General features: G+C 38.1%; 2 protein-coding genes and 1 long non-coding RNA gene across 4 annotated transcripts in view; 1 reads left to right on the top strand and 2 right to left on the bottom strand.

The window, feature by feature from the left end:
- si:ch211-196i2.1 (collagen alpha-1(I) chain) overlaps positions 1 to 81,100 on the bottom strand; it is a 170,673-nt gene extending 89,573 nt beyond the window's left edge. The window contains exons 1-5 of one of the 2 annotated variants that reach the window (XM_038268314.1): positions 80,821 to 81,100; positions 38,131 to 38,278; positions 37,123 to 37,281; positions 35,024 to 35,216; positions 27,925 to 28,059 (exon numbers count right to left, since the gene is read on the bottom strand). In XM_038268314.1, the coding sequence (XP_038124242.1) occupies positions 27,925 to 28,059; positions 35,024 to 35,216; positions 37,123 to 37,281; positions 38,131 to 38,278; positions 80,821 to 80,932 (747 nt within the window). In that variant the 5' untranslated portion in view covers positions 80,933 to 81,100. Of the gene's footprint in view, positions 1 to 14,042; positions 14,182 to 27,924; positions 28,060 to 35,023; positions 35,217 to 37,122; positions 37,282 to 38,130; positions 38,279 to 80,820 lie in introns of those variants that run through there. The other variant, XM_038268315.1, reaches the window with a different exon arrangement.
- Positions 81,101 to 91,516: 10,416 nt separating this feature from the next.
- Positions 91,517 to 233,277, bottom strand: cacna1bb (calcium channel, voltage-dependent, N type, alpha 1B subunit, b). The gene is made up of 46 exons (XM_038268305.1): positions 233,254 to 233,277; positions 218,312 to 218,415; positions 215,688 to 215,803; positions 215,507 to 215,596; positions 209,645 to 209,734; positions 203,248 to 203,469; positions 203,049 to 203,161; positions 200,217 to 200,329; positions 199,832 to 199,963; positions 188,973 to 189,045; positions 188,587 to 188,704; positions 186,035 to 186,102; positions 185,811 to 185,917; positions 183,215 to 183,277; positions 177,291 to 177,992; positions 174,751 to 174,956; positions 172,840 to 172,969; positions 167,730 to 167,859; positions 167,122 to 167,181; positions 161,249 to 161,355; positions 159,674 to 159,685; positions 157,591 to 157,611; positions 152,894 to 152,990; positions 150,144 to 150,304; positions 149,883 to 150,020; positions 144,109 to 144,310; positions 143,597 to 143,761; positions 134,398 to 134,508; positions 132,918 to 133,001; positions 131,522 to 131,524; positions 128,764 to 128,880; positions 128,047 to 128,112; positions 124,396 to 124,487; positions 124,141 to 124,291; positions 121,473 to 121,600; positions 114,179 to 114,275; positions 106,859 to 106,964; positions 106,649 to 106,756; positions 104,983 to 105,092; positions 101,535 to 101,695; positions 100,384 to 100,513; positions 100,195 to 100,308; positions 97,952 to 97,990; positions 95,236 to 95,494; positions 94,234 to 94,457; positions 91,517 to 92,746 (listed from the first exon to the last, which is right to left on the bottom strand). The coding sequence occupies exons 1-46, from the start codon at positions 233,275 to 233,277 to the stop codon at positions 92,204 to 92,206; spliced, it is 6,207 nt and encodes a 2,068-aa protein (XP_038124233.1). The 3' UTR covers positions 91,517 to 92,203.
- Positions 233,278 to 238,430: 5,153 nt separating this feature from the next.
- On the top strand, positions 238,431 to 240,214 carry LOC119772022. Its single transcript, XR_005279211.1, has 4 exons — positions 238,431 to 239,070; positions 239,157 to 239,220; positions 239,674 to 239,811; positions 240,121 to 240,214. It is a non-coding gene; the product is annotated as an uncharacterized LOC119772022 (long non-coding RNA).
- Positions 240,215 to 252,500: the final 12,286 nt, after the last annotated feature.

Below are 252,500 nucleotides of genomic sequence, written 5' to 3'. Positions count from 1 at the left end.
TTCCAGCCCTACTGCCACGGACTGAAACTCTGGGTCCCTGAGCAAGACCCTGAACCCCAAACTGCTCCCCAGGCATTGCCCAAAGAAAGCCTACTGCTTCCCAAAGGTATGGGTTAAATGCAGAGAGTTCATTTCATTGCTCTGTACTTTTGACAGTGTAACGACAATAGAAAAAAGCTGAAAAAATAAAAAGCATTCCAAAGATAACACACAAAATCACACCCCAGCCGTGTGCATGTGCAACATATCCATCCATCCATCCATTTTCCATCATGCTAATTCCTGCTTAGGTCGCGAGGGGTGCTGGTGCCCATCTCCAGCTGTCAAAGGGTGAGAGGCGGGGTCCACCCTGGACACGTCGCCAGTCCATTGCAGTGAAACACAGAGACAAACAGGACAAACAACCATTCACGCACTCACTCATAACTACGGAGGATTTAAAGAAGCCAATTGACCTAACAGTCATGTTTTTGAACTGTGGGAGGAAGACGGAGTACCCGGAGAGAACCGACGCATGCTCAGGGAGAACATGCAAACTCAGAAAGGCCCCCAGCTGGGAATCAAGCCCATAACCTTTTTGCTGCAAGGCAGCAGTGTGACACTGTGCAGCGCTTTTTTAAATTGAATAGAATTGAATTAAACCTGAGTTTAATTAAGAGAACCTGTTTAACTGTAATCAGCTGCCGTAGACTTGGGACATTTTATGGTAACTTTATGTAGAAATTTTCCAATTCTTTCTCTGCAAGGACAGAGCTTCAGAGAGTGTTGAATGCATATGTGATGTGGTCAGGATATTACATCAGTTTTCCTTTTGAAAATTTTACAAAGAAATTAATAAATGAAACTTTAATAATTGCTTCCAGAAAAATGAAACAAACAGAATAAAAACAGAAACAAACTCAGGATAAAATAAGGAATATAGCATTAAGATGTGATACAAAGAAAATCACCAACAGTATCTGGAATTTACTCAAAATGTAATCAGAGCAATAAGTTATACAAGAAAACATAAAAGTTGGAATGGAAAATATTGTGTAAGCTGGATGGGAAAAAATGAAAAAGTTAGATTTTATTCAAAAAAATTGATTAAAACTGTGACAAACAAATTATATTAAAACCAAGAAATAAAACTTCATCAAGTTAAAAGCTACATAAAAATTTGAATAAAATAACAAAACCAGAAAAAAGAAAATAAACAAAAAAAGTCATGGTCTTTTTTTAATATTTCACTGAAAATGATAAAAAGTTGAATATAATGAAAATCAGTGTAGAAATATAGAATGCCTTTATAAAAGCAGGACAGAAATTACAACATAATATAACAAAGAATGAAGATTCAAGAAAAAAAAAAAATATAAAATATACCTAGAATCATTTATAGGGGTGTCACTGCATACAGTACACTGCAAAAACGATCTAGAAATAAGTTAAAATTTCTTAAATTAAGTGTATTCACCCTTAATTTGAGTAGGTAAATGAGATAGTTTGCCAATGGAATGAGTAATTTTACTCTTAAAATAAGATAATTAGATAAAATGCACTTGAAATAAGACAATGAAATTGTGTGTTCTTTTTTTTAAGTGTAAATTGTCTTGTTCCATTGGCAAAATGTCTCTTTTACCTCTTCAATCCAAGTACAAATGCACTTATTTTAAGAAAAAATGACTTATCTAGATTTAGATTTTTTGCAGTGTAAGCCCACTAGTGCCCCTTCTAGACAATTTTTTGATAGATCAGATCATTTACATACGGAAGAGGATTAGGGCCACTGGAAAAATAAAAAAAGTAAGCTGATTTTTTAATTTTATTTCAGTTATATGGGAAAAAAGTCAGAATTCTGACTTTTTTACTCAGAATTCTGACTTTTTTTCTCATATTAAACTGAAATAAAATTTAGTTAACTTTTTTTTTTCAGTGGCCTTAATCCTCTTCCGTATTTTCATATCCATGGCTGGTCTGCAAATTACGGAAGAGGATTAGGGCCACTGAAAAAAAAAAAAAGTAAACTGATTTTTAAATTTTATTTCAGTTTAACATGGGAAAAAAGTCAGAATTCTGACATTAAAGTCAGAATTCTGACTTTTTTCTCAGAATTCTGACTGAATTCTGACAATAAAAAAAGTCAGAATTCTGAGAAAAAAGTCAGAATTCTGACATTAAAGTCAGAATTCTGAGAAAAAAGTCAGAATTCTATAAAAATAAAAATTAAAATAAAAAAAATCAGTTAACTTTTTTTTTTTTCAGTGGCCCTAATCCTCTTCCGTAGCAAATAGATACATTACATCCATGTGAGAATTTTTTATGTTATTGTTTTTAATAACATTCTAAAATAAATATGATTCATCCGATTGAGTCCAAATGTGGTATATTTTTACACAACATTTAGATTTAAAAGTCTGTACTACTTTTTTGTGCTATAAATAATATTTTGGTAGTGTTTTGCAATGTTTATTTCAAAGAAAATTTTGGCGAGGTTCAAAAAATGCAAAATATTTAGTCTTTTGTCCCTAATATTTCAGGCAGGGTCAAAGCTACAATGCTGCTGACACCAGAAAACCATTCATGACATCTTACCTTTACAGACGTACCAAAAGTTTCTTCTTAAATCTAATAGCTGTGAGGCTATAAGTGATTTACTTTTGTGTGTTTTTGTCAGGCAGAAATTTATTTATACCCCCTGAGGGGGTAAGAGGTTAACAGCCAACCTATTTTTTTTTTTTACATTTCATCACTTCTACTGTAACTAATAATCTTGCCCACTGGAAAGGCTGGTTTCATTGGAACATGGCCAAATAATCATAATAAACTAAGCTACAGGTTGTTTTCTTTCATCCAATGTAAAGCATTAGACTTAATTAATGTGCTAAGTGAAGCCTGAGTTTACCCTGCCTGTCAAATCAGTGCCAGAGTATGTAAATCAGCGCAAGACCAGACAAGAGGGCCAGAAAGAAAAGAAAAAAACAAAAAACAAAGGTTCTGTTTCTTCTTCTACTCCGTCTGTCTCTCAGGCAGCCAGCCACCGATGATAAGCCGACAATGGATCTGTTATGGTGAACAATGGCCCCTCACATTATCAGCCTGAGAGATATGCTTAGAAACGTTACGCTGGCCAGACTTAGATGACATGATGACTTGTAATCTCTGCAGCCAACATATAAAGCGCCGAGAGCTTTAACCACAGAAATCCAGGATAACTCTCTGACAGACTAGGCTGTGAATTCCTCCATCCATTAATCAGCAGCATAGGGTTGTGTGGGGGGACTTTCTAAGAGACCAACAGTCTATATGACAGAGGGGAATATGACTGTTTACCTGGCCTCAATGAGATTTTGATAATATATGCATTAACAGTTGTTTTTGTAGCTCTGCTTCTTTTTCTACGTCTGCTTCTGTCTCTTGGAACCCCAGTCGGCCTCAGCAGATGGCAGCTCCCACTAAGCCTGGTTCTGCTGGAGGTTTGCTTCTGTTTCTTTCTGTTAAAAGGCCGTTTTTCCTCTCCACTGTCGCTACAAGCATGCTTGGTGTGAGGGACTGCTGGAGTCAATGAGTCAATGCTATAAGGTGGTTTTCCTTAGATAGAAAACTTTGAATCAGTTTGACTTTATGATCTGGTTGAATTGTCTCCGTAAAGTGCCTTGAGATGACATGTGTTGTGAATTAGCGCTTTATAAATACAATGAATTGAAATAAGTAAATAGAGATGTCCTTTTCTTGTCCTTTTAAACGTGCATCATCTTATTCTACAGCAACATTGTCTTACCTTCTTAAATTAATGGAAAATAGACTTGACATGCTTATATTTCCAGTTTTGCAGTGTGCATTGTCAGTATGAGGGATTGCTGCCAAGTCAACAACAAAAGGGCAACCATTTTTTACTTTCAGGAGGAGTAAATGATGCAGATTAGTTGAGCCTAGAAATGTGAAGACACTATCTATATAGTTTGTATTGCTAGATGGAGTCTTGAGATTTAAAATATGTGAGCACAGCGTTTACATCAGTGACTTTTGTTCAAACTCTGCTGTACAAGCTCAAGCAAGTGAGCAGAGGGTGTTTCTGTAGTCTTTGCTCTGTATCCTAACAACACTTCTGCTGTGGAAGAATACAACCCAACTGTGTTCTGTTTGATTCAACAATTGGCTGTCAGGGGTTACCAAGGTTCAGGTTAGATAGGAGAAGTTATGGACATACCATCACACAGTGTTTTTTGATTTAGATGTAAAACAGTCCTAGCTTGACAGTCACAGATTTTCTTAGTTTAAAGGTAGAAATTCTCCATTGGTAGATAATGTTATTTTCCTGCTCAAATTAAGACTAAATCACTTATCTATAGAAATTTATTTGCTGTGCTGTTCTGACTCTTTCTGCAAGTTTTTGCTCATGATTTAAATTATCACAACTAAGACTTTAAATAAGAAGCATTTACTCACAAATAAAATTGTTTATAGATATTATTCATAGAGAAAAGGTTGCAGAGGTAACTGTTGCTGTAACATTTCCGGTAAAATTGTTAAAGCTAATATGAAGTGAAGATCCCAGAATAGGCAACCTTAAAGCACACAGACCTTCTTCTATGTGATCTTCAAAGTGATTTTTGTTTTCAATTCAGCCAAATGTGTTTGCAAAGTGTTAACTTTCATGATTAAGAAGATCATTTTCCAATGACTAAAACTTTATGGGTGAAAAATGCGCTAACTTAAATATTTTCCATGTGCAAATTCATTTTTCAAATCTGAAACTTAGCTGCAGTTTTTGCGTGTTTTTTACTACTTCTCAAACTCTTGCTGCACTCGGAAACCTTCTGCAATCACAAAAAGGAGGCATTGTTAAAAAGCCAAATGATATAGTCTGGTAGACATGTTAACCTACATGGAAAGTCAGAAATAACAATAGCAGGAAAGTATTAGACAGCTTAACTTCATCTTCCAGTCTTTTGCTGCCTCCAACATGTTTGGTTTCCAGGATTGTTGCCAATTAAGCTCCATCCATACCATATAAGTATCAGCTACAAAATTACTTTTCTCCCATTGGCTAAAAAAAAATAATATATATATATATATATATATATATATATATATATATATATATATATATATATATATATATATATATATATATATTTATTTATTTATTTTAGGGATGCATGACATAATCGGCCCCCTATCGGTATCGGCCTTAAAACTGAATTTTCTCCCATTGGCTAAAAGGCCGACTAGTCAATTGCTCTGAAACTAATCAATTGCTCTGTATCTTATTAAATCATATTGAAGTTAAAGGGGCACAATAAAAAAAAAAATATATATATATATATATAAAACTGAATATCGGACATCGGCCACCCCACCGATATTTAACCCGATATTTGATCAGCTTCTGAGTTTCTAAAGTCTAAAAAAAGAATAAAAAACTACTTCTTCTTCTTCCTCAAAAACTTCTTTTTTACAGACTTAAAGGCACACTATGCAACATTTTTCAGTTAATTAATGTGTTCCATAACGTTATGGATGATTAAATGAGACATTTCAGGTTGAACAAAGGTATTCTCGGCCGCCCTGGTGGTCTGTGGGGGAAATACTGCACTTGCAACTGCAGGAGCACCGACCCGCACCCACAGGCTCAGAAGTCTCGTGAGAGTCAGTCTTGCTTTACAGCGAGAACTGCTACACCCCCCAGTTAAAAGCATTCTCGTTGCTAGCACAGTGGCGATCTTTGTGCAGTTATGCTACGTTCACGCAGCAAAAGCAGCAAAATCGCGTCTGCTGCTTCATTTTTGCTGCTTGTACCAGTTAGTTCTGACCCGTGGCTGAAGCAGCTTTGCTGCTCTGCCTGCGCAGTGCAAAAGTGTATCTGAGGCGCGTTGGGCGGAGCTTCACTATCCTTTCTCTGCCTTGCAGCTATATTTGCTGTGATCAGTGGGAATAAAGTAGTTTTAATATGTGTTAAGTGAGAAAATACACCTGAAAACGTAATCAGTGCAGTCAGTTCATTCAGATTATTATCCTGCCTTCAATATTTTTTCTGTCGGAGCCGCTCAGACCCCCACATACCAGGGATGCGCCGACAGTATGGATCCCTTCATCAGCAGCGGTTCACCTCGGCAGCTGGTAGGTGTTTTTCATCTAAATAATCCAAACTGCTTATTCTACCGGCAGATTTCTGCATTTTAAGTTAATTTAGGCATCAATAAACTGTTTAAGAGCAGTGATCATCAGCGCTGTGTCTCTCTCCCTGCGTTAAACGCACCCGACGCGCTGCTTCAGCTGCTCAGACGTGCTGCGCCTGCTGCACGTCTGAGCAGCAGGCGCAGCACCGCACCGCGGGACCTTTTGCTGCGCCTTGACGCGCGTCAACCATTGACTTTGCATATAAACTCGCTGCTTCTGTCGCGCCAGCTACGTCCAGTGTGAACGCAGCATTAGTCATTCGCTGCTAAGCTCAAAGCAACCGCGCCTGGCTTGACGGAGAAACCAGGAGAACAGCTGTGCATATTTACGACAGTGCACTTTTACTTTCGCCCTCTGGGGGGAGCCTCGCTGGAAAATCAACACCGGTTGCATAGTGTACCTTTAAAGACTTCTAAAGACGAGGGAAAAAATATTGATACATTAAAATATCACAATATCTTCATATGCTGATATATTGCCATTTAAAAACACCATATCAATCTGTTTTACTAATGAAATATTGCTATATGTCATCGTTATGCTACGAAATCCCCCGAAAATTCACGAAATTTTGCCATATTTTTATATGTTGATATATTGACGCGGTATCGATCTATTTTACTAACAAAATCTCACAAGAATTTGCAAAATATCACGAGAGTTTGTAACAGAACGATGAAATTTCACGAGATTTTGAAAGTAAAATAGATCGATACCGCGTTTTTAAAAATCAATTTGATATCAGCATAAGAAAATATATTTGAGTATATTATTTTTCAAAGTGTCAGAAATGGATAACAAAACTGCTATTTTCAATGACTACTTATTTTTGTCCAGCTTTAACATCAGTATCGATATAGGTTATCGGCTACATGAGTTTTAAAATATCGGCATATCGGCCAAAATCCCAATATCGTGCATCCCTACTATATATATGTGTGTGTGTGTGTGTCTAATAGGTTTTGACTTGCTTTGGCAGTAACATTTTTATTTATTTAATTCAACAGGTTTGAGTGGATTTATTATGGAAATATTTTCTGTAATTCAATTGAAAGGAAGTTTGGGATTATGTTACATAACATATATACATACATATAAAAATATACACACACACAATTTATATATAATTAAATAAATCCTTAGTGTTGTGAATTAATTATATTGAGCCAATGCTATTATTATTATTAGTCGGTGTGCTCCACATTTATTTCTTCGGTGCAAAGCCTTCAAGGCAACTGCTGCTCCAACATGCAGTTACTTGACTTCCATCCATCATACTGTCTGGATTCTGTATTGTCTCGGTTACAGTAGAACCAAACAGTAAGGCTGCAGGCGCTATGTGTTTCTGTGGGAGGAATCTTTAAATCACATTAGTTTAATGAGCTGTTTACAACCATGTTGTATTTAAAACAAAAAGGGACTCTTATTTCTTCATGTTCTTTTTAGAAAGTAAATAAGGCAGATGATGACAGGCACACCTAGCCTTGATTAATGGTTATTGTGTCTTTCCATCAGCAAGGGCCTCCTCAGGAGCTGCAAAGCTGTTACATCCAGTGGTATGAGCAATATGAAATCCATACAGACTGCCTATTGGGCTGCAGGCCAGACATTTCAGCAACAGACATGCACAAAGGTACATAGAAAAAGAAAGGTTTCTCTAGCAAATGGATGATCAAATAGGAAAGATTCATAAATCTTGCCCAGACACAGGTATGCTGACACAGTCAGACTGGCTGGGTCTTGCAAGCTGGAGGAGATAAATTTAGCCTGGAAAGGCACAAGATGAGCAAAGTTGATATTTAAAAGCATCATAAGTGGTAGAAACTGATTCTATCAGGATCTATTTATGTGACTGTTTCTGTACCTGCTGGTAGCTTTTTGATCAACACCCCTTTGGGCTACTGAATGTCTTATGAACAATTTAATTGGGACCTTGGCTGCTCATTACTTTCAACTCAGCACAGGAACAGTTTTAAATTGCTTTAATCAGTGATTTTTTTTTTTACTTTTCATCTTCTAAAACTCTCTGCTCATCTGCACACTTCAGCTGAGCCATTTAATTCTTTACACAAAATCAACTCAAAGGCTTTGTTCACACAGACAGTCTTGATGCTCACAACCTGCTCCTGAAATGCATCTGATATTTTGCTGAAATCTGACTTTCCTGCAAAAGCTAAACTTTGAATAAAGTTACACAATAAAATGTGTATTTTGCTTTTGTCTAGAAAAATCCTAGACCTTATCTGGTAAAACTTATGAAAGGCCTAATTGTTTTACACTATGCCTGAGGATAACAATGGCATTCATGAATTACAAAAATATTTATGTGTAATATATTTAGGGAACCCTTTAAAAACAGCCCAGATGGCACTATGATATTAATGCCTGACCTAATGGCATTTTTTTTTTTTTACTAGAAAAAAAACTGACACTAACCTTTAAATTAGACCAACAAAACCAATCTGAGAATCAAAGAGGCAAAAAGTGGTTGAATCTGCCATAGTCCGAGGACTGGTCTGTAAATCAGAGGCCTTTCAAAAAGCCTAAAAAACTGTTGATTAAGATAAACTTTGGATGGAGGAAAACTTTCTTCAACTTAATAGCTCCAAAACCAAAGCCATCCTGGTTGGAACTCCTCATCAAACTAAATCATTAACCATAACCAGCATCACTTTTTCTGGTACTAACATTCCGTTTTCATCAACCGTTAGTAATCTTGGTGTAAGAATGGACTCACAACTCACTTTTGAAGCCCACATAAATCAATTATGCAAGACTTCTTTCTACCACCTTCATAACATCTCCAAACTCCGTCCCATTCTCTCCCTCCCAGATGCCGAGAAGCTGGTCCATGCCTTTGTCTCCTCCAGACTGGACTATTGCAACGCACTTCTCATTGGGATCCCTAAAAAGAGTCTGCAGAGGCTTCAGTACGTTCAAAACTCTGCAGCTAGGATCCTGATGAGATTGAGGAAACATGAGCACATTACCCCCGTTCTCCATTCACTACACTGGCTTCCCATCCCCACCAGGATAGAATACAAAGTCTCCCTCCTCACACATCAATGCATCCATGGACATGCCCCCCCTACCTCAAAGAACTTATCAAGCCACAGAACACGTCCCGCTCCCTTCGCTCTACTCACTCAAACCTGCTCCATATTCCCAGAACCAGACTCAGGACAATGGGAGATAGAGCATTTTGTGCTGCTGCCCCACATCTGTGGAATTCCCTCCCTGACACCTTGAGGGCACCTCAGTCCACTGAGTGTTTTAAAAAAAAGGCCTTAAAACATCTTTTTAGCAAAACCTTTGGTCCCCCTTAGATGTTTTTTTTTCTCTTTTAAAACAGCTTTTATTATTTTATTTTATTTTATTTCTTTTATCTCTACGTATTTCTTTTTAATGCTTTTTTAAATGCTTTTTTGTAGCACTTTGTAGCCTTTTTGGTGAAAAGTGCATTATAAATTAAATGAATTATTATTATTATTATTACTTTAAGAGAAAACATCAATGATCTACTTTTTTTTAAAGCACAATATGATACAGATTTGAGCTCAAGCCTAAACTGACAAAAACCAGAAGAAGTTAAGACTGTTTCAGCTAATAAACTCCAACCCCAATTGCAGTTTTTGAGGCGGTGACAGCAAAGATCGCTGGTAGGGAAATCAGTCATTAGCAGGATGCATGTTCAGACTTGTGGGTGTTTTCAACAGTTTTAATGTGTGCACATCCTGATCGGAGGGTTAGCGTGAGCTTTGGTGACTCAGTAGCTTTCTATCAGCTCAGCAGGACACCTGTGGCATTAAGACCATCAGTGCTGGGGATTCTCTGTAGGACCACCCATGTTAAATATGCCACTGTTTGTTGGGATTAAAGTATTCATAGAATTGACTATGGTTGTCGAGGGATTTGCAAGAATTTCACAAAGCCTTTCAGTTAAGACCATTTTAGTATCTTATGAGCTAAAAAGAATTGATCATCATTTCTTACCACAGAGGTTCTCAGTGGCTGAGTCATTTTAAATATTTTAACAATTAAGCTACTTTGGAAGATTTATTTTTGTTTGAATCTGCTGTAATCCTGCAAACATGTGACATTAAAATTTAGTTTCCAGAAAACAAAGGAAAAGTTGGATACTAAAACAGATGGGAGCAGTGGAGGCCTAATAGAAGTAAAGAGAGAGAAAAAAGAAGAAGAGAATGAAAGGGACATGATGGAGTGGATTAACAGAAATGCAAAGCTGCACTTGTTTGCAAGACATCATACCTTAACAGCCAAGGGTTTGACTCCTGCTGACAAAAATGAAAGAATTTAATTTGTGCAATCACTAATGTGCAATAACTATTTAATATGCTGTGCAATAATCCTGTTAAATAAGAGATTTCCACTGTTATATATAGAGATATCAACTTACTGTATATACCCCATGAACCTTTTCCTCCTTTTGACACCTTCTTTTCACTATTGAGTAGGGATGCAGCGATCCGATATTTTTATTGGTATCGGTCCAGATATAAAGAAAAAAAAATAGATCGGTATCGGTGACAATTGACTCGATATAGGGGCCGATCTATTCATTCTAACTCTATGCTATGCTCTGCCGTCATGCGGCAGCGCAACAACACAACACAGCCATATTGTTTATGATGGAGCGAGCGAAAGGATTTATTTGTGGGAGAAATGTCAGCGGAGCAGTGTTAAATCTTCAAACAATAACACCACCAACTTAGTGAAACACCTCTAGAAGTTTCAAGGAGCACGCCGAGACTCTGCAAACAAAAAGGAAACAGCGGGAAGCAGCTTCCTTTGATGGAAGCAAAGGAAAGAAGGGACATTTTTCCATTTAACAGTATACAGGCCAAAAAAATCACAGAGATGATACTTTTTTTTTACATGTTGACCAAGTCAGATATAAATAAATGAGTCATAATATTTATATATGGGTTGTTTCCTATGTTTTTTTTTTTTTAAGAAAAGGGAAATCGAATCATATGCACTGAAGAATGATCCCATTTTTTTTTATTTTTTTTTATTCAGTGCTGTTCTTGATATCGGTGAAAAAAGTGGATCGGTGCATCCCTTCTATTGAGCCGATGTGACAAGTGAATTTCTCCACTGTGATATCAGTAAAGTCTATCTTATCTTATCTCAAAAGATTAAAGCCTTGAAGATGCTCTAGTATATATACTGTACCCAATCATAGCTCAAGAAGCTAGCAACAGGAGATGGGAGGAGGACCAGAAAGTCCATGGTGCAGAGAGCACCAGAGCTGGGGGATGTAGCGGTGCAGCTGCTTAAACTAACGAATGATGAACTTGCTTACTCAATGCCGTGTGTGTAACTTGCGGGGAAAAAAACAAAACGTGACGCAAGTCGTGCTGCCCAGAGCTAAGCTCTGGTGCTGCCTGGGATCGTCAAGAGAATTGTTAAGGGAGCTGCCAAACGGTGCCATGGAACTGGTTCTGAACAGGAACCGGTTTTCGATTCCCATCCCTAATCCTTTGTCATCATTATTTTCTCTATATTCCATGTTGAATGAAAAAAGTAGTCTGTGCTCTGCTCCTTCAGGCTGCATTACAGCCACATCTAGTCTCTGACTGGTTGGCATGAAGCAAAAAGCTAAAATAGAGGTTTTGCCTCGCTAGACTATCGCCCTTCACTCCTGATCTATTTTTTAAATAGGGATAACATGTAGATCGAGGGCTCTGGGTGGATAAAAACAAAACATGTTCTGTGTAAATGAACATTGTCACAACCACAAAAAGAGTCAAGAATTGATAAATATCATGTTTGGTCTCCCAGAACAGCAAATGTGTGTGAAAAGAACAGCTATGAACCTTACCTTAATGAATAAGTACCTTTGTCTCTATGTGGACATGGCCCAAGTGTTTGCTTCTCCCAAGAAGTCAACTGACAAAGCTTAAGTAAAGCAAAAATGTCTATACATTCGAAAGTTTTGAGTTTTTTTTTCTTCTTTTTTTGACCCAAAAGTCAAATTGCAGAATAATCAGGGAGAACAAAGATCCTGAAGATAGAACCTCTACCAGCCAGATAACAACCTCAAGACTGTTAGGGCCTGCAAAAACAAAACGAAAAAAAAAAAAAACATGGAACAAAACGACCAACTTCTGATCAAAATGTAAGGGCATTGGCCAGGATGCATACGAACAAACCTGAATCCACTAAGGTATAAGCCTGGAATCTGCTGGATCCCACAATGAAGTGATTCAACAGCACCTCAAATCAACTATTATTTTTAACTTTTACCAGGCGACCAAACTGGGTTCTCCTCCAGGACAATGACCAATGCAAACATAACTGGTGTTGGACTGATTGCGCTTCTTTAGGCCTTCCCAAACCTCTTTCCAAATTCCTTCTGATAATTTGTGGACTGTGGTTAAAATCCTGGTCCAGATCCAGAAAAACACCCTGTTATTCGTGGTATTTAATGTTTATTTAAAAAGGAAACACTCCTTGAATTTAAAAATCTCAGGGCCGTCAGCACGCAGATATCCTTATACACAATATCACGGACAGTTACATGCAATAGCCCATTTACAACAAGATGTGCTTATTTTCAGGACCTTTAAAAGAAATTTAACCAGTTTAATTGAACACTAGAGGCCAGATATACACCAGGAGTTTGCTGACAGCTATAAAGAAGGTGATAGTTGTGATAGAGAAGTAAATTAGGTAAATCTAACAGAGAAAAATCAAAATTTGGCATCAGGACATTATACAGTAGCTGTATGTTGGGCATCAATAAATCCTGAAGAATAAACAGGTAAAAAAAGAAAAAAAAAAGACTGATGTATTATGGTAGTTTATGGTAAATTCTGACTATTAGGGTAAATATTTATAGCATGTAAATTAAAGTCTAATCTATATGTTCTAAGTGTTCACCAAATTAAATAACTTATTTGTGTTGGCCTAGTGGTTAGAGCGGTGCGCTTGTTCTCTAAGAAAGTTGCAAGTACCCGGTGCACTCTGGGTCCCTGAGCAAGACCCTTAACCCCACACTGCTCCCCGGGCGCCGCACAGTGGCAGCCAATTGCTCTCCAAGAGAATGGGTTAAATGCAGAGGTAAATTTCTCCAGATCAATAGCATTCAATTATTTTATTATTATTAACAATTAATGTTTATTAGCATTTATGTATGAGGAACATGATTTTCCATAAGAAAATTTAAATTTACAAAACAACTGTCAAAAAACAGACTTTATTAAAAAGAATATGTTCAATCAGGTCTTCAGGTTACCTTGTATACATTTATATACTTGACAGGAAAGGTGATGTAATTATTTTTACTCTGACTGTAATCCAAACTGATCCACTGATTTTTCTTTTTTATTACAGCTGAAACTCATTTTATTTTGCCATTATTTAATCAAACCAAATTATTTAACCCTCTCTCTCTTCCAAAGTTGGTTTGAAGTGTTGCAAACTTGCAGAGAAATTAAAATTTCTGATCTGAGAACACAGTCATTTAGGAAACAAAAGCCAAGAATCAAGCAGAACCTCAAACTATTGAAACATGAGACAAGATGTTAACTGGAAGAAGCATTACTAAACAATGTATCCTAGACGCTAAGTAAAGGCCATGCAGTTTTACAAAGAATAACTTGTAAAGCTGAATTGTAAATTAATAGCTATGAACATTTGAATTTGTGTGAAAATTGCAATTCTCCTGAATCTGTGATGCATCCTATGATGCTGGAATCTCAAAAGGAAATAGGAAGAGCGCTTTTCCCCACTCAGCTCATTCAATATTTCAACACTATGAGCAAAGATGCAAAGATATTAACACATCATCTACATAAACGTGACAATTAAAACCAAAAGTTTCAGTCTATGAGGTGACGCTGAGAGGAGAGTACCTTTCTGTTCTGCTGCCTTTGACCTTGCGCCTGCAAGCTCTTAAAATCCAGGAGCACAAATCCCAACAGCAAGTACCGTCCGGCATGGTAGAGCATGACTGCAGGAGACACTGCAGGTCTGCTTGTTCCTCAGCTTTGTACCCACAGACAGGCTACTGCAGAGGAGGCTGATCCAACTCTGAGCAGTCACACCCACACACCTCCAGGCTACACACCTACTGCCTGACAAAATGTCCTACAAACAGAATACAGAGGACTGCAGTGTGCAAAAAGACCACAGCAAAGTAGAAAAGTCAATTAGCCTTTAAAATAGAAACGGAGAAAGGTCTTACAGCATATGCAAAATCAAAAAAGTTATTTATCTAAAGTTAACCCAAGGTTCCGGGGAAGGTATTTTATTAATAATCATATGCAACTACCTATTTTAAAGGATTGCATATTTTAAGATCTGTTTATTTATGCCAAATTGGCTATAAGTTAAATAAATAAAGATCATGCAGCTCAAACAGAATCTCTATTTCGTTGATCCTGTTTGTGTGCCAGCTAGCCTCAGTAAAAATAGCTAAGAGGTTAGAAAAATTACTTTTAGGATGGACTCCTTCCTCTGGAAATGTTCCACACTAGTAATATAATCGAATAATCTACTTGCAATAAATTGTTTAATGTTTTATCAGATTAAAATATGTTCCGTCCGATTAATTGATAATGTCCACAAAGGAATTTCTTTCATTGGAGCTCTTCTGCCTGGCTGTGTGTTTCCTGGATGGGGCCGCCTTCAACAGCTGCTTTTTATGTCTCTGCTTCTGTCTCCTTGAACCCCAGTCGGCCTCAGCAGATGGCCGCTCACACTGAGCCTGGTTCTGCTGGAGGTTTCTTCCTGTTAAAAGGGAGTTTTTCCTCTCCACTGTCGCTACAAGCATGCTTAGTGTGAGGGATTTTATTTGAGTCAATGCAATCAACTGGTTTTCCTTAGATAGAAAACTTTGTATCAATTTGACTGTATGATCTGGTTGAACTGTAAAGTGCCTTGAGATGACTTGTGTTGTGAATTTGGCACTATATATAATAAACTGAATTGAATTGAATTGTTGTAACATCACTGTCACCCTCTGGAGGGCGCTGCAGTTCGTTTTTCAATTGAGCCTCGATATTATTTGCAAGAAACATAATGCCAATGCGGAGGGAGCAATGATCTCTAGTCACCGGATTGCTGATAGCCAGTTGGTATTACGGAGTGGAGTGAAGCCACGGGCGGCCATATTGATACTCCCTAGTCAGACCGGTCGAAATGTAAATAATATGTTAGCTACAGCATGGAACAACGAAGATGTTTTCATTTTCAGAGAGGCTTAAGACTATAAAGATAAATTCATCAGTTGGACACACAATTTCTTTTTCATAGCATAAGTAGATTACTGTAACTTAAAATAAAAGGCCAGTTACATATCAGTCATTATGAAGTCAATGAAGTCTATTGTCTAGAGCTGTTCTAAACAAAATATCGTTTTGTTCACACTTGTGTATACAAAATAACAAAAAATAAATCTAAATCTAAATCTTGTAATATGACATATGAAAATCTATCACAACAAAATGAATGTGTTAATGGAGTATAATAGTAATACAGATGTGCCAATAGTGCTACATTGATCATTTACATGTAATATACATGCATTGATGGCATTGTTGTGGTAATTACATATTACATGTAATTTCAAGATTTAATATCAAGACTGAATTACAAGTACAAGTCTGTTAATGCTATAATATTTTCCCATTTGCAAACTGTGCATGCATGATGTTGTATATGTCGTGATTTATTTGTGGATTGACTACCCAAAATGCAGAGGCAGGGAGGCAGAGATGGTTATCTTGTGGGTTTAATAAAGGAGAACAGAAAACAGAGGCAGGAAAATCCAAACACGAAAAAAACTAAGTCCAAAACAAACTGAAAACCAGGAGTCCAAATATCCAAAAATCCCAAAAGCAAAACATGAAAACAAAGTCTAAACAAACCAGTAACCATAGAGACATCAGGGGGAATCCGATCTAGAAGAGGTAGGCTCAGAGAGACGGAGATGGAGCAAGTGGACGAGGTTAGACGAGGACCCAGCAAAGAGGAAGTGAAGAGAGAGGGGTTTTAAAGGAGACTGAGACAAAGAGAGTGCTAATGAGGAAACTGGTAGCAGGTGTGCACGGAACAAGAGAGGGAAATAGCTAGGGAGAAAGGAGAACACAAGAGGGCAGCAGAGGGCAACAAAAAGAAACCTGGAAGACTGGAAATAACAACAAAATAATAATTAAACCACAAGAACTATAAAACATGGAGCAAAGAAAACTAAACACTCAAAAGAAAACATAACAGAACCAAGACTAGGACAGCAACTGAGAAAAAAACCAAAGAACTCAATAAACTAAGAATCAACCCACTAAAACTAGAAAACAAGGAGCAAAGCAAAACTGGATGCTCAAAAGAAAAAACATAACAGAAAGAGAAACCTGACAATATACTTTTATGCTACGTCTGTGCATTAGCTTCATTAATGAACCAATTTAATAACTCACATTTATTTCAGCACGACTTTCAAATGAGAAATACAACAAACACTACAAAAAAGACAGCGTCATCCAATTAAGAATCACTACATTGATATTTTTCAGTGAATTACTTTCTACTTACTCTACTTTTAATCATCTTTTGGTCCTGTAGTATTTCACTGTTACTCACCATTGCCATCTAGTGCTATTATCCTTTTCCACTCAGCCCTTTCTCTCCACACCTGCTTGCTATCAGTGGATTTACCCATTCACTGTTACTCGCCAGTATATATGCTCCTTCTCTGCAGCAGCTGCTGGATTATCTTCATTACCTCCTGTGCTTTTCTCTGTTACTGTTTACTTTGGACTTGCAACGCTGTTGTCATCACCTCCATTAAATCTCCAAATAAATTACCTGCTACCGTCTGGGTCTTCAAACCTCCATACTCCACATCTGAAATTAATTTTAATGTGTAAGTAAACATGTTTTTATTCAGCCAGTATTTAATAAAGCTTAGACAATAAGATATTAAAATATAATACTGTGCTATATTCTTTAACACTGGATATTGTGAAAAAAAATCCTCCACTAAAGTCATGAAAAGATCCTCTGGATACAAGAGAAATTATAAGGTTCTTTCAGAAAAGCGCTGCTTATAAATAAACTTTAAACCAATTCATCAGCCAATAACTTGCTAGCCTGGGTGCCATTCCGAACTTAGTCCCGCCCACAAGGTTTGAGGTCGGGAAGTTCGGTCTGGCATTGCTCCATAGTAGCGCGAGTATTTTCGCCCACTGTCAGGCGATCCAATCAAATTGTCAGGGCGGGCTTTATACGATGATGGACAGATGATCAACAGTAACGTAATCAACCACGTGACCAAAGCGCGCATGGGTGACAACAACAATGGCTGCCGCCGGAGAGTTGAGGTGTGTAGATTCTGCTATTAGGTCTGTTCTAGAAGATATCGACAGCAAATTAATTTTAAAAGAGTAACAGAGAAACGCGATCAAGGCTCATCTTCTTAATCTAGGCGTGCAACTGCACGCTTTGATTTTTGTTGACAACAACTATACGTCGCTTAACATACGTCACGCACTCCGTTACTCTTATTGGTTGTAGGTCTATCCAATTGAGTGCAGAGGCATTTTTTTTCTCTGGTTCGTTCAAAACACGCCCCATAATCACAGCTCTATGGAGCAGTATCAGACTCATATTCTGACTAGAATTGAGTCGGACTACGTCAGGCTAATAACTTGCATCCCTATTTCAGGCACATTTTACTAGAGGGAAGAGAAGGAAGCCCAGGAAACTCTAGAGGGACTATCCCTCCATCTATGCACTGCACATTATACAGTAGCTCCTGGTCTTAGCTCTTCTCCTTCAGCTTTCATTGGGTCAATCATAACAATCTTATTGAGGACAGAAGGGGGCTGAGGATTGTGGGAAATGTTAGAGTTCATATTCCAGATAGGAATATCAGGGGGTCCCTATACTAAATGAACTATTGATAGAAAGCATCCTACTTCCTTTTTCTACCTCTTTCCTTGCTGTCAGCGCTGATCAGAGAGCATTTATGGTGACGGCTGCACACACTTCCACTTTGGTTTAAGAATACTTTCCAATTATTAAACCTGTGTGGACCCAGTTTCTCTCGGCTGGCTTTGGACCGCCTTAGAGTGGTATCAGTAGCGGTGCAACACTAGAGCTGTTGATGAGCAGTGGAGCGTGGTTAGACCAGTTCTTCCTGAAGTTATTAATGATCTCCTTCGTCTTCTCCACGTTCAGGATCAGGCTGCTATCTCTGCACCGGCCGATCAGCTGCTCCACCTCCTCTCTGTAGTCTGTATACTCTGTATAATGTAACAGGCCAGTGAAAAAGACTCCTTCAGTAGAGGAGAGTAGTATACAGAAATGCAAACAGGACCCTCTGTTAGGGAATCCCCAGCGCCTTCACACACAAATGGATTTTGTTAGGACACAGTTTGCACTCTGGAACAAGAGAAAAAGGATTTCTGGGGAATCAGAAGTGGTTAAAGCCACAAAGCTGAGATTCAATGACTGAACCACAGCTGAGAGAACATTTTCACGATAGTCTTGATTTATGCATTTCCGCCAAAGCAGAGAGGAGGCCTCCTTTGCACAAATAATAAAAAAAAAATTTGTGGGGCTCCTCTTTTTCAGGGGAAACAAACTAATAAATGTCGGCAAGAGAAGAAGAGGCTGTTAAGCGTAAACGGATAAGGAAATTAGCATCATCAGAGGGAGTTCTGTATAAAAAGTTCCTATATAAACCTAAAGAGCTGGAAGCAGATGTTCAAACATTGAGAGATTAGTGGTCCTTAAGTTTTAAACAACTTCACGGCACATTGTCCTAACCACTGAACGGCTTCAAGACAGGACTGCCTTCTCTGATCATTCATTACACAATAAAGCCGAGCTGAGTCAAGATTTCTGTCCACACGCAGGGAAATTTAGTGATGAAGCATCGCTGCTTTCTTCACCTGACATTCAACCATGTCTGATTTATGTTCACACCACAGACCCCCCGCCTTTAAATTACAGTAGAGAGAGGAAAAAATATTACTGTGATCACCCTGGAACATCTCACACTCAGAAAACGCTTCAGTGACAAAGACAAGAAAACAAGCATAGAAGGATCTCAAATTTTCCTGTTTCCATCTTCTCCAGAACCCAATTCTCCTCCTCCCTTTCTTTTTATCAAAGCATGCATTTCACAGCTAATTTCCCACTATGTTCTGTGACTTCAGAGCCAATTCTTTCTTGTCTTTAATTATGTCATATTGTGGAAGCATTCCTAAACCTCATCAACCACACGGAAAATTTACAGTATGAACGGAACGCCTATGTGCATATCAGCCTTTTCATAAAAACAAAACATGCAATTCAGACCCTTATTTTTCCGCAATGAAGCATAGAGACCCTTAATGCATCAATGTCCTTTAAGTTGCAAACATATAGCTGAAAACATCATCTGCTAAATCTAATTAGCATCAACTTACTTGCAGCAAACAACAAAAAACAAGCTTTAAACTGCAAATTAAGCTAACTTTTTGGGTGTACGAGTCTGAAAATAAGCATTTTTATTAGTAATGCTACATGTTTATAGCACTATATTAGGAAAAAATTAGTTGATGTAAGTTTTGCAAACATTGTGGGCCAAGAAATCAGAAGCTCTTGTATTTTGTTCTTTGGAGAAATCTCCAGAGGCCTGAAAGTGCCAGATTAATCCGGTCGAACAATTACGAGCATAAACTCCATCAAGAGCCGTTAATCCAGAAAGGACAGAAAAGGCAGGATTACAGGTTGCAAATGATCTTTATGAAAAATTAATTTTAGGCGACACGTACTGTGGTTGGATGAGATTTTTAGCCAAAACGACCATTGTTCCGCCAAAAATTGGTTGCCACACTATTCTTCCTGGGCCCCTTCTTGTTTACGAGAGCATTTTTAAACATGCACAAATTTTGTGCTGATTATATTTCCAATTGATAATTTTACTGTGTAACACAATTCCACAATACTATCAATAATAATTTTAAAAAGCACAAACCAGTTATTTTTACTATATCCTCATATAATTACACTAGGCCCTCCCCAGGGGGCCTGCCTTCCACTTTGGGAAGTACTGCCATGAAATGTGAACAGTTTTACCTGGTGATATCAATAACATTATTTTACAGATAAGAATGCCTGCATTAGAAGCTCGGGTCATCCATGATCACATTGTCTGAGATCAATGTTAAAACTTGCATTCCTTTCACTCTTGCTGAAAACCTAAAACCTGTTAGTGGCAATGGGAACAATAGGTTAACCCGCTATTCTCAGTAGGAAAGAGGCTTTAGAGATCCTAAAATTGATCACAGAATTAGTTCAATTTATTTTATAGTAAAAGATTATCAGTTTTCCTTCCTTGAGTATATGACTCTTTAAAGGAATAGTACACCCAAAACATGATTAGCCTTCGTTTTCTACTCATCCCCATGCTGAACAACACTCTGGAGTACTTTTTTCTGCTGACATTCAAATAATGGAGGTCTATGGCGCCCGAGGCAGAAAGGTCCATAAAAGTCCACAAAAAACGTGTCAATATTCCTCCATACTGCTCGTCCAATGTATTCCAAGTGTCCTGAGTGGGTAGCGTCCACAATTTACTCGAAACAAAGTCATTTAGAATGTTTTTAGACCATAAACAGTAGTGTATAGGATTTCCTAAAAGCGCACGTCTGCGAGTTCACGACGCTACGGAAACCGCGGCAGACCAAACCAGAAAATGAAGGCTAATCATGTTTTGGGTGTACTATTCCTTTAAGGTATGCTGGGTGATGTAACTTAAATTTCTAATCTTGGAATATTTCTTACCAAATCCAATCATGTATTTTTTTTTCTGTCTTAATTTCATAAGAAATTAAAAATAAAATTAATCACTTTAAAAAACTAGCTTTGTTTTCCATCATTGTCTTTCAAGCTGTGAAAATGTTAATTAAACAATGTTTAACAGAAAACCATGAAAATACTAGAAACACTATCGAAGAGAACAGACCTCTGCCAAGTAGCTAATTTCCTCTGAAATATTGGGACTTCCACCTTAAGTTAATACCCGTATTCACAGAAGCTTTCAAAACTTTTCTGGATCAAGATGGTGTACCTGATCATCACCATAACACCGTAACAGATTCTTCCTTGAGATGCACTTTTGGTAAAAATGTACTAAGTGTTTGCAGATGGTGGTAATACAAAGTCAGCTTGTTTATCAGATCTTACTACACATCTAAGAACAAAAAGCAATGAACTGATGTAAACCTGTGTGATGGAAGCCAAAGATGGAAAAAATAAAGTTTTCAAAAAAATGAAATCTTATTTAACAGAAAATGTGATTAAACAATAAAATAAATGAATCACCCAACCCTACCTTATGGTTCTCAGAGGTCCTTTAAGCTTATCTTTTATACACTTTTATGATATAACTGTAAAGCACTTTGCCAATGTGGCAATTACAACAATATGGTTTGCATGCATAGGAGAAGAAGAAAAGCAACCTCTGCTGCAACCGTGCAGGTCTTTTGTTTTGAAGACTAATCTCCTGAGGTAAGAAAAATATAAATATTGAAGTCACCATTGATTTCTCGCCAATGCTTTAACGTTGGAAGAGAATCAAGAAAGCAGCTCAGTTTTTTTTTTCATAAGGGCATAAATGGGAGGAAAAAGAAAACGTCTTTTTTTTTTTCATCTATGAATATGGTTTAAATAACACAGTGTCAGTTACTTACATAGTAGGACTTTGTATGACTTAATTTGTTTTCTATTATCTCTAATTTGGATCCCCTTTTCCATTTAAGAACAGTCTCCCTAAAGTATGATGGTGCCAACACTGTGTTCCATCTGATGTAGGTATTTTAGTAGTGTATTTCGCCAAGATCATGTATTTCTTTAAAAAAAACTGCTTTCTTTCAGCAGCACTCCCACAAAGTACAAAAATCTATGGTATAAAAAAATAAATTCAGATCTATATCAATAGATTCTCCCACCTGATCTCTGTAGATCCTCCAGAGTTACTCTTATCCTAACCTGCCTGGCCTTTCAGAGCACTAAAACAGCTATGTTTTGCCATCTCAGCCAATTAGTTGAACTTTTATTTTGGCACTGCAGAGTAAAGAGGTCAAATAGACATGTGCATTATTCTTCTGTAGTTTTCCACTTTAAGTTTTCTTCCACTCTGTCTTTTTGCATATCACATAACATAAACCCTTGTTTAACAATGGCTTATACAATATTTTTTCCTCTTCCTCTTTAAATTAGCCTCTTCTTGGCACTTGAAGAGCATAATTGTCAAGTTAAGAAACAGGAGCCTCCCTAGAGACCCAAAGCAACAACACTTGGTTGTAAAGAAATAAAAAGGAACCGGATTCCCCCAGGCATGTGTGTGTCTGCCCGTCTCTAGACTGACACATACAGCCTTAGGGATCAAGCTTATTATCATGGAGCACTTTTACAAATTGGCTTCACTCATCTGGTGAAGTTTGAGGACAACAAGCTTTGTCTCGGTTTTTAAGTTACCTGACAAATAACCCTTGAAACCTCTTTGTCAACCAGGAGTCAGTAGCACCTATTCCACAAAAAGTCCTTTGCAGGTGCCAAAATTATTTAATACTTTACCGGATAATAAAAAAGATATATAAAATCCTAAATATGGATATTTTTTGCATAATTTGAAGGCCTTTTTTAGTAGGTTTAATAAGGGCGTTGAGCATTAGGTGTCACACCTGGTTTAAAAATGGCACAGCATGAAAAAAAAAACATATGGTCAAACATAGGGTTGGTGGTATAATGGTTTGGAGGCTGCCTTACTGCTTCAAAGTCTGAACAGTTTTTCATAGATGGAAATCCTGCTCCCTACCTGTAAGTTTGTGACTTTAAGCTTTAAGTTATAACCAGCGTAAATGGCTTTAGTCTGGAAAGGAGCAAGTAGAGCCTAAATTCAAAGGCGGACTAAAAGACTCGGCAGAAATAGTTTAGAACCATTCAGATAACTATGAATATGACCCAAGACCATCTATTTTTAAAGAAAAGCTCTAACAGCTTGAAGTTGTTGAAATTTGAAAGATATTCTGTTTTATTGGGAAATAATATTTAAACTTATTGGCCTGCCTCCTGCGTTTTAATTGGTCAGGTCTTTTTTAGTGATGGCTTTAAAGAAAAAAGAAAAAATCTAGTTAAGGCTTTGGATTATTTTAGATAAAATTTAGTTTGACTTTTACTAAAATATTCTAACATGATCTTAAACAGGCACTCAAAACAAAGAAATTAACAAAATGCCTCCCAAGTGACATGAAAATATGTTTTATTTAGTTGAAATTCTTGATTTGGGCTGCTCGCAGTGGGTAGCACTGCTACCTTGCAGCAAGACGGTTCCGGGTTCAATTCCCAGCCAGGGGTCTGTCTGCATGGAATTTGCAGGTTCTCTCTGAGCATGCATGGGTTCTCTCCAGGTGCTCCAGCTTCCACCAATAGTCTAAAAACATGACTGTTACGTTAATTGGCTTCTCTAAATTCTCTGTAGGTCTGAGTGTGTGTGAATGGTTGTGTTTCCTGTTTGTCTCCGTGTTGCCCTGCAATGGACTGACGACCTGTAGACAGCCAGAGGTAGGCACTAGCACCCCTCGCGACCCCGCTTGGGATAAGCATGACGGAAAATGGATGGATGCTTGATGGCAGCTTTTGTTGCCAAGAGTAACTAGCAATCTACACAATTTTATCCAAAGGGGAATCTATATATCAAAGATTGAAAATAATGTCTACTTTAAAACATACAGGGCCTTGAAAACATGAAGGAAAACGGATAAAGACCAAGGACTCAAAATGAGGCACATTAGTAAAAAAACAGAACCAGATGAGCAGATACAGATAAAAGAAAGACATCCACCAAGCAGAGGGGGACTCTGTCGGTGCAGCTTGTTCCTGCAAACAGTTTGTACAACAGCAGGAGAGGGTGCTGACATTTACATCATCACTGAGGCACTTACACATCAAGTCGATGGCGAGCTTTCATGCCAAGCTGGGCTGGCGAGGCACGCCATGGTCTGTCTTACTGTTTTTCTTTCACATCAGGGACTGCTGTGTCTGCTTGTCAAAGGAAAACCGATATCCACTGATAATGCAGTCTTTTTTTCCCTCTTTTTTATCCACACAAACAGATTCAAAGCAGATTTGCATGTCTTTTGTCTCTAAGCATTCATCCATCACTTTGTCAAACATCTGGTGATTCCAGAAACCTGATTCCCTCTGAGAGTGAAGTCATGTCATCAGCTATATTTAGTTTGGTTTACAGAATTTGGCAACACGGTATATAACAAAAGCCTGTGTAATGTAGCAGACGGCAGAGAGAGGCTTGGTCACAACACGCTGATCAGATAAAACAAACAATTACGGACATTTTTGATTCAAAGGGCTGGCTGATGTTTTTAGACATCTTGGATCTCTGTTAGAGAACATTGCATGGATTGAGATGCAGGTGATCATATTCAGTGCCTTGTATAAATATTCACACTCACTAAGCATCTTCTCATTCTGTCACATTAAACTTCTCCAAGTCATTCTTTCAGCACTGAGGGCAGACAATAGTTGGTTTTCCTCAGAAATAAAAAATACTCAAAAAATGAGCTACGCATTTACTTTCAAGCCCCGTTACGGTAATGTTCTGAAATAATATCCAGATTGATTGGCAATGCCAGCTTCCCATGACAAGATTTAGAATTGTCTGTTATTTTCAAAACCTAAGAGATCGCTCCCACAGATACGCACACAAAGGCCGTTTCTCAATATGTGTACTTGTGCGTTATCATGTGCTAGCCCTAGTACTGTTCCAATTCACAAGAAGACTGAGAAAGGACAAAGTCCCCGGATGTTGTTCTCGTCACACCCTCTATGCATCAGAGAAGACTTGTCTGTTCTTGAGATTGACAGCTGTCCCAGCATGCACTGCAGCAGCAGCAGCTTCCAGTGGAACGCACACAGAGCTCAAAGTATTGAGTTAAAAAGTCTCTTTTCTGTTGCTGTTGTTCAATAAAAGTAAGTTTTAAGATAATTTGAGGCAAGAACGTTATACCTCTAAGCGTCACTATATGGCCCATTCAGTTTAGTGCGTCATTTAAAAAAAAAATGTCCTAAGTTGAGAGGACCGCGACAACCAGCGGACCTCCGACGGTAACGGCAGCAAGGTCTAATTCTAGCTCATGGCATAGCCATGTGTAAAGTACCTGTGGCTCTGATGCCGATTATTTTTGTTTTATTTGACAAACAAAATTTAACAAAATGTTAATCTGATTTGTTTCTCTGACTGTGTTAATTATTATTCCCCAAATAAATGAAAAAGGTAAGAATTTATTATTATCTAGAGCAGGGGTGTCAAAGTGGTTCCAGAAAGGGCCATGTGGCTGCTAGCATCGTGAGACCATCCTAATCTCGCAAGCTTTCAAGGTTTCACTCTTAGATCAGTCTGGAAACTCTCTGTTAAAGAAAATTTGGAGCCGTTCACCAAACGAACGTCCAATCAGCGTTGGCTTTGAGGTGGGTTGAGGTGTGACGCAACGAGAAGCGCTACAGTTCAGTCTAAAGAACATGGCGGCTTCAGCCGATGAAACTAGCGTTAGCATGGCTATCGAGCAAGTTTTATCGGAATTACACTGTATTTATTCACTGAAAGAAGAGCAAAACACTGCTCTGGAGGCTTTTCTCAGAGGAAAAGATGTTTTTGCTCTTCTCCCGACTGGTTTCGGCAAGAGTAGCCTGGCTTGTGGTTGTGTTTTCGTCGTCGCTCTGTTAGTACGTCATATGCTTCGTTGATCTGATTGGTTTATTTGGCCCGTCTATCACCAACATAGGCCAATCAGCTAACCAGAATTTTTGCCCCTTCCCAAAATTTCTTCAATGTAAGGTTTCCTGATGGATATGCGGAGCAAATCTATCTGGCGGAGTCAGGTTATGTGGCTGCAGGTTCTCTTTCCAAACAAGCAATAACACACCAGACTCCAGTCATCTCATCAAGTCATCATATTCAGATTGGACTCACTTGATGAGATAAAGTAAGACCTACTAAAATGCATAATATACAATTTCCTTTATATAATTCCTTATAATTTGGGGCTGAAGGGGCTGCATATTTTCTTGTTTAACATTGAGTTGACTCAATATTAAACATTTTAGACACATGGCCTCTTACTAATCCAAAAAAGGTGGGTAGTGAGTTTTTTACAATTATATGTTGTTGTTTTTTTTTAACAGCTATGTTTTTGACTCATTCATGTTATCCTTCATGGTCACTGGCCCATGTGCAACACAGTGTGAATTACTCACAAAATGTAAGTAGCATCATGCTTAGCATCATGTCCAGTGCAAACTCATCCTGCTCATGAGCAGTTGGTATTAAATCTAATAAAGGCTGATGGATGTTCTCTAAAATTTCAGACGGCATTATTAATTTATTTTGAATCTGTCATCTATCAGAGTTAATCTTGGGTATTGAGAAGCCAGCGACACAACAGATTATTAAGATGCAAAAACATTGCCCCAAACAAGCTGATTGTTGAAACCTTGCCTCAAATAATCATTGAATACTGTAAATTTACTGTCTGTGTGTATGTAGGGGGATACGTTTTAAATTTACTCTTGTTTTTTGTTTTTCTAGAAAGGAAATGCTTGTTTCCAGCTTATTAAACATATTGCTCAGCCAAAGGTAAAAACAACAAACAGAATATACTTTTATTTATCAATTCCTTTTCTTGTCTAAGCTCATGATTCGATTAAATTCCTCAGGGAAGGACCAATGCCTGTGTGTGAATGCAGCGGTTGCTTCCTCAACAGGCCAAATTCATTGGCGGATTACGTTGCATAACAGACAGAGACACAGACTTCAGGTTGAACAAATTATCCATCCATAGTCTGTCCATTCCCCAGCAAGAAAAGGCAAAATGATCAGAGATAAAGACGAAGATGGATGGAGTTAAAAAAGCTTAACCCATAAAAAAGCTAACTGCATTAGACCTCAGACTGGGGCAAGGGTTCAGCCTCAGACATGACCTCCTCACTGTTACCCTTATGTCAGATCAGCCACGCAAACATCTCAAAGAAGCATAAATATTGGGTACACACCCAAACTGTACGGGTCAGCCGCTGACGCCTGAATTAATCACCAACAGACACCAAACTTGAGGTTTGACAGCCTCTGAAACTGGTGCGAGTAAAACCACATAAAACCAGACCATGTGTTGGTATAAAATGCCAGCAGGCCCACAGCTGGTTATAATCACCACCACAAGTGTCGGCTTCCCACACAAACACACATACACACTGAAACCAGACAACCAACTGTTAAGAACCTGAAAATTTCAGCCCAGCTTTAGAACCACTTGACCCGTTCTCTGCAGGACCTTCAGGTTATTTGAGGACAGCAATATATTCTAATAGAAAAAAAAAATCCAAACTCACACACACAGACACACATACAGTAAGCAGGGTTCAAAGCTGAAGTGATGAGCAACCACACACTAAATTCACCAGACTGGATGAAAACCACAGGAGTCTGAACAGTTTTTAGATTAAATTAGCAGAAAATCCTTTTAAATGCTTATATTATAGACTATATTGCATGTTCTCCTGTTGGCGCTGCAACTCCGGGAGTCTAAGTGTCTGCCCCGTGGGCGTTGCAGACATCTGGCTTCACCTTAAACGCATCCAAATTACAAGCCACAGTCCCCCAGAGTGCATTAAGAATTATTATAAGTCATGATACAAGTTTTTTTGATCTATTATAGTCTTTGTTTTTACCTCCAGGGCACTGTTAGTACGTGGAGAGCGAGGAGGTTTAGGAGCAGATCTGCTGCAGCGAGAGGGGTGGTGACTGCAATGCTGCCGGGCGGCATCAGGGTCGTCTAACAGGAAGGCCAACTGGCGAAGTTCCCCCTGCGGACAGGGAGACGTAAAAAATGCAACCTAATCACAAAACAGCCTGAAATGCAGGAAAGAAAAGCTCACATTTAGGTGCTGTGACCAATAATGCTACTGGTTTTAGTACACATTGAGAGATGAGATCAAAGAAAGTTTCTCCTCTTATAGTTCTGTTGTAGACATTCTTAAAGTTAAGAATGGCCTAAAGGTAACAAATTCAGAATACACACAACAATTACATTTTAAAGGAATAGTACACCCAAAACATGATTAGCCTTCATTTTCTACTCACCCCCATGCTGAACAACACTCTGGAGTACTTTTTTGATATCTCAAATGCATCTGGAGATCTGGGAGGCTTCTTGCTGTCTGCTGACATTCAAATAATGGAGGTCTATTGTGCCCGAGACAGAAAGGTCAATAAAAGTCCACAAAAAACGTGTCAATATTCCTCCATACTGCTCGTCCAATGTATTCCAAGTGTCCTGAGTGGGTAGCATCCAGAATTTACTAGAAACAAAGTCATTTAGAATGTTATTAGAGCATAAACAGTAGTGTATAGGATTTCCTGAAAGCGCGCGCCGGCGCGTTTATGACGCTACGGAAACCGCGGCAGACCAAACCAGATGAAAGTGCGCATTCAGCTCGGCAAGAACTCATGCTCTTCCTCAACACTGAAGTCCTCAGACATTTTTCTTTCGTCGTTTCTTTCTTTGCACAGGTAAACAGCACATTTCTTCTTCTACGCTTAAATTATCGGCAGAGCAGACGCTGAATGCGCAATTTCATCTGGTTTGGTCTGCCGGCTTCTGTAGCGTCATGAACGCGCCGGCGCGCGCTTTCAGGAAATCCTATACACTACTGTTTATGCTCTAGAAACATTCTAAATGACTTCGTTTCGAGAAAATTCTGGATGCTACCCACTCAGGACACTTGGAATAGATTGGACGAGCAGTATGGAGGAATATTGAAACGTTTTTTGTGGACTTTTATGGACCTTTCTGTCTTGGGCACCATAGACCTCCATTATTTGAATGTCAGCAGACAGCAAGAAGCCTCCCAGATCTCCAGATGCATTTGAGATATCAAAAAAGTACTCCAGAGTGTTGTTCAGCATGGGGGTAAGTAGAAAATGAAGGCTAATCATGTTTTGGGTGTACTATTCCTTTAAGCAAAATAAAAAAGTTTCAAACTTTGACAGGAATTTTGCAGATTGACAGGCAATGTCAGAGCAGAGTGGAGATCAGACCCGATGGACTCAAAAGCTGATTAATATGCGACATATTTATAAAATTAATAGCATTTTTGCACACATTTAATGCACTTTAATGAATACATTTATTAAGTTCACAAAGCATATTTGACCAGTTAATTTAGGAAATTACAGGGGAGGCTTATGCTCCCTATTATTCAATAAAAAATTTGGCACTGGTGCAAAGGCCCTGTGTAAATGATCTTATACTGGCTGCATATTTGCAGCTCAGCTCAGTTTAGCGAGCATAGTGTAAATTTGGGGTCAAGGTTTTTCTATGGCCCAGTCAAAGTTTACACAATCTGATTAAAACCCCGTAATGGGACCTTAACGGACATTTTAGTAAACCAAATTAAAATCATGCTGCTAAGAAAGGTTAAACAAGCTGTTGTATCATCAGGTGTACTTTATTTTTTTGCACAAAAATGTTCCATTATGTTTTTTTATCCTGTTCATTAAATTAAAACAGAAGATTTGGTTGTGATATTTTTTTATACCCGAGGTTTGGCTTAAAGGATTTCAGAACCCTTACAGAAAGGTCTATCGTGATACATGAAAACCTTTAACTGAAAAAAGGTGTACCTTCTTTTTTCTTCGATATACACATCAATGTTATTTGAGCATGGTTTATAAAATAAAATACACTTTCCTGAGCAGAATAGAAAAGCTTTAGGACATAAACGCAGTTTTTACGTCAGATCCCTTTAAGGTTATTTAACGTTTTAAGTGAATCTGAAATCAAAAGCATGACATAGAGAAACTTTTCCCAGAGGCTGTTTTTAAAAGTGTCTATATGCTCATGTGTCTCTGTGTCTGCCATCTGAATCTGGTTTCTTTTATAAAAATTAGATTAGAGGAAAAAAAGAAGCATAAGTAAAGCCATGCATTAATATTTAAATAAAAAAGTATTTCATAGCCAAGGATTTCATAAAGACCTGTAGATAATTATCTACAGTAAGTCCATGATGCTGGCAATCAGTCAGCAGCTTTAACGTTCATATCTAAAAATCTAAAATATATAAACTGCAGCTCAGAGATATCGGCAGGCCAAGCGTGCTGCAGCTGGTGCGGTCACAGAGGCAGACACTCGGGTCTGGGAGGAGTTCGTAGAGGCCATAGAGGAGGACTATTGGTCAGCCTGGTTGGGCAAACTCCCATGAACCTTCAAGTACCCTGCAGATGGTGTAGAGCGGGTCTACTGTTCCATAGCCAAGACAAAAACTACATTGGTCCTCCTGAAGGCGAGGTTCAACCATAAGCTGGACTCCCCTCTCCAGCACCCTGGCATAGGCCTTAGCGGGGAAGCAGAGGAGTGAGATTCCACTATAGTTGGAACTAAGGGTGTGCAAAATAATCGCCATGACGATGCATTGCGATTCTAATTCTTGAATGCAAGAATCGATTCTTAATTAAAAAAAAACAAAACAAATAAAATACATTAATGGTTGGCGCACATCATCCAAACCAAGTGGAATACAACTTCCAGTCCAGCAGATGTCGCTGCGGATGTGTTGACGCCCGCTGCTTTGTGTCACAAGCATTTCCGGCTGCAGGATACTGAGACGAGCCATTCGTGAACAAAACATGGAGGTGCCTGAGAAAATTCGCCCCGCGGCTCCATCACATTTCAAGTCAGATGCTTGGATGCATTTTGGCTTTAAAAACAAAGAAGGTTAAAACGAAATTGATATGATGCACGTAATTTGCAAAAGGGGAAATGTCATACATTTGAATGTTTTCATTTCATTGGTTTAAAGGACCACTGAGGCCATGTAAACAGCACTGATTATCCTTATTTTGTTATTTTAAGTCTGATGAATCCTAAGATCTTTTTGTCAGTGTGTCCACACCAGCAATAGTAATATTTGTGTCCAGTATTTGTTTTCATGGCAACACCTCCAAAAGTCGTTTCAATAAATACAGCTATGTATGAATTCAGTCGCTTTCAGTTATGTATCAATTGTAGACACGATCCAGATCATACCCAGCCAGTCAGCCACTGGTAAGGGCTGTATCTTTTTCTTACAGTGTTCAGTGAAAATATTGCAATGCATCGCAATATTTCAAGTATCATGATGCATCGTGATAGAATCACATCGTGGCATGTGAATCGTGATTCGAATCGAATCATGACTTCTTTGCCAATACCCACCCCTAGTTGGAACACAACCTCCTGTTCCCTTTCTAATGCAGGGGAAGCACCACCGCAGTCTGCCATTCCAGGGGACTGTCCTGGACCCCCAAGTGATATTGTGACAACATCCACAGCTCTAAGGTATTCGCCACGGATCTCGTCCACCCCCGAAGCCTCGCAACCTTGGGATTTTTGAGTGATGAACGAATCTGGCCCCAAGTACCCCGTCTCATCTTCCACCAGGGAAGGTGTGTTTGTCGGATTGAGAAGATCCTAAAAGTATTCTTTCCACCATTGAACAATGTCATCTTTCAGGGTCAGCACCTCTCCACTCTCAATAAAACCACTGGTGCCGGGGTGTTTGCCATGATCTCCAACCAATAGTCTTTCACCATGGTCTCTCCAAACTCCTAGGCCCAAGTTTTTGCTTCTATAACATCCTCTGTAGCGTTATGCTTTGCCTCCCATTACCTGCATTCTGTTTCGAGAGTCTTACGAGCCAACCAGGTTTGATATAACTCCTTCTACTGCTTGTCAGAATCCCTTACTGCCGGTGTCCACTACAGAGTTCAGGGATTGACGCCACGACAGGCACAGCTACTTATAGTCACAGCTGCATCAGCAATAGAAAGAAAATTCCCACTCAGACTCCATGTCTCCAGTTTCCACCAGAATCTGGGAGAAGCACTCCCGGAGGTGGGAGTTGAACATGTCCCTGACAAAAGGCTCCCCCAGATGTTCCCAGCAGACCCTTACTACTCGCTTGGGCCTGCCAAGTCTCTACTGCTTCCTCCTCTTCCAGTGCATCCAACTCACATACAGGTGGTGGTCGGTGCACAGCTCCGCCTCCGTCTTCACCCGTGTGTCAAAGAAATGCGATTGAAGGCCAGAAAATATGACTTCAAAGGCCTAGGGTGTTCTGGTGCCAGGTGCGCTATTTGGACTTGCTTGAAAATGTTGCTTATTATGGGCAATCTGTGACTTGCACAGAAGTCCAGTGGTGAAACACCAGTCTGTTTGAAAACTGGGAGGCTAATTTATTATGTCCGAAATTTGCAACGCCATCTACTGTAGCAACCGATTTTTAAACACTAGCTTAATGGAAAATCCTCCACTATACCTTAAAGCCTAGAAAAAGGCTGGAATTGTGTGAACCGCACCCTCTCAGTCCTCTGGGACATAGAGACCAGCAGCAATCTGGATAACTGTTTTAGTTGAGCTTGGTTAGATGCCTCGTTCAGCTGTTCTTGGAGCTGCACCACATTCTTCTTATGCCAGAGCTGTAGAAGTTTGTCAGCCTGTATCAAAGCCATGCTTTATCAGCTTCCATTACTTTCTGTTGCCTCTAAAATATATCAGAGTATGTTCCGTTCCTGTCTAATGTCTAGTGACTTGAACAAGAACGGAGATGATTAGAAATGCATCAACTGTGACTTGGACAAACGATGATCCAGAGAAAATGGTGTCAGCATTTCACAAAGTGAAAACAGTCATAGGTGTTGCTTACTAAAGACATGTCACCATGTGGTGGTTAGGATATAAAGAATCCTTTTTATTTGATGCTCTGAACAGATCCAGATGTGTTCTATGTGATCCTTTAATGACAGTCACACTGCCTGCTCCACCCCTCAGGCTGCATTTCTGGTTGTTGTAAAAACAGGATATCCTTAAAGCAAAGCTTGATGCCTTAACAGGCATAAGTAATCATCCCAAGTCACCTTCTTAAGTTAGCGCAGGATGAGGTTATTAAACCAGATGCAAAGGCAATTATATTTTAACCTTTTCAGCAAACATACTCAAGCAATATTTGTTCTGTGATTGGTTTTGTGACAAAGGTATGGTAATGTAAGGGTGTGGAAACTATTTGCAGATATCCTAAAACAAATCCATGCACTCTAAGATTTCTCAGGGGTGTCAAACTCAAGTCCTGGAGGGCGAGTTCAGATACAATCATCCAATACACGGTAATTACCTCCTCAGCTTGCAGTCAAGTTCTGAAGATGACCTGATTATTTGATTTAAGTGCACTGAAGCAGAGACACATTTAAAAAGTTCAGCCAGACTGGAGTTTGACATCTTTGAATTAGATTCTCGACTTTGTGAAGAACGACAACTTGGTGAGTCAGGAAAATTAGTCTAAAATAACTTTAATCACATGTTCTTCACAAAGTAGGGAACGATTTTAGAGTCTACCCTCTCAAACTTAATGAAAATAGATCAGACTTAAAAATGTAGAATATTAACCTCAAGTACAATATTTTTTATATCAATTGGGTTCTGCATAATTAACCAAGTTTATGTAGAACAACATCAAACTTCTGAATAAAAACTTTTGAGTGACTTGTCGATGAATGGCATAAATTAAAGTTTGGTTAAAATCTCTTGAACAGCAGTATAGTTTACCCCCTTAAGGCATCTTTCAATGATCCAATTCATACAGTCAATTTAAACCCTTGCAGTTGCATCTATGTTTTCAGGATGGAATATGTTTTGTTAATAAGATTTAATGTTTTTTAAGAATTCCTTTTCCCCATTCTAATCTCAAGTTGCCTTTTGTGATATACATGTTTAAAGTGATACTGTCGTGGGAAAAAGTATTCAAGAGAGAGAGAACAGATCAGCATACAGCCTTTGTGGCACAACATTCTGCTCTGTTCTGCTAGAGCAGGGTTCGCCCCCCCTTACTTAGAACACTGCAAAAGTAGTCAAAGTCAAAACAAGTTACAGACACTTTGGTTAACGGCAACATGTTATGAATAAACCTTGAGAAAGAATCTAGTTTGTTTTGGGAAGAAGCTATGTCTGGTCTACAAACACCATCCTGCAGAGAATTGTGTGGCCTTGAGAGAGAAACAGACTGAGTGAAAACTTTTATAGTGAGTAAATGGGATAAATTAATATATAATAAGAGAGAGATAAAAAATTTCTGACAACATAACAGAATTTCTGACAGTTCCTAAAAGAAACAACACAAATTATAAAAACATTACAGCTAACAGAACTAGGCAAGAGTATCAGGATCTGCAGATATTCAAAATCGAGAATCAGATTTGGAACTAGAAAATGGATGGATCGGTGCTTTATTTATTATGACAATAACTTATCTTATGTTTAATTCTATTCGGTCCAATTTGCTAAAAACAGAAAATACTGTATAGCATTAAGACTGAATTATCAAAAACATCCTCCCTTTTCTTTGGTTTTTTGGTTCGAAGTCTGTAAGAAAATGAGTCAGAAATATTGCTGGAAACCAATCCCTGAAAGCTACTGTACATTTTATATTGTGGCCACTTTAAAGGCAGCAGTGACTTTACATTTAACTGACTTTAACCCCTTATAAACTTAAGAATTGATGCATACCCACACCAGTCACCAAGCCCTAACCTGGAAGGAAATATGTTGTGACTCTGCATAAAGAGACGTGCTTTCTTCAAAAAGCCCTGTATCTTTTTTTTTTTTTTTGTAACTGACTTTGTTAATGTTAGCTCCCAGTTAAAAAAGGCCATTCTAAATTCTACAGGGTAGCTGATAAGCCATGACTAATGAGCAAGGTTATTTGAACGTATTGAAGCCCAACTCTGAAAGCAGCTTACTTCAAATGGAGCTTCTAAGGCCTCCAGGATGCCTCCAACCATGAGGAGACCATCAGTTCCGATCTCCAAGCCATGGTTGACCCAGTCCACGCTTTCCAGCAGCAAGCAGTCCACATACAGCCGTAGATGGTCGGAGGACACACTGAAGGCTATGTGATGCCATTTTCCGTCACACAGGCCACTGACTGGGAACCTAAACAGAAACATTATTGTTATGACAGACATTGGTTTTAATTATGTGTCCTAAAAATGATTAAATCCCTGTTCAAGGATAGAGAAAAACAAGGTTTTGTGTGGTTTTGTTTTGGGCTTTTTCCCTTTTACACGCCAAGCATTGTAAAAGATGATTCCTGCTGAATGTGTAGAAATCGTCTTTCTTGACGGTTAAACTTTATAATCAGAATTAAAGGCAAAAGCAAAGTTTTAGGAAAACTTCACCTGAAAAAAGACTCAAGAACTTATACAAGTCACCAATTTAGGAGACTACACTAAATTCCTGTTGCTTTTCAGAGAAAAAATTTGTAAAAAAAATCCCAAAATGATTAAAATCTTTGCAAAGTATTAAATGAGAACATGAAATTAGGATGTATAAACATTAAAGTAATAGTTCCTGAAACTTACGCAGACATATATTTAAAAAATACATGTTGATGTAAATAGATCTATATTGAAACAAATACCTTGTTAAATGAACAAATAAAAGAATACATATTTAAGTAAAAAAAATACATCTTAAATAAATACGTATCGAAATAAATATATCTTGAAATTAAAGCATTAAGAAATGTAATAGATTTCACTTCGTAATGAAATACATCTTAATAAACTTCAATCTTTAATGAGGAAATCTATTTGCGGAATATTTTCCAATAGTTTATTTATTTTTAAAATGTATTTATTTTATAATAAAACAGCTCTCCGTATGTATAACCTAGGATCAACAATGTTTAAAATGCAAACCATTTCTGTAAAACTACTTTTGAGGTTCTCACCACTGTTTGCCTCTAAATAATCCAACTTGTTGGACAAGCAGGCTCATAAATCAACAATAAAAACTTTGCACAGCAGATCGGTATCTCTTTTTGCCACCTCTTGATGATGTATTCCTTTAATGTTTGTTTTTTCTTTGCAGGAAAGAACAAGCCAAGACGCCTCAACAAATCATTTTACCAGAGAAACAGCTAAATGGAGTCACTTTCAAACAAATGCATCAGCTGTGAACAGATTTCCTGCTTCAGGGGGCAAACGGCACCCTGGAAGCACATTTCCATACAGTGAAGATAAATGCAGGACTGGGCATGAGAGCCTTTATAAAACTGTCTGGCACGAATGCTGTAAACACTGTGAGAGAGCTTTTGGAAAAGGCTTCAATTCGGAGGCATTCTTTTGTTTGGAGCGGTGCTTACAACTGACGCTGTGGCTGCTGAAAACAAGCATAAAGTTTTATAAACCTAAAACTCAGCAGAAGAGGAATGTTTTCAAGCCTATTTAGTTCCTATGATAAAAAAAATAAAATGTTGTAGTTAGAAGCCTTATTTGCAACCTGAAAAGATTATTCTATTAGCATATATATACACACACACATTATATATATATATATATATATATATATATATATATATATATATATATATATATATATATATATATATATATATACATATATATATATACACATATACATATATATATATATACACATAAGATGTATTTCATTACGAAGCAAAATCTATTACATTTCTTAATAAACTTCAATCTTTAATGAGGAAATCTATTTGCAGAATATTTTCCAATAGTTTATTTATCAAAAAGTCAAAAAGCCTTTATTGTCATTATATTCTGCAATGGATACAATGAGGGGATACAATGAGGACACAATTTTTAAAATGTATTTACTTTATAATAAAAATTATATATATATATATATATATATATATATATATACATATATATATATATATATATATATATATACATACATACATACATACATACATACATACATACATACATACATACATACATACATACATACATACAAACAAACAAACAAACACACACACACAACACACACATATATATAAATCAGGCATACTCACTCGTAATGTCGCTGCTGCGTTCCTATGAAAATGATGGCGTAGGCGCTGATCCGAATCTGCAGCATGATAAGACTGTCGGGGCTGAGGATGGTGAACACGCTGTGTTCTTCCCTCTGAAGACTACGAAGCTGCATCAGTAAACTGAACTCGTCTGGCAGACTGTAGATGAGAACAGATTAATGGATTCACTGGGATTTTATCTGACGATTCAGCTTCAAGTAGTGGTTAACATGTTTTCTAGTGTGATGTGCATTTCACTGAGCCTACTCTTATTCTGATACCAATTCATCATTTCAAAAGCAAGCAAATAGTTTTTAGATCCTTGAAGATTTCAGGGAACTGTTAAATCTTTTGTTTGAAAATGCATATTACGACAGCACGAAGAAAATACCAATACATGGCAATACTCTAAATTAACACTGAAATAAAATTAGTTGTTTATGCATCCATGTTATACATTGAATTTTTAAATTTAAAAGAAATCTAAAAAGTAAAATGGAAAATTTTTCCATTTCAAAATCTAAAACCGTTTGTTATTTTTTTCCTTTCTTTTTTATGGCTTAATGAGAGCAGTGGGCTTTACGCTGCCCTGCACGGCTTTTAAAACTTGGTTTGAATGGCGACAAAGCCATTCTCAAGCACATATCAAGGCGCTCATTCGTGAGCCTGGGAAACATGCAATAATATATAAATGTTTTAAATCAGGTTGGGTCCGGATTAGCCAGCAGGTGGGATCCGGACCCCTGTAATCTAATCCGTGACCTTTACTCTAGATGCTCAATGCTGGCACAAGAAGTTGCTTTAACTGTACAAAGAATAGAATTTAGGGAGATAAATTAAAAATACCCTTATTTATGCTGCTGTATGGAACATAAATAATGCCCATTGAAAAAAAAAAAAAGCATAAGATAAACACTTTATTATCACAATGTAATGAAACAGCAAAACTTGAAGGGAAATCAATACTTTTGAAAGTACTTTTGCTTCTTCAGAGTAGAGTAAACAAACCTATTGCTGAAAATCTGTTCCAGAGGGAGAGTCAAGGTGGCGTACTGTCCAACTCTGACCGACGGACAACTGGCGCCCCCTACAATCATGGAGGAGTTACTGCGCTCCGACACCTGGGGTAAAAGCTCCTGCAGTATATTCACCTCTTCTGTAAGGAGACCACAGAGAAAGAGATGGACATATGACAACTTACATTAACAGATTCAGTGTTTAAATATTCTCATTAGTTAATTATCCTTTTTTAATGTTTCCAGCATACAGAAAAAACACAGAAAAAAAGAAAGGTTGGCTTCTGTTTACATTAATTTTTGTTTTATATCGTTTGTGTGCAAGAAAACCACACACATGCTTGAACTGGAAGTAAACCGGACTTTTGCTCAGTTTCTTTGAAGACAATCCGGGCAAAAGTCAAGTTGCCCTCTGGTTTAAGCCGGTTTCTGGCTGCAATGAGTGAACATTTACACAGGCATGTGTAAGAAAAACAATAAAACTTCAATATCTACAAAGTGACAGATTGAATTATCTGAAAATGTTTTCATAGCAATAAAAATATCTATGATTAAAAATTGCAAGCACAAATAACTGACGAACAATATAACAACAGATGATGATGATGTTGAAAAAAAGCACAAAGTAGGACCTTAACAACAAAGAATAAGAAATAAAGATTGAAACAAAAACACAACATAACTAATCCACTACTAATCCCAGCAGATGAAAAAAATTAAAATTAAAGATAAACAAGACATCTTAAAGCTCTAAAACTCAACCTGTAAGTGCATGGTTGTATTTTTCTATGTCTTTTACAATGTATATGTTTTGGTTTTTTTTTTGCTGTTTAAAATGTTTTTTTTTTTTTTTATATAAATAAAAAAGCAAGGGACTCGTAACCTGTCAGGGGTGAACCCCTAGCCTGGGTGCCATTCCGAACTTAGTCCCGCCCACGAGGTTTGAGGTCGGGAAGTTCGGTCTGGCTCTGCTCCATAGTAGCGCGAGTATTATCGCCCACCCTCTGTCGATCCAATCAAATTCTCAGGGCGGGCTTTATACGATGATGGACAGATGATCAACAGTAACGTAATCTACCACGTCACCAAAGCGCGCTTGGGTGACAACAACAATGGCTGCCGCTGGAGAGTTGAGGTGAGTAGATTCTGCTATTAGGTCTGTTCTAGAAGATATCGACAGCAAATTAATTTTAAAAGAGGAACAGAGAAACGCGATCAAGGCTCATCTTCTTATTCTAGGCGTGCAACTGCACGCTTTGATTTTTGTTGACAACAACTATGCATCGCTTAACATACGTCACGCACTCCGCTGCTCTTATTGGTTGTAGGTCTATCCAATTGAGTGCAGAGGCATTTTTTTTCCTGGTTCATTCAAAACACGCCCCATAATCACAGCTCTATGGAGCAGTATCAGACTCATATTTTGACTAGAATTGAGTAGGACTACGTCAGGCTAGTGAACCCCACCTTTCGCCCATAAAAGGGGCAAAAAAAGGGCTGCCAACTGCCTAAAAAAAAAAAAAGGGACGCCTCATGTGACCAGATTGCCTTTACCCCTCCTGGCATGGTGATTTTTTTCCCCAGCCCCCTTTATGTGTGAAATTAATATTTTTTAACTATTTGACTCAAATCTGTTTTGAATTAGATGCATATTTGTGGATGACATGACCACGTGGGAAAAAAAAATCATTATCCAGCAATTCCCTTTGATAAAAAAGTAAACTTTGCTGAATAAAATAAGTATCTTAAACATAAGCCTGTCCTGCTTAACTTCAAACTGTAAAAATGAATATAAAACAATAGTGCATGTTTCTGGTGCAGCAGCAAACTTGTGCAAACTGGTAAACATATTTGTGCCTTAAATGCAATGACTGTAGGCTATAGTTGTAAAACAGAAAAAGAAATTATTAGCTCAATGCCACATAATGTGGCGATAGCCTACTTTTTCCATTTGTATTTTCTCTGAGCTCTTCTAGCAGTGAGGAGTTGTTTGTCTTGAGTGCTGCAGAGTAAAAGTCTGAGCAAGACAGTTCATAATGATGCTGACAATGAGCTCACCTTTAATTAATTCAGTGGAACAACAGAACTTGATTAAGGAGAAAATCCTCTTCACAAAACCAGTTGAAGATGGGATGCTGAGGTCAAAAGACACAGCAGCTTGGATGTTGGGAAGGTCAGCTGCCTGAAGAACCTCAATCGACCTCTCTGCTGTTCCTTTTTCCTGCAGTTTACCATAAGTTTTGTATTTAACATGCCCTTTCTCTTCATTTTCCTTTAGCTTTTTAATGACTATTCTTTTACTCTCAAACTAATACAGGACAAAGTGCGTTCCTTTTCCATTAAATACGGGAACGATTTTGTTTTTCAAGGGACGGTTGGCAACCCTAGTCACAAAGGCCAGTGACCGTGAGGTACAGACGGATGGCATGAAATTAACCTTTCCTTTAGGTTTGTAGTAATCCTTCTGAGTCTGAGAGTATTTTATCTACGTATTAAAGCAGTGCATACAAGACAATTCAGTTACCAACCTTGAAATAAACACTGCCGTGTTCAGGCAACACATTCTCTCTCCTAACTCTTCAAATGCTGCTGCTGGTCAAAGTTCCATGCGCTTCACATACGATCACGTAGGGGGTAACCCTTGCACCATAAACTGAAGCACAGAATATTTTCTAAATTTTAGCCTACAAAATTTGTTGGATAGTTTTAGGAATATAGTGTAACATGTACAGTATTTCCCAGACTATAAGGGGCTACTTTTTTCCCACACTTTTAACTATGTGGTTTACAAGAAGATGAAGCTTTTCTGTGGATTTTTCATAACTGCCAGAGGGGGAAGTCAAAGTTTGATATGAAACAAAAGGGGGCTAATCTCAAGAACATGCTAGTGCCAGGCATGGCGGACACCGAGGCCGTTTATCAATATGTGTACTTGTGTGTTTTAATGTGCTTGTGTACTCGCAAAACGTCATAAGCCTCAGCCCTAGTGCTGATCCAATTCACAAGAACAGCAGACCGAGAACGTATAAAGTCCCCGGATGTTGTTCCCTCCCTATTTACAGAGTATGCATCAGAGCAGACTTGTCCGTTCTTGAGATTGACAGCTGTCCCAGCATGCACTGCGGCAGCAGCAGCTTTCAATGGAGCGCTCCATTGAAAGTTATGTCTCTTTTCTGTTGTTGTTGTTCAATAAAAATACGTTTTAAGATCATTTGAGGCGAGAATAAGATACTGTTAAATGAGGAAGTTATGTCCCCTAAAAAAGCCGTTGCGCCTCGGGGGCTTCCTCACGGTTCTTTTCCTGGAAGCAAGTTATTTACTACTCTTAACTCAAACTGGGCAAAACCATATAAAAAAGGACTATAAAACAGGAGTAAAAAATAACAGAGTTTATTCCAGATCAGGTCGTTACAGGACAGAGAAAATGCTTGGAGCTTGCACAGCTGTGGGCTAAAAAATCACGTCCGCGAGCATCCGGCAAAAATTGAGCCCCGAACAAGGTCATCTCCTGCTTCTTATAGCTCATGAGTCTATGTGTTGCATTATGTTGATGTTTAGCTTTCCGTATCAGAAACTGACACGCCATCCATGTCTTGAACTTCATGCAGCTTGCCTCTATGCCTCAGGGTTACAGATAGCTCTCCTCTATCAGACCGGCTCCCAGATGTGCCCATATCCTGTGTTTTTTTTAAAACACAAAGGCTGTCCTGATTAGATGACCTCCGTACACACAGTGACATCCACAATGTGAAAGAAGGCCTTCTACTCTGTCTAATCTGGCTAACAGAATAACAATGCACATGATGTATAAAGAATAAATCTAACAATACTTTAAAGTGACATTATATGTTCCATTTACCGATTAAATGCATAATTAAAGAAATTCCGAAGTTGAGATGACCGAGGCAACCAGCGGACCTCCGAGGCTAACGGCGGCCAGGGCTAACCGCTTAGCCTCTCTCTGCATAGCCATGTGGGGCTGCAGGCTCTGATTGCATTTTTTTTGTTTTATTCCTTTTACGGCTTATAGTAAGGTGCGCTTTATAGTCAAAAAAATAAGGACTAGTGTTTTTTTTAGGTTTAGGGTAATTTTGGGTCAGTGGTAATTTTTTATTTTTTTTTTTCTTACTTTACACTTCATGGATATTTTTCACAAGTTCTTGCTACAACCTTTCATGCACCCCACACATCAGTAACTGAGAGACGTATTCCCGTCGTTTCAGAGTTGTAGTCCTAATATCAGAAAGTTGCTAAACTCTTTAAAAAACCAATAAGAGGGGCACCGCTAAATGAGGACCAAATCATCTTATAAAAATCAGTGTTGTTTTAATTATGAAGAACTCTAACACCAGATCATAAGACACTTCATGGTCCATTCTGGGTTTCTGAAGACTGCCTTAGAAGACACTGAAACTTGGTAACATCTGCAACCCAATTTATCCAGTCTGCTGGCACTTTGAGAAACCGCAGCATGCTGTGAACACACCACTCATTTAAAGGCCAACTACAATCTGCGGTGCAACAGACTTTTAAAAGGATTCCTTTTAGCCACAGTGCCAAACATTGGTCTACCTCACCCCCCACTCACTGATTTCCTGTCAGTGGTTAGAAGTTATATGAGAACCTTTCATTTTTACCCCCAGAGAGCAGCTAAAGTGCCATTCATCATGTGCAGCCCACAGGTGTTTTTGCTTGAACAGCTCCTTTCAGATGAACGCAGTTCTTCATTATACCTGGAGAAAGTGAGTCACCACTCCAGAGCGGGAGCGAGACACTGGTGCCGAAGATATATGCCAACCTTACAACTGACAGGGACCAGTCTGAACAGAAATGCCAATGACATTATGTAAGACATGAGTCCAAGATTTATTAGCGTGATGTGTTTGAGCACCATGGAAGAGAAAGCATCCACTCAACCAGCTTTTGTCAGAAGGCTCTATATGCAAAGAGACTTAATGAAAGCACTTTTAAAAAAAATCCCCTCAGGGATCTACTGACTACAGTATGAACATGTTTCAGACTGAAGCTGGATATCTGCCAAACATCGGAGAAGCAGATTAAGCCCAACTCCTGTCAGGCATGTTTTAAAATAAGTGGGTCCAAATCTGCCAGCCCCTTTGGAAGCTCATTATCTCTTGCTCCCATTAAAGCCAGGAAAATCTCCGGTTCACTGAAGGCTGTATGTTCAAACTCTGCTGCCAAGAGAACATTTTTAATTTCTGAGGAGCCTAAACATTTGAAGCATATAAATGCTGGTTGGACATCAACTCTAACTGTCATTTAAAAATTATTCGGGGCCACCTTGGGTACAGCCAATACAAGGACTTGTGATTGATTCAGACATAGAGTGTCAGAGATTCTGGAGTTTAAGTCCTGATACGGACACTGATTTAAAAGAAAAGATAATAGAATATGCATTTCAAGTCAATCAACTGTCAAAAGTACATATTCAGAAATAGGACTACAAGAAAAATCTTTCAAAAAATAAAGTAAAAAAGAAAAAAGTACCCACTAAACCTAATAACAGCATCACCCTCGCCATAACACTTTTACAGTAACTGATTAATCTTTTAAATGTTTTAAAGAGGGGTTACACTAATCCATTACAGCAAGCTAACCAGGTCAAAAAGCAACACAGTAATCCCAGATCATCATACTACTACCACCATGTTTAAAAGTGAATATGCTGAATTCAGAAAACCTTTTTATCTCATAAGTCTTGTCCTACAAGTCTTAGATGTTATCTGGAGGATTCTTTTTTTGTAAATGTTGTATGGTGTTTGTGTTCTTTGTTTAAATTCTGGTTTAGGATCCCTCAGATGGATGGATGGAATCATATTTCAACGCTATTTTTTTAGGTTATTGAATGATATAAAAATCAGAATGCAGATCTAAGACATAAGCATGTCAGCAACTGTTAGAGGCAAAATCTTTTTTTCCACCATTACCTGCAGAAATGTACAGAGTATGGTACACATGATAGGGAAGTTAACTGTAATTTTGCAGATTTCAGGTTTTATTAACAAACACTGCAGGTAAGTGTGGAACTAACCTAAATGAATGCAGGTAAATGCTTCATGCACAGTGCTGAGCACAATGGAGGATTGGTGATGCTATAGGATTGTTTTTCTATTACAGGTCCTGAAAACAATGTCAGAGTGCATATCATCGTGTTCTGTATCTTAGGCCTTTTCTAGAACTGTGATAAACTCAGCACTAAGAGTGCCAAGATGAATCCTGAAGAAAACCTAAGAAAACCTGATGGCTGAGCTGAAATAAAATAATATAAGATAGGAGTTAGGACTTTGGGCTATCTGCAGCAAAGGGGTCTAAACTTTTTACGATGGACCAACATTCTCAAACAGAGTAGCTGATGGCCCAAGAAACTATTTCTGTGCATTTGTTTTCTTTTTGTTATACAAAATGCTAAAAAAACAAAAAACAAATATTATTGAAGATATAGATACGATTTTGATACTTTCACACTTTTTAAAAGAAAGACTTTTCTAAGCTTTTTGTTTAAAATCGTGTGGCAGAGCAACAATAACTGGTCTGTTTAAAAAAAAAACTTTCTGTACTAACCATTTATATGTAAATGGCTTTTCTATAAATGTTGCTTAATGTTTGTGGACAGTAACCACTAAATTACAGCAACAAGGTTCAGCAATTAAACATTTAAGAGATCTAAATCTGTCAGTAAAAAAATATGCCCTAAAAGACATATAAAGAGTGAAATACTAATGCTGAAGAACACAGATGTATCATATATGATTTTATATATATATAAAATCTGGGGGGTTACATAATATAATATATATAAATAAATACATAAATAAATAAATAAATAAATAACTACTGTATAATATAGAGACCTCTAACCCCACATTGCTCCCTGGGCGCCTTGCAAGGGCAAACTGTTCCCCAACGTGATGGGTTAAATGCAGAAAGTGAATTTCATTGCTCTGTACTAGAGACAGTGTAACGACAATAATAAGTAGAGAAGTTGAGAATTTGAAGCACTGAATATTTCTTTGTGTTTAGTTCTGTTCAAAGTCAAGCAAACTTTTACAGTCAAGATTATGCCAGGATTGATTTGGCTCAGATTTTGAATTCCATGTTTTTAAGGTGTTTATTTCTCCAATACTTTCATAAACAAACAATTTCCTCACATTTCGAAGGATGAACTCTTTGCCAAACCCTCATTATTTTAAGAAATAACATCCAACTTTTATCCTGACGCCAAGACAATTACAACAACACAACAAAGGCCTGTTTCACTGGAGCCTTTGATTAGTTGTCCTTGTATTCAGGAATGCTTTATTGTTTCCCTATCCATACAACATCATCAAAACCATCAAAAAAAAAATCCCCCTAATAATGGTGAGGATTAAAGAAAAGTCTTAAGTTGCAATATTCAAATGATCGCTAATTGGGAGCCTTTGGAAGCATTTCAAACACTCACTGATCTGCTGCACTTAGTTTCTGCATTAAGCTCCACCTGTGTGGTATTCTATGGCTTGAGGCAAACCTAAAGAAAACCTCAATTGTTTTTAATCTTCAATCAAACGATAAGTCCATGATAGCAGGAAAAAGAGGCTGAAGAGGAAAATAGAGAAGGAGGCATGTGGTTCATTTTATTAACAAAAGATTTTATCTAAAACGTCTTGTCCTCTAAGATGTCTTCTTCAAATAGACAGGATGCAGCTGTGTTGCAATGAAGGATATGTGGACCAACTGACACAAAAACTAGTAGCCAAGGCAGACAAATTAAAAGGCTGAACTAGGCTATGCAGAAAACAACACAGAAAATCTAACGAGGATCTTCCTATAACTACAGAAAACACTAGAATGAAACGTGGGACTAAATGGTAAAAGGCATGTACTTATATAGCACCTTTATTCAAGTCAGGAGACTTAGACTTGACCAAAGCGCTTTACACTACATTCATTCACCCATTCACGCACACACACTGTTGGTGGCAAACTACATTGTAGCCACATCTGCCCTGGGGCTCACTGACAGAAGCGGGGCTGCCGTACACTGGCGCCACCGGGCCCTCTGACCACCATCAGTAGACAATGCAGGTGAAGTGTCTTGCCCAAGAACGACACAACAACACTGAAAGTCGGAGTCGGGGCTTGAACCATCAATCTTTTGATTTCAGGGCAGACTCCTACATCCAACGCCACTGTCTCCCCAAATTACAGACAATCTGGCATCAACTAAAGAACATTAACAGAAATGAAGGCGAGACAAAAGCAACCTAACTTTAAAAATAAAGTATCTAAGGGTTATAAGTTTACAGTTGCTGAAGAGACACAAAGGTGCTAAAATAAATATATATATATATATATATATATATATATATATATATATATATATATATATATATATATATATATATATAAAGAGCGAGAGAGAGAGAGAGAGAGAACTCATCTACCATTCCATCCATCCATTTTCTGTCACCCTTTATTCCAGCTGGGGTCATGAGGGGTGCTGGTGCCCATTTCCAGCCGTCTACAAGTGAAAGGCGGGGTACACTCTGGACAGGTCGCCAGTCTATTGCAGGGCAGCACAGAGACAAACAGGGAGAACAACCATTCACACACACACACACACACACACACCTAAGGGGAATTTAGAGAAGCCAATTAACATAACAGTTGTTGGACTGTGGGAGGAAGCCAGGGTACCTGGAGAAAAACCACACATGCTCAGGGAGAACGTTCAAACTCCCTGCAGAAAGACCCCAGGCCGAGAATCGAACCTTCTTGCTGTAAGGCAGCATTGCTACCCACTGCGCCACTGAGTAGCCCTAATTTACCAATCAATAAAAATCTATCAAAAAACCTACTTTGGGAAACAAAACAAAAACACTTCTGATGTTAGGCAAACCCTGACTGCAGTGGTTTGGATGTTAAAGAAGGGAAATCAAGTGTAAGCAACAGTTGGAGACTGAGGCGCAGTTTCAACGGGGTTAGCCCTTTCTGCTTGTTGCGTTTTATTTCTACGTATTTTTTTCTGTGTAACACACCTATTATTTTTCAATAATCATAAATTCTTAAATAAACAATACCATGTTGAAAGTGGGACGTCAACTTTTTCTGCTTTTTTTTTACTGCATTTCCATTTGTTATGTTGATCCCTGCCCCTCTGTGGTTTTTAGGAGTACTGCACCTACATCCGTATAAACTATAAAAATGGTACAGCGCTTCTATAGGCTAGAGCACGGTGCGCACAGACCGGAGCGACAACCAAATACATGAGTGTATCTCTCCCTTTAAACTGTATATGATCGATGCTGGTACAATGAATGGCCCCAGACAACATCCAAGACTCACTTTGTGTTACATTCGGTTGTCTTTAAACTGTTACATTTCTACAACAGAAAAAAACACCAGTTTTGGGGCACAATTGTCTTTTGTTCTTTCAAAAAAGGGGCCAAAATAATGTCCAATTATTCAATATCAATGTACATTTGTCAGGACTCCTGTTTTGTGTCTGTGTTTTCTGTATTTGTCTCCCTTTATCCACCAGGAGGAGCCTGGTTCTGGTGCGCCTCCTCACACACCTGCGGATGGTTTCCTCGTTAAACGGAGTGTTCTTAAACTGCTGACTGTCACTACCTCGACGCCAGAGTGTTTGCCAGTTTAGGGTACTCTAGCCAAGCTGAGTTTTTGCTGAGTTGTTGTCAACCTGAGTTTGTTTCGTCTTTGCCTCTTGGCAGGAAGTCATCCTGCTAACTGGATCTCTCGGACCTTCACTCCCTGGAAGGATAAACTGAGCTTCAAACTGAGCTGGGATTCAAACAGGAGGTCTGGATTCACGTTCCCCCAGAGATCGTTTGAGCTTTCCACTGAGAAAGGGATTATTCTCCACTACGACCCGTTCAAGTACCGCAGGAAATCTGAGTGGCATCAACCACAGTCTGGGTAAAACCTGTTCTGCCCTCCACCGAATCAAACACGGCAACCACGGCACACAGACAGAAGTCAAGGACACAACAACTTCACTGGAAACGTGAGTCAGCAACCAAAACCTCTTCAAGCTTCACGAGTCAAATTCCCCACTGAGCCTGAACTAACCGCTGTGTCTTCCCCTCACTTTGCAGTTCCGGTTGAGCAGTGTTCAGAGCAACACTTCTCCCTCTGTTTACTTCTTCAATAAAACCCGTTGAACCTTTCCCCTGGTCTCTCTGTTCGGTTTTCTGCATTTTTGGGTCAGTATTTTGTAACATCATTACATATTTATTCTATTTTTTTAATTTGATGGTAAAGCGTATCACAGTCACATCTATCCACTCAAAGTTTGACCAATAGTCACTGTTCTTGAATGTGAGTAATGTAAAGAAGAAGCCTCTTTCATTGAGCTAAGATCTGGAAACAAAGATGCTTGAAATAATATTTTTCCTATTGGCGCAGAGTCCTTTCCTGTGGTAACTAACAAAATTTATAAAAAATTTGTTTACATACAATGTATTTTTTCAGTTAAATTTATGCTTTTATTCGGCAGCTCTCTAGACAGTCTGTGATTTTGATGAAAACATTTTACAGTAGTAGCCATTCATAATTTCCCCACTTTCCCTGATGGGCCCGTGGCTGGTCCCCTATTCCTTTTTAAATATAAATATTTGTACTAAAATATTCAATCATGATTTCTGGATGTTAACATCGAAAGAAAATCTTCATCTCCTGGTCAGAGTAAAAAAATATGCACGCCCAGGAGAAGGAGGGGGTCACTTCAGTAGCTGGAAGTTGGAGGGGAGTTTGCTGGGAGTTGCAGGGAAGGTGGCTGCCATTCGGCTGGCGTTTAACTGGGAATGGCTGCTACTGTAGCTATGACCTTTAAATTGTCATTACTGGTTGATATTATCCCATTAATTCCTCTTTATCAAAAAACTTCTCAAGCTTGAATTCTAAATGTATAAAATATAAAAAAGCGCTGCATCTGTAGGCAGTTTACCATCTGCTGTTTACTTACATTGTTTGTAGATGTGTTGATCACAGACTCAATTAAATGTTCCATAGTTTCTTTTCCTTGCAACATTTAATTAAACTGCCTCCCATTTTCCTCTTACAATGCCGTCATACTCAGACCCAGATCCTAACTTTCCAGGTGGACACCACAAGTGCAGATGCCACTAATTTACCAGCTCTATGTGCTTTTTCCTGGTCCAAAATAATCTATCTAAGGACAAGATGCCACCTGGCTCCACTTCCCCTGATTACAGTAGCTGGAAGTTACCCAGACTTCCTCTCTCCACATTGGCAAGCACTGAATAACTGACTTAGATCCTATCATAGATTTTATATCAGACATGTCACAACCTGTCACTAACATCTCATGGTTTCCAAGGGGCAGAATAATATTACTTCCCAATGATAGACGAGTCGACGACCTTCTTTTTCAGTTCAAAAGTTCACCACAACTGCAGGTTAGTGGTTTTTTTTTTGTTTAATTTCCACAAAAAAAAGGCTGATTGAGACAGTTGATACACATTTTCTTTCTATTATCTTTTAGTTTCTGATAATAAATATATGCCTATAAACACCAAAAGATATGTTTTAAACCATCATAAAATATTCTCAGGCAAAGTCTTAATGTATCAGCCCTTATATCACAGTAATCCTTTTAAGTGCCTTTCTCTGCAATTCTTCAGGCATTTTTAAGACTTTACTTTAGATTTTCACTTCTGTAAGGTAATAAATTATGAATTATTCTGGAAGGGAATCATCTTTTCTTTTTCTTATGTTGCTAATATCACATCCCTTCGACAGGTTACTTAAAGGCATACTATGCAACATTTTTCAGTTAATTAATGTGTTCCATAACGTTTTGGATGATTAAATGAGTCATTTCAAGTCGAACAAAGGTTTTCTCGGCTGCCCTGGTGGTCTGTAGGGGAAATACCGTACTTGCAATTGCAGGAGCCCTCGGCCCGCACCCAAAGGCTCAGAAGTCTCAAGCATCGCGAGAGAATCGGTCTTTCTTTACGGCGAGAACTGCTACACGCCCCCAGTGAAAGGCATGTTCGTTGCTAGCGCAGTGGCGATATTTGTGCAGTTATCATGGCTGAACCAGTGAGAAAACAGCGAAATCCCATGTCGGAGCAGGCAAGAAAGAGGAAAAGGGCTCCGGACAGAGAGAGGAGTCTTACACGGTTGAACATTGGGCAAGCTTTTTCCGAATGGCGAGAGCTAAAAGAAAAAGAAGGCTGCAAGGCTGACGCGGACCTCACGTTTCTGCTGATGCGATTGTAAGTAACATTGGAATGGTTTCTCTCTCTCTCTGTGTGCATGTTCATACTTTCACTGTGTTAGTCATTGTTTGTACTGCCTTTTTTTCGACTTTTGTATGATTGTGGTCTGTTGCTGAGTAGCTAAGTAGCTAGCGGGATGTTCGTTTTATTAGTTAGCAAGTTAGTTAGCTTGCTGCCTAAACATTGTTGTTGTGGTAGGTGATAACTGCATCGCTCGCTATTTGGCAAACTTGCTTCACATGTGAAGTATCTCAAGACTGTGTATTTACCAGAAACCAGGAGGACAGCTGAGCATATTTACGACAGTGCACTTTTACTTTCGCCCTCTGGGGGGAGCCTCGCTGGAAAATCAATACCGGTTGCATAGTATACCATTAAGCAGCTAACCCCCATTCATCTGCCTCTAGCCTGTGGCTCTCCAGTTTTCAGTTGAGGCTACATAGGTGGCTACCAAATCCCCTCCGGAAAAGAGTCTGTGTTCGCTAGCCGACTCAGACTACTTGCTGCCTACGATTCAGAAGAGCTGAACGTAGTGTCTTGTTTTTCCTGCGTTTCAAACCGGATTGAAGACAGTGTTTTTTGAACCCACGGAACAGCCGGGCCAATTGCTGTTCTGCCATAGAGCCACATAAGCCGCTGACCCATGCCACACCTGTTCTGGGGCTGCCTTGAACTGTGAAACTACTGGACCATGACCCATTGGTTCAGCTGCTGCCCAGAGCTGTACTGCTGCTGTCTGAGCCACTCCTAAAAGCTACTTGCCGCCTAAACGGTACCTCCGTCCTAAGTCCTGCAAAGTTTTCTTCTATTGTTATTAACTGAACTTAAAAAAAAAAACATTCTAGGAGTCCATATTATGGAAGACTAAAAAAATCTGGTGAGTCAGCAAATTGCAGTCATAGTCATTTAATTAATAATCACTCAATGGTTTTACCCTCAGTTTGAATGGCCTATTAATTACAGTACTAATAGCTTTACCTTTCTGAATTGCTCACAAAAGCAAAAATATATATATATTTATGATCCTTCAGCTGGTCCTATTTATCTACAATATTAAGCTAAAAAAGTGCCTTAATATCAGTTTAATAATTAGCTTTTTTGTCAAGTTGACTGAACCATTTTGACACAACAATTATAGTTAGTCGATCATTGGACAAGAGTTAAAGGGCTCAACAAACAACAATAATCATTCTAAAATCCATTTATTCTCTATACCCTTATATATACTCATTATATTAAAAATGAGAAAAAACATCCTTATTTCAAGTTGTATAAATAACTTGCACAAACGATAACGGATTGCATGTAGTGTCTTTCTCCCTCAAAAAACACCTGGATGAGTTCTTCTGACTGGTTGACGCTCCGGCGTCTGAAGTTCAAATTTATGAACTCAAGGGTTCAATGCTCAGATGCGCCGCTGGACCTCTTGACACCATCCCCCATAAACTTTGCATTTCAATCAGATGCTTTGACTCCCAAAACGCGTTCAATGTGAACGCAACATTAGAAACAAACTCTGGATTTAACAGAAACTGAATGCTTTTAAAGGAATAGTACACCCAAAACATGATTAGCCTTCATTTTCTACTCACCCCCCATGCTGAACAAAACTCTGGAGTACTTTTTTGATATCTCAAATGCATCTGGAGATCTGGGAGGCTTCTTGCTGTCTGCTGACATTCAAATAATGGAGGTCTATGGCGCCTGAGACAGAAAGGTCCACAAAAGTCCACAAAAACGTGTCAATATTCCTCCATACTGCTCGTCCAATGTAATCCAAGTGTCCTGAGTGGGTAGCATCCAGAATTTACTCGAAACGAAGTCATTTAGAACGTTTTAGAGCCTAAACAGTAGTGTATAGGATTTCCTAATAGCGCCCCCATGCGCGCTCACGATTCTACGGAAGCCGGCAGACCAAACCGGAAGGAAGTGCGCATTCAGCGTCTGCTCTGCCGATAATGCAAGCGTAGAAGAAGAAATGTGCTGTTTACCTGTGCAAAGAAAGAAACAATGAAAGAAAAATGTCTGAGGACTTCAGTGTTGAGGAAGAGCATGAGTTCTTTGCCGAGCTGAATGCGCTGGTTTGGTCTGCCGGCTTCCGTAGCGTCGTGAGCGCGCATGGGGGCGCTATTAGGAAATCCTATACACTACTGTTTATGCTCTAAAAACATTCTAAATGACTTCGTTTCGAGTAAATTATGGACGCTACCCACTCAGGACACTTGGAATACATTGGACGAGCAGTATGGAGGAATATTGACACGTTTTTATGGACTTTTATGGACCTTTCTGTCTCGGGCGCCATAGACCTCCATTATTTGAATGTCAGCAGACAGCAAGAAGCCTCCCAGATCTCCAGATGCATTTGAGATATCAAAAAAGTACTCCAGAGTTTTGTTCAGCATGGGGGTGAGTAGAAAATGAAGGCTAATCATGTTTTGGGTGTACTATTCCTTTAAGGTAGAATTAAAATGAATTAAAAAAACTACAAAAGAAACACCGAAATGTGTTTCTGAATTTAATCAGTACGATTTCAGATAATCGGTAAACCAAAGGCTATTTATCATTTAAATGATAAACATTTTAAAAAATGTAACGGATGCTATTAGCAGTGTAAATGTGGAGTTTTTATAATTTATTTTTGATCAAATAGACCGCCTAAACACACTTTGGACCAATGCAGGTGGAGAAAGTGAGCTGCAGAGTTTAAACATCTTCAGAAATGACAGCATTTAGAGCAAGGACAAACATTCATCTTTCACCTGTTAAGATTAAGGTACTGATTACACAAATGAAAACAGCTTCACTGACTAACTCTGAATGCAGGAGGTTCAGGAGCCAGTTTAAATACCTGAACATCAGCTCCTCGTGTTTTGTGAAGGACTCTGAGGCAAAGGTCATGAGAGAAAGGATCTTACTGCAGGGGGATCCGACCCATTCATCAGAGATTTGGTCCACTGTTTGACACATATTGACCCTCAGGGCAAAAACTCTGAGGTTAACTTAAGTACGATGAACCAACTTCTATGTCAGAGCCTCTGAGACGGGTTATAGTTAGCCTCAGGCTTTCTCAGAAATGTGGGTGTGTCATTATAAACCATGTGGGGGCAGGACTCTAAAACAGACAGTGAAGTCATGACTTCAGTAAAGAGCCTTCATCATTTTCAGACAATGCAGGCTTTGTATAAGATATAAGAAAACAGCAAAGAGCTTCCCCTCCCCCACCTATTGCAACAAGCAGTCACAGTTGTGTAGGTTGGCCAAACAGGAGGAAAATGGGTGATATCATCTCAAACAAAAATCTGCTAGTGTGAAGAAGGAACAGAAAAAAAGGGTTCCCACTCATATTTTTTTATGAGCTTCAGAATCTTTGATATTTTTTCTTTGTCAGAGCAAATTGCCATCTTTGGAAGGCTACATCTACACACAGAGAAAAAGGTTCTACCGCTCCTCCATTGAGAGCTTGCTGACCTACTGCATCATAGTATGGTTCGGCAGCTCCACCGCTGCCGACAGGGAGAGGCTGCAGAGGGTGATAAAGGCGGCGCAGAGGATTATCGGTCGCCCTCTCCCCTCCCTGGCAGACATTTACTCCACCCGGTGCCTCAGCAGAGCCAGGGCCATCTCCAAGGACAGCTCCCACCCTGGCTCCACCCTGTTTGACCTGTTGCCCTCTGGAAGGTGCTACAGGCAAATGAGGATCAGGACAAACAGACTCAAGAACAGTTTCTTCCCCCGAGCCATTGCCGCCCTCAACTCCGACCTGCACTGACGGACACTTTTCACCTGGTTTGCATTATTGCCCAAGCCATTGCCCCCCCTCAACTCCGACCTGCACTGTCGGTCACTTTACACCTGTTTTGCACTATCCCCCCCCCACAATCTGTGCCAGTACTGTTTTACATTTCCTTTTCACTGTTTACATTTCCTTTTCACTGTTTACATTTCCTTTTAATATATTTATATATATTTTTTGTAACTGTTTACATTTCCTTTCCTTTAATATATCTATATATTTTTTATATATTTTTATTTTATTTTTATTTCACGGTAGCTGTTATGGAAGTCCCAAATCTCATTGTATTTGTCACAGAATATAATGACAATAAAGGCTTTTTGACTTGACTTTTGACTTTGAAAAAAAACTCTCTGTATGGAGAGGCAGTAACCACAGAAACGGGTGAAGTCTTAATACCTTTTCACTTAGGAACCTAATTTCAAAAATGTTTGTTTAGACCCGCAACCGCCAAATAAAAAGCATTATAGTTGGAGTAAATGTCAAAATTCCAGATACAGTATAGCCAGTGATGCACAATGTCCCCATTTATTAGCATATTATTCTCCATCTCTTCCTTACATAAAGCAAATGCTTCCTATTTCTAGCAATAACGATGATGAGAACAAAACGTATTTGCTCTTCACAGATTTCTTGCATATAATCCTAGTAAATAAAATCAAAAATCAGTTCCAGTAAAGTGAATATGCAAACTAACTTGAATTTAGCAAGCTTCATTAGTAGATTGTAAAAAATCTAATTTTATCTGAATATATAAGGTTAATCATCTTCAGGGACCAGGACGGTTATTTTGAAAAGTAACATTAATGAATGGAACAAGATTGGTTGACCCTTATGCACAATGGCTGGACGATCTGACAGGATTACCTCCGACTGAGTGATCTACACCAGCTAACTTAAAATGAGAGTGTATAGAAAAAAAATAAATAAATAGAGAACTATCCAAAATTCTACCGAGCTGCCATGCGCCGAGGCCAGAAAATATCCGTTTAGCGAACTTAAATCATTGTAAAGAATGAAATACTACATCTTAATGGTGAAACACACTTGCATGACTGTGTGGGCAACGTTACTCAACCGAAGCAAAATCTATTACCATGAAAGATCATTTTTTTTATTAACCTTAACTTATAAGGTATGAAAAAAATACCTATAGTATTTTCATAATCACTTATGGCCAGTCCCCTTATTTTATTGCAGTACATTACTTACAGCTGCTGTTTTTTTGTTTTTGTTTTTTTTTTGTCTGGTTGTGGCAGATATATGATGATTTTTCTATTGCCTGTTACTTATGTCAACCAACAAAATCCCATTTTAATTTCCATGTGTAGTCGACCCTGTGCTGATTTGTATCGGCCACCTCCAGTTGTCTTCTGTAGAGCTCTGATGGTATGTGCAGAAAAAAGATCTACACTAGTTATGGTTGTTTTGTAAAATTCCATAAAAATCAATGAGGTGTTGGAGTAACTTTGGTAGACCTTAGATTAGGCCACAATGTGTTGTTTCTTAAAACATGTAGGCCTACTTCATGTTGCCAGATAGATTGTATGCATGTAAATTCTTGGATTTAATTTAAATAAAACTGGGGTAAAGCCCGTAATATCAATTAGAGGATGTGAGACACCTGTTTCAAAAAGGAAGAATAGAGCCTGGCCAATCGGACTGAATTACACTCAGCATAGTTCAGTTTGTTAAACCGCCATTAATAGATCTGACCAATCACAGCGCGGAAGGCGGGACTTCACAATGAGTAGGGGTGGAACGGTTCACAAAATCCACAGTTCGGTTCACGGTTTTGTGGTCACGGTTTTCGGTTCGGTATATGTTGATTGCTAGCCTGACATGTTGGTCGTGTTGCTGTTAGCATAAACAAAACGTGTTGCACAATGCTTGCACACTGTTGCACTTTTATCCACTTTCTTTCCGCCGTCATCGTAGGTCACTCTAAATGCAAAGTGGTCCCATACAGCAGACCTATAAAGTGCTGCTGGCGCGTCTTCCAACTCCTGTTCTTTCCCACTCGCCATACCCACACAATTCTCCACAACAACTGATTTTTTTCTGCTACACCCGGCTACGCTGCTTCGCTTCTTCTTCTTGTTTACTACTGGTGGTTGGCTTTGGTCGCAGTACCGCCACCTTCTGCTCTGGAGTGTAATCGCTTCACCTATGAGAAAAAGGAGCAGCGCATGAACCGAGCGCAACACACGCGAACCGAACCGAGACAGTCGAACCGAATGGTTCGGACTGTTTTCATAAACCGTTCCATCCCTAACAATGAGTCACTATCAGCACAAGAATTACCCATAATGCAGCAGCATAGCAATACCATTTTCCTTTTATGTTCTTTGTGTAAGAAAAGCTTTCACAATTAATGAAGACAAAATATAAGAGTAAGAGTGCCTGTAAGTAGAATAAACAACTTAAAACATTCAAGATGATCTTCAGCTTATTTCTGAGGCTGACCCCAGTCTGCGTACGAAATAAGGATGCAGGATCTCATCTTTTTGAGCATTTTCCTCATGATAACAAGGGAGAGCCAAAAAAAAAACGAAAAAAAAAGTTATCTAATGAGTGACGAACTGAGCCTTTTGGGTCACAAATTGGAATCAGAGCTGCCTTCACTTAAGATGAATCCATGTTCTTCCCATCCATCTCGTGCTTCACTTAAAGACACTCCTGTGCCTCAGCTACAGGGCTTCCATCAACAAGATAGGCAAGTATCTGTCGATTCCTGGCACCGCTTTCAAGACCAAGAAGTCCTCTCACTTTGCTTCAAATTCGTGGCAAACTCTCACATTTTATGTATTATTCATAGCAGTCTCTGCAATTTTCAAATGTCAATAATGTGCAGGAAAAATGTCTCAATCAATACAGTTACTTATGTTCACTGGCAGGGCTGCACATGGATGGAGAAAGCCTCAAAAATGCCCCTAATTTCAGAATTGCATAATTTGCTGAGTCCTGATAAAGACCAGAGGCAAAATCAAGGACGTCTATTAATAGAGCTGTTTCTTCATGAAGAAGCAGGTGTAAGTGAAGTCGTATTCTCTCTATCCACTCTGGAAACTTCTAGGCGTTTTGTATAAGTCGTTGGCTGTAAGAGAATGATACAAAAAATGACCTCCTGCAGTTCTATAAAAGATGAAACATAAACCCGCTGTTAAAGCTGCAGGGAACAGATCGTACTGAGGAGCTGGGCTTTATGTTTTTACAGATGTGTTTTCTTTCCATGAATTTGGATGCTAAGTGAGGGGATGGAAGACGCACATCAACCTACAAAAGATGTTAATATCCCTCAAATCCATTAGCAAAAAGGTACAAAACAGGGAAAAAAAGAGAAAACTCAATGCACACATCTGGAGAAGTTGACTGTCCAGGCATGTAGACCCTTTGGATGGAAATAAACAACACCTGCAATCATCAGCTGGCCTGTGAACAACCTCTGAAAAGCTTTTTATCATCTAATTCCTGCAGTTAATATAATTTTCTTAAATCACTTAACAACCACAAGATTGAAAGAATACCAGGGACTTTTTACGCGACTGCATCCCAATATACACAATTACAATACCATTGTCTCTTCCCTGCCATGTTCTGACCTTCGTTCTGTGGTTCCACGAAGCCACACAGCCAGATGAGGAATGTCTGGATCCAAACTGCAAACACATGCGATGGGGCGGTGTGGGGGCGCATGGTGCATGCAACTTTCCATACCAGCAAGAAAAATAGAGCGGCAGAGGGCAGGGAGGCCAGAACCAGGCTGTAAATTAGCCTTTATGTGAGCTGAAGGGGGTCGAGACGGGGGTTTTGGGGGCGACTCAGGGAGCTGTTGGATCACGTAAAGATCCGCCTGAGTTGATGACAGTGAAACCTGATCCTAACTGGAGGGGGGGGGGGGTGGATGAACCACCAAGAAATCATCAGCAGAGAGCAATTGATGAAAAAGAGAAGGGGTTAGAATGTCCTAAAAAACATGAATATATCTGCCAACACTATCTGAACAGACGGAAATGACTTTTAATATCCCATCCCCTTCAGGATTATTGAAGCTTTAGCATGCGTGGTGCGGTTACATGTGGTTCATGTAGCCATGCATCACTGCAGGAAGATTAAAGATTCCAAGTCCTGAAAACAAACCATGTTGAAGCTCACACTTCAAACATGTCACTGAGTAAACACAAGCATGGAAAGACTGCTTTTCAGCCTTAGATACTAATCTGACTTCAGATTGACAAACAAAAGCTGAGGCATATACATGTCTGGGAATGCCACCATTAGTTAATTAAAACTTTAAATCTCATTTAACTCGGGATAATTTAACCACTGTGCTAAACAAAGATATTTAAATGTTTTATATGGATTTTTGCTTAGCTTTTTTTAACTTTTTGGATTTTAACAAGAATTACATGATGGCATCCTCTACCAAGGAGAAAAATATAAAATGTTTATTTCTTACATAAAAATCAGGTTACCAATACATTGGTACCTGCTGTTAAAACATTACATCCATCTTTTAGCCAATAGGAAAGTTTTTAATCTTTAAAGGAATAGTACACCCAAAACATGATTAGCCTTCATTTTCTACTCACCCCCATGCTGAACAACACTCTGGAGTACTTTTTTGATATCTCAAATGCATCTGGAGATCTGGGAGGCTTCTTGCTGTCTGCTGATATTCAAATAATGGAGGTCTATTGTGTCAGAGACAGAAAGGTCCATAAAAGTCCACAAAAAACGTGTCAATATTCCTCCATACTGCTCGTCCAATGTATTCCAAGTGTCCTGAGTGGGTAGCATCCAGAATTTACTCGAAACGAAGTCATTTAGAATGTTTTTAGAGCATAAACAGTAGTGTATAGGATTTCCTGAAAGCGCGCGCCTGCGAGTTCACGAGTCTACGGAAACCGCGGCAGACCAAACCAGATGAAAGTGCGCATTCAGCTCGGCAAAGAACTCATGCTCTTCCTCAACACTGAAGTCCTCAGACATTTTTCTTTCGTTGTTTCTTTCTTTGCACAGGTAAACAGCACATTTCTTCTTCTACGCTTGCATTATCGGCAGAGCAGACGCTGAATGCGCACTTTCATCTGGTTTGGTCTGCCGACTTCCGTAGCGTTCAAGAAATCCTATACACTACTGTTTATGCTCTAAAAACATTCTAAATGACTTTGTTTCGAGTAAATTCTGGATGCTACCCACTCAGGACACTTGGAATACATTGGACGAGCAGTATGGAGGAATATTGACACGTTTTTTGTGGACTTTTATGGACCTTTCTGCCTCGGGCACCATAGACCTCCATTATTTGAATGTCAGCAGACAGCAAGAAGCCTCCCAGATCTCCAGATGCATTTGAGATATCAAAAAAGTACTCCAGAGTGTTGTTCAGCATGGGGGTGAGTAGAAAATGAAGGCTAATCATGTTTTGGGTGTACTATTCCTTTAATAATCTTTCATAAAGATGCAGCACAAATATGCAAGATTATTCAACTGTTAAGATCAAAGATCAGCACCCTTTTTTAACCCTTAAAGCTGTTTTTGTTTTTTGTTTTTTTGGCCCAGCTAAACAGAATCAGCTCTAGAGCCACTTAATCTTTTCTTTAATAGGTTGATCAATTTTGATAGAAAACTGCATAGAAGGCATATAGTTTGTAACCTATATGAAAAACAAAATAACAGAACATATGTTTACACCATTAGTGTCATTTTTAATGTTAGGTACAACATAAAGTGGTCTGGCGTTTCTTACATAACCTTCACATTTTTAAAAGATTTCTTAATTATTATGCATTTTTGGTGAAAGTTATTAAGAGCCACATTGGAGTATCCATATTCTTGTGCTATAAAGACAATGATGACTCATTTTAGTTCATTTTTCTAAAACATGTGGTTGTTTCAAAGACTTCGTGATTTGATCCATTCCAACAAGATCGCCAGGCTGTTTGGAAGAGAATCAGGCCCACAGCATCACGGATCCTCCTCCATTCTTTAAAGTGGGAATCAGATGTACGTAAAACATTACAGTGACTTCGAAAAAATAAATGAAAGGGACAGTTTTAACTAGTATTACTTTAAAGTCATAGTTAGAGGTACTAATGATTGCAGCACTAAGGATTTTAACTAAAAGTATATATGGAATCTGAATCCTCAAAGTTCATAATACCACCTGCTTTTAAAAAGTACAGGTCGATTTCTGTATGTTGCTTCAATAACATATTAACTTATTTTATTGGATTTCTGGGGATTTCTAACAATGTAATGAAAATAAAGTGCTGTTAATCAAATTTAAAAGAGAAAAGACCTAAATGATTTATCTTTCCCAAATAACATCTCTGTTATTCCGTTTTCTCCATCTTATCCAGACACACCTAACATGGCATTAATGTACTTGTAAAAATTTTAAATACTCCTGTAAAAAGATCCAAAATATTTTATTGTGTGTTAAAACCAGCCTAAAACCCAGTTAATCCTGACCCTGAGAGTCAGGAGCCAGCGAGCTGGTTAACGTCACACCAATAAAGTGGAGAACAAAAAACATTACGCTTGAAAACTAATCCTGCCCAAACAGAAAGTCAAGGTCTCCCTGGTCAGAAAAATGTCACTGTTGAAATACAACAAGTGATTCATTTGGAGAGTTATCTGATTTTTTATATCAGTTCATCCCTACAGTAATCAGGGGACCCCACACTGCTCCCCGGGCGCCGCACAATGGCTGCCCACTGCTCCCAAAGGGGATGGGTTAAAATGCAGAGGGTGAATTTAGTTGCTTTGTACTTGTGACAGTGTAATGACATAAAAGTTTAATTCTATTCTAAACTGTAAACATCATGATGGGGGTGAACCTAAATTGTAAAGCAGTAAACCCAATGAAATGGACCATTTTTAATAAAGTTTATTTATATCGTGCAAATTCTCAGCACATCATCTAAAGGCATTTTATAGACAAAATACAATCAGATTGGTTCAAAGTTTCTGTCAAGGAAAACCGGCTGATTGCATCAAGTCATTGACTTGCATATACCATAATTCCTGCAATAACAATGACTAGTTTTTATTCATATAACAGTCATGATCCTTTCCAGCCATGATGTGGTGTTTTAGTTCAGGAATGACATCCATGAACTTCGTCTGGATGTTTAATTACACCTGAACATTCAAAATCTTATGCTAAGTGGTAAATTAAACGTGCTTTAGACTAGAACCCAATCCACCCAATCAGGCAGACGGCGACTGAGAGTTAAGCACCTTGCCAAGGAACACATCAACATGTGCCAAAGAAGGCTGGAATCAAATCTACATATTTTGGATTGGAAGACAACCAGTCTTCCCATTTGACCACCCTTGATTGTCAAATCCCTTTCCAAACTTCAATCAATTGATTAAAGAGAGAAAAAATAAGTTGGTTTAATGCTGACTGTGGAATGTAAACCCATTTGCCAACTGAACGAGAGTGTACACCAGGAAGAATCACATGTCCCAGTGCAAGTGGATTCACTCCCCCTCCCTTGTGTGCTTTGTGGTTGGAGGGGAGTTTGCACACTCCAAATGGCATTCTCTGCGATGCGGGAGTCTGGGGTGAGTCTGCCGAGCTGAACTGAAAACAGTTTTAATGTGCTCTGTTCATCCACAGCTGTGTACTGCTTAAAAGAAGCTTAGTTTTGTTTTTGTTTTTTTTTTAATAAGCAGATAATTGCTATGTTTTATCTGCAACAAATGTGAAGAAAAAAATATTGTAAGAGAGTGAAGATCCAAGACTCAGAGGACAGGGTGAAGCAATAGGGAGCTGCTTTCTGCTCAGTCTGAAGTAGTCAGACTATGTGAGGATCCATCACAGCACACAAAGGTCAAAGGTCAACAAATTTTACATTGCTATAGGGTGGAGCTCCTCACCCTAGAGCAAAGGGAGTACCACGCCAACATGCAGAGAAAGCGCATTTCAGCAGCTTGTGTCCAGATCTTTTTCATGATTCAGATCTCAAGATCTAATTGACAGGTTTGTTGAAGCAGTTGTATGATGGCATCTTTGACTCTAACTTCACACCAATAGGAAACCTCATGGGGTCCTTATAGCCGCTTGTTTGCTTGCTCAGGTGAACCATCAGAAGTCTGTTTAAGACCCTCATGATGTCAGGGCAACAGGTCTTTAGTTATTGAGAACTGTTTAACTGCACATCTAAAGTATCCAATTGATTCCAATGGCCGAACACACAACAACAGACTCCAACGTCCCTGACTGGGAAAGTTCTCAGCAGGATGGGGTTCCAAGTGGTTAAAGACATCAGTTTCCCGAAAACAGGTTGCTCTTGTACAAGCTGTAAGAACTGACAGAGTCTTGGGTTCTGGTCTATTGATGGGGTTTTCAGAAAGAATGAGCAAAAGTCTGTTTAGTCTCCAATTTAAGTTCTGTAGTTTATGCATCAAATGTCATTTTGCTTAAAGATGAAATTAATCATGATCCGTCTAATTGGAATGCATCAATTTGCCGCCATGTGATTGGCTGCTTTCATGTCTTTGTTCCGTACCCAATGAAGTGTCAGGTTCAACTTAATTCCCAGTTTAATTATGGAAAAGGTTTTGTTTTTCTTGACATCTTGTTCTACATTAATGGACCTTTTGGCATTTTGTTATTACATATTTTCTTTTTCTATATTTTTCACCACTTGTAATTCATCGCTGGTCTACATCCACTCACCAAAAACGTGTCTTTCAGTAATGATAACCAGTTTTCTCATTTATTTTCTTATCAACAGCCTTTGTTCATTGCATAATATTTAGTTGACTTGTTTTTCCTTCCTAATGATTTTTGGCTTCCTTTTCCTATAAGACTTTTGCTATGATAGAGAAAGTGCTTAGACAATTTTCTGCATTTAGTACATTATAGATCTTTAGCTTTGCCAGGTTTTAAATAAGCGTTTCAGAACTGGTTCCTCCTGACGTAATCCCTTTTTCTAACAAGCAAACTTCATGCCAAAAAAATGTCATAATTCATGAAGCAAGATGACTTTCAAGACTGGAGGAAAGACAGTCAGGCTAACCTCAATCAGCAGATCCTTAGGGGCTAAAAACCCTGGCAAATACAGGTGCTGGTCATAAAATTAGAATATCATGAAAAAGTAGATTGATTTCAGTAATTCCATTTAAAAAGTGAAACTTGTATATTATATTCATACATTACATACAAACTCATATATTTCAGATGTTTATTTTGTTTAATTTTGATGATTACAAATGACAACAAATGAAAATCTCAAATTCATCATATCAGAAAATTAGAATATTGTGAAAAGGTTCAAAATTGATGGCCCCTGGTGCCACACTCTAATCAGCTAATTAACTCAAACCACCTGCAAAAGCCTTTAAATGGTCTTTCAGTCTAGTTCTATAGGCTACACAATCATGGGGAAGACTGCTGACTTGACAGTTGTCCAAAATACGACCATCGACACCTTGCACAAGGAGGGCAAGACACAAAAGGTCATCGCTAAAGAGGCTGGCTGTTCACAGAGCTCAGTGTCCAAGCACATTAATAGAGAGGCGAAGGGAAGGAAAAGATGTGGTCGAAAAAAGTGTACAAGCAAGAGAGATAACCGCACCCTGGAGAGGATTGTGAAACAAAACCCATTCAAAAATGTGGGGGAGATTCACAAAGAGTGGACTGCAGCTGGAGTGAGTGCTTCAAGAACCACCACACACAGACGTATGAAAGACATGGGTTTCTGCTGTCGCATTCCTTGTGTCAAGCCACTCTTGAACCACAGACAGCGTCAGAAGCGTCTTGCCTGGGCTAAAGAGAAACAGGACTGGACTGCTGGTGAGTGGTCCAAAGTCATGTTCTCTGATGAAAGTAAATTTTGCATTTCCTTTGGAAATCAAGGTCCCAGAGTCTGGAGGAAAAGAAGAGAGGCACTTCATCCACGTTGCTTGAAGTCCAGTGTAAAGTTTCCACAGTCAGTGATGGTTTGGGGTGCCATGTCATCTGCTGGTGTTGGTCCATTGTGTTTTCTGAGGTCCAGGGTCAAAGCAGCCACATACCAGGAAGTTTTAGAGCACTTCATGCTTCCTGCAGCTGACCAACTTTTTGGAGATGCAGATTTCATTTTCCAACAGGACTTGGCACCTGCACACAGTGCCAAAGCTACCAGTACCTGGTTGAAGGACCATGGTATCCCTGTTCTTAATTGGCCAGCAAACTCTCCTGACCTTAACCCCATAGAAAATCTATGGGGTATTGTGAAGAAGAAGATGCAATACACCAGACCCAACAATTCAGAAGAGCTAAAAGCCACTATTAGAGCAACCTGGGCTATCATAACACCTGAGCAGTGCCACAGACTGATCGACTCCATGCCACGCCGCATTGCTGCAGTAATACAGGCCAAAGGAGGCCCAACTAAATACTGAGTGCTGTACATGCTCATACTTTTCATGTTCATACTTTTCAGTTGGCCAACATTTCTATAAATCCTTTGTTTTTATTGGTCTTCAGTAATATTCTAATTTTCTGATATGATGAATTTGAGATTTTCATTTGTTGTCATTTGTAATCATCAAAATTAAACAAAATAAACATCTGAAATATATGAGTTTGTATGTAATGTATGAATATAATATACAAGTTTCACTTTTTAAATGGAATTACTGAAATCAATCTACTTTTTCATGATATTCTAATTTTATGACCAGCACCTGTATGTGAGAAGAGAATGTGACAGACTCTACAAGTCAATCAGAGGAAAGCACACAAAAGTCTAGCAAATTAAATAGGACATGACAGACAGCAATGGAAAGATCTCTAAATGCTGGGGAATAGGTCACTCTGAGGAAAATTAATGAAAAAGGGGAAATAAAAACAGATTTTTGTACGACCTGCCCTCTAGGTGCACCATGTTAGGTCTGCAAGGATCCTACCAGATATACCCTGTCAGTTCAGATCTCACATAAGTCCAAAGACCTAAAATCAGAACAACTGATAAGCATCTTCACTTATTCATCATTTGAGTTGAAGTTTTCAAACAGTTCAAAACCTTTTCATTTCATTCTGTCATGTTATCCATTCAACCGAAAGACTCAACCCAATTATGTCAAATAGATTTACAAGTTCAATACAGACTTTAAAAAGTGATAAACACTGGTCAGCATCACATCCATCAGAAACTCTGAGTTTTGTCTGCAATTCTGTTTCCTTTTCATTGTGTTTTGGTACTTTATTTTATACGCATATGTTCAAATTCAACTGATAATAAAATGGTATTTAGTCAATTACTGTTATAATCTAACACTGTCATGGTAGCCTTTACTGATATTGACTTTGTAATTATCTTTTGGGACATTGTTACTGTTTTTTTGTGTTTTTTAATACTACTGTTCTCCTAAAATTGACAAAGAGACCTTTAATGGACTATTGCATTTGTGTTGTTTGATAAAGACAAAAGTTTTGTCCATCAAATCAGGACATAAAAGTAGTTCAAAACACTTGTGTGTTCCATTTCAACTTTTCATGGCAATTAACCACAAAAGCATTACTGTTACACAGACAGACAATCTGTATTGGGCTCCGATGTTGTTTTAGTGGTATTTTCCTGTATATATTAGGAAAGGCTAAAAGTCTTAGCAAAGGTAATATTTTCTATACAGAACCTAGTGTATATTTGGCATTAACAGAAGAATACATATAGTATCTCCATAATTATCACTGGCTATCAATTGGAAATCAATGCTTACCTGGTATTTTATAGTCCAACTGGAATTGACTTTAAATTCATGTTTAATTATTTCTAGGAAGAAAATAATAAATAGAGCTAATTTGAACTTTGTTTCAAAACATTTTTGTCTAACAATGTGCTGTACATGCAAGAATTGAACTGCTCTGTATGCTTGTTCATGTGGATGTGGTTTTAGCAACATAAGCAGTTGACCAGGATATGTTTACCATTGTCATCCTGTTTTTTACTTAATAGGTAAAAAGTTACACAAGCAGCAACACTTGCTGCTTGTGTCTGCAGGTAACTGTCTCCAGGTAAGTCCCTGATTATTGGAATTGACCCTTTTGGTAAAATAGAGATGACAGTTGTGATGGCAAGTTGTTCTAATGTTAGTGTACTTCCACAAATTAAGCTAATAAAAAAAATAAAAATTCACAGTCTGAATTGTTTTTTTGGCTGATATTAAATGAAGTCCGACACCAACAAACATGTTTTAATATGAAAATGTTACCCCTGGAGCACATTAAGGTGATTTTATTAGCAGAGAATACTCTCAGAGTATCCGTTCAGTAATTCGGGTTATGGTTAACCCTGTTGTAAACTGCACATGTTTATTATTTGCATTAAATACCTAATTTCCTAAAAAAAAAAAAATGTTTTTTTGCAGAAGTCCAATGTGGCACTGTTTCTGTCACATGCACAAAAAAAAGAAAATAAAAAAGCCAAAACACCAGCTGTCACTGTTTCTTAAATGTCAGTCAGCTTAGTTCTCTGAAACTTTTTTTTTTTTTTTTTTTTTTACTTGACTGACCATCCCGTGGCCTAATGGTGAGGGCATAGGGCTTGGAATCCCGTAGTTGTGAGTTCACTCCCACAGACTGAGCAACAGTCTGCTCCCCGGGCACCGCAAATGGCAGCCCAATTCACCCCAAGGGGAAGGGTCAAATGCAGGAAGTGAATTTTGTTGCTCTGTACTTGTGACAGTATAATGACAAAAAAACAAAAACAAACTGGAAATCCCCCTACATTGCCTTCGCCTCTAACAGCACAGTGTCTGCTGTGGATCATATCGACTTTCCCTTGACCTGCAGTGCCCAGGAGTGTATAAAAAAAAGATTGCTGTACATTTACTTACAGGCAAGGTTTTGAAAGTTATCCTCAAAGATATAATAAAATTATCAAAAGATCTAGAAGGGGGTACAGTTACCAGAAAAGAAAAGATTCCACCGAAGAAAACTATAAAGTCCAGAAAAAAACAAAGCCTTCAAATTCAGGGAACATCTACAAGGTCAAAAGAAAGAAAGATGGAAGAACCTTGAGAGGAACCTGTTAGATGCAGGAAAAATATCTGGTCAATTTGAGGAATGTAAACTGAATAAATCTAAAAGACAACCTTTAAGCTCTGTTTGATTTATTAACCTCTAAGTTCAATGAAAGTATAGGCTGTTACTCTTGTAAACATTTTTTTTGGGCACAAAGTGAACCCCAGAGAACATAATTTTTGAATTGTCCTCACCATGACATGACTAGAATGTTCATTACAACCAGAGCAGTCATGCATGTTTATTTAGTCATGAAGCACGCTGGTTTTGTCATGGGGGGAGTTTCAATAAAAACACAGGTGGTAAAATGGCTCTTTATTATTTATATATATATATATATATATATATATATATATATATAGAGCTGTCTGTTTATCTCAGGCTGGGACTGAGTTTGGAATCCCTGCCCCTCCCCCCTGTGTTGTAGGGACAGAACCTCCAGGCCTTTGACGGAGTGTCTCACTGGTAAAACACAACATTACATAACCAGGCATCTATTTGGCAGCAAAAAAAGAAAAAAAACAACATTTCAAGACTGTTACATGAGCTGCACCAGTTAGAGCTGACCCTCTGGTTCCACTTTGACGTTAATGATGAATTACGATAATGACACAGATTAGCATGTGTCATGATGTAAGGGTTACAAATAAAACCAGGCCCTGCCAGACAAACAATCTGCACCAGGTTTACCTGGGGTACTAAACTCATTACAATGAAGCAAGTCAGAATGGTTCTACAAAAAAAAAAAAAATTTGTAATATGGTAGCAGACGATTGAGATGAAGAACGTAGCTCATTGATTAACATCTTTTATTTTTTGTCTTTTTATCCACTTCCATTCACATGTGAGATCAAACATTTTCCCCTTGTTCACTCTAAAGGGGTTCCACAAGGCTCTGTACTTGGGTTCTGATTAATCCAGTTTACACTTCATCAGCTTATTGGATCTTCTGGCAAATATACATTTCCACTTCCATTTAGATAAGCTATAAAGCTTAGATGACAGAGTAGTACTTTTTTATTCCAACATCAAATTTAAATCAATAGGGTTATTTGTTTCAGATAATTGTTAAACCAAGATAATCAAAGGGAAAATGTATCAGTTTCAGGTCTTTCAAATGCCAGAAGAACTTCCTATTTACTGAATCTGAATTGGGAAAGGAATCTTAATTTTCACCTTATAATGGTATTGAACCTAAAACACAATTATTATGTTAAATAGGACATCTTCAGTTAGGTTTTTTGGGATAAAATAATTTACAAAGAGCCGAGAGGTATTAAAATCTTCATTATATTACTTTTCAAAAATATTGATTATATATAAATAATCAGTCTGTGTGCTAAAATAAATAAATAAATAAATAAATAAATCTATTATAAAGGGGAACTGATAATCAATATAATACGAGGTATAATTGTTTGAGAAGAGTCTCTTCCTTTGCTCAAAATATTCTTCCTTGTTATCTCAGAATTCTCTAAACTTACTAACTTACAATAGGGGCCATTTCTGATTTTTCTTTTGCATTTTCTGGGCAGATGTAGGTATTTTCCAAAAAAAGACATAATTGATATAGTTTTAAAACAGTGCCTATAACTACAGATGGTGCTGCACTGGTGTTTTGTTGCTATAAAAATAAATTATTTTATAGCTCCTATTTTAGCCCACTGTTTCTAAACCCCGGCCTTCAGGCTCCGCTGTTCATGTTTTATGTTCATGTTTTCCCAGCTGTCACACCCCTGAGCCAAATTAATGGCTGTTAAACAAGCCTCTGCAAAGCTTGGAGGCTTGCTGAGGATGTAATTTAAACATCTGAATCAGGTGTCCTGGAGCAGAGACATCTGAAACATGGATGACAGCGAAGCCTGAGGACTAGAGTTGATAAACACTGTGCTAGCAGTGCAAATTAAACTACATCTTCAATTATATACTAGTTTAAGAAAGTAACTTGAACATTTCAGATTGTCACTTTTACTTTAATATAATCTAAATTCCCCAAAGGATGTTCTCCAAAAACGTAACCTGGAAGTTTGGGACACTGTCGAAAAGTAGCCTGTGAGCTTTCTAAGAGGTGAGTTTCAAGAGGTGTCAAAAGTTTCAGAAAGTTACATCCAAGCTTTATGATGCAACCAATTTAGTATGTTCAAGAAAGCAACTTAGGCTCCGTTCACACTGCAGCCTTAAGTGACCCAAATCCAAATTTTTGCCCATTTAACCTGCATCTGATCTTTTTATTACTCTTTTCAGGCTGAAGAACACAGGTCTAAATTTTTTCAATGTGATCCAGGCCACTCGGCTATGTTTTTCCTAAATTTTATACATATCTGATTTTATCCAATACCCCCTGTGTCTGAACGACCAGGTTTCATTCATGCAACCTGAACATCATTAATACTCAAAGGTCCCTATTATTTGTTTTGCAACGCAGAAACATGGGGGAAGAAAAACAAGAGAGAGCAGTCTCTTTTTGACCTTCTTGAAAAGATTGCTTTGTTAATGCGCTGGCTCGGGTTGGAAAATAAATGAACGATCGCTAGAAGCACTCAAGCCCTACCATCTACGTTTACTTCTGTGAAAACAGAGCATGCTTGCTTGTGAGGTCATTGCGTCTTGTACCACGCATGCGGGACACTTAAGTTGTATGAATGCAGTTCACAGAGGAGATCACATGTCGCATATATTTGGAAATGTAACCATGCAAAAGAATTGGATTTCAAACACACAAAAACACGGAATTAAGCATTAAGTCCTGCAGTGTGAATGTTGCCTAAATGTACAACAACTAACCTGCAAATTCAACAGAGCATCTTGTCAGTTTCTTGAAGCAACTGGTAAAGCTCTAGAAAGTTATTCAAGAAACTGACATATACTTTATATAATTTCATTTATGACCTGTTGAAAAATAGTGAGAATTCATTTTTTTGCACAGTGTCAACAATGGAAACCTCTCCAGATCTGGTACAGAATATTCCTCTTGCCTTAGCTATTAACATCATCTGAATGAAAAAGTCAGAATCCATCCAAGAAAGTTATCTTAGGTTTGAAGTGGTCATCTTGACAAGGACATTTTTTTCCCCCCAAGATATCAGGAATACATATTCAGTAAAACGAATACATATCAAAATGGCTTGCCTTATCCAGTTATGACCATGATAACATTACAGGTTTATTTCTTGAAATGTAGTGGATCAATGTATTTCATTTAGGTAAAATCATCAGGCAGCAACTGACGATGGATTCAAAAAACATTCTAATAGATGTTGAATTTCTCATGTGGTTCGTCCACAGTTTGATTCTGTCTTCTTTTTTACAGTAAATTTTAAGTGGCCGTTTCTAGCCGCTTCGGATGTCATCATCCCAATAAATGGTCGTCATTAGCGGTTATCTGTCCCATGGAATGGCTTCACATTGTGCCAGTAGGCTAAGTAGGTTTTTATCACTGAATGAATCCTAATCCTAACCCTAAAGTCAGTCCATTTCCCCCCATGGAATTAACTAATCTATTTATGTGTAATCTGGAAATAAATTCAGTAGTTCTTAATGTACTACTGTAAATGAAATGATCTGCATGTCGCTCATATTAAAACAAAAAAACAAATAAATCTCACATCCTGTCAACCGAGTTACAGAATCATCTCCATATAAATATTTATCGGTGAAGAAAATGCAGATCATTCTTTAATAAGATCCTTGTCAAACAGACATGCAATGTTTGTTTAAAAAAAAAAAAAATGTGTCTAACAGACCTAGTAATTTTTTTTTTTCTTTATTGTATGGACAAAACTATGACCGAAATCTCCTGACATAATCATGAAATAAAACATGACTGGCCCTAATGAGAGCTGAGACAGAGTACACCAAATTTACTGAACAAAACCTGCTGCCGACCAGATTACCTCTGGGCAGAACAGAGATTTGAGTAAACTCTTTTTGTGAAACGGAAAACTCAGAGTTTCCCCCATTTCAGGTTTAGAAAACTTAAGAGTTTTTTCTAAACCTGCTTCGTGAAACAGACCCGTTCTTTAATGTCTCCCACCGTGATTTGATCAGTAATTTTTCCAGCTAATCCCCTGAATTTTTAATTGGAGGAAAAAAGTAAGCACATGTCGGATATGTATGGGTGTAATGGACGGAGAGGTACGGGTGAGACACGACTCTCACAGTCTCTCCCCTCTGTCCCATGTCATTCTTTCAGCCGTAACAACAATTAAACCCTTTAATAGTATGCACTAAAAAAATTTTTCCGAGCTCTCTTTGAACGTACTATGAGCAAAAATATGCTAAAGCTTAGGTTCAACAAAGACATGAGGGCATTATAGCCTTCTGGTTCTCATTTCAATGAATATACAACTTTTCCTTATTCATTGTCCTAAAAAGAAGAAAAAAAAATCATTCATTGAGTGTCAAAGAAACATTTTCAGAATAAAGTTAATTCATCAGGTTTATAGTACAACAAATTATAATTATCCTTTGGCCGATACAATGATGAAAAAAAATAAATAAATCAATATTGACAAGTAGGGTGTTCATATGAGACAATACCTGGCATATTTACTGACTACACATCACCATTTAGGTTTAATTAGCTCATGTTCTACCACAAAAACCTAAACCTGGATTATACCTTGCTCTAACTCAGCGCTTTGCACTATTGGCTGATCGCAGTGAGCGCTATTCACCTCTACGATAGGACGCTCCCCCACACAGCCTGCCTTTCATACACTCTGATCGATTCAGGGAAAATTTGAATGGGAGATTGGAGCTAGCAATCCAGACAGAGCTGTCATTCTTTCATGGAGATTGAAAACATTGATTACAGAGCAAAACGTGATGGAAAGAGATATTTAAATTCAATTCCGTTTATTTATATAGTGCCAATTCACAACACGTCATCTCAAGGCACTTTACAATTCACCAGATCATACATTCAAATTGATTCAGTTTTCTATCTAAGGAAAACCAGTTGATTGCATTGACTCACTGACTCCAATGCAATCCCTCACACTAAGCATGCTTGTAGCGACAGTGGAGAGGAAAAACTCCCTTTTAACAGGAAGAACCTCCAGCAGAACCAGGCTCGGTGTGAGCGGCGATTTGCTGTGGCCGACTGGGGTTCAAGGAGACAGAAGCAGAGATACGAAAAAGCAGCAGTAAAAGGCGTCCCCGTCCAGGAAACACACAGCCAGGCAGACAAGCACCGAGCCAACTCTCATGTCAGAGGACACATATAGGCCAGCTAAAACATCTGTAACTCAGTTTACTCAATAAATACTTAATCTATAAGATTTTCAACAAAATAATTTAATATTTATATCAGTGTTAAAAACAACCGAAGGAAGAGAGGCAGTGCTAAATGGCTCAGTGGCAACATAAGAACATGCTTCTATTAATTTGTGCTAGGTGCTTGGCTCCAGGTACTCAGAGATTCACTTCCATACAGAAACCCCACAATCATATCTTCAGGTAACACAGAGTACATGTCAGACTTAATAATATTACTTTAGCCATAGTTTCAAGGTGTTGCTTTATTGTATATCTCGTACCATGTCTTTCGGTTGTGCTGTTCTTTTTTCATCTCATTACAGGGGATGAAGCAGACTGAAAATGTTTTGTCATTGTCTCCTTTCTATCATCTTTTTTTCTCTCTTTTTTCCTTTTCTTCTTCTGTTTTTCTGCTCCATTTACATTGCAGTGTCCATATAAACTGTAAAACTCCCTGCATAATTAAAATAAAGCAATTTATATGCATCAAAAAACTGGAGCAATATGGCAATTGCCATACTGCTACACTTGTGAAAGTAAAATCTGTTGGGCTCTTTTTGGCATCAAGACAATTATTCTTATTGCCACATTGCCAGACAGGACACTGTATAAAAAAAAAAAAAAAAAAAAAAAAAAAAAAAAAAAAAAAAAAAAAAAAAAAAATTGTTCTAGGTAATATGTTAATGTTAGATTTTGTGTGCTGAATGGTGATAAGACCAGATTGCACAGAAGTATAATAATGTATGAAATGTTGTTTGTTACATTAACTAGCCCTGCAACCACCTTAAAAAGACCACATTCCTCACACTTTTGAAAAGCTTGAGACATCCTTGGTAAAGCCTTCGTAAGTAATCACATACCATTAAAACAGGTCACATAAATGTTGGAATCCAAACTGTTTACAACCACAAATTATGCTTAATTACCAAGTAAGAACACAAACTGACAAATAAAAAGTCACATTGCGTTTAAAAGGTAATACCTGTAACATGACGTGCACGTCACTTTAGCCTCGTTCAGTTAACATCCCAAGGCAGGTGTTCAACATTTGCTGCTTCTAAACATGCACAACAAATGGATATAATTACATATGTCAACACATCAGTCAGAGCGGAATAGTTTTGGAAGAAACAACTAGATCATCAACTTCCTTTTTCTCCACTTAAGTGTCTTCAGTGCATCTGCAGGCTCTTTGTGGTTAGTGGTGGGAGGCGCACTGAGAAATGACTTGGAGTAGTCATCAATGAGGTCATGTTGAAAGACTCCAATAGACAAAAAAAAATAAAAAATTGCAAACATCCAAGGAACTTTGTCTGGACATTTTCACACCACTATCCTCCATCTGGTTCTGGTTGGCTTAGAAGATTACGGTGGAGGAAAAAGGTCTGGGTCCAACATGTGGACTGCACCTCTTCCTCCTGATCCACCTTAAATCTCGTTAAGTTAACCACAAGCTGGGTCCGACTCCGCATCCAGAAACAGGACCTCAGACTCTGCAGGAAACCTCTCCACTCACAGGGCCGCACATGTGAAGGTTAAAGGTTGGCTAATTGACCCCAGATTGTCTCACCCAGGCCAGAGATCATATGCGATTGATCCCACATGCCTGGATATGGATCTGGCCCCATGTAACTGAAGACAATGTGAGCTTAACCGGCTTTAAACAGATGAAGCCTTGACGACACAGCTCTGGATAAGCTTTTGATCTTATTGCTCTCCACGATTTAATGAGGCGATACGCTAAGTTATGGAGCTTAGCAAAGTTCACCATGATGTTAGAAGGAGAGTAAGGATAAATGAGACATAGACATGCGAGTGTGGCTCTTCTACCTGCTAATGTGTTCAGATTGACAAACCCTTTCAGGCTTTCTACACTTGGAATCATGAACCTTTTGAAAGGGTTTAGGGGGCAGCAACCCTAAGGAAGGAGCACGGTTTTCTCTGGCAGTACTCTACACCTGTTTGTTGGGTATACTGTATTATCAATTAGGTTTTTTCCTACACTTGTCTTATTGAACAAATACCTTCAAATGTGACAACTTCATGAGACATCTGAGCAACCTCAGCTGACGTAATGTTTTCCTGAATAATCCCACCGTAATTTGGATGTGGCATATTGTTTTATTTGATCATGCCCCAAATATTAAGGGTAAGAAAACCTGTACTTTTTACTTTAAAGAAATTCCTGAAGTATGTGATGCTTTTCTCACAGGGTCAGAGGTTACACCAAGCTATTCCAGAGATATAAGAGTATCCCAGCTGGATATAATACTACGGGTGAAAGATGGATAGAAGGATAGGTAAATGCTGGGGATTAAAAATGACAGCAATGCTGAAACTGAAGGAGGTTATATGGTAACTGGGAAGCAGCTGTGTCCTCTTTGAGTCTTTCATGTTAGAGTGAATATAGAGCAACATTAAGATTGCTTACACCTTGGGCGTAGGAAACCCACATGGATCTATGATGTTCCAGATAACAGACCTGCTCTGAACTATACCTGCATATGGTCCACATGGAAGTCTGTTCATCCTTTGCGAGAGGAGAAAATATCTGTGCAAGAAGCATTAAATCTGAGAGAAGAAACAAAGATTTGAGAGAGAAGAGAAAATATTTGAGAGAGAGTGCATGTTTGAGTGTGAGCATTATAAGTGCAAGAAGATGAAATTCTTTTCTCAAATTGAAATTATGTGCTCTTGCATTATGGCAGGATAATTCTCACATATTAGACACCTCAAACATGGTGATAAGAAATCGAGAAAAGAAGAGTTTTGGTTGTACAGGGACTTTTCTTCCAGCCACACCACAAGCACAGTAAATCAAACAAGATAACCTTGATGCTCCTGATGCACATCAAGCAAAGGTCCTACAGACCGTTTCTTAAAACTGATACGGCATGTGAGCACATTTACGGTCATCCGAGGATTCAGGTGGCTGAGGGGCATTAAGAAATAGACTAATCATCCAGGTGACAATTTTGAACTGATATTACTGCTTTTCTCTGTATCAGTATTGGCCAGTTGTGTTCCCCCTTCATCTCTTTGGTATCTGTATTTATTTGTTAATAAATGTTTGAGACTTTTGTGACATTTGTTTTCATAATTTCATTTTTTACCTCATGGAGAATGAGAAAACAATACAGGTGCAAAATAAGAACTGGCTCAAATAAATATGCAGCAAATATTGTTTGGAATGATGTCTAAAATAATCCTCAATTGCTAATTATCAGCTTAGATGAATCTCCAGCTTTTGGGGTTTTTTTGTGTCATTTTGTAAACATAAAGTGCATACAAAACGAAATTTCGTTTTATACAGCTTTGCAACAGTGAATGAGCAGCAGCTTAGCTGTGAAAAAGAACATTTCCATTCATAAGGTACTGCAGTGATCAAATGTAAACTGTGTGGAAGAGACAGGATTCAAAAAGGCATTGATGTGGAAGTTCAGAGCAGTGCATAAATATATATGGTGCAAAAATACAATAGAAAACATTTGATTTGAGTTATAAAAAGTTATACTGGTTTTTACTGCTCCTTTAGGTCAGGATCACAAAGGAAAGAAAGCTTCTAAAGAACCACATCTGAAAAACACTACATGAAAGAACAGCAGCAATGATCGGGATAAAGTGATCTGTACATCATCAAGAACAACTGACAAACTCATGGGAAAACAAGTGAGATGAAAAGACTTTGTTCTGAGTCAGAAGCAGATCCTTTTCCTTTCATGTCTGGATTACATTTCTTCCACCTGAGATTTCAGAGCTTCGCTAACAGCCACACAGCTGGATGCAATCAGGACGCGGGGAGCGTCGTCTGTCTCTTTTGGACTCAGATGTGTCCTAGTTTGGGTGTGCTGTGTGACTCTGACATGGGGACCAGTGTTGGGACACATGTAGGCCTGGGGAGAGATCCAATCCAAGCTTGGTCTTGAACGCATCAACAGCTCGCATACAACAAGTGAACTGTGGTAACTTTGTCACCATCGGCGCTTTAGCAAAGAGGATCCAGACCTTCACAGAGCCGATGTGTCACATCGACTTTGTAAAAAAAAAAAAAAATCTATTTTAATTAACAGAGTACAGCGGCGTAGGAAGCGGGGGGGACGGGGGGGACATGTCCCCCCCAATATAAAAGCCAGGTGGATATGTCCCCCCCAAAAATTGTACCGCAAAATATTAGATTTTGACATTTTTTTAACTAGCGTGCTTTTATTTTGAAGGCGCAGCATAGCGTTACGTCACTGTACTCCCCCTCCCCTCTCTGAACTGCTGAGTGTTTGAGCACTCAGTCAGCAGGGAGGGAAACGGCGACACAGAAATCAGAAACTTGTGAAAGACGTAAAATAGTCTGTCGGGATGCTGCTATGAATATTGCCCATTTATAACGTTTTGTTTTTAGTTCACTTTCATATATAGAAACTTAATCTTTTTGGTTTAGTCATCTTAGTCTTGTACGGAAGAGGATTAGGGCCACTGGAAAAAAAAAGTTAACTGATTTTTACTTTTTTTTTTTAGTTTAACATGGGGGGGAAAGTCAGAATTCTGACTTTTCTCAGAATTCTGACTTTTTTCTACTGACTTTTTTCTCAGAATTCTGACTTTAATCTCAGAATTCTGACTTTTTTCTTCTGACTTTTTTCTCAGAATTCTGACTTTAATCTCAGAAATCTGACAGATGATTAATATTTCTAATCAATTTACAGTGTTTTTTTTTTTTTTTTCGGGGGGTACTTATACAGATACATAAAAACAAGTAGGTCTAACTAAAAAATAACCAGAATATATGTTTAGAGTAAAGATTGACTAGTGTTTACACAAGCACACAATTTCAAATCTGCTGAGCTTGCTGTGCAAGAAAATGTAAAATATACGTATAAAGAAATATAACAGGAAGTACTGCTAAAACATAAACTAAATGTTAAATAATGTAGATATTGGTTTAAAAAATTCTTCAGATTTGGAAATTTGGAAGGAATACATAATTTTGAAATTAATCAACAAATCTGGTAAAAAATAAATTAAAAAATAAAAGTTGCACCTTTTTACTTGAGGAATTTGTTGAATAACTTCATAATTATGAGTTTAACTAGTTGGAGGTAATGCTACACTTCTCTGCTTCCTGTCCTGCTCATAAAAGGTAAACATTATGAACCCACCATTCATTTTCTACACTATTTGGAAAACACAACACAAATGTAATATAACAAAAGTATGTTTAACAACAAACATTTTAGCATCAAGCCATAGCCATGTCTGTTTTAGAGCCTAAATCTCTTGTTTTAATGACCCTCTGCTCCTCCATTAATGAGGGGACCCCTCGGGCACGTAAAAAGTTGCCTAATTCTGTCATTTTCCACCAATGTGTCACTGGCCACCTCAAACAACTCACATCTTTGTCAGTGAAGCTGAGTGCTTCACATCTCTTCCTTCATGGTGACCATCTACATTAAGATCCAACATTCTGAGATTAAAGTCAGAATTCTGACCTTTTTCCCGTATTAAACTGAAATAAAATTTAAAAATCACTTAACTTTTTTTTTTTTTCAGTGGCCCTAATCCTCTTCCATAGTCTTGGGATGATCACTCATCCTATATTTAACTGCTAACTTTCTCTAGACGTTTGCCACGCTAGCCAACATGTTTTTTTTTTTTATAGATCTCATTTCAGTACAATGCCACCACCAACTAAAAGGCTGAAACAGCAGTAGGACTTACTCAGATTTTTAAAAAAAGAGAAACGTCAGTGTGAGTAACAGTCACCTAACACAACTTGTGTTGAAATTAGCCCGGTCTGGGCGTGCGTTTAACGAGGATTTTTTTATTTTTTGCGTGGTTTTGATTCCCCGAAATGGACAGATGTTATACCTGCCGTACTCCTGATCGTTAGTTAAAACCACAGGGAGAATTAATTTTAATTCTTAGCAGCGGCGGATGTATTGGTTGTGCAGCGGACTGCTGCACAACCACTAATTAACCAACTAATTAACTTCTGCACCTTTATTTCCTCAAATAAACTGCTGGCTCCTCTTTTTAGACTATAAACAGATTAACACAACATTGAAAACTCTGTAGTTTTCTCTGTTCTGTACTGCAAACTGGAATTAAAGGCGCCATTTCTACCAAAGGTCTGGACAGACTGGCGACCTGTCTAGAGTGTACCCTGCACCAGCACCTCCCCACCCCACTAAGGGACAGGGTGTACAGAAAATGGAAGGATGGATGGATTTATACCAAAGGTTTAGAATGCGTTTTTGAACCAGATGCTTCAAAGCGCCTGTCCATAATTCTTCAACACACTGTCTGCTCCCTCTGTCAGTCAACCTGTATAAATTCATTTTTGACCATTATTGCAAGTTTGACAAAATAAAACATATCAAACTTTGCACTTCTGTGGCCTACTGAATTGTTTTTAATCCAACTGAAATATTTACATTTTCTAGTGCGTATGCGGACACTAAATATGCCAAGGGCTGAAGCCCTTGAAAGACATCTCCCTTTGCTTAATAAAAGACTCCAGTCATTTTGTTTGGTGATATGCTCACATCTTATGAACAAATGCATTATGTAAATTTTAAATGCAAGACACATTTATAAAGGAATAAAGTAAAAGATTAAATAGCCTTTTTTTTAAGTAGCGTACTTAAGATATGTTTCTGTTGAATACGAATCTCAGATTTCCGACATGTGTCCACCCCAATAGTAAACATATTCCTACGCCCTTGACAGAGTATGTTTTCCACAGGAAAGACTTCCATGTAATATATTCAACTTTCTTAGGATCTCTTGAAGTCGTCTTTATCAGTAGCTATCTGGGTTTCCTGAAGATCTCCAAAGGGTTCCTCCAAAGTTTGACAGCTTCCATGATTGTTTTTCTTGTAGGGTATCCAACAACAATTTTGCAATTGGTACAGGTTGGATGGATGTTTTATTTTACTTACAAAGGACAATAACATTTATAAACTGCTTTGTTTAAATAGCATTTTAAAGAAGGAAAAAAACAGAAAGAAGGAAAAACGAGCATTAGGAGGATGGACAATATTGACTGAGAATGTAATCAGACTGCTTTGTAAAATTATTGATATAATGATGACACTAATGATAGAAAGTTTCCTTTAAGGTAACTTAGGAATGTGAATTGCTAAGAATTTGGTGATAAGATACATGTGCAACAATTACATTTATCCGGATATATCCTAAAATAGTGCAATAAATCTATTGTTACTTACATCCTTTGTAACTGTATGACTGCTTGAAAAACAAACCTAGACACATGTTGCATTAAGAAATTAGATCTTTATCACTAAAGTGTGAATTGTAAGTGCTTTGAATTATTTATTTATCTTTTTTATTTAAATTTCTGAATGTTCACAAAAAAAAACATTGCATAAATATAAAGAACAGGAATTATGTTAATAATGTGTCCGTTTGAGAGGGTTTTCAAACATCATGAACAAGAGTTTACAGTTTTATCATATTCTAAAAGGTAGAAATTAGCAGCTTTGATGCTTCAAGTAAAAAATAAAATACATGACCTAGTAATAAGCAAAAAATTGCTAATTTGATTACTGCATCATCAACTTTTAATCAATTCCAGTGTGCAGAGAGTCATTTGTTTAAAACAATAAACCTTATTACTTTGCAATGAAGATTAATTATCCCTTCGCTGAGGTCTGATTTTTGTCCTTTTAAGCAAACAAGTTGGATTCAGTTTCATGTTGAAAAATGGGTTTATCATCAGACCCTGAGCATTAATTAATGTATGAATAGTTACCTAAAACAGAAAATATATATAGTATATTTTCATGTTGAATTTAATTAAAAAAATCACACAGAATCAATCTGTTTCTAAAGTAAATATAGGTTTATATCTGATTGGTGAAGCTAAAGAGAGCGGTATTAGCCCCGCCCACTAATTATGAGCTGACCTGATTAAATAATCAGGTTTTAACAAGAGTCTCGCAAAAATATCAGAAGACTTGGAAAAACTTCGAAATTAGACCATTATAGTAACTTTTCATAACTTAATCAAGCAAATCATTTAAAAATATCTAGATATTCGTTTCTAGACGCACCGACTTTTTCTTTGTTTTGTTTTTTTGTTTTTTGGGGGGGCGTCTTTACTGCTGCAGACCAGCATCAACAGGTCAGGAAAAAATTCAGAACATTTCAAAAACTGAGCTCAGATGAGATTTAAAAACCTTAAATGCGTTAATAATAAATATTTCATAAAACACGAAGTCATATTTTCCTTTAAATTTCGTTAATTCCTCATAATTCCTGCAGACCACAGACCTACTGGGGGAAAGGTTGACCTCTAGGGGCTCCACAGGTGAGTCTCCCTACCTGTTGGCAGCATCCCGGATCCAGACGCGCCTCCAAACTCCTCCTCGGATGAAGAGGCGCTCCTGGTCAGCAAGCTGAGGAAACAAACTGTCCATGTTACCCAGACAGACATCTCCAAGCCTTCAGTCCTCCTTCCTGCAGACTGGGAATCTTCCTCCTGGAAACCAGCTCCAGTCACACTGAAGCAATCAAAGCAAAGCGAGGAGCATCTCTCTCATCTGAGTTAAGATGAACAACTGGTCCGTTTCTCCAGCTGCTGTAGCCTGCTCTTCTCCTTCTCCTGCATCATCTTCACCAAGGAGCCAAACAACAAGCTCCGCCCACTTCTCTAAAACGCTGCCCAATCAGAACCCCGTCCGCATCTCATCTTCAGGCCACTTGCCAGGACAATGAGTGCGCATGTCAGGGATCAGAAACCTGCAGGTTGTGTCGATGAAAAGACGCTGAATCGATGTCAGTCAACTTTATTTTACACGGCAATGCTCATCACCTAAAAAAGTTGATTGTTTTCCTTTTCCAGATAAAAAAAAATAGTTTAACCTGACAACACATCTTTATACGGAAGAGGATTAGGGCCACTGAATAATAAAAAAAAGTTATCCGATTTTTTAATATTATTTCATTTTAATATGGGGGAAAAGTCAGAATTTATCTCAGAATTCTGACTCAGAAATCTGAGATCTCTTAGAATTTATAACAAAAATCTTAGCATCAAGCTGTGGCCATGTCTTTTTTAGAGACTAAACTAGCTCTCTTGTTTTAATCACATTCTGCTCTACCATATATGAAATAGCATCACCGGGGACCCCTCGGGCACCTAAAAAGTCATCCAACTCTGAAATTAAAGTCAGAGAACAAAAAGGTCAGAATTCTGCAAGAAAAAAAAGTCAGAATTCTGAGAGAAAAAAAATTCTGAATTGTGTGAAAAACAAAAGTCAGAATTCTGCAAGAAAAAGTCAGAATTCGGCAAAAAAAAGTCAAAATTCTGAGATTAAAGTCAGAATTCTGAATTTTTTTTCCCATATTAACCTGAAATAGCATTTTTTAAAAATCTGTTACCTTTTTTTATTTTTTTCAGTGGCCCTAATGCTCTTCCGTATATTTATGTACAATCCTCAGATCAAAAAAGAAATGTATATCACCTTCTCGTGTGTGGTTTACTCCAGAAGGTTTTCTTCCATGCTCTCCAATCTTCTCTGTCATTGTCATCCCACAGCATAATGTTTGACTCGCTGGTTTAAGCAGGGGAACCCTCCGTGCGATGTATGATTTCAAACTATAATGTCTTAGTGTATTACCAACAGTAACCATGGAAACGATTATCCCTGCTCTTTTCAGGTGTAGTTCTTGGCTATTTTCTCACAATTCATTGACACCCCATGAAGTGAGATCTTTTATGGAGCCCCACTCTGAGAGAGATTGACAGTCATGTTTACCTTCTTCCATTTTCTTTTTTTCACCGAGTCGCTTGGCCATTTCCCCATAGCCTCGTAGAGGTGTATAATTTAGTCTCTAGTGTTTTTGGCCAACTCTTTGGTCTTGGCCATGTTAGTAGTTGGATTCTTACTGATTGTATGGGGCGGACAGGTGTCTTTATGCAGCTAACAACCTCTAACAGGTGCATCTAATTAAGGATAATAAATGGAGGGGAGGTGGACATTTTGATGGCAGACTAACAGGTCTTTGAGGGTGAGAATCCCAGCTAGATGGTTGTTCAAATGCTTATTTGCAGCTGTATCATACAAATAAATTGTTTTAAAAAAAATCATATATTGTGATTTCTAGTTTTTTTTTTTTTTTTTTTTTTTTTTTAAGATTCTGTCTTTCGCAGTGGACATGCACCTATGATGACAATTTTAGACCCATCCATTATTTCATGGTGGGAGAACTTGCAATACAGCAGGGTGTTCAAATACTTAATTTCCTCACTGTATTTATATATATATATATATATATATATATATATATATATATATATATATATATATATATATATATATATATATATATATATATATGTTGAGTGTATAGCTCATCTGTATTGTTCCTCCACTTTCTCTTGCATCTCTGCTATCCCTCTCCTATTGATGCATGACATGAACATTCAGACAATTTGGGGTGTAACGATCCATGTAGATTAAAAACACAGAAGGTTACAATTATAATAAGCTTGGATATATAGAATCACATTCATACATTGTATTTTTTTTCTTTATTTTTGATAATAATAATAATTTATAACAGACATCCCCAAAGTCGGTCATCGAGGGCCGCTGTCCTGCAGGTTTTAGAGGTTTCCTTCCTCCAGCACAGCTGATTTTAATTGAAAGCTGAATAACAGGCTTTTCCTCAACTGCAATCATCATAATCAGCTGGGCTAAGACATGTAAACCTCTAAAACCCGTAGGACAGCGGCCTTCGAGGACCGACTTTGGAGAGGCCTGTTTTTAACAATAACACGTTTCATTTATCAGCACTTTTAATAAAAAGAATATACTTTATTGAGAGCTTTAAAATGCGGAGGAGGATCTTGAAGTGGATATGCTGCTTTATGGATCTAGAGAAGATGTTTTAGGAGGGGTTCTTTGAATGTAACTCACATGTTGACTTTTAAAGAAGTCTCTTATGTCTCTCTTTCTTTTTTCAGACATCCTGGCTGCGAGTCTAATAACCAAACACACACACACACAATACCAATTAAAAGATTTCTGTAAATTAATACATTTGATACAACCCTTCTAGATTCAATTTAATTAAATTCAGTTTATTTCTAAAGCACCAATTTACAACATGTTATCTCAAGGCTTATATTTCACCAGATCATACAGTCAAATTGATTCAAAGTTTTCTATCTAAGGAAAACCAGTTGATTGCATGAGTCATTAACTCTAAGCCAATCCCTCACACTAAGCATGCTTGTAACGACAGTGGAGAGGAAAAACTCTCTTTTAACAGGAAGAAACTTCCAGCATCTGCTGAGGCCGACTGGGGTTCAAGTAGACAGAAGCAGAGATACAAAAAGCAGCTGTAAAAGGCGGCCCCGTCCAGGAAACACACAGCCAGGCAGGCGAGCTCAGATTCTGCAGAGTGGGAGAATAGAGATAGAATGAAGCAGAATGATCAAATAGGGGTCCCTATGTCCTCCAGAAGTCTAAGCCTATAGCAGCATAAATATAGAGATAGCTCAGGATAACCTGAACCCACTATACAGGTGCTGGTCATAAAATTAGAATATAATGAAAAAGTAGATTGATTTCAGTAATTCCATTTAAAAAGTGAAACTTGTATATTATATTCATACATTACATACAAACTCATATATTTCAGATGTTTATTTTGTTTAATTTTGATGATTACAAATGAAAACAAATGAAAATCTCAAATTCATCATATCAGAAAATTAGAATATTACTGAAGACCAATAAAAACAAAGGATTTATAGAAATGTTGGCCAACTGAAAAGTATGAACATGAAAAGTATGAGCATGTACAGCACTCAGTATTTAGTTGGGCCTCCTTTGGCCTGTATTACTGCAGCAATGCGGCGTGGCATGGAGTCGATCAGTCTGTGGCACTGCTCAGGTGTTATGATAGCCCAGGTTGCTCTAATAGTGGCTTTTAGCTCTTCTGAATTGTTGGGTCTGGTGTATTGCATCTTCTTCTTCACAATACCCCATAGATTTTCTATGGGGTTAAGGTCAGGAGAGTTTGCTGGCCAATTAAGAACAGGGATACCATGGTCCTTCAACCAGGTACTGGTAGCTTTGGCACTGTGTGCAGGTGCCAAGTCCTGTTGGAAAATGAAATCTGCATCTCCAAAAAGTTGGTCAGCTGCAGGAAGCATGAAGTGCTCTAAAACTTCCTGGTATGTGGCTGCGTTGACCCTGGACCTCAGAAAACACAATGGACCAACACCAGCAGATGACATGGCACCCCAAACCATCACTGACTGTGGAAACTTTACACTGGACTTCAAGCAACGTGGATGAAGTGCCTCTCTTCTTTTCCTCCAGACTCTGGGACCTTGATTTCCAAAGGAAATGCAAAATTTACTTTCATCAGAGAACATGACTTTGGACCACTCACCAGCAGTCCAGTCCTGTTTCTCTTTAGCCCAGGCAAGACGCTTCTGACGCTGTCTGTGGTTCAAGAGTGGCTTGACACAAGGAATGCGACAGCAGAAACCCATGTCTTTCATACGTCTGTGTGTGGTGGTTCTTGAAGCACTCACTCCAGCTGCAGTCCACTCTTTGTGAATCTCCCCCACATTTTTGAATGGGTTTTGTTTCACAATCCTCTCCAGGGTGCGGTTATCTCTCTTGCTTGTACACTTTTTTCGACCACATCTTTTCCTTCCCTTCGCCTCTCTATTAATGTGCTTGGACACTGAGCTCTGTGAACAGCCAGCCTCTTTAGCGATGACCTTTTGTGTCTTGCCCTCCTTGTGCAAGGTGTCGATGGTCGTCTTTTGGACAACTGTCAAGTCAGCAGTCTTCCCCATGATTGTGTAGCCTATAGAAGTAGACTGAAAGACCATTTAAAGGCTTTTGCAGGTGGTTTGAGTTAATTAGCTGATTAGAGTGTGGCACCAGGGGCCATCAATTTTGAACCTTTTCACAATATTCTAATTTTCTGATATGATGAATTTGAGATTTTCATTTGTTGTCATTTGTAATCATCAAAATTAAACAAAATAAACATCTGAAATATATGAGTTTGTATGTAATGTATGAATATAATATACAAGTTTCACTTTTTAAATGGAATTACTGAAATCAATCTACTTTTTCATGATATTCTAATTTTATGACCAGCACCTGTAAGCTTTTCAAAAAGGAAAGTTTTAAGCCAACCCTTAAAAGTAGACAGGACAGAGGAGCCTGATAACTACAAGATCTGCCTCCCTTTTTACTTTTAGAAATTCTAGTAGGAACCACAAGTAAACCTGCAGATTGAGAGTGAAGTGCTCTGTTAGGAACATAAGGAACAATAATTTCTCTGATAGCAATTGGAGCTTGGCCTTTTAAGGCTTTATATGTGAGAAGGAGGATTTGAAATTCTATTCTGGATTTAACATGAAGCCAATGAAGAGAAGCCAGGATAGGAGAGATATGATCTCTCTTTCCAATTTTCATCAGAACTCTGACTGCAGCATTTTAGATCAGCTGAAAGCTTTTAACTACAGTTTATAGACTTCCTGATAGTAAAGAATTACAATAGTCCAGCCTTGAAGTAACAAATGCATGGACTAGTTTCTCAGCATCATATTAGATTAAGTAAAGCAAAGGAAAATGCCAGATTCCCATCTTTTAGTAGCAGATTCCCTCACCTCCGTCATCTTTAGCAGACTCACATTCTTCTCTAAGACTCCTTGATTTCCTTGATCGTTTTAAGATACCTCAACCATCCACAACGTACCAGAAAGCCAAGAAAAAGACCGGTGACCCTACATTTGTAATTATGGTAGCTCGTAGGACTTCAGCAGCTGCAACCATCCAATCACAGACCAGATTCAGTTGTGCATCAGCTGTGTGTAAAATAAGTTTAAGCAGTGACAGCCAATGACAAAAGAAAAGACAGAGGGCCAATCTGGAGCTTGTGGGCAATCTAAACTCAGGTAAGCGGGCTCTAGATGGGCTCCAGCTTCAGGTGCAGTTTCCCTCTTGTCCTAGAGCTCGACAAATGTCGGTGTACTGTAGTGCAACATCGTTTTCGGATAGTAAAAAGTGAACGGGACCAAAAATGACTTTTGAAAAAGGGGAGGGAAAGTGTTAATTTATGGTTTATGATCTTTATCTTCACACAGAAAACTCATAATTGACTGCAGCGACCAACGTTACCCCATAAACATAAAAACTAATTCTCAGTCCTCTTTTATTGTAGTTTAATTGTGTAGTATAATTGTAGATAATTAATTGCTGTAATTTTTTTTTTGTAAATACTTAGTTAATTATACTAACTTTAAAATGTCAAAAGACATTTTGCATGGTGGTATCTCTGCTGCCACCCTCTGGTTTCTGAGAGAACTGCCCGTTCCAGAGGGAGGGGAAAAACAAATCAACAGGCAGGAGTGGCCAAAAAGGAGGCTGATCTCTCCAGGTTTTATTTGTTCACATGTTTTTTTGCAACAATAATAAAACAGAATTCCCTCCATTTTCTTCTCTTCATTTTTCAGGTGTCTCTGTGCTTGAACTTCTCTCCTGGGACTCATCTCTCATCATCTCTGAACTGTAAAGTGCCTTGAGATGACGTGTTGTGAATTGGCTGCATATAAATAAATTGAATTGGAACTGAATTGAACATTGAATCTCCTTCTCTCTCTTTCTCCACTGGATGATGGCCTCATTGCAGATGTTTCAGATTTGAAGCTCCTTTCCTCTCATAGACCCCCCCCCCTCCCCCTTCAGCTCAACACATTTTTCTCATTTCTTTTCTTTTGATGAACAGGGTGGATAAGTGTTTCCACCTGTACCTGATCTTTGACTCTTTCCAGGTTCTATGTTAAAAGGAAGGTCTACGAATACCTGGAAATGTCTTTACTATTTTTGGGGCCTCTTCATGGATAATATTTGCCCTCCTTTTATTCTTCTTTTTTATGTGCTTAAGTTTAATTAGCCTTCAGAGGCTCTGACACCCTCAATTTGGTAGTGTGACAGGAGCTACTATAACACCTCACCTCCACAGTTTTACACATCCAAGTCCTGTTATTCTTCAAAATCCCACCAGGTACCAGACAAATAGATATTAGTTGCTTTGTGTCATGATGGTTTGATTTCTGAGACCTCCATGCTGTCATACAGTTTTCCTAATTTTACAGAAACATCTCTTATCAGACCTTGGTCAGTTTCAAAGTCGTTTCGTGTTCTGAAACGTTTAAACAAACAAAAAGAATAAAAGAAAGAATACATCAACAATTAGGAAAATACTTTTTCACTATATTGTTCTATGATACATAGAAATGCTTTAAATACTGGACCAAAATGCAGACAGGACCACAGGATTATATTAAGTTGAATTAAATTATGCAAGGAAGAAAAGTGCAGAAAACTGAATGGGAAGAGGAAACAAAGCAGGGAAGAAAAAAAAGCTTAAAGGAGCAAAGTATCATAGTATGCTTAGACAAAAAAACAACAAAAAAAATCATTTGGCCACGATTAAATAATGTTATATATTCCAAGAATCTTTAGTCCTTTTTTTTTTTTAGCTTAAATGCAATTCCAGCACCAGGCTCAATGAGCAAATTTAAACAGACGTGTCGCCATCTGCTGGCAGCACCACAGAAATACCAAAAAGACAGATGGTGGAAACAGAGCCTGATGGAACGTGATCATCCTGCAATTTCTCATTGTGAAACTTGGTATTAAGGCCATCCAATGTCAATAAAATAAAATGACCTACAGCAGAATAAAAAGCATTAAAATGCTTTCCTCCCTGTAAGCACAATGTTAATGAGCCTGAAATGAATTGGATTTTAATTAGTTTATTAGATTTCAGCAGCTGTGGAAGAAGATTGTCCCCCCGATTTGTATGTTTCAATCAATAAAATCAAATAAAAGTTTTTTTTTATATGTTTATGTTAAGAAAATACAATTTGAAAAATGTTTCTCTCTAAATTTGTTCTTTTGTAATCAGGTGTATTATTGTATACTTTGAAATAATACAATATGCAAATAATCAAATAATTATCTGATTACATCATTTTAAACAAGTTTTTTTTCTTATCAAAGTCAGACTAAAAAAGGTTTAAAGTAACTTTTCTTACTCTAAAATCAAATCTTACTGAAATCAGTGCAAAAACAGACATACTAACCCCTCTGACTTCTATTCACAGTGAAATACGCTGCAGTTTCTCAGCTATTATATACAGAAGAGGATTAGGGCCACTGGAAAAAAAAAAAGTTAACAAATTTTTTAATTTTATTTCAGTTTAACATGGAAAAAAAGTCAGAATTCTGACTTTTTTCCTCAGAATTCTGACTTTAATCTCAGAATTCTGACTTCTTTCTCAGAATTCTGTGATTAAAGTTAGAATTCTGAGAAAAAAGTCAGAATTCTTAGATTAAAGTCAGGATTCTAAGAAAAAACTCAGAATTCTGAGAAAAAAGTCAGAATTCTAAGAAAAAACTCAGAATTCTGAGAAAAAAGTCAGCATTCTGAGAAAAAACTCAGAATTCTGACTTCTTTACCATACTAAACTGAAATAAAATTTAAAAATCAGTTAACCTTTTTTTTCCACTGGCCCTAATCCTCTTCCGTAATTATAAGCAAGAGATGACCAAAAAAAAAACATCAAGAAAGTCATGTTTTCTTCTTTCCGAATTTATTGACAAAAGCAAACATATAACATACAGCAAGCCTTACCTTTTAAAATAAAAAAATATATTGAGCCCAGTGGAAGGAGGTAAAGACTGAGAGCAGAGCTTACATGTAGCCGCCTGGAGTGGGTTTTCACCTTAACTTCCTTTCGTTTTCACAAGTCTGAAAAATGTGGCTTAAAATCAAATGGGTAAAACCCATCTGGAGCTGTGACAGCAGCACGCAGCATCCATAAGTGGGTTGGTTGTTTTATAGCAGGCATCATGCACTCGACTCCACACAAAGGAACAGAAATAAAACCCAGTGCTTCACACTTTTTAAACACTTCGATGCCGTTTGTGCATCAGCTGTACATCTTATATATAACACATCTTTAATGTACAACTCTTCACACAGCAAACGGAAAAGCCCCTGAACCTGGGCAAAGCAGCGGGTAAAGCTATGGGGCAGATGAAGTGTTGTCTTGTTGCATAGCCCTACTTTTTAACATGTTTCTTTAGTGAACAGTCATCTGCAACAACAACTTCTCGTACCTGTGGGTTTAACTACAGGTCAGTTCACCTGCAAACCCTCAGTAGTCCTTTCAAAATCAAAGATATGAGAAGGAGGAAAGCCCAGAAAATCTGCGCTTACAGTATATGGCAGAGAGGATAAATTTAATACACACTCGAAGAGGCAGGTGTTTCTGAAATATTTAGGGTTTTTAGATATTTTTTTAAAAAATGGCACTTTTTCTCCATCCATAGACCATTTCTTGTGAATGACTGGCAGTAGATCAGAGAGAAGAAAGGCAAATGCTTACCACAAACCCTTCAGCCAAAGTACAAACACTACTTTTTGACAACCCTCATCATGCACTACATTACATACTCTGAAATAATTGTACTAATTTGAATATACCAACCAGAAGAATTGTACAAAACGAATGTATTTTTCTGCATTTAAATCCGAACAAGAAGTTTTGTCTGTAAAGTTTTCCCCTCCCAGCCACAGTTCCTCTCTCTGCTGTCTGAGTTTGAGTCCTTCTGAGTCGAAGCGAAGTGGAAATCTTAGCAAGTCGTGGTAAACGAGGCACTTGGTATTTGGCCACTTGATGCCAGAAAGGAGCTCCTCTGGTTCCGTGTGAACCGAAATCTTTTACATCCTGTACAGGTTACAAAAATGTGACAGTGGAAACGTGGCAGAAAAGGTGGGATCTCAGCTACTAGGGGATAATCGGTTGACTTGCTTTGGATTTAAAAAAAAAAGCCTTCAATTAGTGTTGAAATTGCCTTGTAATTTGCATTTCTACAGAAAATAGCCTTACAAGCCTGATTCTGCAGACCTCAGTAGGCCGCTGCAGCTGGTTGGTTTTCAGGAAACATGACACCAACAAGGGAGCATTCAGTTAAAACAATAGAGGATAATCTACACTGGATTGAAGGAAGGGCAATGTTGAGACGATGGAAGCGTCCGAAAAGACATCAAACCATCAGGACGGAAAACATGCTGCAAGTCAGGTGCTGCCTCCCAGTCTAGCACTGCTGCATCTAACTCCACATGCATCGCAGTCACCCCAACATGGCTGACATGATTAAAACATTGGTCCAATTAAGGAACTGTATAAACCCCAGGTGTCCTGTCAACCTAATATTATATTTTACATTTTTGTTTTTTTTCTGATAGCCATCCGTCAATTTACCACCCTGACCACTTGGTGGCGTAGGATGTAATAATTAGCTGTTTTAACCAGACCTGGTTGTTTTGAAATCTCTTTTTAGTCTATAACCTATGGATTTAAATAAATGAAAAGAGATGCTTTAGATGGTTTGTAATCATAATAAAAAAACCAAAATGATAGATAAAAGCAGATTAGGGCTATTTTTTTTTTAAACTTTTTATGACCATTATTATAATAAAAAAGACTAGCACCTGTCCCTAAACCACCTCTTGTAAAGATCTCTACATTGCAGATGGAATCTTGACTGTTAAAAGCTGAGTTAAAGCACTCTGAGACCCAGGTCCATTCTATGACAGAACAGAACCAACACGATTTTTTCTGTAGTTATCTGAGGAAAAAAGGAAAACTCTGCACATGTCATGGTGCCTTAAGTCTGGATAAAGTCTGGTGCAACTAAACACCGTCCTTTTAGATTTTTGGTGTTTATTTCAAAACATTCAATCCAATTAAGGTCCTAATTTGACCTTCTTCACAGGGTTTAATAAATCTTTTGTATTTTTAGTTGAATGCTCCCCAGCTGGGGGCCACGATTCCCTGGAAATAAGCTTGTTAAGATCTGCATTTGTTCTCGTAGCTGTAGAACTTTTTGAAGAATAGGACCTGTCAAGGCATCTTTTTAGAAAGAAATAAATTAAAGGGCAATTCACATGTTTTTATGTCTATACCCTCTCTCTTCATGGCCTGAAAAAAAGATTATATTGATTACAACCGTATGATTAAATTGAGGTATGTTAAAGAAAGATATTTTCTGTTTTAAGCATAAAAAAAAACAAAAAAAAAACAAAGATAATCTACGAGTAGAGATTCCACATTTCCGCCTCATTGGTTTTAGTCTTTTTCTAATCATATCTATAGAAATATTAGATGCTATATAACCATTTTAATACCTGAATGAAAACATTTCTTCCCTAAACTATACCACAGCAGCAGCTAAACCAACAAAGAGATGCTGTCCAGTGGATTAAATATTTTACCTATTGTAGAGATGTGACAAACAAACTGAGCAGCTATGATTTAGCATCAGGAATGAGGCATTCTGATTGGTCTTAAACACAGTTTACAGCTTGACTCAGAACATTTTGGCTTATATCTTCTGAATTTACCAGCCAAGGCAGAAGGTTTAGGGTCTTCACGTGTGCTATAATCTCAGTGCAAGTAAAACGGGATAGAAAAAGGTGTTTCTTCTCCAGTAAAGAGATCGACACTAAAAAGCTGGAATGACCTGTGAACTTCTTCAACAGCGCAGTCCACTGACTCTTACCGCCGGACCGGCCTCGGCCCGGCCGATGTCAGCACTCAGCGGCGCTTGTTTAGCCTTTAGTTATCCTTTCAAAGCTTTCCACTCAGCTAGCACCAGTCTTCCTCCTCCTGCTCCCTGAGACCCGCTGTTCCTCTGCTACCGGGCCCCGATGCAGACCCCAGAGTGAAGTGGTACCCGTTCGGAACTCCCGCTGCCCGCCCCTGCATGGCGGCTGCGGTAACGGGCGTAGCAGCGCTTCCCTGCGAGGACGAGGTGGGAGCGGAGCTTCTGGAAGAGTGTCCCCCTCCGTGGCTGCTCACAGCGTCCTGGAAGTCCTCGCCCTCCTCAAGGAGGGCCTGCTGAGGGGAGTCCAACTGCTGCCTGTTGGAGTTAGAGTCCGAACTGACAGAGGTGACTGGGGTTTTAGACTCTTCGTGACCCGCCAGCAGGCGGTCGTGCTCTGGTATGCCACGGCAGAAGCGAGCCTGAGGCCCAGCTGTGGAGGTGCTGGCGCTGGATGGAGGAGCCGAGGAGGTGGAGGTCTTGTAGGCTACAGCCGGGCGAGGTGTGAGCGGCGTCTGCGGGAGCTGCCTACGACCACGGCCATGCATGTTGTTACCAGAAGACAGCTTCACCACAGAGCCTCCCTGCTGGGAGACAGAACCAAACTGTAGCATTAAGGATGTCTTAGTGAGGTGGGGTCTAATTCCTGAACTTTTGACCAAAATTACGGTCTCTTTTACAAACTAAGCAATTCCAGTCCTGGAGGGCCAGTACTTTGCAACCTTTAGAAGTGTCCTTTGTCCAACCCACATGAATCAAGTAATTTGATAATTCAAATGACTCTAGAGAAAAGAACTGCATACTAAGGAGGTAATTATGACATTTGATATGTGTGTGGAAGCAAGTACAGGTCTAACAATTGTAGAAAACCGTCCCTTAAGGACTGTAGTAGCACACGCCAGCTTAAGAGCCTGTGCAGAAACCCCTTAAGACTAAACAGGTCATCCATATTCTCTGCTTTACAAACCTTCATGCACAAAGCTCGATGTAAACTAGCACAGAACGAAAGCTAATTATTGGGTTTTGGTCTAAGACAAAGGTCAGAAGTCTTGTTGGTTACATAGACAGGCTATTCTTCTTGAGTAAATCCTAGATAGTGTTAAATGTTCTGAGGTTAAATCAACTGATTTAAACCTGGACTGGTGACCTGTCCAGGGTGTACCCTGCCTCTACCTGTAGACACCTGGAGATAGGCACCAGCACCCCTTCGCGGCCCCGCTTGAAATAAGCGTGACGGAAAATGGATGGATGGATGATTTAGACCAGTGGGTTCAAACTGAACCTTCCTCGCAGTAAAACCTGCGACCAGGCTGACCAAGCTGAAGCTCTGACTAGCTACAGAAATGTTGGTCAAGAGAAAAGAAGACGTGGGTTCAAGCGGATTTCTGGGATTTCTAGGGCCAAACTATCATCCATGAGAATAAATATAATTTTCCAACCTGCAATAGCCCCTCTGTTTCCTTGTGTTTCTGGTTTACGATGTTTTCTCCAGTCAAGCTAGCATGTGTTTGTTGATTGATTTAAATCTGAAATGTACTGGGACTCTTTCCTGTCTGAATTATTTTCCTGACTACCTTATGTATTCCCTGGGACTGCTGCAGCTCCTGTCCAATCAGCCTTTTTGTGGAGTCATTCTGTTGAGCCGCATGGCCTTGCTAACCTGAAACCAACCAGTCACACCGTAGCTGGTGCAGTGCAGCTTTGTCCCTCTACCTACAGGTGATTTTGAAGACAGCCAATATTCACTGAGCTGAAGGATTAGTTGGGCTTTATACAAATAGAAAGGCAGAACCTTGACCCGAATGAGGGCCTTCACAATCATGAATCTTCACCTGATCTACGACCAGAAGGTTTATAACAAACAGACTCGAGCCGTCATGAAGCTAAGAAAACCAACTGCTGAGAACCTCTTAAGTTTTCACTTAACCGATTAAGTATTTGGATGATTCTATTTTTTATAAACTTACCTGCTCCATTCCTTTCTTTTTTTCTGTTTTGAAGCTGAATTGACAACCTGATAATTTCCAACCACTGGTAATCCAGTGGAACTGGATTCCAGCTTGAATGATCTCACCTGTTTGATAAGACCAGTGTCTAGGCTCTCTCCTGGAGATGCGGACCGGCTCGGACCGGCCGACCTGGCCTGACAATGCTCCCTGCTGCAGTACCGCTCGCAGGAGTAGTACCGCTGCTTCTCCCCAGCAGAGGAGTGGTGCCTCCTTTCGTGAGGGCGACTGCGGTCCCGCTCCCTCGCTCGTTCTCTGGACAGACCATCAGCTGACGGGTCCTCAAATGACCCTACAGTACCAGAGTAAAAATAAATCAGGTGTCGTAAACACTGCATCATCATGAGCTAACAGATCGAGGCTACCACTATTCTAATTTAATTGTTTCTGATTAACAAATAAACTTTAATGGCAGAAAAAGGTTACATGAGAAAAACACAGTGAGCATCGCTCCAACCTCCTGTTCCTTCATCTTTCAGAAAGAACAACACTATTAATTGGGAAGGAACTTTGTACTGCTGTGCTAAATCAGGGCAACTTTATTACACAACATAAACACAAATTGGTGAAATTGGGACAAAAGTCTTCCGGACAACAACTTAAAAAAAAGAAAAACAAAAGAAAGAAAGAAAGACACGTGAATACAGTGAACAGCTGAATGAGCCACTATGGAAACAAAGGAAAATATAAACAAACCAGTTGCGTACATTCATAAACGAGCCGATAGACATACAGACAGATTGGTGTCACTAGTTTTTTTTTGAAGAGCTTAAATTAAAACATAAACTAGTTTAAAACAAACTAGTTTAAAACATAAACTAAGTTGACAATGACTAATCATTATTCTGACTGATGATTAGGATATTAATTGAACTACTGTATTTCCGCGACTATAAGGCGCATATAAAAAAATTTTTTCCCTCAAAATGTGCGGCGCACCCTATGTGTTACTGCGGACGTTGTTGAGACAGCCATAAGGACGTTAAAGGGGGAATGGTGGGCGTGGATTGGCTGCCACGCAAATGGACAGAAACTGCCGCCTATGGGGAAAGTGGAAGTGAGCGGCTCACCGGCTGTTCTGGACGGCTGAACGGAGGACGGATTGTCCAAAGATTTCTGTTTCTTGTCCTTGTCCCTGCGCCGATGGCAGCGGTGATGGTGGTGATGATGGTGGGCTCTCTCCTGACCCTGGCCCTGATCCGTGCCAGCAGGAACCCGGTTCTGATCGACCCGCTCCAGGTCATAGTCCCTCAAACCTGCCTCCTGTTGGGGGCGCTGTGGCGTCAGCGAGGACAGCGAGCGTTTGATGGGGCTGAGATCAACGATTGGCTGAAAGGGGAAAAATAAACAGATGAAGTTTGATGAAAGGGGACTGTCAGGTGGCAGCTTCACCCAAGTTACTTAAAAATCAACAAAACATTTATAACACAAAAATAGAGAACAGGGGGTCGACGTGAAACCTGTTCTTCAATTATCAGGGGAACTTTAGAAGAAGGAAGAGATTTCTATGGCATAAAAAGAATCAAACAGAAAACAAAGAAGGCAGAACTGGCCTTTGATTTCAGCTTTTATCCTACTATATATGGAGGTCCAATTTATGTCTGTGACTGTAATCGCTCCTTGTCTTAGTAAAACTATGGTGTCAACAAATCTGTTATAGATCAGTTGGATTTCAGAATTCTTTTCTTTTTGCCAAATGGGAGACTAATAACGAGAAAGACGGTCTTTGTGACTGTCTCTGAATTAGAAATTTAGTTAAATCTCTTTAGCATCACAAGCTTTATGACTTTGGTCCAACCTTTGGGTTTCTTTCCACTAGCTTCTCACAGTAGTTTAAAGAACCTTGGTCAGGTTCCCCTCTCCTCACACATTATTTTTTAGCTCAGGCTATATATATTTAATGGGACTGAGATAACAGTCCTTCCAAAGGGCTGACTTATGTATCCTTAAGCCATTTTGTAGTTAACTTGACTTAACTTAGGATCAGCGTCCTTTTTGACGATCCATTTATGTCCTATCTTTAACATACTGGCTGATATCCTAAGATGTAGCCTTAATATTTGTAAAAGTTTTCTTTTTTCCACAAAATACCTGCCATGGTATTTAATGAAGCGCACCTTTTTTGTCTCCTGGAGCAGAAAAAAGACTATATAGATATATATATATCTATATATATATAGATATATATCTATATATGTGTGTGTGCGTGTAGAAAATATACATACAAGCCACTATAATAATGCATATTCTCAATTCTAAATACTTGATCTAAATGTTTCTATCTTCTTTCAAAGAAATTGTAATAAATGAACACATTTCTGGCCTTTTTAAAGATATAAAACAAGTAAATAAATATGTGTCTCGCTAAAACTGCTGAGAGATTTAACTCTTTTCTCAAGACTCAAGGCTGTTCTTAGCAGCTTGATTCAAAAAAGTTATGGTGCATATTTGTTTTACTTTGAAATCTATTTTTTTTACTATATGTTTTTTTCATTTTCTTATTGATTTTTATCCTTTTTTATTTTTATTGAATTGTACAGAACTTTTGGCAGCATCTGTTGTTTAATTAGCAAAAAATAGATGCAAATATTAATTCATGTTAATACTCCTCACTATATATGGACCTTCTGTGTTTGCTTCGGGCCTCTACTGCTTTCTTACAATAAAATAGTTTTGCAGCTTTTAAATGTTCAGTTTCTTCGACCCATAAAGTAGCTGCTATTTTAATCCACTTTTGTTTTTGCAACATATCAAAAACATATCAAAATGCAAGTATGCATTAATGTGGAATAATCACCTTTATCCCTAAAAAAGAATAACAACTTCCTTAACTTTGTTTTGTTCAGCTGTAAAGACAGTGCTACTCACCCCATCTGATTCTTACCTTGTTGAGCAGCTGGGATTGCAGCAATCAAACTGGTGAGCTAAAGAAATGGAACAGGAACCTAAACGCACCGTCCAACCTCCTGATAACTGATTTAAGCAATGATTTTAAATAAAACGGCCAATTTTACTGGTTTAAAATGATAAATTCTTTATGTGATTAGATAAATAAAGGATAATATCTTCCATGTGAGGTATGTTAGGTGGTTTAGGTGTTCCTCTAGCTCACAGTTTGAACTGCTGCTGCAGTCAAAATCCAAAGGTGACGAATCATGTTAAGAAACTAATCTTAACACAACCATTCAATTAATAAGCAGCCTTAAAATCTTATTTTGAAATAACGAGCAGATTTGCCCGAGGAAGAATCTCCAGACTGTATTTCTTATTTCTGTTCCTATCTGAAAGATTGATTCCTTCAAAGCTTAATTTAAAGTCTAAAAAGAATCAGACTTCTTAATACATTTTAATTAAATTAGGCAAATAAGATTTTAGGGCTGAAATCAACACAAATGATGAAATCAAACATGTTTTAAGTTTTTCTTTCAAACAGAAAAGCAGCAGTACCGTCTCTACCTTTCACAGAACAACACAAACACACACGACCAAAAAGTGTAGCACTGTACTGCTGTAGCAACTGGTTGGAAAGCAGGAAAGAGAGCTTGACGTACCCTGAGAACACATACAGATACCTTTCCAAGGATGTATGGCTTTAATGGGTCATGTGAATGTGTTTGCTGTGAAAGCCGCTTTTTACCGACATTTATATGAAATGATTGGTGCATTGTGGAGGGCGTCAACTCTGCAATGTGATGGGGCAAACACAGACAAGAGAGGAAAGGCAAGAGGAAAGAGAGGAGGGGAGAGAAGAAGCGACAGAGAGGTGGCGCAACAGGTGGTACATACTGCCAGGTGGGTCCCGGGGGCGTGGCGAGGGTGGCTCCGCTATCAGACAGCACGCACAAGAGGAGGTGGGCAAAACATTAGCAGTGAGCATCAACAGAAGAAAACAAAGGGCAGACAGAGTTGGGGGCTGGAGACTTGAGAAAGACGAGGCTGTTACCGAACGTCCAAAACTCCAACAGAACTTTGAAACAGATACGATTCGTAAAATAAACTCATGTTACATATGGAGTTCCTCAAGGCACTCTACTGGATCCTGACATGATTTAATTATGAAAGCTGCCATTAAGTTACATTTGTATGGTATACAGGATTGCTCAAAAGTCTATACCCTCTTTTATCCCATCCAGCAGATCTTTCTATAATCTTTTCAAAAGGTTTTGGTTAATAATTTACCCAGATTTTCTGAAGTGTTGGCTTAATTATTATCTGTAGAGATCCTGACTTTTTAGGAGAAGGATTATCTGTTTATTCAAATAGTTCACTCTCATCACCTGATGACCTAAACTGATTCCTAAAGCTATACGAGCAACAAGTTTTGTGCACAAAAGTTATTTTGAATACAATTGGTTTTACTGACTCTTAATTACCAATGAAGTGTCAGGAAGTAGAGACATTCTAGATGGGAGTGTCCAAGGAAACCTGCAAACTGCTCATTGTGAAAAGCAGCAGCACCATCCTGACCTGGATGACAAGGAGGGGACCAACCATCCAAAGCAGGAGGATTATTTTAACCCCTAAATTCTACGATTTAACCCTTTCATGCCCCTAGGAGTCCCAAGGAATTAAGTAGTGGTTATAAACTTTTGAACAGTGCTCTCATTCAACTTCATTAATTTGCTCATTCAAACCTATCAGATTTTTATTTGCAAAATAAAATTTGACAATCAGTGTGTTGGTTTATAACACAAAATCAGTCTAGCAGATTTATCAATGATAATCTGTGAAGCATAAGAATAATTTGCAGGAATCGTGGAGCGACGGCAGCCTGAGTTCTTTAAAGGGCTTAAAAATGCAACGTAAACAGCAGGAAAGCACATGTTCAAGAATCATGGGGGAAACACGGATGACGGAGAAAAACAAGACAGACAAGACAGTGAAGACCCTAAAGCTGGACACACATGATTCGACAGCTGGAAAAATCCAGAAACAGGGAAATAAATCCTTTATACATGATGCTGGTAGAACTGATTTATCTAATTATTTGGATTTGGAAGTAAAAAGCAAAACGAAGAAAGAAAAGTTTGAAAAAAAATGTCTAAATTGTTAGATATGAATTTAATTGTCATCTATTCAAATAACCCATTTTCTTTAAAGGGTTTGATGAAGTAATGCTTATGATTGTAAAATGTGTTTTTTTCACATATATTATTAAACACAAAGAGTAATCCACCCAATGTGTCACCAGTTTTATGTTTCTAGCTAAAAACTCTATGCCTCCTTCCTTTAAACATAAAAAAGAAAACATAAAAACGTAGAAATTAGCAGTACTTCTGACCTTAAGTTTTTTTTATTACAAAAGAAGGATCAAAAATTTTGTCTTAAAAAAGCCTTAGAAATGAACTTAATTTAGGTATTAAATCAGGAAGACAGTTTAATTTAGAAATGGCACTACATTATAGAGTTATACTTGACAATTTTTTTATATTTTTACATTTGGTCTCTTTTGAAATTCCATGGTTTTATATTTTGTGGAAATATGTGATAGAGAAGCATAAAAGCAGTACATGATTTTGAAGTTTATCTACCGTAGTTAAATTAATTAATAAACACTCTGGTTTGAAGTTATAATGATACAAAATGAGAAAAGACTTGATGTCTGTTCCAGACTTATGCTTACTTTAATGGGGCAATTTATATTTTTGTAAATTATCTCTATTTTTAATCAAAGGAATGGCAAAAAAGTGTGCTGATGCAGTGCTATGATCCTAAGTTTGACCTTTTGAGTCTAGAGATGAACTGCTTGCTGCCGTCCGTAAAACAGAGGAAAGGGCCAGGCGGGTTTAGGTCGAGGTCAGCAGGCTGATTTATGTGGGCAGACAGGGAGCTGCTCTGCCTCCATTTGCTTACGGTTGATTTCACTTTGGCCTTTTATCAGTCCTGTCCTCTATTAGTCCAGCCGCTTATTTCACTTTCCCGCTAGGGAACAATCAGAACGTCTACAGTGGCAGCATTTCTAAGAAACATACACTGACATGGAGAGCACAGGAACATACGGAGATGCTTTCAACAGGGGAGGAGCTTACGTGGTACTCGGCATTTAGGCGAGGGAGAGATGCAGCTCTGGTATGGCCCTCCAGGCTGGGATACCCCTCTGAGTCTGAAACATTCTCCACCGGCTTCGGATCGGCCCGCTGCTCCTGGAGAAAACACAACACAAGCATCTGTGGGAAGTTTTAAAGGAGGGAAATTGAAATAGGAGAGTCTTTTTCTACCTGTGCTCTGGTGGAGCACGGCACATCCTCTGACTGGCCTCTCTGCAGCCTCCGCCGGGCTTTATGCCTCTGAGCTGCCTGGGAAAAATCTCCAGACTGGGAATGTTTTATGTTGCTCCTCTGGTTCAGCCTGTGTGGGAAATGAAGAAGCTTTATGTATTTTGCATTAAAATAGGTGGTGAAAGGATGACAAAATACATGTATTAAATAGAAAGCTATGACTGTCATGTTTCTTTCTACTTTCTGTCATGATTAAAATGCTAGTGAGAAGGGGGACGATCCCTCTTTTATTAAAGTCCGTTCCTGTAACCAGAGTAAGAAACTGGATTCCATCTCAGCTTACAGGCTAGTCTTGATCCTGGTTAGCGCTGGAATCCAAAAAGGTAGTTAATTGTCACCGGTTTCCGAGTTCAGCCTCGAGTTCAGGCCTCTAGCTTGGGATCGAGGTGTTGTCTCAGATTTAAGTTGCTTGTTTCATGCAGCTGATGTGGTTCTGCTGGCTTCTTAAAACAATGCAAACTATTATTTAACAGCTAGCTGTGGCTCCAGGGGTTTCCAGAGGTCCTTTATTGCTGTTGCCCTCAGACTCTTCAACAACTGTTTGCAATAAACGATCCAAGATCTTCCTCGTCGCAAAATGGTGAATGAAACTGTGCAATGATTGTGCATCAATCAAGCACCAGAGCATCTATCTGTGTTTCTACAAGACAAAAATCTGTTTTACTTTATATAGCTGTATAGCAATGAAAAATATTAGACTTTTTAAACTTTTAAATAATTATTTTTTATTTCCATCTGTTTTAGAAAGTATTTCCCCTGTAAAAGCTAAATAAAAAAGCAAACTCTATTCTATTCTATACTATTTTATTCTCGTCTACCACATTCTACATTATAGTATTCTATTCTACTCAATTCTACCCTTCTATTCTTTATTTTACTATACTGAAATTAAAATACTCCTTTAGAGTAATGCCAATAGCTCATACATACACTGATCCACAGACCGGTTGGCAGTTAAGAGTCAAGTGCCTTGCCCAAGGGCGGATGTGAACTTGGCAGCTAGAGTTAAACATATTCTCTTAGAACTTTCCATAACAACACCATTTGCTGGGTGGTTAGCATTAAGTGAACAGTAGGTGTAGCGGTCTTACGCTGTTGCACGTTTGCTGGAGCTGTTGATGGTGGTGCTGGGTGGGACTTCTGGTTTGGGTTCTGGCTCAGGGTCTGGTGGGGGAGGTGGTTTGATTGGCGGCGCTGCCTCGTGTAAGTGAGTGAAGGGAAGCACAGGACGGAACAACGCGCTCAGTTTACTCTGCAGGACAGAAAAAAAACATCATTTAAATCATTAAATATTTAAATTAATCAATCCTCTGGATAATTTACAATATTAGTAAAACATACAGTAAATAAACTCATAAACCGCTATTTAGGTGGATTAAGCTTTAAAAATTGCTTTTATTCAATCTAGTGCCCAATAAACACATTTTTAATTTCTTGCAAACATTTTTCCAACCAGCTTTCATTGAAGGTTCTAAATGTTTCTTATTTTTTAACACTGAATTTCAATTCAATCAGAAGCTAATTGCAGCTCAGACAAACAAGCAGGTGTATAAAAGGTTGCATTTCACTGACACCGTGTGTCATTTTCACAGCAGGTTTATAAATATCCATGACACATAACAGGAAATACTTAACATCTGAGACAGGTGTCAGTTTGATTTATAGTTATTTAAAACATGACATTTTTAGCTGGTTTAAAATCATTTTTTACTTCTTTTTTTTTATATTTCATTGTGTTTTTCCTTTGTTTTTTAAGAGTCTCAGGCCCAAGAGAGCATTAGCTACAAAACATTAAAAAATATCTTTTGTGATTAATATGACGCACATCTTTTGCATGAAATGTTTATAAAGGAATATTAAATGAAGAGTTTAGGGGTTTTTAGAAGTACATGAATCCATGATTACATTAAGAAAACTTTCTTAAAGTTTTCTTAATGTAAGAAATGTAAGAAAACAAAACTGGAATTATATCGCAAAGATATTATAAACTCTTCAACTTTCCCAGATTTAATTGATTTTTACTGGAGCGTTATGTAGTAAAACAATGCATAGAGGGCTGTTCTTGTGAGGTGGATAGAAAATAATACTGAAAGGCTTGATCTACATTTGTTCTTCTTCTTTAAACTAAAGCTCTGACTGTAAATAAATTCCTCTGCCTTCAGGTTTCACATAATCAGAAACTAAAGAACGTTCTCTGCTTTAGGAATGTTCTTCTTTAGCATGAATATAGTTTTTAGGTCCTGTTTCCTTTTAAATTAAACATGCATTGTTTTTCCCCCCCCCTCTGTTTATTTACAATTATAATGAGCGTAAACAAATGGTCTTTAGATATAGAACATAAAAATCTGACCTAAACGAAAGAAAATCTTTTATAAATCCCTGTATTTTTTAGCCATGAGTCTTGAGGCGTCAATGCTTTGTTTGCAGATCATTTCATGTCGTACCAATTTCCAAACAACAAAGAATAAAAACCACTAATGCTAAAAACATTACTATGTATTTTTTTCTTTCAGTTGGATGATTTTGACATGATTTTATTCCTGTTTTTAAAAACCTTTTAACAAAATACCAACTTAATCAGAAAAATGTTCAAGCTTTAAATAAACACGTAAAACAACTACAAACATACACTCACCGGCCACTTTATTAGGTACACCTGTCCAACTGCTCGTTAACACTTAATTTCTAAGCAGCCAATCACATGGCGGCAACTCAGTGCATTTAGGCATGTAGACATGGTCAAGACAATCTCCTGCAGTTCAAACCGAGCATCAGTATGGGGAAGAAAGGTGATTTGAGTGACTTTGAACGTGGCATGATTGTTGGTGCCAGAAGGGCTGGTCTGAGTATTTCAGAAACTGCTGATCTACTGGGATTTTCACGCACAACCATCTCTAGGGTTTACAGAGAATGGTCCGAAAAAGAAAAAACATCCAGTGAGCGGCAGTTCTGTGGGCGGAAATGCCTTGTTGATGCCAGAGGTCAGAGGAGAATGGCCAGACTGGTTCGAGCTGATAGAAGGGCAACAGTGACTCAAATAACCACCCGTTACAACCAAGGTGGGCAGAAGAGCATCTCTGAACGCACAGTACGTCGAACTTTGAGGCAGATGGGCTACAGCAGCAGAAGACCACACCGGGTGCCACTCCTTTCAGCTAAGAACAGGAAACTGAGGCTACAATTTGCACAAGCTCATCGAAATTGGACAATAGAAGATTGGAAAAACGTTGCCTGGTCTGATGAGTCTCGATTTCTGCTGCGACATTCGGATGGTAGGGTCAGAATTTGGCGTCTACAACATGAAAGCATGGATCCATCCTGCCTTGTATCAACGGTTCAGGCTGGTGGTGGTGGTGTCATGGTGTGGGGAATATTTTCTTGGCACTCTTTGGGCCCCTTGGTACCAATTGAGCATCGTTGCAACGCCACAGCCTACCTGAGTATTGTTGCTGACCATGTCCATCCCTTTATGACCACAATGTACCCAACTTCTGATGGCTACTTTCAGCAGGATAATGCACCATGTCATAAAGCTGGAATCATCTCAGACTGGTTTCTTGAACATGACAATGAGTTCACTGTACTCAAATGGCCTCCACAGTCACCAGATCTCAATCCAATAGAGCATCTTTGGGATGTGGTGGAACGGGAGATTCGCATCATGGATGTGCAGCCGACAAATCTGCGGCAACTGTGTGATGCCATCATGTCAATATGGACCAAACTCCCTGAGGAATGCTTCCAGCACCTTGTTGAATCTATGCCACGAAGAATTGAGGCAGTTCTGAAGGCAAAAGGCATGGGGTACCTAATAAAGTGGCCGGTGAGTGTAATTAATAACTATAATGATAAAAAGGATACAAGTATTGTAGACTTTATGGAGTGTGTTTTTAAATATTTTCCAAGTTATGTGTTCATTAAATAGCTGTGTGCTCTTTTGATTATTTAAGAGGAATTACGTTTTTAGATTTGATGGAAGATGACTGTTGATGTCTGCGGAAAAAAAGACCATACACTGAAAAAATCGAATTCTAGATAAGTCAATTTTTCTTAAATTAGGTGCATTCGTTCTTAAATTTAGGAGGTAAGTGAGACACTTTGTCAATGGATCAAGACAATTTACATTTAAAATAAGAAAAAAACTATTGCATTGCCTTATTTCAAGAGCATATTATTTAATTTTCTTGTTTTAAGAGTAAAAATGCTAATTCCATTGGCAGATCATCTTATTTACCTACTCAAATTTAGGTTAAATACACTTAATTCAAGACACTTTTACTTATTTCTAGATTGTTTTTTGTATACATTTTTCACATGAAAATTTTACATTTTTCATAATACATTTTTCACAAAGACAATTATTAATTATTTTTTATAAACTCGTCAGCTTGAGTTTTTACTGAAAGTTGTGTTTTTTTCCCTTCTGGAGTAATACATCAGAAAGAGGAAAGTTTTATCCTGAATGAAGAAAGTCTTTTGACTGTTTTCTATAATCTTTTTTTTTTTTTTTGCTGTTCTGTGGTCACTTCAGCTCCATACCTGTGAGATCCCAGATGGGTTCTGCTGTTGGAGTTTCTTTGCTCGATTCTGTTTGTAGTAATCAAAGATCATGTGAGCAGCATAGACCTTTCCCACTGTCAGCTCATTATCTGCAGAGAGGAAGAGGACAGAGTCAGGCAGTTTCTTATTGTAGCCACTAGATGGTGGAAGAGGAGCAAGAATGTACAACTTAGGGATGGAGAATGGTCAGAAATAAATAGTTTTTCAGGAAAACAAGTTTTTTGCAAAACTCTTTCTACTAAATCTGTTAAGTGTTTTTTGTGTGTGTTGAAATATTGCTTCTGAAAGAAAGCTTAGAAAAGCATATTAGGAGACTGCTTTATGAAAGCAAGATGATCACTAAAAGTATTACGGTAATAAAAAAAAGGCATGATGAAAATTGAAAATCCTTTAAAAAAGTATTCAAACCGCTTAATCTAGACTTTTGAAGGATTAGGAATGGAGAATAAGAAGCACATGAAGTTTAAAAATCAATTTTTTTATTAGAGACATACTGACTGTAACATCATCTGGACCTTTATAGTTAAATAAAAGTGAGAAGATTCTAGTTTCTGCTAAACTGAGGTAGAGATAGACTACTATCTTTGTAGCTATGCTGCTAGAGCCTTAGGCTGCCGGAGGACATACTGATTACTTCCCCTTTCTGGTCTCCAGTTATTTATTATCTGCTTTTAACTCTACTAATAACCCTGCGTTCCCTGCTTTCTGTGCGTGTAGAAGTTAAATCTGCCCCAGTGTCCCTCGGCTGAGCTACTGCTGTCAACACCTTTGTGTTCTCTTCAAAGATGATACATACTCTATGTCTCTGTTTATTCTATTTAACTTAGTCTCTCTACTAAAAAACATCTGAAAGAGCTACTAATTCAACTAACTGTGCTCGGCTTCATCCTATTTGCATTAGATGCTCGCCCAGTGGGAGTCATGGCTACAAGTTATTCACTCGTTTCAATCTGCTTGGGTTACCTTAGATTACAAAAACTAAACAAAAAACAAAAAAACAGTCTGAACGAAAAACTGAGCATTTTGCTGCATAATTTGATTAATAGGATAGATTTTTATATGTCTGAATTACTAGATAGAACTGACTTTGTGTAGAATTGAGCCATGTCAATAAACCACATATACTTGCAAATAAATTAGGTTTGCAGAAAGTATAAAAAAAAAAAAGATCACCAGGCTGGTGGGGCAGTGTACCAATAAAAACATGGGCATTAGCACCTCTATGACCAAAGAAAAGATTGCTGACCTCAGGGAGAGGAGGTCTGACTTGTAGCCTACTACCACTAGATGGGAATGTGTGAAGAGTGTGGCCAGCTTTAAGTTAATCCCTTGGTACTGTGCTGGTCAATTGTATATTTTTTTATTTGCAAGCTGCACCATAATGCACATTAACACGGCCCCAACAGATCCTCGAAAGGCCTCTTCTGAGCTTGCTGTTTGAAGAGAGTGTGCAGTATTCTGAGGGATTGCACAGACCTACACACTATTTCAGCACTCAGTCTAAACATCACTACAAAGTTTTGTTATTTTGCAATTTATGCATTGGTCAATGGACCGATCTGTTAAACTGAACCTCGTAGGATGGTAACATGACCAAAAAGCAGAGAAATCACAGCTTTTAAAGCCCAAACACCAACTGACTCACATTTATGCGGCGTCACAAGCAGGTCGACAGTCTTCTGCTGCAGGTTTGGCCACACTCGGTTGATTTCCCTCTTCAGGTCGGCGTCACACAAACGCTGCGCCAGGACACCTTGGAACAGACATCACATTAAATAAGCAGCAGAGCTCCTTCCTGTCAGAATGGCTAAAAAAATCAGCAGGGAACTCTAGATGTTGTATTTCCGAGCCTTACCGGATGCCAGCTTGATCTCGAGGGCGGTGCGGATCAGAGCCATCAGCGTGGAGGTGAAATGAACTGTGTTGTCATCAGCAATCGGCATGTTCATTCTCACCAGTCGCTACAATAGGTGGAAGCAAGGCTTAAGGGTTATGGTGTTGGAAAAGATCTTAAATGAAACTGTTCTGTCTGGTAAATGTATCCTAACTTTATTGAGCTTTAAACTCATGATTTTTTTTTCAGAAACAAGCTGCAAAAGTAACAAATAATTGTTTTTTTTCACCGTTCTGCCCAAGGCTAGGCAAGGAAAGTGCAGAAATAATTTAAGAATAAGAAATTTTCAATTATATGGTAGTGCAGAGAAATGTCATTTCTGACCTTTTTTTCCTGCAATAAATCATGAGGAAATGGTCAAAGACGCCTGTTGTAACAGAAAAACAGCAAATCCCTTCACCAGAAAAGCTGTAAGTAGCCAGTATTCAGCATCCGCTCTCCTCGGTTTTCCAATCAATGAGTGATTTAGATTTCGATCAATGTTCTGACCAGGAGGTTCAGCGATCGGTTCGTCAATAAAGCCTGGGGGAGAACAGGTCTCAGCATCTACTTTAGCCATTATTTATCGTAATTCAGAGGAAAACAGCTCTCATCATCAACATGATATGTTGACCATTAGGTACTTATTATGAGTTATACAATTCCAGAGGAGAATGATAATGAAATATAAAACTTAAACATTAATTAAAAATACATTTAAGACACGAATACTGGAAACAGATTTTAATTTTAGCTCCTTTTAATCCCATCCTGCTCAGTCTAGATCTGTTTGGTCTTACTGGTGATCTGAGATGAAATTTATGCAAATTTTTGGTTAAGGATGCCAACATCGGGAATCTTAAATATTTTTGCTAAACTGTTGTATAAATATAAATGAATATTGCACAGCAAAAAATGTATATCTAAGTAAGACTTTTGTTTTCTTAAAATAAGTGCATTTTTCTTGAATTGAGCAGGTATGTGAGACACTTTGCCAATAGGATAAGACAATTTACATTTAGAATAAGACAAAACAACTGCAGTCTCTTATCTCAAGTGCATAATATCTAATGTTCTTATTTTAAGGGTAAAAAAGCTAATTCCATTGGCAGATCATTGTATTTTAATTCAAATTTTTAGAATGTTTTTCCAGTGTGTGGATTTTGTTGAAACCTGGTCTTAGTCGTGCCATTTTAAACTAAATAATAACAGAACCCATTCTCCTGGTTAAACTCAAAACTGAAAAGTAAACTTCCACATGAGAGGAGGTGCCTTTTTTAATTGTGTATCTGGCAAAAATAACATATGAACACAAAGAGATGAAAATCTCATATTTAAGGTCCCACAAAACTAACATGCATAGTTATTAAAATCACTGGATCAAATATAACTGTGTGATCAAAATCTGGGCAGAGTTTCGAAAATCACTTTAATCTGTTTCCTGACAGCTATTTACTAAGCGTAAAGTTATTTTTATGAACAATATTTTTAGTTTGACTGGAAGAGGTTGTTGGTAATTTTTATAATGCAAACAAATGTGTTGAAGATTAAAAAATTAGGTTAATAAGGTTACAATATGTGTAGAATATATATTAGTTTAGTTTAAGCTCATCAGATGTGGAGATTTGCTGCTTACTTCTTCTTATTTTTTTAACACTTTTTATACTCCTAATGAACTTTAATTTGACTATTTCCTCACAATTTAATAAAAAAAAGACTGCAATTCCCAACAAATTTAATATATTATTAGATTATATTAACAGCTGTATCTGATAAATCTATCTATCCCCCCCCCAAAAAAACAAAAACATAAAAAAAAAAAAAAAAAAAAAAAAAAAAAAATATATATATATATATATATATATATATATATATATATATATATTTATTAGGTCAGATTTTTTTTCATTCCTATTTGTTTTGATGATTATGGCTTTCAGCTGATGAACAAAAGATAATGTTCAGTTGTGTAAATTAGAACAATCTTAACATTACATAACAACACAGTTGTTTTTATGTGGAGAGGAAACAAAAGTTAATTGTTTAAGAAGCTTACTTTTAATATGGTTCTGTATCCAAGCATGTTTAAAGAAAGTTTAGTGGAAGGAAAAAGTGTTGTTGAGAAGTCCAAGGAACGTTGACATCTAGAATACATATAATGTCTGGACTGCAGCTATGGTCAATGCTTAATGAGCCACCACATATTGATGTGTTTAAGAAAATGTCTTGCTCTAAAAAACCAAAGGTAAAATAAACATCAAAATGACTGCTACTCAGTGGCCTAAGGTCATCCTTTAAGATGGAAATAGAGGTGATATTTCATTTGAAAATGAAGAAATTGTACATTGGGGGATGAGTGAAAAAGCAGAGAATCCACACTGCTGAAGTCCAGGGGGTATTTCTAACACTTCATAGGTGCGTTTCCATTATAAAAGTGTGCAGAACTATGTCGATATTTTGATAAATGGGCAAAGTTTTGTAATTGCTGTTTTTTTTTTTTAATAATAAATACAGTTAGAATAGAACATGAATATGTTTGTTTATGTAATAACTCTAAAAACCAAAAACATGAGATATATCCATATTTAAGCCACGGCTCTAGTTGGCGCCATCATTCTTCAACAACTTCTAATCTTTATCTTTGTGATGTGATGTAAAAAAGGATTACTATTGCAGTTTTGAATTCAGATGACCCAAAAACAACCTCATAGAAGCATCAAAACTTTGTCGAAAAACTTTCAAAATGGTGTTTCAACTCAGCACATTTATTTTTGCAATTACAATCTGCGCATTATGATGGTTAACGGAAACGGAGCTAGTGGTGGCTTGTGTAACCATGCTGTCTACTGAAGTTTGTCCAGTGATTTTTCTGAATTCCTCTGTCGACTCAGATGTATGCTGGGAGATTCATTATTCCCTCTGCAATTTTTAAAGCCAGTGCCGCTGAGTTTTTTTAGCACCTCAGCAGAGCCACAGGCTGATTGCCTCCATATTAGAGACTGATGCATGATGCAAAAACTTACTTGAGTTCTTATTAAGAATATTTAATAAACAGCATATGGACATTCTCCACATTAAGCTAAAATAATTTTATTCCCCCATTAGATGTCTAAAATTCTAATTGAACCCATGACTTCACCTGTTTCTGTTGCTTCTGATGTTTTACAAACTTTTTTTTCCCACTAAACTCAAATAATCCAATAATACAGACATATTGTTATAAAAAAAATTGTCTATATTTTGAAAAATCTTAAACGTTACTTTAGATTAAATAAATAATAAAAAGAGTACCCATTTTATAAATTGGTTTTTATACAATATATTTGTGATTTCACTAACCGTATGCCATAATCAGCAAAACTAGGAAGAAATAGTGAAATACAATCAATCGCACTGGGTCTGATTAATTAATACACAAGTTTTACTATTTGAGTTGAATATTTAAGACAATTCAAATTTCAAATAATTATCTAAACTCATTCAGTGCACCTGGATATCTCAGACTTGTTGACAGAACAGATTAAATACTTGCAGACAAAAAGAGCAAAGCATTAAGAAAAGCATCCAGAAGCATTGATTGATTGAGATGGTCTGAAAGGACCTGGCACATGGAGCATAAATCAGGCAGCTATTCCAGGTGTTTTCACACTTTTATTAGTGTGTAGGCAAGAAAAAGAACAAAACAAATCAACCTTAAATTCACCAGAAAAATGTTTGTATAACAGCAAACTTATCAGTATGGCAGAGCAACGAGTCCTGCACACATGCATGTTTGGGTTAGTGCTTCACCCTCACAATGTGGCTGTATGTTTAAAGTAAAAGCAAGACCAGTAAGTGGTGGTTTGCTTCCACTTCCAGTCAGATTGATGCAGACATGCAGGATTAATGAAATGCAACAGTATGAAGTGCAATGAGGAGATGAAACAGATGAAATAAAGATAATCAGGGGAAACATGCTCTTTGACAGGCACATTACATCCTTCAGTGTGTTTATTCTAAAGGAAACAGGAGGGAAACGCCCTAAAGCAGCTCAAATAAATGTCATGAAGTGACACAAAGCTCAGCCTCAGGACAGATCATCAGAGAAGGAAACCCAAGGCTGCATGTCACAAACACGTTAACGTGCTGATTAGAAATCTGGTCCTGGTTAGTGTGGAGGCGGATCAGCAGGACGGTTTAAAAAACAAAAGGGGAAACAAAAAAATAAAAAAGAGGTGAATATGTATCTTTGTCCGTTTCTTTGTACCCTTCCCTGTCGATTCACAATAATAAGAGTTATATTTGGAGATGCGGTCATGTCAGACCCGGGCAATTTTTAACTGGGGCAAGGGCAGGGCCGCTTCAGGTTTGATTCAATTTCACAGCTGTGCACATGCTGGAAACACTCACATTAAGTCTGCATGTTGGGAGGTGAGCAGCTGGATCTCAGGCTACCTGAGGATTGCTGAGGTGGAGACTCGACTTAAAACCTTAAAACTGCACAGGACAGGGGCCTCTGCTGTCCAAGTAGAACAAGTCACCATTCAAACTAATGGTAATACTCTCCTTCTACAGATTTCAGCATTTAGAAATATTTCTTCTATTTTATTTTTATTTTTTTGTATACTTCTGACAGCCTCTCTTGTCAATAGAGTATTTTTCTTTCACTTAGATGGGGGCCTCTGATCACTCTAAGCTGTTTTTCTTTGGGGTCCCCCTTTCATCCCTGCAGAGAAATTACTTTCATCACAGCTGAATTATTTCCACCGTATTTTTCTTCAAACCATCTTCATTTGCCATGTGTTCCCTAAAGCTTGGATAAAACAGACCCACAGTATTGTAGATCTGCTGTAATACTGTGGGCAGAAGGCTGTTTGCTTCATATTCATTCTTTTATTTTCATAGCACACCTGCCTGCCTGGAGTGTTTGCTGTTCAAAGGTTTATTCTTACTCTCTTCTCAGCATCACATCAAGTAAAAGACCAGCAGGATTTCTCCAATTCTGCATGTTAATGCTTGTCATGGTGGGACTTGCCCTCCAAATTATTTACTAACACAAAGGTGGGAGCGGGCTGCTTAGTGACGCAGTGGGTAGCACTGCTACCTTTCAGCAAGAAGGTTCTGGGTTTGATTCCTGGCCTGGGGTCTTTCTGCATGGAGTTTGCATGTTCTCCCTGAGCATGTGTGGGTTCTCTCCGGGTACTCCAGCTTCCTCCCACAGTCCAAAAACATGATTGTTAAAGGGGATCACCGTTTTTTTTACATTGGCCCCATTGATTTTACATTATTACATCATGTTCTACTCACCCATAATAGTTTTGTGTCATTTGGAGCTGTTCCGAAGATATTCAGTTTTGTAATCCAAGTAATGTCTTTTAAAACAAAGCGGAGTGTGTATGATGTCATCCGTGCGCGCCGGCTACCATTCATTCATCCTGTCCGCTGAACTGCTGCTAGTTTTCCTCACATGCCTGGAAGATGTCTAGTGCTACTACCACAGATGATCTCGCTCTCGAAAATGGAATTGAATGATTCAGATTAGCTCGCCGAATGAATACAAGGGGTAGAGCGTAGCCGCCTGTGGCCCGGGCTGCCTGTCACAACTCCAGTCCGGCACACGGATGACGCAATACACACTCCGCTTTGTTTAAAAAAAAATAGAAATATAAAAAATATAACCGCAGATGTCTGGGGGACAGTGATTCAATATGTTATGAATGCTGGCGTACCATAAATGATACATTATGAACAGTTTAGTTTGCATTCAACTCGTTGCCCATAGGAAGACGTTACTTGGATTACAAAACCGAATATCTTCAGAACGCCTCCAAATTACACAAAACTAATATGGGTGAGTAGAACAAGATGTAATAACGTAAAATCAAGGGGCCAATGTAAAAAAAAGGTGTTCCCCTTTAAGTTAATTGGCTTATCTAACTTCTCCTTAGGTGTGAGTGTGTGCGTGAATGATTGTTTTCTCTGTGTTGCCCTACGATGGACTGGTGACCTGTCTAGGGTGTACCCTGCCTCTCGCCCGTAGACAGCTGGAGATAGGCACCGGCACCCCAGGTGACCCCGCTTGGGATAAGCGTGACAGAAAATGGATGGATGGACAAAGGTGGGATATGAGGGTCTGATGGTACTTTTTTTTCAATATATATTATTTTTGGGGCTTTTACGGCACTAATAGCTCATTTTTTGAACAGTAGGCTGACAGGAAAGGGGGTATGAGAGAGGGGGAGAGACATGCTACAAAGGACCACAGGTCGGATTCGAATTTGAGTCGGCCACATCGAGTACTAAGGCCTCCGTACATGGGTTGTATGCGCTAACCACTGCGCAACCGAAGCACGCCCTGGATGGTGCTTTTTGCTGCAGGGATTTTTTTCTTTACTTTGAGAAGCTAAGATTTATAGGATTTTTAATATGAAATTTTTCCGATGTTTCAACTTTGATGTTAGTTTTGGCAAATTTAATCCAGAAGCTACATTTCTGTTTTGTGTATTTTTTGAAATCCCACTTGTTCAAATTGAGTTTAAATTGCATTTTTGTATTTTGCTGTACAGTTCACATTCTCTTCTCATCAGGGCGTCGGCTCTCCTCAGGAGCCAAGATGCATTGCTGTTGTTCTGCATGGAAGTTAGCATCGATATTTACCTTTGGTCTTTGCGCGTGTCAAAAGTGTGCGTTTGTTTTGAGCTTGAAGTGTAGAGAATTATGGTCAAAATTCAACAATCACAGAAAAAATATAATGCAAATAGTAAAAACGAGATATTTGAAGAAAATGAAATTCAAAAGCACAATGTGTAGGGAAAAATACGGCAAAATTAAAAACATTTTAATAAAAGAACTGGAATGAATAAAATCTGAATAAACAGCAAAATACCAAAAAGTTTTTCCAAGTTTCTCTATTAGATTGCATTTGTTTTTTTGTTTTGTTTTTTCAAATCTCCATTTACAAAATGTGTTCTTTGCTTGCAACAATAATGGAACAAAGTACATTCCATACACAACTGTGGAGATGAGCTTTTGTCTTATTTTGTTGCTGAAATCTGAAGAACGAGAACCTGTCTGTTACCTCACTTCAATTCTGCAGTATCTGTTACACGCAGACCGACAGGAACTACAACAAACCCTGACAGAACGGGACGAAGCCAGAGTGCTTCACAGACAGAAAGACAGAGACAAGATCACAACAGCAGGCCAGAAGAAGCTGAGTGCATCAAACTGACAGAAGCCTGAAGGTGTTTGGCAGGTGGAAGCAGGGAACCAGCAGTGACTGAAAGGAAGCAGAGGAAGGAGGAGGAATAGAGGGGATTCTACCTTATAGGCGATTCGGGGAGGACATTTCTTTCCCAGACCTAGTGGAGGAGACATGTCTCGAAGCATCTCGTACATGTCACGGTAACTTATGCGGCCGCTTCCGAGAGGGAAGGAGAGGAAGTGAGGGTCAAGATATCCAAGGAGAGGATGAGAGGGGATTGGTTGAGGAGGTAGCAAAGAAAAATGTAAAAAAAAAAAAAAAAGAAGAAGATAACAGAAATGGGGAGAAGAAGGAAAACAGAAATCTTTGTTAATAAGATTTCCAGGTTTTTTTTTTTCTGGAATGCCATTGCTGTTGAATTTATTCACTCAAGAATGGATCCCAGGGTGGAAAAGGAGAAGAGATTCCCATAATAAAGATGTGATGGAAGGAACCTGGTGGAAGAAACATGTTGGGTAATAGGAGAGCTCCACTTAAAACCCATATTCTGAGTCAGGCTTCGTGCTTGAATGTTTGAACTGTGACTCTGAAAAAGCAGGTGAAACTAAAACCCACTTCTATATCAGTGTATAAAAGTAAACACTTCAAACTTTTCAACATTGCATATTCTGTCACAAATTAAACTGGAAATGTTAAAAGGGTGGAAGATGGTGCATGATCTAAAAAGTGTGGTGTACATTTGATTTCAGTCCAATTAACATACTAACATAATCCTCACATAAAATCAACTTAAAAGTAGCAAGGAAACAACCAGTGTTGAAAGAAAGTCATAAGAAGTCCTGTTTGCAGCTTCCATAAAGCATGGAGGGGAAAAAGTTGCTCTAAAGTAATGAGGGTATAATTCACCACTTTGGCCTTCAAGTAGAAAACTACCACTGCACATCACTCACCCATCTCCCGTACATAGTGATGCATGGTGGTGGCAGGATCATGTGGTGGGAATGGTCCTCTGCAGTAGGGGAGGAAAACTCGAACAAAATACGGATCAATCCTTAAGGTTAACCTTTAGAAGGCTGCAGACAGCTGTTTATAGAGCTGAACAGTGGCGGCAACAATGGTGTCAGTCAATTAATTCATGTGTTGGAACGGTCTAGTCAAAGTCCAGACTTGAAATCAATCTCTCGATCCAACCTGACTGAGCCGGAGCTACTTTGCGAAGAACCAGCAAAAATCTAAACTTGGAATCCAATTATAAATGCACACCACAATTTTTAGAGCTTTGTAGAAAAAAAAAAAATGATTTATGCACCATTCTTGAACTTTTTTTTGTTTTTGTTTTAGACAAAAACTATATAATGATCTTTTGTTTACATGGAGATCTGTGAAAAGTGAAGTGATGTGAATATTTCTGTAATGTGCTGCTAATGCTGGGTAGTTTTTGTGGAATAGGAGAAGAAAAACATTAATTACACAACAAGAAGATTTTGGTCATTGCCAATAATGAAGCTTGTTGTTTTATTTGAGGGGTCAATAATTATTCTGCTTCATATTTTTTCTAGTCTACCCTTTAATTAATTCAAAAGATGGATTTCCAGTGGAGCAATCCTTTAAGATTCCCTCGTTATTCTGCATGCTTACAGGTTCTCAGCAGTAACCACAGTGAAAACAAGGCATTCAATGCTCTTCCTTTATTTCCTACTCCTCTCACTCCTGTTTCTGTAAGAAGGTAAACATCTCAGACATCCCATCTGATGCCTTCTGCTTGAGCCTGACTTGCTGCTTTGTTTCCCCGCCACTTGACATGGTTATGTGCCAGCTGGGTTAGTAGAGGATGAGCGTTTGTATGCATGTGTGCTCTGGTGTTTCTCTGCCAAACGCAGAGAAGGAGGACAGACAGACACAGTCCAAAACCAGCACGGTCTCCTTCTTTAAAGCAAGGGGACCGTGTGGGAGTGCAAACCTTATAAGCCACCCTGTTGGGGCACTTCTTCCCCAGGCCCAGGGGAGGCGAGATTAAACGCAATAATTTGTACATGTCCCGATAGCATATCCTCCCACTGAAAAAGATGACACATGTTGAAGAGGTTAGATCACAGGCAAACTATAAACATCTGTTCAATATTTTACCTCATGACTTCTAAAGGATAGTTTTTTTTTTTTTTTTTTTTTGTGTAAATGGGGTTGTGGGTAGAAATGATGAGTAGTCAGTATCTTTAGTGAGGAGCAATCAGATGGATCTTGGTTTGGAGAATTATTAAAAATTGCAATCTTCCAAGGTTTGCTTAAAGCAATAACTTTTAACTGATAGTCTCAATTATTCAATTAAATTATCAGTGAAGCACCTTAAGATGAAATGTGTTGTAACTTGGTCCTGTAAGAATAAAACTTCCTACATATGGGGTGTCATTTTCTAAAAGGAAGCAAAAATTAGGAGCAATGTTTATGGTTAGTTAGCATATTTTCAGAGAAAATTAAGAGTCATTTTCTCACTGTGTCATTTATTCATTTATAAAAATCTTACTTTGTTAAATAAATATTTAGTTTGGAGCTAAATATTTTGTTTACAAATTAAATAATTAGTGTGTTAAATAAATATTTGCAATTTAAATATTTTGTTTTTTTAAATAATTATTCATCTCCAAACTAAATATTTTGTTTGTTAAATAGATATTTAGCTCCAAATGCAATATTTATTCAACAAACTAAGTATTTAGCTAATATTCAAATTTGCTACTTGAAAAGTTTAAGTAAACTACCAACGTAAAAGCTTGGGAATCTCTATATAACTCCTACTGCTCAAGAGGAGAGACTGATTTCTGTTTGGTCACTTTGTCTTTATCTAAATCCCAAACCACCTCCTATTCTCGTTTACACCTCGTTTACTTTGGTAGCGCACTTCCTCTTTTAGGCCAGTGGATTTTCACATTCGCTAAATATCTAGCTAGCCCCAAGCTAGCTAGATATTTAGTATATTAAATAGGTATTTTATTTGGAGCTAAACATTTATTGAAAAAAGGAAACATTTTACTTGAAAGCTAAATATTTAGTCTGGAGCCAAATATTAATTCAACAAATTAAATATTTCATTTGCAAACTAAATAGTTAGTATGGAGCTAAATATTTAGTTTACAAATTAAATAATTATTGTGTCAAATAAATAATTAGCAATTTAAATATTTAGTTTTTAAAATAAATATTAATCTCCAAACTAAATATTTTGTTTGTTAAATAGATATTTAGCTCCAAATGCAATATTTATTCAACAAACTAAGTATTTAGCTAGCACCTAGCTAGCTAAATACTTAGCTAATATTCAAATTTGCTACTTGAAAAGTTTAAGTAAACTACCAACGTAAAAGCTTGGGAATCTCTATATAACTCCTACTGCTCAAGAGGAGAGACTGATTTCTGTTTGGTCACTTTGTCTTTGGCTAAATCCCAAACCACCTCCTATTCTCGTTTACACCTCGTTTACTTTGGTAGCGCACTTCCTCTTTTAGGCCAGTGGATTTTCACATTCGCTAAATATCTAGCTAGCCCCAAGCTAGCTAGATATTTAGTATATTAAATAGGTATTTTATTTGGAGCTAAACATTTATTGAAAAAAGGAAACATTTTACTTGAAAGCTAAATATTTAGTCTGGAGCCAAATATTAATTCAACAAATTAAATATTTCATTTGCAAACTAAATAGTTAGTATGGAGCTAAATATTTAGTTTACAAATTAAATAATTATTGTGTCAAATAAATAATTAGCAATTTAAATATTTAGTTTTTAAAATAAATATTAATCTCCAAACTAAATATTTTGTTTGTTAAATAGATATTTAGCTCCAAATGCAATATTTATTCAACAAACTAAGTATTTAGCTAGCACCTAGCTAGCTAAATACTTAGCTAATATTCAAATTTGCTACTTGAAAAGTTTAAGTAAACTACCAACGTAAAAGCTTGGGAATCTCTATATAACTCCTACTGCTCAAGAGGAGAGACTGATTTCTGTTTGGTCACTTTGTCTTTGGCTAAATCCCAAACCACCTCCTATTCTCGTTTACACCTCGTTTACTTTGGTAGCGCACTTCCTCTTTTAGGCCAGTGGATTTTCACATTCGCTAAATATCTAGCTAGCCCCAAGCTAGCTAGATATTTAGTATATTAAATAGGTATTTTATTTGGAGCTAAACATTTATTGAAAAAAGGAAACATTTTACTTGAAAGCTAAATATTTAGTCTGGAGCCAAATATTAATTCAACAAATTAAATATTTCATTTGCAAACTAAATAGTTAGTATGGAGCTAAATATTTAGTTTACAAATTAAATAATTATTGTGTCAAATAAATAATTAGCAATTTAAATATTTAGTTTTTAAAATAAATATTAATCTCCAAACTAAATATTTTGTTTGTTAAATAGATATTTAGCTCCAAATGCAATATTTATTCAACAAACTAAGTATTTAGCTAGCACCTAGCTAGCTAAATACTTAGCTAATATTCAAATTTGCTACTTGAAAAGTTTAAGTAAACTACCAACGTAAAAGCTTGGGAATCTCTATATAACTCCTACTGCTCAAGAGGAGAGACTGATTTCTGTTTAGTCACTTTGTCTTTATCTAAATCCCAAACCACCTCCTATTCTCGTTTACACCTCGTTTACTTTGGTAGCGCACTTCAGCTTTTAGGCCAGTGGATTTTCAAATTTGCTAAATATCTAGCTTGCCCCAAGCTAGCTAAATATTTAGTTTATTAAATAGATATTTTATTTGGAGCTAAACATTTTTTGAAAAAAACTAACATTTTATTTGAAAGCTAAATATCTAGTTTGCAGCTAAATATTTATTTAACAAATTCAATATTTTATTTGCAAACTAAATATTTAGTTTGGAGCTCAATATTTATTTAACAAATTAAATATTTTATTTGCACACTAAATATTTAGTTTGGAGCTCAATATTTATTTTTCAAATTAAATATTTAATTTGAAAACTAAATATTTTGCACCAAACTAAATATTTATTCAACAAATTAAGATGAATGACATAGTGAAAAAATGAGGGGGGTCACATGGGAATACATGGGAATAAGTCCTGCTTCCTGCTTCATCTGGAACTGACAGACTAAAAAGTTCCTAGAAGGGAGATAGTAATTTAAATACTATCCTGAATGTTATTCTCATAATTATTACCCATGCTGGGTAGGTTACTTAAAAAAGTAACAACTTAGAGCTACTACTCTGAAAAAATAACTGAGTTACTAACTCAGTGAAAGTAACTATGCAGTTACTTTTTTTTAATCTAAGTTGCCGAAGAATTTGGAAAACTTTCCTGTTAATGTCGTCGACGACATAGTTCAGCACCTGATTTTGCTGGGAGTTGAAGGGAAGTAGGCTGCCATTTGACTGGGAAGGGCCATTTTGAACGGCTGCTACTTTACACAGAAGAAAAACACAGAATGAAGTGACTTGTCTTTGATCAGACTGATGTCTGGTTGAAAGGTAAAAAAACATTTATTGAGGCCCCGTCCACACGAAGTCAAACCCTGGCCTAAACGCACACATTTTTCACCAAACCAGCCTCTCATCCATACGAAGCCGGCGTTTCGGGGGTCTGTAAACAATCTTTTTTTTTATTAAGCCTTCAGAGTGGGAAGATTTTGAAACACCGTTTTCGCGTTTCCATCTTTAAGCTCTAACCGCATTTTTTTTTTTACACGCATGCGTCATAGCGTCGCCTCTAAGCACGCATGCGCGACACAGTATCACAACAACAATGGCGCCGTACTGTGTTGAATGGTTGCTGCTCATGCTACTCACCCTGCTGTCGGGCTTACAACAGAATCTTCTTCTTCTGGAATATCTCCAGGAAGAACAGAGCAATATTGACGACATAGTTCAGCACCTGAATTTGACTGAACCATGAAAATGGACCCGCAGGGGTTTTTCGGTTTGGTTGTTGTATAAATATTACTGCGCATACCAACATTTCGTTGCCTGTTTTCGCCTGGTTTTGCTTTGGCACCACAGCGCCACTTAGAGGCCTGGCATACATTTTGCAGCGTTTTCATGCATTCGTGTGGTCGATCACATTTATTTTACGTCTCCGTCTTTACGATAAACGTTCTGGAAAATATTAGCGTTTCGTGTTCGTTTTGACTTCGTGTGGACGGAGCCTTAGTTAATATAATCTAAGCCTTACAGGCATCCACAAACTCGGTCCTCAAGGCCCCCTCTCCTGCAGGTTTTAGAGGTTTCTCTGCTTCAGCACAGCTGGTTATAATGATTACAGTAGACGAAAAGCCTGTTAATCAGCTTTCAATTAAAATCAGCTGTGCTGGAGCAAGGAAACCTCTAAAACCTGCAGGACAGGGGGCCTTGAGGACCAAGTTTGGGGATGCCTGATCTAAGCTAAGACATTTCTTGAGTTTTGAGTTTGTTGTGTTAATTCGTATTTCTTCAAAGGCTTCCCCAGTTCCAATACAAAGTAAGCTCTTTTTGTATCAGGTAAGATACTGACTGCTTATAGCTACTACCCAAAACCCCACTTTAAAAAGAAAAAATCCTTTCTTTCTTTTTAAATCCTTCATCTAATATTTAGATTTAAATATTTCATATTTAGCATAAAAGTTATTTAAACGGTTGTGTGTATTTCAAGGAAGAAACTTACCCCTGATCTCCAAAAGGTCCAAGAGTAAACACATTTTTTAGTCACTATTTGAATTTCATTTAGACTCCATCTTAAACCCAATAATATCTGAAAATAATAATCTGAAAAAATTATTAAATGTTGCTAGAGGCTGTTTTGAGAGCCACTCATTCATATTCAGAGGAATACATTTTAATACATCCCCATAACGTCTGTCAGGTGATGGTAAATTCTTCTTTTACTTCTCACACCTCTAAATGTCTCGATCAAAGGAAAGAAAGCTGTGAGGCTTCGTTAAAATTTTACGAGCTGAGCCTAATCTGAGACAGATTAGGCTTCACAGTGTCTCGCTCAGTATATGCTTTAGTCAAAGTAAACTGCATTAGGTGTGAGAAAAAAAAAGGTAGTCTAACATAAACCCGTGCTCTGCTTCTGGAGTGACAGAGGCAGTTTCACTTTATTTTAAAGAAACAGACAGGAAGGAGTCTGAGCCTGTCGGATCAAGGCTGGGTGGACGTGGAGCGGAACGCATCAATCCAGCCAACAGGGGCCTCGTCCCTGATCTCAGCCGACGCTCTCAGACTCAGGCTTACTGTCATTCATCCGTCGGCGCTAAGATGAAACCCTACCAGTTGAACATCGGAGGCATCCTGCCGGAACCCAGAAGCCACCGTGGGACTTTCCTGAGTTTCTTTTAAAAGCAAACCTCCTCTGTAACGCCAACACTTCTCTACACAGGGGAGCATGCTGGAGCTGCAGAAGACACCTACCAGGCAGCGGGGTCATATTCAGCCCACACACGGATGAACTCATCGAGGTGGTGAGGCCCGAGGATGGAGGCGTCCCGAGTAAGATACTCAAAGTTGTCCATGATGACGGCCACAAACAGATTTAACATCTAGGGGATAAAATAAAGTTTTAAAAAATGAATGAAGAACAAGACTTCTGCCATTGAGAACTTTTCGTTTCACCTGCTGAGATCAGGTACCCTTATATTTCTGCACAAATAAAAAAAAAATACTTTTCTATACACTGACAAAACAGTTGATTACATCTGGCTATTTTACTAAATTAATTCTAATTTGAAGTACATTGTTTTCCCTTTATGACTAAATTAAATGTAAATAGATCATATTTCACTTATAGACAGGATCAGGAAGGTGGTTAGTATGGAAAATTTTGATTGAGAAAAATCTAAAAACAAGAAAAGCTTACAGTTGATGTGATGGAGGGACCTTTTAGTGGGAGGTAAAGCCTAGAACAACACCACCATTTTTAAGCCTCCATCAAAATATAAATACTAAATCATTTAGGAAAAAAATCTGTATTATGCAGTAAACATGCATATACTGGAAATAATCTAGACTATTAGATTAGAGATTAAAGAAACTCCTAACTTCCATTTTGTGAGGAAAACTCAGAGCTCAAATATTCTTCAAGTGGGTTGCAGTTTAGCCTGATGAAGTCCAAACTCTACAGCCGTTTGACAGAAATATTCATTAAGTAACCAGCAGACACAGCAGGCAAAAAGACAGAAAAACATCTACATTTCAATGCACACCAGTTATATATGGAGGATAAAAAGTGCCAAAATTGAATAAATAAATACAGCATTAAATAAATAATTAAATGCGTCAATATTTAATTAAATGTGGAATTAAATACATAAATGTGTCATTCATTAATGAAAACCACGTCACTAATATAAAGTGCCACAATTAAATAAATAAATACAGTGATAAACAATTAATTAAATGTGTAATTCATTAAATAAATAAGGAATTAAATATATAAATGTGTCATTAATATAATAAAATATGTCTTCATTTTATTAAAAAATATATATATAATTATTTCAGTGTGCATTAAATTATTTCATGGTCCTGTGTCGCAGTGCATCGAAACCATTGAAAAAATCTGTCAAACTCACCCATCAAAGTTAGGGGGCGGGGTTAACGCGAATCGAGTGTCTGTAATCGATTTGCTTCGCCTTAATGTGCAGGGTGACCAATCAGGTGTTAGATAACCGCCCCCTAACTTTGATGGGTGAGTTTGACAGATTCTTTTAATGGTTTCGATGCACTGCGACACAGGACCATGAAATAATTAAATGCACACTGAAATAATTATATATATTTTTTTAATAAAATGAAGACGTATTTTATTAAATTAATGACACATTTATATATTTAATTCCCTATTTATTTAATGTATTACACATTTAATTAATTGTTTATCGCTATACTTATTTATTTAATTGTGGCACTTTATATTAGTGACGTGGTTTTAATTAATGAATGACACATTTATTTATCTATTCCACATTTAATTAATTATTGACACATTTAATTAGTTATTTAATGCTGTATTTATTTATTTATTTAATTTTGGCACTTTTTATCCTCCATAGTTATAGAGTATGAAACTAAAAGTTGTTTAACGTTACCCAAAAGCATGCTGGTGAAGATTCTGAAATGACACGACCGGATCCACTGCTTTGGACGACCCCCATTCCGAAGGGGTGGACCCGTTCATCTGTTTCAATTTGCATGTTTTTTAAAGGTTTTGTAGTGCTACTGTATAAATCCTAGAACTCAACACTAATTCTGATATTTTTAATTGAAAAGGCTTCCTGGATGGGAGGTGAAATGTCTTCAAACTTGGAAAAAAGTCCAGTGGATTTGTGTTTTTTAAAGCTACAGTGTGTAATTTTCAGCGACATCTAGCGTCCAGACTGCAGACCGCAGCAACATGAACATCTCCGCCCCACCGCTTCTCCCCCCCTACAGTACGGCGAGCGTTACGGGACAAAATGTCTTCCACGACGTCCGCATCACCTACCTTCTCAAGTGATGAGGTTTGTTTACATAGATAATTTTAATACTGCCATCTATTGTTCAGTACCGTCTCAGTTCATCTCTCTCAACTTGCCGTAGTTACTTTCGAGCGTAATGGGCGATCTCGCAATCGCTAGTTTGTTGGCTCTGCGCTGCCGTAGCGCAAAGATGTCTGCCTCCATGGCTGCGAGACCCGCTCCTATGTAATTATAAATAACGAATTCTAAGGCAACGCAAATATTAAGGTTAAGAGGCTGAGCTCGTAGATGATGATAAATAACACAGTTATGTATAATATATTACATTTCTGACTGTATATCCCTGTAATTATTACACACTGTAGCTTTAACTTTTTTGGAGTTAACAAAAGCTTAAAATAATTTTCATGCAAAACGTGCGGTATTGTTAATGTAACACATTGATGCCTTCATAATTGATGCATGTTACATAGCCCTGCCCTGCACATTTCCTTTTCTTCAGTTCTTCATTCGTATTTGTTGATGTGTTTTATTCTTTTATTCTTAAAGGCTTTCATCGCATCGCTTGGTGATAATTTTAGTTTAGGTTTTGAGGGCGGGCCCCTCTGACTGAAGGTACCAACCAGGAAGGAGCAGAGGAAGATGAAGGACACAAAGTAGAAGTAAGCAAAATCACTGCCACAGTCCTTTCCTGAATTTCCTGAGAGTTTATCACATGGTCGGTTACTGAGGCACGATAGCATGATCTCATGCCACGCCTCGCCTGTTGCACTCCTGATAAAAGACACAAAGAAAACCACAGGGAAGAACTGTTGATTCATATGGATGTTAACGTTAACAGCAGCTTCAGAGTAACCTGGATAAAGGGCTTAGATTACCTGAACAGGAGAGTCAAAGCCTGGAAAAAGGTCTGGAAATTGTTGTGATGATTTATGGAGGTCTCTTCATTCAACTCAATGTTACCAAACACCTGAGGAGAACATGAGGGAGTTAGAGTAAAAAAAAAGTCGGACTTCTGATTAAGGCCTCACTGTCTGTTATCAAAAATCCCATTACAGCGATGTTAATAAGAAACATTATTGGAATTTACACTTTTGAATTCTCATTGGAAATGAACATCAATTAACCATACATCAATTCGTAGAGAATTAACCTTAAACTTGTTTTAAATTCTGACACTAAAGATGATGTAAAATAAATGAATAAATCCTTTCAGCAGTTCTTCACATCACAGCTACAGATTTTGATGCAGATTTTATGTGACTAACCCAAACATGAATGTTTGGGATAGTCACATGAATGCTCACCAGATCTATATTACATGTAATATTAATCTGTAAGTTGAATAAAAAAAAAATAATTTGTTGACAAGGATTATGATATGGAAAAATTTGAGCAATAACTAGTATTGGACAATAAAACTGATGTAGAACATCAGTCAGATCATCTGTTTTAAGCTAATCTCTTAACAGTCACCTCATTTTGGGAAATTCTCGCCTATTTTGCATACCCAAATGGAAAAGCAAATACTTAGGAGCATTTTTTGTGGTTGTTTTTTTTTGGTATATACCAGTAAATGTGTTGGATTCAGGAAAAATAACTTTGCAAATAAAAAGAAATTGAGTCTGCACAGGAAAGAGGTTCAAGCAGCTTCTGCAGGAGCGGAAGGAAATGCCCAACCCAACTTCAAGCTTTCCTTCTCCGAATCCCCTCCTGCACCCGTCTTTTATTAACAGAGCATAGCACATGATTACAAAACAGTATTTGTTCTGACAGAACAATTGATCAGTTCATAAAGACAAGATGCTCCATCAGAATCACGAGGCAGGATGGTCTCCTGACTGCATCACAAGACACAGTGCAGCAGGCAGGATGGTCTCCTGACTGCACACATGTTTCAAAAGCACACATTAATTTTATAATCATCATTGATTAAACCTGACAAAATGATCTTGCCAATTCCTCTTTGCCATTCATCTCATTTAGACTGGGTGGTGAAACTATGTAGATTATTGTCAAATGAAGTGAGATCAGCTTTGTTGAAGTTGGTTTATGGTTCATAAAATTATTAGAAGGTCTTTAAAGGTTCCCTGTAGTCAAACTTAAAACAACCTTAGGGGCTTTTCAGCCACTAAGATCTTAATGTCCCCAAAAAACAAGTGCTGTTGTATGAGAGTGGTAGCCACTAACTAGACGCGGACGGTGAGTAACAGATGTCCTCGGGCTACCACGTTGTTTGCTACAAAAGGGCGTGGCCCAAGGCTGTGGGTGTGCAGGGGTCAGAGAGTACTGCCCGTCCAGCCAAATAAATCTCATGCAGGCCCTACATGGGGTAATACTTGTTAAGATGTAAAAGCTCAGGATGGTTTGAGCACTAGTCCAGAGTGAGTCGGACAGAAGGAGGGGTTTGGCTCAATTGTAAGACTTTTCTCCGCAAGATTGAAAAAATGGCTCCAAGACAATCAAGAGTGTGAATACTAAACTGGCTTGTACTGTTTTTTTTTTTTTTAACTATCTTGGTTTTTTGTTTTTTTATGCATCTGTGTGTCGTTACTAACCTCCCTCCCCCTTAATGCTAACACCTTTTAAAAGCCTAACCAGGGACGAAGGCTGCAAATTAGCCCATGGCTACAAGCCTTATGTACTTGGACATCGGCCACCTGTTTGGTTGCAATGTTTAATTGTACTGTCCCTGTCAAATAAACAAAAAGAAGAAAAAAAAAGAAGAGAAGAACAACACTGTACATAAATAAATAAATCTGGATGATACCCGAGCCTTTATAACACTACCTTACCCTTTAAATAAAACAGCTGTATGTTTTAGCATGTGTTCCTTTTGGATAGTGATCCCCTGTCCCAGACTTAATTATTTTGCAGCCTTGTATAATATTTCTTTGAAGTACTATATATCTTTATTCCCATATTAACTGTGGAACTTTCCTGTCATTGCTAAAGGAAAGCATCCCCACTGCATGATACTACATGATTTACTAGCCAACAAATCAAAAGTTTGGTCTCATTTGACCAGACCTCCTTTTCATCCTGCTTGTTGTGTCCTGAGATCATCCCAGAAGCATCTTTATCTGACATATTGTGATATTCTTTTTTACAAAAAGAAGGCATTTGACAATAGATCTATTTGCTCACAGCATGCAGCATGAGTACATAAACCTTAGAACAAGTGAAACACTTTAATATTTTCCATTTTTCTATCTTTGTTGAAGGTTAAAATTGTGACGATATCCAAATTTTGCTTCACGGTAGAGTGGCTGAATACTCCCACTGCAAGATTATTACTGCGTTTATCGGAGAGATACTCTCTTCATAGTGGCCTATTTTTACAAAAAGCTCTATATTGTACCAACCTGAAGGGAAAAGTCTAAACAGTTTGTGTCCAGAATGTGTGGCGTCTGCAAAGACAATCGCTGCCATTCTCTCGACTGCAGACCTATACACATCTTTATGAAAATGATTTGAAAATGATTTCTCATGGCTTTTGAGAACAGCTTTCTTCCTGCTAATATTCAATAAAGACCAGTTTTGCGGAGTGTATGACTTTCAGCTCTCCCTTTGGACCCACATAGACAAAATTGTTGGCATCCATGAGATTTTTCATGTTTGTATTAAGGGCCTGATCTTCCAATATTCCAGATAAGGGGCTCTAAATTGCAGGTGCATTTTCTTTATATGTGCAAAAAGTGGGCATGTTACAGGTGACCTTGAAAGGTTGTTGTGCAAATGTTAATGTGAAAACTAATTTGGTTCTGTCCATTAAAATGAGCAGATTGTGTGTTTTACAGACAGTTTGAGATTGGACATCAAACAAAGAGTTTCAAAGCTACAAAGTTAGATTAAAAAGATAAAAATTTATTCAAACAAATATATGTAATGATAAACAATAGGTAGCATAACTCAGAGTACTAAAGACAATGGTAAAAAATTTAATAAATGATGAAAATAACTAAAATTAGGTAACAAATCTTTCCTTTTTATCTGATGACAAATTGGATTTTGACATCACCTACCCCTGAGTAGTAAACAACAGTTTTTAACCATAGTTTTTTCAATTACTTTTCTAGTATTTTTTTTTTAGTTTATCAGAAAATTAAGTCAAATTTGCCCCTTTCCTCTGCTTGTTCAGGTGATCCACAAAAATAAAAAATAAAAAAAGATCTTTCCATGCATGAAAATACATGTTAACTTTCTGAGTATGTTGTTTCAATAAAATTAAGTTCTATTTTTTGATTTATTGTAGAGTCACTTATCCTCATTTTGGTTTTCTTACCTTTTACCCTTTGTTTTTACAGCATATTGCCACTTTTTGTGGGAAAATAAAGGATCTTTCTACTGTTTTCTGACCATTAAAAATGATTATTTGGAGTAAAATAAAAACAATATATGGTTAAAACATGTTATACAGCCCTATGGATATGTCACCCTTATGCAGGGTTCTTTGAAAGCAATTGAACATCCATTTTTTACACGAACCCAGACTGATTCAGGAGGTGCATGTCATTGACACCACTGACCTGCATCCCAATAATGGCGTAGATGAAAAACAACATGGCGATAAGCAGGCAGACATACGGCAGAGCCTGAAAACAAAGAAACATTTGAAATATACATATCATTATATGCAGACTTAAATCTCCTCTTCCTTCTTTTTTCATGTCTCCATCCCTCTGTAGTCTCAGGATCACTAAAACGATTTTCTACTGTGGACAAGATCCTTTTATCAAAGTTTCTGCTCTTATAGAGGAACTAGAGCTGTGAACTCAGCCGGCAGAGCTGAGTCCTTTGACCAGCTATTTATAACGGCGTGAGGAGGAGGCGAACAGTTGTAATTAAATAGCCACCTTTTAAGACTCCGCAGCTACTGTCTGCCTGTTGTCACCAGGCTTAGAGGCTCTCACCGCCAACATTAAACCTGCTATAAATTCCCTGAGCCAGGCGCTCCACATAACTCAACTTCTCCCAGAGGGATTTAGAGAGCAAATCTGTAGAAATCCCAACTGCTGTCCGTAGAGGGAATTTTTTAGCTAGAACTTAGAAGAAATGGCTTCTTTCTCCTAAAGGTGCATCTGTGTTGGTTCAACATTAAAACAATTGGAAAGGCAAATTAGCTGCTTTTCCAGAGAAAAAAAATTCTTTCATCTTTTCCTTTTAAAGAAATAAGATTATATCCTGTTCGTTCGTTAGCATATTTCAATCACCCATTTAAATTTAGTATATTTTTTTTGACCCACCTTGAAGGACTGAACAAAGGTCCACAGTAGGATACGGATGGTGTAGCCCTGTCGCAGCAGCTTGATGAGACGAGCTGCTCTGAACAGCCTCAAAAAACTCAAGTTTATCATCTTGTTCTAAAAAAAAAAAAAGAGAAATCAGTTTGAGGAATCAAGGTAAAAAAGTTTTAATAGTTTCTAACTTTTTACAAGAACTTGGGACAAAAAAATAACGAGTGTTGTATTAATTTCGGCTTTTAGGGATTTCTCTAAGCTTTTCTTGTAAAAGTGTCAGGTTTCTGTTATAGTATTCAGTCTTGCTTTACTCCTTGCTGTGTTCTTTGGTTTTTTCCAGTTACTGTCCTAGTCTGGGTTCTGTTATGTTTTCTTTTTAGTGTTTAGTTTTTCTTTTCTCAATGTTTTATTGTCCTAGTAATTTAACATTGTGTTATTTCCAGTCTTCCTGGTTTCTATTTGTTGCTCTCTGCTGCCCTCTTGTGTTCTCCTTCTTCCCTAGCTCTTTCCCTCTTGTTCTGTGCACACCTGCTCCCAGTTTCCTCATTAGCCCCCTCTTTGTCTCTGTCTCCTTTAAAAGCCCTCTCTCTTCAGTTCCCCTTTGCTGGGTCCTCGTCAAACGCTGCAAAACTTTGTCAAACTTCCTCCAACTCCGTCTTCCTGAGTCTTCCTCGTTGTGACAGTGGTTCCCCTGATGTCTCCACGGTTTCTGGTTTGTTTTGACTAGTTTTTATGTTTGATTCTTTTGGATTTTTGGACTCCTGATTTCATGCTTATTTGGACTTCGTTTTCAGTATTAGATTTTTGGATAACCTGCCTTTGTTTTCAGTTTCATTTTTAATTAAATCTAAAGAAATTCACCTCTGCCTTCCTGCCTCTGCTTTTGGGTCAACACTCCATAACCAAATCCTGACAAAAAGGATAATACGTCTCTCACATTACTGCAGTGACTATTAACTAAAATGATGATTTTCATTTATTCAGGTTTGTGGTGGATTTTCTTTACTTCAGACTCTCTACAGGGTCAAAATTAAAACAGAGAAAAAGAAAAAAATATATTTGATAAACTGAAGGGATCTTTGCCTGGAAATTGGATGTTTTAATGTTGAAATGTGATGTTTGGCTATAGATAAAAAAACTAATGGACAATCCATATTCTTGTGCATAGTAAGACAAGGATAAAGGATTATGAAAAGTTATCTGAATAATTTGTTTTGTTTTTTTAAAGGATTAGAGAACATTTTTTGACAATTTAAATAGGATGGCATTTGAGAAAATAACAGGTTATTTACTTTTCATAAAATATGGGTTTTGATTAGGTTTTAGGAAAGTATCAAACATTTCTGTATGGAAAATGTTTGTTATTGGTTGGGTATAATATTCTAATCCTAAATGTCTGTTTTTCATAGCTGTAAGCAGAAAAATTATCATAATTACAGGAAATGGGGTTTTAAATGCACCTACGTGCACATTACATAAAAGTCCCGTGTTTTAGTAAGAAGCAGCTGTTTCCCCCCTTCTTTAGTAGTGAAGATGTCTTGCAGATGAGGGTTGAGACATCCTTAATAAGTTGCTCTGAGCCTAGGATTAAGGTTGCTGATTTAAAGGGGATATTTACTTAATGTTTCCCGGGCTACTTATTTTATTATCAGTTTAGTTTTGTGTTTTGGATCAGTTTCCCTTTTTTGACTCTCAGTTACATCTTTAGTTTCAGCAATACATCTGTGGGATTAGAGAGTTTGGGGAAATCCTTTTTTCATCAGCTCACCATTCCACAATACAACAGTATCAGGGGTAGAAAAGCAATCCGGTTGGGCGCTTTGGGGAGACCATTTCAGCCAAATTCACATTTTCAAAATCGGTTACTATCATTTGGTTTTGGTTCTGTTTATTTTTTTTTTTAGCTTTCATTAGTTTTATTTCCATTTTGAGTTATTCAGGTTATTTTTGGTTGTATTTGAGTTCTTATGTATTTCTTGTTTACCCTCTGTTGCCGTCTTGTGTCAATCTCCTTCTCCTAGCTCCCTTCTAGATCTTTCTGTCCACACCTGCTCCCAATCTGCTGAGCTCCAATCTTTGTTCAGTTTGTCTGTTCCTCCTCTCTACTCTCCCCTTGTGTTTATCCCCTGATGTCTTCTGGTTCTCTGTATTTTGTTATTTTGGATTTTTGCCTCAGTTGCCACCTTTTGGATATTAAATTAGCAAGAAACCACTTCAGCTTCCGTCTCTGCATTTGGGTCCTCTAAAAACCTCACCGCATCCTGATAGTTTCTAAATTGGTTTTGGGATCCCCTTGGTTAAAACCCCCCAAAAATGCAATATGTCTCTGAAAGGAAGTAGGTGAAGTTATTTATGATTCACAGGGTAACGATAAATAATCATTAAAAGAATGCGGCTATTTTGACAAATATTTGCGAACAGCTCAAAGAAGAATTAACAGAAATCCCAACAACAATAAGTCATTCATGCTTGTATTGGGATTATTTACAAACCGTACTAATGCTGTAGCCAGAATCATTTCATTGTTATCAAAAAATGGAGTTAAGGTACATTTGTATTCTCTTGATTGACATTAGGTCTGTGCAGCAAATGGACAAGTTGCAGCTGCAGCCCTCAGTTTATCTCCACTTTAATATCATGTCACGGCGAGGAATTAGACAACACTTTAAAGTAAGGCTGCCATAGAGAACAACGCACACACTGACGCAGGAACTGGAAAGAAAAAAAAAAGAAGAACCAGCAAGCAACAAGAAAAGCCACTTACCGTCTAGAGGTGTCAGATGTGACAGAAGAGGCAGAGTGAGGGCACAGGCGCCAGGATAGACACAGCAGATGATGGAAACAGCCAAACAGAAATAAGAGAGGAGCGAGAAAGGAGACAGAAAAGAAGACTGATGTCCTCATGAAGAAAAAAAAAAACACAGCAGGCGTTGGCACACCAGTAACCACACCGGCCAGCCTCAGTCCTCAAATACGCAAAATCATATTCCTTTAAGTCATTTTGTTTCCATGACTTAAAGTCATATGTTTAAAGGAAAAATCTGGTCATATTCAGAATTCAAATTTCTTAAAGTAATTTAAATATACAATTATTACATACTGTTTAATAAATGATACGTGTTATTTAATTATGAGTAATTTTCTTTTGAATGTGCTTTACTGCAAGCATCCATGTTTGCCAAAGAACACTACTGCCACCTACTGGTTTGTGACGTCACAGAGCGGCATTGGATGTTGATCAAGTCCCAGTGCTATATATCGGGTGTTTGTCACAACGCGCTATTATCCAAGTCATCTTGAAAACATTATTCTTCGAAATATTGGCTACATATTAGGTGTTTTTTTTTCTCTGGCCTATAAAATCGATGGCAAATCCTCCCTCTTCAAATTGGCATTCCACTGTCAAATCCGTCCGTGGAGGATCAGGAATCGAAAAGGTGAAATAACTAATTTTTTTCACTTTTACCCGATGCATTTCAACATCCAGCCGCCATGCACGTGGGCATTGTCAGTTTCACTATAGCTCTGGTGATTTTCAATGGTGAAGTCCTCCGGAAATCTTCAATAATTGTTCCCATTGACTTTGCTAGTAAAGAAGGGAAAATGGCGCTAGGCTTACCGCACCGTGACGTCACTGCCGGAAGATGGCAGGAGTGAGGTGTTACTATATTTGGGCAAAAATGGCGTCTCCCAAATCACTGTCAACGTATTCGTTTTAGGTATAGATAATGATCCAATGACCATTCCTTGCTGACCGGATTTTTCCTTTAAATAAAATTAAAAAAGAATTTTTTCTTCTATGCTCTAATTTTTCAAAAAAAAAATTTTTCGCATATTGCTTTTGTATGATTTGATTTAAGGACTGAGACTACAAGAACACAACAAAGTATGGCTTATTTTTCTGCTCTAAGGATGAGAAGGTAATTAAAAAAATACCTAATCAATGTTGATGAAAAGCTGTAAGTTATCCTATTATTGTGAGAATTTATACTTTATTAAATACAAACATACATACAAGCCAATTAGATGTGTTTTTTTAATTTCACCAGAGAATCACATTGATTTTAATTAGCTGTGATTGTAAAGCTAATTTTTTTTTGTTTCTCATGTGTTTGATGCAGGAAAACTGATCACTGCACAGCGGTGGCTGCAGGTCTTACATTGATCTCTGTGAACAAAATGTCTGTGATGCTTCCGATCACAGTCACAAAGTCAAACACATTCCACGGTTCCTTCAGGTAGTTCTGAAAAATAGACAAAAATACATCTGTTAGCTCAGCTGTTTTTTTTTGTTTTTTTTTTGTTAACTGTATTCTGGTCTTTGGAAGAAGACAGAAAACATTTCAAAGAAATTATATTTTACAAATTCAATGCAAACTGATAGATAAATGTTGACAGCATCTCCTGCATAAATCATGAGGGACTGTCAGCACCCCTCAGACAGGTCCATCATCCAGGTCCTGAGGGTGGAGGTTTATGCCAGGCCCCCTTCGGCTGTTTTCTTTCAACTGCTACAGCATCATAGCGATTAAAAAGGCAGATGTCAGCCCAGCCGCTAAACAGGTGGAGGTAAGTGGTGTGTGAGAAAAGCAATTTATCAAATGGACCTTGTAAACGGAATTGAGCTGCAGATGAAACGCGTCACTGCAGACCAGACGGCCCCATGGCAGAAGATTTATGCTCCTTCCTGTAAGTTCATTCCTGGACTTACACTTCGAATCCCCTTTGGTGGATTTTGTTGGATGTTTCTGATTTGATGTGGTCATTTCAATGAAAATGTTGTTAGCATTAAAAAAAGATAAAGATGCACTGAAAAAAATGGAAATCTAAATAAGCAATTTTTGCTCAAATTAAGTGCATTTTTCTTGAATTGAGGAGGTAAGTGCGACATTTTGCTAATGGAACAAGACAATTTACATTTAAAATAAGAAAAAAACAATTTGTCTTATTTCAAGCATATATTATCTAATTATCTTATTTTAAGAGTAAAGATACTAATTCCTTTGGCAGATCATCTTATTTACCTGCTCAAATTAAGGCTAAATACACTTAATTTAAGACATTTTTTAATTATTTCTAGATGTTTTTTGCAGTGTGGGAATTTTATTTTTAAATCCACACTGCAAAAAACAATCTAGAAATAAATGAAAATGTCTTAAATTAATTAAACTTACTCTTAATTTGAGCAGATAAATAAGATAGTTTGCCAATGGAATTAGTATTTTTACTATTAAAATTAGATAATTAGACAATATGCACTTGAAATAAGACAATTCAGTTGTTTTTTTCTTATTTTAAATGTAAATTGTCTTGTATCATTGGCAAATGGTCTCACTTACCCCCTCAATTCAGGAAAAAATTTGCTTATTTTAAGAAAGAAATGACTTATTTAGATTTACATTTTTTTTACAGTGAAATTAAGAAAAAAAAAAAACAATTTAAAAATTCAGAGTTATTAAGGAGCAAACGAAAATCTACTTGCACTAAATCTAACGGTTCAAGCTAATCATGATTTAGAGCTGGGCTCAATTTATGAGAAATATTTCCCCTCTTAAAACAGATTAAAAGTTAATTGCAAGCATAAAAACACAGAAACAGAAGGAGTGTTTAGTGCAGAGCAGATTGTCTTCAACAGCTCACCAGTGGATTGAAAGCAATAATCTTGAGGATGCACTCTAGTGTGAAGAGGCCAGTGAAGACGATGTTTAGGTATTTCAGCATAGACTCGTACACCGTCGGAGCTCCGTAGAACTGAGGACAGAAGGTAGAACCAAATCTCAATAAGTCATATCAGCACAGTTTTCAGTTTTAATCTAACTGCATCTGCATACCATTCTGAACCTGAATGAGTAAATCCAGCTAATAGCCATTAGATTACTCACACCTGCTGACGAGCTATAGGTATAGTGGAAATGCATCCGTCAGCCCCAGGTGTTAGTTACACTTTAACCCCCTCAGATATCTGTGTGGGCTGTGTATCTTTCCACTGTGGGCTTCACAGATGATTATGACATGAGACTGCACCATTATCTCAGACTGAATGGGTTGTTGTGTTGGCTCGGCTGGAGCTGTTTTATTCTCACTGAGATGTCTCAATCGCACTTCATCTCTCTGTTTGACAGGTGATCATCTTTTGATACAAATCACTGAAAACTAAAGCTCAAGGATGGTAATTTATCCAACTTAAGCATCTAATATTTCAGATTTATTGGTTTTTTCCAACTTATTTGATACAGACAGGGGAAAAAGCCTCATCCAAAGGAACATAATGCTAGTAGTGATATCAAATAATATTCCTGAGTTGTTTGCTTTGATTGGAGTGGAGTCTGCTGTGAGGTGTTCACTGTACCGGTCCACTGTGGTGAAGAGAGAGCTGAGCTGGTAGGATCTACGTTCCTACCCTCATCTATGGTCATGAGCTTTGGGTCATAACCAAAAGAACGAGATCCTGGATACTAGAGACCGAAATTAGTTATATCCGTAGTTTGTCTGGGCTCTCCCTTAGAGATGGGGTGAGGAGCTCAGTGATCCAGGGAGAACTCAGAGTAGAGCCGCTGCTCCTCCACATCGAGAGGAGCCAGTTGAGAGTGGCTCATGCATTTGGTTAGGATGCCTCATGGTCAGTGGCACGGGAAGGGGGGTGCTGCGGGGGCTGCAGCCTCCCTCGTCATAGCATCAGCCCCCCATGGTGGGGGGCTGTGGAGTAACATAATATTGTACTTAAAAACATGAAATTATTTATGTATTTATTTTTTAAAAGACTGTGTTTGATATGGGATTAAAATGATGGGCTGTGTATAAGATATAAACTAATGATTCATTATTTTAATATTTCATAAAAAACTAGGCTACTCCCCCGGAAGTGCTTCCGCCACCTCACATTCGTTTAGGCATTGCTAGCAAAAGGCAGCAGAAACGTATTTCTGACTATTTCGAGGTAGGAAATGGTTTTAATTCCCCTATACTGCCGCCGAGCATTTATTTAGCGTTATTAATTTTGTTATTTATTTCTATATGCTGTGCCTATTCGCCGTAGTCCTGTGGCTGAAGAAGTCTACGCTAGAATAAGGCTGCATATCACTAAATATTATGTCTGTATTAAGCTATTTAGTGATAAAATATGAAATTAGTTATTTTTTGTGTGTGTGTTTTTTGTTTCAGATATGAAATCATTCCCCCATATCCATAGTCGAATGGACTTTCAAGACGTTCAATGCTCAGTTTAGGCTATATTTAGGCCATGTTTTATTCAAGTGTTCCTGATCCTGTTGATTGGGAGCTGTTGTTTGTTTTGAATTATTAAAAGAGAAGAAATAAAGTTTAAAATGTTCATGCTTTGTTCCGATGCATTTTAAATGGCAGTTTTTGGCGACAAATGTAGGCCTACGATATTATGTTAAAAACATCAGCCACAGCCCTCAACATACAGTAATGACGTCACGTGTTTTTTCCAACCCAGCCATCAGCCCCCCTCGCTTGAAACAGCTTCTAGCGCGCCTGCTCATGGTGCCTTCCTGGTGAGGTATTCCAGGCACGTACCACCAGGAGGAGGCCCAGAGGGAGACCCAGGAACCGCTGGCTGGGGAGAGGGACGTCTGGGCATGGATGGATGGATGGATGGATGTTTTGAAAATATATTTTCCCTAAACCTCGTAATTTTGGTGAAATATAAGTCAGACTTAAAGAAACTAGAGGCTTTTTTTGCTCTCTCTGTATCTTATTAATGGAAAAGATACAGCTGTCTTGTTGAGAACCTGTAACTGTAAATGTGAGCCCATTGGTATGAAGTGTAAAATCACGTCTCTTTTTGTATCTGGGATAATTAAAACTCACTGGTGCTTATTGATGTCATAGCATTTCTATCACGTTTTAATAAACACCAGCGGCTGTCTACCACAACCTACCTGCTGCTGATTGTAACAATTTCCATTTATTAACACAACAACCTCAGCTTCTGGTAATGTGTTGGGAGTGCAGGATAAGTCCTATTATAGAAATGTACCAGTCATTAACTGATGATTGCTAATTAGCAGGTTGCCCTCCAGGAATATGTGGCTAACAAGAGCATTGCAGCTGTTCTGAGAAGCAATAAATCATTCTTAAATAATGCACAGTCGTGCAGTGAGTCGACGTTTCAGGAAGGGTTTCATACTGTTTAGTTTCGCCTGTGGGGCCACGACCCACAATCATATGATAATCAGACGTTAAGTGAAACACAGCATTGGAATGATAGGTGCTTTGAGCATCACTGTTTCTGCTTTCTAAATGTGGTCTAGTCAGATATACCCAAACTCCAAATTTGAGAAAAAAATGTAGAAAAATGCAGCAGCAGTAGCCTTAAGCTAACAGTTGTAGCATCAGTTAGCCAAGCAGTCATTAGCGTTAATTAAAGGGTAGTTAGGGAACGCTGAGGCAGCTGCAGCTGTTGTTTATGAGCTTAGTTTTTTCTTTTCAAAGTGGGTAAAAGCTTTCTTCTACCATGTTTATCACTTTACTAAGCTTTCTCTATCAAAAACATCTGCTGCACCTTCTGCAGATTACTATTAAATAACGTGATACCCTTAAATGGTTTACTGGTTGCTTCAGTTATTTTTTTTTACTTGGTTAAAAAAATAAAACCCATAGAACTTTTTGTTTTTTTAGCAGTGATTTCTTTTTAACCTCGCAATAATACTTTTTGTTTTATAAACATATATACGGAAGAGGATTAGGGCCACTGAAAAAAGGTAACTGATTTTTTTTTATTTTATGTCAGTATAGTATGGGAAAAAAGTCAGAATTCTGACTTTTTTCTCTGAATTCTGATTATAATCTCAGAATTCTGACTTTTTTTATTGTCAGAATTCAGTGAGAATTCTGAGATTAAAGTCAGAATTCAGAGAAAAAAGTCAGAATTCTGACTTTAATCTCAGAATTCTGAGAAAAAAGTCAGAATTCTGACTTTTTTCCCATGTTAAACTGAAATAAAATTTAAAAATCAGTTAACTTCTTTTTTTTTTTTTTTTGTGGCCCTTCCGTACATATACCTTTTTAACGTTGATAGTTTTATGGCTGATATATCTGTTGAGAAAAACAATTAAGATAAAACTTTAAAAGGTTTATGTATTAAATCACTTGAAAATATGACAGCTTTTACAGAATGGTGATCTTACTCAGACTAGAGAGATTGCATGGTTACAGTGGGCCATGCCACATCATTAAATCCTGCATCATTGGTCCCATCCCATTTCCAAATCTTTGTTACGTACATAATGAAAATGATAACATTTAATCCAGAGCTGTCCTAATTTCATAAACTGTTTAGGAAAACATAAACCTTCACACTTAACAGGAAGGTAATATTAGGGAGTAACAAGCAGATAAATAATTCAATTTCAATTCAGTTTATTTATATAGCGCCAAATTCACAACTAATGTCATCTCAAGGCACTTTACAGTTCAACCAGATCATACAGTCAAATTGATACAAAGTTTTCTATCAAAGGAAAACCAGTTGATTGCATTGACTCATTGACTCAAATACAATCCCTCACACTAAGCATGCTTGTAGCGACAGTGGAGAGGAAAAACTCCCTTTTAACAGGAAGAAACCTCCAGCAGAACCAGGCTCAGTGTGAGCGGCCATCTGCTGAGGCCGACTGGGGTTCAAGGAGACAGAAGCAGAGATACAAAAAGCAGCTGTAAAAGGCGGCCCCGTCCAGGAAACACACAGCCAGGCAGACGAGCTCCAAGGCAGCTCCCATGCCAGAGGACGAAGAGAGCACATCCATAATAAAAAATAATCCTAACAACTTCCTCTGATTAGGTAATTTTTATTAAAACTACTTTAAAAACCCTGTAATCACCAGGATATCAACATAGAAGGAAAAACATGAAGAATGGTGACGTCAACTAATTTAGTAATAAATTAATCTTTAATTGGAGTATAGAGACTGTAAAATATGTTTTTATTGTAGCTGACAGAGCAACCCACTTAGAGCAGTAATTATACCAAAATTATAACATTTATAAACATTTTGCATTAGAGATTTTTTTTTAAAATGTCTACATGCTCTATCCAGAACTCCTCAGGTGGAAAAGTGTTAGTTTCACCTGGTTTACTTTCATAAAAAAATTTATTTTCTTTAAGGAATTTTTGGCTATCCGATTAATCAATTAAATGAAAAAAATAATAGACAGATTAAACGATTGGCCAAATAATCGTTAGTTGCAACCCTAGAATAAACAAACAAACAACAGCCCCCCTCATGTTGGAACATTAATCAGGGATTAGAACTAACGTTTCATCATTTTTAAAAATAAATATAATTTAATCTAAGTGGGACATCCTGTTAAAATAACAGATTAAGTAAATAATAAAGGATTAAGTAAATCAATAGATAAACACGTGTAACAATATTTTATACTCAAATATTTTCAGGATTAATAATGATGAATAATTTATGCCAAATCTCCTGCAGATTTTTCAAATATATTACTTTAGCAAAAATATTTAGGCAATTTTAGTATTTGTGAAGGCATGGGATACAAATATATATATATATACTTTTGTTATAATCTATATTTATGTCTGCAACAATACCAAACAGGAGAAGTATTAATGATATATAAAAGAAAAATATTCAAGTAAAGTCGACATGTCGACATTAAACTCAACATTTCGAGAATAAAGTTGAAATGTCATGTTGAGTTTAATCTCGACGTGTCGACTTTAAACTCGCCCTGTCGACTTTAAACTCGCCATTTCGAGAATAAAGTTGAAATGTCATGTTGAGTTTAATCTCGCGGTGTCGACAATAACGTTTAAATTAGTTCAAGAGAGCCAACCGCTGCACAGGATACATGCACAGAATCCTATACAGTTGCAGCACGTCAAAGACTACCTTCACTCTTAAAACGCAGACTGCAGCTGTGGAGCACGGTTGCTCTTTTCTCCAAACTTTGGAATGTCGAGATTAAAGTCGCCACGATATATCAACTTTATTCTCGAAATGGCGAGTTTAAAGTCGACACGTCGAGATTAAACTCAACATGACATTTCAACTTTATTCTCAAAATGTTGAGTTTAATGTCGACATGTCGACTTTAAAGACGAGAGTTTAATCTCGTCATGGCAAAAATATTTTTTCTCTTCATGTGTGGCCCTAATACTCCGTCGTAGACAACAGATTTGATGTAAGATTGAAACAAGGAAAATAAAATTCCACAAGGGAAAATGTAATGCAGGGCTCCTTTAAATTGTTGCTAGAATAAGATTTATCTTCATGCCATTTTCACATGTTTTATCAGTTTGATACAAATCCTTCAAAACATCAGAAAGGTGTGACTTTAGAGAGAAAACTGCTCCATATTATAATGACAAATTCTGTTTTTATTGAAGATTCATCCTCAGTCTGTATAACTACTACATTTTATATCATTTCAAAATAACAGATTTTAACATTGACGTTAAGAGTAAATTATTTTTGAATTAGAAAAGATGAAGGATACCATGGGATCTTTTCCCATGTTGCTTCTTCATCAATTATTTTTCAATGTTTTTTTATTTACACAATTTTACAATTTTATTGTTGCTTCAACATCGAAATGTAGCTTTGATGCATTACTTTAAAATAAACAGTTAAAAACTCTAACGATTGGTCTGGTTTCTCTCTTCTGTGTGCCTCTTAGATGCACAGACCAGCTTTTAGCACGACTCTGAGGTTTGCACAGCTGGACTGAGCGATCCCAGTAGCAGAGGTGGGCAAGAGGCGGACAAATTAGACCTGTCTACCACACTGTTTACAAAAGCTTTAGCTGAAATTAGCTCCATAAAGTACATAACCATGTGTGTTAATCATGCATTAAAATAAATTACTGCCATTAAAATAAAAGTGAGCTTTGACAGCCCTGCTGGTGGGCACCATGAGACATACATGAGGGAGGTCTGGGTTTTTTGAGCAAATTCTTCATTTTTTTGTATTGCTTATACCTAAAAAGAAGCTTTACAGGTTTTTTATTTGAAATATATTATTTTTATTATTATTGCTCTGATGATTTTAAATGAGCCTGATTTTTTTGGTTCCACTCCAGTACTTGGTGTCCTATCCACAGTTCATAATATGCATGGGTGCAGCACTAGTACCGGCTGGCAGTTACAGAGCACTAAGCGGATGGTACTATACCCTATACGGAGCGCCTTTAAAACATATCCTGGTTAACCCGTACAAATGCACTACATGAAAAGCAGACAGAGGGGGAATAATTTATTTATTACATGGAGTCTCATGGATAGTGCTGAGGCCAGCCTGTGACCCTGCAAATAACAGTCATTCAGCTGGTGACCCCCTAAAAAGACATAAAATATAAAGGTAATTAGATCTATTTCAATCTGAAAAACTCACTTGGAGAGAAAAGACAATTAGAAGAAATTTATTGATACAATTACTTAGTCTTTGGCGCTCAGACATCGGCAGGAAACATACCGTTGAATTTTTATAGATATGCATGAACATGATTAAAGAACAGGGCTGTTTCCCTCAGGCCTGAAACTGGCGGTGAGGTGGAGCTTTATGGGGGGATACAGTGGATTGCGTGAGCTGATACTAGAGCTTCACTCAGGGACCTGGAAGATGAAAGTCCAGCTTGGATAACACAGGTTGAGAGAACCTGTCCATGATGAGCAAGCATGAAGAGACAGTGGACAGGAAAAACTCCCCATTGGGATGAAACCTCTGGCAGAATCAGGCTCAACATGGTGGTCTTCTGCCGGTTGAAATGAGACGCGGTATGCAGTAAGAGTCCGGTAGGAATGAAACTCTGATGAAGTTTTAGCTATGATGATGGAGGAGGGGCTGGAGGCAGGTTGAAACGGGGACGTCTAAATTAAGTCACACAGCGCAACCACCGCCTGCACACAGGAGCAGATGAGTTGCGGATCCGAGGCCTTTTAAGATGAACTTTGGATGCTGATTGGCTTTTGTGGAAGCGTGGTTCAAAGCTGATTGGCTGTGTTGTAGGCAGATGAAGGTGAATAATCAGTTTATTCAGTTGAACTTCCGCCTAGGCTCCATTCTTTTAAATAATTTTTTTTTATGATATTTACTTATTTAATTCTCATTTTGAAGGGAAATTTCTTTATTTAATGGGATATTTAATCGTTTAATAGTGAATTTATTAATTTTATTTTATATTTAATATTCAATACAAGTGTTAGATAAATAAATTAAAATCACATCTGCTTATTTCATGACATATTGATTTATTTCATGAGATATTTTCACCCTCTATATACCTGAGGGCTCACATCACAATGATTATGACAATCATTTGGGCAGCCCCAGCGGTCCTGACCCCCACTTTGAGAACCCCTGGCTTATGCCATATGAGCAGCGCCTTAGTCAGGATTATTTTAATAATATTGGTTCACCAATGTGATGCACTGCAGGCAACACGGGCTTAAAACAGCATTTATGATCTAACATAGGCTACAGGTTTATTGGGCATTAAAGTTGCTGCAGTTTCTGTGATTTCTACCTCATGAATGGATAATCACCTGAGAAACCTTCAGTTTCTTCAATTACTTTTAAACTGCAGTCTTGCTATCGCAGTGATGGATGATATGCACAACTGCAGCCTGCTGTTTTCCTCCACTTTGCACCAGTCTATCATCTGTCACGCTTTTACACATTTCTATGCAGGATTTTTTTTTGCCAAAAATCAAGAGTACACATTTTTTATTTGAGAGCAGGATTTCCTCTACTTGCAGTCAAAACTTTCAACTTAAAACTTAAAGCTAAATGTTTAATTTGCAACTAAGTATTTATTTGATGCACAAATCCTCTCGCCTATTTTGCATACCCAAATGGAAAAACAAATAACTTAGGAACTGTAATCCCAAATTACATGTGTGATACATTATTTGAAAGCTAACACCTTCTAGTTTCTAAATATATACAGGAAAATTGGGTGAGTAAAGCACAACCCAAGCTGCATCAGTTCAAACATGACTCAAAGTTGCTTTCCTCATTCTCAAAAATAATAGGTATTTTTTGAACAGCAGTAATAAAGACATGCTTGTTGTTGCTGCTTTCTCATGTTTATATTTTGACATGCTGCTATATCTGTGTTACTTATGCTTTGGTGCTCGCTATGTCCATAAAATTAACTTCATGGTTCAATTTCCAACAAAGTCTAAAATGTCTATATTTATCATTTTACCTGTGTAATTTTCATGCATTCTGAGTTATTAGTTATAAATGCTTTAGTGAGGTCAGACCACCCCGCCCAAAATCAAACTTAATATTAACACTCAGCTGTTAATTCTGCTTGAGAGTGGCCTATAGGAACACAGGTTCACCCATGACAGATTTTTCAAATTTGAGAGAAAAATCCTGAATTGAGAGCAAAGACTTAGGTTCGAGAGAAAGAACAAAAAGGCTTAGAGAGAAAAATATGTTTTTTTGAGAAACCATTTTCACTCTGATTGCAAAAAAAAGGATATATATACAATATTTGAGAATAAACATATATTTTTAAGAGAGCTTTTTTCCCCCTGAAAATCATTTTCCAAATGTTGATTTATCTTTCATTTATTTTATGACAAAATATTTAATATTTTCTACAGTCTCACATAACATCAGGTTTGCTATCAGTGTTAAAATTAGTTCTCTCCAATAGATTGATTTTATTATTAAAATGATTTTCCCCTTTCAGATTGCTTTTTTTTTTTATTAATAAAAATTCAAAAATAGCTCCATTGCTCCATTAAAATTGTGTCCCCGCTGGTCCTGCTTTAAGCGATTGAGGGATATCAGAGAGGAAATGGCACTTTGCTTCATAAGCAGAACTGAACACTGACCTTCATCATCAGCACGACTGTGTTGAGGGCAATTAAAGTCATGATGGCATACTCAAAAGGTGACGACACCACAAACTTCCACATCCTATACTGGAAAGACTGCTTGTTCTCTGGCATGTATCTTGTAAGCGGCCTGGCGTTGATGGCAAAGTCAATGCAAGCCCTCTGTTAAAGGAGAAGACAAAGCAAAAACAGTAATGATCTCTGGTAGAGGTGATGCTTATTTCAAACACATTGGGTTTCTACCACCGAGATCTTTTGATTTGCAACTGTTATTTTAAGTTAAGAAGTCGCAATAAGCAAGAGGTGAAGAAAAAATTACTTATTCTGTACATCACACTAAAACGGGGACGTCTGGAGTCTACAGTATTTACCAGGACCAGCTTGATCCAGATTTTAATAAGGTAAACATTTCTTGTGCAAACAAACGTTTACCACAATCTGTCATTTCTGCAGATTCTCTGTCTTTGCCGCAGATACGTGTCTGAATTATATCTGAGGGAGAAAATCACCTCATTTTTTTCCAAGCTGCACTCCGACATAGCCTTGTCTCCTTGTTCCTGGAAGGTGATGATGATCAAAGCTACAAAAATGTTGACAAAAAAGAAAGGAAAGACCACGAAGTAGACCACATAGAAGATGGACGTCTCCATGCGGAAGCCTGGGCTGGGGCCCTGGTCTTCATATGTGGCATCCACAGAGTGCTTCAGAACCCTGTAAGAAAAGCAGATAACTTACTAGAGATTATCCAACTTGCTCTTAGAAATAAAGCTCATTTATGGCCTGATTATACATATGCAAACACTAAAACATTCCCTCTGCTGTTTACTTTAGCTTTTATTTAGCTATGAAGGACATGTTCTTTAAGAACTCTACTCCAGTGAGATTAAAATGAAACACAAAAAATCAGAGCACGTCGAATGAATACTCAGTACAGAGATAATCATCTTCCTCAGTCGATAAATAAAGGATTACCCTGTCAGCAGAGTTTTTCTACCACAGCTAAAAAAAGGACTGAGGGACCAAATAACATATAAGGAGGTGAGAAATTTCTTCAGCATTCCTCATTTCCTCCCTTTATAGGATGTTGTTATTACTGTGAAACGCTTCTGGGGTAAGAGAGTTGGGAGGTGATGCAGGAGCATCTGAACGTAGATAAGAACTCCCATCAATAAATAACAACGCAGACTGGTTTTCCAGGCTCTGCAAGTCTTTTCAGTTTTTCTTTTGTGTTTAGTCAGGTGACTGATGATTTTAAAAGGTTCAATGTTCTTTCTGTTTTGGAGGTTTTTTTTTCCACATTTAAGGAAAACAACCTATATATTGTTAATAATGCAACTTTTTGTCTTAACGTTTGTCATGATCTGGCCTGTTTGCTCCTCCTTAATTAGTAATTCCTCTCACCTGCCGTTTTCCCTCCCTGCCTCAATTATAATTTATTCCTCTCACCTGTTTCCTCTGGTTTATATTCAGTTCAGCCTGAGCATTCAGTGCCAGATCATTACTTGTGTTTCTGTTAGCCTGTCTGTTAGTTTTGGTTCCTTGGTTCGTCTCCTGGATCCTAGCAGCCAGTGGAAAGAGGGTTTTTGTGTTTGTCTCGTCTCCTGATCGTCCACTGTTCCTCCCCCGCGGAGTCCTCTGGGTTTTCGCTCATTATATGGGGAGGTTCAGTTTTTATGCAGTAAGCCTGGCTCCAGGAAGGAGACCAGTTTAAAGTCCTGCTTCAAGTTCCGGTTCCACGTCCTGTCTCGGCTACCCTCTTCCACTGAGCCTGCCTATCTGCACCTGATCCTGTCTGCTCCTGTGCGTGACCACCTGGTCATGCTTCTGGTCCCAGTCAGACTCTGAACCCTCCTGGGAGCCTGTTAAAGCCTGGAAGCCTGGATCCTGCTACCTTTTCTGTTCCTGCCTGATCTGGATCCTGCCTGTTCCTGTCTGTTCTGGATCCTTGACCAGGATCGGCTTCCAGCTTGACCTCTGGAACTGCAGCACTGGGACATTCTTGGTCTGGACTGCTAAACCAGGTAAGTGACTCACTGAGAACATCATCTTCAGTCAGATGATCATGGTCACTCCCCTAGAGTGTGTGAGATTGGGCGGTAACCCGCCCCCACCGCCTGCAGTGTCCGCGAGCCACAGCTCCGCTTTTGTTTTGTTTTATTTAATAAACGTTTTGAACTTTCCTACTGACTGTCTCTCCTTGAATACTGGGTCCATCTGTCCGCTTTTCATGACAACGTTCCCCAACTCAGACACCAATAGCAACCCTTTTTCACTAATATTCCTCTAATCTATCTCAGGTTATAGGAATCCTGAGTAATTTGGGATGCTCTCTGTTCCATCTCTGAAATGCAGCTGATTATGTAAATCAATGTAGCCTAATGGTTTAGAGGGGAACTTGCGAAGAAAAGGAACAAGGTATAAAATAATATATTTTTCTCTTAGTAGAATAGTTTATTTTCTTTGTTAATATTAGAGCATTTAGTTTCTACTTCATTAGGTCTTGCTAATGAAAATCCAAGGTTTGCCCTTTCCTTTGTGGAGACATGACCTAGAAACCATTAGGCATGCTACTGGCTGGCTACTTGTACACATGATGAGACATTGCAGATGGTGCAAGAACTAAGTGATTACAGTAGTGTTTGCAGTTATGTAGCGTTATGTTAAAACTAAGGCTGAAATAAATAATCAGATTAATCAATTATTGAAAGTATCATCAACTAATTTAGGAATTGATTGTTAGCTTTTGTATACCCTAACACATGCCATTAGCTTAAAGAGAAGCCCACGCAAAGCAAATGTCAAAATCTAGAAATTATCAAAACATTTTTCAATTTTAGAGAGAAAAACATGTGTTCTATCCAGAACTCTTCAAGTGGCTCAGTTTTAGTGTCAACCAGTCAAAAATCAGTATAAAATCAAAATTTTTGCATCTCATTATTTATTAATTTAAAAAAAATCAAGAATCTATTTGCAAAATGATTTGACTAGTTAAACCACCTCCAACCAAAAGCAGGACAATAAAACCAAATGGTTTTAGTCCCACCAGTCTTTAACAAGGAGAAAAAAGACTTGTGTATAGCCACTTAGCAGCAGCAAAGCAAATACTTTGGTTAGCAGAATATGTTTTGGGTTAAGGTTTGCCCACTGCTGCATGTTAAACTATTAAAAACCCTAGAAAATAATAAATAACATCATGCTTTACTGAAGGCACCGTCATGATCTGGGCCCACCGTGGTCTCTGAATAAAAGTACTAAAGCTGCATATTTGACCTTGCCTTTGTGACAAGTCCATCTCACAACTGCTTAAAAAAATAAAAGGAAGCTTTAGAGTGGCCCAGTTAAAGACCTAATCTGTAAATAACAGTGGCCAACAAACAGACATCTAAATACTTTCCAGCTTCACTATATTTTAAAGCCTTCCTGAAACATCGTTCATCTATTTACTGTAAAAATAAATGAAAGTTCACTGTTTTGATTGCATGTACTGTACAGTAATATCTCTGCATCGGGTTATTCACATTAATCTGCTGCTATTTTAAAGCACACTTTGAATGCATTAAGCCTGAAAACTTGGACATTCAGAGACTCTTGGACACTTAAAACCCCTTTTTCCCTTTTGTTTGCTATTTTTGCATGAGCTTATTTTCAGTAGTGTCTGTGTAGTTATAAGATACAGTAATACTGTGTGATTATTAGCTAATAAAGATACAAATGTATTTTAACCTGTGGTCTTTGTTTTTTGTTTTCCACAGTGAAGAATGTATCACTCCGCCTGGATTCACTCTTCTTTCAGTAACCTCCAAATGAACAGACTAGTTCACTTCACTTACTGAATTGATGAAGACAACTAGATTTTGAACAGCCGGTCTTTATGTAAAAAACTAAAAACCCTGCTGAGTAAGCAAATTACAGTTTTAATCATTTAACTAATAATCAATGATTAGTTTTACCCTCAGTTTCAATTAACTATTCATTAGCTAAAACCTTAAGTTCCAGTTATTTAATATATTTATAATCTTCTGGTAAAATTACACATTATTATCATCAGGTACAAATACTAAATGAAAGATTGATGAATATCAGCTTAAAGAAAATGCCTTCAGAAAGGTTAGAGAAATGCTCCCAAAGCAAAAAAATAAAAAATCTGGTTTCCTAAACGTAAATAAAAATCAATGATAAAATGATTAGTAGTGCTGTTACAGTTTTTCACAGCTCAGTAATCAATTCAGTGTAAAGCCACATGCAGGATAAGGATCAAAGCTTTCTTCAAGACGTGTACATGTTAAATTAAATTATCTAATACTATATATAATATTCACAGATTACAGGTGTCTGCAGCGAGTCGACGTTGGCTCCAGTCCTCCTCCTGCGAGCGTTTAATAGCTTGTGCAAGCTTCATTTTTATCCCTATCTGCACATTCTCTCTAAGCTGCTGTATAATTAACTGCTACTTGCAAAGCTCTTTTAAGTTTTCCACCAGGAACAGCAGAAATTAAGATAGAGAAACGTAAATCTATAATTTTTTTTTCTTAGAGGTACAGAGACATAAAGACTATATAATTGGCCATGGTTAGTTGTTTTTAACAATTTCAGCAAAGATGATGTAGAAATGTTTGGTCCTTTTTTATTTACTAAACTAGACATCTTTCTATTCGTCACCTTCAATAACTAACCTTGTCTCAACAATTCATGAAAGTTTTAAGGTAATAACAATGAGAAGTTAACATCGGAAATTTTGCATTACAGGCAAAGAGACAAAAATGCACAGGACCCAAAACTACTGTATCTGCATCAAAATCAGGCTTACCTCTCTTTGCTTATCCCACAAACTATTCTGTTTGATTTAATACAATGTATTAAATTATTGTAGTATTGGCACTCCCTAATAATTTGCACATTTTCTTAACCCTTTATCTTAATGTGATGGACCATGTAAAGTGCATAATGTAAAATGAGGGCGAAAGTAAAAGTGCACTGTCGTAAATATGCTCAGCTGTTCTCCTGGTTTCTCCGTCAAACTAGGCACGGTTGTTTTTAGCTTAGCAGACAGGCAAACGCAACGAATCACCATGTCTACTGCGGTATGTGACTATTTTGTTCCAATTTTCGAGTTTGAAAATGTAGCATGTTTTCATACATTATTTGTTATGTATGTGTCTAAATAACAAAGATTGTAGTTAGCCAAGTTGGAGTTTCCCATATATTTATTCGACTGTCGTTGGGGGAAGGGGGTTCTGATTTCTGTGGTTTTGTACCTCGAGCACTGAATTAGTACATTACTCTTTCTTGCCTGCTCCGACATGGGCTTTCGCTGTTTCCTCGCTGGGTCCGCCATGATAACTGCACAATTATCGCCACTGTGCTAGCAACAAGCATGCTTTTAACTGGGGGCGTGTAGCAGTTCTCGCCGTAAAGCAAGACCGACTCTCGCGAGACTTCTGAGCCTGTGGGTGCGGGCCGAGGGCTCCTGCAATTGCCAGTGTGGTATTTCACCCACAGACCACCAGGGCGGCCGAGAATACCTTTGTTCAACCTGAAATGACTCATTTAATCATCCAAAACGTTATGGAACACATTAATTAACTGAAAAATGTTGCATAGTATGCCTTTAAATAAAAATAAAAAAACTGCTACAGTATAAGGTGCACTGGGCTATAAGCTGCTGGTATCTACTGAAATGTTCACCACCAAACCTGCAGGGGGAGCTCTACATAACACCACCAGATTAGGGACAAATAAGAATTCTAGCTCCTGTTAGCTTGAAAATTAGCCCATTCTTCTTGATTTCCAACATTGACTTCCACCCCTCGCAGTATGGAAAATAGCAACTGAAAAGCCTCCCCATCGTATAAGTCGCAGGGTTCAAAGGATGGAAAAATTGTAGCTGCTTATAGTCCAGAAAATACGGTAGTTTGAAAGTCTTATGAAGCCCATAGCAGGACCTTCTGTCCCATCTCATTTATTCCAACAACTCTGACCAGTTTCTCTCTATCTGCTACTAGTAAGCGTCCCCACAGCATAACACTGCTGCCAACTTGTTTCACGATTTTATGGTATTTTCCGGTTATAGATCTCTGACCATAATTTCTAATAATATTTCACTTAGGTCTCATCTGACCATGGCATATTCATCCATACTTTTAATAACATGCACTGTTGTGCTTATCTGTCAAACATTTCATGAATTAAAATGTTAAAAATGAAAATAGTCTAATTCAATATAGTGTAATCGCAGTAATAAAGTCACAGACGAAGTCAAGAGAAAAGTGTTTAAATTACTTACAGTGGCCAGCCCTCTCCGGTGGAGACGGTAAAGAGCGTGAGGAAAGCCCAGAGAACGTTATCATAATGAAACTCATACTTCTTCCACTCTCTGGGTTGAGCAGTCACTTCTTCATGATCATATTCCAAAAATTGACCCCTGAAATGAAAGTGAGGAAAAACAAGAGTAAAAACTAAAAATTTTTATCAACAGGTTACTAAATTGGAATGTGTTGCTGTTAGACTAGCTAAACTTTTATTTTTCCTGTTAATACTGATGCACCTGCAGTCTTTCTCTAGACCCTTCGACTCATCGGTGCAGTAGAAGAATTTGCCTTTGAAGAGCTGCACAGCGATAACAGCAAAGATGAACATGAAGAGGATGTAGACGATGAGGATGTTAAGAACGTTCTTCAGGGAGTTCACAACACAGTCGAATACAGCCTGTAAAATAAAACCAAACGTACAGGTCAGGTATAGGTGTCTATCGGTAGGTTACAGTTACGCCTGCTGACAGGGGGGGACAACCGGTTCAGTGGACCCAAGCCTAGGGTAAAGGTATATTAATGAACTTAAAACATGAGTCTTTCTCAACTCTACCTGTAGGGCAGGTTTTTAGGCCAAACTGGTAAAAATCAGTCATTACAGAGTTTCTTTGCAACTTGACATGTTTCACGGATAAAAAAATGGCAAAAACAGATTGTTGCTTGTTTTTGCATCACATGAATCTGATTGGTTCCAAACTGATAATGCTGGCACTGTTAATCCTGCCTTTGACCCTGTGAATCCTGCCTTTACCAGCCAGTGTGGCTAACCAGGCTGGTCCGTGATATATTTTGGAGCTAAGCCATTCAATGGTTTTTAAACTAACAAAAGTATTTAAAAGCCTTTTCCCTGAGGTTTGGGGAGCCATTTTAACAATTTTCATACTGGGCTCTTATGCTCCGTTTTGGTAGTTTTAGTGAGGAGGCAGGCAGCAGCATTCTGGATCAACTGCAACTGTCTGATTAACATTAAGGCAGACCTGTGAAGACACATTTGCAGTAATCAAATCTACTAACAGAGAACAAATTAATTAGTTTTTTAACGTCCTCGTAAGACATGCATGTATACAGATGTCATTGAGCACCTTCACAAGGGAAGACTGTACACTAGTGAACACAGAAACCTGACTGTTAAGAAGATGTTCAGCTGTTCAAACACAGCAAACATCTTATTGATGAAAAGGTTTGAGATGGGTCTGTAGTTCTGCAGGAGCAGCTTGAGCAAGTCACTCTTTTTCAACAGTGGTTTGATAAGGGAATCATAGCAGATGGGTGCATAGACGGACGAACAGGCAGACTGATAATGAAATGCCAAAACTCAACATGAATTAAAATTAAAACCATGATAAAATAAAATATATTATAAAGTTTCAAAATTTAACAAATAGAAGTAGTTTAAAAAGGAATAACTACATGAATCAAATACTAAGATTGATTTAGAGAAACTTTACAGCATCTATATTTTAATTATTTTTCATGCAGTCAACATGAATTTTAGATCTCTATACAGAGTGAAATCTATTTGTAACAATATATTAAACAATCTACAGATATCACTTGAGTACATAATGGTTACAAGAAGGAAGGGTTGTATTTCTGTGAATCCCTAGGTATCTCCTTCATCCGTCTTTCTCTTGGTTTTACCATCATGTGTTTGTTCAGGACGAAGTGGTTTGTTGATCTATTCTGACATGCAATCTAACCAATGAACATGGTGCTGCATGAGTGATCCCCATCAAAAGGTTGTTGTATTCTGCAAAGCATATTTTTCTTTTCGTCCAGCAGCAGAGATGTCGAACCGCTCTGTCCAAATATCCACAAAGAGCCAGGGACAAGCAGCTGTCTGCCAAGCATGATCTATCTCAATCATTTCCACTTTCATAAGCCCAGAAAGATTCCTGATCTTTCGTCAGAGGGATTACTCTGGAAGATAAACTCCCAATATTTAGGAAACAGAAGCTGTCATTTTTCCATCAGAAGAAACATAAATCATGCTAGGAGTTTTTTTTTGCTACCGCTGCTGCTGCTGCTGCTGCTTTTCCGTTTTTGTTGCTTTTGATTGTGATACTCTGTCATAATCCATATCGAATTTAATCAGTTTTTTAGGAATCTATTAACTTATTAAACATTTTAGGAATAACATAAAGTAGCCCATTTGCAATATTTAAGGAAACAATTCACCTTTAAAAAATAACTTTTGTAGTTATGTGCGTCAAAGCAGCTTTTGAAAGGTTAGTTTCATTAAGATTGTGGTGAGAAAGTGCTCCGACAGACTAAAACACATTAAAACACAAACATTCACATCAACTTCAGCATTTAGTTAAATAATTAGGTTAATAGAAATGTTGCAAAATCATTTTTCAGCATTTGGCAGTTTTGGTAAACAAAGTATAAGCAGCTAATTCAGACTAAAGCTAACAGAGTTTCACCTTTGATTTAGATAATTATCTATAAAAACATGGAAAATAGCTGATAACAATGCATTTAATATATTTATGTAAAATCCAGTTTTTTGCTCTTTTCACAAAAAGAAGACCTGGTAGATTTACATTTCAGGAGACGGACCCACATCCTGTTCTTCTAGCAAAAAGAGACCTCACCAAAAAAACTATACCTTCAGAAATGGACAATAATTGACATTGTTTGCCCTTTTTAACAAGGGAAACATGTAGGAAACAAGTATTCCTGTTTACATTTTTTACCCTCAAAAGATATATAGAAAACAATAATAATAATTTTTTTTCCCCGTGCAATAATTTTATTCTGTATTGCTCCTGTCCATAAGTTTGAACAAGATATTTGAATGACTCATTGGCTATGTAGTTCAAATGACAAAATTCAACCACTCAGGGAACATGTTCTTCATCTTTATATAGGTTTAAAATATGTGACTCATGATATAACAAAATAAATTTTTTATTTTCTTTCTGTAAATATTAGACCTTCTGGAACATTCATTCATAGTGATTGGCAGATTGAATTACCGTACCTTCAGCTTAGGCAGCCGTTTGATGGTCTTCAACGGCCGCAGGACTCGTAGGACCCTGAGGGATTTGATGGTGTTGATGTCCTTTCCCTTCGTTCCCCTGTGCACATTGAAAATGCAGTTAGTCTGGCAAAAGCGCGGAGATCGATTGTCTTTTAAACACTGTGCTAAAGATTCGAATGTAGTCCAACAGGTATGCTGATTATACCTGTTTGCATTCGCTTATTGGAGCACATGCATGTGAGTGAATTCTCTAATAATGAGGAAACATGCAAGAAAATGTGTTTTTCTCTTTCCTTTCCTATGCTACTCTGCACTCTTCCTGCCTCCTTTGCTTTTCACTTCCCTTTATTTATTCTTTTCACTTTGTCTTTTGTTTCTCCGTGTCCATCTGTATACTGTCCTGTATTTTCTTCTCCTTCTTTCTCTTTTACCTTAATATTTGAGATAAGCAATCTCTTTCCTATTGTTATCTGGATTTTTGTTGATGGATAAATGTTGTTTTGGTCAAACAGCCTCAGTTGACATTAAACAACATGACAGTTTCTTTTTTACTATACAGAAGTCAAATGGTAGACTATTGACACAGAATTACATAGGAAGGGTAATTAGCTGCTTAGTACCGGAGAGAGTCAGCAACTTTCAAATTATGTATGTTTATCAATGTACTACAGAGAGAAAAATCATGCTTTCATGGAAAAAAGATAACCCTAAACCTCTGTTTATCATTAAATAAAGAGAATCACAGTACATATAGTCTTTATTTGATATCCACGTGTGCACCCATCCCCTGGAAACATCTCCTCATCATAACAGGCATTGAGTGTATCAGAATATTAACTGCAGTGGCACTTAGTTCTTGCATTGTTTTGCCACCACTTAGCATCAAAACCAAAACAGAAGACAGTTAAGAAAGAAATGTTTTGACCTGCTAAAAAGCATAAGCCTGGTTGAGTCAAGAACCCTTTGCTGATTATGCAAGTTGAAGAAAATATTTGCTTTTAAAGGCCACAACAGATCATGATTTGAATGCTAATGCTTTTAATAATTTGAAATACATAACCTAAAAAAAAAAACATTTCCTCTCACAGTCCTCTGATTTTAATGTCCCCTCAAAAGACTAACAGTTTTATCAACAGCTTTTGATAAACCGTCTTTATTTGGAAGGACAGAGGAAGCCATGAAAACATTCTCCAACTGCACCAGAAAAACGTTTTTCTGGCCCCTACCACAACAGACAACGAAGACCAACCTTATTTAGTCACGATACACCGTCTGTGAAAAACACTGAAGCTAATAAAGAAAAGAAGACGTACTCAAAAACTGATCTTTAACAATAAAATGGCATGCAGCTGTCATGCTTCAACGGTTTGAATACCGTGACATGCAATCTCTAGAGTCTTTGTTCCATTCCAGCTATCCAAGGACTCTCGCTATATTTAAATGGCAGAAACAGTCTTCTAATAGCTTTCAGAAGCACCTGGTGCAAGAATGAACAGCCACCAAACTCAGGTGGACTGTTTTCTTCAGATATCCCTATAGAGTGGCTCGTGTTCAGGGTGCTAAGGAAATATCTTACAGGTGTCTAGATAGACAGTTATTTTAATCTTTAAAAGTGGTCTTCATAAGTCTTTCTTAAGGCTGTCTGAAGGCCGATTAAGTGTTTTTTTGTTTGCTTTATTTGCATTTCTCCCTCTTGGAGCAGTACCTTATCATCCCATGGAATTATTTTTGCAGGTACAAGCGGTTCCTAAAAAGTTAGGGATGAACCGCTGTTGTGTTTGAACATGATTAATTACTAAAGAATCTTCATCTTTAATGAGAGAGCTTAAAGGAATAGTACACCCAAAACATGATTAGCCTTCATTTTCTACTCACCCCCATGCTGAACAACACTCTGGAGTACTTTTTTGATATCTCAAATGCATCTGGAGATCTGGGAAGCTTCTTGCTGTCTGCTGACATTCAAATAATGGAGGTCTATGGCGCCCGAGGCAGAAAGGTCCATAAAAGTCCACAAAAAACGTGTCAATATTCCTCCATACTGCTCGTCCAATGTATTCCAAGTGTCCTGAGTGGGTAGCGTCCACAATTTACTCGAAACGAAGTCATTTAGAATGTTTTTAGAGCATAAACAGTAGTGTATAGAATTTCCTAAAAGCGCGTTCACGAGTCTACGGAAACCGCGGCAGACCAAACCAGACGAAAGTGTGCATTCAGCGTCTGCTCTGCCGATAATGCAAGCGTAGAAGAAGAAATGTGCTGTTTACCTGTGCAAAGAAAGAAACAACGGAAGAAAAATGTCTGAGGACTTCAGTGTTGAGGAAGAGCATGAGTTCTTTGCCGAGCTGAATGCGCACTTTCGTCTGGTTTGGTCTGCCAAGGTTTCCATAAACTCGTGAACGCGCTTTTAGGAAATCCTATACACTACTGTTTATGCTCTAAAAACATTCTAAATGACTTCGTTTCGAGTAAATTATGGACGCTACCCACTCAGGACACTTGGAATACATTGGACGAGCAGTATGGAGGAATATTGACACGTTTTTTGTGGACTTTTATGGACCTTTCTGCCTCGGGCACCATAGACCTCCATTATTTGAATGTCAGCAGACAGCAAGAAGCCTCCCAGATCTCCAGATGCAATTGAGATATCAAAAAAGTACTCCAGAGTGTTGTTCAGCATGGGGGTGAGTAGAAAATTAAGGCTAATCATGTTTTTGGTGTACTATTCCTTGAAGTTTTCTATTCTACACAGTCCACAAATAACACCAATCACTTAAAAATGCTTTATTTTAGGATGTGTGAGAATTCTGGGAGTTTTGTTGACATTCTGGTTAAGTTGCTTTAGGTAGCAGACAGATAATAAAGATAAAGATTTTAAGATTCAGCTTGATTCAGTAGGAATATATAAAAAATCTATTAAAATTACTGCATCTTTGTTATTAGTTTGGATCAGTGACCAATTTGCCAATTATATTCAAGAATCAGGTCAGATTCAATTACAGATGTTACTCTTCTTAATTTGTGGGATATAATATTCATATAGTAAAAGGGTTTTTATTTTGGCTGATTGGTTCAGCACCACAGACAGTTCCGGATCAGCAGGAACTGATTTACATACAGATCTAGGAGCCAAGGGTGGAAGATGGGAAAACCTTTACGCCACGGTGAAGTGCTGAGCCCCATGAGGCGAATGGAGGGAAAAAAAATGCATAAATATATTCCAAAATGTATTTTTTTTAACCTTCAAAAAAACACAATGCTTTAACCAGCTTGACTCCAGTTATAAGCACAGGGGCTTCTGCCAATGGCTGATTTCATGTGTTTATAATTTTGTCTTAATTCTAAATAAATATCTTTAAACCTCCCCTCAGGTGGATGTCCTCCATTGCTTTGGCTGCTTTGTGCTTCTCAGATTCAAAAAGTATGTTTAACGCATTAAGACACTGGTTCAGGAATCCCTGACAGAATACAAAAATACAGCAGGTCCACCACTGATGCTTTCTCCTTTCAAATAATGCAATTTTCTTAATCATTTTATGCTATTTTATTCAATTTTATACCATCATACCATACCATTATTGTCTATTCTTAATATTTGGCATGTTGCAAGAAATTCTAGCATTTTTTGTTATCTTCATTATAACCTTTAACAATTTGTTTATTTCACATAATACATTTCCAAATGTATTTATATCCACCGTATGTTTGCCAATGTGTAGCAGCTTATCACCAAAGCACATTCCCTCTACCTGTTAAACACTACTTGGCAATAAAGCTGTTTTCCATTCTGGCTCTTTTTAAGGGTGTAATTATAATTAACAGTGTATTTTACAATTGAAAGTAGAAGATATTGGATAGAAAAAAAGCTAAAAAAAAAAAAAGCTTCAGTCTGGAGTAAACAAATCCCAAAACATTCAGAATGCCTGGAGAAACACAGATGGAGACCATTTCGAAGAATTGCAAAAAGGGCTTGAAGAGAAAATCAACAGAAAACCTGGTTTATATGAAAATCTTCATAGAATGCTGTAAATGCAGATAGATTCGTTTTTTAAATGATTGATGGCTAATTTTTCTAAAATAAAAATTGAAATCTAATTTTGAAATCATTTGTAAAGAAAAGGTTTTATATGTCAGGTAGTTTCCAAAAAAGGTGGAAAGTTTGTAAGTAATTCTTACAACAAAAATAAGGCTGTTTATGGTCAGTTTTCATGCATACATGGAAGCCTGGGAAATAAAAGTCAACACGAGTTGGAATTGAAACAAGAGTCTGCACTATTTTTATTGACTCTCCTCTAAGCCCAATGCGTACAGGAGAGATGTTAGGTGAAGGCTGTAATCTCCTCAAATTGACCAATTAAAGCTTCTTAAATTGCGATTGTAGGATTCGGATAAAGAACGGCTTTGATGGCCTTGATTGTGGAAAGAAAAGCAAAAAGATTTTCACTGCTTATCAGGAGATTGGGCTTCTGAAACCTATTTAATGGATTTTCCCAATATTGTCTTGTGACTTTGGTGTTTCAATATTGGCACAGATAGGGATGAGCAAGGAAGGGTTTGAGGTTTGGTCACACTGCAGGCACCTTAGGACCAGTGGTGAAAGGTTTATTAGGGGGCTGGGAATGGGAGAGTTCTACTCTCTAACTATCAGAACCGTATGGTTTCAAAGGAGGGTGGAGATAGGGGCAAGTTCCCACCTGGCAACACTTTGTTGTGATCTGATGAGGAAAAGAAACGATAAGCAAGCAGACAACACAGAAAAAAATCACCAGCATAGAAAGAACTAAATAAACACTTAAAGCAGAGATTAAACAGGCGCAAAGACGTTATTAACCTTAGACAGATAAAAGACATGAAAAGAGACCACTTGTTGCAATTAAACGAAGCAGCATAAAAAGGCAACAGACAGGTCTAATAAAATCTCATCTAAAAGGAATGAATCAAATTCACAAACCAAGGCTGGATAAAAGACACTGATGATGATCATTTGGTTTGTTACTGCTCTCACATTGCAAGGACTCAACATTAAATCACAATATTCATTATTTTAGTCTCTCATCTGACTGCATTCTTCTTATTATTTTTTAACACTGACTGCCCATAACCAGCCTCATACAGCTAGCATGATGGTTCCCTGCCACTCTGACACTGATCATGAACTAATTACTTGGCAGCTCATCTGAAATCATCTTCTGTGCCTCTAGAGACACTCAAAACACCAACGAAGCATCTAACAAAGCTCAAATATATTAGCCTGGGTGCCATTCCCAAATTAGTCCCGCCCACAACGTTTGAGGTCGGGAAGTTCGGTCTGGCATTGCTCAACAGTAGCGCGAGTATGCTCGCACAATATCTGGCGGGCCAATCAAATTGTCAGGACGGGCTTTATACGATGATGGACAGATGATCAACAGTAACGTAATCAACCACGTGACCAAAGCGCGCTTGGGCGACAACAACAATGGCTGCCGCCGGAGAGTTGAGGTGAGTAGATTCTGCTATTAGGTCTGTTCTAGAGGATATCGACAGCAAATTAATTTTAAAAGAGGAACAGAGAAACGCGATCAAGGCTCATCCTCTTATTCTAGGCGTGCAACTGCACGCTTTGATTTTTGTTGACAACAACTATGCGTCGCTTAACATACGTCACGCACTCTGTTGCTCTTATTGGTTGTAGGTCTATCCAATTGAGTGCAGAGGCATTTTTTTTCCTGGTTCGTTCGAAACACGCCCCATAGTCACAGCTCTATGGAGCAGTATCAGACTCATATTCTGACTAGAATTGAGTAGGACTACGTCAGGCTACAAATATATCCTAAATCCTTAGGATTTAGAGCTTGGAATCCTCAGGTTCTGAGTTCCAGCCCCACTCCATCAGACTGCCACTCTGGGTCTCTGAGCAAGACCCTTAACCCCTGATTGCTCCCCGGACACAGCAGGATGGCAGCCCACTTCTCTCTAAGTGGATGGGTTAAATGCAAAGGTAAATTTCTCCAATGTGACATCAATAAAGTTCAATTATTATTATTATTATTATTTCCCAGGAATTGGGGGAAATCAAGTTGGACTGAAACAGATTAATGTTTTTGAAGTTATTGGTGTCAGCTTTAGTTTTTTTAATGTACAAAGCCTATTTGGGATATGAGAGAAAAATAAACAAAAACAGACACTGCTGATCCTTCCACAAGCAGTACTTTAATTTAGATTAGTTCAACCTCCCTCAACTTTTAACTCCTTTTGTTTGCTACCAAACAACCGATCCAGGATCATCCTTGCATTGTGAACACAGCCTGTTAGCAATGTCTATGAGAGCAAAGAAGAAATTAATGACAAAGAAAAATTGACGAATGGAAGGTCAATGTAAGAAACAAACGAATGGAATTTTTATTTATACGTTTATGTCAAACAACATTAAATGTTATTATTATTAATTTTCAAATAAATAAAAGTTATAGAGAAAAGCAGAATGAATAAATTAGCATAATAAAAGAAAAAAATCCAAGACTTTTGAGAGTATTTGGGTCGATAGCAGATCTGTGCCAAATGATTTCGAAGCAGGTAGTTATAGTTATGCAAGCTGAATGTTTGCTTATATAACAAAAAACGGAATAAATGCCAGTTTCCTCAATGATGACTCTGATGATAATGACAAAATATGACATTTAGCTGCGAGATGAAGACCGGCGCGGGACTGTAAACTCAAACGACACCGGGCTGATGGACGTGGAGGAAAGCAAGAGGACACAGACAGAAATGAAGCAAGAAAGAGCAGGCAATTACCCCATGAGGCTCCTGAAAGCAATCCAAGCCAGGAAACAAAGACAAAAGAGGACAGAAAAGTGGCAGAGGCAGACAGAGCGACAGAGAAAAGACAGAGAGAAGCCGCCAAAGCAATAAGAGAATCAGATCTCAGTGACAGGAAAGGCTTACAAAGCAGAATCTATATGTGAGAAATAGTATGAGGAAAGAGTAAACAAGTCATATACAAGAAAACATTAAAACAACAACCTGTTCAAATGCCTAAAGGCGCCTGTAAAATACAGCTCGATAAGATGCTGTTATTGTATGGAGTGAACTTCATTCCATTATTGTTGCAAACAAAGAACATATTTTGTAAAAAAATAAAAAATAAAATAAACACAAAAAAACATGTTGCATAAACAGAAATAAAACAAAAATAATTAAAAAAAATCACTTTGCAGAACTTATTAATCCTTAATTCTTAGTTTGCAGAATGACTTTGCTGTTTTCCTAGATTTATTAATTTTTTTTATTTCTTTTTCCACATTTTCTTTAAAATTTTATTTGGTCAAATTTCTCTTTTTCAGATTGAGTTTTATTAACTTTTTAAATTGTGTTTTACAGTTTACGTTCTTCTCTCGTCAAGCCCAACACAAATGCTCGCACTTGAACAATAAAAATGTTGTTAGCATCCATGCAGAACAATAAAAATTCGTGTTTGCTCCTCATTTCAAAGGAATAAAGTAAAGATAATGTAATTTGGAATCTGCAACCAGTCGAGAATGCAATTCGGAAAACTTATTCGGAATAACAGAAATTTGAAAATACGAAATCTGTTTAAAAAAAATAGAAAATATAAATTTGTAAAAGAAAAAATTGCACAAAAAAAATTATAAAATATTAAGAAAAGATTCAATCTGAAAAAAACAGCAAGTTACTTTCAAAATCTGTTTTAATTCTACTCTTTGCTTTTAACAATAATGGAACATTATTCACTCTATATTCTCAAACCATCTGAAACACATTCATATCCTGGTCTGTCTGTAAAGTGAGGGTGCATCGATCCATCCATCCAGCATTGAAATTGATCAAAATCAATCATTACTTAGCCGGTGATTTCCCCTGCTGAATACACATACTTCAATCGAAGGTCTAATTTTCCAGCATGGGTTGAGTTTTTCTGCTGCAATAAAATCTGTTTATTTAATGATTAATTACACATTTCCTCCATGGTGTTCCAATAAATATGTAAACAATGTGCCTTTAACTTCTCCAAATGTCTCCTACAAAAACAGCAGCTTTTACCTGACATTGTGGGAGCGATTGACTGCACAGCTGTAATTATGTACCAAACAGAGCCCTAATAATGCTAAGAACAAAGTCCTTCTGACCATCAAGCAAATAAGAAAGACTGTGTATAAAACAAGAGAAATCTGACTAGGTGGTGAACTCCAGGTTACATTTAAGTCTGAAGATAAAGAAAGCAAAGTGAATTTATGTGAAAAGCACCAGAAGAGGTTAAAACTGTTTCTGTAACTTAGTGTGGTTTGATCTGGTGTATCAGGAAGTTAAGTTGAATGTGCACGACTAAAGGTTATGATGAAAGAGACTTACGAGCAGGCGAAGGCCACCAGAGCTCCACTGACCACAATAAAATCAAGGATGTTCCAAAGGTCACGAAAATAAGAGCCGGGGTGGAGAAGCAGCCCGAGGTCGATCATCTGGAGTCAGATGTTAAACATAAAGAAAAATCAATAACAAAGCAAAGTCATCATGAAAATAATTATGAAAAAGCCAATACTGTAGCCCTCAAAGCTTTCTTCCAATGAGCCCTCTGCAATCACACACAGCTATGAAAGTAGCAGTGGCTTAAATTCACCAAGACTGCATCTGATTTGGTGTAAAATCTGCAGTTTTTTTGGAGGATTCTGCACATCAGTTCGTGTCTAACCAGGACTGGAGGAGCAGTTCTTTAATGTAAACCTGCCACGCCTGTATATTAATATCTCTATGCTAAATGTTTGATTGTGTTGAATATTAGCTTTAGGTTTGCAAAATTATGGAAACCAATCTGCTGCAGCTATTTTTCAACAGCTTTGTTTGTTTTTGATCTGACTGTACAGAATACAGATCCTTTTAAATAATTTATTGCAATCTCATGTTCGTACCTACAGTAGACAATAGCTATGGTCTATGCTTTAGAGCTTTTCAGCTGTGTTAGAATGTTATGTGCGTCGGGCACATTCTTATTTTTGTTTCCTTTTTTTTCCCTTTTAGTTCTCTATAGACTTTAGTTGAGTCACTTAAATTTTAGAGTTGATAATTATTTCTTTTGTAAATGATTCGATTACGTTAATCGGTTGTGTTATATTTGTCCGTCTATAAGTAGGCTGGGTTTTTCTCTCTCTCTCTCCCTTCGAACCTTCTGATCAAGCCACCGTCACAGAGAGAGCGTCCAGACGCGATGCGCACGTCTCCCGTCTTTGTAGGCCGCCGCTGACCTCTCCAGCCTGCCATGTGGTATTTTTGTTCGTTAGCCTTTGGTTTTTTGCTGATTTTTTTGTAACTTTGACCTGTTGGGACCAGTTGTCCTGTTTTCGTTCTTTTTTTATCTTTTTTAGGGTTTCAATAGTTAGTCTGTACTAGCAGAGGCTTCGACGGCCCTGTATAGGGTTGGCCCTCTGCTGTAACGTTTTGTTTCTTTGGATCGGCTCACCAGGTCCAACTTTCTGTTCATACTTTGGGTTTTTTTTTTCCTCTTAGAGTTTTTTTTGGACACGGGGAACTGGAGAAAAATCTGACTATTTTTTTTTTTGTCTCTTTGCAGAAAAACAAAACAGCTGATCTAAAAATAAGTTCCAGAGATTAAGAATAAAATAATTCTTTGAACCTCATGTTTGTCTCGTGTCCTCAAATATGTTGTGGCCTGGGTGGTCGTAACATAGAACAAAAATATCTAAATGCAGGATCTGCACGTGAGCAAAACTCCAGGTAAAGAGCGAGTCACTGTTTGCTTGACTGTTGGGTGTCCAAACTCTTTGTTTTGTCAGATTCTCAAATAAACCAGAGAATTTCTTCTTGCTTTTTTGCAGCTTATCACCATTGATGGGTTCTGGTATTGCTGCAGCAATAGTAATTTACTTCCTTCTCTTCTGTCCCCTCTGACTACAGCTAATTCTTCCACAGGTTTCCAGTCGTATGGCTTTAACATAAACCAGGACTGTTTATGGGTTTCTTTCCACAGTGACTTCCTTCTTGCCATTCTTCCGTCAAAGCCATTACTGTCGAAGAACGACTAATGGTTGACATTTTGACAGATTCTCTCACCACAACTGTGGATCTCTGCAGCTCTTCCAGAATTACTATGAGCCTCTATTGTTTATTAAATAACTCCTACTCTAACCTTCTCCTGTACTTCCTCCCTGAGCGGTCAGCTGTTCTCCTTGGTCTGTGATGCTGTGTGTTCTTCTATATTCTATTACAAACTGTACGAAATGGTTAAATTACATACAGTTTGTCTCCATTTACTTCTGAGGTGTCTTCTGAAGACAATTGTTTTCAGGGTTTGGATTTAATTAGCAATAGCTTTGTTAACTGCACACAATTTCATAACTAGTTTCATAAAAACATTCCAATTAAACTATAAAAGTGAAACATGAAACAATCTAATCATTACAAGTATTGACAGGAACCAGGCTTTATTCAAAGCGCCCAGAATGGATCAGTTCTAGGTTTGTCAGGTTTATTTGATGATGATTATAAAATTAATGTGTGCTTTTGAATCATTTGTGCAAGAGGGATGCTGCACTGTGTCTTGTGATGCAGTCAGGAGACCATCCTGCCTCGTGATTCTGATGGAGCATCTTGTCTTTATGAACTGATCAATTGTTCTTTCAGAACAAATACTGTTTTTTAATCATGTGCTATGCTCTGTTAATAAAAGACGGCTGCAGGAGGGGATTCGGAGGAGGAAAACTTGAAGTTGGGTTGGGCTTTTCCTTCCGCTCCTGCAGAAGCTGTTTGAACCTCTTTCCTGTGCAGACTCAATTTCTATTTATTTGCAAAGTTATTTTTCCCGAATCCAACAAGGTTCCAACATCATTAAACTACAGTTGTTTTCTTACAATCATGCATATTGCCACTAAATGCTATTTGTTGAAATATGGCACACTTATACAGTCTGGTTATATTTAGTTGTTTACAAACACACTCTTCAGATTCAGATTAGACATGAAGCAGCCATCTTATTCTGGATGTTGGTGCACTAAAGCAAAAATTAATTTAAAACATGTCAAAACAATGTGAAGCATATGCTATAGCAAAGTGAATATTTGCAAAGTTATTCTAATCATAATCAGACTGAGACAAAGTTTATTGACATTTTGTACACCCAGATTGTATACAAAAAGAAATTTCAAGGCATTTCCATTTCTATAGTGCAACAGTGATCAAATGTAAACAAAAACTAAACATAAGACTGGTATACTGTATGGTTTACAGTTTTTACAACATTCATGGCTTTTTTTTAATATGTATTTAGATTATAAATTTAATTTAATATAAAATGTAAAATATACTTTAAAAAACAAACACTATGAGCTTCTGTTTGTTTTGCTGTGAATTTGCCTAGCGTATAAAGCTAATAGGTGGCTACAGTGAGCTGCTCTGCTATCTGTGGGAAAGGAAGATTGAAAACAAAAATCCAGTATAACAAACTTTGCGACTTTGTCAAATTTGGAGACCTTTTTAGAAAAGTGACTATGACAGATTTTGGCTGTGTCCAAATGTCCACTCCAATCCCAATATAGGGCGCTATATACGGTCTACGCCATTTCAGATGAGTGTCCAAACGTCAAGTGGATAAAAAAAAGGAGTGGACTAAAAATTTCCCACAATGCACCTTGAAAAGTAGTGATCATTCATGTTTACTAGACGAGCAGATATATCCGGGAATGCTTTGCAACGAGAGCTCTCCCCACAAAGCATTATGGGATTTTTTTCAGAGTGGCCTGCTGTCGCTACTGGCACTACCAGATCCGTACCATCAGCTCAATTGCCATGCCCTTCAACATATACGTCGGAGTCGCCCTCAATTTTAATCCTTTAAAGAGACCGGATTTAGGCTTTTCCCTCCTTAAGAATAATTTGTAAGTATAACAATAACACATTATACTAAACTATAATGTGTTAAAGGTTAATATTATTTTTCCTGAGAAAATAAATGCATTAAAATCCCTCCTTTTTTATTACTCGTCTGTGCCCAATCTGTGCTGGAAATGGGAGCATACGCTACTTCCATACGCTAACATTTTCGGCTTTTGAATTAAGCATCAATAAAGATAAACATGGTTTAATCATGACCTTAAAACAGGCAATTTAACGGAGAAAATGTAAAAAGCATCAAAATTCTCAGAAAAGTCGTAAAAAATGTTTTTAATAATAGTATAAGGATTGTTTAGTGATTTAAGGATAGAAATAAGTAATTTTGGTGGCCATGATTGTATTATTTATAGTGACTTGGATGAATATCTGCTATATATTGCACATATGCAAATGAGCTGATGGTACGGATGGCGCAGGCACCGTGGGGGGAGGCGGAGTCACATGACCAACGGGGAGAGAAAAGTAGTGATCATCTGTCCAGTGTCCAAACAGTCAGTTAACTGAGTCTACCGTTAAGTCCACCATATACTCCCTGCTCTATATAGTGACTGAGGGATTTAGGGGTTAGGGCGGACATTCGGACACAGCAAATGTGACTTTTCTCTGTGATTTTGGTGAGTTTAGCTACTTCATGTGAAACGAGTAATTTTTCTGACGATAAGAAAACAGCTAAAGCCAATGAATGAATCTCTTTCTGCTGCTTCATTCAGAATATGAATATGAATACTGTCTTTTTGGCAAAATGAGAATGTGGATTTAGGCAATGTAAAAAAATTGACAAGGTTAGTTTAACATACACTCACCGGCCACTTTATTAGGTACACCTGTCCAACTGCTCGTAAACACTTAATCTCTAAGCCAATCACATGGCGGCAACTCAGTGCATTTAGGCATGTAGACATGGTCAAGACAATCTCCTGCAGTTCAAACCGAGCATCAGTATGGGGAAGAAAGGTGATTTGAGTGACTTTGAAGGTGGCATGATTGTTGGTGCCAGAAGGGCTGGTCTGAGTATTTCAGAAACTGCTGATCTACTGGGATTTTCACGCACAACCATCTCTAGGGTTTACAGAGAATGGTCCGAAAAAGAAAAAACATCCAGTGAGCGGCAGTTCTGTGGGCGGAAATGCCTTGTTGATGCCAGAGGTCAGAGGAGAATGGCCAGACTGGTTCGAGCTGATAGAAGGGCAACAGTGACTCAAATAACCACCCGTTAGAGCACCTCTGAACGCACATTATGTCGAACTTTGAGGCAGATGGGCTACAGCAGCAGAAGACCACACCGGGTGCCACTCCTTTCAGCTAAGAACAGGAAACTGAGGCTACAATTTGCACAAGCTCATCGAAATTGGACAATAGAAGATTGGAAAAACGTTGCCTGGTCTGATGAGTCTCGATTTCTGCTGCGACATTCGGATGGTAGGGTCAGAATTTGCCGTCTACAACATGAAAGCATGGATCCATCCTGCCTTGTATCAACGGTTCAGGCTGGTGGTGGTGGTGTCATGGTGTGGGGAATATTTTCTTGGCACTCTTTGGGCCCCTTGGTACCAATTGAGCATCGTTGCAACGCCACAGCCTACCTGAGTATTGTTGCTGACCATGTCCATCCCTTTATGACCACAATGTACCCAACTTCTGATGGCTACTTTCAGCAGGATAATGCGCCATGTCATAAAGCTGGAATAATCTCAGACTGGTTTCTTGAACATGACAATGAGTTCACTGTACTCAAATGGCCTCCACAGTCACCAGATCTCAATCCATTAGAGCATCTTTAGGATGTGGTGGAACGGGAGATTCCCATCATGGATGTGCAGCCGACAAATCTGCCGCAACTGTGTGATGTCATCATGTCAATATGGACCAAACTCCCTGAGGAATGCTTCCAGCACCTTGTTGAATCTATGCCACAAAGAATTGAGGCAGTTCTGAAGGCAAAAGGGGTCCAACCTGTTACTAGCATGGGGTACCTAATAAAGTGGCCGGTGAGTGTATGTCCCATTTATACAGCAATTTAGCTATAGCTTTAGTTTCACCACCACGGTTAAAAATATCTGAGAAAACTCTGTAAACATATCTTATTTTACATCGGGCTGATTTCAAAATAAAATTGTAAAATACATTGAAGTATGTCAGTACAATGTGAACAAAATGAAATAGGTTCAGATGGTTTATTCTTTTTAGAGAGAATCAATTAGTTAAATCCTCATAGAGCGCAGAAAGATTTCAGTTTCAGCTAAATCGAACATATTATTGCATTTCTGCACTGCATTAAAAAAAAAAAAAAAATAGACATTTCTCATGTTTTTAGCTCATCTCACCTTTATCACCATCTCAAACGTGAAGACTCCAGTAAAGACATAATCCAGATATTTAAGAACCTGCAAACAGCAAAAAAAGACTCATGATGACTCGTAAGCAGGAAGTTTTTCTTCATGGACTCCTTGGAGATAAAAGTGAATGGACTGGATACGCATGTTTCCCTATCAGAGGCTCTGTTTGACACACAGAACACGTCCAAGCACCTTCACCTCAGTTTGCCTCTGTGGTCCTGGCTGAAATGCTAATTAGCTGTGCTTGTCTTTCTAAAAGACAAAGCCAAGCTCACCTGTCTGCATGCATCTTTTCCTAGCATGGGCTAACATGTCAAGCATGGATATCAAGAGAAATAAAAAATCAAACCCGATGTGTGCCACACTGTGTCATTGTTTTATCAGCCCTTTAACCGCAGGGTCAGTTCAGGACAATCTACTACCTCCACACTACAGCCCTTTCAGTCCAAATGAATCAGGTACACATAATTCAACTTATATCTCCAGTTGCTTGGGTGAGCTGGCACATTTTTACATCTTCAAATACACGTCTGCCTGTATTTGTTGCACTTGTCCCAGCTGTTTATTCATAAGGCCCAGACGTCAGCTTGACTCACGTTGTTCCGGGGAGCGTTGGCCTGCACCGGGTCCTCGGCTGCTAGCGTGATGCTGCTCATGGTGATGACCATCAGGATGCACATTTCAAAGTAGCGCAGGTTGACCACATAGTGACACAGGCGTCGCACACTGCAAGACCATGTGGATAAACTCAGAGATATGAACAGAGTAGCAGCAGTTACCATTTATTGTGCTGGGCAGAAATATTTGCCCCTTGGAGATATTTTGCTGGTTTTGGGATTATATTCTCTGATTTAAATGTTTAAAAACATTAAACAAACATATCATGTAATTAAAGAGGCCCATATGAAACAGTAAACCTATAACTGATGGTGCCACACCTGGCAGCAACAATTGTCTTCAAGCATTTGTGCTAATTGATAAATCTTTAAATCAATGTGGAAGATTTGGTCAACATTCTGATCCAGAATAGATTTAACAGCTTGTTTCATACATTAAAGGGTTTAGCAGCATGAACAGGCTTTTCATGGTAACACCTCAATTGATTCTCAATTGAATCAAGATGCACTTTTTTTTTTTATCCATTGAGAGGAGAACCTTTTAATGAACCAATAAGTGCTCACTTTGTGTGTAGAAAGCAAATTGTATGGTTCAGTTAATCCTTCAATAACATGATGATAGTTATTATGGGACAGGCAACTTACATATGTCAACAGTTGGGTTTCCCAAATGTCTTAAAGACACCTAAGATTTATTTATTTTTTGTGTTCTTTATGCAAGCATCAGTTTTTGCTGACCAAAATATTCCACAGTGGATGCACCATTTTGCCCGGGCTCTTTTTTACATTTTTTTATCATGAGTTCTGACCAGAACTTCAGCACTGAGCCTGAGGTGTTTTCCTGGCTTCTTAGGGGACCTTATTGATGAGTTTCCATTGCTCTCTTGGAGTAATGTTGGAAAAACATCCACTCCTGTTTTCTCCATATGTGGAAAATGGCTCTACTGCGTTTTCTTGAGTCCCAAAGCCCAAGAAATGGGTTTGTAACCTTTTTCAGGTTGAGCAATATCGGTGAATTTGTTTTGATCTGTTATGGGAATTCATTAAGATTAAAAATATATATATATATTTTTTTTTAGACTTATTATAATTTGAAAATATATTTCTATTAAGGTAATTTATAGATTCATATCAAGCCCATGTCGTTTGTTGTCATTTAAAAGTTAGAATAAATAACAGTTTAAAAAATTTACATTTTCTTTTGTCTTGCCAGCACTAGACCTAAATCTGACCCTCTTATGGGATTTAAACAAGTCATATTGGGACTCCTACCTTTCTCAATTTTTATCAGAGATGGCAAAAATACTCACTTTCCGTACTTGAGTTAAAGTACAGATACTTGTGTTAAAAAATACTCTGGTAAAAGTGGAAGTACTGATTAAACTTCTTTACTCAAGTAAAAGTAACAAAGTACAGGCTTGTAAATTTATTTAAAGTATAAAAGTAAAAGTAGAAACCACTTTTTTCATGCCGTTGCCTACATTTTAAATGGATGTCTGCCAATTGAACTAGATCTCCGTTGTGTTCATTTTCAATCATCTCGTCAACCATACTACTATGCTAACGCCAACGCCACCAAGCTGCAATGATTTGCCGCAAATGAATACCGTCGATTCATCTTGTAGTGGTGCGTCAAATGCAACGTAGATTCCCATCCAATTAGATTGAATTTGGTATTGATGACGTGAAAAATAATAACGGTAACTCCATTGAAATGATTCAAAACTAAAGTAACGAGCCAATTTTTTAAAATGTAAGGAGTAGAAAGTGCAGATATTTGTGTAAAAATGTAAGGAGTAGAAGTAAAAAGTCGCCATAAAAATAAGTAGTAAAGTAAAGTAAAAAAATATCCGAAAAATCTACTTGAGTACAGTAACGAAGTATTTGTACTTTGTTACTTCCCATCTCTGCTTTTTATGAATAATTTTTTTAATACTAGTGTTGCACCGATACCGATACCAGTATCGGGCAGGGCCCAGATCCAGCACTAAAATGGTGGTATCGATAACAGCGAGTACTGACAAATAGCGCACCAATACCATTTTTAGAGCCAAAAGTTTATTCAACTATTGTCACCCATTCCAGGTAGGCAATAAAAAGTTCTACTGGATCCACTTTGTATTAGTTTTGTATTGTATTTCCTGCTTCACACAGGTAGGCAGCAGCTTGACAAAGCCATGATGGCAATTATTTTACATCTAAGTAGTATGCAGTTCTTCATTTATACACACACATCAATTAAAATAAAACAGATGGTATCGGTATCGGCCAATACTGCACAGCCAGGTATCGGGTATCAGTATCGGGGCCAATAAATGGCATTGGCGCAACACTATTAAATACCACACACATTTTTTATGCAGAGGACACAATTATTCAATAGTCCTCTCCTTTAGTTGTTTAAAAAACTTAATTTCACTGCTTACCTTTTAACCTAGTGTTCAGATTGATTCTAGAGAATTTAAATGTGAGGTATTGCAAAAACAATGCTTTTTAAAACTACTTATCAGCTACTTAGATTTGAAATTAGATTCCATTTCAGAAACGAATCTTCTTTTTCAATCAATGAGAGGATATAAAAAATATCTGCCTTTGCTAGATTAGAATATTGTTTATTTCTATATAGTTAGTATCTAAATACATTGGATCAAAGAGATCGGATACTGTTTATCAATATGCATTATGTTTTATGGCTGGATGTGGAAATTATGCATATCACTTTTCTCTACGTGCTGCTGTGAAATTGCAGCAGTCCCCATGGGATGATTTGCAAAGCATGAATCTCTATTACCCTCTATGTGTGTGCATATGTAAATACCAAACACAGTGCTTACAAACTGATAATATTTCACTAATATCTGTACAAGAGTCTGAACATAATTAGGAGAAATGATATGTAAATAAGCAGCTTCTGTTTCTAGGAAAAATAAAAAGGACACAAGCGTTTTAGAACTGGTACAGCTGCTCATTGTTTTTGCACAATGTTTGTCGTTTTTCCTTTGCTTGTTTTATCAGAAATTACCTTTTCTGTTGTTTTTTTTTACTTAATGTGAACATATTTTTGTTTTACCTGGATGTTTATCCTCTTTCAAGTAATTATGTACATGTATTTATGATGTTGTATATTGAGCTAAAAAAAACTTTTTTTTCTTTTCTTTTTTGCATCAACAGTCTGTAGGTGTAAATGTTTTCTTAGCAGTGAATCTGATCCCAATTTTGTAAGAATGCTGAAAATCGTGTACCTATAGTAAAAGTATCTCTATAGTAAAACTGTTTCCCCTTTGAAAAAGTGTCTGCAGCTATTATCTTTTCATTTACCTCAGGACTTTTTTGAAAGCCTCAAAATATAAAATGTGCTTTCTCAAGATAAAGCACAAGTGAACTTTCTTTTTGGAGGACAAATTCGTGATGGGGGAGGAAAAATAAGTGGCTTTGCTGTTACATGATTTTGTTTTCTTTTTCTACGAATCCCAGAATCCAAGAAGGGCTCTCCTAGAGGTGGGAGTTGAACGTGTCCCTGAATGAGTGCTCAAGTAACATTTCAGTCACACCCTAACTACTCACTTGGACCTTCCAAGTCTGTCCAGCTTGCTCCTCTTCTAAAAGACCACCAGATGATGACTGGTGGATCTCTCCACCCCTCTTTTCACCGAAGTGTCAAAGACATGCAGCTGAAGGTCAAGACAATTTGGACCATTTATGCCCAGTATAGGATGTGCTGGTGTCCAGAACAATTTAAACCCCATTAAGCTTTAAAATGGTTTTCATTGAGGACAATCCATGGTTTTCACAGAAGTCTGTTTGTCCTGATCGCTCCTCATCCCTGTGTTGCTGTTGCTTCCAATGTGGATGTTAAAGTCCCCCAAGTACGATGAGCGAGTTGCCATCTAACATCACTGCCAAAGATGCCGAGGAGGTGGTTACTCTGTGCTGAGGTTGAGACAACATTCAGCACCCTCTCCCCTACCTTAAGGCACAGGGATAACATCCCTTCATCCACAAGCAAATTCCATCCCAACCATCTCTTCACACTTTAAGGCAGAAGACAGTTCAGACTTTCCAAAGTAACTTGGAAGTCGAGTTCAACTATTTCTAGTTTCACACTCAAGCACAAGCTGAGGCCCCTTTTCCCCCATTGAGGTGACAATCCATATGCCCAGAGCCAGTTTATAGTAGTAGCCATTCAAAATGGCCCTCCCCAGCCAAGTGCAATCCAATGGTGGCCCACTCCCAGCAAAATCCTGTACAACTTCCATCCATTGGATTGACCCCTTCTTGCATATTTCTTTAATCTGACTCCACCCTTTCATTGAATTACACGGTCTGACCAGATGATGCTTCTCTTTAGATCTTAATGTCCACAAATCATGACAGAAAGAATATTTTAGTACAAATATTGATGTTTAGAAAGGATTTGTAGTGGACCAACCAAGGACCCATCAAGGAAAGTAGGTAAATGTTTAAGGGCTACTACTGTGTCAGAGGATTCTTTTACTTCTGCTGGATCATCTTTGCACCTGTCCCTCATGGATCCCTGTGAAGGTAGGAGGCCCATTTGGGAATGGCCTCACGTTTCTTATTTGTGCCGCATCCCCTGGGAAGTAATCTAACCTCAAAGCGCTTACCAATAAGCCCCAAACCCCTGTCCTGGCTTAAAGGGGAGGTCTTGGCTCCCCTGTACTTGGCAAAGTCGCAAGCATTGACTTTTTTTCCTCACCACGAAGGTTTGAACTGCTTTTTGTCTGACTTGTTACCCTGAGCCTGTTTATCTAGGAAGACCTTACCGGGGGAATATTAATTCCCAAACAACATAGCCTTTGGGATCATCCACACACTCATGTCCCTCCACCATAGTATGATGGCAGTTTAACAAAACAATGTTTTATCTTTATAAAAAGTTAAAGCAAGGCAAGGTTTTTATATGCTTTAACTGTGGAAATAGGTGAATATTGTATACCAAATAAGGAAGGAAAATTATAAAAGGTAATCTCTAAAAAGGTGAGAAACAATTAATCTCACAAATGTTTGTGTTACTGAAGCAGTAATGCTGAAAAGTTCTTGACCATTTCTGCATAAAGTTGAATCTTACGGGTTTGTTTGTCCAAAGATAAACATTGAGCTGTAGGGAAGGATCTGCCGAGGCCCGTTAGCCGCCTCCTCCTCTTCCAGATCTTTTTTCTCCTCACTGAGCCGGAAGTTGTCACAATCGATGTTGTTCACTGGGGCAAAGCAAAAATAATATATGAATGTTATTCATTTCCAGCAATTTAAGAATATAACAACAGTTAAGAGAAGTGCAAGCTGTTTGTTTTTTTAGCTTTTGCTTCACTTGAACTAATATTCATTAAGAATCCAATTGTGTCAATGATGACTTTGGATCTGGACCAAAGATTTTATTAAGACTCTAGTGGGACTTATTTTTGAAAGTTGGTAGACAGGAAATGTGATCAGAGAAAGGGTGAAGACCAGACCTGTGACCCAACCAATACACCCAAAACCAGTCTATTAAAGGTCGTTGATGTTAAATACCACAAGTTTTCTATGCAATCTGATATTATGTAAAATACAGAATGGATTTGGTGAAACTGATCCAATGCCTGGTTCAAATACACATATTGTGTCTGCTAAATGCACAAAAAATGTCAATTTCTTTTATAAAAAAGAGTTGGTCTAGTTTAAGCTGCCAGTTAAATATTTATTCAAATGAATACATATCACAATTACAACCCAAAATTCTCAATACCTACATTTTAAAATATGACTTGAACAATTACAGCAAATTGGACTGTAATTATATTACATAATATTGTATAAAGTGTTCTTTTTAAACCATTAACTACATTTTTTTGTTTTAACATTGATTGGTTAACCCTATAATGCCAAATGTATCATATTTAATACATACTGTTTCTGAAATGTTTTGCGTCTGACACCTTTTGCATAATTTTATGGTAAAAACTTTGCTCAAAATCCTATTGTACCCAATCAGATATACCTGATAACAGCCAGTAGAAGACTACACAAAAAATTATCTTGACTTATCGCATAGTAATAAATTATTAATATAAAAAATGTATTTCTGTTTTTTCTTTTTACATATTTTGTTAAAAGGGCAAATAAGGAATTCAAACCAAAAAAAAGTATTGAATCAGGCTTTAAAGGGTTAATTTAATTAAATCTAACTGAATCTAACTGAAATCTGGCCTATGTTCCGGAGTAAGATGTCCACTGGTAAACACTGTATTTCAAGAAGAGCTTCTGCATCTGTTTGTTAAAGCATGTAGCCTACTTTTTTTTAAATCATTTTTGGTCTCTTTTTTATAACTACTTTTAACATGAACAAGTCCAACAGGAACAGTGTTTAAGGTGGTTTAAAGCTCCACATTTTCTCCTTCTGCAGCTGGATGTACAGTATGTGCATTTAGGCATTTTTATTGCATGACCTCTCATGGCTGTAGTATCAAAAATATCGATATCTGGATCTTAAAACCCTAAATTTATGGTTTCTATGGAAGCCCATTTCTGCCACATGAAAATCAAAAAATGCCAAATAGAAAGTCATAATTATCAAAGTCGAAATTATGACTTTGTATCTCAAAACTTTGACTTTGAAAGTGAAAATTACGACTTTGAACCTCATAATTATGACTTTCTATTTGGTAATTTTTTACTTACATGTTTCGATAACGGGCTTCCATATATTCCCACAATAAGATTGATATCTTAGTATTTACTTAAAGGTAAATAGTCTTGAATTGTTTTTGCAACCACTGTTACAAATGCAAAGGGTAAAAGGTAAAAACATTGTTATTTTAGAAAAGGAAGATAATATTCAAGCTAATAATGGACTGCCTTTTACAAAACTAGGTTTACATAACTAAATTCAACTCAGGTAACTTTATTAAAAACTCTAAATAGTCTGTAGAAAATACAGCAATGCTTTAATGTCTACAGTAAATGTTAACTAAAAAAGGAAAAGAAAGAGAAATGCGGTACTCACTGGGAATGATGGTGGTTTCTCCAGGTGGGGCGGTCACAGTCACAGGGATGTGGACAGCGTTGCTGTTGAGGCCAGCCTGGCTGGCCCTGGTGGAGTTCTTCTGGTTGTCAGCATCCTCTTGCTTTTCACTTGGAGTTAAACTACTCCGCTTCAGCTGGAAAGGACTTCCAGCAAGGCTGCCCTCCTCAGTATCCGCCTGTCTATCCCTGGGAAGAAGGTGTTTTGGATAAAAACAATTATACTGCTGCTTTCAATACATCCAAATGTAATGGAATATTATTCAGCCGACTAAAATGGAGTCTGAAACCAATACTTCAAATTAGTAATTTTCTCCTCTTGTTAAATTCAGTGTGTAGGTCAAACTTGTTGCATACAATATTTACTCATCTAATTAGCATCAGACCAGGCATACAAAGATATACATATATTTCTTCTTCACAGGCTCATCAGAACAGAAATTAATTTGGAGGCCGGGACATTTGTTCTTTAAATTTGCAAATCATTCTAAAGCTAAAAGGGAATAACAGCACTACTTTATTAGATGCCGAAATTAATGGATTTTGCTTTTAACCCCTTGAACCCTACGGACCCACCGGCGGGTCCAGCTGCTACGTGACCTCGTAATTTTACCAAACCCCCAGTATTGATGTAAAAAACATATTTGGCAGTTTGGTGACATTTATGGATAAATGTGCCAAAATGGCCTCTCCGCCTAAGAAATTTCTCACTAATACCATTCTAAAATAAATATGATTCATCTGATTGAGTCCAAATTTGGTATATTTTTACACAAAGTTTAGATTTGAAAGTCTGTACTACTTTTTTGTGCTATAAATAATATTTTTGTAGTGTTTTGCAATGTTTATTTCTAAGAAAATTTTGGCGAGGTTCAAAAAATGCTAAATATTTTGTATTTTGTCCCTAATATTTCAGGCAGGGTCAAAGCTACAATGGTGCTGACACCAGAAAACCATTCTATGACATCTTACCTTTACAGACGTACCAAAAGTTTCTTCTTAAATCTAATAGCTTTGAGGCTATAAGTTATTTACTTTTGTGTGTTTTTGTCAGGGCAGAAATTTATTTATACCCCCTTAGGGTGTAAGAGGTTAAAGTGATTACAGAAATATATTTTTATCAATAAGAAAATTTTGTAAGGCATCATACGATTTCTTTATGGAGCGATCAATATTTTTTTCTTGGCTCTCCAGCATTCTTTAATAATTTATCTTTAACCTGTGGAGTAAAAAATGTTGAGGTATGTCTGTTCTTAGCCTCAAAGGCTCCAAGCGAAGGTCATGAGAGATTAAAATGAGTAACACAGCCTCCTTCATGGCAGGAAGGGGAGGACTGTTGTTTTGAGAAGAACCCTAACCCTAACCCTAACCCTGGCCGCACAAAAAAAAGTATATATATATATATATATAATTTATTGACGATCAGAGTCTGAGTGATGTTTTATTTTGAAAAATATAAAAAATTGCGGTATTCTCTCGCAATTAGTCGGTTCATCTGTGCCTCTTGACACAGGTTAATTCAGTTCAAGACTCATCCTATCTATAACATCCTATCTTTGTGAAGCGGGATTTTCTGCGGTTACTGCGACCAAAACAAAGCTACGGAGCAGACTGGACATCAGGAGCACACTTCGTGTGTCATTGTCTCCGATTACGCCTAGATGGGACCGGCTTGTTGTTTTATTTTTATGCTGTTTGTATTTGATTTTATGCCAGTCGTATCATTTTACTTGATCGTATTTACCCCCCCTGCTCGACCGGTCCGTGAAAATATTGTCTGACATATTGCGGTCCGTGGTGCAAAAAAAGGTTTGGGGACCGCTGAGCTAATGGCCTTGATGAACTCAAGTTGTTTTTCCTCCAAATGTTTAAGTGTCAGAAAGTCCTTTATGCAGGGGGTGGGTTCGTTCCCCTGGGGGAAGTGTGTGTGGGTGATTTTGTAAGGTATAAATGTATGTAGTCAGAGACCTATCTCTCCGTTTGAGGATGTTAAATAAATTTGAACCTTTTTTCTTGAGCGTCTGAGCTTCCTAACTTAACAAACATCTCTCTTTTTTTTTGGTAATTTGAGGGTTGTTTTGGGTTTTTTTGTTTTTTGTTTAAAGAACACTGATCCTTCTGTCTTAATGTTTCACAGATTGCACAATATTTATATGCTGAGAAAAACTACTTCTGAATTGACTCACACTTTGAACTTTCACAGTTTGAAAATAAAAAAATCAGACTTCTGGATTTGATGAGAAAATGTTTATTTCAGTTCTAGAGATTTGTGACCTGACCAACTTTGGGCAAAAGACTTGAGTTCCTGCTTAGATATGGAAAAGAAAAAATAGGACCGGCCATTTCTGATGCTTACTCCTATGGAATGATTAACTTTTAGAACCAATGCAGCCTCATTGGTTTTTGGATTTGTTGATGAACAAATTGGGATTAATGTTTAAATTGTGACATTTTAGTTGGATTAGCTAATCTAGAACTCAATTCAGACTTGTGCATGAAAAGTGAATGCACCAATAGTCTCACCTGTGACTTTTGGACCCATTCTTGTTCCCCTTACATTCGTCCCCACTCAGAGTGAACTGAGCCTTAGACGTACGGGTGGAGCGCAGCCTCTTCTCCCCATTGCTGTCCCCTCTCCCTTTCCCCTCTTCTTGTGCTCCATTTGTCAAACGCCCGTTTCCTTCCTTCAGAGTCCGACGCGAGCGGTGGTGGCGATGCCCTCTTTCCTCTCCTCCTCCTCCTCCTCCTGGGCGTGCATCTTCCTCAGGCGAACCAGTTTGGTGGTGGTGTCTCTGTCCTTCATGGTTTCCGGACCTCTCTTTGTCCTGGGAACCATTTCCGTTATGTTCTCTGCTGCGGCTATGATGACTGTGGTGCCTACCTCCCTGGCTGTCGCCTCCTTCCCCATTTCTGTCTCGGTGGTGGTAATGCCTCCTGGAGTGAGTGTGGAAGCTGTCCCTCACAGTGCCTTGACGGGGCCCTCCTGCATCCTGCTGCACACCTGCTTTGGTCTGATCACCATTCTTGTCCTCCACAACCAGCGGTCGGTCGCTGTGAGTCGTCATGTCAGGATGCAGATGGAGGGTGCTGGAAATCCTCAGATTCTCCTCGGGATCCAGCTCATTGAACAGAGCCTCGGTGCTTGTCTTCATGTTGTGCTTCCTCAGCTGGTTGGTCCGCTGCTCCCACACAGACATGGTCTTTGCAGACCGCTGCTGCTCCTTACTGCAAGCATCAAACCAAATCAAAGCAGAAAGAATGAATAATGAATAAAACCAATGTTTAACAATGAGTTCTTGCTGGGGTTTGGGTGAAACAATGCAGGATCAGCCATAGCCATGACATCTGCTGCTAAGACATTCCCCAAGAAGCATCTGGATGATTAGAAACAGCAGATTTGGGTCTATGGATGGGTGACTAAAATGTTCACATGAAGTAGAAAAAGAAGAACCATTTTAGCAGATTAAATGTATCTGATGCTGAATATGTTCTGATCTATGGACCCGTGGACCCTTCAGTTAAAGTTGTGCACAAATTTATGTAAATCTATGCTTTAAGTTTATAAATCTTACTTCAAGTTTAGGAAAAAGCCCTCTAGTGTTTGCTGACATAGAGTTGATCTACAGATAACTATAAACAATCACTGAAAAGCTAAGTACTGCACTGCAAAAAATATAAATCTCAATAAGTTATTTTTTCTTAAAATAAGTGTGTTTTTCCTTGATTTGAGGAGATAAGTAAGACACTTTGCCAATGGAACAAGACAATTTCCTTTTAAAATAAGAAAAAACTATTTTATCGTCTTATTTCAAGTAAATATTATCTAACTATCTTATTTTAAGAGTGAAAATACTCATTCCATTGGCAAATCATCTTATTTACCTGCTCAAATTAAGGCTAAATATACTTAATTTAAGCCATTTTTTACTTCTTTCTGGATTGTTTTTGCAGTGTGCACATTGTTTAAGACTTGCAGAACCACCCACTGGAAAAAATCAAAATCTAGACGAGTAATTTTTTTCTTAAAATAAGTGCATTTGCTCTTGGATTAAGGTAGTAAAAGAGACATCTTGCCAATGGAACAAGGCAATTTACACTTATAATAACAAAACAGAATAGCATTGTTTAATTTCAAGTGCATATTATCTAATTATCTTATTTATCAGAGTAAAAATACTCATTCCATTGGCAAACTATCTCATTTACCTACTCAAATTAAGGGGAAATACACTTAATTTAAGACATTTTTTTACTTATTTCTAGATCGTTTTTCCAGTGAGCAGTTTTTCTTGAGGTTCTACTGTAGCATTTTAACCACTTTAAAGTCTGGGCTTTAACTAAACCATTGCAATAGCTTAATCCTACTGCCATATGGTTCTGAGGTTTTCTGTTTTAGATTTTATTGTTTGCCATATTTTCTTCTGTAATTATTATTAATATTGTTCATTTCATCATTAATTTATTGATTTATTTACTTTGAAACATTTCCATTGTATGTTAATTATAAATATATATATACTATAGGCAGGGAGTGGCTGCGGCTTACCCAGAGGAAGACGGCTTGACATTGGAGGAGCCACCAAGGATATAGAGCAGAAAGAGATGATGGCTGGCCAAGGCTAGGCTCTAGCCTTGTTCAAGATTATTGTTCAGTATTTATCTTAACAGTTGTCCGCACGGTTTACTTTCAAAACATCTGCTAATAGAGGTGGTTAAGGTTGCTAATAATCTGTTAATAATGTGCATTTCTTTACCAGCATCTATCTGCTGATTTCCCCTGTAAATGTTGATGTGACAATGAGGCTGCGCTTAATTTTTACCCACATCTACAGTAACATTCACTGCAGCCTTATTTCCCCCAAGACTGCATCCCTTTGAATTCAGGGGGGCGTTGATGATGTGTGAATGGGACAGGTGAGGCCAGCATGCTGCACTTAACGACTACTTTTTTAAACACATTGTTCCGTTGATTCCGGAGCAGAAAAGATGCTGGGACATGACATTTGATGGAAGAAATTAACAGTTTGCATACATGCATTTTTCATTTTTCCCCATAAAAGTAAAAATGAATAAAAATCTTATGATTAATGAATCAAATGTTTTATAACTTGCCAGTCCATACTGTTTCTGTTAAGTATGAGTTTATATGATAATTTATGGGATAATTGTCTTCTATATGGTCACCTGTATTTCAAGATATGTCGAGTGGGGGTGTAGTAAACTGTATAACTCCTAAAGGACACACAGACAGAAGACACAAAGGACACAGGACAGGAACCAGACACACGGGTGAAAAACACGCATACAAGTAGCTTTTGCAGGGTTGCAGAGAGAAAATGGAAAATATTTCACAGATAGAATTGTAGTGGTATTATGTGAGAAATAATAGCCATGTTTCACATAAAACTTGGACAGAATATGTTAAACAAGGTATGTTTCGAACTAATATAAGCTTTTTTACAGTTTAGTTACAGTAAATTTCAATATCAACAAAATTAGTTTCAGTAATTTAATAAAAAACAAAAACATCAATCAAGTTATATATAATATTTCTGAAAATTAAACAATATGTTTTAAAAAATCAGAATGTTGCATGAAAAAAATAGATATTCAGAAATGAAATAATGCATCCGTGCAGCAGTGTGGCATAAAGGAGATCAGCCGGTGGTTTTGCCTATACAACATATTAACTCTATGGGGTTCAGGTGAGACCAGTTTGTTGAATGGCGAAGCACTGTGGAATCATCAAAGCAGGCAGTGATACTTTTGCAGTGTTGGCAAATACCAAGTCTTGTGATGACATGGCTCCTCGAAGCATTATTAGCTTAAAGGAATAGTACACCCAAAACATGATTAGCCTTCATTTCCTACTCACCCCCATGCTGAACAACACTCTGGAGAACTTTTTTGATATCTCAAATGCATCTGGAGATCTGGGAGGCTTCTTGCTGTCTGCTGACATTCAAATAATGGAGGTCTATGGTGCCCGAGGCAGAAAGGTCCATAAAAGTCCACAAAAAATGTGTCAATATTCCTCCATACTGCTCGTCCAATGTATTCCAAGTGTCCTGAGTGGGTAGCGTCCATAATTTACTTGAAACAAAGTCATTTAGAATGTTTTTAGAGCATAAACAGTAGTGTATAGGATTTCCTAAAAGCGCGTTCACGAGTCTACGGAAACCGCGGCAGACCAAACCAGATGAAAATGCGCATTCAGCGTCTGCTCTGCCGATAATGCAAGCGTAGAAGAAGAAGTGTTCCTTTTTACCTGTGCAAAGAAAGAAACAACGAAAGAAAAATGTCTGAGGACTTCAGTGTTAAGGAAGAGCATGAGTTCTTTGCCGAGCTGAATGCGCACTTTCATCTGGTTTGGTCTGCCGCGGATTCCGTAGACTCGTGAACGCGCGTTTAGGAAATCCTATACACTACTGTTTATGCTCTAAAAACATTCTAAATGACTTCGTGTCGAGTAAATTATGGATGCTACCCACTCAGGACATTGGACGAGCAGTATGGAGGAATATTGAAACGTTTTTTGTGGACTTTTATGGACCTTTCTGCGTCGGGCACCATAGACCTCCACTATTGGAATGTCAGCAGACAGCAAGAAGCCTCCCAGATCTCCAGATGCATTTGAGATATCAAAAAAGTACTCCAGGGTGTTGTTCAGCATGGGGGTGAGTAGAAAATGAAGGCTAATCATGTTTTGGGTGTACTATTCCTTTAAAGCTTTGCACTGGATTTTAAGCAGTGTTGAATCTCTGCTCTCCACTCTTCATTTGGAATTTAGAGCCTTGATTTCTAAATTAAATGGAAACCTTCTTTCATCTGAAAAGTTTCTTTTTTACCAACTGAACCTCAGCCCAGTCCCTTTTTTCCTTCGGTGACATGAAAAGCATAGTTTTCCCCCTGTGGTTCATGGGCAGCTGAACAGAAGAAAAGCCACAACTGCAGCTATGTTCTGTATGTAGTGCTCCCACCAGCTGCAATCCAAGACTTCTGAATAGAACTTTGAAATGTGCCTTGCTTTTGATTTCTTTAAAGGGAGCTATCATTGGTTCCCTGTTAAATCCAAGGGAGAGTTTAAAACCCTCCTTCTTATGTATAAAGTCCTAAATAAGTATGCTCCATCTTACCTCAGAGATGTTGTTGTTGCTGACAGAGCATTTTGATCTCAATCGGTTGGTTTACCAGGGATTTTATCCTTTAAAACCAACTAGTTTTAGTCTAAGAGACAGACACCCTGTCTACTTTTATTAACTTCCTTTTTGATAAGGTAAGTTAGAGTGATTCAGCTTATCCTGTAGTTATGCTGCTATAGGTTTAAACTGCTGGAGGACATAGGGAACACTTCTCATAATTCCGCTTCCTCACTCTTCATGTTCTCTCTGCTTTTTCTCATCACAGTAACTTTATCTGACCTATTCCTGTTTGGCTTTGACTCTCTTCTGGAGAGTAATATTAGCTGATCTGCTGTCATCAATCGGTTTGATAGAGTTGGGGCTGTTGTGTAGTGCTAAGTCCTGTACCTCTCCTAGAAATAGCAATGGGCTCAGCTTTTACTTCTCCAACTGTATGTGCTCTTTGTCATCCCGTTTGCCATGAAAACTGGCTCAGAGCTCAGCTGCTTAACTGTTTTTATTTCCCAGATAGATGTTCTTCTCAAAGCCCCAGTTGGTCTCGGCAGAAGGCCATCATATTGGGCCTGGCTCAGCTGGAGGTTTCTTCCTTTTAAAAGGGAGTTTTTCCTCTCCACTGTTGCTGCATGCAGCCTGATGACAGTGGCCTGATTTTTAATTGCCTGATTTTGTATAATTGGATGAGGAAATCTACATCAATGACTTTCATCACTGAACAAATTCAACCTTGATGGTTTCTAATGCTTTAACTTGGCCCTGTGTCTGCAATGTAACCAATTGAGAGCAGATTAACCTACACTGAATTGACGTCTTTGTTACTATCTACCTCTGTCATGTCCTAAGGTCTACCCTGGTGAACAGAATGGGAATATCCTACTTATTCTACTTACAGCAACACCAAAAAAACAATAAATAAATCACGCCTACGGATCAGAGGACCTAATAATAAGCTGTATTATCAGATTAAACACTAGTTAAAGGTCAGTTATTTATATTTCACTTTTTACCTAAAATAACATCACATCCAGTAATCAGCTGAATTCATAAAGTTCCAACTTTTCCAGCATCATATATGCTCATATACTGCATTTTCTATCAAGTAAAATCATAAGTAAAGGTTAAATTTCTACAGTTTGGCTCTGAGAGGAATAAACAAAGAGACGACACAAAGTAGGAGAGTGGGAGATTAATCATAATGACAAGAAGAAAAGTCAATGGTGAAATGGGAGGAATCAGGCGTTGAAAATAGAGATTAAAGGAAGGAGAGAAAGGAGCAGGAAAATTGTATCAGAGAGAGCGATAACTCACGGTGACTGAATGCTGGTGACGGACGACCTGCGAGAGAGCGCATCTCGATTTTGCTTTACAAAACTGTACATGCAGAACACAAACAAAAGGAAAAAAAATGAGACAAATGTGGGAGGGACAGGTGGACGTAATGTTCGATGGCATCCACCTGTCCCCACTCCGTGTTTCACAGTGTTTCTACGAAGCTGCTTTTGAAAACACAACAACAACAACCTGAGTGACATCAGGAACGATGTGACAAAAAAAGATAAAAAAAATCAGGAGTTTCATTCTAAAGAAGAAGAAATAGAAAACTTAAAAATTAAGTGAGGGCACTCCGCACTTAACTGTTTTCGCTTTGCTATTAAAGCAAAGCTTTACTCAGAGGCTAAATGATAATTGACCTAACTCATCTCATATGTATGAAAATGTTCATATCAAAAGGTTTAGTATCAGACTAAGATATCAAGTGTGAAAAGAAATCTGTTTTTAGATAATAACTGTGGATAAATTAGTAGACATCTTGCAATCTAAAAGTCAAGCAATAAACGACACTTAATGGGGTTACTACTAGTGTTGCACCGATACCGATACCAGTATCGGACGGGGCCCCAATACTGCCCTAAAATGATGGTATCGGTATCGGCGAATACCAACAAATAGGGCACCGATTCTATTTTGAGAGCCATAAGTTTATTCAACTATTGTCACCCACTCCTGGTAGGCAATAAAAAGTTCTACTGGATTCACTTTGTATTCGATTTTTTCCTGCTTCACAAAGGTAGGCAGCAGCTCGACAAAGCCATGATGGCAATTATTTTACATTATTATGGTATCGGTATCGGCCGATACTGCACAGCCAGGTAACATCTATAGTCATTCCTGGGAAGGATCATCACCTTTCTATGTTGTTTCTCAATTTGTGGATAATTAGTCTGCTTAATATGATTAAATGTTTCATTCATTGAATAACTGATTTCAAATTAGCCAAATTTAATCAAAAATATGTATCTATATTGTAAAGACATTGGATTATTTCAAGATTTAAAAAAGGGATTAAAAATCAACATCTGTCTACCAAAAGCTTCTTCGATCCAACTGAGAAAAGGAATTATTTATGAGTGATGATCCATGGCGCAGTTAAAGCGCTCCTAATTCATGTCAAAGTATTGCTAAATTACATATTTTCATAAACCTAACTCTATCAGTTTGGGTGGTTGCAGATTGTTTTAGGTTTCGTTCACCAAGAGCAAAGGTCCAGCCCAAACGCCACCAGGTGTCTTGAAGATTTTTTGCAAAGAGGAGCGCTCTGAACTCTAGAAAAACTCTAAAACGGAGGACAGATTTACTGTTTTTATGTTTTGTTATGTATTGTCTTTTTTTTTTATTTAATCACGCCAACTAATATATCACTAAATGCCTACTTCAATCATTGAAACCAAAAAGAAGGGATGAAACCCTGAGTTTTTCTTTACAGCACAAAAAAAACAAACAAAACATGTTCATTTAAAACCAAACCAAGAGGCTTTTGTAACCAAATGAAAGTATTCTGACATGCTGAGACCGAACTCACACAAAGACAATAGTAACAACAACCACAAAGGAGATGACTGGGAAGCGGGCTGACTGGTGATATATGGCACTGATTAGCTGCTGGAGTTTAAATGACCTCATTCTCGGTGGGGAGTATGGCAATTAAGGAGCAAAGATGATCACTTTGTCAGATGAATAAACGGCTGTGAAAACTCCTCCTAACATAAAATCTGTGCAAGGATTCTGAATGGAAATTAGATCCAATACTGATGAGTTCATTTTGTTTCACTTCAGTGGATATACTAGTTTGTTTGGTGCAAACAGATTAGATTAAAAGAGCCCTATTCGCTTCTACTGTACAGTATATTTACAGTTGTTTTACATCCAAAGTCTGCCATCAGTTGCATAAAATTGCTCCTTCAGATGTAAAAATGTTTCTTTGTAAAGTCCATATATGTTCTTGTTTTGCTACATGCAACTCCACGGTCATAAAACTTTACTGACTATTATTTGACTCTACTTTTTCTCTCTAAAATATATTAAAAAGAAAAAAAAAATTAATCTGCAATATTAATCACTGACTGCACTATTAATACTGGATTCATATTAATTTATAACTTACAAAATCTACAATCAAAGGAATCTTATCCTGATATGTTGGAGATACTTTATCTACTGTATCAATAAAATCTAAAACAAAGATCATGCTCACTTGGTATATGGGCATAGCTGGGAGCAACGTATATTAGTCACACAGTTTAAATTACTCGCTTTTTCCCTTTTTGGCTAAAGTGTTAATTAAATGAAGCAATAAAACAAACAGTCAGGAGAAAACTGTCAGTAGAAACTCTGTGCTTCCTTAATTGCAGGTAAAGGTGGACAAGATGAAGAGTTGGGTGAGAGAAACACGACAACACAACTAGAGCAATCTCAGAACCAGGATAGAAGAGGAGAAATGAAAGACGGACACATATGCACATCAGACATAGAGGGAAGAACTTGGAGAGTGAACAAGCTGGAGGAAAAGAAAATACTTCTTTCCATTGGAAAATCCAATGAAAAGGTGCAAGACTAAGAAACTTACGCAGCGATGGAAATGTTAGCAGCTGACATCGGACTGACTTCTTTTACTTCCAGAGCTTTCTGCAGAGCTAGCTTCTTGTTGGCTGCCTCCTCCTGCTCCTCTTCATCCTTTAAATCAGTTTAATCAACATTTAAAGCTGGAGCACAGGTAAAAATGATACAACACACAGAGAGATACCTAAGGGATTCTCCAGAATAACACAGGGACACACTAACAGAGCCCACCTTAGTCAGTTCCTGGGCATTGGCGAGATTATCCACAGCAATGGCCAAGAAGACATTCAGGAGAGTATCTGAATGACGGCATTCAAGGAAAGGATAGTTTTAACAGTAAAAAAGAAAAAAATATAAACCCTTTAATCTATTATACTTAAAAAACAAATCCCACTATTGCAAACATTTTCCAACTTTAGTTTGCATACAGGTCTGAGAGATAGTCAGGTATTAGATTTCAGGGTATATTCACTGATTATTTAAAACAACGACTTGAACTTCAATGTGCCTCTTATATAACTTTAGCACCTCTTACTTCAGAATGACCTCCACAGTAGTAGCCTGGGTGCCATTCCGAACTTAGTCCCGCCCACAACTTTTGAGTTGGGGAAGTTCGGTCCGGCATTGCTCAACAGTAGCGTGAGTATGCTCGCACAAAATCTGGCGGGCCAATCAAATTGTCAGGGCGGGCTTTATACGATGATGGACAGATGATCAACAGTAACGTAATCAACCACGTCACCAAAGCGCGCTTGGGTGACAACAACAATGGCTGCCGCTGGAGAGTTGAGGTGTGTAGATTCTGCTATTAGGTCTGTTCTAGAAGATATCGACAGCAAATAAATTTTAAAAGAGGAAAAGAGAAACATGATCAAGGCTCCTCTTCTTATTCTAGGCGTGCAACTGCACGCTTTGATTTTTGCTGACAACAACTATGCGTCGCTTAACATACGCCACGCACTCCGTTGCTCTTATTGGTTGTAGGTCTATCCAATTGAGTGCAGAGGCATTTTTTTTCCTGGTTCATTCGAAACACGCCCCATAATCACAGCTCTATGGAGCAGTATCAGACTCAGATTCTGACTAGAATTGAGTAGGACTACGTCAGGCTACCACAGTAGTGCCACAAAGGCTAATACATCTAAATTAGGTTGTATGTTAAAAAACTGAGAAATTGCACCTTGATTTCAAGAAGTTTCTGTACCTTAAAAATTAGTTATGTTCTAGCTATTTTGGTGCAAATCCCTTCAGTTTTTTCAAGAATCTATCAGTAGCATAGGATAATGCTGGAAAAAATAAGAGAGAAGGAATTACGCAAATAAAATCAAAAAATGTGCAAAAACTTTTATCTTTTTCATGCTGTGGCTCTAGGATACTTGTATTGGAAATCTCAGCCAAGATTGAGATTATCATTATGCTGGTTTAGCCTGCTGTGGAAGTGGCCTAAACAGCTGATACGCCAATTCATTTATAGAAATACTAGGTCATATAACTGTCGAGTATGTCCCTGCTGACATTTTGCTTATTGCATACTTAAAAATGTGTAGAATTACAGGATTTGTAATAGTCACAATGCTAGTAGGAAAAAGAAAGCTGTTGCTTTCAATCAGCCAATTTAATATCTCCGACAAGGTAGGGAACCGGACTAGTTGTCCCAGGCCCACGGCAGAGGGGGGGGAAATCAATCAGCCCCTATATATTCTGCCGCAAATAGAATTTTTATTTAAAGATGTTTCCAAAATTTGAGCTTTATTCTTAAGTTTTATAGATTTTTTTCTTGTTATTACTTTCTTTTGATTAGCCACTGCAATATTGGAAAGTACCCCCACCAGCCTTCATGCCGCTGATGCAGTTTCTTTCAAATGTATTCATATTAATACACAGGGCTGGCTGTAATTAAAGCGGAGACAGGAAAATACAGAACCTGAATCTTCTGCTCTGCACACGGTCAGGCAGCAGCTCCTTCACTTTAACATGAAGGGTACAGCAGCTCTCATCTGAAGGAGCCTCCTCAAGCCACAGGAACAGCTTTAGATATAACTGAACTTTAGATCGACCTCACCTGCAAAAGCCTGAAAAAGCAGTCATAGCTTGTAAGCTCTCTGATTTTCAGTTTCTGTTTCTCAAATTTTCTGTCAAGGGTTTGTTCCCTATCTTTACTAGATTAAGTTTAGATTAAGATTAATTTATAATTAAGAATAGACCAATGGGTTTTGTTAAAAGGTTGAGAAGTTTTGAATTTGACTGAAGTACCGCGTCCTTGGCTGCAAAAATGCTGCAGTGGATGTGAATAAATAGAGAACATACATTATATATATATATATTTACAGATGTGTGTGTATGTATATATACTACATACAAAATATGAAATCATGGGCCCGACTCTTCAATTCTTCACAGATTTTAAGACAGGATTTTTTTTTAAATAGAAATTTCTAAATTTTGGGACAATATAATCTGATAAAAAGTACATTTATATACATGTTTAACCCAAAATGATTTGACATTTAAATGTGACTTCCCTACGACAAGAACAAGCGGCAACAATGACATTTCTTTTTGTGAAGAGATATGAAAAAGTGTCCTGATCTTTACCAGGATCTTTCCTTTTCTATTTAAAATGTAACAAAAACGAAGATATTTTGCAGCCACATTAGATACCAGGTGAAAGCTGGTCCAGTATAAATACCACTACAATACAGGCTTACCTCGTGTACATTTAACATGGTAACCTCTAAATTTTTTTCTCGAAAACAATAGATTTGTCGTTTTAAAGAGGATACAGTTTCCAAAAAGTGTGAGGACAATGAAGTAGATGGAGGAAAACATTCCACGTCGAACACCTCCTTGAGACTCAATGCCATGGTACATGACGGCGTTCCAGTCCTCACCAGTCAGAATCTGAGACAGAAAGGATTCGGGTTGACACGAAGGGACATGGGCTTGGTCGTAAACCACATTCACAGCTCACTGCTTGCAGAATTAAATTACTTTACAGAGCAAAAGGTAATGAGCACAAACTAATTGCAGGATTAGGACAGAGCTCATCTGGGGCAGGAGAAGCTCAGAGCGCCTATTCTAAACTAATTAAAATAAAGAGCTTCTTTGGTCAAAAAGTAAATCTTTTCCTCATGTTTTTCTGAAGTCTTTGGAGCTGAGGGTATTTTACCTGGAACACAGTGAGGATGGCTGCTGGGAAGGTATCAAAGTTTGTTGTTGGTGTCTCGTCTTCAAAGTTAAACCTGGAGAATCAAAATCACATCATTAAAAAGTCCACAAAGAAAATAAGCAGAGTTATAACTGTGTATGAGATTAAGAAGGTCAAGGTAAGTATTTAAATCAATAAAAGTAAAATCTTGTTAGCAAACATGCATGAGCTGTCTCAGCTGTTATGCTGGTTTTGTTTTAATTAAACGAACAAAACACAACAAAACTTAAAAGTATCCATAAATAGTTCAATTTATATAAGCTTCTCAGATACCAGAGGTGAGCAATAACTATATATATTGATTCAATTACATTTACTTAAAGCTGAAGTCTGTAAGTTTTTAAAAATCACTTTTTTGTCATATTGGCTAAAACTGTCCCTATGCCCAGACAGCAGTACATGTGATATGTAACCTGTGAAAAAAACTGCTTCAATTGGTACCGCCTACTGCCTGTATTTCAATCTGGAAAGAATAATTCGGGACGAGTCAAAACAACCAATCACAGCCAGAGGAGCGTCTGATGGAGTGTCCATCACAGCTCACACACGCTGAATCCCGCCCCCCCCCCCCCTCCGGTCGCATGCGGTAGCCGCGCAGATGCTGTGAGAGGGGTGGAGCTTGGAGGTGGGGCATGAGTGAGGCAGAGAGGGTGGGGGAGTGGCGTGAAACCTGTTTTTCTTCAAATTTTCAGTCGAAGTCTGCTCTCTTCTCAATGTTACAGACTGCAGCTTTAAGTAAAAACTAATCCTAAAAGTACTTTTTTCAATATTTTACTTAGGAAATGTTAGGAAAAATCAGTACTCTGAAGTTTCCAGCTACTTTACTCACTGTGAAGAACTTGATCTATTCAGAGATCAGGTGAATAAATGGTTGACAGTAAAAGTTCTTTACCTTGCCCTACCATATACACACTGCTAAAAAAGATTACTTTTAGACATTAATTGTTGAAAAATTTGATTTGGAAAAGTGTTTCTTTGCCATGAGTATTTTTTATGTTGTAATAATTTAATTTATTTGTATTTTTCACATATTTCAGTCTATAAAATACCAAAAGTTGTACATCTGACTGAAAATGGGCTATAAAAATTAAATTAGATTATAATAATCAAACAATTGCAAAGTACTCAAGTAAAATTTTTACAAATTAGTTTTTACTTTCACTTGAGTAATTTCTTGAAATATAACTTTTTACTTGAAAATAAAAATGGGGAATTAGTGTTAATTTTTCTTGAGTCCAATATTTGGTTACACTACCCATCTCTGTCAGATATCAACAGAAAAGCAAAACTTACTCAAAAGCATTTTTTTTCTCCTTAAAGGCATACTAGAGGATTTTCGTCAATTTTTGAAAAGACCTCCCCTCTCCATTAAAAAAAAAAAATGCACATGCACAACCCTCTACCTACTCCCAAGAGTGAACGCCTATTAAACGCATGTGAGAACATGCATAAGCCCTTTTCTTCTTGTGCACGCTCTGTAAAAGTCGCTGTTTGCATGGTTCATACAAGCTTACTTTCCAAAAGAAGATTTGGAATTTTTCCACTATGTCAGACTCACCACTGGTAAGCGAAAAAGGGGACGGCCACATAGGACTAGCCTCGTGAGACCATCCTGATCTCGCGAGCTTTCAAGGTTTCACTCGCAGATCAGTCTGGAGACTCTCCGTAAAAGAACATTTGGAGCCGTTCACCAAACGAACGTCCAATCAGCGTTGGCTTTGAGGCGGGTTGAGGTGTGACACAACGAGAAGCACGACAGTTCAGTCTAAAGAACATGGCGGCTTCAGCCGATGAAACTAGCGTTAGCGTGGCTATCGAGCAAGTTTTTCTTTCAGTGAAGTATTTCTTCACTGAAAGAAGAGCAAAACACTGCTCTGGAGGCTTTTCTCAGAGGAAAAGATGTTTTTGCTCTTCTCCCGACTGGTTTCGGCAAGAGTTTGATCCATCAATTGGCTCCTCTTTGTCGTCGCTTTGTTAGTACGCTTGATATGCAGAGCAAATCCATCTGGCGGAGTCAGGTTAACATAGGACAGCCTTATGTAACAATTAGGAAAACCACTTATTTTGATTATTCACAAGGGAAAAGAACATTCTCCTCTATACCTTAAAGTTAGTATGTGTTAATGAACAATTAACTCATAATTTATTTGTTTGTTTTTATAAGATATTCAAATGGGCTATGCTTTAAAGTTCTCTGAAAGCTGCAGCTATGCTTTTTTGTGTTTCGTCAGTCAAACATTTACCTACAACTTAACTCCCCATTAATATGCGTTGGACACAACAGTTTGATTTTGTGTCTTGCTCTTCTTATAATGAATATCAATTATTGTCTCCCATCCATACCAGTAATAATAATGAAACTAAAAACCATAAATGATAAAATGGAGGTCATTTAAAAACATGGAAATAGCTCTTTTATTTATTACTGACTTGGAAGTCATTTAAAAAAGCAGTTTACTTCGAGAAAAGTTGCATGCAATAAATTTTTTGAGTAACAATTAACCCCAGAGGTCATGCCCTCCCAGGTAAAGACCCATACTTCCCATACGTAGAACCGCTGGCATTTCTGTATAAAAAAAAAAAAAAGTTGTTTTAAAGGTATTATTTAATTGACTAGTTCATTGAGATAACTGCTTCTAATAAGCTCTGACCTATATCCATCATAATTAATACAAATGAAGCCTGGAATTAAGCTACTGTATATAATATGCATTTAACTTTAGGAGTTGAATACTAAAGGGAAAAAAATTATATAATATATATATATATATATATATATATATATATATATATATATATATATATATATATATATATATATATATATATATATATATATATATTTCTGTCAGGGCATAAAATTGACACAAGTAGAAAAAAGCCCACAAAACTCCCCCCTTTAGAAATATAAACCACCAATTTCAACATACACTAACGTAGAAAGTTGCAAAAGGTGTTGCAAAAATCCACCATAGTCTGTCAAAGATCCAGTAAGGATGTTATTTACATTAATGATGGTATGAATGTGTAAGGATAAAATAATTACATATGAATGAATTTGTTAGATAATTTAGGTTTGCAGGGGTGTTAGAAAAACTGTTGTGATTCCATCCTGAAAAACAAATAAGATCTGATGAGAAACATGAAGAAGTAAGGAATAAAGATGAGGACAGGATGCAGCTCACCGTTACCACAGCGACTGGCTTCAGAAAAAACAGCTGCCGTCTGCTTCTCATTGCTGATCCAACAAATACATGTAGGATCATTATGCATGTGTGCAGGTTTAGTAATGGCATGTTTGCTTGGTTTAGATTAAATCGTAGGTTTTGAGGCTCAAAGCCCATTTCAATAATCAGAAAAATCCATTTAAAGATATATATCAGGAAAAACAAACCTTTTTAGATTCTTATGTATCTGTGACAAAAAAGTGACTAAGTTACCTTTTAAAAGACTTTTCTCTGAGCTGGAAAATGTAAAATATTCTGAAAAAAAAGGTTTTTTTTTTTTTTTCAAGAACTTCAATAGTTTTAATTCTAGTGAAGAAGCTTTGGGTACATCCCAGATCTCCACTAAACATAAAGGGCATTTGGATGAAAAATGTTTGCCAGACGAGACAGTTTCCTCTTTAAGGCAAAGCCAAGCTTCTTCCCAGTGATGCAGAGCTGCAAAGATCTCTCTTAGCTCATAGTTTGTCTGTGTTCCAACCCTCCCCTGTGGTCAGGAGAAATTACCCATGACCCAAAGAAAGAGATCCTGGTTACAGGCAACTGAAAGGACTTTCCTCTGACGGCTGGGCTTGGTCTTAGTAATAAAGTCCATACAGTGAGAGCTCACCACATTATCTCCTTCACCTCAAGTGATCTAAGTCTTTTATATCAGATCAAAAACATCCAGCTCATCTTGAAAAACCTGCTGGGATTCAGTTTCTCTCATTAAAACTCACAAATTCACAAGTGAAACATTTTCACAGCAATGCTGGGTGATGGAAAATAAATGAAAGCTATAGGTAGGGATGGATTGGCAGCTACCTTTATGGCTGATAGCCTCCTTCTCTTCACCTAAAATTTTACTCTCCGATACATCCTCTCTTCATCAGTAACTTTCCACCTGTCAATCAGTTTTCTCTCTTTCTTTTCCCACCTTCACTTCCTTCCTCCTGATTCTCTGACTTTCTTCTTTAGGGATTAGACGATGCTGAGCAATGAACATATCGCTGCACCAATGTGTGCGGACTTCTGTTTAGTCTGATAATAGGGATTGGGAGCACACGTCTCAGCTTTCAGGAGAAATCCACAGAGACTTCATTAACTCTACCCTGGAAACAAGATTCACGTGACGCCCCACTCTCTACAAGTTTGTTCACACCGCCTCACTCTATCTAATCCTGAACACAATAGCAGCAGGTTTTTATCATAAACCATGTGCAAAAGCAAGTGTTGGGAGCTGGAGAAAATCCCATCTTTCTCCAGCAGAGTCCGCCTTGGATCCTCTGAGGGAGCCTCCTGCACAGCTGCAGCTCATCAAGATCATCAGAGGATCCACTATATAAGCTGTCTTCAGACCTTGCCTCAACGCCGCAGTGTTGTTCCAGTTGGTCAGCGCTAAAGCCTAGATCCTTGTTGTATCTCCATGACTTTGAATCCAGGTTGGATTCTAACCACTGTCTCTGTGTTTCCAGGAAAACCGTGTCTCCTCCGTGAAAGCTCAGGAAGAGCAAACCTGCCGAGCCGACCCTCAGAGCCAAACCCTGAAGATTCTCAGAGAACCTCCAAGCAGCTCAGGACAAGAGCTGGGAAACCTAAGCCAAGGTCTGTTCAAGCTAGACGTAAGACGCTGAAGCAGCTAACGGACTCTGCTGATAAACTCTTCTCCAGAACCAACAGTGACTCTCCCAAAGTAAACCTCAAGAACCCTCAAGGTACAATCTGTGAACCTTTGGAAATCAAACCCTGTCAACAGCCACTAACTGTGCTGTCTCTCACGCAGACTCCGGTGAACCTGAATCCAGACCAGAACCAGAATCAGTACATTCTGTGTGTTGTGCTTTAAATAAACTGTTAAACTTTCCATCCTTGTGTCAGTCAGTGGTGTTCTGCATAACTGGGTCTCCATTAGAGAACCCATCATGACAGCAAGAAGCTCTCTGGAAAAAAAAACTGGAGAAGGAAGCTTTATGGCGAGGCTTAAGCATTAATGTTTTCCACAGGAGAAAGATAGATGCAGAGTTTGAGAGTTATAAATTATTTTTTTACTTCTATGCTTTGGTTCAATTGCTCCTTTAGAGCTGCTGGTTCAAAAGGTCCTCTCTAGCACCTCCTTACTCCCAAAATTGAAGAAATTTATTTCTGTATAAGGCTTTTGTTTCTATGTAATAAATCAATTAATAAAAAAGCAATTAAACGTAGGAATTATAACACAAAAAAATTTGTTGTGGAGCATTTTTTACCCTACCCCCAACTACAGCTTAAATTGTTAAAGTCTGGCTAACAAAACCTTGGTTTAAGGCAGGACATATAGCTGAGATGAAAATAAGAGCCGCCAAGCCCACAGTTGAACTAAAATAAGCATGCCAGCACAGAAAAAAAAGTACATCAGAGTTCACAATTTCATTTTTGATACAGTGACTGGCTAAACCTACAATTTGGTAGGAGGTCACAAGGTGATGCTTTACCCAATCAGCCATAGATGCCACGGCAGCAGTGGACAGAATGATGCTTTGGAGAAGTGTGTCCAAGAGAGTTTTATTCATATCCAGACGTGGGGCTATAATGATGAGGCCTGTAACAAGATCTACCAGTATACCCGATTAAAAAAATTAAATGAATTAGCCACTGTTGAACCACTTAGGGCAGCAGTGGGACAGTTGTGAGAGAAATATTACAGTAAACTAAAAAAATTTAACAAAAAGTCCGGCAGAAATTGGTCTAAACAACAGATAGAGACACACTTGTTGCCCTTCGCACCAATAAATCAATATTTACCTGCACTAACTGTGTGAGCGTATAAAACTGAGTCAAGAACTAAAGAGGAATTTTTCTATTACCTTCTTAAATAAATGTTATTAATAATTTAGAGAGGTCTGAAGGCAAAAGAGGGTCCAAGGTGATACTAAGATGTCATAAACAATTAGAGGATGCCGCTACACAATGAGAGAGTAAAATGTATCTTGTCCTGTGGCTTCCTCCCAGTAGTGTACTTGCACAACACTGCTTTAGGAAAGAGTCCAAAAAATATTTATCAGATATTCAAACCAATTCAGCTTTCTTTCTTAAAGTTTGAGAAACGTATGAGCTCCAAGACATGAGATTAACAACTTGTCTCCAAGGGTCAGCTGCTTATATCCAGATCTCAAGATCAGTTCTCATGGTAACTGATCCCAGTAAAGGGAGGTAATAAAGGGGTAAGAATATAGATTGTCTTGTAAATGCATCTCTTTTTGGCTCAGCATTTTGTTGGGTCAAAATAGGATGATGACCAAAGTAACCAGACTTTTCGCTCAGTTGCAGTCAGATGCAAATCAAAAGACTTCACAACCCAGGAAAACAGTGTCTTTGATTTGCATATGACTTGGAATGTGCTTGGGAAGATGGGCCTCCCTGTTGCACTCCAAGTATTTGCTGTATTGCAAATTGAAAGAATTGAGAAAGACTCCTAGATACAGTAGGTGTTGAAACATCTTCAGAAAAAAAGAAATGCCCATTTTCACTACCCTTCCAAGACCGTGCCAAGAACAGTCCAAGCATGGTAACAGAGATAACTGTTGAGTGTAAATGGAAAGAAACTGAACTGGACCGTGCCAGACAAAACAAAACTATGCTAAATCTCTTACTAGTTCAACACTAGGGCTCAGCATGGTTCAGTTCCGGATGGGTTATCTGATAACAAAGAGCGGATGAGCAGACCGCGTCATCTCCTATTTACAATGAGCTGGCTCATTTCGCGGACTTCTTCTCAGCCTATTAACAATAAATGACATCGGAAGAGCATGGTGCGACCTAGGATGATGCCGAGACCGAGGCTCTCATTGAAATTTGGGTGTAGGACGATATTGAGGTACATTAGTTCCTGAATTTTAAGGGTGTCGCCATCTTTGTTTGTGTAATTCCCACCTTGAGAGCTGTAGTATAGTTGATCACCGATAGGAGGTGAAGAACCATGCTAGCATAATGTGTAAATAATCATAAGAACCAAGCTTGGCACGGTTAACTGATCCAAGCTTAGTTCAAACTCGGCACGGATCGTTTCAGATAGTTTTGCACCGATGCCGATACCAGTATCAGGTGGGGCCCTGATTCTGCACTAAAATGGTGGTATAGGTATCGGTGAGTACCGACAAAAAGGGCACCAATACCATTTTGAGAGCTAAAAGTTTATTCAACTATTTTTACCCATTCCAAGTAGGCAATAAAAAGTTCCACTGGATTCCCTTTGTATTAGTCTTTTTCCTGCTTCACAAAGGTAGGCAGCATCTTGACAAAGTCATGATAGTAATTATTTTACATCCAAATAGTATGCAGTTCTTCATATAAATACACACACAGATCAATTTCAAACAGATGGTAACGGTATGGTATCAGCATGGGCCAATACTGTACAGCCAGGTATCGGGTATCAGGTATCGGGGCCAAAAAAGGCCATCTGCGCAACACTAGTTTCAGAGGGGTAGTGTAAATGGGGCATAGGCTTATGTCTTCCTGATTGAACCCTGTTTTGTTGTAGCCACGGCCCGGATGACTGAGAATTTACACCGGCATGTGAGTGACTCAATCTTGAGTTTTTAAGGGTTTACAACAACATTGTGAGCATAAAGAAATACATATTTGACATTTTATTTAATAAAATACAAGAATTCCTGGAAGGACTGATAGCTGAAACAAATGAAACCAAAGAGCAAGCCCTTTACTTTTCTTTTCCTTTTGACCAAATGCCAAACCTTTATGGCACCAAAAACAGTCTCGCACTCAAATGCCAAGCTGAAATTAATCTAAGTGAAACTTAGACTAAGCAATTGTCTGTTGAAGCATTTCTACAAAATATATAAAACAGTGTGTTTGAAGGAGCTCAGGCAAGAAGTCTTTAGCTGGAAGGAAAAATATCATGCAGAGGCCGACTTAATCAGCAAAGAAGGTCTAAACCCTTGAAACTGAAAAGCTGTGAAGCGGCAAACACAATAAAAAAAAATAAAAAATCATGTCTCGGTTTTCACCACCATGGCCGTGGAGTCTCAGAGGGGGTGTGCTTTCTGCTTCAAGATGTTTATTTTCAATTCTTGCCATTTTGCCAGAGGATTTCTGTCAGTGAGTGAAGAGCAGAAAGAGTCTGGCTCCTTTTTAAAACTGAAGAAGTGCACTAGAAAGGTAATGTTTTCTCTTTGTTTTCCCAGAGCTTAAAGAGAACAGGCTATTTTTAGGTTACTCACAGTGACTCATGATCTTTGCTAAGGAACACAGAAAAAAAAAAACAAATGCCACTTTACATGATTAACATGTGTTCGGTTTACAGCAAGACAAGAAAGTGATGTAAAGAAGGCTTCAGTCCGATATGCTTGGCTAACTACACGGATCGTGTTGATGTCAGACTCATCTCACACATGTCCATCAGCTGAGACCGATCTAACCCTAATGATGCAGCAGAATTAAGGAAGTCACCATGGCAACAGCCTGCTGTCTCAAAAAGCAAGGACACATGGGGGGCCTACTCTCCCTGACTGGGAGAGAAGATCAACAAGAGTAACTAATCATTACATAGTAGCTTGAGTTTGAGACTCTGACTGGAGTCGCACCGCAGTCACAAAAACAAGATTTTAAGCTTGACTTGGACTTAGTAACATTTTTTATATCATATAATGTAGATGGAAATGTCAATATGCAACAAATTGCAGCTTCTGTTATGAACTTACTGAACTTGATTACCAACCACTGACTTTGATGGTTTACTATGTGGCATTAAAGACTCACAGCTGTTCATGTTAGCAGTACTACTACATTCAAAATATCAATATAACTCACAGTAAATGCTGTATTAAATGAGTTTGGATCAAATATAAAACAAAATCAACTTTCTTCCAACAAATATATGCTTTCACTGCCCAGTGAGCTATTATCACAAGGATGCTTCAGCTTCAGCATTTCAAGAATATTTTACTGTTACATTTATTGCGAAGTTCAACACTGTTATTTATGCTGAGATCAGACGTCAGTGATGTAACTGGAACGACTCCCCTCTGAAGTCACACTCCAATGACGGAGTTTACTTAAAAGGTATTGTGGAGGATTTTCGCGAAAGACCTGCGCCTTCCCCTTAAAAAAAAAAAAAAAGCACATCGACAACCCTGTACCCGCTCCCGAGAGGAAACAGCTACTAAACACTTGCGAGAAGCATGCACAAACCCATTTGCCCTCGTGCAAGCTCTGTATTAAAGTTGCTGTTCTCATAGCTCATACAAACTTAGTGTGTCTGAACGTCCGGCCTAACCCCTACATCCTTCAATCACTATATAGAGTGGGGACTATATAGTGGAAGTTATAGCAGATCAGTTAACTTACCATTTGGTCAGATTAGTACTTTTTGCTCCCCGTTGGTCTGGTAACTCCTCCTCCACTGCACGATGCCTATGCCATCTTTGTTATTAGTAGCAACTGTCGGGAAGCGACAGCCATTTGTGACGCTGTGACAGCAAATCCAATAATGCTTTGCAAGGAGAGCTTTCCGCGCAAAGCATTCTGGGATATATCTGCCTCTTCTAAGGCCTTTCTTTTCTTTTGCTACACTTCGTAGGCACTATTTCTCTTACGGCCCTAGCCCATTTTCAAAGAACCGCTTTGAGAAAGGTGAGTGTCAATGACTGTCTGAAACCGTAGGTCACCACACATATATGACTGAAGGTGCACATTTGCAGAAAAGGATAGCTAACTGGGGACAAGCACGTAGGACGATCTTATGAAAACATATTACCAAAATGATTGACAATTAGGAGGACCACACCACAGATGAACCACCCGGAAATAAAAGAGCATCCTCTATCCTCATGACCAAACGGTTATTAACGTGTCAAACTAAGAAATACTTTAAGGAAATATATGCAAGCAGTGTTTACATACTTTCTTTAAGCAATATTCGCAACATGTATATTACATAGCTGAAGCATCGTTTTGGTCTGTCACAATAGGATGCCATGAGAGATTTAGCAAAGGACATGATTTTACCATGAAAAAACATGCATGAATACTTTGTCAAGGTACAAGAAAATGAACAACTTGAAGAAAGCATGTCGTCTGTTCACCCTTACAACAAACTTTGGCTAAAAAAATACCATTTTACACTCAAGAAACATCTGGATGATTGTTCCTAAACGCCTCATAGATCAAAAAGGACTGCAATTCTCGCCGTGACAACAGAAAGCTGGAAGTTGCTATATAAACGATGACATTTTAACATCACAATGTCAGAGCAGTGATGTGGGCTGTTGTATAAAAGCTTTGTGTGTAAATTGATTCAGAACGTGGGCCAGATGCCAGGTCTTTGATTATCCGCTGCCAGCTCAGGATCAGGAGGTGTTCCTGTCATTAGAAGACATGGACCTCCTGCTGGGAGTGATATTCAAAGGGCTGCAGTCTGTGCTGCTGCTGCTCAGCAAGCTCCCTGCTGAGGCGACTTGGCTGTCACCTCCGCCGCCAATGCGGTCCAGGCGATCATAAGCAGCCAAAGGAGGGCTGCTGGGTACAAGAGAATATCTGATGGTTGTACTGGAGATTTGTGCGTTTCAGACAGAGTGAAAAGGAGTTTCGTGAAGAAGATGACATTTTGTAAATATTACTCACTGTCCACCGAAGAGCTGCATGCCAAGCAAAGCAAAGACCACGATGAAGAGGAAAAGGAGGAAGAGCAAGCTGATGATGGACTTCATGGAGTTGAGGAGGGAAACAACAAGATTTCTTAACGAGTTCCAGTATCTGAGAGCAAAGGAACACAAGGAGGAAACACTCTTACCTTAAATATTACACCAAGCCAAGATCAAACAAAAATGCCCAGAAACAACAGATGAAAGATTTTTTAAACAGTCAAGGTTTTTAAATATTTTATTTATTATTTGTAACATGTATAAACAATAAGTTCTTAAGTTTAAACTTAAAGCAAATCCAAAACGCTCATTAAGTTTGTTCAAGAGACATTGTTCTAGCAGTAGATAAACTGAAACAAACTTACTTGGTGACTTTAAAAATCCTTAGGAGTCTTAAGGCTCTCAGCACACTGATCCCAAACGATGCTCCCGGTTTAATCAGGTCCCAGATTACCTCAAAAATACTTCCTACGATAACCTAAAACAAAAGAACAAAGGAGACATTTAGTAGCTGTTTTTACTGCTTTGATGAAGAGAGGCCTAAATTAACCGACTGTGAGAAATTAAGTAAAATATACTCTGCAGATTTAAAAAGAGCTCTTCAGAATGTTCCTTAATCATTATATTTCATTTTCTGTCCAAGTGTTTTGTTCCTTTTTTATAGTTTACAGGTCGTAAATTCAGAACTCATTGAACTACTGAACCCATTTTTTTTAAATCTCAATAAAATAAAACAGTATTCATTGTAAAAAATATTAAAGTTCACAGGTTTTTATTTTAAATTTATTTTCACTCTCTTTGCAGTGATTTATTAACAGTGAAAAGGAGACTAATCAGCCAAATGTGAAAAGTGAAATTTGACTTCAAAGTTTATATCCCTGCATAGCGATGATCATGTGTGTTAGTTAAGGTGGCAAACAGAGATGGAGGTTAAGGTAAAGATGGTCTGATTTAAATCCAGCATTCTACTCTTTCCAGCCTTAGTTTAACCTATTTATTGATTCCAAAAATGCAGTCATATATCTTTCTGCAACAAATCAGGCTGCAGCTCCATGAAATGGTACCGGTACATGATAAGAGAGGCTGCCTGAGATGATTCTACCTCGACATATCACAGAATATCTTCAGTACTTTCTTAAAGATTACACCAAGATGTTATGTCAAGCAGTAAGCCTGGTGGATACATCGGTTTCCCAGTAACTCATTAATAAAGTTGACCTAAACTCAGACCTAGTTGCTTTCTCCGCCAAGATGTTTTGTTTTTTTCCTTCTTTGAACATAGATCTGATGTGCCTTGGCAAAAAGTTCAATTTTTGACTGATCTGTCATTACGACATTCTTCTAGAAGAATTGTAGACTGTCTACATTTAGTTTGGCAAATTCTAGTTTGGCTTTTTTATTATGTATTTTCAACAATAGGGATCTCCTCAGTCTTCTCCCATTAAGTCCACTTTGGCTCAAACAGTGGCAAATGGTGTGATCGAACACTGATATTGTTGGGATCTGGAGGCTTTGTCCACTTTGTCCACTTTCTCCACCAGAGGGCTCACGAGATCTCCTGGGGGCATGAGCTGACTGCAACACCTGTCTTCCATCTGCTCATCAGGAAACCCTATTTAAGGAGGAGGAGGCTAACACTTCCCTGCCAGAGTGTTTGCCAGTAATGGTAGAGCTAGACCTGAGCCAAACAACCAGATCTGAATCTCTGACTTTTGTGAACCTGCCTGACCCTGTTTCTCTCTGCCTCACAGATTGAGTCCTGTCTGAAGACCTGAAATCCTGGAGAGTGATCTCTGTCTGGAATCTGCCTGTCTGCACTCAGTTAAGCCTCTGCCTCAGCCCTCTGCCTGCCGACTAGCCTCTGGACCCTCAAGGTTCCCCTCCTGCAGCTTCGTTCCACCCTTGAGCAGGTATTTATTCCAACATCAGAAAACCTGCAGTTAACCTGGATCAACACTAACCTCTCTGTCCTCCTCAGTGGTGTTCCCCTCGTGACCTGTCTGCCGAACCAAGGACCAGTTCTTACTCATTGTATATTTTGTAAATAAACCTTTGAACTTTTTCCCTGTCTCATGAGTGTTTCTGCATGTGGGTTAGACACCTTGAACCCAACATGACAGATATGGCTGAGGGACTGTGGTTGGCTACAGTCCCGTTGATCTTAAATTTCTGAATAATATGTAAAATTGAATTCACAGGAACATTAAGTTGCTTGGAGATAGTATAATAGCCTTTACCTTTTCTATAATCTTATTTCTAATCTCCTGAGAAAACCTTTTCCTCCACTTCCTCTGGTTTAGGTTGAGTTTGGTACCCAAATCCACAAAGTGGAAAACACTGTGGAAAACAATGTCTTTTACATCTCCATCACATCTCCACTGCTAACCCTGAGTCACCACTTTGACCGACTGTCATGTTCTGTCTTTTAACTAGTGTTGGGCATTAGCTTGTTCAAATAATCTTTCATAAGTAGTAATGACTTTTTTGGAAACTTTGAACCTGCTGCTATGTTATACATGTATGAGGAACTACTATTCTGCAAACTCAATATGGCCCTTCCCAGTCAAACGCCAGCTGAATAGCAGCCCTCTCCCCTGCGACTCCCAGCCTAAATCTCCACCAACTTCCAGCCACTGGCCTTCTACTGGGCATGCATTTTTTTCCCCTCTAACTACCCTTTCACTAAACTAAACGGTCTGACCAGGATATGAAGCTTCTCTTTAGATCTTAATGTTCTTAAATCATGACAGAAACAATATTTTAGTACAAAGATTGATGTTTAAAAAGGAATTGTAGGGGACCCATTAAAGAAAGTGCAGAAATTTTAAATGGCTGCTACTGTATGTGAACTATGAACAGGAATTTATTCATTTCAAACATGAATGAGATTAACTTAGAACTAGGTCTTGTTAAATATCCACTGATCCTCGTGCCCTCTTAGGTTTTGGTCTCCCAAATTATGCTGTAATTAGACCAATCCCTCTCTGTCTTTGACTGTTTAGACGGTGTGTGCATGTGAAGCTGCACAAAAATGTGCACAATTTTGAATGCAATTTTATATTTTTCCATCTAATATGAATAAAAGTGAACTTGTCCTACTGCCATTCCTAATTAACAGAAGCCATTTAAAATAATTGAACAAATCAGGTTTAATCTTTAAAAACAGGCATTTCTGATTATAGCCAGGAACAACTTACCCCAAAATCAAAACAGTTAAAGGATGAGTGGAAGTAATTTCTCGCTCCAAGGCCGTACATCTTCAAAGTCATCTCCGTTAGAAATAAGCCCAGAAAAACCAATTCTGCTGTGTCTAATTGTGAGATATTAATGAAAAGTTTTAATCAAAGTGTTCAGTGAATATCCGGATTAATTTATTTATATCAGGAGATCACTCACAGAGAGCTCTGGTCAGCCACTCAGGTTGGTCGTAATGTACGATGGCCACACAGAGAGTGTTGAGGCCCACCAAGCACAGGACAATCCAGTAGAAACTTTGGGCTTTCACCATACGCCGAATGAAGAAGCGGAACCTTTTCTCTTTACGCCGGAAGTAAGTTGAGCTGTCCATCTTTCCGCCGCTTTTCACGCTGGCTCGCCCAAAAGGAGAACCGGGTGGAACTGAAATAATCGCAGGGGGAAAAGATGAATGATGATGACATTTTCTTTCAACTACAGATTGCTTTTTAAGTCATTTTGTAATTTAAATCCTCACACATACAGAGGTCTCCACCTCTGGCATTTAATGGCTTAATTCTTTTTTCGCAATATTCCATTCCGTTTAGAATAGTAATCAGTTTGTAACAGGGAAATAAATCATGAAACAAGAGCTTCCTTCAGGAGTTGTCACATTATAAACTCTTATCGTTATTTGTTTGCAGAAGCTTATGTGATGAGAGAATCAGATATATATTCCCTGCGCACAGCTTTTTATGGAAAACAGTCAGTAGAGACGGTTTCTAGGTGTTTAAACTGAAAGTAACAAACGATTAAGTTAGTAAATTAATGTTTCCAAGGAAAAATATTTAGCAACAATAGTGTAGAGAGAAAATATACCATAACATGCTTTAGGCGATTTTCTTGCATTTTAATTCAGCAGTATGATTAAAAAAAGTTAATTATCCTATTTCTCCTTGTAGGAGAAACACATCTGTAGCCTGAAAAAGTAACTTTATTCCCCTAGATTAATACAGAGTTAGGGCTGTGATATTAAATAATATTGTGCAGGTGTTCAGGTTAATTGAAGGTTAATTCCATTTTACAAAAAATTAGAAGCCCCAGTTATTGCCAAGAATTAGAAAGTCTTCTGTGGAAAAACCTTAAAAAGAAAGTGACGCTAATAAGGACTGTTATTTAGCTGTTATCTTTAATAGTGCATTTAGAGAATTAAAATAGACAACAAACCAAGTTCCAGTCAATGAAAAAGTTCTCAACAGTGCAATAAACTTTGGACTACAAGAACTTCTATTATGTGAGAATTTTTGCAAATAGAATAGAATAGAATATCCTTTTATTGTCAATTTAACAAGTAAAAGGAGATTTAAAAAGTGCCATCCAGTCCATGCATTACAGTTTAATAAAAAGCTACATGAAAAAATATACATCAAATAAATGAACTCTCTTGTTATAGCAGAAGTCTGTATGGTTGCTAAAATGGCTAAAACTTCGAGACTTGGGCTGCATTTTTGCCATTTTTAGGCTGATTCTCCAGTGGTATGAGAATTTTTTGGGTCGGTCTGACTTTAAGCCTCATCGTGCGTGCTGCGTGGTATACAGGGGGTAACTTCGGAGAGACGGCATCCATCCCACTTTGGATGGTGCAGCTCTTCTTTCTAGGAATCTGGCCACATTTATTAGTCCTCCAAAACCCTGACCACCCAGGGTGCAGACCAGGAAGCAGAGTTGTAGTTTAACACACATCTCTGCAGCTTCTCTACTGTTACCCACTCTTTACTCCATCCAGACAGTGTCTTGCCCACGACCAAAATCTAATAAATTAGCAAAGATTCCCAAAGGAGTAAATCATGATAATCTAATTAAAATCAAAATAACTCCAATTGGGGAAAAAGTTAAAACAATTAAATGCGGTCTGTTTAACATAAGATCGCTTTCCTCTAAAAGTCTACTAGTTAATGACTTGATTTGTGATAATCACATTGACTTGTTTTGCCTTACAGAAACCTGGCTGCAGCAAGAGGATTATGTGAGCATAAATGAGGCAACTCCTTCAAGCTATTTAAATTTTCACATCCCCAGAAGTTCTGGGCGAGGAGGAGGAGTAGCAACAATCTTCGAGTCTGACTTACTGATTACTCCCAAAACAATTAATTCCTACAACTCTTTTGAACATTTAACCCTTAATTTCCCTGATCCAAATTTCAAAGCAAGAAAACCTCTTCTTTTTGTAACTTTGTATCGTCCACCAGGTCCTTACTCTGAATTTTTAGATGAGTTTTCAGAGTTCCTTTCTGATTTGGTATTAAATACTGACAGGGTCATCATAGTGGGAGATTTTAACATCCATGCTGACATTGAAGGCGATAGCTTAAGAGCAGCCTTTAATGCTATCTTAGACACTATTGGCTTTTTTCAAAATGTGAATAGTCCCACGCATTCTCATCTTCATACTTTGGATCTTGTGCTGACATACGGCATAGAATGTGAAGAAATAACAGTATTTCCTCACAACCCTGTCCTCTCTGACCACTTTCTAATAACCTTCAGGATTACTTTAACAGAGTTCTCCTCCCCCAAAAGAAGGTTCAATTTTAGTAGATCTTTATCAGATAGTGCAGTTATAAATTTTAAAGAATCTGCTTCACTTTCTCTCTGCTCTGTGTCACTGAGCAGTGCTGCAGAGTGCAAAAGCTTAGCTTATTCCCCTTCACAGGTTGATGATTTTGTTGAGGGGGTTGCTAGTTCTCTGCGTATTGCCTTAGACAACGCAGCTCCTTTGAAAATGAAAACCGTTAAAAATAGAAAGCTTGCTCCTTGGTTTAATGCAGAGCTGCGTACTTTGAAGCAAAATGCTAGGAAACTGGAGAGAAAATATCGCTCCACAGGCCTGCGAGAGTCCTTCCTAATCTGGAAAAATGGTTTACTGCTGTATAAGAGGACCCTTTGTAAAGCAAGAGCAGCATACTTCTCCTCATTAATAGAGGAGAATAAGAATAATCCTAGATTTCTTTTTAATACAGTTGCCAAACTCACCCAGAGCCATAGCTCTGTTGAACCGTCCATTCCACCTGCTCTTAGCAGCAATGATTTTATGGGATTCTTTATAAATAAGATTGATCTTATTAAAAATAAGATCATAAGCACTCCTCTATCCGCGATTGTACCTGAGGTAGTCATGGAATCTGAACCGGGTTTAGACTGCTTTGATCCAGTTGAACTCTCTGAATTAGCAAAATTATTGTCTTCATCTAAGCCTTCAACTTGTATGTTAGATCCAGTTCCAACCAGGTTATTTAAGGAGGTATTCCCTTTGATCTCCTCCTCCATTTTAGATGTGATTAATCTATCTCTGTTACAGGGATATGTACCTAAAGCTTTTAAGATTGCTGTAATTAAACCTCTGCTTAAGAAACCGTCTCTTGACCCAGATGACTTGGTCAATTATAGACCTATATCCAATCTTCCTTTCTTATCCAAAATTCTTGAGAAAGTAGTTGCCAAACAAGTTTGCGATCACTTCCACCATAATGAACTTTTTGAAGAGTTTCAGTCTGGCTTTAGAGCTCATCATAGCACTGAAACAGCTCTGGTGAAAGTCACTAATGATATTCTCATGGCCTCAGATAATGGACTTGTATCTGTGCTCGTCCTGTTGGATCTTAGTGCTGCATTTGATACAGTTGACCATAATATTCTTTTAGAAAGACTTGAATATTTTGTTGGAATTAAAGGAACAGCACTAGACTGGTTTAAATCTTATCTATCTGATCGAATTCAGTTTGTTCATGTTAATGATAGATCTTCAACACGCTCAAAGGTTACCTGTGGAGTACCACAGGGATCAGTGCTAGGACCAATTCTCTTTACTTTATACATGCTCCCAATTGGTAGAATTATTAGACAGCATGGGATTAATTTCCACTGTTATGCTGATGATACCCAGCTATATCTGTCTATAAATCCAGATGAAGCTAACCCATTACATAGATTACAGGCATGTCTTGAAGACATAAAAACCTGGATGACTCTTAATTTTCTGCTTCTGAATGCAGACAAAACAGAAGTTATAGTCTTTGGAACAGAGTCTCTGAAAAAGAAACTGATTAGTCAGTCACTTCATTTGGATGGGATTAAACTGATTTCAGATAATAAAGTAAAAAATCTTGGTGTTATTTTTGATCAGGACCTGTCATTTAAATCCCATATCAAAGAGGTTTCTAGAATTTCCTTCTTTCATCTGAGGAACATTGCAAAAATTAGAAATATCCTGTCCAGGGGTGATGCTGAGAAACTAGTCCATGCATTTGTTACTTCAAGGCTGGACTATTGTAATTCTTTACTATCAGGAAGTCCACAAACTGTAGTTAAAAGCCTTCAGCTGATCCAAAATGCTGCAGCCAGAGTTCTAATGAAAATGAAAAAGAGAGATCATATCTCTCCTATCCTGGCTTCTCTTCATTGGCTTCCTGTTAAATCCAGAATAGAATTTAAAATCCTCCTTCTCACATATAAAGCCTTAAATGGCCAAGCTCCATCTTATATCAGAGATCTGATTGTTCCTTATGTTCCTAACAGAGCACTTCGCTCTCAATCTGCAGGTTTACTAGTGGTTCCTAGAATTTCTAAAAGTAGAATGGGAGGCAGATCTTTTAGTTATCAGGCTCCTCTCCTGTGGAACCAACTACCAGTTTTAGTCCGTGAGGCAGACACTCTGTCTACTTTTAAGGCTAGGCTTAAAATTTTCATTTTTGATAAAGCTTATAGTTAGGGTGGCTCAGGTTATCCTGAGCTATCTCTATAGTTATGCTGCTATAGGCTTAGACTTTTGGAGGACATAGGGACCCCCATTTCATCATTCTGCTTCATTCTCTTTCTGTTCTCCTATTCTGCAGAATCTGTTAGTTCAATCTCTAACCTTCTGCTCTCTCTGCTTTTCCTCAGAGTAGCTTTGCCTCGTCTGTTCCTGTTTGGCTGTGACGTCATCCTGGAAAAAAACATCAGCTGTGCTGCTTCTATCAACACCCTTGTTAATAGATGTTGGAGATCGGCCTGTTTTCCAGTGTGGTCCTGTTTCTCTGACCGTGACTGAGTGGATGTGCTCTCTTCGTCCTCTGGCATGGGAGCTGCCTTGGAGCTCGTCTGCCTGGCTGTGTGTTTCCTGGACGGGGCCGCCTTTTACAGCTGCTTTTTGTATCTCTGCTTCTGTCTCCTTGAACCCCAGTCGGCCTCGGCAGATGGCCGCTCACACTGAGCCTGGTTCTGCTGGAGGTTTCTTCCTGTTAAAAGGGAGTTTTTCCTCTCCACTGTCGCTACAAGCATGCTTAATGTGGGGGATTGTATTTGAGTCAATGAGTCAATGCAATCAACTGGTTTTCCTTAGATAGAAAACTTTGTATCAATTTGACTGTATGATCTGGTTGAACTGTAAAGTGCCTTGAGATGACATGTGTTGTGAATTTGGCGCTATATAAATAAACTGAATTGAATTGAATTGAATAAACCTCTCACAACCACCTCCTGATAAGAACTCGAAAGGTTGGAAGAAAATCAAACAGGTTTGCAATTCAGTCGGCCTTCGTGATGTAATTCATGGGAAAATCCTGCTGTTGAAGCAGAGCTACGAGCCATGTAAAAAAAAACTGCGCATGTCAAAGAAAGGGAGTTCTTCTTCTTTCAGAGTGAGGAGTCCGACCAGCACCATCACTCAGCGCTGAGTCCAACATGTGGTTTTTGGACATACAGTGTGAGCAGTAAGATTGCATCACATCATCGCCCAATACAGTGTAAAAACATGCATTTTGAGTTTTTTGCACTTTTAAACCCTGTGGTTTTGTTGTACAGTTTGAACTGTGGCTGAGTACAACTATTGAAAATATCGTAAAGTATATGCCCGCCTTTAAACAATGTCAGGGTTGTATCATCAAGATGGGGATACGACTCTAGGAGAGGCTTGTTGAGAATTATGCTTATCCAACCATTTAAATAGTTAAATATAGGTTTTAAACGGGTCATTAAGCAGAAAAGACACTTTAATTTTAAAACGCTTGTGTTGGTGTTGAGCCTCAGTTAAAACCTGCCGGACCATCCAGATTATGAAAGTGGCTCATTTTTTGTTTATTTAGAAAACAGAGGAACAATAATTGATAGATTAACTGACTACTAAAATAATCATTAGGTGCAGCCCTAATACCAATAACTTGGGATCATTAATTTACTTTGAAATTAAATTGGTTTATGACTCATTTAAAAGTATTTTTGCAAGATGTGCAAAAACATGCAAGGGAAAGAAAATTACTTAAAATACTACCGAATGTGGTTTTAAGCAGTAAAATGTCAGCCATTAGCACTAAAGGGATTGAGAACATGCTGCCTCATCACTTCTCAACATATCGAGAAGAATAGATCCTAAAATTCAGGGCTTCATGGAAGATATTTAGCTTTACAGTTTATTTTGGAGAGGTAACACAACCTACTAATTTAATAAATAAGCTCAGAGATTTAGTGTCCAGTGAGATTGTAGAAAACTTGTTCTCATGACGTATTTGATGTAGAAGCTGTGAACAGATGGTGTCAGATGAACCCTTCCTGATGAACTGTTAAAAAAAGATGTGAGTCTTACCAGCAGAAGACATGTCAGCAAAGGGATCCTCGCCTTCCTCAGCACCAATCAGGTCGTTTTTGCCCTTCTTGATTTTGCCTCGTTTCAGAACTGCAAAAAAAAAGAACAGCTCATATGAAGAGGACAAGGATATAGAGGCTAAAATTCATTTTATTCCTAACAATGAAGGAAACAGATTACCTATGATTTTATACAATTTATTCTGAAAATAAATATATATTGTAAAATAGCAGCTTTTCTATTCCAGCAAACAGCTGTTGCAGAATTTAGATGCAGATTTTGTTGATTTTAAGCTTCAAAGCTTCACTTTGAGCTTCAAAGAATAAGGACCTGGAATTAGGTAAAAAATAAATTATTGTTGACTTCTTTTATTTAAAAAGATACACGGGTATATTAACAAATGCTTTTTGAAAGCAACTGAAATTATAAAAATACAACAAAAAATGTCAGCATTTTAATAACGCTTACTTTGCTTTAATTCTGCTGATTTCCATTTTTTTTTATTTTAACAATAACCAAACAACAAAAAAATAGAAAATAAAATTAAAAAGGAAAGAGATCCAGAGTTTTAAAATCTAATTTCAAAAAGATTATGAATTTGCCTTTTTTTTCCCCTCTGTGCAGTAATAAATAACAGAAAATTAAGGTATAATAATTAAAGCAGGAAGTCTAGCATTCCCTCCATGTGGTATCTCATAACTGACCAAAGAACAGTGTGCTTACAAAAGAGAAACACAACATGATTTCTCAGTTTGTGTAATGGAAATGGAAGGGCCTGTAAGGGTCTGTGCTAATGTAAAAGCTCACAGTAGCTCTGCTGCAGGTTAATGCGCTTAAATAAAACGCAACAGAATTGGAGCAAACTTAGCAACACAAGAAAACTGCAAAATCTAGCATTCAAATTTCAAATGGAACACCTGTCATAGTCACAATTTTATGACCTAAAGTCAGAGCAACATAACCCATCTTCTAAATTAAACATGAAAGATACTCACATTAACAGTAGTTAAATGGAGCCCAGGCAGAAGTTCAACTGAAGAAACTGATTGTTCTCCTAAATCCACCTACAGCACAGCCAATCAGCTTTAAACCACACCTCCACAAAAGCCAATCGGTTCCAAAGTTCACCTTAAAAGGCCTCCGATCTGCAACTTGCCTGCTCCCTGGTGCGCAGGCGGCAGATGCGCTGTCTGACTTCATTCAGATGACTCTGTTTCAACCCACTTCCAGCCCCTCTTCCACCATCGCAGCTAAACTTCATCAGAGTGTCATTCCTCTCGGACTCTTACTGCATTCCGCGTCTCATTTCAACCGGTCCGGCAGAAGACCACCATGTTGAGCCTGGTTCTGCCAGAGGTTTCTTCCCAATGGGGAGTTTTTCCTCTCCACTGTCGCTTCATGCTTGCTCATCATGAACAGGTTCTCTCAACCTGTGTTATCCGAGCTGGATTTGCATCTTCCAGGTCCCTGAGTGAAACTCTAGTATCAGCTCACGCAGTCCACTGGATCTCCCCATAAAGCTCAGCATACCGTCTCCCTAACCAGCAGTCTACAGACTGACCAACTTCCTCTATCTCTACTCCACCACCAGTTTCAGACCTGGGGGGAAACAGCCCTATTCTTTACTCCTGTTCATGCATATCTATCAAAATTCAGCGTTGTTTGCTTCCGAGGTCTGAGCACCAAAGACAATGAAATTGTATCATTAAATTTGTTCTAATTGTCTTTTCTCTTTGTGAAAGTTTTTCAGATTGAAATGTTTTTATTCTGACTGTTTGTAGATGCTCCTTATTTAAATGTAACATTGAGATAGTCTTTCACATTCTCATTTTTAGTTTATCTGAGATGAGATGTATCACTGTTTGAATGAGCAAATTGTACCGGCATAGTAGCCATATAAACTACTGGAGAAAATTAGCTTTCACAGGATGTGAAAATGGAAAGGGTCACCTCAGAGATTATATGACTCAGACCACCTTGCGCCAAGATTAACAGAAAGCAACATCACAGGCCAATTCTATCACCACTTGTAAAAAAAAATAAAACACTAAACAACCTTGTGTAAAAAATTGCGTTGCTAAGAGAAAAATGGCGCTTACATAGTTTTTGTTATATCACTCATCTCCAGGAAATGTGATACCTGCCCTACTTCTCGCAGCGCATTTTCTGCATATTTAAATAACTGTGGTCCCCTTTGTCAGGAATCCAGTTTTTGCGGGTTGTTTTTGTGTTTCCTTTTCTCCTCCACCAGGTGGTGCCCCGTCCTCATTGGGCCTCCCTGCACACCTGCAGCTCGTTGGACCATTACCTGAGGACTCTTAAGCTTCTGACTGCCACTACCTCGAGGCCAGAGTGTTTGCCAGTTTTGGGTACTCTAGCCAAGCTGAGTTTTGCTGAGTCAAACTGAGTTTTTGTCAACCTGAGTCTTAACCTTGTTTTTTGTCTTTGCCTCTCGGCAGGAAGTCATCCTGCAAACTGGATGTTTTGGACCTTCTCCCCCTGGAAGGATCGACTGAGTTTCAAACTGAGCTGGGAATTCAAACAGGAGGTTTGGATCCACTTTTCCCCAAAGGATTGTTTGAGCTTCACACTGAGCAGGGGATTCATCTCCACAAGGAACCATTCAAGTACCATAGGAAATTTAAGGGGCAGTCAGCTCCTCCGTGCCTCAATGAAACACCTCAACCTGGGTAAACCCTGTCCGCCCTCCAAAGAGCAAGTCAATTACTGGAACAACTCACACGGACTGGATTCAGAGAAAGACAACTTTACTTGAAACTCCCGGTTCGCCAGTGTTCAGAACAGCACTGGACCCATCTCTACCTGTTCTCAGTAAACCTGTTAAACCTTCCCTTGGTCTCTCTGTTTGGTTTTCTGCATGTGGATCAGATTTTATAACAAAATCATGACACCCTTTGGTTGTATGTTTGCATTTCATCATACCTGCATAGTTTATAGAAAGTTATTAGAATACAGATAAACATGGTAGAATCAATATTATTATTTCGCTACCCAGATCTGAGCATGTCAGATGATGATATCAGACAAGCAATATATTTCAATAACGATATACTGTATATCGATCGATAGATGTGTGGCGCAATAGAAAAAAAGAGGGTCGATAAAAGTTCAATAAAAAAACGCAGTTTTCCTTCTCATTGTAGCCTAACATGTAGGTTTATGCTAGTCACACTGCTTCCTCCCAACAAATCACAATCGCGGACCCAGGCACGCCGTCACCAAGCGCCGCCCTCTCAAACCACAACACAGAGCACATGAAGATGTCGCAGCAAGGAGAGGCGGAGGAAATTGTTTCAAAGAAGGGTTTTTGTAGTTCGGCAGTCTGGCAGTATTTCGGTCATGGCAAGTCGGACCAAAAACAAACCACAGTCATCTGTAAAATGTGTCGGGAACCAGTGAAAACCAAGTCTGATAACACAACCAACTTTTTTTTTTTTTTATCATCTCAGCCGCTCACACCCGCAGGAGTACGAGCTGTGTAGGCCCCGGCGCGGCTCTCCTCCGAGGAATCTTCGGGAATTTCGGGAAAATATATATATATTTTCAGTTCTGGGCAGTTTCCCACGTAGTTCTAACAATTGAGATAAAAATGCTGAGGGGCCAGAAACTTCAAAGTAATAACTCAGGTTAAAGCAGGAAACGGGGGCGGCGGCGGCGGTGGGGGGGCATTTATTTATTTGTTATATTTATTATGGTCACTTTTCTGGTCCCTTTAGTTTATTCCTTGTCAGTATTTAATAACATAACTCAGGTCTCTTAAGTTATTTTTCTTTAAAACGATTCTGTTATGGTTAAAAAAGTTGGTTAAATAAAGATTTAATTCGAAGTCTGTGTTTGTGTTTTTTATTAAAATTAAATCATTTAGCAATATTATAAAAAGTCCAGGCAGAGCTGCACATAAAATATGGTTTCAAATCTTTTCAATAATTATCGATATCGATCCATATGCATTTTTTTTTATCGATAAGCTTTTTTTCTATATCGCCCAGCCCTAACCGAAAGCATGTAAACTTGTCTACACCACAGCCTACCTTAGTATTGTGGCTCAGCGTGTCTCTTTCACTAAAGAATAAGGAACAGTCCAATCCGATAATATCACCGTCTACCCAATAAAGTGGCTGGTTAATATGACACTACTAATATAAACCTTTTCATAGTAAACATAGCTACTGGCTTTCTTAAGAGTCCTTAGAAGTCTCTAAATTGCTGAATTTGCACAATCATCTGCATGTAATTACACCACATGTAGAGAAAGTGATTAGTATTTACCATTATTTCAGTCAGCAATGACTCATATGCCACCCATATTACTGTCCTCATAAATCCCTGAGTATGACTGACACTTTGCTCCATTACTCATACCTGTCATTTATCTGAAGGAAATGGTATTCGTATTTTCTGCACCGACAACATTAGAGTGGCATTTCCACAGCTGAGGATTCAGACGTTTTAATCCCGCATTTGTGACTAATTGGTAACACAGGATTGCCGGGTTCTGTCACTTTACTGGAAACATAGGGTGTGGATGTGTGTTAAGTGTTAGTCTGTTTTCTAGCAAAAGCATGATGGTGTGCATGTGAGTGCTGATGAGCACGGTACTTTATTAAAGCAAATCCAGTCAGAGTGGGGCTGGAAAGCTTCCTGACTGTCAAAACTGAATGTAAGGAGACAAAGCTAAAAGAAAACAACAGCTTTCATTTCCCAAATATACACTCACCGGCCACTTTATTAGGTACACCTGTCCAACTGCTCGTTAACACATGGCGGCAACTCAGTGCATTTAGGCATGTAGACATGGTCAAGACAATCTCCTGCAGTTCAAACCGAGCATCAGTATGGGGAAGAAAGGTGATTTGAGTGACTTTGAACGTGGCATGATTGTTGGTGCCAGAAGGGCTGGTCTGAGTATTTCAGAAACTGCTGATCTACTGGGATTTTCACGCACAACCATCTCTAGGGTTTACAGAGAATGGTCCGAAAAAGAAAAAACATCCAGTGAGCGGCAGTTCTGTGGGCGGAAATGCCTTGTTGATGCCAGAGGTCAGAGGAGAATGGCCAGACTGGTTCGAGCTGATAGAAGGGCAACAGTGACTCAAATAACCACCCGTTACAACCAAGGTGGGCAGAAGAGCATCTCTGAACGCACAGTACGTGGAACTTTGAGGCAGATGGGCTAAAGCAGCAGAAGACCACACCTGGTGCCACTCCTTTCAGCTAAGAACAGGAAACTGAGGCTACAATTTGCACAAGCTCATCGAAATTGGACAATAGAAGATTGGAGAAACGTTGCCTGGTCTGATGAGTCTCGATTTCTGCTGCGACATTCGGATGGTAGGGTCAGAATTTGGCATCTACAACATGAAAGCATGGATCCATCCTGCCTTGTATCAACGGTTCAGGCTGGTGGTGGTGGTGTCATGGTGTGGGGAATATTTTCTTGGCACTCTTTGGGCCCCTTGGTAGCAATTGAGCATTGTTGCAACGCCACAGCCTACCTGAGTATTGTTGCTGACCATGTCCATCCCTTTATGACCACAATGTACCTAACTTCTGATAGCTACTTTCAGCAGGATAATGCGCCATGTCATAAAGCTGGAATCATCTCAGACTGGTTTCTTGAACATGACAATGAGTTCACTGTACTCAAATGGCCTCCACAGGTGAGTGTATATATATATATATATATATATATATATATATTACCAAACAAAATTGGGTATTTCCTATACATCTATCCCATTTCTCTAACAGCAAAATTAAATTGCATAAAAAAGTCAGTCAGTGCTTGGATACTGTCTATGCACAATGTTTGAATGCAGGCTGCAGAGGCTTAGCCTTTACCTGAAAGGTTTTGTTTCCTTTTGTACCACGCACCATCCAGCGGGGACTTCTCATCAGCAATCTCATCCTCTTCTTCAAGCAACACCTCCTCTGCAGAACAACATTTATTTGTAAAAGTTTGTTCATTTTTCTCCTAAAATTGACACAAAGACACCCACTCCATTTTAGTTTCTAGTCTAACCCGCTTTGCAGATCCACTCCAGATATCCAGTGAGCTCCCTCTCGATCTGCTGTTGTCGGCGAAGCTTTAGGAACTCTTGCCTCTTCTCCACTCGCTCTCGCTCTTTGGCAAATTCTCTGACAAACAGAGAGGAAACAGACTGTTTTTACACAATCATTTACTATTCATATTAGAACATGTTTATTATTTTCTGTCTTGATTTATAATTGATATTGAAAATGAGAATTACACTCCGGAGAGGTGCCCCAAGACTGTATGTGCAAAATTTGGCATAAAAACAATCAAACCTCTCATAATAGATCAGAGTTATTTTCTTATCAACTTCAGACAAATGTTGCACATGGATACATTTGCCTAATGAGAAAAGGCCATAGAGGATGGCATAGCTGAGAAGAGAGGCTTTGTGACTCCATACTCAATAATATTGATGAACATAGGAGCAGTCAAATCCAGAGATACAGACAACTGAGAGGATTAAAGCTGGAGATCTTAATCATGACACTAGAGGTTTTACAGGAAAAATCAATTAGAGGATAAAAAGTTGTTAGGAAGAGATTAATCAGTTAAATAAACTCTCCAGTTAGTTGAGCTTGATAGCTGGGGCATATTTTGAGAATCTAGTGTAGAAATAATCGACAGACAAACTTTAACAATTAAATCAAATTGTTCTGATTCAAAATTCTCCAGTTACTTTTCATGTACTGTAATACTGTTATAATTTATCGGAAGTTTTTTAATATTAACCCGGTTCAATGTACTGGCATGTCATTTAAGCAGCACACTGTCAACACGATGCGTAATCCACCAACTACATTAAAAATTAGCCCAGGGAAAAAAACCTTTAAGAAACTTTTATCACTAATAAAGCTGCAGCTTATTGTGTTTACTATGTATTTTATCAGAAACAGACATTTTCAAGGTTTCCTGTTTAATATTTTAAAATATTTTCTAAAGATAACCAAAATTCATGAGAATAGCCAATAGTGCAAAGTGCAGTTGATAGCATCCCTGAATTTCCTGGTTACTTTCCAGCGGAAGCCTTCTGTGACCAACAGATTACTTACCTAGAATTTAATATGAATGTAAACAGGTTACTTTACCCAAACTTGCATGTTTTTTTCTGGAGCAAAACTTATAAAGGTATTTTCCAGAATGTACAGGTTACTTTAAGGGATAGTTTTTGGCTATTACATTTAGATCACAGAACATATTTTTTACCTTCCTGAAACAATAAGTTAGCTTCTGTAAACTACTGGCTGCTTTTGGAAAGTTTCAATTTGTAGAACCTAAAAGGTTTATTTTTATTGGAGATTCTTTCTCTTCCCCTTTATCCAACAGGTAATTTTCAACCTTATACTGTATGTACTTTTTTTTTTTTTTACTGGCTAATTTCAGACCTTCAAATTCTGACATACTGTCCTGGACCCTTATTATTATGCTCTTGAAATAAAAAATTACTTTAATAAAAATAAGAGGCCCCTCACCCACTGCAATTTCTAAGAACCTACAAGAAATATTTTTTTTTATTAAAATAATAACTTATTATGTTTTTTTGGATGATCTTTTACCAAAAGGGATACTTTCTACAGGCTTAGATTTTTATTTCTGTCATTACTAGGTTACTTTGATTTTCCTAAGCACACATGTTCTACAGTATGAAGCTTAATGTTTATATTCTGACAGTAGAACATTTAGACTTTGTTTTCTGAAACCTACAGATTAGTTTACCATAATTCACAGACTACTTACTATGAAGTTACATTATACTTTCTAGATTCCTTTACTTTTATTCTACGGTATTATGCAGTCCTTTCCAGATCCTAAAGATTATTTACTAAAGCTACAGATTACTTTCTAAACATTTCTTGAATTTCTTCAAATCTTTTAAGTCATAGTTCTGTAGCAAACAGAAATGTTTCTAGAACTTACTTGTTACTTTCCCTTTCACAAAGTTGGCAGGGTATTTTGCCAAGACTAACAGGTTTCCATTTCTTAAAACAACTGTTGAAATCTTAGTTTGACGTAAAGGTTTCTGTCTAATAGTTTCTGGAACTTAGACGGTTTCTTTACTAGAACCAACAGGTTACTATCTAGAACTTTAACCATAGTTTTCCAATAAAAATAAACTGTTTTTTACTTATTTATGTTACCTACTGGAAGTTTTAGGATGCTTTTCAGTTCCCGTTCTTTCCTTGCTTATCATATCTTCAATGTTCCAGAACTTATTTGCACTTTGCTTGGAACTTGTACTTTGTCTCAAAAGCTCTTTGCTCTTTTCCCAAGACTTCCAGGTTTAGTTTTCAGAAACCTTTTGGTTAATTACTTTCTAAAACTTACTTTATGGTCAAGGAGCTGCTTTTGTTAATAACTTTATTTAATAGTTAACTTGATGCACATGGATCTATTTATTCTACAGCTCATAGCATGGTTTACTTTTATGCTCCTATAAATGGGAAGGAGTTCACGACCAATACAGTTATAACTGCCTTACTCAATCACATTAATGTGCAATTTAAAGAGTGCAAGGCCCAGCTTTAATGCTGATGTTTTAACTACCGTGAAAAGTGTACATTGTTTTATATGAATAAAAAATGTCAATGCGTATCCTTTCTAAGTGAGCTTACCCTGACAGGACACCAAGCACCAGGTTGAGCATGAAAAAAGAACCGATGATGATGAGAGGAATGAAGTAGAGCCAGTTCCAGTTATTTCCCACTGCATCGTTAGTCTGAAAACAGAAAAAAGGCACATATCTTTAATCAAAGTTGGCCCTGATACTCTTACCAAGTGCCGGATGATAAAAAAAGATGCTGTATTTCTAGTGTCTGTTAAAAGCACAAAATATTCACAGCCATAAAATAAAGGTGCATGTACCACATTAAATGGCTTCCTGCAGAACCAGAACTGCTATTTCACACAAACAATTCACTACAGGTTTTCTCTCAGCTGAAATTCAAAGCATTGAATATTTATTTCAGAACAAACAAAACATTGTTGTTTCAGCATCAAGATGGGGATGGACCTTATCTTTTAATTGTGACATTTTTATTGGGGCATTTGGGGTTCTTAAAATGTCATAACCATGCCAACAACAGTGAAATAAATCATTTATCATGTGATTGATCATGCAGCAAATCACGGCCTTTCAGTTAAAGAGGCTTGACAGAGTCCAACCTGTTCTCAATAGAAACGCGGTTGCATCCATTGTAAGAGTTTTTCGACTGGAAAACAGTTGCTACAAAGTATATACAAATATATCTATAGTAATATACAGTATTTCAGGTAATTTTTTTCCACATTTCATTTATTTATCGAATTGAAAGGCTACTGGTTGGTAGTGGTAGATGCAGAATTATGAAAGCTGAGCCGGAGGCAGCCATTGGGAACATAGTTCACGGCAAATGATGCCATTAGGCTGTGTGAAATCCAGGCAACAGTGCTGCAGAACAGGAGGTATTTAGAAATGTAAATACTGTGAGCAAAACCACAATTAACTCTGTCCTCAGAAGGGACCATATGGCCATTAAACAGATCTACAGAGTTCCATTCAAGAGGAACTCTGATGCCAATATGTGGAGGTAAGAGGACATTCCCTACTATACTGTTATGCCTTGGGAAATATACTGCAGTTGCTGTCAACTGGAGTTATGTTTATGTAATTGCAATTTTTCTTTATGTTTCCTTTAGCGAATCATTGAGCTTGATGCTGATTGGGCATATCGTGGCATATTGTCAATGAAGCCGGCTCAACCTCTGGAAAGAGAGGAGACATGGGAAGGACCTCATTGGGCATAGAGCCACTACTAAAGTTCTAGGGCAGAGGGGCGCTGACAAAGATATGTGGGCTGCTATTACCAATGATAGCACACATTCCTGCAATTGGGCCCTGCAATACTGATGAGGAGTGCCTGATTGCATTCCTTGATACCCTGGATGACAGGCTCCTCCCACCTCAGGAAAGAGGACTGCTGAGGCCTTAAAAGCCACTGTTTTGGATAATCTGGGACAATGTGGTATTCTACCTCTCTGCTGTAGTGAATAAGTGGTTTGTGGTGCACCCTAGAATGATGGTGCACCACAAACGGTGGTGTCTTGTCTCTTCTGAGCCCTCTCTTCGTATCACCCGAATTGGTTTTGGTCAGCTAGTCTCTCAATGCAATTGATAAAATTTTCCCAACTGGAAGACAGGGGAAAGGGTTTCCCTCCTGTCCTGCCAGGACATACTTCGTGGGATACACCATGGACTCCTAGAAGGATGGTGTTTTTCTACAACCCTGCCTTGCTACAAGGCAGAAAAGCCTAGCAAATTCTGCATAGGGTTACCAGATTTGGATTTTCTGAAGAGCAGGACACTTTTTCTTTTCTTTGGGGGTGGGGGTCCTGCTGGACCAGGCACTTGAACCGAGCATTGAGCTCCGGGGTTGGTCCGGAGCAAATGGCCGCCAGTGTCCAGGCTACAGTACCATCATCTAAAGAGTGTAACTTTGTGATGAAAGTTGGTGGGGACACTTGGGTGGTGGATGGTACAGTTACACTTTCATTAGGCTAATTTTCAAAAAATGAGCTCAAACATTTATTTATTGAATGCTTTCCTATTTTTGGGAACACAACACCACAATACACTGATATTCATATTTAAAGATGTTAGAGAGATGCCTTTTAGTGCATTACAAATATAGGACCCAAAAACATCAATGCATGAAAAAATAATTAATAAAATCCAAATGCCATCATGCATTTGAATAAGAAGTACAATGTCAATTTCATACAGAACAAAAATTGGATATGCTGCATTTTAAATATAGCAAAGGATATTTTTTTCTTGTAAACTTTCTGGTAAACTTGGAGATATATTTTATTGCGTGTTGCATATCCCAGTAAATCTGTTTCCCCTTTAAATCTGCAGCAGAAACAAAGTTTCATGAGATCTCAATTCATTAATTGATTGATACTCTCCATTTTAAATCTTATAGAGGTGCATGAAGGTGGAAGGTGTATGATCATCACCCCTATGAGGAGATGCTCTTGGTCAATGGAATGACCATTGATTAACAAAGATACAGATGCAGATGGATTTCAAGGATGGATCTAGGATGCCAGAAGATATTTCCCCAGGTGCATCGCAGGGGAAAACATTGAGTGTGATGTAGATGAGGCCATGTTGCCAATTCCTTGAGAGAAGAGACTAGAACAGCCAGAAGAATAACATGTATGATATATCTTACCATGTACTCTCATAAGCCTACTTCTATTAGACTATAACTTCTTCTTCTTCTTTATTGTAGAAGATTATCATCTTTATGTTCCTAATTTCTGAAACAGTGATGGATTTTATTAGCTATCTTTATCTATATGTATTTTCTAGCTCTGTAGAAGTTATCACATTATTATTTCCTTTACGAATCAAAACATTATCACAATCAGTCTCCCCTGCTCTGAAAATGAAGGATCTGTTAACTCCCAAGTGTTATGCTATTAACGACAATTAAAATCGTTTCAAGAGCATTATTATTTTCTGTTAGAATACACTCACCGGCCACTTTATTAGGTACACCTGTCCAACTGCTCGTTAACACTTAATTTCTAAGCAGCAAATCACATGGCGGCAACTCAGTGCATTTAGGCATGTAGACATGGTCAAGACAATCTCCTGCAGTTCAAACCGAGCATCAGTATGGGGAAGAAAGGTGATTTGAGTGACTTTGAACGTGGCATGATTGTTGGTGCCAGAAGGGCTGGTCTGAGTATTTCAGAAACTGTTGATCTACTGGGATTTTCACGCACAACCATCTCTGGGGTTTACAGAGAATGGTCCGAAAAAGAAAAAACATCCAGTGAGCGGCAGTTCTGTGAGCGGAAATGCCTTGTTGATGCCAGAGGTCAGAGGAGAATGGCCAGACTGGTTCGAGCTGATAGAAGGGCAACAGTGACTCAAATAACCACCCGTTACAACCAAGGTGGGCAGAAGAGCATCTCTGAACGCACAGTACGTCGAACTTTGAGGCAGATGGGCTACAGCAGCAGAAGACCACACCGGGTGCCACTCCTTTCAGCTAAGAACAGGAAACTGAGGCTACAATTTGCACAAGCTCATCGAAATTGGACAATAGAAGATCTGAAAAACGTTGCCTGGTCTGATGAGTCTCGATTTCTGCTGCGACATTCGGATGGTAGGGTCAGAATTTGGCGTCTACAACGTGAAAGCATGGATCCATCCTGCCTTGTATCAACGGTTCAGACTGGTGGTGGTGGTGTCATGGTGTGGGGAATATTTTCTTGGCACTCTTTGGGCCCCTTGGTACCAATTGAGCATTGTTGCAACGCCACAGCCTACCTGAGTATTGTTGCTGACCATGTCCATCCCTTCAATTCAATTCAATTCAATTCAGTTTATTTATATAGCGCCAAATTCACAACACATGTCATCTCAAGGCACTTTACAGTTCAACCAGATCATACAGTCAAATTGATACAAAGTTTTCTATCTAAGGAAAACCAGTTGATTGCATTGACTCATTGACTCAAATACAATCCCCCACACTAAGCATGCTTGTAGCGACAGTGGAGAGGAAAAACTCCCTTTTAACAGGAAGAAACCTCCAGCAGAACCAGGCTCAGTGTGAGCGGCCATCTGCCGAGGCCGACTGGGGTTCAAGGAGACAGAAGCAGAGATACAAAAAGCAGCTGTAAAAGGCGGCCCCGTCCAGGAAACACACAGCCAGGCAGACGAGCTCCAAGGCAGCTCCCATGCCAGAGGACGAAGAGAGCACATCCACTCAGTCACGGTCAGAGAAACAGGACCACACTGGAAAACAGGCCGATCTCCAACATCTATTAACAAGGGTGTTGATAGAAGCAGCACAGCTGATGTTTTTTTCCAGGATGACGTCACAGCCAAACAGGAACAGACGAGGCAAAGCTACTCTGAGGAAAAGCAGAGAGAGCAGAAGGTTAGAGATTGAACTAACAGATTCTGCAGAATAGGAGAACAGAAAGAGAATGAAGCAGAATGATGAAATGGGGGTCCCTATGTCCTCCAAAAGTCTAAGCCTATAGCAGCATAAATATAGAGAGAGAGCTCAGGATAACCTGAGCCACCCTAACTATAAGCTTTATCAAAAATGAAAGTTTTAAGCCTAGCCTTAAAAGTAGACAGGGTGTCTGCCTCACGGACTAAAACTGGTAGTTGGTTCCACAGGAGAGGAGCCTGATAACTAAAAGATCTGCCTCCCATTCTACTTTTAGAAATTCTAGGAACCACTAGTAAACCTGCAGATTGAGAGCGAAGTTCTCTGTTAGGAACATAAGGAACAATCAGATCTCTGATATAAGATGGAGCTTGGCCATTTAAGGCTTTATATGTGAGAAGGAGGATTTTAAATTCTATTCTTGATTTAACAGGAAGCCAATGAAGAGAAGCCAGGATAGGAGAGATATGATCTCTCTTTTTCATTTTCATTAGAACTCTGGCTGCAGCATTTTGGATCAGCTGAAGGCTTTTAACTACAGTTTGTGGACTTCCTCATAGTAAAGAATTACAATAGTCCAGCCTTGAAGTAACAAATGCATGGACTAGTTTCTCAGCATCACCCCTGGACAGGATATTTCTAATTTTTGCAATGTTCCTCAGATGAAAGAAGGAAATTCTAGAAACCTCTTTGATATGGGATTTAAATGACAGGTCCTGATCAAAAATAACACCAAGATTTTTTACTTTATTATCTGAAATCAGTTTAATCCCATCCAAATGAAGTGACTGGCTAATCAGTTTCTTTTTCAGAGACTCTGGTCCAAAGACTATAACTTCTGTTTTGTCTGCATTCAGAAGCAGAAAATTAAGAGTCATCCAGGTTTTTATATCTTCAAGACATGCCTGTAATCTATGTAATGGGTTAGCTTCATCTGGATTTATAGACAGATATAGCTGGGTATCATCAGCATAACAGTGGAAATTAATCCCATGCTGTCTAATAATTCTACCAATTGGGAGCATGTATAAAGTAAAGAGAATTGGTCCTAGCACTGATCCCTGTGGTACTCCACAGGTAACCTTTGAGCGTGTTGAAGATCTATCATTAACATGAACAAACTGAATTCGATCAGATAGATAAGATTTAAACCAGTCTAGTGCTGTTCCTTTAATTCCAACAAAATATTCAAGTCTTTCTAAAAGAATATTATGGTCAACTGTATCAAATGCAGCACTAAGATCCAACAGGACGAGCACAGATACAAGTCCATTATCTGAGGCCATGAGAATATCATTAGTGACTTTCACCAGAGCTGTTTCAGTGCTATGATGAGCTCTAAAGCCAGACTGAAACTCTTCAAAAAGTTCATTATGGTGGAAGTGATCGCAAACTTGTTTGGCAACTACTTTCTCAAGAATTTTGGATAAGAAAGGAAGATTGGATATAGGTCTATAATTGACCAAGTCATCTGGGTCAAGAGACGGTTTCTTAAGCAGAGGTTTAATTACAGCAATCTTAAAAGCTTTAGGTACATATCCCTGTAACAGAGATAGATTAATCACATCTAAAATGGAGGAGGAGATCAAAGGGAATACCTCCTTAAATAACCTGGTTGGAACTGGATCTAACATACAAGTTGAAGGCTTAGATGAAGACAATAATTTTGCTAATTCAGAGAGTTCAACTGGATCAAAGCAGTCTAAACCCGGTTCAGATTCCATGACTACCTCAGGTACAATCGCGGATAGAGGAGTGCTTATGATCTTATTTTTAATAAGATCAATCTTATTTATAAAGAATCCCATAAAATCATTGCTGCTAAGAGCAGGTGGAATGGACGGTTCAACAGAGCTATGGCTCTGGGTGAGTTTGGCAACTGTATTAAAAAGAAATCTAGGATTATTCTTATTCACCTCTATTAATGAGGAGAAGTATGCTGCTCTTGCTTTACAAAGGGTCCTCTTATACAGCAGTAAACCATTTTTCCAGACTAGGAAGGACTCTCGCAGGCCTGTGGAGCGATATTTTCTCTCCAGTTTCCTAGCATTTTGCTTCAAAGTACGCAGCTCTGCATTAAACCAAGGAGCAAGCTTTCTATTTTTAACGGTTTTCATTTTCAAAGGAGCTGCGTTGTCTAAGGCAATACGCAGAGAACTAGCAACCCCCTCAACAAAATCATCAACCTGTGAAGGGGAATAAGCTAAGCTTTTGCACTCTGCAGCACTGCTCAGTGACACAGAGCAGAGAGAAAGTGAAGCAGATTCTTTAAAATTTATAACTGCACTATCTGATAAAGATCTACTAAAATTGAACCTTCTTTTGGGGGAGGAGAACTCTGTTAAAGTAATCCTGAAGGTTATTAGAAAGTGGTCAGAGAGGACAGGGTTGTGAGGAAATACTGTTATTTCTTCACATTCTATGCCGTATGTCAGCACAAGATCCAAAGTATGAAGATGAGAATGCGTGGGACTATTCACATTTTGAACAAAGCCAATAGTGTCTAAGATAGCATTAAAGGCTGCTCTTAAGCTATCGCCTTCAATGTCAGCATGGATGTTAAAATCTCCCACTATGATGACCCTGTCAGTATTTAATACCAAATCAGAAAGGAACTCTGAAAACTCATCTAAAAATTCAGAGTAAGGACCTGGTGGACGATACAAAGTTACAAAAAGAAGAGGTTTTCTTGCCTTGAAATTTGGATCAGGGAAATTAAGGGTTAAATGTTCAAAAGAGTTGTAGGAATTAATTGTTTTGGGAGTAATCAGTAAGTCAGACTCGAAGATTGTTGCTACTCCTCCTCCTCGCCCAGAACTTCTGGGGATGTGAAAATTTAAATAGCTTGAAGGAGTTGCCTCATTTATGCTCACATAATCCTCTTGCTGCAGCCAGGTTTCTGTAAGGCAAAACAAGTCAATGTGATTATCACAAATCAAGTCATTAACTAGTAGACTTTTAGAGGAAAGCGATCTTATGTTAAACAGACAGCATTTAATTGTTTTAACTTTTTCCCCAATTGGAGTTATTTTGATTTTAATTAGATTATCATGATTTACTCCTTTTGGAATCTTTGCTAATTTATTAGATTTTGGTCGTGGGCAAGACACTGTCTGGATGGAGTAAAGAGTGGGTAACAGTAGAGAAGCTGCAGAGATGTGTGTTAAACTACAACTCTGCTTCCTGGTCTGCACCCTGGGTGGTCAGGGTTTTGGAGGACTAATAAATGTGGCCAGATTCCTAGAAAGAAGAGCTGCACCATCCAAAGTGGGATGGATGCCGTCTCTCCGAATCAGACCAGGCTTTCCCCAAAAGGATTGCCAATTATTAATGTAGCCCACGTTGTTTTCAGGGCACCACCTAGACAACCAGCGATTGAATGACGACATGCGGCTAAACATGTCATCACTGGTCAGATCAGGGAGGGGACCAGAGAAAATTACGGAGTCCGACATTTTTTTGGCAAACTTACACACCGAAGCAACACTAATTTTAGTGACCTCCGATCGGCGTAACCGGGTGTCATTACCACCAGCGTGAATAACAATCTTACTGTATTTAACCTTATCCTTAGCCAGTAGTTTCAGGTAGGATTTGATGTCGCCCGTTCTGGCCCCCGGCAAACATTTGACTATGGTCCCTGGTGTCTCTAATGCCACGTTTCTGACTATGGAGCTGCCAATCACCAGAGTGGGCTTCTCAGTGGGTGTGTCACTGAGTGGGGAAAACCGGTTAGAAACGTGAACGGGTTGGTGGTGACCAGTGGGCAGAGATCCACGACTACGCTTTCTGCGTACAGTTACCCAATCGCCTGGCTGCTCAGGCACTTTTGGAGGACAGCTACGTGGGGGGCCTACTTCAACAGCCTGAAGCCTGGATTCTAACTCTGACACCCTCGCCTCCAAAGCTACAAAAATACTACACTTATTACACATCCCATTATCACTAAAGGAGGCAGAGGAATAACTGAACATCTGACACAGAGAGCAGGAGAGAGGAGAGGAAGAAGGAAGAGTTGGAAAAGAGTCAAGGGAGGGAGAGAGAGAAGCCATAGCAATGCTAAGCTAGCGCTAGCCTAGGCTAGCTACTTCTTGCTATCAGAAATAAAACCGTGTGAAACTGACAAGTGCTCAGTAGAAAAGTGCAGCAGAAGGTGCTATGTTTTAAAGTAGTCAGTTAGAGTTACTTAGATACAGAGATATCACAGAGAAAATAACTTAACTTCAGATGGAGATCCTCTGAACAGCTGCACACTTCATGACCTTCATGACCACAATGTACCCAACTTCTGATGGCTACTTTCAGCAGGATAATGCGCCATGTCATAAAGCTGGAATCATCTCAGACTGGTTTCTTGAACATGACAATGAGTTCACTGTACTCAAATGGCCTCCACAGTCACCAGATCTCAATCCAATAGAGCATCTTTTGGATGTGGTGGAACGGGAGATTCGCATCATGGATGTGCAGTCGACAAATCTGCGGCAACTGTGTGATGCCATCATGTCAATATGGACCAAACTCCCTGAGGAATGCTTCCAGCACCTTGTTGAATCTATGCCACCAAGAATTGAGGCAGTTCTGAAGGCAAAAGGGGGTCCAACCCGTTACTAGCATGGGGTACCTAATAAAGTGGCCGGTGAGTGTACTTCATTTGTTAACCATAATCAGAAAAAGAAAAGAATGAATGATCAATAAAATGTGCAATTCAGCTTATCTGATTCTGGATCCATTTTATGCAAGAAGGCAAATTTAAATACATATAACACTGACATGTAAGCTACATAGTCATTGCTACAATGACCAGCTATGCAGCACTGATTCAGTGCTGAATCTTCTATTTTATTGCCCCTTGTGTAATCAGTGAATTGAAGCGCTCATACATTTGTGTTTAAGCTGTGTGGTTTGATGGGTAAATGTTCCTTTTGTCCATAATTTAAATGTTTTGGTAGAGTTTGAGCCTTTTGAAAACAAATGCGCTATTTTCTTTGCAAAATGACACATTTAGGCCTCTGTGTTAACTGTTTTGAAAAATGTGGATTTTGGGTCAACTGCTGTGTCAAAGCAATCAATAAAAACTGTAAAAATATCTTGAGAGAGACCTGGCCAAGAATCAGCAGTAGCACACAAACATTCACAATTCTAAAACCACATACATCAAAGCAAAATAATGAAGAATGGCGTCAAATACATTAGTAGAGACCCAGGCCTTTCACTTTAAGTCTTTGTGCTATTAATTGGAGTTGGAGGGACCAAAACATGAAGGAATATTTTTTTCAGTATTAGTACAAACCTTTTGTAAACAGATAATAGTCTCCTGAAGATTTACAAAAATAAATTGTCAGGAGATAAAATATAAGTAAAATATACTTAAATATGAGGTATTTTAGATTAAATGTGATTCTGATATAGTCTTAAAAATTAGAACCGGCAACACTTTAGATTTGTCAGGATTTTAAACAAGTTTTAAGGCCAGAACACACCGGTTGTGTGCGACTTTATAATCTCTGATCAGATTTTGTTCCATGTTACACTGACAGCGTATAGAGAGGCTCCAACTAGACAGGTTGTGCAGATCTGTGCTTTTTTTTTTTTTTACTTCTTTCTCTGTCCTATACACAAAAAAAAAAAAAAAAATCCCACATTAGTTTGGGCAGATTATAAGGTCATTAAAAAAAAGTTTAAAACACCGGCGCACTCTTAAAAGCAAAGCGAGTCTGTGCAGATAAAAACCAGATAAGATAATGTTCATAGGCCTAAAACCCAGTAATAAACACAGTGGGGTTGTTTAAAGCTAACTGGGGCAGAGAAAGGTGATTCTCAGAAAGAGATCTGCAAAGTTTTTATTTATTTTTTTCATATAGGTGATAGAGATATCCCGTGCTTACCTGCTCTGTCTGCCCCTCGTTATTTTGGTTTTTGTGAGGCTCAAAGAGGATCACTACTTTAATATATCTGTTTTTTTTCTCCTCCTGAAGTTATTTTTTTTCCAGGAGTGATAAACTGCCCTTTATGTCACTTGTTTTTCCTAGACTCAAAGAGGATCTTTACTTTATCTGTTTTCTGTCCTCCTGTGGGTAAAGTATTGTTTTTCTTTATGTTTAATTTAATTATATATATATATATATTTTTTTCCCCCTTCCTTATATGAGATCAATGACTTCAAAGTTAACAGATTTTATATTGTATTTTCCCCGAAAGCGGATGTGTTTTACTTGGTAACCGCATCTCTCTTCCTGTCAAACCCATGAAATTGCTGATAATTTCTGCTCAGTCCGACTAAAACAGACCTGGGGTCTATCAGAGCTACACAAACCCCCTTGCATAAAATCGTGTCAGGTGTGATCATCCCCAATGACTTTTTTTATTGGACTGAGCTTAATCTAAGTCTGGTTGTAGCTTTTCAAAAGCACTTTATCTAATGTGTTTGTGGGATAATATACAGCAATATCCCCATCTTAAAAAATTAAAAAGATAATGTGGGATGGTTCTACCTTATATTGATAAAAAGATAGGAGCTAGGAGAGAGTCCTGTTGAGGACATTTTTTTAACAGTTAAACAGAAGTGGAAGAAAGACCTTCCACCTGCCAAAAAAGTAGTTCCTAAATCCTTCAACTCAATGGTTTGTAAATATCTTTGTCAACAATGGGTGGTGAGGTTGCTTGAGGACCCAGATGCAGAGACAAGTGAAGCAGAGATGAGTTTTGCGAGGTTTAATTGCAGACCAAATAGCAGCAGAGGCAGAAATCCAGAAATCCAACTTAAAATATAAAACAAACCAAAATCATGGAGACATCTGGGGAAAAACGAGTCTGAGGAGCCGGGGAGAGACGAGCAGAGTAGGCAATACAGCAACAAGAAGGAACCAGCACTGAGTGACTGCAGAGGTGGAGTATTTAAGGAGAACCAAACAAAAGGATGGACTAACAAGCTGAATGGGGAGCAGGTGTGGGTGGAACTGGCAAGAGGGAATCCAAGGGGAAAGAAAACAATCACAAGGGGGCAACAGAGAGTAACTAAAGAATGCTTGAAGATCATGGAAAATAAAAACAAAACAACTGATAACAGAAAACTGAAAACTCAGAGTCACAACAAATAAGAACCATAATAATCTTCATCATATTTCTTTTTTTCTTCTTCACTTTTTCAGTATAGTTAGAGCACGCACCCTCTCCTAAGCTAGATCTTATCATCCAGCACCCGTATCTGACCTCATTAATGCAGTTCTGAAAAAAATGTCAAATATTCTCATAAACTCACTCCTAAAACTGTTATACAGTAGGTTCAAATAATGAACCAAACTCAAACTAAAGTCTGGGGATCAACAAAAGCAGGCTATTCAGGTTTATTTGATTATAAATGCAGGTGACATCATACTTCTAGCAGACTGTTTATGTAGAAACCAGTGCTGTTCTCCAAGCAGAGCATCCATATTAAACAAAGCTGCAAATGAAGCAGGTGCTGAGAGAAATGTCAAAGAGACCTCCATTAAGGGTACAAAATGAGTTAAAGCTACAGTGTGTAATAATTACAGGCATATAAAGTCAGAAATTTAATATATTATACATAACTATGTTATTTATCATCACCTATGAGCTCAGCCTTTTAACCATAATATTTGCGTTGCCTTAGAATTCGTTATTTATAATTACATAGGAGCGGGTCTCGCAGCCATGGAGGCTGACATCTTTGCGCTACGGCAAGCGCAGAGGCAACAAACTAGCGATTGCGAGATCTCCCATGACGCTCAAAAATAACTACGGCAAGTTGAGAGAGATGAACTGAGACGGTACTGAACAGTAGATGGCAGTATTATGCCTGAGAAGCGTTTAGTCTGCCTGAAACCAAAGAAGAAGAAGAAGCAGGTATACTGCGCATCAGTAACAAGAAAGGTGAACAAGGCGGCAGGCGTGAGTGACTTTGCAAACTGTTTGGCCAAACATCAGACGAATGGAGGATCATGCCTACTCTGTATCACAACGAAAAACGGCGGACACCGAACCCCCGTCATCTAAGAAGCGGAAACACGACGAGAATAAACACAAGCGTGACAAGAAACGACAAAAAACACGGATCAACATTGGCACGGCATTTACACGATGGAAGTCACTGATGGAGGAAAAAGGTTTTCAAAGTGACGCTCAAGTTGCCAGTTTTCTCTTGGACAGGTAATTAATCCTACACACACAATTGTCTAATATCACTGCAGTTTTTGGAGTACAGGATGCTCAGACCTGTCTAAAACAATAACATGCTGCGGCGTGATGATGCTGTTACTCTCCAGTATACTTATTCAGCAACGTCCCTGACGTTTCATAGGTAATGATTCAGTAATTTTCTGTAAAATAATTTTCTGGATATATACCTCGGTTACTTCTCTCCGGCTCCTTTGGAGATCTTCAAGCGTTTCCTCCTCTGCTCTCACCCCGCTGGCTCCCCTCTCTCGCCTGGCCCTAGCTGCACTGCCTCCCTGCCTTCGCCCTCGTCCTCTCCCTCTCCCTCGCGTTGTAACCCCCGTGCCACCAAAATGACTTGGACTCTGTAAACGGGGAATATATATTCTTCCAGCGAACACAATCTCGCTGTGAAACTAATGACTACAATTACTTCGTCTGTTTATATCACCATGCAAAGCAGCTCACCAAAACGTCACAACGATGTAGAAAAAATAACGGGTATATTTATTATCTTAAGTCTACATGAAATCTATACCCTACACAGACTAATGAAATACTATCTGTAAAATTATCTATGTAAACAAACCTCATCACTTGAGAGGGTAGGTGATGTGGACGTCGTGGAAGAAATTTTGTCCCGTAACGCTCGCCGTACTGTTGGGGGGGAGAAGCGGTGGGGGGGAGATGTTCATGTTGCTGCGGTCTGCAGTCTGACCGCTAGATGTCGCTGAAAATTACACACTGTAGCTTTAATGGTTCTGGATTTATTTTTTTCTTTGTCTGATCAGTTTTATTACAATCAACATAAAGTGTTCTGAAACTCTCCTCCCACTCAATGATGCTGTGAATAACAAGCAGTCTCCACATCAACTTTTTTGACCCACCATTTACAATATGCGCTATATATGATGTTAGCCACAACGACATAGTTTCCAAAATATTTATGTAATGCTCCTCAATTTTCTCAAATACCCCTCAGATTGTTTTTCCTATGCGGTTATGCTTTTCCGTCCTGATTCTGGAAGTCAACGCTCGCTTTGCACCCACACAAGGGACGAGCCGACCGCAGACTGATGCTTCATATGAAGCACAGTGACACTTTGCAGTCGCCGGTGTCGAACTAATTGTGATGGGAGGTTCAGGCCAGCCCAATCAGTGGGCTGGGGTTCTGTATTATGCACCAGAGAATCGGAGATGAGAGCATAAAAATGTGCTGCAGCAACCCTTCTGGCCCCGCTGTCAGAGAAACATCCACCCACCCATAAGGATAAATGCCTGAGAGGGGCTCTGTTGCATTAGCTGGGTTCATTTCTTTTCAAGCATTTCATCACTTTCTCATCATCTCTGTGCTGTACCGTCTTGTTTTTCCTTTACCTTTTAGTTAATGTGATTTAGCTTGACACTTACTCGAACATCTTTTCAACTTCCCTCTTCATTAAGCAAACTTCAGGTTAGCTTTCGGTAATGATTTGACAGTTCAAGAAATAATTACCATTTTTCATCTTGATCTGTGCAAAACACGGTAGAGCTAACCAGCAGATTTAAATCTACATTAGAGAAGAACTTTGATATTTTCCTAGAGTGGATGAAAGATGGACATAAATACCTCTCATGTCAAAGAAAACAACAGGAAGTTTATTGCTCATTCTTTGTTTTTTAGCATTACTGATTTCACAGTGGGGCTTTCCCCTTTGAAAAGGTGTAATCAATGCAGAACAGCGCTTAAGTGCAGCTATCACCAGTGTCCTAAGAAATTCCAGCTGAAGCGACAAAAAAGTGACAAAAACTGATCAGCATAGCAGTAGCTAAAATGGGCAATTATTAATTTTTCTAAAAATATTTACGATGCATATGACATGTATGCTATTTCAATCTGAAAAACTCACAAGGAAAGAAAAGATAATTAAAAGACTTTTATTGATACAGTTACTTAAGTCTTTGGTGCTCAGACCTCGGCTGAAAACATTAGCGCAGAATCTGCTTCATATGCATCAACAGGAGTAAATTATATGGATGTTTACCCCCAGGCCTGAAACTGGTTGGGGGGTGGAGAGGATGAAGTTGGTCAGTCCATAAACTGCTGGCTGGAGAGACGGTATGCTTGAGCTGTATGAAGAAATCTGGAGAGCTGAAACTAGTGAATTACTCTGGGACCTGGAAGATGGAAATCCAGCTTGGATAACACAGGTTGCGTAATCCTTTCCATGATGAGCAAGTATGAAGCAACAGTGGAGAACAAAAAGTCCCCTTTGGGAAGAAACCTCTGACAGAACCAGGCTCAACATGGCGGTCTTTTGCCTGACCGGTTGAAATGAGTCAAGGAAGGCAGGAGGGATGAAACACTGATAAAGCTTTAGCTACAATGGTGGAGAAGGGGATGGAGGTGGGTTGAATCGGGGTCATCTAAATAGAAGTCTGACCGCTGCCTGCAGTTTGGGCGCCATCTATGAGATGTGGATTGGAGTCCCTTTTAAAATGAACAATGGATGCTGATTGGACCGTGACGGAGGTGAATAGTAATCATTTCTTCAGTTGAACTTCTGCCTAGGCTCCTTTATATTTTCTACTTTTTTTTTTATTCTTTGAACTTTCAAAAAATTTTGTTAACTCTAAAATTCTCTCTACTAAACCTCTACCAAAACAATAATTATTGATTAATTTTAACCTAAAACTGTTGTGCTAATTAATTTCTGGAACAGCAATGCTATCAGTATCCATAAAAAAAATCTTTAAAAAAAAGTTGTATATTTTATTTTGGGTTTGATCATCTAAAATGAAAGTTAAACGCAGTCGATTTTCTATTATTTAAATAGTACATTTTTGCATTTATGTTTTAAAAAAAGAAAAAACAAGGTTCGATTCTTTTTGCAATCTCTTCTTGAAACAGAAAAAAACAAATAATGAACCTCTAACATGTTGACCAGTCAGGGCTACTTTGTTTGCATTTGGTATTATGCAATTAAGTAAACAGTTTTACTTCCGCACCAAAGATTATGACTGTAGTATTTTTGATACACCGAGAAGGGAGAATGTCCGTGTCTTTGGAGCCACATAGAGTAACCCAACAGCAGTAGTGATTGGTGCATCCAAGAAATGTGAGCCACAAATCTATATAGGTTTTGGGAGTCAAACAGTTAATTATAATTATTGAACTTTATTGATCTCACATCGGAGAAATTTGAACCCATCCCGTTGTTGAGCAGTGGGCTGCCATTGTGTGGCCCCTGGGGATCAGTGAAGAGTCAAAGGTCTTGCTCAGGAACCCAGAGTGGAGGCTGTCGGGATCAAAGTGGGTACTTGCAACCTTCTCACAGCAAGTTGGTAAATTCTGCTTTTAGACGCTTCCTAATCTATGAAAAACCTTTTGGTATCGCAACTGTTGTTTTCATAAGGTATCATCAAGTTGAAACAAGTTCAATAGAGCTTGTAATGTCATAAGTCTAGTGAAAAGGGAAGGTATGTAGAGCTTGATCAGCACCCACTAATAATAATATAAATTTGACATTAGAAGAAGAACTGAAAAATTTATGAATAAAAATATTATTTTAATATACGCATTTTCAGAGATAAAAGGAAAAAAACACTGGTAAATATCTGGTAGTCTAGTAGAATATCTATATATAAATTTGACTTTCACACTGATTTTCAAGCATGAATATGAATGCAAATGGCTTCTGTCCAGAAAACCCAGATCTAATCCAGGCTCTTAGAAAAAAAATAAAAACTTGGGGACATAACTGAAGGACAACCATCACTTAATTTAAGCATATGTCATTTCATGATGGAGGTGTGATCATCAATGCAACATAACAAGCAGCCTCTGGCGTTTTCAGAAAGACACATCTGAGGCACCATTTAGATTCACAGCACAGATATATTTAAAGATTGTCGGAGGAAACTAAGATGTAACTAAGATAAACTTACCATAAGATGCAAAAAGTGTTTGTTGTTTTAATTCAATTTTCAACCACCTAGAAAACTAAGCCTTAAAAAATGTTTCACTTGCCTTTAAGACGGAACCAACAAAAAAAAAAAAGTTTTTTTTTATTTGTCTCTTTTTGTCATTTGGCACCCAGGGCTACCATAAATGTCGTCACTTTTAGTATAACAAACTTTTCTAAACTTAGATTTTATGTAATAGCAGGGAAGGATTCAGGGCAGACATGCCATTGCTAAATGATCTGATTTAGTCTTCTGACAGACACTATGAAAAACAATAGAGCAGGAAATTATCATATTTCCTATGTAATTTTTCAATAATCTTTTTGCTGCTGTAAACACCAGAATTTCCCCATTGTTGGACAATAAAGGGATATTCTATTCTATTCTATTCTATTCTTTTCTATTCTATTCTATTCTATTATATTCTATTATATTCTATTCTAAATGTAATAAAATTCCAGCACTGTTTAAAATCTGACAGAAAACTTTATCCTCGGTTCTTAAAAACGATTTTGTTTCTTACTCTGACACGGTCTCATTATAAAACACAAATCAGGGCCAAATCAACAAAAAATGTATTCAATTATTTTTTTTAGAAATACCAACATACATATTTATATATAAATCTACACATACTAATTTAGCAGCTTATTGACTTCTTTAGTCTCCTTTATACAGCGCCTTACAATATTTACTTGGAATTTCATAACAGGTCAACAGAAAATAATGAACTAAGACTTAGATTTAGAAAAACGTTGCTGTAAATTATGAAATTTCCATTTCTTAAATTCCTTGTTGTTCCTTGTTTGCAGATAACCCTAAATTATTAGATTTTATCTGAATTTGTTGACGTCTGTTCTTGTTTTTGTTTTTTCTCTGTGCATTTCAATTAATTTCTGTTAGATTTCTTCACCTGACCTGGTGGTTTGTTTGTGTTTTATTTCAATCCATCCACATCATTTGGCTTGCCTCCCTCAGTCTCCCTGTGCCCTCTTTGCCTCAGCTGCTCCACATAATCCTGTGATTAACTCAGCCAGCATTTAATAAATAAGCTGATCAGCTGTTATTATTCATTGCTGTTTTTTCTCTTCCCATTTTTCTGTCTGTGTTCCTTGCCCTGTTTTCCTCTTGCTTTTCTCTAAGTGTTATATTTCATTATAATTTAAATCCTTTGTTTCCTCCAGTTTTATTATTATTAAAATCCTTCTGCTCTTGGGTTCCAGGCTGCACCTTGATCCTGTTGCAGACTTATAACTCCTCACAAATACAGAAATCTCATATTTGCAGTATTGACCTCTAACAGGTTTTCTTCCCGAATGTCCTGCATTTAGCTATTCTCACTGACTCAGCTTCTCTGTCTCTGCAAAAAAAAAAAAACGCAATCCCACATCCCCATACTACCACCATCTTTTTCAATAGTGGATAAAGTGTCTTTAAAGAAGCAAACTATGTCAAAGACTACATTTTTTCAGTTCATATGCCAAAACTTTGAATGAAACATGGTGGTGGCCACAGCAGGGTTTGGAGATGCTTTTTTTGCCACTCTAAAATGTCATGGTCTTGGTTCTGCTGTTCTTTACTTTGCTCCTTGTTTTCTAGATTTATTGGTTTAATTCCAGTTTTGTTGTAATTTCTAGATTTATATTAGTTCTCATGTTTTTCTGTTGTCCTTTATTGCCCTCTTGTGTGTGTGTGTGTTCCTTTCCCCTTGGCTCCCTCGTTGTCTCCTCTCACACCTGCTCCTTGTCAGCTCGTTAGCCCTCCCTTTGTCTCTCTATGCTATATATGCTCTCCCTCTGCTCTCACTCTTTGTTGGTTCCTTGTCTTTGCTGTCTTCCCATGCTGTGGTCTATGTTCCTCGTCTCTCCCTGGCTCCTCGTGTTTGGTATTCCCCAGATGTCTCCTCAGTTCTGGTTTGCTTTTCATTATTAGTTGGATTTTTGGATTCCTGCCTTTGTTTACTGTTTTTGCCCCATTAAAACTCCCAGAAATCTCCTCAGCCTCTCTGCCTCTGCGTTTGGGTCCTCTTACCTCAACTAACCCTGACATAAAAAAGTTTGTGAAGGGAATGGCTCAGCAGCCTACGGAAGAGGATTAGGGCCACTGAAAAAAAAAAAAAAAAAGTTAACTGATTTTTAAATTTTATTTCAGTTTAATATGGGGAAATAAGTCAGAATTCAGACTTTTTTTCTCAGAATTCAGACATTTTTCTCAGAATTCTGACTTTAATCTCAGAATTCTGACTTTTTTCTCAGAATTCTGACAGCTAACAAACATGTTAGCATCAAGCCATAAACATGTCTGTTTTAGAGACTAGCTCTCTTGTTTTAATGACCTTCTGCTCCTCCATTAATGAGGGGACCCCTCGGGCACGTAAAAAGTTGCCTAATTCCGTCAATTTCCCCCAATATGTCACTGGCCCTCTCAAACAACACACATCTTTGTGAGTGAAGCTGAGTGCTCCCACATCTCTGACTTCATGGTGCCCATCTACATTAAGATCCAAAATTCTGCGATTAAAGTCAGAATTCTGAGAAAAAAGTCAGAATTCTGAGATTAAAGTCAAAATTCTGAAAAAAAAGTCAGAATTCTGACTTTTTTTCCCATGTTAAACTGAAATAAAATTTAAAAATCAGTTAACTTTTTCTTTTTTTTTTTCAGTGGCCCTAATCTTCTTCCGTAGCAGCCTCCCCAGACCTACATAGACATAAAAAAAAAGTACCAACAAAAATACTGAAGTTCAGAGTTATAAGGTGACGAAGAATAGAAAAAAGTTAAATGGGTGTAAAGAGATTAATAAGGCACTGCAGTGTAGCTCCGTAGGAGCAAAAAAATTAGTACTGCTGTGTTAGATTTTAATTTCCAACCTCCTCAAGATGCCTGTATTTGGCAAGTCTCATATCCTGGATTTTCTTGACTCGCAAAAACAACCTTTGGGGGAAAGTTCATTTTGTTATGATTAATCCACTGGTGTTCTTCCTCTGAGCAAGTGTGGGCTGATGGCTTTGAATGATCAGCAGTGAAAAATATATAATAAAGGCAAAATTTGAATTCAAGCTTCATGCAGTTACAGGATGACAGTTTTAACTCCCACTCTCCGCTTCCGGATCAACCATCAACACACAGATACAGACACAAGGAAAGCCTGCTGAAGGGAACCCTGGTAAAAAAAAAATGTGCTTTATTGTATTTCAAGTATATTCATATTTCCTATAGTTTACTGAAAATGTACTTAGACAAATTGTACTTTTTGTAAATATATAAAAAGTATACTAACATTACGCTTTCATGCTAATACTTTTAACACACTTTAACATAATTACACTATGTTACACTTTATAGAAATATATTATTAAAAAAGTATACTTTAAGTGAAAGTTATGTGTAATTTCTAAAGTGTACTTATTTTAAATTTGTTTTTACATATATTTTTGCTATATTTTAAATTGTATGCTCAAAGTTGTCATTGTAACGTACATTGAAAGCATATTTTAAAAGTACACATTTTAATATCGACACTGTAATATTAAGTTTGAGTGCATTTTAAGTTACATTTGAATCTAATTATGAAGTGAAGTTATATACGCTTGTACTTCAGGTAATTCTTTTGGAAAGTGTTCAATAGTATAACTACAAAAATGCACTTAAACCCTATTATGCAATTTTGTGCTGTGTGTAAAGTACACAGATAGCAATTATTGCAGTTGTTATGTAATGTTTAATAAGTTTTGAAAAAGAAATATGATACAATACATCTTACACACAAAACCACATTGAACAAAACACTAAATGTTCACTTCAAAAGTACAGGTGCACAAAAATGTGTGTTCTGCTGAAAAGCAAGTGGTTTAAAGCTGGTGCAGTGCTACATTATGATCTAACAAATAGCATAACCCACATTGCAACAGAAAAGTTAATACTGGCCAAATGCAAAAGAAATAAACTTAACACATTACAATTGTCTCAAGTGTTCAAAAAAGAACATTTCATTAGTATTGTTTAATGGATCAAAGCAGGGCTACTGCAAACAAGACCAATTGGTGAGTGCACATATTTAAAAGTCGCTGACAGCACTTCATGCATATAGGAGTGATATGTGGAGGTTGTTTGGCCTTGATGTCTGTAAAGTAGTAGCTCCCCAAGAATTTTAGTCTTGGGGAGTTTTTGGTTCAGTACTGATATCAGAATTCCCATAGACTTTGAATGCACCACACCTGCACAGCAGTTAGTCACGGCTCCTCCCTGCTCAGAGCTAGCGTGCTTTTCTTTTAAGGCCTCGGTTTGCATGGAGAGAGGTAACTTTCAAAACATTCCCATTTGGTTTTGAAATCTTAAGATATCTGTATAAAACGCGATTTTGATTATTATATTTGTATTGTAGAAACAGGAGATGTAATCGGTTGAGCAGGAAGATTTGCTGTATTATTGTGTTGAAGAATATCCTGGTGAGTTCACATGAACCTGTGAATGAAATATATATATTTTTTGAGATGTAAAACCAGTCAGGATGTAATGTTTTGTAAGATATGTAATTTTACTAGCTCTTTTGATTTATTGAACGCATTAGCACAGTGAGAAGGAGGCTAACACACCCCCCATGTGCTCTTCTAAAAAAGAAAATGCACTTTCAAGCTAGCTACATCTTGTGTGATGTTGCTGTAAAACCCCCACAAGGGGTTAACGTAAAATTAACCCTTCATAGGTGTCCTGGATTGTTTTTTCCAGATACAAGTATTGACTACTGACCATAATGATTTCTTAGACAGTGAACCACATGTAAATTGATAATTTTACTTTATATTTTTCTCTGTATAAATGTGGTAAAAACCAATTTATATTATGGTGATTACATGATTTATTTTCCAATTGAAGTAATTGCTCTGCACATTTGTGTGCAGGCTGTTTTTTTTTTTTACATAGTTGCAGAATCTGCTGTTACAGCTGAGCGGTTCATTGTATGGACTGGACTAGACTCCACCAGAGATGTTGATGCAGAATGTTCCCAATGTGAATGCCATCCGGTTCCCTGGAAGGTGGTAGGAAAAACAAGGAAACTTAAGGATTTTTCTTCCCTTTCTTTCTGCGGATTCATAATTTTTTTCTTTTCTGAGATCTCTGACAATTTTTGTTGTTACTTTGTTTAATTTTTTTGATCAGATCTGATAAAACCACTTGATGCATCAGATTTATTTAAATTCAACTGAAATGGACAATTTTTTTTTCTGGTGCACTTATGGACCCTGGTATATCATACTGATACAATTTGTCAGACTTTTCTGATGTACTGCTCAAAAATACTATGAATATGCTGCGTGACTTACAGTATCTCTCTGTTTGGTTAACAGACGCTGTTCTTCTGGAGTTTCCGTAGACAAGTGTCTCTGATGTGCGCACGGCCATCAGACGAAAATGTAACAATGAGCAGTTCAGCCAAAAAAAGGAAAATAATGTGTGGTGGGCGTGTTTTTGTATGGTGCGAGGGTTTAGGGGTGCAATAATAAGGAATGTTGTTTTTCATTGTTCAGTATTCCTCTGCGTTCTTTAAAGTTTATTTGTAATGTTTAGGTCTGCTGCCTGAAATTGACATATTTCTACAAAGTGTACTAAAGTACCAATATTTGAAAATGTGTTGTAAGTTTTATAATGAAAATGGTTAACGTCGATATGTAAATGTTTATTCTGAGATAGTACAAGTTGTTATATTATTTGTAATGTACTATAATTTGGACATGTTTCAAATACATTAAAGTATATTTTTTCATCTGCACGGAAGTATATCCACAAGTCTTTCAGCATTTAGTATACTGTTACCGGTAATACATTTGCAAGAATGTGCAAGGTAGAAAGTAGTATAGCAATGTAATGATAAAGTATATTTACTATTAACTGCAAAGTATGCTTTTTTAGTAATTGGAATAAGCCAACAGTATAATTAAGCATATTATTACCACAGTAAGAGTATATTAAAAGTATAAAGCTTATATATTTTTAAGACACTAACAAATCATTTTTAATGTAGTTATAATACAACCATAGTGCACTTTAATTTGACTAATTAAGCATATATTAGTACAAATAAACTCATATACTTAAAGTATACAAAATATACTTTAAGTTGTTCCACTTTAGCACATCAAAGTACACTAAATACACTTCAAGTTGAGCTTGTCCACAATTTAATTACAATTAAAATATATTTAGTACAAAATTAGTTGTTCCAAAATAGCATCCTTCAAGTTAACTAATCATAAACACACTTAAAGTATAGTAATGATTAGTGTGCCTTCAAGTACACAAAAGTATGCTAAATTTTAGTACACTTAGCACATTTATTTTTCAGCAGGGAAGACAGCTGAAGCTTTAACATCACGTACAAGTGACAGAGCTAAACAGCCGGGGCGGCACACAGAGCACAAGGTCTTTCAAAAGCAGCGAAAAGGAAGAGGAATCTATCAAAGGAGCTGCTTGAATGTGAAGTTAAAGCTAATCCACCTCCTGTGGAGTCGACTATTATCTCCAGACTTTTGAAATAATTTACTTCACAGTAAATTGAGTGAGATTTATAGAGTTTTAACATTTCTACATTCTGGTAGTTTTTCTTACTTTGTGTAGATACAGATAATTGTTATTTTTGCCTATATTTCCCGTCAAGAGTCTTTTTCTCTGTGACAATACTGGGCAAACAGTAATATCAGTGTAGACTGATATTACTGTTTGTTCACAAGAAGGCCTGTGAACAAAAGCCTTCTTCTGTATCAGCTTTATGGCATATGTCAAATATAAGACAATGAACTGAACTTTTTTATCAGACAATTTTTTCTTGTTGTACAAAAGGAAGATTTACAGCTGGATTAAAAGGAGGAAACAATCCAAAAAAGACTGACTTTGTGTGGAAATGTAACTGGCCCCTTTTTAATTCACAAGACACCTATAAGTAAACATGATGCCGGATCTGTAGAATCAAGAAATCCCTTAAATAAAACCTGTTCGACAACACGAAGTAGGTCGAATAATTTGATGTGCTTGATGTGAGTGCTTTCATATCACAGTTACTTTCTACTGAGTCATTAAACATTTCCCAACGGAGGAACAATGGTAGTTAAATCTATATACTTTTTTTTAATTAGCCTGCTAGTTGTATCAATTTTTAGATTATATTAGTCCTTTGAAAAATTTTAATTCTTGGGTTTCCTTAGCAGTAAGCAAAACAAAACAAAAAAGTCCTCAAATAAGGCTTTGGAATATGTGTCTGTGTGTATAATCTGTAGGATTTGAGTAATAGGGAACCTCAATAAATTTGCTTTTCAATAACTTATTGAGATGCACTTGTATAAGTATGTCAAGGGGCCACTGCTTAATAGACTACCTCAGAAAAGGTTTGGGTGTTGGAGATAAAATGAGTTACAAAGCAGCAGAAGCCCGAACAAAAGTTTATTAAGACCTAAAAACCCTCTGGAAAACTCTGGGTCAGGTAGATGAGAAACTCTGCCATCTTCGATATAACATATAAGGAAAAGACCAACGTTCTCTGTATACTGTAAACTGAGATCTATAACCAAGTAAAATCTCTCACATGATGTAATAAATCTCTGGTTTCCCTGTGTGAAGTCTGACAGAGCAGACGTAATTAGAGTTGCCTCTAATTCAAGGCTGGCCTTTGAATCCTCAGGGGAGACGGAGGATATGTAATGAAATCACGGACCATGAAATATGCATTGGTACATTATCAACACAGTAAAACCGCCCACAGATCCTGCTGCTGCCGCTACAGTGGTGTCATGTTCCCTCCTGAGCAGCTAACAGCTTACAACAAACATTTACAGTGTAAATCAAAATAGTACATATAAGAATTTGTCCACATTGTCATGAAGTTGTGGCGTTTGGGGTAAGAGAGGAGAAGTGGGATTAGTGCTGTAGGTGAATAAGTACTTCTGCATCACTTCCAGGATTTATTCTAAAATAATGTATTAACATAATCTCTTATTTTGAAATGTATAAGATCTACTTTACTCATTCCATATTCATGTTTGGCCTATCTGGACTTTGGGGATCGACTTGTTGTGTCCATTATCTGTCACAATTAGGCATTATCCGTCTTTGTGACGGACAGAGTAGCGGTACCTATCAACAGAGATGATATGAATATCCAACTGACTGGAAAGGCTTTTATTTGCAATGCATCGAAGGATACACAGACAAAGGAGGCTGTATGATTTAGGGGGGTAGTGTTTCCATGCCTGAAAACCTCCTGGAGATACTACCCCCATAGAACATTGCTTTACCTGGCTCAGACATTTTGCTAAAGAAAACCCCTCCAACATATGCTTCCATGACTGGCAACTAGTAGGCTTCCTTCCCTAGCACAAGCTCCTGGAACCATTGCAACACTTGGACCAACACCCAGGCTCTAACTCAATACCGCAAATCGTTAAGGTGTAAAGTAAAACATGTTGATATGTCTGTTCTTAGCCTCAAAGGCTCCAAACGAAGGTCATGAGAGATAAAAATGAGTTCACATAGCCTACTTCGTGGCATGAAGGGGAGGACTGTTGTTTTGAGAAGATCTGTCTGGCCATTGAAATATATATTAACCTAACAGGGAATGGCCTTGATGAACTCAAGTTGTTTTTCCTCCAAATGTTCTAGTGTGAGATAGTTCTTTATGCAGGGCCTGGGTTGGTTCCCCTGGGGGGAGTGTGTGTGTTGGGATTTTGTAAGGTATAAATGTATGTTCTGAGGTTGCCTCAGTCAGGGCCTTATCTCTGCGTCTGAGGACGATAACTAAATTTGAACCTTTTTTCTAGCAAGAAATGTCTCTGTCTCAGCTTCATGACTTCACAAAGATCACTTAAGCTATGGCAGAGGTGTGTCTGAAGTGGCCATAAGAATGCTATCCAAATAGAGCTTGCAGTTAGGAAGGAGCATAGACCAGGAAGCATGTTTCTCAGTGCCAATGTGTCAGTAGCATAGGGACCTTATGTCCCTGGTTGCTGTGACAAACTACAGGTGCTGGTCATAAAATTAGAATATCATGAAAAAGTAGATTGATTTCAGTAATTCCATTTAAAAAGTGAAACTTGTATATTATATTCATACATTACATACAAACTCATATATTTCAGATGTTTATTTTGTTTAATTTTGATGATTACAAATGACAACAAATGAACATCTCAAATTCATCATATCAGAAAATTAGAATATTGTGAAAAGGTTCAAAATTGATGGCCCCTGGTGCCACACTCTAATCAGCTAATTAACTCAAACCACCTGCAAAAGCCTTTAAATGGTCTTTCAGTCTAGTTCTATAGGCTACACAATCATGGGGAAGACTGCTGACTTGACAGTTGTCCAAAAGACGACCATCGACACCTTGCACAAGGAGGGCAAGACACAAAAGGTCATCGCTAAAGAGGCTGGCTGTTCACAGAGCTCAGTGTCCAAGCACATTAATAGAGAGGCGAAGGGAAGGAAAAGATGTGGTCGAAAAAAGTGCACAAGCAAGAGAGATAACCGCACCCTGGAGAGGATTGTGAAACAAAACCCATTCAAAAATGTGGGGGAGATTCACAAAGAGTGGACTGCAGCTGGAGTGAGTGCTTCAAGAACCACCACACACAGACGTATGAAAGACATGGGTTTCTGCTGTCGCATTCCTTGTGTCAAGCCACTCTTGAACCACAGACAGCGTCAGAAGCGTCTTGCCTGGGCTAAAGAGAAACAGGACTGGACTGCTGGTGAGTGGTCCAAAGTCATGTTCTCTGATGAAAGTAAATTTTGCATTTCCTTTGGAAATCAAGGTCCCAGAGTCTGGAGGAAAAGAAGAGAGGCACTTCATCCACGTTGCTTGAAGTCCAGTGTAAAGTTTCCACAGTCAGTGATGGTTTGGGGTGCCATGTCATCTGCTGGTGTTGGTCCATTGTGTTTTCTGAGGTCCAGGGTCAACGCAGCCACATACCAGGAAGTTTTAGAGCACTTCATGCTTCCTGCAGCTGACCAACTTTTTGGAGATGCAGATTTCATTTTCCAACAGGACTTGGCACCTGCACACAGTGCCAAAGCTACCAGTACCTGGTTGAAGGACCATGGTATCCCTGTTCTTAATTGGCCAGCAAACTCTCCTGACCTTAACCCCATAGAAAATCTATGGGGTATTGTGAAGAAGAAGATGCAATACACCAGACCCAACAATTCAGAAGAGCTAAAAGCCACTATTAGAGCAACCTGGGCTATCATAACACCTGAGCAGTGCCACAGACTGATCGACTCCATGCCACGCCGCATTGCTGCAGTAATACAGGCCAAAGGAGGCCCAACTAAATACTGAGTGCTGTACATGCTCATACTTTTCATGTTCATACTTTTCAGTTGGCCAACATTTCTATAAATCCTTTGTTTTTATTGGTCTTCAGTAATATTCTAATTTTCTGATATGATGAATTTGAGATTTTCATTTGTTGTCATTTGTAATCATCAAAATTAAACAAAATAAACATCTGAAATATATGAGTTTGTATGTAATGTATGAATATAATATACAAGTTTCACTTTTTAAATGGAATTACTGAAATCAATCTACTTTTTCATGATATTCTAATTTTATGACCAGCACCTGTAAATGGTTGCTCATAATCCTTTGAGTGACAGAATTTAAAAACACAGCCCACCACATGGAGTTGAACAAAAATAAAGGGGGTGCCAAATTCAATGCTTACAACATTAATTAGAAAAAAGATGCTAAACAAAAACAACAAAAGGATCTGTTTGGAAAAAATTCAAACTGAGATTCAGACCACTGTATTTTATGATTAGAAACATCAAAATAGAGATGATTTTCATGTGTTTTTGAGTGCAAAGCTGCTAATTTCATATGCATGAAGAGGCAGATCACAGGAATAAAATAAGAGCAGTGATATTAATGGGGATGATTATATTTCTCCACTCATCCACTGATGATTTGTACAGTTTATTGTATTTAGACAGAAAATTGTTTGTCTGAGAGACGCGCTGCACAGAAAACTGAGAAAATGTAATCAGAATGAAGATCATGCACAAAGGTTGGGGATGTTTATCATGCTGTTTTAAGACATTTTGACTTCAGAGGGTGCAACAAGACCCCTTCTCTGTTAGAGGCCAGAACAGTGTGAATGCATCAGCATCTACCTCATTAAGTTTTCTATAAACAGAATGTCCTCCTCCATCTGTTCCTTCATTTGCTGTGGCAGGGACTTGACTCGTGTGTTTACCCTGAAAGGGTGCTTTAAGTTCAGACAAAAAATAAAATAAAAAATACAGCTCTGGCACAGATGGTAAAACATTTATGATTAAATATTGGAACAATAAAAAATTTGAAATTCAGTTAATTACATAACTTTGATATAAAGCCACAGGAGTTTAATAACATAGGGTGTGGTTTTAGCTGAATACATCTCTCTAGTATTTTGTAAATTTTGAAGTTTGAGATGCCTTCCAAAGCAAAAACATGTCTGAATTATTGCAGTTTTTATTAATTGACAATAACCTTCTATAATTTGCTTAAGTTTAGAAGGGCTTAAGAAAAACTTGTAGTAGTAGAAAAATCACTTGCACAGAAATCTATATAAAAAGAAAAATAAATTAAATTAGTCATCACCCAGAAATCTTACTATTTCAATTCTAAAAGTGTTTGGGTCTTGGGCTACAAAATCCAATTGTAGAGGCTCTTTGTCCCCATCAGAAAAGCCGACAAAAGGGCATTCTCCAAAATTAGATCTTTTGGTTTTGCTAATTTAGTCTAGTAAATAATGTCAGTGCCATAAAATAAGCCACACCCATCTCTCTTGATTGGTTCTAACCAGTTTCTGCAGACTCTCTTAGTCCTATCCTGGTCTCGCCTTTGATATTTAGCTCTACCATCTCCTTTCCAGACTTGTATGCTGCATTTAAGTCACTCTGGGTGCTCAGGCTACCTACATATTTCAAATAGGTCAAGTCAGAAAGCAAAAGGTGAACAGGGGAATCCTTATTATTTTCAATATTTGGCCTTGGGGTTCCTCCTGAAGAGCTGGAAGAAGTGGCTGGGGAGAGGGAAGTCTGGGCCTCCCTTCTTAAGCTGCTGCCCCCGCGACCCGACCCCGGATAAGTGGAGGAAGATGGATGGATGGATGGGCCATAAATAAATAAAAAAACTTAGGACACCCCATTACAAGTTTTGCAGTCTAGTTAAAGTTTAGACACTTGAAGCATAACATATGCTCCTTTAAGTCCCTGTGATGGCAATCTAAGCCTTTATAAGATGACTGACTGGTCTGTCCCCCTTCGACACTGGTCAGACAAACAGACCTGCAGCTTTTGGTCTCATGGCTCTGCTGTCGTTCCTGCAGTTAGAGGAACAGCTGTATAGCAGCCCGACGAAAGGCGATTGGCTTCAGTAGCAACACACTTTGTGCTGCACTGCTCACAGGGGATTATGCAATTTTTATTTTGGAGATTTATGACATGGCAGAGCCAGAAAAGAGGATTTAAAAAAAAATTGTCAGAAGAGGAAAGTAAGAGAACATTAGAATTTGATCGGAACAGGACTTGCAAAAGAGTACATTTGGGCAAGGTATTCCCTTCATGACAAGACCTCAAACCAAAACAAGGATGTCAAACTGATGCACACCTATTATTGGACATACAAGTGCTGCTAAAATCTGTTAAAGGAGGATTTTCACTAACTTTTTGAAAAGACCTGCCCTCTTGACTTAAAAAATATGCACATGCACAACCCTGTACCCAGTCTCAAGAAGGAACACTTCTTATTATGAACAAGCCCATTTCTCCTTGTGCACGCTCTGTTTGAAAGATGCTGTTTGCATCACTCATCTAAGCTTGCTTTCCAAAAGAAGATTCACCACTGGTAAGTGAAATTGGGGACAAGCACGTAGGACGGCGTTACGTAAACATATCACCAGAATGATTGACAATTAGGAGGACCACTTATTTTGATGATCCAGCCAGAAAAAGAACATCCTCCACTATACCTTTAATGTTAGTATTGTAACTTTGGAGCGATGGATTTTTGGCATGCAGCTTTAAAACAGGGAGAAGCTGATTCGCCTGATGAGCAAATAAAATAGTCTACGTGAGACGCAGACATACACTCACAGATAAATAAAGTTAAACAATACGGACCTCTTTAGAAACAAAAAAAATTGTTGTATTTGACAGGCGAGCAGCGAACTGATTGCTCAGTGTTTACACCAATTTTATTTTTGAAAAGGTCCTGTAGTGGGAGTGTGACTCAAAAACTACTTGGTGCTGCTTTTTTTAAGGAACAATAAGAGATATTTAACCACTGGCTGAGCTTTTAAGCTCTGTGTGAAGACCAAAACAAGATGTGTGAAAAGCCACACCTCTGTCCATCTCCACTGTAACTGTAACTCCGCCCTGATGCATCACCCCATTCCTTCGCACACACAGCCTTGTATGCACATATTTGAAAAGAAGAAATACACAGCAAAACATCATTACCATTAAAAAGATCATGTCTAGTGAAGAAGTAACTTGTAATTTTATAATAACATTAGCAAGCAAGAAATTCATTGTAGAGAATTACCTCTCCTGTTTCTAAATAACTGCGTAATTATTCATTTTAGTTTTTATAGTAATAGTATAGTGTTTGCTGACTGGTTACTTAGTAACACTGCATGAAAAGTGGGATTTTCGTCAATATGCGGCACTGTAGATTGTCGTGGAACTTCAGGTTAGCGGCAGTTTACGACAATTTGCAGGCTTCGCCGAAAACTCCCGTAAATTGTCAGAAATTGACGTGGACTCTCTTAGGCAGTGTTCCCCCCATGCCTCCCCCCCATGGAATTCTAGGGGAGGCTTTAACATGTAAATGAACATGCTGTGAGCTATACCAGTGATTCTCAAATGGGGGTACGCGTACCCCTGGGGGTACATGGAGGTACTGCAGGGGGTACGTGAAGCTTTTCAAAATATATTTTAAAAATCAGTAGGCTCCTCATAATAAGTCTTGGGAGAAATTATTCTGTAAAAAGTTCGATAGAATATAAATGTGTGTTCATGCACTGCATTTTATATTCAGTATTTAGTTTCAATATCCTTTAAAATAAAACGGACCCCCCACCAAGTTAGTTTGACCCACGGACCCAGCGCACTTGTCAACGACCTGTCGTTAACATGGTTACGCTCTAACTATGGAGACGTGGCTAAAGCGTAGCAGCAACGCTGCTGAAAGTGCAGATGAAGTTAAAAAGAAGGCAAAACCAGAGCCAACGAAGTACAGAACGTACATGGAGAAGTATGCTTTAATGGGATTTACGTCCACGATCTCTGAACCCCCCCAGGCACTGTGTTTTTTTTGCGGGGAGAAATTAGCCAACACTAGCATGAAGCCAGCGCACCTCCAGCGGCATCTCACAACAAAACATGGATGTCACATTGGTAAGCCACCGGAGTTCTTCAGGAGGAAACTTTCTGAGTTCAAGTCATCCCAAGCCACAATGCGAAAAGCCTCCACTACATCAGGCAAAGCCCTGGAGGCGTCTTACGCGGTGTCTTTGCTTGTTGCTAAAGCCAAAAAACCGTTCACCATAGCGGAAGACCTACTGCTCCCCGCTGCTGTTGTATTGGCCGAAACTATGCTGGACAAAAAATCAGCGGATACATTAAAAACTGTGCCTCTGTCTAATGACACAGTTTGCCGCAGAATAGATCACATGGGCACAGACATTGTCGAACAAGTTGTGGAGAAACTTGCCGACTCATTTTCACTGCAGATGGATGAATCCACAGATGTGAGTGGAAATGCGCAACTTGTTGCATTTGTAAGATACATTGACACAGACGACATCTGTGAACACATCCTATTCTGCAAAGAAATGGAGGGGCGAACAACCTGAGAGGACATTTTTAATGTCGTTAACATGTTTTTCACTGAAAACGCTATCAGCTGGAAATCCTGCAGAAGCGTCTGCACAGATGCGGCTGCATCAATGACGGGCAGCGCGAAAGGGCTCGTAGCGCGGATTAAAAAAGAAAATCCCCTCATCAAGTGGACGCACTGTGTGATACACAGGGAAGCGCTAGCGTCCAAGAAAATGAGCCCTGTGTTTCACGATGTTTTGAACGACAGCATTAAAGTTATAAACTTCATCAAGTCAAGGCCAATTAACAAACGTTTGTTCCGCAGCCTCTGTGAAAATACGGGAGCTGAACACACTGAACTGCTCCTGCATACTGAAGTGCGCTGGCTGTCTCGTGGAAAAGTACTGAACAGGCTATTTGAGTTGCGAGCTGAAGTGCACACCTTCCTGACAAAGCACGGATCTCCCCACGCCACCTTGTTTCAGAACACGGACTGGCTTGCAAAGCTTTGCTATCTGGCAGATATATTCAGGAAACTGAATGAACTGAATATGTCCTTGCAGGGCAAGGGCACCAGCATCCTGAACCTGTATGACAAGGTGGGTGGTTTCCTGAAGAAAGCAGAGATGTGGAAAAGGGCATGTGATCAGGAGGATTTCACCTGCTTTCCTCAGCTGGATGCTTTTCTCTGCAGTGAGGATGTGGCGACAGCTCCGGTGAAGTTAGTCATAGTGGGACATTTGGCTAACTTGATCAGTGGTTTTCACTCCTACTTTGCTGACATGGATGAGAAATCTGCACAGCTGGATTGGGTGAGAAATCCATTTCTCTTGTCTGAAGCAAACAGAAGCAAGCTTCCTGTCAGTCATCAGGAAAAACAAATGGAAGTAGCATCTGACCGTGGCCTGCAGATGAAGTTTGGTGCATCCACGCTCACACAGTTTTGGGTGTGTGTGAGGCAGGAGCACCCTGAGCTGGGACAGAAAGCTTTGGAGCAGCTGCTACCCTTTGCATCCACATATTTATGTGAGGCCTCCTTCTCTGCAATGATGCTGATCAAAACAAAGCAAAGAAACAGACTGTGCCTGGAGAAGAGCTTGATCACTGCAGTTGCCTCCCTGCCAATAAGAATGACAAAGATCCTCAGTGAGGTGCAAGCCCATATTTCTCATTAAAATATATTGAGTAATTTTTTTTTCCTGTTCATAAATCACTGCCTGTTACATACTGTTCAAATCAAATCAAATGTTCAATGCAAAGTGATTAAAGTGCAATCTTCTTTTTTTTTATCCTAAAAGATGTAACCTTTATTTTTTTGTAAGCAAATCTTTATTTAAGTTAATTTATTTTGTAAACAAAATATAATTTATTTATAATTAAGTTATAGATTTATTTCTGTGAACACATTTTAGTTATTTATATAAATATTCAGTTTTGTACCATTACAGAGACCATTATAAATTAGCAGCATTAGCAGCATATTTCAGTTTTGACTGGTTTTATGCCTTCCTGGTGGTCACCGTCTTCTGTTTTTCTTTTTTCTTTTTACATGCAATGGTTGGAGTATGGATCAGTTGTTTGGCTTTAATAAATAAGACAGTGATTTTACAGCACTGTACCTCTTTTTTCTTCCAAAAATGTTTTGCCTGTGTAAGGGGGTACTTGACTAAAAATATATTTTTAAGGGGGTACATCACTGAAAAAAGTTTGAGAACCACTGAGCTATACAAATGCAAACCAGGGTTGCAGGGGGGGGGGTTTACCCCAAGTGACATCTTTCTGGGTAAGAAAATCTCTGATACATAGAGATCAGGCTCAGTATAGCCTCTTACATTTTAGCTTGAATTGATTTATTTAATTAAAGTATAGAGACCAAAACAGATCTTTAGCTGACAGAGCAATACATTTAGAGCAGTAATTATAAAAAAAAAAATTGCATTTAAGATAAAAAATAAAATGTTGTCTGTCAATATGCTCAATTCACAATTACTTAAGTGGAAAAGTTTCAAGAAATGAGTCTGAGATGATTTACTTTATAACATGGCGCATTATCCTGTTGGAAGTAGCCATGAGAAGATTGGTACACTGTGGTCATAAGGTCCGGCCAGGTCAAGATCCGCAATTGCAATCGCACCAAACAGGAAAAAGAACATAGACAAATTCCGGTTCGTCAAATTAAAATATAGCAGCAACAGATCGGTGACTAGAAATTATAGCACAATTCTTATATATATATATATATATAAAAAAAAAAAAAAACTAACACCGTTTATTTAAATGATTGGATCCAAACTATTGGTTATTCACCAACGAGGAAGCAGATTTCTCATCTCCATCAAAATATTTATTTTATACCGAGGTACTTAAACTTTAATCAATCCATTCAAAAGAAACTTCTTATTACAGGAATGAAAAGAGATGCTGAGTTTGGAAGCAGTTTTGAATTATCCTTATCCCCGTTACAAAAATCTACAAAAATATATATATATATTTGGGCAGAAACTGAACATATGCTGGATGATGGTGGGATTTTTTTATATGTATATTAAATTAAGCGCTCACAGGGTTCATACAGGAATGAGTGACTCTAATTTAATGCTATTTTAATGCTATTTGAAATGATTTTAATGCCATCAACAAGAACCATGTACACAAGTTATTAGTGTACATGAAATATGAAGGAGCTGTAAGCAGAGTTCCATGACTCCTGTATGTTATGTAAACACACACACATACACACACATATATACGTATATATATACCTCTAGCTTTTTTCCGCCCCGGAGCGATATAATATATCTGACGAAATTGTTTTTATAAGCATTTTTATGAAAAAAATTTAAAAACTTCGATAAACATATTTAAATAT

The sequence above is a fragment of the Cyprinodon tularosa genome, unplaced genomic scaffold, assembly GCF_016077235.1.
Source record: "Cyprinodon tularosa strain WSP-4 unplaced genomic scaffold, ASM1607723v1 ctg7, whole genome shotgun sequence".
NCBI classification, from domain to species: Eukaryota; Metazoa; Chordata; class Actinopteri; order Cyprinodontiformes; family Cyprinodontidae; genus Cyprinodon; species Cyprinodon tularosa.
Note: the sequence above shows the minus strand (reverse complement) of the source record. Positions and strands in the feature narration are given on the sequence as shown.

Excerpts from the sequence above, each read along its gene's own strand:
- cacna1bb (XM_038268305.1), bottom strand. The coding sequence starts at position 233,277 with ATGGCGCCCAAACTGCAGGCAGCG. Across the intron at positions 128,113-128,763 it reads CCTTTGTTCAGTCCTTCAAG|GCTCTGCCGTATGTCTGCCT; the intron begins GTGGGTCAAAAA and ends CTTTGTTTTCAG. Across the intron at positions 106,965-114,178 it reads CTCCCCGAATCGCCTATAAG|CGACTGGTGAGAATGAACAT; the intron begins GTAGAATCCCCT and ends CACCTATTGTAG.